The 288,358-nt window shown below is 39.9% G+C and overlaps 1 protein-coding gene across 10 annotated transcripts; it reads left to right on the top strand.

Annotated features, from left to right (window-relative positions):
- The first annotated feature begins 102,208 nt into the window (after positions 1-102,208).
- ERCC6L2 (ERCC excision repair 6 like 2) lies at positions 102,209-269,553 on the top strand. 10 transcript variants are annotated; one of them, XR_010322946.1, is made up of 21 exons: positions 102,210-102,632; positions 106,058-106,482; positions 120,643-120,765; positions 128,520-128,713; positions 139,747-139,908; positions 140,460-140,667; positions 146,325-146,465; positions 148,740-148,853; positions 150,060-150,179; positions 153,725-153,796; positions 154,559-154,704; positions 167,820-167,915; positions 171,337-171,436; positions 177,637-177,789; positions 181,071-181,151; positions 182,444-183,608; positions 188,801-188,955; positions 219,440-219,615; positions 246,409-249,698; positions 266,626-267,803; positions 269,411-269,553. XR_010322946.1 is itself a non-coding variant. In XM_003407639.4 (19 exons), the coding sequence occupies exons 1-19, from the start codon at positions 102,551-102,553 to the stop codon at positions 230,325-230,327; spliced, it is 4,629 nt and encodes a 1,542-aa protein (XP_003407687.3). In that variant the 5' UTR covers positions 102,209-102,550; the 3' UTR covers positions 230,328-231,783. The 10 variants fall into 10 exon arrangements, 6 of the variants coding, with proteins under 6 accessions (XP_003407687.3, XP_010585781.2, XP_023400451.2 ...); XR_010322945.1 differs by having other exon boundaries at positions 266,582-267,803; XR_010322947.1 differs by lacking the exons at positions 266,626-267,803; positions 269,411-269,553 and adding an exon at positions 251,055-251,231.
- The last annotated feature ends 18,805 nt before the right edge of the window (positions 269,554-288,358 follow it).

The following is a 288,358-nucleotide window of genomic DNA, read 5'->3' as shown; positions in this document are numbered from 1 at the left end:
CCAGGGGCATTGTGATTCTGCTGGTTCAGAGGGAAAAGGCATCTCTGAATCTGCTTTCCTTTGAGTACAGAGCAAGTTGAAGCAGCCAGATGGCAGGAGCAGCCAGAGCTGGAGGGCTCAGGGGGCGGGAATGTGACCCAGGGCTCTCATACTACTGCAGGTCACTGCTTCAGCTCCAGCCCAGGTTGGTAGTAGGACACTTGTGAAAATCCCCCGACAGAACTCAATAGCACACTTGGTTTTGGGTTTTCTCGGTTGCCACGCAGCCAGGCTCCACTCCATAGCAGTGGTGGGATGAGAGGCTTTCTTGCCCTTCCTCCACAGCAGAAGCTCCAAGACCTAAGAGACTCAAGAGGTGAAGGTCCTATTCCCCATTTCCCTGCAAACCTATCTTCTCCCCGCCCCCCACACACACACAAAAAAAACCCACAGGAACCCCTTTATTCCCATCCGGAAAGTAATGGCAAGGACATGATGTGAGGTTTTCATCTTGGAAGATTTCCTGACCTGTATGTGTCCTGAGGAAACGGTGGTGGCGTAGTGGTTAAGAGCTATGGCTGTTAACCAAAAAGTCGGCAGTTCGAATCTGCCAGGCACTCCTTGGAAACTCTATGGGGCAGTTCTACTCCGTCGTATAGGGTCGCTATGAGTTGGAATTGACTTGAAGGCAATGGGTTTGGTGTTTTTTTTTTGGGGGGGGGGGTTATTTATCCTGAGGATCGGGGAAGAGGGACACAGAGAACCACGAAAAGAGATTTCTTCCCCAATTTTTCCTCACTTTTTTTTTCTGTTAGTTGCCATCAAGTGGGCTCCAACTCATGGTCACCCCATGTAGAAAAGAATGAAACGTTTACTGGTCCTGTACCATCCTTGACTGTTGGTACGCTTGATTCCATTTTTTTCAGCCACCTGTATTCTGACTGCCTTCCAACCCAGGGAACTCATCTTCCAGCATTTATTTCAGACAATCTTCTGTTTTGATCCATAGGGTTTTCATTGGCTAATTTTTTGAAAGTAGATTGCCAGGCCTTTCTTCCTATTCTGTCTTAGTTTTGAAGCTCTGCTGAAACCTGTCCACCAAGGCTGACCCTGCTGGAGTTTGAAATACCAGGGGCATAACTTCCAGCATCATAGTAACCTACAAGCAACCACAGAAGATGGGTAGTAGTTTTCTTACGTAAACCACCCCCTGCCAAAAAAAGAAAAAAAAAAACAAGCAGCAAGTTTTACTACTATGCTTATTAGAATTGTGGAAACTCAGGCTCCAAAAGATTAAGAAATCTGTCCAAGGACACATAGCTAGTAAGTGACAGAGCTCAGATTCAAAATCATGTCTGATTTCAAAGCCACGCTCTTGGCAGATCTCATGTTGCTCCCTTGAGGATACACAAGTTTAGTTGGCAAGTTTTCCCAGAGCTTGTATTAGACTCATGTGTCGCTTTCAGAGTTCTAGAAAGTCCAAGCAGTTTATAAAGATGTCCAAATTTAATGTGCTCAGAAACCTGAGGGATTTGGAAGGCTGAAGCTCTGTGGATTTCACTGGAGGGCATAAGGTGAGGAAGTGGAATCAGAGAGCCGGCTGCTGTGGAATGCCCGCAGTAGAATCAGTCAGCCTGTTCACGAACCTGAGCCTGGTTGAAGCAGCCTGTCTTGGAACTGCAGGTGGTGTGACTGTGACTGCTTCCCAGGACAGAGGTGGCCTTCCCAAGCTGTGACACACCAGCCTGGCAAGGCTTCCCTCCTGGCAGTTGTATGTATAACAACTAGTGAACAAATGGCGTCATCAGCTGACACGGTCATTCTAGCACTTTCTCAGGAATGCTGAAATCATCTTAAAAGGTGGCAGGGCAAAGACGAGGGCGAGACAGAGTTCTCCTCTTTAGGAATTCTGCGTTGACAGCCATCCATGGCTTCCAAGATTGGAGACGGCGCCTGCAGAAATTGCATTTTTGATATTCAAGTAAGAATCAGCAAGCTTTTGCAGACCTAAATGAATTTCCAACGGATCAGTCAGAAAGTCAGAAAAGGGCTGTGTTTCTTGTTCTAATACTTCATTTATTTCACCAAATGGTTGTCAGATGTTTAACCACACTGAGAAGTCAAAGAAAGCCCACACCAGAAAGCTAAACTTTTGGCTGCAGGCAGGTGTCTTTAAAACATGGTGTGGTGCATGGTTCTGGAAGCAGTTAAGAGGCCTTGAAGAAGAGCCTGCCCTGTGAGCTTTATAATGCTTAGGGATGAGGGGGGAGAAAGAAGGAATAAAAGGCCTGCTTATTGCTGGGACAAAAGAAGTTGACATGGAAATGTAGGCTCTTTAAGCAAAGCTCTGAGCCGTACAGACTCTTCTGCATTGGAGCAGCATTCTTGCGCTTCAGGAGTTTTAGAGCTTCTCCTACCAGAAGAATACACTCAGGAAGGTCATTTACTATCCTCTACTAATTTTTTTTTTTTACTAAAAATGGGGATCCCTGGTTACATAGCAGTTAAGAGCTACAGCTGCTAACCAAAAGGTTGGCAGCTCGAATCCACCACCCACTCACTCCTTGGAAACCCTACGGGGCAATTCTACTTTGTCCGATGGGGTCGCCATGGGTTTTTATGGTTTACTAAGAAACGGAAGTAAGACTTTTGGTTCCTGATGTTCATAAAATTGCTCTTTGGATCCACGTAGAGAATTGCAAATAGTTTTCAATTTATTTGCCAACTTGGGTCAATTGGTAGTGGTTTCGTGGAGAATTGTGTTGAGAAGTTTTCTGAGGCCTTGACTGGGCTCAGAAGGTTAAAGTGGCAATGCCTGCTATGGGTCCCAGTAGGGGAAAGAGGCAGCCCAGAGACCAGATGATTGACATCCTTCACTAACTAGAATCCAGTCCCCGGGTGGTGCAAACAGTTAACATGCTCACCTGCTAACCAAAAGTTTGGAGGTTTGAGACTACCGAAAGTTGTCTTAGAAGAAAGACCTGGGGATCCACTTCTGAAAAATCAGCCATGGAAAATCGTACGGTGTGCAGTTCTAGTCTGACACACATGGGATTTCCATGATTCAGTGCCAACTCAACGGCAACTGGTTGGTTACTAACTAGAACAGGTAACCAACCAGGGTTTCAGAGCCAGATCACTTGTTTTCAAATCCTGCTGCATTCTTCTACCTTCTGTCTGCCTTATATTGTGGGGGCTCAAATTTGCACACATTCTTTCAGATGATAAAAAAAAAATGCATTGCCTCTTTATTTTCTAAAGGGGGTTTAATCTTTCTTGCAAGTCCCCAACTTGCAGGTTAATGAAGACTGTGTGGATAGGGGAAAATGAGGAGGGTGGGTGGAAACTTCCATAACTTGCCAATTTTTGTTATTTCTGTTTCTTCTGGTTTAAACAACCTTTTGCCGGGTTGGGGTAACTTACTCTTTCCTATTTCCTCTCTCTTGCCTTGCTATTCCCAAGTGGGTACCTGGGTGTGCGGGAATGGGGATAGGGATATGTCTTAGTCATCTAGTGCTGCTGTAACAGAAATACCACAAGTGGATGGCCTTAACAAAGAGAAATTTATTTTCTCACAGTCTAGTAAGCTAGAAGTCCAAATTCAGGACATTGGCTCCAGGGGAATGCTTTCTCTGTGTTGGCTCTGGAGGAAGGTCCTTGTCATCAATCTTCCCCTGGGCTAGGAGCTTCCCCGTGCAGGAACCCCAGGTCCAAAGGATGCACTCTGCTCCCGGCACTGCTTTTTTGGTGACATGAGGTCCCCACTCTCTGCTTGTTTCCTTTATCTCTTGTAAGATAAAATGTGGTACAGACCACACTCCAGGGAAACTCCCTTTACATTGGATCAGGGATATGACCCGACCAAGGGTGTTAAATTCCACCCTAATATTTTTTAACACAAAATTATAATCACAGAATGGATGACAACCACACAATACTGGGAATCATGGCCTAACCAAGTTGACACATATTTTTGGGGACAAAATTCAATCCATGACAGGGTGCTTATAACTTTGTGATGAGAGGAGGTGCCTCAAGTTGGGAGTGCCCTGGGATTTGGGTTGCTGTCATCTGCATTGGGCTGTGTGGTCTGACCCCCTAGCTCCTTGGGCTGCTGTCCCTAGGGTTCCATGGGGTGGCCCATGGTGTGTTCTCCTGGCTTGATTGGAACCCCTTGGTCCTCCTTGATAGCCTCACCTCAACTCTCACTAAGGAAGCCCTTCTGGGCTTCAACCTTGTCTCCCATCTTGCTCTGGCTAGGATACGTGGCTTGCAGTCTCTAGATAATTGTTATTTAAAACATGGTCTAGGGACCAACAGCATCAGCATCATCAGAGAGCTTGTTTGAGAGGATCCAGCCCAGACCTAAAAATTAGAGTCTGTGTTTCACTGGGACCCTCCCTGTGTCATGTGGGTTTTTGGAGTTTCAAGTAACACAAAGCTTCAACTCATACTGTCCGAAGCAATTATAGAAAATACATCATCTATTTATTAATGAGAAGTCTAAAGGTAGGCTGGATTCCAGGTACACTGTGGCCACCAAGTAACAGGTTCTTTCCTACTACTCTCTGTCCTGAAGAGGCTCCACCTCCCACACCCCATCCATGTCCATGGACATCCACCCTACTTACTTTCTTGTGAATGTCCATCCAATTCTCTCCACAAGCAATAAGTCCCACTCCTTCATTCTGATTGAGTTTCTTTTCTTGTCTGAACAGAACTCTTCTTACATCCTGTCCTTCTATTTCCCTAGAGTAGTACACCCCAGCTGCTCAAGAAGTATCTTCTCTCCACCACTGAAGAAACTTATGAACTCAGTCCATCAGGCTGTGATGGCCATTGGAGCCATAAATTCATTTGTTTATTATCCGCCAGATATTTTCACTTCTCATCTCTAAACTGAGGGTAATATAGTACCTAATTCATGAGGTTGTTATGAGGATAAAATGAGATAATTTATGTAAAGTTACTTAGTACAGTTCTTGGCACATAGGAAATGCTCAATAAATGTTAGCTCTTTTTTTCAGTCCTCATAGGAAATGGTCATTTTTTTCCCTTTGGTAAAAATAAAAATGAACATTCTGAAATCATTTTCAACACGATAATACTGTTCCAAATTGGGGTCAAATTCTGCCATTTTGAAATGATAATTTGTTAATGAATGTGTGTGAGATAAACCATTTATCATGATTCTCCTAATTTTTGAACGGTATGTAATTAGATGTCTGTGAGAACAGGAATTTCTGTCTGTTTAGTTTATTGTTATATCCCTAAACCATTGCTGTTGGGTCAGCTCCAACTCATGGTGACCACATGTGTGTCAGAGTAGAACTGTGGTTCATAGGGTTTTCAATGGCTGGTTTTTTGAAAGTAGATCACCAGGCCTTACTTCAAAGATGCCTCTGGGTGGACTCAAAGCATCAACCTTGTACTTAGCAGCCAAGTGCATTAACTGTTTATATCACTCAGGGACTCTGCTATATCCCTAGGACTTAGAATAATCATTGGCACATAATTAGTACTTAGCTTACTGTAACCTACCTTCTGGAGTATAACCAGTCTTAAAACTGTCAGTAATGCTTAAAGTAAAAATATAAGTCCTGGGCCCTCCTTTCAGGGAACATCATTACCTATGGAATGTCTTGGGTGTTCATACTTACCCGCTCTACCACACTCTTCAACCCTCCACCAAACACTCCATAGCTTTATATCCTGACACCTCCCCTTGCTCTTGTCAAAGAATGGCTGAAACCCTGGGAAGCGTAGCTTGCTATGACATACTTTTAAAAGACATACTGAAGACAAGTTTAAGACCCTGTGAAGAGCCTAGCTTGCTATGATATACTTTTAAGAGATATATTAAAGACAGGTTTAAGACCCTCATGGTATTAGTGATGCCAGGGTCTAGATTTTCAGGTCACAAAGTGGTCAACAACGAAATATTGCATATATAATTCTTGTAGAAGTGATTCAAGTAGAGAAAAAAAAGGGCAGGGGAATAGCACAGGAAAGACCCAAGTTAGCTTTCTGGGCTGGGTGTTCAGCGTGCGTGGCCTCAGAAATAAATGTAACATGGCAGGTCTGAGAATGGGTTCTGGAGCCAGAGCCTCACCCAATGGCTAGAGTTCTGCAAAGCTTCATCTGCTGCCATGATTTAGCTGGAACCAAAAGGGGACTCAAAAGACTTTCATGGAGAGATTGGTGGAAAGTTCATTTTGGCTGACATGCACATTTTTCTTCTGTTGCAGGACAAAAGGTCTTTATGCGAGGCCACTATGTAATGAGCCTCGGCTCAGCTGGAAATACATTCTCAATATTTCCTTCTCACTGCAGAACAAAGGGGGAAACCCAATTCAGGTCAGCACTTTGGAACATCCTTTTTTGATGAGAAAAATAATTTTTATCATCGGCTGTCTGTACAGTCATCCTGCTCATGGGAAGAAGCATCTTTAATCTACTTGACACTGGTGGTGGTGTCAAAGCCCTGTCACAGCCCATCCAGGTCTTAACTGGCATCTTTGCTTTGAGATTTGTTGCATATTTTTACATGCACTGTGTGCAAATAGACCTTCACATCTCTTTCTCTGTCCTCTCTCCTTTTTTTTTTTCCCCCTAGTACTTTGGAAGTGTTTAAAATCCCAGATCTTTGAGAGTAAGTTTTGTTTTTGTTTTTTACTATAGTGAAACATATCTGTGCTGTCCAATATGGTTGTCACTAGTCACATGTGGCTATTTAAATTTAAATTAATTTAAATGAAATAAAATTAAGTGTCCAGTTCCTCAGTTTCCCTAGCCACATTTCCAATGCTCAGTGGCCACATGAGGCTAGTGGCTATCATATTAGACAGTGCAGATTATAGAATATTTCCATCATCACAGAAAGTTGCATTGGACAGCATTCCTCCGATTCCACTTTGTTGCTTAAAGTGTGGGCTAGAGACCAATGGCATCAGCATACCCTGAGAGCTTGTTTAAGAGGCTCCAACCCAGACTGACTAAATCAGAAAATGGATTTCACTGGGATTCTCAGGTGATTCCCACACACACTGAAGTTTGAGCCATTGCTCTAGTTCATCTGGCTCCAACCTGCTAAAGACTTAACATTTGGGCTTTGTTGTTGTTAGGTGGCATTGAATCAGCTCCAACTCATAATGACCTTATGCACAACAGAACAAAACAATGTGCCATCCTCACAACTGGTGTTATGCTTGAACCCATTGTTGCAGGCATTGTGTCAATTCATCTCATTGAGGGTCTTTCTCTTTTTTGCTGACCCTTTACTTTACCAAGCATCACGTCCTTCTCCATGGACTGATCCCTCGAGATAACATCTCCAAAGTACATGAGAAGTACTCTCAACATCCCTGCTCCTAAGGAGAATTCTGGTTGTACTTCTTCCAAGACAAATTTGTTCATTCTTTTGGGAGTTCATGGTATATTCAAAATTCTTTGCCAACATCATAATTCAAAGGCGTCAATTCTTCTTCGGTCTTCTTTATTCATTATCCAGCTTTCCCATGCATATGAGGTGACTGAAAATATCATGGCTTGGGTAAGGTGCACCTTAGTCTTCAAAGTGACATCTTTGCTTTTTAACACTTTAAAGAGGTCTTTTACCCCAGATTTGTCCAGTGCAATGAGTCTTTTGATTTCTTGACTGCTGCTTCCATGGGTGTTGATTGTGGATCCAAGTAAAATGAAATCCTTGACAACTTCAATCTTTTCTCTGTTTATCATGCTGTGGCTTATTGGTCCAGTTGTTAGGATTTTTGTTTTCTTTATGTTGAGGTGCAATCCATACTGAAGGCTGTGGTCTTTGATTTTCATCAGTAAGTGCTTTAAGTTCTCTTCACTTTCAGTAAGCAAAATTGTGTCATCTGCATAACACAGGCTGTTAATGAGTCTTCCTCCAATCCTGGTCCCCCATTCTTCTTCATATAGTCCAGCTTCTTGGATTATTTGCTCAACAGAAAGATTTAAAAAGTATGGTGAAATCATACAACCCTGACACACACCTTTCCTGACATTAAACCACGCAGTATCCCCTTGTTCTGTTCAAAAGACTGCCTCTTGATCTAAGTGCAGGTTCCTCATAAGCACAATCGAGCTTTATGGAATTCCCGTTCTTTGCAGTGTTATCCATAATTTGTTATCATCCACACAGTCAAATGCCTTTGTATAGTCAATAAAACAGATAAACATCTTTCTGGTATTCTCTGCTTTCAGCCAAGGTCCTTGTGACATCAACAATGATATCCCTCATTCCACATCCACTTCTGAATTTGACTTGAATTTCTGGCAGCTTCCTGTCAATGTACTTACTGCTGCAACTGCTTTTGAATGATCTTCAGCAAAATTTTACTTGAGTGTGATATTAATGATATTGTTCGATAATTGCTGCATTCGGTAGGATCACCTTTCTTGGGAATAGGCATAAATATGGATCTCTTTCAATAGGTTGGCCAGGTAGCTGTCTTCCAAATTTCTTGGCATAGACAAGTGAAAACTTCCAGCGCTGCATCCGTTTGTTGAAACATCTCAACTGGTATTCCATCAGTTCTGAAGACTTGTTTTTCACCAATGCCTTCAGTGCAGCTTGGGCCTCTTCTTTCAGTACCATCAGTTCTTGATTATAGGCTACCTCCTGAAATGGTTGAACGTCAACTAATTCTTTTTGGTATAGCGACTCTGTGTATTCCGTCCATCTTCTTTTGATGTTTCCTGCGTCGTTTAATATTTTTCCCATAGAATCCTTTGATACTGCAATTCCAGGCTTGAATTTTTTTCTTCAGTTTTTTCAGCTTGAGAAATGCTGAGTGTGTTCTTCCCTTTTGGTTTTCTAACTCCAGGTCTTCGCACATGTGCTATCTTTGCACACGTCATTATAGTACTTTAGTTTCTCTTCTCAAGCTGCCTTTGGAAACCTTTTGTTCAGCTCTTTTACTTCATCATTTCTTCCACTTGCTTTAGCTACCAGCAGTTCAAGAGCAAGTTTCAGAGTCTCTTCTGACATCCATTTTGGTTTTTTCTTTCTTTCCTGTCTTTTTAATGACCTCTTGCTTTCTTCATGTATGATATCGTTGATGTCATTCCATAACTCCTTTGGTCTTCAATCATTAGTGCTCAATGCATCAAGTCTATTCTTGAGATGGTCTCTAAGTTAAGGTGGAATATACTCAAGGTCGTACTTTAGCTGTCATGGACTTGTTCTGACCGATGATTTTGAGCTTTTCCATTGTCTCTTTCCATGGATGAAGTTGATTTGATTCTTGTGTATTCATCTGGTGAGGTCCATGTGTATAGTTGCTGTTTATGTTGCTGAAAAAAGGTAATTGCAATGAAGAAGTCGTTGCTCTAGCAAAATTATATCATGTGATCACCGGCATTGTTTCTGTCACCGAGGCCATAGTTTCCAACTATCAATCCTTCTTTGTTTCCAACTTTGGCATTCCAATCACCAGTAATTATCAATGCATCCTGATGGCATAGTCAATCAATTTCAGATTAGAGAAGCTGGTAAAAATCTTCAGTTTCTTCATCTTTGGCTTTAGTGGTTGGTGAGTAAATTTGAATAATAGTCGTATTAACTGGTCTTCCTTGTAGGTGTATAGATATTATCCTATCACTGACAGCACTGTACTTCAGGATAGACCTTGTAATGTTCTTTTTGACAATGAATGTAATGCCATTCCTCTTCAAGTTGTCATTCCTGGCATAGTAGACCATATGACTGTCCAAATCAAAATGGCCAATACCAGTCCATTTTAGCTCTCTAATGCCTAGCAACCTGTACATAGATCAAGAGATAGCCTTTTTAACAGAACAAGGGGATATAGCTTGGTTTAAAGTCAGGAAAAGTGTATGTCTGGGTTGTATCCTTTCACCATACCTATTCAGTCTGTACACTGAGCAAATAATCTGAGAAACTGGACTATATGAAGAAGAGCAGGGTATCAGGATTGGAGGAAGACTCATTAACAACTTGTGTTAGGCAGATGACACAAGCTTGCTTGCTGAAAGTGAAGAGGACTCGAAGCATTTGCTGATGAAGATCAAAGACTACAGGCTTCAGTACAAATTACACCTCAATGTAAAGAAAACAAAAATCCTCACAAGTGGACCAATAAGCAGCATCACGATAAATGGAGAAAAGGTTGAGGTTGTCAAGGATTTCATTCTATTTGGATCCACAGTTAACACCCATGGAAGAATCAGTCAAGAAATCAGAAGAAGCATTGCATTGGGAAAATCTGCTGCAAAAGACCTCTTTAAAGTGTTAAAAAGCAAAGATGTCACTTCGAAAGACTAAGGTACGCCTGACTCAAGCCATGATATTTTCAATTGCCTGTGTGCATGCAAAAGCTGGCCAAGGAATAAGGAAGACCGAAGAAGAATTGTGGTGTTGCCAAAGAATATTGAATATAACATGGACTGCCAAAAGAATGAACAAACCTGTCTTGGAAGAAGTACAACCAGAATGCTCCTTAGACGCAAGGATGGCGAGAATATGTCTCATGTACTTTGGACATGTTTATCAGGAGGGATCTGTCTCTGGAGAAGGACATCATGCTTGGTAAAGTAGAGGGTCAGCGAAAATGAGGAAGACCCTCAATGAGTTGGATTGACACAGTGGCTGTGACAATGTGCTCAAGCATAACAAGGATTGTGAGGATGGTGCAGGACTGGGCAGTGTTTCATTCTGTTATACATAGGGTGGCTATGAGTTCGAAAGACTTGATGGCACCTAACAACAACACAGCACTGCCTAAGATATCAATGTTTATGTGTTCCATTTTGATAATTCCCAATTTTCCTAGATTCATACTTTGTACATTCCAGGTTCTGATTATTAATGGGTATCTTCAGCTGTTTCTTCTCATTTCGAGTCTTGCCACATCAGCAGATGAAGGTCCCGATGTATTCACATCAGTCAGGTCGACTCTGCTTTGAGGAGGCAGCTCTTCCCCAATTGTCTTTTGAGTGCCTTCCAACCTGAGGGGCTCATCTTCCAGCATTGTATCAGACAATGTTTTGCTCCTTTTCATATGCTTTTTCACTGGTTAATTCTTTTCAGAAGTAGTCTATCTTAGTCTGGAAGCTTAGCTGAAGCCTGTCCAGCAGGGTCACCCATGGGTTGAGCTTTGAAGGGTGCTAACTTTTCACATTTTCCTGGGCTCATCTCATAGGAAAATTGTGCTTATTTTCTCCCTGTGACAAATTTCTCTTTGTGCCCTTTAGAAAGTTCTATTTTCATCCTAAATTCAAGTAACATGTGTAGCTTAGTTAATTAACTGATGTTAATTTCTTAGCATAGACAAATTTACCATGTTAAGGGCTATTCAGGATCTCTCTGTACTATCTTTGCAACTTTTCTGTACATCTAAAGTTATTCCAAAATAAAAAGTTCATTAAAATTAAAAAATTAACCTAAAGTATTTTTTGCAGCAATTTTCATGTCTTCAAATTTAATCACATTCAAACTATACTTTTGGGGACTGTTTTATAATGTTTGTTTGACCCGGAGAAGAATTTAGCAGAGGAGTCTCCAGGGGTCAGGCTCTCTGGGAGTACAGTTTTGGCAAGGAAAAGAGCATAGAGCCAAGAAGGGGAAATTCTTGGGAATTCCAACCTTTAAGAATTGAGCAGAACAAGAGAAGCCTGAAGCCTTAGAAGCAGACAGAGAGGAAGGGGGAAAACCGTAGTTTCAGAAGTCAAGGATAGAAAGGGCCTCAAAATACAGTAAGGGAACAAGGATGTCACAGATCTGACAAGTAAGATAATAATTGAAAAGCAGCCATTGAATTTAGTAATAAAAAGATCATTTGTGGTCTTGGAAAGAGAAGAATGGTGGTGCCAGGCTCCAGTGAGTTCAAAAGTGAATGGATATAAACAAGCTGTGGTGGATTCACACAACAAAGTTTTATTCAGAGATAAAAAGGAATGAACTCTCAAGCCACAAAAAAACATGGAGGAAACTTATATGCATATTGCTAAGAAAGAAGCCAGCCTAAAAAAAGCTACATACCATATGATTCCAACCATACAACATTCTGGAAAAGACAAAATTATAAGAGATAGTAGAAAGACCAGTGGTTGTCAGGGGGAGGATGAGTAGGTAGAGCTCAGGGCATTTTTAGGGCAGTGAAACTAGTCTGGATGATACTGTAATGGTGGATACATGACATTACGCATTTGTCAAAACCTACAGGACTGGACAACACGGAGTGAACCCTGTGATGAAAACTTTTGGAAATGAATAGTGGTGATGGCTCCACAACATGGTAAACATAATTAATGTCCCTGAAATACACATGTAAAAAAATGTTCAAGTGGCAAATGTTTTATTATATATATTATAATAAATAATTTTATTATTATGTTTTATTTATATAAACAAACACACATATATATTACACGCCACAATAAAAAAAGTAAATCCTAAAGTATGGACTTTAGTTAATAATAATGTATCAGTATTGGTTCATCGCGTATAACAAATACACCACAGGGACAGAAGATGGTAATAATTTATCAGTACTGTTTCATCACATATAACAAATACACCACAGGGACAGAAGTTGTTAATAATGTATCAGTATTGGTTCATCATGTGTAACAAATACACCACAGGGACAGAAGATGGTAATAATGTATCAGTTTTGGTTCATCACATATAACAAATACACCACAGGGACAGAAGACGGCAATAACAGAGTGAGCTATGCGCAGTCAGGAGGGGAAATCTGTGCTTTCTGCACAATTATTCTGTAAACTGAAAACTACTCTGAAAAAATAAAGTATATGGGAGGTCAGAAACCAGAGCTGATAAGAACAATCTTTTCAGAACCTTAACTGAAGGAATAAATGTGAGAGGAACACTGTGCCTGACAGTAAGTCCGAAGAGCCTCCAGCATGGTGGCCTCTGCCTTTCTGTGCTTCGGGTACACCTGGTGACCTTACTGGGTCCCACCAGAGAGCACTCATTTGGTGAGATTGTCAGACAAGCCCTGCACCTCTAGCGGCCCTCACTGGTTCCTCTATAACAGCTTAGGCACTGGGAGGCTGTAACTCATTCAACATGTTTGTGTGGATCTGGGAGACCGAAAGATCATGTTTTGTGGGAATAAAATGAAGACTTTAGCGGATTTTTTTCAACTTGTAATGGGAAGGAGCTCTTCACTGGTGGGAAGATTAAAAGTTTTTTTTTTTTCTTTTTTCTCCTTGTATTGAAGCAATACTTTCAGTGTTTTGTTTAGTAGTACAAAAGAAATACATTCTGATGCGAAGGAATTTAGAAAACTCATGTAAGCAAAAGTAGAAATTTAAGTTATTCTTTTTATCTGTTCTCATGTTTCCTCTCCATAAGAAGAAACCCTGGCTTAAACAACACAGACCGACATTTCCTGATGTAACAGGAAGTCCAGCGTAGGATGGGCTTCAGGGCTGGTGTACTCAGTGGCTTAGTGATGTTGTAAAACGTTCCGATTCTTTTCATCTCTCTAATCCACTATCTTGAGGCAAAATGGTGGCAGTAGTAGCACAAGCATGACATCTAGACATAAATACAGTGAGAAGAAGAAGAGAGATTTTTCTCAGCGTGGGCCTCTTTAAAAAGTGAGTAAACATTTTGTAAAAGCTTCTGGTTAGACTCCTCCTCAATCCCATTGGCCTGACTGGATCACATGCCCACGCCTTATCGCATGAGTACAAGGGGGATGGGATTTTTTTTTTAGAGCAATCAAGAAGCCTTTGGAGACTAAAATGCCATCAACTTCCCCTGAGACACACACAGGGGGAAGAGGAAGACCAATGCATCTACAAGCCAAGAAAGGCCAAAGATTGCTGGCAGCTACTACTAGAAGCTGGAAGGGACGAGAAGGCTCTCCTCCTAGTGCCATGCCCTAAATTAGGCTTTCAAGCCTCCTCAACTGTAAGAAAATAAATTTCTGTTCTTTAAAGCCACCCACTTGTGGTATTATTTGATATAGCAACACTATGAAAATCTAAGACAGGTGCATGGGCCTGGAGAGATATTTAAATTCAAAAGCAGCAAGTTATTTTGAAGTGAAATAGGGGGAATGGGTACTTGGGAGGTAATCAGCAGTATCCATACTTAATAATAATTTGCAGTTAATAACATTTGTTAACATTTTGTAAATATAATATTTTGTAAATATAACTTACTGTGCGTGTGTGTGTGCATGTGTGTACGTGTGTATATAGAGAGAGGATACTGTATACTCTCAAAGTTTTTTTTTTTTCTCCTCAACATTATATCAGGAACATCTTTATATGTCATAAATAATCTTCTACAACTCTATTTTAACAACTACACAATATTCCATTTTATATAGATATGGCCTCTATTGAAGTAGTGTCAGAACTAGTCCAAACTCTAGAGAACCCAAAACCAAATCCAGTGCCGTCGAGTCGATTCCGACTCATAGCAGCCCTATAGAGGGACGATAAAAATCAGGATCAGCACAAAGCTGATTCCTATGAAGTGGAGGTCAGACATAACTCCACTCTCCAACTTCTTCACCATCTATGACACCAGCTGCTCCCCTCCCCCTCAGAATTTTCTACTTCTCCGCTGGGTCCGATAATTCATTGCAGTGGCTACACAGAACTCGCAGATCATACTTACAGTTAAGTGATTTATTAAGGAAGTGACAGGGTACAACTCAGGATCAGGATGAGCAGGCTGCAACTCAGGATCAAGACCAGGAAGCATGTAGGCAAAATATGGAAGGTTCCCCCGAAGTAGAGAGCACATCCCGCCCTTCTTCAGTGCAGGAAAGCTCTCTTAGCTCTTCTTGGCTGTGCATGCAAGCAGGCCCTTCTCTCTGCCACGCACACCCCCTCTCAGAGGTGCAGGCCTTCTCTCAGCCCGCTCAGGACAGGCCTCTTCTTGGCCTTGCATGCCCCGTTCCCCTTTCAGCCACACAGGACTCTCTGCCTTCAGCCTCCCTTCCACCACTCTCTACTGCTGACCCAGCTCATAGCCAGTGTAGCAGCTTTATTCAGCTCTCTTAGCTGCATTTCTAGCCTTATGTCTCTGCTATCACCACCAACTCTGACACAGGGCCTCCTCTGGGCCTGTCACTGCCAGCTTTGCCTCACAGCCTCTTCCTGGCCTGTCACCACCAACTCTGACACAGGGCCTCTTCAGGGCCTGTCACTGCCAGCTGCCTCACGGCCTCTTCCAGACCCCTTATTGTCCTCGGTGTTACAGCTCTTTTAGGAGTTTCCTCACCTCTTCTCTCTCTGGTTCTTCTCTCTTCTTGCCATTCTTTGCCTCTCTTGCCTTTCTGCTTTTCTGAAACCTATGTGATGTTGGTTGCTGGTATTAGTGTACTCCTCGTCAATTTCAAGGCATGGCCCTCCCAGCAGGGCCATGAACTGGCCAATCCCCTTGATAGGCCAGTCATTTCATTTTCATAGTATATTGAACAATCCTTGCAAGGTGTGTAAAATAGACAAATCACAGGGAAGGCTTCAGCCCTGGGCCAGATGAAAAGTATCAAACCATCAAGTTGTTTATGGCTTACCCAAGAAATGTCAATCAACCTGGATAAAAGTAACAAATTCTGGAGTAGAAAATTAAGACAAAGGTAACTACTCAGAGCTTAGGGGAAAATCTCTCAAACTATTTTTTCAAAGAACCAAGACAAAGGCCACATAAAGGAACTCATTTCACCACATGGCGTAATTTATTTACCAAAAAGGAATTAAAGATGAACATTACTAAGTCTGATGTGGAAATTTTAATATTGATTCTATATACTAAAATGGTATTACAAAGTAGAGGTTTTGCTTTTTCTAAAGGTAAGTAATAAAGGAGAAAAGGACCTTGTATTGACATTTATTCATTACTTAATGTTTTATGTTGAAACATGACTGTTTCTTAGCTCCTTAGCAATAACTCCTAGCAGTAACATTCATCACACAGCAGATGAGTGCTTGATACGTGAATTACTGGATTTCTACTTATTTAATGTGGTAATAACAACAATAATAATAAGATATTAATCATTTCTTATAGACTAGAAGCCAAAAAAAAAACTAATCCATTGTCTTCGAGTCGATTCTGACTCATGATGACCTCACGTGTTACAGAGCAAAACTGAATTCCATAGGGTTTTCTTCACTGTAATCTTTACAGAAAGCTTTCTTCCATGGTGCCATTGGGTGGATTCAAATCACCAACTTTTCAGTTATCAGCCAAACATAAACCTTTTGTGCCACCAGGAACCTGGAAACAACTTGGTTTGTATTAAGAAATTATCAGAATTATGGATGTAAATAGTATTTGATTTGAAAAATAAAGTATCACATATTAGAGGAGTTAATTTATTAGAGAAATGAGGACTTCCATGTGGACTACCTGAAAAATAGTGGGGAAAGTTGAGTTTTCACAGATGAAATGAAATGAAGAGTGAAGCATTGATCATTCAGGCTAAGCACATCTTTTCCTCTATTTTTGTAATATTTTTGGAAAAAAATAATATTAGAACCTCAAGTTTATGGAAACAACTGCCTTAATTCTCTACTTGATGAGTCTGCAAAAATGTAAGGTAAATCAAACAGTCTACTTCTTCTTGTGCAGTCCACGTTCTGATAAACGTCCACTGTTTTCTCTTAGGCTTACACTTGGTGAGATGTCCTGTTGACTGCAAGTCCTGGCAACTAGCTAGTACACTTGAACTTGGGGAGAGGAGAGTGGCGAAGTACCCCCTCCCACAACCTTAGTGCTCTCCAAGCCTTGATTTGAGCTAAATTTCCTATCCCAAGGTTCTTTTATGTCCAGAATTTCAGTGCTATCTTGCCTTTTTGCCTCCTTACTATGCAGCCAACCCTTGATTATTCAAAACCTAAAATTCAGCCATTGCTCCTTCTTCTACACTTTACTCATTCATTTTTGGTTAACACTTCTGGCTTAGGAAGAACAAGGAGTACTTAATGCTGTGGAGATGGAAAGGACCTCCCATCAAAAATTTTAGTTGTCATCTCTGGACTATATACAGTGTGAAAAACACCAGAAAAAAAAATAGTAATTCAGCCAGCATTATTAAAGGTCAGATATTATAATTTCTGAAGCTCACTAGAAAAAAAAAGAAACGTTATGCAAATTTACATTCTCTCCCTTCTTTATCCCCCTTCCCCGCGCAAAAACGTTGTAAATTGCCGAAAGTCTTCTGGTGACTTGTCATACTTGGCGCTAGTTTAATTGGTTTTGGCAAGTGTGTTTTATTGACTCATAAGAGAATGTTTTAGTCTCTTTACTAACAGATGTATCAGCGTCTGTGCTAAAAGCAACGGCAACAATGTCACATGGTTATAAAATTATAGGAATTTGCTGTTGGTGGTCCAATAAAAACAAACTCATATGAAAAAAGAGTCATGAGAAGATAATATAAAAAAATATACATTGTGATAAATGTTTTGTCATAAAAGATGTGACCTTTTATCATTTACTTAAACAGCCTATGTTGAAATGGGAAACCTGTGCCAGGCATCATAGGAACAGCCAACTTTTATACCCAGTGTGTTTGGAATCATCGTATTTCATTTGCACCTAGTGTTCTCATTTCTTGTTCAGAGGAACTATCTCTAATACCACTAGAACACGTAGGCAATATCCTGCTCATGTTCTGTTTCTCTAAAACATTTCTTTTCGAAAACCAATGTGAAATATCTGCGGTTCCTTAAAATTAGTGTTATTTCCCCATGGGTCCTCTGATTTGGTGACCATCGTAACTGCACGAAGGCAGTGGCGGTTCAGGGGTAGAATTCTCACTTTCCATGCGGGAGACCCAGGTTTGATTCCCAACCAGTGCACCTCAGGCACAGCTCGTCTGTCAGTGGATGCTCGCATGTTGCTATGATGCTAATGACGTTTCAGCAGAACTTTCAGACTAAGACACTAGGAAGAAAGGCCTGGTGATCTACTTCTGAAAATTAGCCAACGAGAATGCTATGGGCTGCATCGGGTGACACTGTCAGAGGGGGTGACCCCAAAATGATTGCCTATAAAAATTTTTTGCAGTGTTTCAGCAGAAATTTATTATTTTTTATAAAAATATATCTGCAGTTAGTTATAACAACAACAAAAAAATGTTACGTAAGCCCAGCTTACATGTATCAATATACCTACAAGGCTAAAACTCCATATTAATTTACCTTTTAACCCTGTAACGCACTCCAGTCAGAACTGTCTTTATTACCCAATTACAATGACACTTTGAATCACGTGGTTTTGTCTGCACGTACTACAAGCACATGCTGTTGTTTTCCTTGATGCCAGTGGTTTTTATAGTTGCAGATTTTGTCAAATTTTCTGGTATTTTAGCTACTACCCTATTGATGCCACCGCAGCTAACAACAAGTATATGAGGCTGAAACATGAGAACATTTATGCAACCTATGTTTGAGTGCCTACTTACCTATCATGAACTCTGCTAAGTGCTGGAGAAACAGCCACAGGGAGCTTAAACTACAGAGAGGGAAGAGACAAGTAAACCCTTGTGTTTATTAAGGGTTATGACAGGAGAAGTACCGTATACTATGTTAACGTCGTAGAGACAAGATTCATCGATGTGGGGCTATTCCCAGTCTCTTCCCTACCTTATATTCAAGGAGAGTTTTGGTCTTTTCCTGTTCTGCTTTGCCTTCTTCCCAGTCCTCTAGGGAGAGTCGTCTTTGCCAGTCTTGGTTATGGAATCTGATGATTCACAATCAAGAGAATGAGTAGAAAGAGTTGGAAAAGGTGTGATGAAAGAGGGAGCAATTATTTTTTTCCTAGATTAGTTCACAACGAGATGGATTGACACAGAGGCTGCAACAATTGGCTAAAGTGTAACAACGATTGTGAGGATGGTGCAAGGCCAGGCAGTGTTTTGTTCTGTTGCACATAGAGTCGTTATGAGTCTGAACCAACTTGATGGCACCGAAAAACAACAACAGATTTGTTCCTGGACTTCACTATTATAAAGAATCCTGAGAGAGGACAAAATAGAAAAGACATTGAAAAGAGAAGTTGAGACACTAAGCTATTACAGGTAACAAGAGATAATCGAATGCAGGGGCCAACTTACCTCCAATCAAGAGGCATGCCTGTGACTAGCTCCCCTGATGTGGGGTCCAGACCCATGATCCCAGACCCAGAGAGGTGGTCTCTTTCTTCCCATCCAAGCCCTTGCTAGGCTGTGGCAGTCACAATAAACAATGGTACATTCCCCAGAGTTTGGAACATTCAGTCTGAGCCAAAACCACATGTAAGAATCAGCTTAATGTTCCAACATGTGCTGGGACAAGCCCAGCCTGGTTCCTTTTCAACATCTTCTCCAACATGAGGCAAGAGCTGAGGATATGCATGTAGGGGATCATGTATCTATATTTAGACCAACACACACACACACACACACACACACACACACACACAAAACCTCCCAGAAAGCAAGAAAATAATTTTCCACTCTAAATTCAAATTTAGGAGAAAAAAAAGCCTTCTAAATCTACAAAGGTATAGTCCTACTAAAAATATAATGCGGTTACTAAACTGAATGCAAACATCTTACTCTGAAATCTCTAAACCTAGATTGTCACTTCATACATTTCTCTAAGATTAATGGGTGGTCACTCCTTTTATCCCTGGGTGACACAAATGGGTAAGCAGTCAACTACTAGCTGAAAGGTTGGCAGTTCGAACCCGTCCAGAGGGGCCTCAGAAGACAGGCCTGGAGATCTTCTGAAAGATCACAGCCTTAAAAACCCTATGGGGCACAGCACTACTCGGAATACATGGGATCGCCGTGAGTCTGCATTGACTCAACAGCAGCTAATGACGAGTTGTTTTATATGTGTATTCAGGGGGTCCATTCTGGACATTTTACCTAAGCAAAATTTGCTGGAAAGATAAAAAGATATCTCTACTTCCAGAAATAGAAAGCTGTTATTAAATTATGCTTTTTAACTTACGTATTTAAAATGCATAAAATTATAAAATTGGCTTAAAATTTCACCACCCAGATAACTTACTGACATTAAAAAAAAAAAAAAATAGTGCATACATGTGGGATAAACACTCAAATAACACGGGAGAAATTTTTAATTGAAAATATAAAGCCTCTCTCCCTCATTGCTTTCTCTCCACCAAGGTAAGCACTGTTAATCTTTCTCATTTCTTAGCCCTTATAAATGCCTGTATACATGCACCTTGGTAAACTCGCATTAACTTATTTAGCAGAACGGTGAACTTGCTGAGTCAAAGCATTTATCTAAAATGTTAAATTTTAAAAGATAATGATTAATGCGTCTGTCCTCACCACTTCTATTCAGCATTGTACTGGAGGTTCTAGCCTAGCTCACTAGGCAGGAAAATTAAAGGCATACAGTTTGGAAAGGTAGATGTAAAATTATCTCTATTCACCGGTGATATTATCTGGGGTATAGAAGATCCTAAGGAATCCAAAACACTACCAGAACTTATAAACGAGTTCAGCAAGACTGCATGATACAAAAATCAATTGTATCTCTATACACTTGCCATAAACAATCCAAAAAGATAAAAATACTTAGGAATACATTTAACAAAAGAAGTGCAAACCTTATACCCTAAGAACTACAAAACAGTGTTGAAAGAAATAAAAAATCAAAATAAATGGAATGATACCCCATGTTCATGGATTGGAAGATTTAATACTAAAATAGCAATACTTCCCAAATTAATCTACAGATTCAATACAATCCAGATTAGAATCCCAGCTTGCTTCTTTGTATAAATTGACAAGCTGATCCTAAAATTCATAGTGAAAACAATCTTGAAAAAGAAAAACAAAGTTAGAGGACTCGCACTTCCTGATTTCAAAACTTGCTACAAAGGGACAGTAATCAAGACAGTGTGGTACTGACATAAAGATAGACATATAGATCAATAGGATAGCATTGATAGTCCAGAGATAAACCCACACATCTACGATCAATTGATTTCAACAAGGGTGCCAAGACTATTCAGTGGAGAAAGAATAGCCTTTCCAACAAATAGTCCTGGGGCAACTAGATATCCCATGCCAAACAATGTCAGATCCTTACCTCACAGCATATACAAAGATTAACTCAAAAGTAAAGACCTAAATGTAAGAACCAAAACTATAAAACTTTTAGAAGGAAGCATAGGAGTAAATCTCAGTGGCTTGGGATTTGACAATGGATTCTTAGATATGTCAACAAAAAGCACAAGCAACAAAAGAAAAATTGGACTTTACAAACTTTGTGCTTCCAAGGACACTATCAAGAAAGTGAAAAGACAACCCACATAATGGTAGAAAAAAAATCTGCAAATCCTATAACTGGTAAGGGACTTGTATCTAGAAAACATAGAACACTTCCAACACAAAAATAGACAAATAACCCCATGTCAAAATGGGCAAAGGGTCTGCATAAATAGTTCTTCAAAGATATGTAAATGGCCAATAAGCACATGAAAAGATGTTGAACATCATTAGCTTTTAGGAAAATGCAAATTTAAACCACAATGAGATACTACTTTGCAACCAATAACCAAAAACTAAACCCATTGCTGTAGAGTCGATTCCGACTCATAGCGATCCTATAGGAAGGGGAATATAACTGCTCCAGAGGGTTTCCAAAGAGTGGCTGGTGAATTTGAACAGTCCACCTTTTGGTTAGCAGCCGAGCTTTTAACCACTGTACCACCAGGGCTCCTCACACCCACTAGGATAATAGCTATGATCAAAAAGTCAGATAATAACAAGTATTGGTGAGAATATGGAGAATCGGGACTCTCATCTGTTGCTGATGGCAATGTAAAATAGTGCAGCTGCTGTGGAAAACGGTTTAGTGGTTCCCCAAAAAGTTTAGCATAGAGTTGTCATTTTTTCCAGAAATTTCATTCCTAGGAATACACTCAAGAGAAATAAAAACTCATGTCCACACAAAAACGCGTACATGAACGTTCACGGCATTCACGCAAGCTAAAATGTGGGAGCAACCCAAATGTCCACCAACTGACGGATGAATAAATAAAACTTTGTGTATCTATATAATGGAATGTTATTCAGCCTTAAAAGAAATGAAGTAGTGATCCTTATTATGATGTGGATGAACCTTGAAAATGCTAAATGAAAGGAGCCTGTGACAGAAGACCACAAATCCTGTAATTCCATTTATATGAAATGTCAGTTCAGGAGTGATAGAGTAAAAGGTATGAGTTGTTTTGTTTTTGAGGTGATGAAAATGTTCTAAATTTGATTGTGGTGATGGTTCCACAACTCTGGGAATATACTAAAAACCACTCAATTGTACAATTTAAGTGGGTGAATTGTATGTGAATTTTAACACAATAAAGCTGTTACCAAAAAATTTATGTTCTTATTCATGTTTACTTAGATGAATATTCAATTCAGTAAATATTTTTGAATGCTTCAATTAAAAAAAGTTAAAAACGAATGACTTGGAAAAAAAAAAAAGATAATGGCTAACGCCCTCCAGCAAGTTCGCTGTCATTTTCACCCCACCGACAGTGTACAAGGCTGCTTGTCCCGGGACTGGCATGTGCTGGGAAGGACATGCAGGTGTTTCATGACTGACACCAGTGCTGAGTTGTTGGTATCTGTCCTGTATTGGCTGTTAAAATATTTTGAGTATCTCGCCTCTCTGTTCCCTGCCCTTCAGCCTATCTTGAGTATCATCACACTTTCCATGGTTTTACAAAATTAATAGACAGTGACTCAGGTGAATTTCTTTTATTATGAATGAGATTGAGTATGACTTCTTTTCAGCTTTGAAAATTTCTTTTTGTCAAAATAATATATTTTTGTTATTGCGGTTGAGTCAATTCCAACTCAAAGCGACCCGATAGGACAGAGTAGGACTGCTCCATAGAGTTTCCAAGGAGTACCTGGTGGATTCAAACTGCTGACTTTTGGTTAACAGCCATAGCTCTTAACCACTACACCACCAGGGTTTCCAAATAATATACATGGTTTAAATATTTAACAATTCAGAAGAACTGAAAATGAAATGCCCTGGACCCTAGCCCCTCTCAGCCCTGCTTTCCAGAAGCAGCGATGTTTCTCTGGTAACATGTTCTCATTTTAGATCTTCAGACATTCACTCGATTTAAAATGGATGAAATCTCCTTTTCTAAGATGCCTTTCTCGTAGACATCTAGCTCCCAAGACTGGTTGTTCTCCAGGTTTGCTGCACAGCTGCCCTCTGGGTTCAATTCCCTAAGGTCTCGGGTCCTGGTATTGCTTTCTGGTTACGTCCTCTCACTTTACTGGCACTCATCCGCAAGTATAACTGCCTGAGAAAGACTGTATGAAAGCTAAACTTGTTGGTCTGAAAATACCTTTAGTCTGTCTGCACACTTGATTTGTCATTAGGGTGGGTATAGAATTTCCAGCTGGTAATATTAGAATGCCTTTGCTTGCAAGTGTCAGAAAATTTAGTTTAAAGAAGGAGGGGCAGGGGGTTTCTGGCTGAAATAATCAAAAAGTTTAGAGTTGATGTTGGCTTCAGATGCAGTTTGATCCAGGAATTCACATTGTTATCTGGGTTTTGACTCCATTTTTTAAATGATTTTCCCTGTCTCTGCAATGTAATCAAAGAATGTGATCTGCAATTTTAATACTTTTTGACATTTACTGAGGTATATGTGGCCCAATATATGATTAATTTTATAAATGTTTCTTGGAATCTTGGAAAAAAAATATATATATTGCCATAACAAAGAAGTCATTAATTTTTTCAGATTCTATAAATACTCATTTTTATATTATATTTCTAAAGTCCAGCTTTCTTTCTTTCTCTTAGTATTGTTGGTTTTTGCCCACTTATTTACTGTGTTCTTATGGATTACTGTTGTAGTTTGGTTGTTGCTATGAAAACCATTTCAAACTCAAAGCATTACCTGGACTATTTATGTTGTATATCTGTGTTGTTGTTGTTAGCTACAGTTAAGTTGGCCCCTGACATATGAAGACACCAAGCACAATGGACCATTGTGATCTGTAGGATTTTCATTGGCTGATTTTTAGAAGTAGATCACCAGGCTTTTCTTCCTAGTCTGTCTTAGTCTGAAAGTTTCTCTGAAACCTGTTCAGCATCATACAACACACAAGCCTCTACTCACAGTCAGATGGTGACTGTGCATGAGGTGTATTGGCAGGGAATCGAACCCAGGTCTCCCGCATGGAAGGCCAGAATTCTACCAGTGAACTACCACTGTCCCTTGTGTACGTGACTATCTAGAAGACTGGGGTACATAGGCGCTCAAAACTATTTGTTAAAGGGATTAATGAATAGAAATGCTAAGCAGTGCAGTTCAATTCTGTTTGCCTTCACATGCACCTCCATTTATTCCTGCAATTTTCCATTTGGTTTATTTTTTATTCCCAATATCTATTTAATTAGAAACAGTTAATTTTTAGGGGGAATTTCTTAGAGGCAGAAATATATCATTGATGGTATCTTTTTGTCTTCTTTTTTATCCACCCCACTGCTGATTGCTTAGTACATAAAACCCGTAAAACATGTTTTCTATTCACAGATGAATCATAGGAACTCAATGGAGTGTCAGTTTTCTCAAACTCCCAGAGATGTCCTAAAGACAACTACACCCACGGGCTGGGCTTGCCTCGGCTGACATGGCACCTCTCCTCCATTGGCATCTCCAGGGCACCCCAAGATGGGGAGTAGGTGGATGGTCAGTGGTCAGAGAATCAGTAGTCCACTGCTCTTGGCAACATCACCGAATGGTTTGGCATTGTGGAAATTTGCCTGGCTTGATTTATAGAGTGAATCTAGCCTTGTCGAGAGTTTGTCTTTTCCTTAAAATTAAGCTATTCAGACTTACATCAGCTCTTGTGTGCTTTTTCAGGACATAGTCACCTCCAGCCTCCCCCCAACCCCAGTGACTATAATTTGAATCTGTCATATGGTGCTGATATACAGGAGGTTTGGTCTGGCTGCTAATACTGGCAAATAGAGTTGAGTTTTTCCCAATAGGATGAACGTTCTGCATTTAATGAAAGCAAGATTCTAGAAACTGGCTGCTATTCTATAATGTCTAAGTCTTGTAAAATTACAGATGACTTGGGGCCACTTAGATGATATACAGGGTGAGTTATTCTATTCAAAGAAATCTTCCTTAGTTTTTCCATTTGTGGCCCAGGTCCAACAGCGTCGCATGCATTGCGTCTGAGAGAGATTCTTCCTCCAATTGGCATTTCCGTGTCTGGAGTGGCTAACAACTCTTTTGGCAAAGTGATTTAACGGCAGGGATATGATCAGGTGTTTCTTAATGAACTCTCTCTGTGGCCCACTAAACAGGAGGTGCTACCCCCTTGATAGCTTGTTTTGTATCATTAATAAGTGAGAAGTCCATGTTTTGGGACCTGATTCTAAGTGTCTCTTCAAGATAAAACCAGTAGTCGTGGAGTCAGTTCCAACTCATGGTGACCCCATGTGTGTCAGTGTAGAGCTCTGCTCCACAGGGTTTTCCATGGCTAATTTTTTTCAAAAGTAGATTGCCAGGCCTTTCTTCCAAGGTACCTCTGGGTATACTCAAACCTCCAATCTCTTGGTTAGCAGCTGAGCATGTTAACTGTTTGCATCACCTGGGAGCTCCCTGTTCAAAATAAACATCTCCATACCTGGACTGGAAATTAATAACTGCTGCAGGGCCAATATACTGTTGTTTCACAATTTTTTTTTTTCCTTTTAGCCTAAGCAATATTAGAAAGCTGTTTCTCTAAGTTTTAGGCAACATAAATGGTGAGAATAGACTGAAAAACAAAACTTAGTTTTAAAAAAATTCCACTTCTAGGAATTTAATCAAATAATATACTTTAAAAAAAAAAAAAAGCCAAACTACAAGTAAAAGAATATTTACTTAAACATTTTTTTTTTCTCGTTGAAAAAACCTGGTAGGTACTTAAATGGCAATCAATAAAGGGCTACTGAAATATATCATAGAATGCATTGAAGATATGCTATGGAGCTATTGAAAAGAATGAAGGCAGGCAGTTTGTGCTGACATGGCAAGTTTTTCAAAACACCTCATTATGTGAAAATAAACCAAATTAGGCACTATGGGTATGGATTTGAAGATCCACTCTATGAAAAAAAATTGAAACATAGATAGATAGGTAGGTAGATTAGATAGATAGATAGATAGATAGATAGATAGATAGATAGATAGATAGATAGATAGATGATAGATAGATAGATAGATGATCGATAGATAAATAAATAATTTTTTTTTAATCTAGAAGGCAAGTATTTTGGCATATAAGAAGAAATGTTTTTTCAAAGTGCTATAAGAAACTGCTAGTAATAAGGGTGAGACGACCAGAAGAGGCTGAGAAGGTAGAATATTACTTGTCATTTTACAACTTTCTGTACTGCTTGAATTTTTTCTTTATGTCCCTGAATTAATTTTTAGAAACGTGTTATCAGAGCTTATCTCGGTGGTAGGATTATAGGACATTATTATATTCTTCCTTATAGTTGTATACATTAAAGAAACACTAGTAAATGTTATTTTTAAAAGCCCAAAGTATGAAAATACAACCCTGACAGCAACAACTAAGGTGGTCAAATTTCAAAGTTTGTTTCTTTAAAGTAACGTATAAATTATAAACTCAAGTTCTTCTAGTCTAGCATATGTTTGTGTAAGAAAACTTTGATCTGGTATGTAAAATAGGCTCATTCTGAATCCAGCTGAGCTTGGGCAGAGAGAGTTGTTTCAGAGTGTGATAAACTAGGAGTAGGATTTAAAAAAAAAAAAGATTAGAGGGAAATTTTTGTTGAAAAGTATTAATGTAGAATGATTTTGGTAGAAAGTACATAAAACAGATGTACACAAACTATAGACAAAATGCATTTCCCAGTGTTTTTCTTTGGTTGCATACATATTTTTTTTGAAACTCTGTTCGTTTTGAATAAAGATATACTTAGAGATATCATAATTTGCCACATTAAAAAAAAAATAATTGCCTCCAAATGAGTATATTTAAAGATTCTAAGTTATTAACAAAGCCCTGGTAGCGTAGTGGTTAAAAGCTCAGCTGCGAACCAAAAAGTTGGCTGTTCGAATCCACCAGCTGCTCATTGGAAACCCTATGAAGCAGTTCTACTCTGTCCTATAGGGAAGCTACGAGGCAGAATTGACTCAAGGGCAAGAGTTTTTTGGAAGTTGTTAACGCGCACTGGATGGCTTCCTTTCATGAGGTAGTTGTTCTAAGTCATTCTACGTTTCCTCCCCTCTTATCTGACAGTTTCAATTCTGTGGTTAAAATTCCTTAAATCCAGCCCTGAGCATTCAATGACCATGGAGTGACATTCTGTTCTTCTGTAACCTCACAAAGCACTGCAGATAACACAAAACACACACCGTCCACTCTACTTGTTGATTAACTGATTGGTTATCAGGTTGGGTGGGCGTTGACTCTGGTGTACATCCCTTCCATAAAATTAACGATCACCTCAAAAGTGGTTCTCTTCTACATTCAACAGGGCCTGGGAAATAATTTATACTCAGCCTGAGGTTTTTCTCTGATTAAAAATAGACTTTTCTGTTTTTCTTGAAGTTGAATTTCAAAGCCAAGTTGCTGTGACTTCTCAGTGAGAAAGAAGTGAGTCATATTTGCATTTGTGATTTATGAAGAACTTTAGCGCCTGGTGGGAAGAGGAAGGGAGGAAGTGGGAGGTGCTTTGGACGGGGATATGGCTTCGACGTGCCAGGGGTACTGTACCTTTTTTTGGAGTTCTAGAAGATCTGAAAGCAACCCCTTCTTAGCAAATGATGCCTCAGAGACAGGCCGAGTCCCACCATATTTATTTGGAATGCTTAATGTGAGTAGTCAAATTTGGGGCAAAACTATACGTTATTTCTAGGAAGAATGTTTTAGTAATTTTTATAAGAATTGACTTTTGCCACAAATTCATCTCCATTAAATATACCAAAATATTTGCTGAGGCCATAACTGTTCGGGTCATAGTTGAGAATATGTCAAAGTCTACACATTTGATCTCATCCATTATTTTTTTTTCTTTTTTTATTATTAGTCAAAGGAGCCCTGGTGGCACAAAGGTTAAGCGCTTGGCTGCTAACCAAAATGTGGATGGTTCAAATCCACCCAGCAGCTCTGCAGGAGAAAGCCGTAGTGATTTGCACCTGTAAAGAAAGATTACAGCCTTGAAAATTCTCTGGAGCCGTTCTACTTTGTTGCATGAGGTCGCTATGAGTTAAATTGCCTTAATAGCACCTAACAACAGCTATTAGTCACACCACAGAATGTTCTCTTCATGACGCCACAGAGGCAGCTCATGTGCATTTCACGAATTTTATAAAAAATATTTCCCTGTCTGTGTTTTTATGGGTTAGACCCTTGCTCCTGGGTTCTGTCCCTCTCTTCACTGCTAGGTCAGTTCCAATTCGAGCTCAGGTTCGTTTGAAGTGCTGCTTCCAGCTTTGCCTGTTTGGGTTGTGATAGGCTTTCTGTTATTTCAGTTTGAACCAGCTCTTGCCCCTAGTCCTGTTTCCATCTGCCACAAGATGTTGTAGAATCTACATCCAAAGTGAGAGTTTGTTTGGCCCAATCGTGCTTCTTTAAAACCCCTGAAAGTTAGCGTGTTTATTATCCTTTGATTTTGGAGACTCAGGCTTGAGTACCTCCCTTGAGTACCTTTGGTCCCTCTGTATTTTTGTATGTAAACAGTTTTGCAGCAGCCAAACTCCACCTCTCAATAACCTTGGCAGGAGGGCAGCGATTCATGGTTTTCAAAGAGAAATCTCTTTCTGAATATGTTTTGCTCCATGTCTCTGGACCCGAAACAGGCTGTTGTTAGACCAGCCAGATGCACCATTTCTCAGCCACAGCAATATCTTATTTTTAGGCAAGCCTACTGAAAGGTACAAATTCAAAGATGATTTTCAGTTGTCTTTCATTCCTTGTTCTCACCAAGTGTCAAGGCTCTTATTTTCTCATGTCTTTCAGGGCTTGTCTCCATATTTAGACACCTTTCAGAAGAAAGATATTTCTACCTTTTTATTCAACTGGTTTTTCACCTCTCCTTTTTCCCAAGGGAGCCCTGGTAGCGACGTGGTTAAGAGCTTGGCTGGTAACCAAAATGTCGGCAGTTCTAACCCACCAGCCACTCCTTGGAAACCCTACGAGGCAGTTCTACTCTGTCCTATAGGGTTGCTATAAGTTGGAATTGACTTGATGGCAATGGATTTGGTTTGGTTATTCTCCCAAGGGGCTTTGGTAGACATAAGTGGAGCTTCCAAACTAAGATACCTAGGAAGAAAGGCCTGGTAATCTACTTTCAAAAATCAACCAAAGAAAACCCTATAGATCACAACAGTTCGGTCTGCAACTGATTCTGGGGGTGGTGCAGGACTGGGCGGTATTTTGTTCCATTGTGTGTGAGGTTGCCACCAGTGAGGGGCCAACTCAGTAGCAGCTAACAACAACAGCTAGCAGCTAGAGGTAGGTGGAAGTCTACGTCCCCTCTTCCACGTGGCCTTGCCACTAGGATGTATGGTTAAGTAAAAGCAAGTCTCCGAGCAAATTCTTCCACATACACACAAACGTTTATCAGCAGGTAAGCACAAAAATAGTCATACCACCTCTTCATGTGAGTTGAGTAAAACTCCCATCCCTCTGTCTTTTTAGGCCATCTGACAAACACCTTGAAGGAAATAATCACTTTGATGTGATAAAGATAAAATTTTGATATCAGACTCCACTGGTCTCACCCCTTCAGGAGCAAGGAAGAATGAAGAAAACTAAACATACAAGGGAAAGATTAGACCAAAGGATCGATGCCCACATCTACTGCAGCCTCCACAAGACTGAGCCCAGTACAACTAGATGGTGCCCGGATACCACCACTGACTGCTCTGACAGGGTTCAAAATAGAGGGTCCCAGACAGAGCTGGAGAAAAACATAGAACAAAATTCTACCTCAAAAGAAAGACTAGACTTGCTGGCCTGACAGACACTGGAGAAACCCTGAGAGTATGGCCCCCCGGACGCCCTTTCAGCTCAGTAATGAGGTCACTCCTGAGGTTCACCCTCCATCCAAAGATTGAATAGGTCTACGGAACAAAACAAGACTAAAGGGGAACACTAGCCCTGGGGCAGGGACTAGACGGCAGGAGGGGACAGGAAAGCTGATAACAGGGAACCCAAGTTTGAGAGCGGAGAGTGTTGACCTGTTGTGGGGTTGTTAACCAATGTTATAAAACAATATGTGTACTAATTGTTTAATGAGAAACTAGTTGTGTAAACCTTCACCTAAAGTACAATAAAAAAAAGAAAAAAAAATTGACATCAGGATCAGGTGACAAAGGCTGTCCTCTATTAGGTGGGGACCACAGAACAGAAATCTATCCATAGATCATCATTCCAAAGTCATCCGGCTGCTGGGCTTGCCAGATCAAGGGAGGAGGTGCCATGAAAATCTTCTTAGCCAGTCACATGCCTTGAAGAGCACTCATTTCCTCAATGAAAATTTACTTCAGTGTCCCTTATGATAACTAACAAACCCTCTAGGGCAGGTTGGGATAGGACTATTTGAAACATTTGCCTTGGTCACTTCTGGAGACTAAACTCCTGATTAGAGTCCTTAATGTGTTAACCAACAAATGCTGACTAATCACTCTAAGGCATAGGTGAAAGTGAAGTACAAACATTGTTATCATCTGGTTTGCCTGTATTTTAGGTTCCCCTCCTTCTAATCTCCAACAGTTGTTCCAAAGCCACCTCCTGTACTAATACAAGCTACATGCTTACAATACACATGCAGCTTCCAGACAAATCCCCTAGCACCTCCCAACCCCCTCTATCTTCTTAATGAGATTGCTGCCATTGAATTTCCCCTCTACAGAATTACAAGAGTCATCACTGCTGGAATCCATATTCAAGTGATTGATTTCACAAAGACCCAAAGAGTTGCTTTTTGGATGCATATTAATAGATGCTTGTGAAGCATTCCTCAGATCCCCGTTTAGGGATGAAGGGTTTATTCGCAGAGTTTCTGAAAGTTCTGCTACAGGCAGACCTCGATTGTCAACCCCCTCTAGGAAGGGCCCAGGCTGAAGACTTCATCCAAGTTTGCGCCAAAGGTTTCAAGTTTGTAGGGGCTGTTTGCATCCGATGTTTCATCCATCTGGGCAGAAGGTCCAGCCCCTTCACCACGATACCTCCGAAGGTCCATCCCAGTCCCAGAACTCCCACCTTCTCCCCCTGCCCAATCCTGCTTCCTTCCCTCTGCCCACAGGAGTTGATCCCAAGAGCGCTCCCCAATCAACCCTCTCTACTCTGATTTTCACGTCAGAGTCTGCTTCATGCACTCGTTTGGAACGACTTACTCTAAAATCATAGGCTTGTGAGGATGCCCGTGCCTCCTTGTAACATGAGTAGCACACCCAGACTAGAAAAGGAGCTTGTTAGATTCCTGAAATAAAGGAACCCAAGGAATGGTACCGGTGGAAGGCCTGGGACTCCCGGTTTCGAAACCACCTCTTCTAGTGATGCCTGTATTCCACTTCAGGACCCTTATTACTAGGTTCTGATCTTTAAGTACTGTTCTGGATTGAATTGTGTCCCCCAAAAACGCGTGTCAACTTGGCTAAACCCATGATTCCCAGGATTGTGTGGTTGTCCACCGTTTTGTCATCTAATGTGATTTCCCCATGTACTGTAAATCTTACCTCTATGATATTAATAAGGCAGTATTAGAAACACCTATGTTAATTTTTTTTATGTTAATGAGGCAGGACTCCATCTACAAGATTATGTTGTATCTTGAGTCAGTCTCTTCTGAAATGTAAAAGAGAGAAACGAGCAGAGAGACAGAGGGACCTCATACCGAGAAGAAATAGCACCAGGAGCACAGTGTGTCCTTTGAACCTGGGGTTCCTGCACTGAGAAGTTCCTAGGCCAGGGGATGATTGATGCCAAGACCTTCCTCCAGAGCCAACAGAGAAAGAAAGCCTTCCCCTGGAGCTGGCATCCTGAATTCGGACTTCTAGCCTCCTAGACTCTGAGAGAATAAATTTCTTTTTATTAAAGCAATCCACTTGTGGTATTTCTGTTATAGCAGCACTAGATAAATAAGACAAGCACCAAGTCTTAAATTTAGTTTTAATTTGCCTTGAAGTTACACATGCACCTAGTTTAAAGAATGAGATAACTCTATAAAGCTTATTTGACGAAGGCTGCTAGTTGAGTGTGACATCAATTATCACCTTTTTTAAATAGTAACATTTCCAAGTTCTAGCTGAACACATGACCAAGCACTAGAAACTACGCTTCCCAGCCTCTCTTGTAGCTTGATAAGGCTGTGTGCCCCCATCCGGCCAAAGGATGTGTGTCACTCCTGGAGCTTGTTCCCCTTAACCCACTGCCCCTGGCTGGGACGACAAGAATTGAAATGGCTGCCTTGGTCTCAGAGATGGAAGCCACATGTTGAAGGTTATGAAGCTGACTTTCTGAGCCTGGATTGCTTCCCTCTGGGCCATATCAAATGAGAAAAATAATATATATCTATCTTGTTTACCAGAACAAAACCAAACCTAGTGCCGTCGAGTCGATTCCGACTCATAGTGACCCTATAGGACAGAATAGAACTGCCGCATAGAGTTTCCAAGGAGCGCCTGGAGGATTCGAACTGCCGACCCTTTGGTTAGCAGCCGTAGCATTTAACCACTAAGCTACCAGGGTTTCCCTATCTTGTTTAAGCCCCTGTATTTGGGGGTCTTTTGTTAAAGAAGTTTAGCTTGTTGAAAAAAAAAAAAAAAAAAAGCCCAGTTCCCCTCTCCCTACCACGCTCTCTTCTTTCCCCCAGAACAACTACCATATGTCTAAATAACATGCTTCTTCTGATATTTCGGGGGAAGTGGTGGTTCAGTGGTAGTTCAGTGGTGGAATTTTCCCTTTCCACGTGGGAGATCCAGGTTCAATTCCTGGCCAATGTACTCCATGTACAGCCACCTGTACGTGTCTGTCAGTGGAGGCTTGCGTGTTGCTATGACGCTGACCAGGTTTCAGCAGAGCTTCCAGACTAAGACAGACTAGAAAGAAAGGCCTGGTGATCTACTTCTGAAAATCAGCCAATGAAAACCCTATGGGTCATAATGGTCCCATTTGTAACCTATCACGGGAATGGTACAAGACCAAGGCAGCGTTTCATCCGTTTGTGCGTGGGGTTGCCCTGAGTCAGGGCTCCATGGGAGCTAACAGCAACAACCAAGTCAAACCAAGCCGGTTGCCGTCGAGTGGCCTCTAACTCGTGGAGACCTCACATCTAATTTTTCAGATTTAGGAATTATCTATTGACTTTCCATTTGGAAGATGAGTATTTCAATTGTTTTCTCATTCTCTCCCAACCTCACCACACCCACGCACATTCCTACCCATCCCTCCATTCTCCAAAAATAGTTATGTTGTAACTTCGTATAAATACACAGTTAGTGTTTATATAGTTATGAAACTACATGTGGTATATAAGAATGAGCTACGCAGTGAACAATGAATGCTTTTCCGATCTTGAATAACATTTTGTTTTTCTTTGGAAATGATATTCAGCCCCCCCTCCTTTTGCTTTGATTTCCATTGACTTATCATTAAGGTACAAATGGTTTGAGATCATCTGCTAACTGAAGGGTAGGCGGTTTAAACCTCCACAGCAGCTCTGCGGAAGAAAGGGCCTGGCGATCTGCCTCTGTAAAGATTACAGCCAAGAAAACCCTACAAAGCAGTTCTGTTCTGTAACACATGGGGTCGCCATGAGTCAGGGGCCAACTCGACAGCAGCTAACAATGAAAACAACAGCATTAATTCAACCCTAGATGTTCCCCTAGTTGTATGATCTCCTCTCAATATGTTCAAACACATTTGGGATGCGGTTTCATCCGTCTGAAGAACTCTTTCCCAGGACTTGCTGATGTGCTCCATCTGGACACTTGTGCTCTGAGCCTGGTGTGTGCGTTTGACCTGCCATCTCTAACGGGACATCAATGCTAGTTGTTCTATATCTTTTGATTGCTATGCAAGCCTTGCTTCCCTTCAACAGGTTCCTGAGGCTATGGGAAATAGCGTGTTCCTTCCGTCTAATCTGAGAGGATTCCCTTTGCAAGCGTTCTCCTTGGTGGAGGTTTTCTGCGTTGGGGATTAGCAACCTTCTGCACTATGAAAAGATTGGGAATCTCCAAGCTGAATGACCTTCTTCCTTTTTGAAGCTCAGACTTTAAGTTCTTCCCACAGGTCAGCAGAAAAATGACCATCTAACGGCCTCCTCAGAAACACTACCTCAAGGTATTACTGTTTAATTGGTTCAGATTCAGTATCAGGCAGGCTTACCCCATGGATCCTGGCCATCCTTCAGTTTTATAGAATCCCCGAATATTTTGGCTATGGTACTAATGCATAATATTTTGGTCTTTGTCCAAGTACAGGTTTAGGTATTACCCTCACCAAGAATGCCTGGAATCTAAATAGCCAAGTTTGGAGCATAAACTGAGTCCCTTCCTCAGGGTCCATGACTGCCAACATAGCCAGAGGACTCCCTTTACCCCCCAAAACTGCCAAGGAGTTCTAGGAAGACAACTCTTCTCGGCATGTTTTATTGCAAGATTAAACGGTGGTTTCACAGGGAGACTAGCAGGCGACTTAAAGGGAAAAACAGATCAATAATTGTCAGGCTTCTTCTCTCTATTTAGTTATCTTTCTTAAATTTCAGTCTGAGTTTGCATCTTGACCCATCCATGTGGGTTGATGAGAGCTTATTAGCTGGGAGTAGCCAAGGCAATGGAAATGGAGATGACAGTTTCCCACCAGGGACTGAAGTGAAGCTAAACCACTAAGCCCATTTCCTTAAAAGACAAACACACATACCACCACGACAATGACAATGTCAACAACAGCTTTACCCAAACCCAGTGCTTGATAATTTCAATCTGGCTCTCGATGTTTCAAAATTTAATGGCAGGAAATAGTTATGAGTTAGATTCCAGGGGCTTAGGAAGGCATTTCTAAAAGAAAATGTCTTTTGAAAGTTGTGCTTTTGTATTTTTAATTATCACCACACATTTCTGAACGTCTTCAATGTAACCTGTACCAGGTGCTGGCTGCCATGGACACAAATGACTAATGACAAAGCAAGGTGGAACAGCCAAGGACTGGAACAGACGCAAATCCTGCAAGAGTTCAGAGAAAGGAGGGCAAGGAAGGGGAGAAGGATAGAGAGGCAGGACTTCACCTGCCCTCAGGGAAAGGGTGGAGTTTGTACCAACAAAAAGGGGGGCCCAGCAGTCTATGCAAGGCGAATAGGATGAGCATGCGTGCAGAGGTAGAAATGAGCCTGGCATGAACCTGGAACTTTCTGGCAGCAATGAATTAGCCTAGCGTAGAGGATTCAAGTGTAGGGGTAATAAAAGGCCACTGTGAAGGGTAAAATTGATTCTAAAATGTGGTTGATTTTAAGTGCCAACTTCAGGGATTTGGACATCTTGAAGGCATTGAAAAACCACAGAAAGTTTCTGTAGTTGTTTAGGGGTGTGGGTTTGGTTAGAGAGGGAAAGAAATGTGATATACACAAAACACTGCCCTGAGCTGATTGGTCTGAGCTTGATGTGTGTCTTGGGCTGGAGCTGAGAGAGATGGAGGCCTGGGTATGCAGGGACTGCCATAGACTCAGGGTGTGGAAAGGAGAGCCTGGCCCAAGGCTGCTGATCACTAAGCCCTTAGGCGGCAACAGGCACTGAGCCTGTTCCACACATTATCTCAATTAATCTTCAAAGTGCCCTATCAGGTAGCTACTGTCCCATTTTACAGATCAGGAAACTAAGGCCCTGAGATGCCCAAGGTCACCTGAGTAAGTGACACACACAGGTGGGATTTGAATTCATGTTTTTCTGACTCCAGAGAACAAATTCTTTCTATTATGATGCATAAACCTCCTGTTTTTAACAATAGTTAATGACAGCAGTAACAGAGGATATGGAAGGGGACCCCACGTACGCCTGGGTTATCCTCGCAACAACAGCGTCCTTATGTTGTACTCCAATTGTGCAGGTAATTCAATATCCTATTATTTCCCACTTGGGATTTCAGGGAGAAAAACCACTCCGTGCTGTAAGAGTCTCACAGAGTGCTAAGTCCTATGACTGTGGTCAGATGGAAAGTGAGTAGCGAAACATGTTTCAGGTTTGTGGGAAATTGTGAAGGACAAGACAGAAATCATAAAGACTCAATTGAATTATGTTGTGCCGTGGCCCCTGGGATAACAGCTGTTTTCCAGGTCTACAATAGTTCTTATTAGGAAATGAAAAACGTGAAGCTCCCCATCCCCAGCCTTGTGCGGCTCCAGCCACGTGGTGACAGGAAGCCCTGTGTTTGTACAGGTGGGGGAGAGAGCAGCCTTGCATAGTGGGTGGCTGGAGGCCCGGCCCAGAGCACAGGTGGGATATCTGAGGAAAAGGAAAGCCAGGAAGAGGCCTGTGTGTTCTGGGGCTGTCAGCTCCCCTCCCCAGAGGTTGGAGCAGCAAGACAGGCCCCTCCACGTTGGTGGGGCACTGCTGAGCCAGATGTACCGAATGGTTCGGGGGCTCTCTCCACAGCACCTGAAAGAAAAGCTTGATATTGACACAAGTCATCACCCCTTTCTGAGTAAGTCCCAAAAGATTACCTGATGGGACATGTATGGGACATACAACAGTGTATCTTTGTATATAGCTAAAAACAACCCAAACTAAACAACACACTTTCTGAGAACACACACATAGGAACACCGTATGTTTTTTAAAAGGTATCTTTTTCAGAGCAATGGAATAAGCAACACAAGATTCAGGATAGGGGTTGCCTTGGGCTTGGGGCTCGGGGAGCCAAGGGGCTAGAATGGGCAGGGCCGCATAGCAGTGTTGACAATGCTCTATTTAGCTTCTGAGTTGGGTAATGAGTTCATGGAATTTTATACAATTATTAATAACAAACAAATCTGCACATAAACCATAGACGGGCATGTGTGGAACAACGGTGAGAATATACCAAGAACTAATTTTTTTAAAGCTTGTAATTAGTCCATTTCTGTTCACCTGAGGGACAAAAGTAAGAGGAAACAAAAGAAAGTAATGCTGCCGGGAATCTGCCAAGGCAACCCTCTGCCTGGACACCTGGGTTTGCCATCTACCTTTCCTAAGGGCCTGGAAGGCATCTTGACGGTCTGGCACCTGCCGTTTGCTGCCCTCCTGATGTGTGGCGCCACTGACAAGCTTGTGTAGGGTCCTTTATTAAAAGACTGTGATGTAAGGGATGATGGAAACACTCATTTAAAATGCACATCAAGTAATAGTACCAGGCTACATTGGAAATTTAAACGTGTCAATGACCTTTTCTTCAGCATAAAGGGTAATTAATATCAAAAAGAAAGTCAGAAAACTTGAATTTTTGCACCTGGCCTACAACTAAACAGTTTTGTAATCTTGAGAAATCAGTTAGTTTCCTTCCCAAGAGCCAGAGTAATTTAAGTATACCTTTTATGATCTCTTCTCTTGTCTTCTCTTCTCATCTTCTTTCCCCTCCCCTCCCCTCCCCCTCCCCTCCCCTTCCCTTGCCTTTCTTTTCTTTCCCTTTAGGGCTGTATGATCACAAAGGCCCCTTCCATCCTCCTGTGTCAGCTGGGACAAGGCACTTAGCTTTGTAGTCAGGGTACTAGGCAGCTATTCTCCAGTTGAGGTTGTCCATGTTAGGATGGTTTGGGGGGATTATTATGACACGTCTTCTTCCTTTCTTTTTTTTTTTTTTTTTTGGTTTTTTTAAAAATAATTTTTATTGTGCTTTAAGTGAAATTTTACAAATCAAGTCAGTCTCTCACACAAAAACTTATATATACCTTACTACATACTCCCATTTACTCTCTCCTGAATGAGTCAGCCTGCTCCCTCCTTCCAGTCTCTCCTTTCGTGACAATTTTGCCAGTTTCTAATCCCCTCTACCCTCCCATCTCCCCGCCAGACAGGAGATGCCAACATAGTCTAAAGTGTCTACCTGATGCAAGTAGCTCACTCCTCATCAGCATCTCTCTCCAACCCATTGTCCAGTCCAAACCCTGTCTGATGAGTTGGCTTCAAGAGTGGTTCCTGTTCTGAGCCAGCAGAAGGTTTGGGAACCATGATCACCGGGGTTCTTCTAGTCTTAGTCAGACCATTAAGTCTGGTCTTTTTATGAGAATTTGGGATCTGCATCCCACTGTTCTCCTGCTCCCTCAGGGGTTCTCTGTTGTGTTCCCTGTCAGGGCAGTCATCAGTTGTGGCCAGGCACCATCTAGTTCTTCTGGTCTCAGGATGATGTAGTCTCTAGTTCATGTAGCCCTTTCTGTCTCTTGGGCTCATAATTACCTTGTGACCTTGGTGTTCTTCATTCTCCTTTGATCCAGGTGAGTTGAGACTCATTGATGCATCTTAGATGGCCGCTTGCTAGCGTTTAAGACCCCAGACGCCACACTTCAAAGTGGGATGCAGAATGTTTTCTTAATAGAATTTATTTTGCCAATTGACTTAGATGTCCCCTGAAGCCATAGTCCCCAAACCCCTGCCCCTGCTTTGTTGACTTTTTTTTTTTTTAATTTTTATTAAGCTTCAAGTGAACATTTACCATTCCAATCAGTCTGTCACATGTAGGTTTACATACATCTTACTCCCTTCTCCCACTTGCTCTCCCCCTATTGAGTCAGCCCTTACAGTCTCTCGTTTCGTGCCAATTTTACCATCTTCCCTCTCTCTCTATCTTCCCATCCCCCCTCCAGTCAAGAGTTGCCAACACACTCTCCCGTGTCCACCTGATTTAATTAGCTCACTCTTCATCAGTATCTCTCTCCCCCCCACTGACCAGTCCTTTTCATGCCTGATGATTTGTCTTCGGGGATGGTTCCTGTCCTGTGCCATCAGAAGTTCTGGGGAGCATTGTCTCTGGGATTCCTCTAGTCGCATTCATACCATTAGGTGTGGTCTTTTAATGAGAATTTGGGATCTGCATCCCATTGGTCTCCTGCTCCCTCAGGAGTTGTCTGTTGTGTTCCCTGACAGGGCAGACATCGATTGTGGCCGGGCACCAACTAGTTCTTCTGGTCTCAGGATAATGTAGGTCTCTGGTTCAAGTGGCCCTTTCTGTCTCTTGGGTTCTTAGTTGTCGTGTGACCTTGGTGTTCTTCCTTTGCCTTTGCTCCCGGTGGGTTGAGACCAATTAATGTATTTTAGATGGCTGCTTGTTGGCATTTAGGACCCCAGGTGCCACAATTCAAAGTGGGATGCAGAGTGTTTTCATAATAGAATTGTTTTGCCCATTGACTTAGAAGTCCCCTCAAACCAAGTTCCCCAGACCCCAGCCCCTGCTTCGCTGACCTTTGAAGCTTTCATTTTATCTCGGAAACCTCTTTACTTTTACTCCAGTCCAATTAGGCTGACCTTCCTTGTTTTGAGTGTTGTCTTTCCCTTCACCCAAAGCAGTTCCCATCTACAGATTGATCAATAAAAAGCCCTCTCCCTCCCTCCCTCCCTCCTTCCCCCCTTTGTAACCACAAAAGTATGTGTTCTTTTCCGTTTTTTCTATTTCTCAAGATCTTATAATAGTGGTCTTATACAATATTTGTCCTTTTGCAACTGACTCATTTCGCTCAGCATAATGCCTTCCAGATTCCTCCATGTTGTGAAATGTTTCAGAGATTCGTCACTGTTCTTTATCGATGCATAGTATTCCATTGTGTGAATATACCACAATTTATTTACCCATTCGTCTGTTGATGGACATCTTGGTTGCTTCCGGCTTTTTGCTATTGTAAACAGAGCTGCAATAAACATGGGTGTGCATATATCTGTTTGTGTGAAGGGTCTTGTATCTTTAGGGTATATTCCGAGGAGTGGGATTTCTGGGTTGTGTGGTAGTTCTATTTCTAACTGTTTAAGATAACGCCAGATGGATTTCCAAAGTGGTTGTACCATTTTACATTCCCACCAACAGTGTATGAGAGTTCCAGTCTCTCCGCAGCCTCTCCGACATTTATTATTTTGTGTTTTTTGAATTAATGCCAGTCTAGTTGGTGTCAGATGGAATCTCATCGTAGTTTTAATTTGCATTTCTCTAATGGCTAATGATCGAGAGCATTTTCTCATGTATCTGTTGGCTGCCTGAATATCTTCCTTAGTGAAATGTGTGTTCATATCCTTTGCCCACTTCTTGATTGGGTTGTTTGTCTTTTTGTGGTTGAGTTTTGACAGAGTCATGTAGATTTTAGAGATCAGGCGCTGGTCTGAGATGTCATAGCTGAATATTCTTTCCCAGTCTGTAGGTGGTCTTTTTACTCTTTTGGTGAAGTCTTTAGATGAGCATAGGTGTTTGATTTTTAGGAGCTCCCAGTTATCTGGTTTCTCTTCATCATTTTTGGTAATGTTTTGTATTCTGTTTATGCCCTGTATTAGGGCTCCTAGGGTAGATCCTATTTTTTCTTCCATGATTTTTATCGTTTTAGTCTTTATGTTTAGGTCTTTGATCCACTTGGAGTTAGTTTTTGTGCATGGTGTGAGGTATGGGTCCTGTTTCATTCTTTTGCAAATGGATATCCAGGTATGCCAGCACCATTTGTTAAAAAGACTATTATTTCCCCAATTGACTGACACTGATCCTTTGTCAAATATCAGCTGCTCATAAATGGATGGATTTATATCTGGATTCTCAATTCTGTTCCATTGGTCTATGTGCCTGTTGTTGTACCAGTACCAGGCTGTTTTGACTACTGTAGCTATATAATAGGTTCTGAAATCAGGTAGGGTGAGGCCTCCCACTTTCTTCTTCTTTTTCAGTAATGTTTTGCTTATCCGGGGGTTCTTTCCTTTCCATATGAAATTAGTGATTTGTTTCTCTATTCCCTTAAAGTATGACATTGGTATTTGGATTGGAAGTGCATTGTATGTATAAATGGCTTTTGGTAGAATAGACATTTTTACTATGTTAAGTCTTCCTATCCATGAGCAGGGTATGTTTTTCCATTTAAGGGTGTCCTTTTGAATTTCTTGTAGCAGAGTTTTATAGTTTTCTTTGTATAGGTCTTTTACATCCTTGGTAAGATTTATTCCTAAGTATTTTATCTTCTTGGGGGCTACTGTGAATGGTATTGATTTGGTTATTTCCTCTTTGGTGTTCTTTTTGTTGTTGTAGAGGAATCCAAGTGATTTTTGTATGTTTATTTTATATCCTGAGACTCTTCCAAACTCTTCTATTAGTTTCAGTAGTTTTCTGGAGGATTTCTTAGGGTTTTCCATGTATACGATCATGGCATCTGCAAATAGTGATAGCTTTACTTCCTCCTTACCAATCTGGATACCCTTTATTTCTTTGTCTAGCCTAATTGCCCTGGCTAGGACTTCAAGTACGATGTTGAATAAGAGCGGTGATAAAGGGCATCCTTGTCTGGTTCCCGTTCTCAAGGGAAATGCTTTCAGGTTCTCTCCATTTAGAGTGATATTGGCTGTTGGCTTTGCATATATGCCCTTTATTATGTTGAGGAATTTTTCTTCAATTCCTATTTTGGTTAGAGTTTTTATCATAAATGGGTGTTGAACTTTGTCAAATGCCTTTTCTGCATCTGTTGATAAGATCATGTGGTTTTTATCTTTTGTTTTATTTATGTGATGGATTACATTAATGGTTTTTCTGATATTAAACCAGTCTTGCATACCTGGTATAAATCCCACTTGATCAGGGTGTATTATTTTTTTGATGTGTTGTTGGATTCTATTGGCTAGAATTTTGTTGAGGATTTTTGCATCAATGTTCATGAGGGATATAGGTCTATAATTTTCTTTTTTTGTAATGTCTTTACCTGGTTTTGGTATCAGGGAGATGGTAGCTTCATAGAATGAGTTGGGTAGTATTCCGTCTTTTTCTATACTTTGAAATACCTTCAATAGTAATGGTGTTAACTCTTCTCTGAAGGTTTGGTAGAACTCTGCAGTGAAGCCATCTGGGCCAGGACTTTGTTTTGTTGGGAGTTTTTTGATTACCGTTTCAATCTCTTTTTTTGTTATGGGTCTATTTAGTTGTTCTACTTCTGAATGTGTTAGTTTAGGTAAGTAGTATTGTTCTAAGAATTTATCCATTTCTTCTAGGTTTTCAAATTTGTTAGAGTACAATTTTATGTAGTAATCTGATATGATTCTTTTGATTTCATTTGGTTCTGTTGTGATGTGGTCCTTCTCGTTTCTTATTCGGGTTATTAGTTTCCTTTCCTGTTTTTCTTTAGTCAGTCTGGCCAATGGTTTATCAATTTTGTTAATTTTTTCAAAGAACCAGCTTTTGGCTTTGTTAATTCTTTCAATTGTTTTTCTGTTCTCTAATTCATTTAGTTCAGCTCTAATTTTTATTATTTGTTTTCTTCGGGTGCCTGATGGATTCTTTTGTTGCTCACTTTCTATTTGTTCAAGTTGTAGGGACAGTTCTCTGATTTTGGCTCTTTCTTCTTTTTGTATGTGTGCATTTATCGATATAAATTGGCCTCTGAGCACTGCTTTTGCTGTGTCCCAGAGGTTTTGATAGGAAGTATTTTCATTCTCGTTGCTTTCTATGAATTTCCTTATTCCCTCCTTGATGTCTTCTATAACCCAGTCTTTTTTCAGGAGGGTATTGTTCATTTTCCAAGTATTTGATTTCTTTTCCCTAGTTTTTCTGTTATTGATTTCTAGCTTCATTGCCTTGTGGTCTGAGAAGATGCTTTGTAATATTTCGATGTTTTGGATTCTGGAAAGATTTGTTTTATGCCCTAATATGTGGTCTATTCTAGAGAATGTTCCATGTGCGCTAGAAAAAAAAGTATATTTTGCAGCATTTGGGTGGAGAGTTCTGTATAAGTCAATGAGGTCAAGTTGGTTGATCGTTGTAAGTAGGTCTTCCGTGTCTCTATTGAGCTTCTTACTGGATGTCCTGTCCTTCTCCGAAAGTGGTGTGTTGAAGTCTCCTACTATATATGTGGAGGTGTCTATCTCACTTTTCAATTCTGTTAAAATTTGATTTATGTATCTTGCAGCCCTGTCATTAGGTGCGTAAATATTTAATATGGTTATGTCTTCCTGATCAATTGTCCCTTTTATCATTATATAGTGTCCTTCTTTATTCTTTGTGGTGGATTTAAGTCTAAAGTCTATTTTGTCGGAAATTAATATTGCTACTCCTCTTCTTTTTTGCTTATTGTTTGCTTGATATATTTTTTTCCATCCTTTGAGTTTTAGTTTGTTTGTGTCTCTAAGTCTAAGGTGTGTCTCTTGTAGGCAGCATATAGACGGATCGTGTTTTTTTATCCAGTCCGTGACTCTCTGTCTCTTTATTGGTGCATTTAGTCCATTTACATTCAGCGTAATTATAGATAAGTAAGTTTTTAGTGCTGTCATTTTGATGCCTTTTCATGTGTGTTGTTGGCCATTTCATTTTTCCACATGCTTTTTTGTGCTGAGACGTTTTTCTTAGTAGCTTGTGAGATCCTCATTTTCATAATGTTTAACTTTGTGTTTATTGAGTAGTTACATTTTTCTTGGCTTTTTTCTTTAGTTATGGAATTGATATTCCTTTTTGTGGTTACCTTTTTATTTACCCCTATTTTTCTAAGTAAAAACCTAACTTGTATCCTTCTATTTCGCCTTGTATCACTCTCCATCTGACAGTTCAATGCCTCCTATATTTTAGTCCCTCTTTTTGATTATTTTGATCGTTTATCTATTGATTTCCATGATTTCCTGTTGTGTGTATTATTTTGTTTATTTATTTATTTTTTAGAATTAGTCTTAATTTGTTTGTTTTTGTGCTTTCCCTGTTTGAGTTGCGTTGATATCAGGACGTTCTGTTTTGTGACCTTTTATTGTGCTGGTACCTGATATTATTGGTCATCCGGCCAAACAATCTCCTTTAGCATTTCTTGCAGTCTTGGTTTAGTTTTTGCAAATTCTCTAAACTTGTGTTTATCTGTAAATATCTTAATTTCTCCTTCATATTTCAGAGAGAGTTTTGCTGGATATATGATCCTTGGTTGGCAGTTTTTCTCGTTCAGTGCTCTGTATATGTCGTCCCATTCCCTTCTTGCCTGCATGGTTTCTGCTGAGTAGTCTGAACTTATTCTTATTGATTCTCCCTTGAAGGAAACCTTTCTTTTCTCCCTGGCTGCTTTTAACATTTTCTGTTTGTCTTTGGTTTTGGCAAGTTTGATGATGATATGTCTTGGTGTTTTTCTTTTTGGATCAATCTTAAATGGGGTTCGAGGAGCATCTTGGATAGATATCCTTTCGTCTTTCATGATGTCAGGGAAGTTTTGTGTCAGGAGTTCTTCAACTATTTTCTCTGTGTTTTCTGTCCCCCCTCCCTGTTCTGGGACTCCAATCACTCGCAAGTTATCCTTCTTGATAGAGTCCCACATGATTCTTAGGGTTTCTTCATTTTTTTTAATTCTTTTATCTAATTTTTTTTCAGCTATGTTGGTGTTGTTTCCCTGGTCCTCCAGAAGTCCCAGTCTACATTCTAATTGCTCGAGTCTGCTCCTCTGACTTTCTATTGCGTTGTCAAATTCTGTAATTTTATTGTTAATCTTTTGGATTTCTACATGCTGTCTCTCTATGGATTCTTGCAACTTGTTAATTTTTCCACTATGTTCTTGATAATCTTTTTGAGTTCTTCAACAGTTTTATCAGTGTGTTCCTTGGATTTTTCTGCATTTATCCTAATTTCGTTTGTGATATCTTTAAGCATTCTGTAAATTAGTTTTTTATATTCTGTATCTGATAATTCCAGGATTGTATCTTCATTTGGGAAAGATTTTGATTCTTTTGTTTGGGGGGTTGGAGAAGCTGTCATGGTCTGTTTCTTTATGTGGTTTGATATGGACTGCTGTCTCCGAGCCATCACTGGGAAACTAGATTTTCCAAGTAGTCAGCTGGTGCGCTGGCTCCTAGTTCTGAAAACAGTCGCTGTCTGCCCGTATTTGTTCGTTTTCCGTCTCTAAGTCTGTGCTTGTTGTTCAGAGTTCGTAGATTGTTATGTATGTGATCGATTCCCTTGTTTTTCCGAGTCTTTGTTGCAAGAGGGATCCGCGGTAGCGTCCACCTAGTCCGCCATCTTGGCCCCGGATCGCCTTCTTCCTTTCTTTGAAGTTAGAAAATTAATCTCAACTTTTATACCTTGAATGTTCAGAACCCAGAGCTAGAGCCACAGAAAATCAGAGAAAGAGGGAAAAAAAGGAAGAGATTAAGATGAATGTAAATTTATAGCAATCCAAGAAAAGCCAGGTGATCACAATTAAAAAAAAAATGTGTTTTCAAATATGTCCTCTGGACTTTTCTCACAGCCAAGTTCACAGAATTAAAATGTGCTGCCTTGAGGTGGCCAACATTCACAGTCTTACTGACAGGAACAAATTAACTCAACAAAAATGTATTGAGAAGTGTCTGTGTGCCAGGTACTGTGTTGGGCACCAGGGACAAAGAAAATAAAACAGACAATGTCCCTGCCCTTGAGGGGCTTGCATGGGGAAAATAAAAAACAAGGCATATGCCTTAGTTAGGGTTCTCCAGAGAAACAACCAGTAAGCTATATATATCTTGAGTATATTTGCATGTGTGTATGTATATAAGTGTGTGTGTGCCGTGGAGTCGATTCTGACTCATAGTGACCCCATAGCGTTTCCGAGGCTGTAAATCTCTATGGAAGCAGACTGCCACATCTTTCTCCCAAGGAGCTGCTGATGGTTTCAAACCGCTGCTCTTTGGTTAGCAGTCGATCACTTTAACCACTGTGCCATATATACACGTATATAAATACATTTGTATTATGTATAAATATATTTGTACATGTATGTATTTTGTCATCGGGTTAATTCCGACTCATAGCGACCCTACAGGACAGAGCAGAACTGCCCCATAGGGTTTCCAAGGAGCAGCTGATGGATTCAAACTGCCAAGGTTTTGGTTAGCAGCCAAGATCTCTTAACTAATGTGCCATCAGGGCTCCATATATAAATCTGTATATATATATATATATATATAAACAAACAAACAAAAAACCACTGCACACATATACATTTATATATACATATATATGTGTGTGTGTGTGTATATATATATATATATAGAAACCTTATTGGCCTAGTTGTTAAGAGCTATGGCTGTTAACAAAATGGTTGGCAGTTTGAATCCACCAGGTGCTCCTTGGAAATCCTATGGGGCAGCTCTACTCTGTCCTATAGGGTTGCTATGAGTTGGAATCGACTCAATGGCAGCAGGTTATATATACATATAACCCAGGGCTGTCGAGTCGATTCCAACTCACAGATATATACATATAAGTACATAAGTAAAGTGAGAGAGCTTTACTTCAAGAAATTGACTCCCACTATTGTGGGGGCTGGAAACTTCAAAGTCCCTAGGTCAGGTGACAGGCTGGAGACTTCTGCTGGCTCACAGGATCGTGGAGGACTGGCAAGTCCAAAATCCATCGGCTGAAGATTTCTGCAACTTGTGTCCCAAGATCCATAGGTCAGGTGAGGGGAAAAGTACAGAGTCAAGAAAGAGAATGAGTTCTCTCAAAATATCTATTTCTAGTTTGGAGGCAGATAACACCCTAAGGAAATTTCCCTTCCAACTGATTCATTGATTAGAATACATTTGATTGCATTACAAAAACTGATAACATTACATCACATTATAGAACAGCAACTGGTCTAGCATTTGGCTAAACCACTGGAAACCGTAGCCTAGCCAAGTTGACACACAAAATTAACCATGAGAGCATCTAAATAAACATATAATATAATGTTATTCAGAGACAGATGCTCTGCAGAAGGGATGTAACAGTGTGTGGAGAAAGGGAGTGACCTGGGAGGCGCTGATGCCATGGATTTGGTGGTCAGAGAAGATGCTGTGATGGGGAGATGTTTGACTCCCAGACCTGAGTGAAGGAGACAACCAGCAGGTGAACGTCTCATGCCTGAGCTTTCTTGGAAGAGGGAAGGAACAGCAACTGCCCAGTTTCTGAGGCAGGAGTGGGAGTGTGCCTGGCTTGTTTGAGGACCAACAGAAGGTTCATGTGGGTGGAGCCAGAATCCACCACATGATAAGCAAGGCCAAGTATAAAAAAAAATTGCAGAGCCCCTTGTTCAAAAAGGAAACCCTGGTGGCGTAGTTAAGTGCTACAGCTGCTAACCAAAGGGTCGGAAGTTCAAATCCGCCAGGCACTCCTTGGAAACTCTATGCAGCAGTTCTACTTTGTCCTATAGGGTCGCTATGAGTCAGAATCGACTCAACAGCACTGGGTTTGGTTTTTGGTTTGTTCAAAAAAAATTTTTTTTTTTTTTTTTAAGTTTCAAGGCAGCAACAGCAGAGCACTAGAGTGAGAACCGGCCCTGCATGGCTATACAGGTTGTACTCAGGTCCCCCTGGCTCTGTCTAGGGCTGATGGTGGATGGCTGTTAGGTCATTGTGGGGGTCTTGGGATTTGCTCAAGTGCAATAGAAAATCATCAGCAAGTTCTGAGCAGGGGAGTGACATGGTCTGACTACTTCTAGAAGGATCTCTGGATTTTGAATGGAGATAAGCCTGGGGAGAGCTGGAGTGCCCGCAGGGGGGCCGGTAAAGTTAGTGCAAGGATAGTTACAATTACAATAAATAAAGAAATATCTGACAATTACAACAAATGAAGAAAGAACTCAGCATGGTGCTCTTTTGTCAGAGCCAATATAACACTGTCTTCACCACCCCCACATCTGGTCTACTCTGTGTGTTCTTTGGTGTCCTTGGGTGATGCAAACAGTTAAATGCTCAGCTGCTAACCAAAAAGTTGGTGGTTTGAGTTCACCCAGAGGCTTCTTGGAAGAATGGCCTAGCGATCCAATGCTGAAAAATCAGACATTGAAAACCTTCTGGAGCACAGTTCTACTCTGACACACTTTGGGATCCATGAGTCGAAATTGACTTGAGGGCAACTGTTTTTTTGTTTTGGTTTTTGGCTCTGGTGATGCATGAAGCTGCTCTGGTGATGTGCTTAAAGAACTTTGGCAGAAAGAGAAACCAGAGCTGAGCATGCCCTTTACCGTCCGAGGATGCCCTTACCTCGGCTAGTTTGACACCAGGTGTGAAGGGGAAGTAGAGAGAACAGAAACACATACTTCAGAAGAATTCTATTCTGTGGGTCCTTGATGTGAAATTTCATTTCACTTTCTTTAAAGGACATGGAAATTCCTGAGGGCTTAAAGAATGTCTGTAAATGTCTTCTACAGGTGTCACATGAGAGGAAATTCGGAATCCTAACAGAGCCAGGAAAGAGGTGGGGGACTGGCTTTTAGGTACGGTACCCTAGGTGGGCTCTATAAGGTATGACCTCAGGGAACAGTCCACCATTTCCTTCCTCAGCCATTGAGGGGGACCTGGGAGATTCCACCTTCTGAACAAGGGCTTTGAGAAGAGGTTTCAATGGGATTATAGGAGAGAGAAGGAGAACGCTCCTCCCTGAAAAAGGAAGTAAGAGTTGTCAAGAAAAACAAGGAAAAGGATTAGAATTAGCCAACTATTTATGAACCACAGAGGCACTTTAACATGGATTTATGCCTATTCATAACAATCTTGTGATCATGATTTGCATTTGCACAACAAAGGAAGCTGAGCCCTGGAAAGGTCAAGTAACTTGCCTAAGGTTATCCATTTACACATTGAAGAATCAGGATTCAAAGCCAAGACCTTTTCTTTTTCTTTTTTTCCTTTCTATCTTGCCAAAATCATAATGTGGTGGTTTAAAAAATTAGCCACATATCCTTTGACAATCTTCTCACTGACCTCTTCTCTTGACGCTATATGAGTTTATGCTTCAGCCAATAAGTATGGCAGAAGTGCTACTATATAACTTCCATGGCTAGGTTAGAAAAAGTCACACAGCTTCCATTGGTTCTCTTAGAGTCCTTGATCTTGGGATGCCTGTTCTTGGAACGTTTCCTCGAGATGTTCCCTATTGGAATCAACTACCATGCTATGCGAAGCCCAAACCACATGCAGAAGCCACATGTAGGTGCTCTGGTTAACAGTTCCAGTGAGTCCAGCCTTTTGAGCATCCCAGCCCAGGAAGCAGACAGGTAGGTGAAGAAGCTGTCTTGGAAGTGAGTCCTCTAGCCCCAGCTATCCCAGCCCCTAGCCAATTGAATCTTCCTAGCTGTGATCCCAGACATCATGGAGCAGACAAGCCATCTGTACAGTGCCCTTTCTAAATTCTTGACTCACAGAATCTGTAAAAATAATAAAATGGTTATCATTTTATGCCTTTAAGTTTAGGATATTGTGTTATGCAGCAATAGACAATCAGAGTAGTAATTTTGTCCTGGGCTGACTTGATGGTGTAAATAAATCTAAGTTCACATGTTTAATAGGAATGAGGGATATATGCCCAAAAATTGGAATATATTGACCACAGAAACAACAAATTCATCCTCCATTTGTTTACACCACTATTCACTTTTATAGAAATGTCATGTTCTCTCTTAAACTCTGTCACTGAAATAAGAGGTTCTTGGACCGAACAACCAATACATCTTCCTATATAAAATTTAAATAAGTTTTTGTGGCTTGTGTAAGATTATTGGAGGCTCCTTTTGACACCATAATTCCATGCTCTGTAGTCAGTAAAGTCATTCGGAATTACATGGCGGATGACATTTCTAAATCAACGTCTGGTGGAAACAATTTTAAATCAGAGCATTTGAATAACTTCATTTTTTTTTTTTTTTTTGAGGGTAATATGTTTTAGGCTGGATTTCTTATACAAGAAGCCTTGGTCAAATTTACATTTATTCAGATACCCAAACCATGTCCAGATTACATTCAGGCATTTCTTTGAGGGCTCTGTGTCTTACTCAATTGCTTTTGACAAGCATGATACCCTGTCAAAGCTTCTTTTTTTAAGATACAGCTTTCCTATGAAGCCCCCCTCCCAAACTAAAAATACATTGTACTGAAAATAAAATGGTTCCATAATGATCTAAATTCAATTCTCTGTAGTGTTTCATAAAATTTTCATGAACGTGCAGATTGATTGAACTCTTATACTTGAGGTATCTGAAGCAAGACTTGAGTTTAAAGAAATGAAGGCTCTGTCCTGGTGCAGGGGAGTCCGGCTTTTCTTCACAGGCCTTCAAGGATCTAATGTGGGACCCAGTTCAGGATTTCTGGGGAAAAATAGCTCTTAAGGAATTATTTTTGAAGGGGAAACTGAGACTTTTTTGATAGAACTTGGGAAAATATCTGGGGCAGAACTAGAAGAAAGGACAATGTATAATAGCTAAAAAGAAGTAGTTGGCAGGATAAAGGATGAGCCCTTGAGGGCATTGGTGGTTCAGGGGTGGAATTCTTCTCTTTATATGGGAGACTCGGGTTCAATTCCTGGTCAATGCACCTCACCTCATGCGCAGCTACCACCCATCCCTCTGTGGAGGCTCGCGTGTTATTATGATGCTACACAGGTTTCAGCAGAGCTTCCAGACTAAGATGGACTAGGAAGAAAGGAATAGCAATCTGCTTCTGAAAATCAGCCACCCAAAACCCTATGGATCATAATTGTCCAATCCACAATGACTCATGGGGATGGCGCAAGGCTGGACAGCATTTCCTTATGTTGTACATGGGGTCACCATACGTCAGGGGCCAACTAGGTGACAACTAACAACAATAACAAGAAGGATGAGCTCAAGACAACAGAGAAAGAGTGGGAGGAAAGCAATGGATGGTTGTGAAGTAACACCAAGAGCTCAGAACATTCTTGTCATTGACTGCAAATACAAATCCCTATGGCAAAGTGTGCAAGATTCTACTGGGAACCATGCAGTGGTCTTTTTTATTACCCAAATCCATGTTCATGGCACTATGTCATACCCATGAACTTCAAATTCTTTGTATGTGTGTGCATGAAGGGTTGTGGCAGAAACCACATAAAAGCCTTGGGTTACTGCAGTGATAGGTCTTCTGGAAGATGAAATGGCTCTGATGGCTTCCATGCTGCCATCTGGACTGTGGTCATTTTGAAAGTTAATTCTTTACTGGTTTTAATTGGTGTGGGCAGCATTGTTTGCATTACGAGATGAAAAATAAAACAAGGAAACCTCACCCTGTCACCACAAACTCACAGCCTGAACACAGATAGAGGTTTGGTTTATGAGCTTGTCAGGAATGACTCATCAAGCTATTTAAAGCCAGAGGCTACAGTAAGTCTAAATGTTCGATAATGCTTGTTTTTGTTTAATTCTGTGAAAGAAGGCCAAATAGTCAGGGCTACTGCCATTCTCGGGGTATGCTGGAGTAGCTTTTTATAAGAACAGAAGTACTGTCTTCAAGGCTCTAAGAACTCCTGTATAGTTATGCTGTTCTAGACCATTTGAAGGTCTACTTTCCAATGAGAAATATGCATACAGTTGTCTTAGTTATCTAGTGCTCCTATAACAGAAATACCACAAGTGGAGGGCTTCAACAAACAGAAGTTTATTCTCTCACAGCCTAGTAGGCTAGAAGTTCAAACTCAGGGCGTCTTCTCCAGGTGAAGGTTTTCTCTCTGTCAGCTCTGGAGGAAGGTCCTTGTTATCAACCATCGCCTGGACTAGGAGCTTCTTAGTGCAGGGACCTCAGGTCCAAAGGACACGCTCTGCTCCTGGCGCTACTTCCTTAGTGGTATGAGGTCCCCCGTCTCTCTACTTGCGTCTCTGTTTCATATCTCAAAAGAGATTGATTTAAAATATAACCTAAATCTTGTAACCTGAGTCCTGCCTCATTAACATAACTTCCTCTAATCCTGCCTTATTAACATCATAGAGGTAGGATTTACAACATATAGGAAAATCACGTCAGATGACAAAATGGCAGATAATCACGCAACAGTGAGAATCATGGACTACCCAAATTGCACAAATTTTGGGGGGACACAATTCAATCCATAACAATGGTCAACTTTACATTCAACTTGGTTGAAAACTCCTTGAGAACCCCTACTACATCTTGTACATATTTGGATCCTCCACATAATAAACATTTGTGTATGGTCAGGTTCCCCAGAAACAACTCTCTGAGATGAGGAATTTGTGTGTGAGGGATTTATCAAGGAATGCACCCAGGGGAGATAGGTCAGGAGTGAGGGAAGCACAAGATTGAAGGGGAGAAAGCCAAGCAAGGGTGCTATCTTGATCCTTCAGTGTGCACTGGAGAGTAAGAGAGACCTCAGAGTTGAGCCCAACTGGCAGTGAAGGAACTGCTCTTTCGTATTCTCTAAGTATAGAGTCCCTGGCAAATATGACCAATAAAAATTCTCTAGTTTGCTGCAAACAGTTGAACACTTGGCTATTAACAGAAAGGTTGGTGGTTTGAATCCACCCAGAAGCACCTCAGAAGAAAGGCCTGGCAGTCTACTTCCAAAAGATCACAGCCATTGAAAACCTGAAAGAGCATAGTTCTACTCTAAAACACATGCGGTCTCTGTGAGTTGGAATCCACTCAACAGCAACTGGTTTTTTTTTGTTGTTTTTTTTTATGTGAGTATAATGTGGGGCTAAAGATGTGGAAAATGATTTATGAGTTTATAGATTGAAATCTACCTTATTTGTTGTTGTTAGGTGCTGCCAAGTAGGTTCCAACTCACAGCAACCCTATGTACAACAGAACAAAACACTGCCTGGTCCTGCACTATCCTCACAATCACTGCTATGTTTGAGCCCATTGTTGCAGCCACTGTGTCAATCCATCTCCTTGAGGGTCTTCCTCTTTTTCACTGACTCTCTACTTTACCAAGCATGATGTCCTTCTCCAGGGACTAGTCCCTCCTGATAACATGTCCAAAGCATGTGTGACAAAGTCTCATCATCCTTGCTTCTAAGGAGCATTCTGGCTGTACTTCTCCCAAGAAGTATTTTCAATATTCTTTGCCAACACTATAGTTTAAATACATCAATTCTTCTTCAGTCTTCCTTATTCATTGCCCAGCTTTCACATGCATATGAAAAAAAAAAGGCAACTGAAAATACCATAGCTTGGGTCAGGCACACCTTAGTCTTCAAGGTGACATCTTTGCTTTTTGACACGTGAACGAGGTCTTTTGCAGCAGATTTGCCCAATGCAATATGTCGTTTGATTTCTTGACTACTGCTTCCATGACATTGATTGTAGATCCAAGTAAAATGAAATCTTTGACAGCTTCAGTCTTTTCTCCATTTATCATGGTGTTGTGTATTGGTCCAGTTGTGAGAATTTTTGTTTCCTTTATGCTGAGGTGTTATCCATACTGTAGTCTTTGATTTTCATCAGTAAGGGCTTCAAGTCTGCCATATAGGTGTTCAAATATGGTAAAAGTGTGAGTTTCTTAGCTTCTGTTATGAATTAATTGTTCCAAATGTCTAGGCCCTTCCATATTGCTCCTCTTTCTTTAACTTAGAAGTTGAGGAGCTCTCTATGAGCATAGTTGGAGAAAATTGACATGTCCTAATTATCGGAAAAAAAAAAAAAAAGATGATCCTTACATTTTTAGTTATTATTATTGCTTTCCACCACAATAATACTCCTCTCTGTGATACAAGGAAATCAGAAAAAATAAATTGGATCCAATCTATATTGAATGGCTATATTTTCATTAAACCACCTACCTGCTCACACTATTGTGTGTCTTCTGTGTTCTAGGCGTTGTGCCAGGTTTTAGAGATACAAAGCAATAAAAGATATAGTCAGTTAGTGGGTTGACATCCCTGGAGCTGAAGTTGGGAAGGATAGAGGAAGACTTGAGTCTGGAGAGGAAAGCAGGAGCCATATTGGGAGCTCCTTGAAATGTGTGCAAAGTAAAATGAATTTCCACTGGTCATATTCCAGGAGCTCTATGTATTTTTAAATATTATCAGCTTCCTCCTTTGCCCCCTACTCAGTCCTCAGAGAGCCAAAGACCACAGTATGTGAACATAGTCAGCCACCTCCTACTCCAGCTATGAATCAAAATTTCCATGTAAACCACCCTTCAAAGGCATGATTTTTATTCAGCATGAATGATTATGTTCTTTCTGGTTTGTTGTATGCTTTTCTTGGCCTTTTCCTGAATTTTTTTTTTTTTTAGCTTCTGGGCACATGACACACATAAAATAGTCAGAAAAAATTTAGGTTATTTTTTATAATCAGTAATATTTTAAGAATCTTCCCTCTGTTCTTACTTCAGTTATTTCAGGTAAGCTTTTATTATTGGCATGGGTGTGCTTAAATTCCTTAGCAATCCACATATTATATATTTTTGATATGCAGTGGAAGAATCTTCTAGACATACAAATACAATCCTTAAAAGAAGAAATCAAAGCTCTTATAAGAGCGACGTGCCATTTGGAATCCCTATTCATGTTCAGCATTTTGGAAATGTAGGTTCTTTCATACTACCTTTCTCCCTAGGATTCTAATTGCCTGGTTGCTGTAAATCTTAATTCCTTTTTTGACAGTTTTTAATTTTCTGGCTCAGACTAACATCCATCTGACCTCCCAGGGAGCCCTGAACCATAGAAAAACTGGTAACTCCACCCAGCCATGTTTTATCACCAATCCCAGGATGCGTTCCCACTTGCCTGTGTACCACAAATTGGAACATGTGCTTCCTAGCAAGCATTGGAATGTTGGTGCGCTCAGGTGTGTTTGCCGTGAGTTGCCTATTGAGGGCCCCTGCGTAAAGGAGTGAACTCTGCCGCCTGGCTGATGTCGTGGAGACCTAGCTAGGGCACAAGACAAGGATCACAAATGGACCTCCAGCAATTCAAAGCAAGAAAAGGTGTGATCAGAAGAATGAGTAATAGTCCAAATTTACTGCATCCAGCCATGAAATGTAGTACCATTCCACAGTCTAAGAGAAAGAATCAGTTACTTAATAAAATTATCAATAAATCACACACTTAAAAAATTTCATGCTGAAATATTTCATGCCAATGCTTAAGAATATGTAATTTATAATCAGATTACCTAGGGTTGAGTCTCTGCCCCACAATTTACTGACCCTAAGACTCTGAGCGAGTCATTTACTGTGTGTCATTGAACATGTAAATAATATGTAAAATGAGAATAATATTATCTGCTCTACCTTTCTCAAAGGAAATTATGTACTGGTGCCCTTTGTGAGCTATAAGATTATATTAGTGAGGAATTTTTCTTTTTCTTATAAGAAAACAGAAAACCCAATTCAAGTTGACTTAAGTTTAAAAAAAAATTACTGGCTCAAAATGTAGGTGAATTCAGGCTTGAGCAGATTCAGGAGTTCAAATGATGCTAAGATTTTATCTCTCAACTCTGCTTTTTAGAATATTTAAATTTAATCTATGGATTCCTGTGGTGGCCACTTGCAGCTCCAGACACACATACAGCGGATTGAAATTCAGCTGAAAAGAGGGGGTGCCTTCCCTGTAGCTTCCAAAGAAGCTCTGGATTGTACCAACTCATGTGCCTATCTCTTGGCCAATCACTGTGGCCATGGAATATGATGTTCTAATTGGCCAACCTTGGTCACAAGCTTCATTCCTAGAGGTAGGCATAGAGCCCCTCTTGAAGCACATGCATCAAGCATGGGAGAAGAAAGGTACCTCAATAAAAATTATGGTATTGTTAGCAGAAAGGAAAATAAGTATCTTGCATTTTCCCCCTGCCTTCTGTCCTATTTCTTTGCTCCCCTTCACAGCAAAATGTCTCAAAAGAATTGCCTATTGTCACAACTCTATTTCTTACCATTCACCAGGTAGACTTCTGTTCCATCGCTCCACAGAGAATGCAACCCCAAGATCACTGATGAGCTCCAGAATTCAAAACCAGGTCTCGAGTCTGTCCTCATTGTTCTCAACTTCTCTCCAGAATGACCTAGTGACCCCTCTCTGCTTCTTAAACATGAACCCATTCACCTTCCTGTCAGGCACTGCTCATTCTCCGCCTCTTTGGCTGACCCCTCATTTTCTGTGTGACCTCTAAATATTGGAGAGCTGCCACCATTCCTTCTCTAGCTACGCTCTTTCCCTACATGCTTGAGTCATTAACTATAATTTACATATTTTTTTGTTAGTTGCCACCAAGTAGGCTCTGAATCATGGAAACACCATGTATAACAGAACAAAATGTTGCCTGATCCGGTGCCATCTTCATGAACATTGATATGTTTGAGTTCATTGTTACAGCCATGGTGTCAATCCACAACATTGAGGGTTTTCCTCACCTTCACTGTTCCTCCACTTTACCAAAAATGATGTCCTCCTCCAGCAATTTGTCTCTCCTGATGATGTGTCCAAAGTAAACGAGTGGAAGTCTCAGAAAATATTCTGTTTTGATACTCGGGCTTTCATTGGCTAACATTCAGAAGTAGATGGCCAGGCCTTCTTCCTGGTCTGCCTTAATCTGGAAGCTCTACTGAAACCTGTCTATCATGGGTAACCCTGCTGGTATTTGAAATACTGGTGGCATAGCTGCCAGCATCATAGTACGACAAATCAACAGACAGGTGGTAGACTTGACAAAAAAAAAAAAAACCCAAAACGGGTTGCCATCAAGTTGATTCCGACTCATAGTGACCCATAGGACAGGGTAGAACTGCTCCATACAGTTTCCAAGAGCATTTGGTAGATTCAAACAGCTGACCTCTTGGTTAGCAGCTATAGCTCCTAACCAGTATGCCACCAGGGTTTCCAGTGGTAAACTTACATGCTGAAAACCGACTGGCAAGTTGACTCCGACTCTTGGTGACCCCATGTGCTCCAGAGTAGAACCACAGGGTTTTCAGAGGCTAATTTTTCGGTAGATAGCCAGGAATTTGTTCCTAAGCACTTCTGGGTGGACTCAAACCTGCAACTTTTTGGTTAGCAGCTGAGTTCATTAACTATCTGTACCACCCAGGGACTCTGTGACTTACATGTTAATGGCTCCCAAATGAAGACCTCCAGCCCTGGCTTCTCCCCTGAGCTCCAGACTTATATGTCTGTCCTGTCAATTTTACTTTCAAAACATACCCTGACTTGGCTAACATTATCATTTCTGGCTGCTTCCACCTTAGTCCCAGCCTCTAGCATGGCTCACCTGGACTCCCACTCTTGTCTCCCATCTCTCTCCCTGCTCCCACTCTTTTTTTGTGCATACAGTAAAATATATGTAATATAAAATTTTACACTTTTTAGTGGACAATTCAGTGGCATTAATTACAACGACAATGTTGTGCAACCATCACCATTATTATTACCCAAACTTTTTCGTCATCCCAAACAGTGGTAACCACTAATACACATTGGCCTGTGTCCATTTGCCTATTCTAGATATTCCACGTAAGTGGAATCATCATACAATGTATGTCCTTTTGTGTCTGACATTTCACTTAACGTGATGTTTTCAAAGTTTATCCAGGTCATAGTATGTATTAGAATGTCATGTCTCGTTATGGCTGAGTAATATTTCATCGTATGAATGTACAAGTCCCTGTTTCCACTCTTGCTAGAATGATTTCATTAGAAAACACAATTCAGACTATCTTACTCCCTTGCTTCATACCCTCCACTGCCTTTCCATTGCACTTAGAATGAAATCCAAAGCCTTCACCATAGCCTCTGAGATCTGCCCCTGCCTACCTCTCTGGTCTGGTCTGCCAGGACTGACATATCAAATGTAGAGTGGTCAGCCCTGAATGCAGGCAATAAGGGGATGCACAGTCCCCCAAAAATCAAAATATGCAAATAAAACTGACTTAGACAGTCTGCTTTTTATTATCACCATGAGCCAGCAATCCTAAATAATCTCAACAATAAAATACGCTTTCCCTGAAAAAAGAGCATTTGTTGGTCTGAGCTCTGAATTGATGCTACTATATAGAGTTTTAGTAATATGGAGGTAAGCTTTAAATTGTCACATATTTTATTACTTATCCTTTAATAAACATTTTGTTCCAGTGGATGTTAATTTCCAGTCCTCCTAGGTACACATCCTGCCTGGACACAGGTGGATTCAGCTACACGCACTGGCTTTAAGAGTAAATTTGTAAGACAGCTTAGCAACGGATTACTAGTGATGGTTGTACAATATCACAAATGTAATCAATGTCCTGAATTGTACATGTAAAAAGTGCTGAACTGGCGAATCTTGTGATATCTATACGTAACACCACAATTTTTAAAAAGGCTGCAGGGGAAGAGATCTAAATGTCGGACAGGAAGAAAAAAAAAAGAAGTGAATTTGTAGGAAAATTGGGCTATGGACTCTGGTGATGTTTGAAGTTTGTACAACCTGGTGAATATAATCAGTATCACTTAATTGTGCATGTAAAAATGTTAAACTGGCAAATATATATACATGTTGTTAGGCGCTGTTGAGTTGGTTCCAACTCACAACGACCCTGTGTACAACAGAACAAAACACTGCCCAGTCCTGCACCATTCTCATGATCATTGTTATGCTTGAGCCCACTGTTGCAGCCACTGTGCCAATCCGTCTCATTGAGGGTCTTCCTCTTTTCCGTCGACTCTCTACTTTACTAAGCATAATGTCCTTCTCCAGGGACTGGTCCCTCCTGATAACATGTCCAAAGTATGTGAGATGAAGTCTTGCTATCCTCAGTTCTAAGGAGCATTCTGGCTCGACTTCTTCCAAGACAGATTTGTTCGTTCTTTGGCAGTCCATGTTATATTAATCATTCTTTGCTAACTCCATAACTCGAAGGAGTCAATTCTTCTTTGATTTTCCTTATTCATTGTCCAGTTGGGAGTTGTCACATACATATGAGGCGATTGAAAATACCGTGCCCTGGGTCAGGCGCACCTTAGTCCTTAAAGCGACATATTTTCAACACTTTAAAGAGGTCTTTTGCAGCAGATTTGCCCAATGCAATATGTCATTTGATATCTTGACTGCTGTTCCCATGAGTGTTGATTGTGGATCCAAGTAAAATGAAATTCTTGACAACTGCAACCCTTTCTCCATTTATCATGATGTTGCTCATTGGTTCAGTTGTGAGGATTTTTGTTTTCTTTATGTTGAGGTGTAATCCATAGTGAAGGTTGTAGTCTTTAGTCCTCATCAGTAAGTGCTTCAAGTCCTCTTCACTTTCAGCAAGCAAAGTTGCGTCATCTGCATATAGCAGGTTGTTTATGAGTCTTCTTCCAATCCTGATGCTCCATCCTTCTTCATATAATCCAGTTTTTCAGGTTATTTGCTCAGCATATATGTATATTGGAGCCCTGGTGGCACAGTGGTTAAGAGCTCAGCTGCTAACCAAAAGGTTGGCAGTTCTATTCCACTAGCCACTCTTTGGAAACCCTATGAGCATTTCTCCTCTGTCCTATAGGGTTGCCATGAGTCGGGATCGACTCAACAGCAATGGGTTTGGTCTTAGGTATATATATATATATATATATATATATATATATATATATATATATATATATATAACCACAATTCTTTTTAAAAAAGGAAAAGTGATATAAATCTTGGAAAGGAAAAATAAAAAGAGTGAATTTGTAACCGTTCAGGGTCATTCAAGCTCTCTTTGGGTACAGTTTGTGCCTCCAGCACCCCTAGTAGAAAAAAAAAGTAGAAAAGCTCCCTGTATTTAGGCAGTATATGTGAAATACGCAATAATACCGCAATGCTTGTAAAGATGAAAAACAACTAACTGATTTCAATTCTGTCATTCTGTGTGATACCTGACATTTTTATTCGTGTTCAAAATGTAAAATTGAAATTTCTTTTTTCTTTGTTAATTTTTTATTTTATAGCTGAAGAATGAATCAAAAAAAAAAAAAACAATGGTTATGATGGATTGTTATGGTAATTGTAGAAAGTGATTTTGTCATACAGAGGAGGCAGGTGTTGAAATTCCTCCTGGCCTTGCTTCTATTCCTTGGCCACATTAAGCTTGATCCGGACCCCAGCTTCCCTATCTTGCCTCGACACCACCTGCTTCCTTAGCCTCTGCTACTTGCTGGATGGTGAGCACTATCCATCCCTACTGTCACCTCATCTTCTTACCCTTCTCCAGTCCCCTTTCTCTGTCCCCGACTGATAAACTCTCCAAAGGCACAGTGGTTCTGGTCTGGAAGACATCTTGTGTATCTTCTTGTGAAGGTGTGACCAACTCAGTAAAGCTGCCCCTTTTATGTGATTCTATCTCTCTTTGTCTCTCTTCCCTTTTCCCTTTTTCCTTCACTCTTGCTGCCTGGGATTGTACCTTCTAATAAACCTGTTTTTAGACTACCCAGGCCAAATCCTTCTCTGACCCTGACCCAATGTCCTGTCTTTCTTTCCTGAGCCTAAGTTCTTTGTCAGAAGGCTCCTTTGTTCTTCATAGAAATACTCCGCCCTGCACGCCCTATCAAGCTGCCACATTTGGCTGAGTTCAAGAGAGAGAATAAAATGCTAGTTACCAAGGAGTTGGGAGACTCGAAAGGCAAAGAAGACAGTGTGAGGAAAACTCAGGTAGCAACAGGTGGAAGTAGCAACACCCCAAAGGCTGGAAGGACATTGGAAGGAGGTGGTGTTACCAGACTGCTAGTGAAGTGGGAACCACCACCAGGAAGGAGCAGAGCCCAGGAGCTGAGGCTGCCAATGAGAGCATAGAGGAAAGAAAGCCAAGGCCCAGATGGAGGAGAGGAATACCCTGGCTACTAACCCTGCACCCCGCCCTCCAATCTCCAGCCAATGTCTCTCATGGCCAAACCCAATAGGAAACTATTTGGTAAGGGAACTTTTGGGAAATGAAGCTTGGGAAGATCAGCCTCCTGTGAAACAGAGTAAAGGAAGGAGTGGGGAACTGAACTGAAAGCAATTAGGCAAACGACCAGTACAGGCATTATATTATGTAACCCTCAGAGACGCTGTATTAACCTGAAATACCTTGTTTTTCATGGGGTTTCAATGATCTTTGCCTAATATTCTAAGTGTTTAAGGATTTTTTTCAACTCAATTTTTTGATTGGGGTGGGGGGAGGCATCCATATTTTTCTAGACACATTCATACCCATTCTGTGGATGGGCTTAACACATGATAATATAACGCAGAAGAGGGGAAGAAAATGTTGACATGAACATGGCGATGTAAAATATAGTAATTTTCTATTTACCAGGACAAGTGACAATTTTTGTCACCTGAAGAAAGACTGCTGGTTATATTTATTTACCATGCAATATTAAAAATGATTTTAAAAGGGACTAATGCATGTAAACAATTAATGTAGTTAATTAATTAATGTAATTCACGTGCAATGTGATTAATGTAATCAATATCATTAAATTGTGTATCTGAAAAATGATGACTTGGAAATGTTGTGTTATATATAGTTTTACAACAAAAGAAGGGAAAAAGGAGACTAACCCATGTAAAGAATGCACTAGTAATAATATTACAAAAGATTAATCTATGTAAAAATAATTAATGTAAAATAAAAATGAAATATAAGCTTGACTTTCATTCAGCCATAAATTAACGTTTCACTCTTCAATCTAAAGGTTGATCTTATTTATTTCTGATTCAAGACCAGATATTACTCCAACATAAAAGTTGCTATCTCTCTTCATTGTGTGGAAAAATGGTGTGAGGATGTCTGACGTCCTTTAACTTCCTGAAGGAAGGAGAATAGAATCTCCATCAGCATCAGCCCAAGGCTGATTGCTATGAGGTGGTGGTCAGACATACCTCCTCTCTCCAACCTTTTTGCCAATTCTGACACCAGCCTTCCCTCCCATAGCACTCTCTACTTCCCTGCCGGGTTTGATAATTTGTGGGCAATAGCCACACAGAACTCACAGATAATACTCACATTTACGGTGTTTATTAGGGAAGGAACAAATACAATTCAGGTTCAGGAATGACTCAGGATACTGTTCTTCAATCAGGACAGCTTCTTCTCGGCCATGCCCAAAGGCAGGCCTCTCTGATAACATGTCCAAAGTATGTGAGACGTAGTCTTGCCATCTTTGCTTCTAAGGAGCATTCCGGCTGTACTTCTTCCAAGATAAATTTGTTTGCTCTTTTGGCAGTCCATGGTATATTCAATATTCTTCACCAACACCATAATTCAAAGGCATCAATTCTTCTCTTGTCTTCCTTATTTGTTGTCCAGCTTTAGCATGCATATGACGCAACTGAAAACACCATATGGCTTGGATCAGGTGCAAGAAGGGCTATATTAAATAATTCACAGCACTGCACATGCCAATTAATGTTTTATTAGGTTGCGCACACACCCAGCCACTTTAAATATTTTGACTTGGTTAAAACTTGTCATTTTAAATTGAAGTATCCAGATTTTTAAATGGATGGGCTTAACTGAACAAGAGATATGTGCTGTTATGGGTCAGTGGTTGTGCCTCGGCCAATGCAGAAAAATGATTTCTGGCAACCACGATAAAAAGGGAAACATACATTATATGGTCCTTGTCATCTAATATAAGGAATAGTTCTAATTTATCAGAAGAGACAATTTTCTGTAATTATACCTCAACATTAAGTTTGTCACAAAGATCCAAACTGTATTTGCACATCACAGATAGTATCTTTAATAGCAATTAAAAAAAAAAAGAATCAGAAATATATTTATATGGACTATGTATTTTATTATTATAAAGCACACATGCTACCACACTGACATGAACAATGTTGAACATGACTAAGGAACAACACAAAACATTTCTATGAGATAATGTTTTCTTAATATAGAGTTTTTTAAGTTTTAACTTGCTATAGAGGAGGGTTTTGAAGACCCAGAAAAATATAAAGTTACCATGTCTCATAGAATATGTTGTCACACTCAGAAATGGTCTTGAGCAGGCTTACAAAGGGGCTGCTGAGCTGTCAGTTCTTGTTCTAGCTCAATGCCAAGTTGCCGGAGAGTGAGTAGCCTAAGTGGTTGCTTGGATGGAAAGATTCCTAGGTCTTAGATATTGTATGTGTTGGTTATCATGTTGGCATTTTGTTACAAAATCTAAACAGCTTGACACTCATTTTGCATTCCTGAATGGAGGGCTATCCAGCTTCCTCACAGGAGTAGGCTTGTAAACATTCATTCCTTCACTCACTCAAACAATCGATATTACTGACCAAATACTTTATGGCAGGCGCTCGGGAAACAGTGAGCTAGAACAGACCACACAAAGGGCAGACTGGTAGAAATGGAGCCAAAGGGGCAGTCAGGGGCCAGATTGTGTTCAGCCCTGTTGACTATAACAAGAACTTCACTTGGATTTTGTTTTCTAAGAGTGACATGAAGGTTTTGGAGTGTTTTAAGCAGAACAGTTACATGACCTGACTTACACTTTAACAGGATCACTTTGGCTACCACAAGGAAAACAGATAGAAGGCAGTTAAGGGAGGAAGCCGGGTGGCCAGTTGGGAGTATCATGGGAGTCTAAGCAAGGATTCTTTTTTTTTTTTTAAATAATTTTTATTGTGCTTCAAGTGAAAGTTTGCGAATCAAGTCAGTCTGTCACATGTAACCTTATATACGCCTTACTTCATACTCCCATTTACTCTCCCCCTAATGAGTCAGCCCGCTCCCTTCTTCCAGTCTCTCCTTTCGTGAGCATTTTGCCAGTTTGTAACCCTCTCTACCCTCCCATCTTGCCTCCAGACAGGAGATGCCAAAACAGTCTCAAGTGTCCACCTGATACAAGTAGCTCACTCTTCATCAGCATCTCTCTCCAGCCCGTTGTCCAGTCCCTTCCATGTCTGATGAGTAGTGTTCGGGAATGGTTCCTGTCCTGGGCCAACAGAAGGTTTGGGGACCATGACCGCCGGGATTCTTCTAGTCTTAGTCAGACCATTAAGTCTGGTCTATTTATGAGAATTTGGGGTCTGCATCCCACTGATCTCCTGCTCTCTCAGGGGTTCTCTGTTGTGCTCCCTGTCAAGGCAGTCATCGATTGTGGCCGGGCACCAACTAGTTCTTCTGGTCTCAGGATGATGTAAGTCTCTGGTTCATGTGGCCCTTTCTGTCTCTTGGGCTCTTAGTTATCGTGTGACCTTGGTGTTCTTCATTCTCATTTGATCCAGGTGGGTTGAGAACAATTGATGCATCTTAGATGGCCGCTTGTTAGCATTTAAGACCCCAGATGCCACACTTCAAAGTGGGATGCAGAATGTTTTCATAATAGAGTTTATTATGCGCAAGGATTCTTGATGGAAATCATAAGACATGGAGGGATTCAGACCATAATGTGAAGGTAGACGGATAGGATTTTTTGAAAGGAAGAGAGAAATCAAGAAGGACGCCTAGATTTTTGACAGAAGCCACTGGGTCAAGTGTTCACATTTGCTGAAATGGGGAGACTGGGTATGAAGGATATGTTCAGGGTGGCAGAAAAAGAGTCCTGCGTTAAACATGTTAAGACTGCTAAAAAAAAATTGCCGTCAAGTTGATTCCGACTCATACCGACCCCACAAGGCAGAGTAGAACTGCCCCATAGGGTTTCCAAGGAGTGGCTGGTGGATTCAAACTGCTGACCTTATGGTCAGCAAGGATAGCTCTTAACCACTGCGCCACCAGGGCTTCAGTGCCTAACCAAAAAAAACAAACCTATTGCGGTCAAGTCGATTCCAACTCATAGTGACTCTATAGAACTGCCAACCTTTTGGTTAGCTGAGTTCTTAAAAAACTGCGCACCAGGGCTCCATGCTGTTCCTACTGGGTATGTCCATGGAAATGTCCAATGGGCAGTTAGGAGTGAGTCCTCATTTTGTTGAACGAGCAGCTTTGCTTCTGTTTAAGTGTCTTGGATTTCAGTGCTATAGAATACCAAAGAGATGATTCGCCTAGAATTTGCAGGACACATATTTTTAATTGCACACCTTATCCATTAAAAAAATAACTATATTTTTTACTATACAATATCTGTTTTTAAGTAAAATAATAGTCTGTTGGAATTGAACTCCCCTCTCCCAAAACAAACAAACACCAACATTGACCTGTACACTGGCATTATTTACATTTCCCATCTGAATTCTAAAGCCGCTACGCTAACATTAATGGTCCCTGCTTTTACACCGAACCTTTTCCGCAGTAACACTTATCCAGCAGATTCATCGTTTCTCAGGATAACTGCTGGATTGCGTTGTTAAAAGCCATGTCATCGGCATGTTGCATCATTATACAAATGTAAGTTTCACAGGAAAGAGAGTTAGAACCCTGTCCTATTTCATATCATTTAAAATTGGGATCTGCAAAGCCAACTCTTCAGACAGGGATTAGGCTGGACAATGGGACGGAGAGGGATGCTGGTGAGGACTGAGCTTCTTGGATCAGGTGGACACTTGAGACTATGTTGGCATCTCCTGCCTGGAGGGGAGATGACAGGGTGGAGGGGGTTAGAAAAGAAAAGAGAGAGTGGAGGGAGGGAGCGGGCTGTTTCATTAGGGGGAGGGCAATTGGGAGTATGTAGCAAGGTATACATAAGTTTTTACGTGAGAGACTGACTTGATCTGTAAACTTTCACTTAAAGCACAATAAAAATTAAACAAGAAAAAAATAAATAAAATTGGGATCTGATTTTTATGATTCTTGTCCACGCTGCTTCTACTAGTGGAATAACCATGCAGGCTTTGACAGAACAGTCCTGTCCTAGAACCTATTCTGAGATCATTAGCGTATGGCATAGAGCCAAGTATAGAAAAGGACCTTAAGAAACTAGTTGTTACTGAATGAAGCCCGCTCGAGCCTCATTACAAAATATTAGATGGAGAAGCCTGTGGCTTGTTAAGAAGAAATCTGGAGTTGGATATTGATTGGTCTGTGATTGAGGGAGATGAGAGTAGCCCTTCTGAGAATACGATGGGCTACATGTGAGTCCACTCTGAAGGACTGATGTTGTTGTTAGTTGCTGTCAAGTCAGCCCGATTCATGGTGACCTCATGTACAGCAGAAGGAAATGTTGCCTGGTCTTGTACCATCTTCACAATCGTTGGTATGGTCAAGTCCATTGTTGTGACTGCTGTGTATTTTGAGTGCCTTCTAACCTAGAGGGAGCCCTGGGTACAGTGGTTATGAGCTCAGCTGCTAACCAAAAAGTATGCAGTTTGAATCTACCAGCTGCTTCTTGGAAACCCTATGGGGCAGTTGTACTCTGTCCTATAGGGTTGCTTTGAGTTGGAATTGACTCAGCGGCATTGGGCTTGGTTTGGGTGGGCTCCAACCTAGAGAGCTCATCTTCCAGCGCTATATCAGATAATATTTTGTTGTGATCCATAAGATTTCCATTGGCTAATTTTTGCAAGTAGATCACCAGGCCTTTCTTCTCAGTCGGGCTTAGTTTGGAAGCTCTGCTAAAACCTGTCCACCATGGGTGGCCCTGCTGGTATTTCAGACACTGGTGGCATAATTTCCAGCGCCATAGCAACATACAAGCCACCACGGTGCAACAAATTAGCTGACTAGGGTGGGAAGGAATGATGCCTGCTCTTCAATCATGGTGACTAGTTATTGAAGATCCAGATTCATAGCAGGATTTAAACGACTCTGGAGACATAAAGATCTTCAGAGTGTCATTATCCAAATTACTACTAATTATCATTTTTTTAATCCTGCTGAGGATGAGTAGAGGAGAGAACGACCAGATTTCAACTATGAACCACTGGTTCTCACATTGAATCCCTATTGAGCACCACTGGGTCCTCAAATTTTCATTTACCAACCAGTTTATGTGGCTTCATCTTGCCCTGAGACTCAATGTCATTCTACTATTTATTTATTTAATAGCATTGTGTGTGTGTGTGTACTTTAGGTGAAGGTTAACAGAGCAAATTAGTTTCTTATTAAACAATTTATACTCATGTTGTTTTGTGACATGTAGCTCTGTTTTTTAAATACCAATTTGTTTTCAAAATTAAGTAGAGTTTTGTTTGCTTTTGAGAGTTTTAACTAAGACGCTGACTCTCTCACTTTGCCAGACTGTCTGTTCCAGATTGTCTACTAAATCAAGAGACGGGGTTGCCAGGCGTGGGGTAGTCACAGCTTGTTTCAAACTGCCAATTAATGTGACTTGCAAAGAAGCTGCTCTGCACAACACAGCTATATCAAGGGTCATGAATTCTTTGCTCCACCAAAGAAGTTTTATGAACCTGATGGCGCCCTCACTTTATTTCAGCCAAATTAACCCTTGTGTTTCTTTTACAAACATGGTAAGTTTGAGTTAAGAACCTCAATGCTCAAGGATATGTTAGGTAGAAATTGATCATTTTTCAGCCCAGTTTGCTGGCTAATTATAAGTAATCCCCAAATCTGATCTCTTTATGAGAAATGACAGTAGAAGCCTCCCCGCACTTCTCTGCCAACGAACGCTCATACTTTGTGATTGTTGTTGTTGTTATCTGCTATTGAGCCAGTTCCTAACGGTAATCCCTTGCACAATGGAACAAACGCAGCTGGTCCTGCACTAACCCCATGGTCAGTGTTGGATCTGACCAGTGTGCTGCACAGGGTTTCTACTGGCTGATTTTCAGAAGTAGATTGCCAGGCCTTTCTTCCTACTCCATCTTAGTCTGGAAACTCCACTCAAACCTGTTCAGCATCGTAGCAACATTCAAGCCTTCACTGACAGAAGGGGGATGGGTGTGCATGAGGTGCACTGTCCAGGAATTGAAGTGGGGTCTTCTGCACGGAAGGGGAGAATTCTACCACTTAACCACCAATGTTCTCGTATTTTGTGATTGTTGATAAATTTGGACAAGTGTTCTCTTCTCTATATCCTCTTTAGATACCCAAAGAAACCTAGTTTTTCAATTTAGATTATTGGTAGAACATTAGCAGAATCGCTGTCCAAATTAGTAAGGTCTACAACATTGTTCGCCCAAAATGCCTCCAGCCTGATGTGTTTCAGAATCATACTTCTGCAGTTTTGGTGACTTAACTCCAAGATGGCACAGCAATGGGAAAAATTACTAATTTCAAATTGTAATTTAAGGGTATGTTACAAACAATTTTATAAAAATCAGCTACCATTACCAAACATTTTGATCAAAGAAATCTGATCAAAAGGGAGAAAATGCAGAACTGAATTTCAAATAATCATGGACTCTAGACTTTCTGGAGCCATGGAGGGTCGATGAACCCCTGAAAATATTGCCCTGAGATTATCTTTAAACCTTAAGCCAAAAAGATCCCATGAGTCATCTTAAAACAGAGTAACAGTGTAGTTTAGCTGGTAAAAAAGGCCTGCCTTGAGCACTATGCTCTTTTAAGAACTATCTATATGGGACTGAATTGACAACAGCAACTGGAAAGGTTAGGCAGGAACCTTAAGGGGAGGTACGTTTATGTTAATGAGGGAGGAAGAACTCTGAAAAGGAGGGTGAGAATGGCTGTACAACTGGAAGAATGTGATCAATTTCACATTTAGAAATGGTTGAACTGGTGTATGTTTTGCTGTGTATATTCTCCAGAACAACAAAATAAATAAAATTTAGAAAAAAAGATCAGCTAGGTAGCCTGCAGTTGCTATCCAAGCAGAAGGTCAGATCACACTTTTTTTCTTTGATGTCAGTTATCGGTTTAACTTTTTATCTTTTAGGTTTACCGGAGGAGTGAGGTAAGAAAAGTACAATGTCTGCAGTGAAGATAAGGAAAGATTAAACGTTTTCCTTCACTGGAGAAAAGCCAACAGTTTTATTTTCCCAGAAAATTCAAGTCCTGAGGAATCAAAATTATAATATGTGTTAAATAAAATTATAGAAAAAAATACTTGGCCAGGTAACTCCAGTTGGCATGGTAGTTTTACCCAAAATTATAAAGTAAGTGGATTTAGTCTTTGGCATGCCCTCTCACTCCCCCTCCCATCTCCAAATTCATCAGTTATGATGTCTGCAACTGACCAGAAAATCCCTCTGCAGAGATGGTGCTCTAACCAAGAAATCTACAGCCCAAGGTGATGAGCTAGCATTCAGCAAGAAAGGCTACACTCAGAGATCATTCCTTGACCCATATCTTCATCAACACCTGGGGCTTTTCTAGCTACAACAGTGAATGCCACGAATGGGTTTTCGTTGGTGAAAATGGTGGCCTGTTGAATGTCATCATAAATGCAAGAAATGAGCTCTAAATATTGAACTTAAAGGTATTCAAGATACACAAAAAAGCTATAAGTTGCTTGTTGTTTTTTTAATGCCCCCTCTCCCCTTTGCATGAAAAGGATATAAGAATCCAATCAAGACTATAGGCTGTACCCTTTGAGACAGCACCCACAGTTTGATCCCTAAACAGTCCTGTGTTTAGCCGTTGGTTAAGAGGATTTCTGCTTGTCCGAAGAGTGTCCTAATAAGGCTAACAGATTCCTCCTTCTGGAATGTCTTTCTCAGGTGAAACGTTCATGCAACCTAGTGTTCAGAGAACCTAAAAGGGGCAGGAAGCTGGGATTTTGTGGAGTTTATAAAACAAATAGTAAGAATGGTTTGGGCTTCCTTGCTGGCGAATATGCGTTTGATAAATGCCTTTAGGGTGGCAGAACTCGGTGAGACTCCCTTTCATTACAACCTGAGAGTGAGGCTGTGGGGTAGCCTCCGGAAGGCTTCTGCTGCCGTTATCTGAGACCGAAGCAAGCCGAAGACTGGTGTGTGGACAAGTTGGCTTAGTCCATTCTGTAATACACAGCCAAGCCTCCCTCATTTAGGTCTATTCCTTCGCTTCCTAGTGACTTGCCTTTTATCCTCTCTCTGTGCATTTTCCTCTAATGATCTAGACCTTCCAGGGTCTATCTCCTACCTCTCAGTCCTCTCTTCTGCCAACCCCCTCACCCACACACACCAAAGAGCAAATCAGAGTTAAGGCTCAGTTGCTTACAATCTCCAGGAGACTCCTTTTAAACCCAACAAATGAAGCTCTAACTGTAGAATTTCAGGCATTGGAAAGAAAGTAGGGAGGTGTTTGGGGGTCCATTGTCACCTGATTACTTATTAAGACCAGCCCTTGACAGTGGTATGCAATTAATGGGAGGGGCAAATGGAGTCAGGGACCATTCTGGGCAAATCTGGGAATTGAGTGTTATTTGTTTTTTAGTTACTCCTTTCCGCACCTGCCTTGTCCTCACCCAGGACCCAAGACCCCAGGCTCTGGTCGTTTCCCTTCCGGCTTCCACTGTAAGAACATCTCTTCCTTGTCCATTTCCTTTGCATCCAGCATTCTGACAAATCAGTCCTTGGGAGGATATCAGTGAAGCTTGTGGGTTCATCATGTATTACTCTCAAAGACGACAGTTTTAATCGCATGAGAAGCCTTTATGCTCCAAAACCAGTGAGGGGACCAATTGAGGGAATGTTAGGGATTAGAACAGTCCAGTGGAGAGGGTGACCTTAAGTAGGGGCCTTTGCCTATGCCTCAAGTATGTATGTGTGTGTACGTGTGTATGTGTGTGTGTGTGTGTGTGTGTGTGTGTGTGTGTGTATAATCATAATCTGTAAAGAAAGTGAGACACCTGCCATTGAGAAAGATTGAGTAGAGTCTAACTCATGGCAACCTTATATTCAACAGAATGGAATGTCGCCTGGTCCTGCAGCATTCGCACAATCACCAGCTTGTGTATATTCTGCTATTATACCAGTCCATCTCACTGAGGGTCTCCCTTGCCTTTGCTGGCCCTCTACTTGACTAAACGTTATGTCCTCTTCTGGCAATTGATCCCTCCTGATGATGTGTCCAAAGTGAGCAAGATGAAGCCTCACCACCCAAGCAAAAGAGTCAGACAAGGTTCTGTTGTGAGCCATTAAATTTTCCCTGGCTAATTTTCCTAAATAGATTGCCAGGCCTTTCTTCCTAGTCTGTCATAGCCTGGAAGCATTACTGAAACCTGTCCACCATGGGTGGCCATGATGGCATTTGACATACTAGTAACATAGCATCCAGTATCACAGCAACATAAAACCTACCACAGTAAGATCATCTGACCAGTGGACGGTGGTCAAATTGAATACTACAAGGCTAAAAAAAAAAAAAAAAAAATTTTTTTTTTTCTATCAACTTCACCTTCTCAGATTGCTGGTCCCTAGCAGTGACAGTCTGTTTATGAAAGAAAGTAGGCAAAATGGTAAGGATTTTGTGTGTGTGTGTGTGTGTGTGTGTGTGTGTGTGTGTGTGTGTTTCTTTTGTTTTCTGAATTGATGGGGTTACTATTATTTTATTATCATTTTTATGATGATAATAATACAAATAATGAACATCTTTTCTCCAATGCATGTCAAGTACTTTGCTGTAAAAGAACATAATTATACATTCTTTACTCATTAGAATGTTTCTATTAACAAGCTAACATGAAATGAGACTGCAGATGTTTTTATTTTATTTTATAGGCAAAGAAACTGTAACAGATGCTGTTGGTGCCCCACCCATATCCTCAGAGCATTACCACTTAGGGCTGTCCTGCTGTTTTCCAGCTGCCAGGAGCTGCATCTCTGCTGGGGGCTGGGAAGGCCACTCTTCACCACTCACTCCAGGCACAAGTGCCCGGGAATCAACCATCCCCACCCCATCAGCCTTCACAATGGCTCACGGCAGTTGATGTGTAAATACCCCAGCTCCCTCCACCCTCAGGGACGCTAACTCTGCAGTGTGTGGCATTTTCCAGAGTTCTTCCACAGAATTAAGGTGCAGGGGCAGCAGGCTTAATGTGCCTTTAACTGGGTGTCTTCACTTCCCCATCTCACTCCTTCCCTCCTCTACTGGTGTTTCCTCTGCCAATGGTTTGCTAGTGAACTGGCTCAAGACACAGAGCAAAACCAAAAACAGCCAGAACTGTAGCATTTGCTGATTTCCATGGTGTAAATACTCCCCCTATGCTGATTTCAAGCTACCAATGTGACATCCATGAACATGAACTTGATGAGATGTGCGCAATTGACTTTCTTGAGACTTGAACCAGTACAAGCCACTGCCAGCACGCTACTCCCCGTACCCCCAAGTAAACTTCTTGCACTCAAGTACTTGCCTCAGGGTCTGCTTCTGGGGGAACACAAAGTAAGACAGAAATTCAAGTTCAGAGAAATTAGTTAACTTCCTTAATTGTGGACTCCCTGGTGGCGTAGCGGTTAAGAGCTGCTAACCACTTCAAATCTACCAGCTGCTCCTTGGAAAGGCTATGGGGCAGCTCTACTCTGTCGTATAGGGTTGCTATGAGTCAGAATTGACTCAGTGGCAACAGGTTTGGTTTTTGTTTTTTTTTTGTCAGTGACTGAAGGAATGGTTCATTATTTCCCAATAAATTATATGGTAAGCTGTGATATTGTGTTTCTTAAGCCAGTTGCTGTCAAGTCATCGCTGACTCATGGCGACCCCATGTGTTTCAGAGTAGAACTGTGCTCCACCGAGTTTTCAGTGGCTGATTTTTCAGAAGTAGCTAGTCAGGTCAGGTCTTTCTTCCGAGGCCCCTCTGGGTGGGCTCAAACCTCCAACCTTCCAGCTAGCAACCAAGTGCTTTAACTGTACTAACTTGAGACTCCATGTTATTTAGATCTTCACTTACCTGTTAAATAGTCAAGCATTAAATACAGATATTTTATACAGAAAAGTGAAGGAGATTGTGATTTTATTGTATAAAAATTGAGACGCAGATAATAAAATCCTGTATTGCAACATTATATCATAATCTTCTGCCAAAAGGCCTGGATTTCCCTCCATTCATTGTTCTTTGCTGTATCACTTTCACTAGACCTTTACTGGTGCTTGATTGCATTATCAACGATTAACTTTGCATGGTAAGGTTAAGACTCATCACATACTTATTTTATTCTTCAGTAGAATAGAAATAATCGGTTCTTGGGTTTTTCCTTTAGAGAAGTAGTAATAATAATAAGCTGCTAAAAGACATTTAGAACCTCATAACTTTCAAGAACACTGCCCTGAAGTTGCTTCTTTAAAAAAAAAAAAAAAGATTTTTTTTTTTTCCCCCCACTTCTAAGAAGTTCTAAGCAGCTTTCCTTTTGCTGCTTGGGCTCCACATTGCCAGGGACATGCAGACTAATTTGTAGAATTACTCTACAATGTGCAAAATTAAAGAAATTCAATTATCAGAAACATTTTGTCTTGGCCTCCGGCAAAAATGAGTTAGTGGGCCATATATGATACACGATACAAATGGGAGGCTGAGAAACTTGGCTGGCTAGCTCACCTGCAGTCAGTCGTTAGCCCTTCTAACAGTCTTCTCTTAAGAACTTTCCCTGCTCCTTTGGTAGAAGCAGAGGTGAGTTTCAGAGGTAAACAGTAAGTAATCATTTCCTTCAACTCTCTTCACCTTTTTCTATAGTGATTTTAGGGACTTCTTTCCCATATTTTATGGTTCTCCCAAGAGCCTCTTGTATTTAACCCCTCTTTGAGCTTATTTTTTTCTTTAGAAGATTTACCACAGGAGCTCACCCTCTATCTGAAGAGTCCAAGCACCATGAAGCATTTTATTACCAAACCCGGAAAGGTGGGTCCTTGCCCAGTGCACTCAGACTTGCCAACTCTCTGGACACCAGTCTTTATTGCAATGCACAGAGCAAGGAGCCCAGAGGAAGTTCCTCAGATCCGGCTCTCCAAGCTATAGGGAAGAAGGGCTTATGTATGATTTGGGCAGCAAGATGGCGGCCGCGCGGCCATACTGCGGAGGGAAAATTCTAGAAGGTGGCCAGGAAACCGGAGGTGCCATGGTTCTTGTTGGACCTCTTGCTTTGGAATAGGGCTTGAGGGATGATTTTCCTTCTGATTTGTTCCACCTGTTGCTGCAACCGCTGTTGAAGGCTATTAGTGGTCACAGCTGGCCCTTCTGCATAGGCAGTGTGGACCAAATCTGGCTTGGTCTAGTTTAAGAACTAATGCAAATTTACTGGCATTAGTAGGGTCAGGTTACAATTTCATGATTATTAATGGAGTGATCTACGTATGATTTTGTGGCATAGAAGTAGGTACTGGTTATAATTATGCAAGTTAAAAAAACCAAAGCGGTTGCCATGGAGTCAATTCTGGCTCATGGCAACCCTATATGTGTTAGAGTTGACCTGTGCTCCATACGGTTTTCATGGCTGTGACCTAATGGAAGCAGATCGCTGGGCCTTTCTTTAAAGGCACCTCTTTTTCTGAGTGGGTTCAAACTGCTAACTTTTCAGTTAGTAATTAGTAGCCAAACACTTAAACTTTGCACCCAGGGTTCCACTTATGCAAGTTAAGAGCAAATACATTGTAGATAGGCCATTTGCAGACTGTTTAGGTCTGGGAAGAGATAATGGTCACTTAGTTCACTCAGGAAACCATTTATCAAATGCTTGCTATTATTATTAAATGGAATAAAGAGGGAAGTTAACATCTAATTACTGTTTTTTTTTAACCTTGGTCAATATTTTGCTTGTTTCTCTTGTAGAAAACTTTCAATGTCCTGTCTTCCATTTATTGATTTGCGTATTTATTTGACCCCCTTCATTAGATTAGATTTTAAGCACTTTCAAGACAGGGGTTTGGTCTTATTTACATACCATTTGTCCAAGTGCCTCCTAGATACTTCAGAAATATTGTTGTACTAAACCGAAGGGGAGAAGTGAATATCTTTATCTGAGGCCTTTGGTTGAGCTAGCAACAAAACTTAGGGCTCAGAACTTCACCTTCCCAGCTGCTTTACCCTCTATTTATAATTCATGGCATAATTTGTAACATACATGCCTTTTTGTGTCTAAGGAGGTTATCGTCAACGAGGGCACTTGCATGCTTAATATGGCAACATGTATGAATGCCTACATGGATGAGATTTTGTAAAGTGTTGAATTTTTTTCTGACTCAGCAGACTGATTCTTTCACTGGCTCCTATAAATCTGGCCCAGAGTTGTGGGTGGCAAAAATGCAGCCTGTGGGCCACATGTGCTCTCTGGGCTATATTCAAAACACAGAGGGTTCTTGAATTCCAGATGCATCCCAGGCTTCCAGTAAAACTTGCTTAAGAAAAGCCATGCCTAAGAGATTCTGAGCCAGGGATGGGGCTGGGTCCCTGAAAATGCACTGTGCACCCTTTCCCCCTTCCAGCCTTTAGCCTTCAACCCAGTTCTCAAGCTTCAGGCTGCTTTTAATTGAGCACTTTGGAGTTCACAAGAAATCGTTTTGCACACACTTCTCAATTTCCCACTCTCTTCTCCAACATCTGTCAGCTTTCTTCTTGTACCTTCCTTTCTTTATTCCAGTCCTCTCCTCTCTTCTTTTACCCTCTCAAAAAAAAAAAAAAAAGAAAGAAAGGAAAGAAAAGACCAGCGTCCTGTCTGGGCCATATTGACTTAACTTTTGCCAAAGCTTTGAACCAAAGAGATATAATTCTGTGGTATGGATTAAACTCAAGTATAAAAATGAGATGGTACTGTAAAATAGATATGACAAAAGCAAAAATAAGACCAATCAACATTGTGGATAAGAAATATGCAGCATTTGTGCTGTCAGTTACTTCTCCTGTACCCATGTTGAGAGTCCCTGCATGGTATAAATGCTTAGCTTGCTTGGCTTGTAACTAAAAGGTTGGCAGTTCGAGCCTACCCAGAGGTGCCTCGGAAGAAAGGCCTAGCCATCTACTTCTGAAAAATCAGCCATTGAAAACCTATGGAACACAGTTCTACTCTAACATATGTGGGGCCACCATGAGTTGGAACAGACTTAATGGGAACTGGTTGGTTGGTTGATCGGTTGGCTACCTATATTAGGCATTGCTACTGTATCCTGGGGCTCATTTCCCTTGAGCCTGGAAGACTCAAGAATCCTTTTTTTTTTTTTTTATTGTGCTTTAGGTGAAGGCTTACAGAGCAAACTGGTTTCTCATTAAACAATTAATACACACATTGTTTTGTGACATTGGTTGCCAACCCCACAACATGTCAATGCTGTCCCCTTCTTGACCTTGGGTTCTCCATTTCCATTCATCCAGCTTTCCTGTTCCATCCTGCCTTCTCATCCTTGCCTCTGGGCTGGTGTGCCCATTTATCTCATAAGAGTCCTTCTTTTCACCACCTCAGGTATCTACCACCTTTCATCAGAGTTGACCTCCAACTTACAATCTTTTTTAAAAATCATCTTTTGAATTCTTTCTCTTGTTGGGAGGGAAGAACTAGTCTCTAAAGAAAAATTTTTTAAATGTAGTTTCTCAACCAGCAGTATGAGTACCACTTCATGGGATGATCACGTAAACTAGTTAGAAGTGTAAACTCTCTGACTCTAACCCAGCCCCACAAGTCAGAAACTCTGGAGATGAGGTCCAGCAATCTGTATTTTAACTAGTCCTCAAGGTAATTCTGATGCATCTCAAGTCTGAGAACTACTACTCTAAGTGTATTTTATATCTTTATCTTAACTAACCTGAGATTGGGACAGTCATAATCAAATGGCCTTCCAAATGCATGTTGTTAGTTGCTGCCATTGCCTTCTGGCTCATGGTCACCCCATGAAGAACAGAACAAAACGTTGCCAGCCCTGAGCCATGTTCATGGTCATTGGTATGCTCAAGTCCATTGTTGTGACCACTTTGTATTTTGAGTGCCTTCCAACCCAACAATATACTAGACAATCTTCTGTTATGGTTCATAGAATTTTCACTGGCTGATTTTCAGAAACAGATTGCCAGGCCTTTCTTCCTAGTGTGTCTTGGACTGGAAGCTCTGCTGAGACCTGTCCACCATGGATGACCCTGCTGATACTTGAAATATTGGTGGCATAGCTTCCAGCATCATAAGCAACACGTAAGCCACCACTGGATGACAAATTGACAGATGGGTGGTGGTCCCAAAAAATAAAGGAGTATAATATCTTGATATTCTGACCAGTCTCAACTGCAATGATCTAATTGGGATCCTAGACTATGCTAGTGCTCATATCCTGAAGGAAAATGTTGCCAACTTAACCTAATAAGCGATCCCCTGGATTTCTCTCAGTACCCTCTTAGGCTTGACCACAACAAAAAGACTCATGAAATTTGGTTAATTTGGGCTCTCGAAATACAATTTTCTAACAGAAACTCTTAAAAAGCTTTGTATACACTCTTTGAAAGTTTTTTTTTTTTTTTTTTACCAAACTTGAACTTAAACTTGTTTGTGGTAAGCAATGATTTAATCTAAACTTAAGTGTAGAGAGTTAACAAGGCTAAAATTAAAAAGCTCAGCTGAGTTTTGTATTAAAGCCTGATTTGAACCATGCTAAGTTGGTACTTAGCCTTCGTGTATTAATGAAAAAAGAGCCTAACACACCATAAATAAATCTACTTGTATAATTAAAAGCTGGGTTTATACAGCCAGGCTAAATCAGCCACATCTAAACGTAGTAAATATCGACATGTCCAAGCTGTATAGCCATAGCCAGCAATTTATCTTCGGTATACCCCTGGGAAGAGAAAGAGTTACAGAAAAGCTACCAAACATTTCAAAATGTAGTGACACAGATTGATTTCTACTTATTATTTAGATATCCAGGTTTATTTAGCTGACAAATTGGACTTTATTTCTTAGTTAACTGTATCTTTCAATGGTTGGTCATCATCCAACCCTGAAATAAATGTTAGTTGATTAAAGTAGTAAAGGTTAAAACATTTAAACCGCATGCTGTAGATCTCAAAAATCAAGTCAATATGTGTAAAGGGAAGAATTATTAGAGGATTTATGAAATCTGCCCTGAACAAATTAATTCATCAGTTTAGCCAAAGGCCTGTCAATGAATTCAAGGACCTTTTCAAAAAGAGAAACATCTGTTGTGATTTAAGTGTCTGTTTATAAGTGACTGTTGTGGATTATTCTTTCTGAGAAAGGATACACAGTTTACACAACTGCATTTGGAAGTTAATTTGAAATTGCTCTTATGTCTTTGAGGGCTGGGGGGCATTCTTTAGGAGATTTGGACAATTAGGGTAGCCTCTACTTTTTTTACTCTTCTACTATAGGGTTGCTATGAGTCGGAACCGGCTTGAGGGCAATGGATTTTTTTTTTTTTTTTGTCTACCCCTTCTTGGTGATGGAAGGGAATTTGAACCACATGGAGACTGAAAGATGTTCCAATGAACCGTGGTGCCAGCTGCCCAGGCAGAGATCACTGTCTAGATGAGTAAGAAAAACCTCTACCTACCCGTGGATTTTTTTTTTCCCCCAGGATGGAAGAAACCTCCCTAGCAGCTCAGAAGAGAATTTGAGATGTACTACCAAAAGCTACAATTGTCTTTCACTCTCTTGGAATAGGCAGTGATTAATATACATTAAAAATCTTAAATCTGCTTAATGGCCTCATTCATCAGAGAATTGTGCAGACTTTTATAAATACCCAGCAGCAATAATGAGTGCTTTATAGGGCACATTCTCACTTAGGATTTCAAATTAAGACTCATGTTGTTTTTGGTTTTTCGGAATTATACAAAAGTTACTCATTCAGGGATCACACAAAGTAAAATTGGGATATAATTATCTGCATCCATTTGATAAAGAGTTGGAGTCCCAGAGTGATGCAAAAGGTTAACATGCTGGGCTGCTAACCCAAAGGTTAACAGCTTAAGTCCACCCAGAGGCACCTTGGAAGAAAGGTCTGGTGATCTACTTCTGAAAAATCAGCCACTTAAAAGCTTGTGAAGCAGGGTTCTACTCTGACACACATGGAATCATCATGAGTTGGAATCGACTCTGTGGCAACTGGTATTTGATAAAGAGTTACTAAACGTTGTCTGTTAATCATTCTGTTGGGCAATAGAACAAATTCCTGTGACATATCCATATCAAGAGCAGTGGCAGAACCTTTAGGTAGATCAGTTGTGGCATTAGGGCCATTACGGCTAGTGTTGATATTTGCTGCGACTGGAGACCTCACCAGAGAAGTGGAAGGAGGAAGATGAAGGCCACCTATGGGGGCTAACAGAACCAGTTCATGGAGCCACTCCTCCTTGTTTTCCATTAGAGTTCCAAACCCCTTGAGATAGAAAGAGGAACCAGACAGATGGAGAGCAAAACATCAGCCTGATTGATAGAGCAATGGGAGAAGCAGCGTGGGAGCATAGGAGCAATGAGATCCCTCATACTTAACCTGAGGAAAGTTAGACTTAGTCATCAATTATAGGCAATGCTCAGAAACCACACTGTCCCTCTCTGCTCCCCAAATCATGTGCTTTCTGCAAGCTAACAGACCCCAATAATAAAGAGGGAGGGAGAAGCCGAAGAACAAGTGCCCAGTTCATTATCCCAAGTTCCATACTCAGATAAATCATCACCTGAGGAGTAGTGAGGAGAGGGTGAGGGAGCAATGTGCTACACTAAGGGGAGCCTGAGCCTAGAAACTTCAGAAGTGAGCCATAACTGTTCTCTCCTCACGGTTGCCCCAACCACCTAGCAGGAATAGGAGAGCATTGAGTTCCCACAGAGTAGGCAGGGAGTTGTCATTATTACCATGGTCTATTTTTATCCCTATGATTTGTGACCTTGAAAGTGTATTACAAAAGAAAAGACACACCCCAAATTTAGGAAAATTTGTGATGACTTCTGGTATTTGTCATCTTAAGTCAGGGTCCTGAGGGGGTACCAGGAAACAACCAGAAATGATGCTATGTGAAAGCCTCTTTGATACTCCTTTGTATAGTTAAGGAAGGGGAAAAAAAAGTATCCTCAGATTTGGATCAGAATGTCATTGCCACAACTCCAGACACCTCCTACCCCAGGGTGCCTGGAAAAGTAATACTTTTTGTTCCTTTGAGGGGGCCCTGTTGGGTTAAGGCTGATCAAGGGGACTGAGATACATTCTCATGGAGGAGAGCCTTTCACCTAGACAGACAGGTCCTCAATGGAGAGGCCAAACCCACCCTCTCTCGCCTAAAATGGAAGCAGATGCTGGTCAGACCTTCTGGGTGGGGCTCCTGCTACATGGCAGAGAAAATCTCAATGTACCCAGAGAGGAAAATATTACACAGAAAGTTATTTTAAAAGCTTAAGGTCATTGATAATGATGTGTTCACAATGTTACTTTACTTATGTAGTCTTCTTCCCATGGACTCATAACTCAGTCTAATCTCAGACAAACCCCAATTGAGAGACATTCTACAAAATGCATGACTGTTGTGTACTTTTGCCATGGATTGAATTGTGTCTCCGAAAAATATGTGTCAGCTTGGTTAGGCCATGATTCCCCGTATCGTGTGGTTGCCCTCCATTTTGTGATTGTAATTTTATGTTAAGGAGGATTAGGGTAGGATTGTAACACTCTGACCCAAGTCACGTCCCTGATCCAATGTAAAGGGAGTTTCTGTGGGACATGGCCTGAACCACCTTTTATCTCTCAAGAGATAAAAAGGGAAGGGAAGCAAGCAGAGAGGGAGGAGCTCATACCATCAAGAAAGTAGTGCTGGAAGCAGACTGCATCCTTTGGATGGAAAAGTTTCTAGTCTAGGGAAAGATTGATGAGAAGACTGACAGAGAAAGCCAACCCCCGGAGCTGATGCCCTGAATTTGGACTTCTAGCCTACTATACTGTGAGAAAATTAATTTCTCTTTGTTAAAGCCATCCACTTATGGTATTTCTGTTATAGGAGCACTAGATGACTAAGACAAAGTAGGACTGCTCCATAGAGTTTCCCAGACTAAAATCTTTCTGGGAGCACGTAGCCAGACCTTTTCTTCCACAGAGCCACTGGGTGAGTTTGAACCATCAACCTTTTTTTTTTTTTTGATAAGCAGTCAAGCACTTAACTATTGCACCACCAGGGCTCCTAACCCGTTGCCATTGAGTCAATTCCAACTCATAGCAACCCTATAGGACAGAGGAGAACTGCCCCATACAGTTTCCAAGAAGTGCCTGGTGGATTTGAATTGCCGACCTTTTGGTTTGCAGCCATAGCTCTTAACCACTGAGCCACCAAGGTTTCCCCAGGGCTTCTTAAAACTGTCAAGGTCATCAAAAACAAAGAATGTCTGAGAATCTGTCACAGCCAAGAGGAGCCTAAAGAGACACAGCAATTAAACATAAGGTGGTGTCCTGGATGGGATCCTGGAATAGAAAAAGGACATTAGGTAAAAACTAACGAAATCTGAATAAAGTATGGTCTTTAGTTAATAACAATGTGTCAACATTGGCTCGTTAATTTTAACAAAGGTATCATACTGATGTAAGATATTGATAACAGGAGAAAATGGGAATTCTCTGTACTGTCTTCACCACTTTTCTATAAATCTAAAATTATTCTAAAATTAAAAAAGTTTCTTTCACAAAAGTCAAAAACAAAAGTTTAAGGTTGTTTGAAGCTGGTAACAAGTGAACCAAATTGCTATAAAATTTTCAGGATAAAAATACACTCACCACAACTATGGCAACAGTATGTGAAAGAGTGCCAAACTTCAGGTACTTTCCTAGAACCGTGCCTTGCGCATCTTAATTTTGGATATTACTGTTTTGGGTTTTCTAAATGTTTTGGGAGTTGCTAATATTTTTGATAATCAGTCACATTTTTAGCTATAATCATTTATTTAAATATGTGATTTATAACAGTTGCTGCATTGAGTCATTTGCCTTATCCAGACTCTAAAATTACTTCCAGCATAATGTATGCCTAATTTTATAATGAAAGTCAACAACCACATCAAAAAATAGAATTCATTTGAAAGATATCCTTTAATATGTGTGTATATGTTTTAACTGAAATTACACTATTCCACAAGCCACTATGCCATGAAATACAAATGGAGTTTTCAAATCCACTGCTGGACAGACTGTCCAGCCAGTCAAGCATTGCATCCTTGAGAGAGCAGGGGTGTTCTGATGGAGGAGTCAGAAAAGCAAGAGCCTGGAGGTACACAGAGATGAGCTGGCCAGATGACACACCAGAGGGAGGGACAAGGACCGGGGAGAGTGCTCGGTGCAAGGGAAACAAGGAAGGAAGGACGTTACAAACAAATTGCACCTACTTCACAATTTTGCAAAGAACTTGGGTCTAAACTTTCCTTAGCAAATTGAGATGGAGAATTTATGAAACTGTAATTAGATATTGAAGGCAAATCTTCAAGTTTTGCTTCAATCCTTGGCATAGCTTTCTGTTTTCTCTAGATTATCACATTAGTGAGGAGCTGCAAACAAAAAGACATTCTTTGTGGAAAGGAGAAGAAAATAAGCAATTCTCTTTTATACAGAGAGTATTGTTTTTGCTCCCTGACTTACTCAGTCACGGGCTTCTTCAACTGTCCTGAGTCTAGGGAAAAGAGTGTTTACCCACCAGTCATTGAATGCCTATTTCTCCCCTTCTTGCACCACTGATCAAGAGAAGAAAACTTTCCAGCTTGTTAAAAGTCCACTTCAGATGCTCCCCGTATGACTCAGTTGGCATGTTCAGTGGTGATATGCAATCTCACTCTGACTAACCCTCTTCTACTTTTGAAATCTTCCAGTGAAAGAAATGAGTTGCTTATCGCAGCTTCCCTTCAGGTGGCCTTCACCTCAACTATTACAATTAATCAGATCTATAATGGGAAACTTTCTTTTCAAGAGATCAGAAAATATTAATGTATTAATGCAAAATACTTCCTGCTGTCAAGTTACATCTCTCAAAAAGGCAGAGGAGAATGACTTTGTTGTTGCATGGGTTTTCTTAAAGAGCTCTTCACTTGGTGCCCAAGACTAATACTTTTTTCTTGTGTTTCAGATTTTTAAAAACTGAAGAATTTCTAAGAACCTGTTATCAACATATGACCTCTGAATGCAGCTGACCGAAAGACAGGCTTTGCGTGCAAGGTGGAAATCTACATTTAGTTGAAGGTAACTACAGAACTAGTGCTTACCAGTAGTTTGCCATAAGAGCCAACTCTCCTCTGTCTAACTGCCTGGAAGAACTTTGTATATTACTGATAAAATTAAAAAAATAATAAAATCAGTTGCGATAGAGCCAATTCAGACTCATGGCGAACCCATGAATGTTAGAGGACAGCTGTACTCTGTAGGGTTTGCAATAGCTGATTTTTCAGAAGTAGATCACTGGGCCTTTCTTCAAAAGTGCCACCGAGTGGACTTGAACCTCCAGTCTTTTGATTAGTAATCTAGACCGTTAATGGCACCACTTAGGGGATTCTGTAGTATTGAGAGTGGGTTTCAAGGCAGGCCTGGATCATTCGGGCACTTGAGAAGGGGCTTACAGTCAAGGAAGCTCTAGTTTAAGGTGAAGCTGCAGTGGTGGACTCTGTTTAAGAATATGACGGAGGGACCATGACTTCATACTTGCCGACGTCCCTAGGGCTTGTTGGAAACCACAGGGTATCATGACAACTTTTCAAAACATATACTTAAAGTGAAGGAAAGAAGAGAAGGGAGAATAGGGTGGTAGAATAGAAGAAATAAAAGCAAGATAAATGGAAAAAACAAAGTAAAAAGTAATTGAATATTAATTGTAGAGCAAATAGCAGGGATAATTAAAATTGCTTAATGCCAATAATTTAATTTTAACCTTCAAATATTGAGCTAGGCCACAGCACATGAAACAGCTTCTGCATAAACCTTGTTTTTTAATTCTGTGATTATTTTAAAAAATATTTTATTGTGCTTTAGGTGAAAGTTTACACAGCAAATTAGGTTCCCATTTAACAAATTTTATACAAATTGTTCTGTGACATTGGTTACAATCTTTACAATGTGTCAGCATTCTCATTATTTCCATTCTGTTTGCTCTCTTATATCCATTGATCCAGCTTCCCCTCCCTTCCTTGCCTTCTCATCTTTGCTTTTGATCTCATATGGTTGATTGTATAAGAGATCACATTACTCATGGGTGTTACAAGCCATACTGTTATTTGGCTGAAAAGTGGCCTGTAGAAATATCTTCGGTTCCAAGTTCAAAGGGTATCTCAGGGTGATAGTCTTAGGGGTTCCTCCAGTCTCTATCAGAACAGTAGGTCTGGCCTTTTTCAGGAATTTGAATTTTGTTCTACATTTTTCTAGGCCTTTCTATTTTCTCCCTGGTCAGAATAGTTGGTAGTGGTAGCTGGATACCATTTAGTTCTTTTGGTCTCAGGCTAGAATAGGCTGTGGTTCATGTGAGCTATTAGTCCTGTGGATTAGTTTCCTCTTTGAGTCTTTGGATTCATTCATTCTCTTTTGATCCAGATGAGTAGAGACCAACAGTTGTATCTTAGATGGCCACTCACAAGCTTTTAGGACCCCAGATGCTACTCACCAAACTAGGATGTAGGACATTATCTTTATGAACTATGTTATGCCAATTGACTAAGTTGTCCCATGAGACTATGGTCCTAAGCCTTTTAACCCAGTCAAACAATTCCATGAGTTATCTGGATATGTATAGAAGTCTCTGTAACTATGTCCCTATGTGCTTTATTACATGTGGATATATATGTGGCACATGTATATACATGTGCCTACAGATACACCTATACATGTATGTGCGTTTACTCACATATGCCTTCCTATACACACATATACATACATAAGTAACTACGCAAATATTTTTTGGAGGTTTTTACTGTTGTTGCAAAATTGTATGTTATAGCATTTACCAGAATTTTCCCTTTTCCTTGTGTACTTCTTAGTGTCTTCATTTACCTTGGTCGAGTTGTGCAGACTTCATTCATATTTGGTATTGCCTTTCCCATCACCAAAAATAACAAGTGTCTACTATCTAGAAGGAGACCTGGTGGCCCAATGGTTAAGAGATCGGCTGCTAACCAAAAGGTCAGCAGTTCAAATCCACCAGCCACTCCTTGGAAACAGTATGGGGGCAGATCTACCCTGTCCTACAGAGTTTCTATGAGTAGAAAGTGACTCCTCCTTACTCCCCCTCCCATCCCTGGTAACCATCAAACTACATTGCTGTCTGTGTGTATATCTATTTTTGACTGTTATTGACCATACAATATTTGTCCTTTTGTGATTGACTTATTTCCGTCAGTATAATGTCCTCCAGATTCACGGACTCCTCATTATTCTTTACAGTTGCGGAATATTCCATTGTATGTATGCATTACAATTTGCTTATACATCCATCCCTTGATGGGCACTTACGATGTTTCCATCTTTTTCTATTGCGAATAATGCTGCAATGAGCATAGGTGTGCATTGATTCTGTAATTATTATTAAATCTTATCAAAAGCCCCTGACTTAATAAGTAAGTATCCTTGATCACATTGCTAAATATTGGATCATTTAAATATCAATGCTAGATGTAAGGGAATATCTTTTGTCATCATCTCACAACACTAACAGACATTTCTTTAGCTCAGTGTTTTACTTTTATATTTAACAGGTAGACCAATTTGCTACTAAATTTGTTTCCCCAGCCTGGGCTGTTAAAACCAGCACTTATTTGGAAAGCACTTTGCACTTACTGCAATATTACAGAGATGCCAAGGCACAACCTCCGTGAGAGCCGCACTTACTCAGGTGAGTTCAGTGATAATTTATTAAGTAATTCACGTACTGTGTTAGCAAAATGGTAAAATATTTATTTAGCCATTCTGCTTGTGAAGATTTTTAGATTTTATACTAACTCAGATTTTGTCTGGCATGCTTCTGTAATTTAAGGTTGGATGTCTGTGATGTTGAAAATAAATTAAAAATATACTGACCCCAATGAGCTTAAAGTTGTATAGTACTCTAAGCCATCAGCATCCTTCTTCATCCTGAGAGCATACACAATGTTTAGAAATATAGGCAGTTGCTATCGTAAGGCCAGTCATCTACATCTTAAGGGTTATACCATTATTTTCTTGGCATTTTATTTAGTAATAAGCTAATGGCATCTTTTGTAAAGACAGCCTATTGATTCTTGAGCTTAGCCCTGTATCTTTAATGAAAAGAATTCCTTTAGGTGCATTAAAAAAAAAAAATTCTAAAATGACCCATATTTTATTATAAATGTTTTAATATGCTTGTCTTTCCCAACTTTAGAAGAAAAATTTAGAAGAAAAATACAGTGAACACTCATATACCTACCATCTAAATTCAACAATTTTTAACATCTTGCAGTATAATCTTCCATGCATATCTGCAGAACCCACTTCACAATAACGTGCAGCCTTCATGACACGCTCCCCTAAATATTTCAGCTGCATCTCTTGAACACAGAGCATTCCACTACATAATCACAATATCATTAGCACACCTAAGAAAATTAACACTAATTCTATAGTATCATCTACTAGCAAGACCATATTCAAATGTCTTCATTTGTCCCCAAAATATATTTTATAGCTGTTTTTTTTTCATTTGTTTGTTTTCAAATCATGGTTTGTAGATTGCATTTTGTCACTGTTTTCGTTACTTTTAATTTAGAACAGTGCTCTCTCAACTCATCCCACCCACACCACACGCACACACATTTTCTTTTCTTTGGCAATGAACTTTTAAGAAGTCCCAGCCAGCTGATTTGTATTATGTCCCATATTCTGAATTTGTTTGTTTCTTCATAGTGTAATTTAACTTGTTTTCTGTCCTGTGTATTTCCTATGAACTGTTAAGTTTAGTCCCTTAGGTCCATTTTAAATATCTGATCTGAGTTATATCCACTATGTTGGCTTTTCTTATCATTGGATTGTCTTATGCAGTAAACTGAATTCCTTTCTGATTCGATCAAATACAATTATAAAGCCACTAAGTGAGACCTCTCTTTTGTACCTGATAATTTCTGAATAAAATCTGTAGCACACATTTACCAGTTCAATCACACCATTCATAGTAAGCCCCTGGCATTCTTTTATTATTATTATTTATTTTATTTTTTGTTGTTGAGAATACACACAGCAGAACATACACTGATTCAACAATTTCTGCATGTACAATTCAGTGACATTGATTATATTCTTCAAGTTGTGCAATCATTATCACCCTCTTTTCCTGGTTGTTCCTCCCCCATCAACACAAACCACCACCCCTTAAGTTTCGTATCTAATCTTTCAAGTTGCTGTTGACAATTTCATCCCATATAGATAGAGTTTAAAAGAGTACGATGCTCAAAACAGACATTCTTTACAGTTAAGCTAAACTACCATTTGGTTTTAAGACTTCAGGGGATATATTTGGTTTAAGGTCTAAAGATCATCTCAGGGTAATAGTTTCTGGGGTTCATCCAGCCTCCATGGCTCCAGATAGTTTGGATTTCATGAGGATTTAAAATTCTGTTCTGCATTTTCCCCCTTTAAATCAGGATACTTCTATAGAAACTTTGATCAAAATGTTCAGGAATGGCAGCTGCGTAACATCCAGTTCTTCTGGTCTCATGGCAAAGGAGGCAGTTGTTCACGGAGGCAATTATCTATACATTCCATATTCTTCTCCTATTCCTGACTCTCCTTCTTCCTCTGCTGCTCCAGGTGACCCATGGCTTTCTTGTAAGTCATCCAAGAATTTTCATTTAGAATTGGGTATAGTACACTACAAGTTGTCCTTTTCCTGTCCTTGTGCCATCTTTCCTTCCCCCCTTAGGATTATCTGTTTGGAATTTTTAATTAAGTATACTTTTCCATACTGATCAGCAGTTAAAGGATGTCTGGTAAATATCTAGACAGGTTATTTGCTTCAGATGTAACAATGTATTTTGAGGATACATTAAAATGAATGCAGTTTATAAAATTAAATTCTTTAGTGCACCAACAAGTGTGAGAGAAATTTGTATGTTATTTCTATAATTTTTAATGAGTAACATGATGCAAAATAACCTTAAAAGAATTGTGAAATTTTTAATTAACCTAAGGTATTTGTATATATATGAAAAACTGATGTTTGAAGGTTTCAGAATGATTGCAAATTAAATCAATTACAATTGGTGAGTTAGTTTTCGAACACTTCTCAAGATAAGATGAAAGCTGAATGTTGCTGACATGATCTATTTATATATATTTATTTTAGGGCAAAGTTAAAACTTAACCTTTTAACACATAGTGGAGAAGGGGGAGGGGGAGTTACCCTCACATGGATGGTATACATGTTTCTGATCCAGAAAGGCGTAAGTCACAAAGAGAAACAATAAAATATGCAATCTGAGTCACTCTGCAGCATCTTGCATCTGAAAACCATCATCTATAGTATAGAAAGGGGCCCTGGCGGCATAGTGGTTAAGAGCTCAGCTGCTAACCAAAAGGTGGGCAGTTCAAATCCATCAGCTGCTCCTTGGAAATCCTATGGAGCAGTTCTAGTCTGCCCTATAGTGTCGCTATGAGTTGGAATCAACTTGAAGGCAATGGATTTGATAAGGTATAGTATAGAAAAAGGTTAAAGCAAGCAAAGGAGATAGCTTCATCCATTTAAAAAGTCATTTAAATGGAAAATTAGGTGGTTAGAAAATGTCTATGCCCTTGAGGTACATTATCTGGCAGAAACAGGTCACTTTTCTGAAAATCAATTTATTAAAGTTAGTTTGCCAATGATCAATTTGCCAAAAACTAATTTTAATGAATATTCTTCTTGAATATATTCACCCACTAGGAACAAATTATTCTTGTAGATATTCACTTAATTCGGTCTGTCAACAACTGTTTACTGAGTGCCTACTCTATCTAGGCATGTTCTGGGGATTGACTATAGCAGGAAGAACAACAAAAAGTCCCTGCCCTCATGGCGCTTAAGGGAGACATATCATGAAGAATAAAATATAGAAAATGTAATGTCAGGCAGTGGTAAGTGTTATAAAACTCCACCTTGTGCCCCCTCTTCCTACCTCTCCTGAATAGTCTTCCGTGGTCTAGATCTGGGATCTATCCACTGAAGGGCAGCTAAGAAAGGGAGTTCAGAGGCAGGAGTGCCCCACTAAGGTCATATATGGATCTATGGTTTCTACCCTGGTGACTCCAACAGTTTGGTTGGTCTTGCAGAATAAAAAAGATTGTCTATCAAAATAACTCCGTATGGTCTATTCGTTGCTCACTGTGGACATGTGGTATAGTCAGTCTTCCAATTGTTAGTAAGAAAGGAGAGGTGGTAAAGTCATGAAACTTCAAGGGAAGTCTATGGATGAATGCCACCACTGGCAATTTTGGCTGGCAATATATTTGGGCATGAGAGGTGAGAGGGTTTAGGAAGAAATAACATACCCCTGCTGAGACATTCTCCTGATGGCAATTTGGACTGAGAACAAGGGCCTTCTCCCTGACACAAATGCAAGGTGCAAGTACCTTGCTAGCATTTAGAATGACAGATGTTTGACGTCATGCAGACCACTGTACTTCACTTAGGCTTTCCTCTGCATTTACTCCTGGTTCACTAAACCACTCTTTCCTTCTAGCACCATTTTTAAATGCAGTCAGTGTTTCCTTGACTCAAGTTGCCTATCTGCAGCTTCTAGAACATTAACAACAAACGGCATCCTTTTAATGGACCCCTGATCTTTCTCCCACCCCCTAGGAATGCTGAACATGGTTCATTTTCTTACTACTAATTCTCTGTGGCTCAATTACTGTACTGAGGGTGATGTATAAGTATCATGAAACCAATGTTCAAGGTCAAGGCTTCAGCAGCTGAGAGGCCAGCAGAGGAGATGGGAGGAATGGAAGACAAGGCTGAGCCGTCGGGTAGAGGGACCCATTACCAGGCATGTTGCCAAGGCAAGGACTTTTGTAGCTGTGCCCGAGGTGAAGAGCAGATATCAGAAGTCAAATAGAAACATGTTATAAAAACTGGACCCCAAGGTCATTGCTGGAAAACATTGGGCATCCTTGCAGCTAAAGCCCTAAGTGTCGAGTCACAGCAAATTAAATCTCTCCTATTTTAATACTTGGCTTGGTTCTAGGAACTAGGGTGAGGCTGATCCTGCTGTTGACAGCCAGAGTTTCAGCTGCAAGGATAGGCAAGCCACAGGAAATCTACAGAAGTAAGGACATAGGCAAAAACATCTAAATACCAGAGGTCAATGTCCAGGGACTTAGACAACTGGGATCAGGGGCTTACTGGCTGTCCCTGGTAAAGGAATCCTTGCATGCAGCAATGGGGCAAGGAAAGAAGAATAATTTGGTCACGTTCACATTTACACCTGAGTGACAGAAGGCAGGAAAACGGAGCCGAACTTTTTTCATTCTGTTGCTTGTTAAGTTTTAGACCTAAGTTTAAAGAATGATGAAACCAATCTGGCTACTTCAAGTTGGACCCCCACAACCCTGAGTGTTTGCCCTCACCTATTGCCATTCTGCAGCCCTGGTGGTGCAGTGGTTAAGAGCTCAGCTGCTAACCAAAAAGTCAGCAGTTCAAATCCACTAGCCTGTCCTTGGAAACCCTATGGGGCAGTTCTACTCTGCCCTATAGGGTTGCTATGAGTCAGAATCAACTCAGTGACAACAGGTTTGTTTTTTTTAATTGCCATTTCGAGGTTGGCAGAGTAGGCTTCTTCCCAGCCCTGGCACCCAGGGTTCTGAGTCAGCCTTATTTTACTGACCTGACAAAGTAAGTACTAGTCTCCTGGCTTGTCTGACGTCAGCCTGCCCCGGAGCTGGGTCTCTATACCTAAAGCCCCCAAAAAAGCGTTGCACTACAAATCTAAAGCCATAAAATGAGGACTGTAGTGTTTTAGAGTGGAAATAGGAACACAAACTCAATGAAGCTACAAGAGTAACAAGAAATCAAAAACACACGGAGCTTAATTTTGGGCTTCAGGGATTTCCCCAGACTTACTTTCATTCTTTCTTGGAGGTAGCTTCAATTTGCTTTAATGTTCTTTATTATTCAGTCAAATGAAGTACAGGAGATGTAAGAACCCTGGCTGAGCTCCTCAAGTCTCTGCTACTAATCAAATGGCCTTGGCAGGTCAGAGCAGCAGGAAGTCTGGCAGCATCAGCGATGACCCGACTGTCCTTAGGATGTTACTGTCCTGCTATAAAACCTTCAGTGGATCCCTATTGCCCTGGGAACAACTGGGCTTTTTAGCCTTGCCTTTAAGATTGCCTGAGAACTTTTGCTAATCACCTCCATGTACCAGCAAGGCTTAATCGCCATGTTTTCCACATGTGATCTGAACCTTTCCCATTTTTGGACTTTTCTCAAACTTCACTTTCTATTGAATGACATTTTACCTTACTGACACATTCAAACCTAACTATTCGTCAATGCCAGCTAAAACCTCCACCTCTTCCAGTGTGCCTTCTTCCTGTTTATCTTGATCCTCCATTTTATCTGTGTTTGGCTTATTTCAATTAGTATTTTTTTTTTTTTACTGTAAAATTAAGAAGGTCTTGTCTCATCTTCTTCTACTACACTGTACATTCATCAGGTATAGAGATCATATCTTATTAATATTTTTGGTTAACCACAGGGACAGAGAATTGAACTAATCATATTCCTCAACTCATGCCACCAAATCTGTATCCTTCAAGCAAAACACTTGATTTAGATATTCACTCCTTTTTAATCTCATCCTGATTCCCATTGTCTTTTCCCATTTCCCTTTCTCTCCATAAGCAACTGGTCTAATGAGTTTTTGATGTGTAACAGACATTTATAGCTATTATTATAAGTTGTGTTCGACTACATTTTAGAAGACCTTGTTCTACTTCTTACTTTTTTACTCATCAGTATAGTTTTAAGATCCAGTCACCTTGCTCACGGCCATCTGGTTTGTCACTTCAAGCTAATACAGAGTATTCTCTAGGGTATATATACCAGGCAAAGGCTGGCTGGTTCAGAGGGCATATGCACATTTAATGTGTCCAAGTACTGAATTTGACTAGACGTTCCGGTCTACTCCCACTAGCAGTGCGTATGGATTCCTGTCTTCCTGTATCACTGCTAATACTTGGTCTTACTTGATTGCTTAATCTCACTCAATGGATGCCCACTTGCAATCCATGAGTTTAATTTCCTCTTATCTGGTTATTAATGATTTTGAACATTTCTTCATACACACTCTAGCCGTTTAGATTTCCACTTAAGTAAACAGCCCTCTTTCTATTCTTTGTCCATTTTTCAATTAGTTTTACTGATTTTTTATTATTTACATTTTTGTACGAGTTTCCTTGTACATTCTAAACATTAGTCAGTTTGTTGGTCTTAATTTGGCAATGATGTCCTTCACTGAACAATTTTGATGGAATCAAATCAATTTTTCACCTTCTCATTTGTGCGTTTTATATCTTGTTTGAGAAGTCCTTCTCTATGCCAAGGTCATAAAGTTATCCTGTATTTTCTTCTATCAGCTTTATAGTTTGAACTTTCACATTTAGGTCTTTACTCCATTTGGAATATATTTAGTGTGAGATATGGATCTGTTCTGTTTTTCTCAAAATGGTGCATCAGTTTTCCCAAGACCAAGGAGTAAACAATGTGTCCTTTCCCTGTGGATTTGCGTTGTCGGTTTTATCATGTATCAGTCTCTCATCTGAGGTCTCTATTCTGTTCCACTTCTTCGATTGACTGTTTTTTGTACCAGCACCATAGTTTTTTATTACTATAGCTTTGTTTTGTCTCTTAAGATTTGGTAGAGCAATTCCCCCAGTTACTTGTCTTTTTCAGTGTTGTTTTAGCTATTTGTGAACCTTTATTCTTCTATATACATTTTAAAATAAATACTTCAAAACCTCAAAACCACCTGGTTACCATTTCTATTGCTGTTGAAATTATACACTATTTGTGGGGGGGGCGAATTGACATTTTTGGAATGCTAAATAATCTCATCTATGAGAATAAATGATTTCTCATTTATTTAGACCTTCTTTATATCCTGAAACAGGATTTTTTAAAAAAAATTTCCCCATAGAAGTCTTGTGTATTCTTTAAATGTTTATTCCTAGACACTATAGCTTTTCTACTTTTATGTATAGTAGCTTATTTTCTAATATGTTTTCTAGATGGTCATCGCTGGTATAGAGGAATGTTACTGACTTTTAAAAATTGATCTTGTACCCCGCATGTTTGTGCCTCATTTGTCTTAGCTACTTGGCCAGTTATAATATCTAAATATAATATTGTTCTTTGACTTTATAATAATTCATTTTTGATAGATATTAAGATTTGTACCCTGGCCTTTTTGTTGTTGTTTATATTTCCTTTGCATACCTTTTCCAATGCTTTTTATGTCCATCCTTCTGTATCCTTCTGTTTTAAATGTCTTATTTCTGCATTTAGTGTTTTGTTTTATAATCCAGTGTAAATGCCATTTACATTTATTTTAACTATTATTTTATCAGGACTATTTCTGCATTTCCTATTCCCCTTTACTTCTTCTTCCCTTCCTTTCCTTTCTGCCTTCTTTCAAATCGGTGAATATTTCTTCTGGTGGTTCGAGATTTACATTGTAAATTTATTCTTCTTGTGGGTTAACCTTAATTTATTAAGACCTACTGTTATACTTCTTATTTTTCAATTTCTCAATTGTACCAATATCTATGTCTTTTCCTGAATAATAGAAATAATTTCGCATGCTTTCACCTCTCTTCATTTCCTCGCTGAAATACGTTGGTTCATATAATCTGGGAAAGACCGTGGCTTGGTTCAGACACCCCTTAGTCATCAAAGTGACATTTTTACTTTTTAAAAACCTTAACGCGGTCTTTTGCAGCAGATTTGCCCAATTCAATACGTTGTTTGATTTCTTGGCTGCTGCTTCTGTGGACTTTGATGGTTGATGCAAGTCAAATGAAACCCTGGACAACTGCGACTTCTCTATTTATCATGATTTTTTTATCCTTAGGTTTTTGGACAATAACAAATTTGAATAAGTTATTCTCTCATCCTTTCTTCTCACATTTCGATGACGTTCTCCTGAATTTGTTTCTCTTATTGGAGTTCTTTTTCAAAAAGTGTTTCTGAAGAGGGTCTTGATGTGGCAAACCTTCTGAGGCCCTCATATTCAAATGACAATCTGGATCAATGCAACTTTCTAACTATGGAGTTTTTTCTTTCCCCTTGGATACTTAAAAAAATATAACCCAGTTGTTTTTTTGAGTAGAAGTTGTCGAAGTGTCTAAAATGAACATGTGACTTGTGCATTTGCGAGTGATCTGATTTCTCTCTGTCAGCACTCAGAAATTGTCTTTACTTTTGATCTTCTTCAATTTTACCATAATGGGTCTAAATGTGAAAAGTATTTCAATAATGGCAACCTGTTTTGCTTAACTGTGTAAGAATCTATGTAATCTCCATGTTGTAGCCAAAATGTTTGGACACATTATTGACTGTGAGTTTTATGAAAGGAGGGACCAAGGCTATATCTTCAGGGCTTAATAGTATTCCTGGCATGTCGGAGGTGTACTAAGTAAATATTTGTTGAATGAATGAATGGACACTCAAGGGACTACCAACTTTTCTAAGATTGTCTAAAATTTATTAATATTTCTTTTAGAATTTGTCTCAATAGCTAGGAAATTTTCATATTAAAACAGAAAGAAATGGACACAATAGAATATAACATTAAATTTAGCATAAATTTAATGTAAACATCAATTCCGACTCATGGCGGCCCCAAGAGTGTCAGAGCAGAACTGTGTTCCACAGGGCTTTCAATCGTTGGGTTTTTAAAAGTAGATCACCAGGTCTTTCTTCTGAGGTGCCCCTGGGCAGACTCCAGCCTTCAACCTTCTGGTTAACAGCCAAGCACATTAAGCATTTGCACCACCCAGGAATTCCTAAACATAGTTAGTTCCATTAAGTAGTCTGCAGAGCATTTGAAATCAAATACACAGTTGGGAAAAGAACCATGTAAATTAGCATTGGCTTATAGACCCATATCTGGAGCCTGACAGATATTATACCACATCTAAAATGCTGCAGCCCTTTGCAGTGCCGCTGATCACACTGTACAAGGTCTACGGACCTTTCTTCCCTGATACACTGTGAACAACTTGGAGGGAGTAACTGAAAGAATAATATAGATGACAAAATCTATACTGTACTCCTTTAGACTTGCGTAAGGCAAAGACTAGCCTAAATTCACAAGGGATAAGAATCGGGTTCAGCACTAAGCTCGTTCTTGTGAGGTGGGGGTCAGCCATACCCCCACTCTCCATCTTCTTCACCATTTCTGACACCATCTGCACCCCCATCCCCCATTTCTCTTCTGGGTTTGATCATTTATTATCAAACTCAGAACTCACAGACCGCACTCACAGTTATGTGGTTTATTAGGATGTAACAAGCTGCAACTGGGAATCAGGATCAACTTGAAAGTAGTAGGAACAACTTGGGATTAGCATCAGGAAGCACACAGGCAAGGTCTGGAAGGCTCTCCTGAAGTGGAGAGCACATCTCTCCCTTCTTCAGTACAGGGCAGCTTCCAGCCAGGATGGCTCTCTCAGCTGCTCTCTGCTGTCAAGAGTCTCTATTGTCAGGCACTCTACTGTCAGGCCTCTGTCATCAGGCCTTTCCGAGACTAACTGGCCTAGCTTAGGGCCAGTATAGCAGCCTCATCAGCTCTGTTAGCTTTCTGCCATCAGGCCTCTCTGCTGCTGAACCTGTCACCAGGCCCCTTCCAGGTCTCTTGGCCACCGGCTCTGTCACCACGCCCCGTCTGTGCCTCTGTCAGTCTTCAGTGTTACAGCCATTGATCTGTATTACAGCTTTTTTGGAAGGCTCCTCTAGCAGGAACCTCAGGTCCAAGCCGCTCAGCTCCAGGCTCTTCTTGGTTTTAAGGTTCCCTCCTCCCTTCTGAAAACTCTGTGGGATTGGTTGCTTACATAAGCAAAATCCTTGTCAATTTCAGGAGCCCTGGTGGTGCAGTGGTTAAGTAATAGGCTGCTAGCCAAAAGGCTGGCAGTTCAAATCTACCAGCCACTCCTTAGAAACCCTATGGGGCAGTTCTACTCTGTTCTTTAGGCTGACTATAAGTTAGAATTGACTCCATGGCGATAAGTCTGATTTTGTTTTTGGTTTGTCAATTTCAAGGCATGGCCCTCCCAACAGGACCACAAACTGACCAGTCCCCTTGGTGGACCACAAGTCACTCAATTCTGTTGGGTGGTTTCACACACCACCTTTCCCATTAGTAAGCCAACCCATCCCTGCAAGGTGAGTAAAATAGACAAATCGCAATGCCGACTCCAGCCCAACCAATTATTTCTGGCAGAATTACAAACCTGAGGCCAGAGGCTATATATAAGAGAAACCCATGACATTGCAGCACCACTACATAATAATTAAAATACTGAAAAGTGGAAAGAGGAAGTAGGTTTTTTTCCCCCTCAAGAATATCCACTTACATGAACGAATGTTAAGTTAAAAAACAACCACAAGTGGAAGAGAGAATAGGAAATATTTGTCCTTAACTCATTTCTGTTATGGTTCTAGGCTTTGCTTAATGATTTTTTTCTAAAGATATTCAACTATGTATGAATCCCTCTAGTCCACACAATTGTATCCTCTGCTTCTCTTTACAACTGTCCACCTTTAACAGTCATGAAAATCAGCAGGGTGCCACAGACATAGAATGGACATATTTTTCTTGAATAAAAATGATAAAAAGGTTGATTGAAAGAAAAGATACATCCTCTCATGGTTATGAATATAAAAAGCTTGAGGACAACTCACAGCCACAAAAAGCACTATGGTGACAACACTGATAAATGCAAAAAGACCTTAAGAAAATGCTGGATGGTGGAATTCTTGCAGCCTCTTGGATATGGAGAAGCTATTTGTAAGACTGAGCTATATAAATAATTAACCCTAAGAAAAATAAAGCCCATGTTTTTCTACAGAAATTGAATGAATTATCGAAATTTGAGAAGGTGTTAACAGTCCTGGAAATATGAATTCTTTAAGTTTTGCATTTCCACTGTGCAAAAGTGGTGTGGGATATTTTAACCAGTCTGTCAAAGAATCTATGCATAAATTGGAAAGAGCAATTTCCCTGAAAGAGTTGCTTTATATTTTAAGAAAAAAAAAAAAATCCAGTTAAAAATAAACTTACCTTTTACATGCTTTTCATGTTTCCTCATCTTAATTAATTCCTCAAGTCAATTTCATTTCAAACATTGTCAATTCCTGGCTCATGCCATCTCATTCAAATACAGTGGTGAATTTAGGGCACCATGATCAAAATGGTTCTTCTGAGGGAAGCATAATATTATACTTACGTTTGCTTTCAGAATAAACTATTCAAGTCTGCATACCCTGTAATGACCATATATTCCCTTTTACCCTCATTTCATGGTACCTAAGGTGTCACTCACTTTGGGAACATGTTTGAAAAGTAAAACTCTGGCAACCACCTTTACAAAGCATACAGGCACCCTTGAAAAATTTGAACTGCAAAATATTAAGCCATATCTGTATGACTTTTCTCTTGAAACAGTTTGCCTTGCTTGCAGAATTTAAGCACTGAAAATTCAGGGAAAGCTGCCAAAGATGAGGTGATTTGGCCTAAAATAATTTAGGAGATAGTTATCTTCAACAGGAACCACATAGAATTTGACTTGAAATGGACCCTATAGATAAAAAAAAAAAATTAAAAAAAAAAATTTTTTTTTTATAGATAGGTCAGGTAATTTAACCAGTAGGGCAGCCCAAGGAAAGGATCAAAAAAAATTTTTTTACCCTATAATTTTTTAAATGTGATTCAGATAGTTAATGTTCCTATCCTGCTGGATAAAAAAAAAAGAAAAAAAAAATTTTTTTTTTTAGGCTTGTAAAATATTGTATATTTTATATATCTACTTTTTTTTTTTTTTTTTGCCTTATCTTGATGTTATTCAAATGTAATGAGGGTTAACTAGAAGCTTTTGGGGGAAAAGAAGATTTTATTACAAATATGTAATGGATTTTTGGAGCTTATTTAATTCCTTCATCTTCATTAGTATTTTCCTAGTTGGGCCATAGTCTTTCTATAGAACTCATATTAGCTAATTTTCTTTGCTACGACACTTTTGGATATGTATGAGAAAAGGGAGAGATAGATTAAATCCAAGAACTGTTTGTCAATATTTTATCTGAAATCTTATTTCATTCAATTCAGTTTTCAAAAGTTATTTTTGGCATTTAAAAATGTCATTGCAATTACACCTGTATTTGGTGGATTTATTTAAAGCCATCTATTGATTTACATTTAAGTTTTAAACAACCTAGCTTTGTTTCTAAAATTCAACTTAAAGTTGAATAACATGTTCTTACATGAATGCTGTTGTTGTGTGCTGTGAAGTCAATTCTGACTCATAGCGACCCTACCTGACGGAGTAGAACTGCCCCATAGGGTTTCCTAGACTATAATCTCTATGTGAGCAGATCCCCAATCTTTTCTACTTCCGAGCTGCTGATGGGTTCTAATCTCCAACCTTTTGGTTTAGCGGCTGTGTGCTTAGCCATTGCACCACCAGGGCTCCTTTACATGACTGCTGCCAGTGTTTTATACTGACTCTTGGTGGCATAGTGGTTACATGCTACGGCTGCTAACCAAAGGGTCGGCAGTTCGAATCCACCAGTCCCTCCTTGGAAACTCTATGGGGCAGTTCTACTCTGTTCTCTAGGGTCGACTCGACAGCACTGGGTTTGGGTTTTGGTTTCTACAATAAGTTAATCATATATGATATCATTTATAAATGTTTCACATTCATAAATTTTTTATTCGATTGCCATTAAATTAAAATTCTATGTTAAATAAAACGAAAGCATACCAAAAGAAATCCTTCAAACGTAAACATACAGGCATCATTAGCACGCAAATTTTTCCGTTTAAATAATAAAATACAATCGTATTCATTTGAGGAGTTAGAATAAAGGGATGTGTAGTAAGGCAACTCCCTTGTATGTAGTACTACAAATGGTATACTACTTCCTTCATGATTCTAGTACTCTACTACTCATTTGGTATTTGATAGCTCATGTTGGGGTTACTGGAAATTTTGAATATGTGAAAAGAACCTGTTGTGTTGGAGGTTTTTTCCTTTCTTTCCAGCAACCTCATATACAACAAAAATGTTGCCCAGTCCGGCGCCATCTTCATGATCATTGATATGGTAGAGTCTATTGTGGCCACTGTGTATTTTAGGTGCCTTTCCACCTAAGGGCTCATGTTTTTCTTCATCTATTGAGATGATCTTAGAAATTTTCTCCTTTAATCTCTTATAATGTAGTAAATTGCACTGCTAGATATCATGATTTTAAACTACACTTCCATTCCTGAGGCACACTCAGCTTGGACACGATAGATAATTACTATTTTGTTACTATTTCTCAAAGTCAGATTCAGTTCACAAGTATTTTTTTAGAATTTTTGCATCTATGATCATAAGTGTAATTGGCTTGTAATTTTCGTTTCTCATGCTGTCCTTAATAGAGTTGGCTATCAGGATTTTACCAGATTTACAAAACAAGTTGGGGAGTGTTTCTTTTTGCTAGTTTTAGTGTTCTCTGGAAGGATTTACATACATCTAGATTTATCTATTCCCTTGAATATTTGGTAGAACTGTACAGCTACCTTGATCTGGTCTTTTTCTTGCAGGGGCATTCTCAACTATCGAGTTTCTATAACAGATTTATTCAAATCTTTTCTTTTTTGATCTATTTTTGAGGAAGTACACATTAAAAATTTTGGCATGAATTTTTTTTGCAGTACACTCATATTTTTCTAATCTCTGAATTCTCTTTAGTTTTGCCTTATTTTTCATTCCTAATGTTTGTTTCTTTTCTCATTTTTCTTGATACACTTTCCCAGAGATTTGCCTACTTTTATTAATCTTTCAAGGAATTAACTTTCGGCTTTGCTGATAATCTCTATTGTATTTTTTATGGCACTTTCATTCACTTTTTTCTTTAGTATTTTCTTCAGGGTTAGTCTGTTCTTTTTGTAACTCAAGTTGGATGTTTATAACATTAATTTTCAGCTTTTCTTCTTTTTCAATATAAGCATTTCTTACCCTCTAAGTAACAATTTCCCACAAATTTGAACACGTATTATTTCTATTATTATTCAGCTCTAAGTGTACTAGGATGTTGGATAAGGAGGACTCACAAGATGAAATCAGAATATAAATTCATTTATTTGCCACACTGCTTATTCAAAACCACTTTGAGGGTTAATTTTTTTCCAATGCCTTTGAATGGAAACTAGGAAAAGTCTCATGATTCTTTTGGTTTCTCTTAATAAAAGAAATCTTGTGGTCACTTTTAGCCACTAAAACCAAACAAAACAATCTCAGCTTAGTAATTAGTAAGTCCACTGTGGTACAATATTTAAAACTTTAATACTTATGCAAAAGCTAAGTTTCTCCCCCTGAAAGCTCAGGCCTGCTAAAGGTGAGTTGTCTGCAGTGGAAACTGTGGGGGTGATTGCTTCTTTTATATACTTTATGTCTCTGTGTTCCTCCCTTCTTACTAGGCTATTTCTGACTTCTTCAGGGTTGATTTGGGGAAAAGGGAGATAAAGTAAGGAACAGGAAAGGTTTTAGTATTGCCAAGAGATTGCATTAGGCTCTCAATGGACATCTTTCTCTCAAAGGTTGCTTTCCTATGTTCTTCAGAGTTACTCCTTCACCCTAAGCATCGACTAGTGTTTTTTTCTTTTTAGCTGTACACAAAATACTGTGTCTTACAAGCCATTGTGTTTTAAGTTAGAATCTAGTCTAAAATTCTAATCTTAAGTAATAATGTACTAGGAGCTATTAGCCAAAATATTAAACTGAAGCAATAGCTATGCGGAGCGCAATTTCAAGTGGATGCTTTCCATTGATAGCAACGGTAACTGTACCACATATATTGCTTACTATGAGCCAGGCACTGTTTCAAGTGTTTTACTTAATTATCTTATTTAATTCTTACAACAACCCCTTATAGGTAGGTTACCTCATTTTATGGGTGAGGACACTGGCTCACAAAGAGGTTATGTGACTTAGCCAATGCCTCACACATATTCGATGAGTGAGATGTTTCTTAGACCACTATGTTTATCTGCTGGTAAACAGAAATGTTATTCTAGAGAAGCAGTTGATGAAAATATACTAATTTTTAAATTTGTTTAAGAGTGGATATCTATTTGCAGGACAAATAGCAATACAGCTTTTCTCGTTAAGGCCCTGTGATAGGCAGAATAATATTCCCCTCCCCTGGCCAAAGATGTCTACGTTCTCATCCCAGGAGCCTGTGAGTGTGTTACTTTGTAATGTTACTTAAGGTACAGACGTTGAAAATGGGGAGATTTATTCTGCATGATCCAGATGGGCCCAATCTAATCATATAAATTCTTAAAATAGGAGAACCTTTCCCAGCTGCAGTCAGAGGGAGATGTGAGTATGCAAGCAAGAAGGGTCAGACAGATGCAATGTTGCTAGCTTTGAAGATGGAGGAAGCTGGTATTCTCCCTGAGAGCCTGCACAGAGGAACTCAGCCCTACTGACACTTTGATTTTACCCCAATGAGACTCCAGTGGGTCTTCTGGTCTACAGAACTGTAAAAACACATTTGTGTTTTAAGTTACCAAATCTGTGGTAATTTGTTACATCAGCAATAGGTAACTAATACAGGCCCATGCAAGCTAACCTAATTAAATATTGTACAGTATGTGAAAACTGTACTGTAACAATTACAGGAACCATTTTTGGATTAATCAAGCTATAATGTCTAGAACAGTTTTAGATAGGCAGTATCTATTTAATTAACTTGAGCAGTATGCTGCCCTGAAGATTCTTACAAAAACAGTCTGGATGGTTTTCTTAAAGTAGCATTCTCCCATAATTTGTAATACACACCACTGGTAATTTTAGATGGTGCACGGAAAAAAAAACACTTTAAATTGTAGTAACGTTTCCTTTTATTTAAGACAGGAGTTGCTGGTTTTGTACTCACAGAAGTGCTTTATGGTTTACTGTATTTTTAATGTGTCTACCCAAGAAAACGCGCTGATTTCACGCAGTCTCCCTCCCCTGGCATGTCCTAAAGCGTTCGCGTCACATACAACTGAGCAGGACTCAAGAAGGGTCACTCGCTCGCCTCCTGAAGTTCCTAGGGGTGCAGCAACACCACAAAGTTACCACGCACCAAATATAAGCCAAAGAGCCAGGCTCGTGGGGACGACGGTCTCTTTTCAGGTTGCCACTCTCCTTAAACTAAAAAAACCCAAACCCATTGCCGTCGAGTAGATGCCAACTCACAACGAAGACTCAAGCCCCCAGTATATGCCAGACACTCTCAACAACAAAACGCACTCAAGGCCAGCGAGCAATCTCAAGCATCGCGATGCTTGCAACTATCCGGGACTTCATGTTACAGCCCTCTGGGGAAGAAACCAAGATTGCTCCGCCCATAGTAAAAAAAACAAAAACGAGCTTTTGTTCTCGCGAGATCCCGATGACAGTTCAGCCGCCCGTTATCGCGGGATTTTCCCAGTCCCGGCTGCCGCGAGCTGTAGGATGTAGAGCGAGGCCTAGCAATAAGAGGGAGGGGAAGGGGTCGCCATGTCCTTGCCTTGTCTTCCACCAGAGGCGGAGGCGGCGGAGCCCGAGACGACTTGGTGAGCGTTGCCTCGGCAGCCTCCCACAGCGCCCTCCGATTCTGCCGCTGCCTCGGACGCTGCCGTCTTCTACTTCGTGGATCCCCTGAGCCTCCACCTTTGCTCGCCGCCGTCCGGTGGCTTCGGGTTCCAGGGGGGCGATGGTCGGAGGGCCGCGGGAGGTGTTGCTGGTGTCCTCCGCCGGCCATCTGGTGTTAAATGCCGCCGGGCTGCCAGGCTCCTCCCCCTGGCCAGATGGATGTCTCTGCCCCGGAGTCCCGCGCGGAAACCGCCGGCAAAGGTATAGGCTCTCGGATCGCTGCTCTGCCCGGACACCTGTCTTTACTGCGCCGGGTGGACCCGTACCTGCCAGTACCCTTCGGGTTTGGATTTTACCCTGCGGCTCCTCTGAATGACTGCAGGAGATTGCGAACCCCTCTAGGAGATTACCTCATCTGGAAAATTGGGATCGTAACTGGGTTGTTGACATTACTAAATGAGATGGTGAATGCAGAATACTTACGTGGCCCAGAGGCTGGCCCATAGTAGGCGCTCAGTTAATGTTAGATATTTTTATTCTTAATCTTTGTATGCCTTAGTTGTTAGTGAATGGTAAGATTTTGTTGTTTAGTAGATGAATAAGGATTGAGGTATTTAGTTCAGTTTACTTTTATTTCACCAAGAGCTTAATATATGATGTACTGGGTTACCAAAAAACCCAGTGCCGTCGAGTCGATTCTGACTCATAGCGACCCTATAGGACAGAGTAGAACTGCCCCATAGAGTTTCCAAGGAGCGCCCGGTGGATTCGAACTGCCGACTCTTTGGTTTGCAGCCGTAGCGCTTAACCACTACGGCATCAGGGTATCCATGTACTGAGTTAGAGCCTTGTATTCCGCCTTTATTTTTTATTGTGTTTTAGGTGAAAGTTTACAGTGCAAATTAGTTTCTCATTCAAAAGTTTGTACACAGATTGTTTTGTGACATTGGTTGCAATCCCCTCAATGTGTCAGCACTCTCCCCTTTTCGCTTTACACCCCCCGGTCCCCCATGTCCATTGTCCAGATTTCCTGTCCCTTCCTGCCTTCTGTCTTTGATTTTGGGCAGGGGTTGCCCATTAGGTCTGCTATACTTGATTGAACTAAGAAGCACGTGAGTGTGTTATTTGTTTATATAGGCCTGTCTAATCTTTGACTAAAAGGTGGACTTTGGGAGTGGCTTCATTTCTGGGGGTGTCTGGGGACCATAGTTTCAGGGGTCCCTCCAGTCTCTGTCAGACTAGTAAGCCTGGTTTTGTTTTTTTTTTTATGAATTTGAATTTTGTTCTACATTTTTCTGCCGCTCTGTCTGGAACCCCATATTGTGATCCCTGGCAGAGCAGTCTGTTAGTAGCTGGGCACCATCTATTTCTTCTGGGTTCAGGCTGGTAGAGGCTATGGTTCATTTGGTCCATTAGTCCTTTGGTATATTGCACCATTAACAGATCATCAAAAAAGAGTTTAAAATAAGAAAGGTGCAGTAATCTGCCACAAGTCATTTGGAATGCCTTCTTGCCCCAAATTCATAGCTTTCATTACTGATAGTGATATAACAAAACCTACGAGGTATTGAGTTCTTGTTCTGTTCTAGCAATATGCTGAATAAACTTATCTACATGCTTTCATTTGAGGCAGATCAGTCTGATTTAAATTGATTAGGAATTCAGAGCTGAAGTTCAGAGAGTTTAAGTAACCTGCCTAAACTCAGAGGGCTAGGAATTGGTGAAGCTCTAACTCAGGTATTTACGACAATACAAATACCTGCTATAGCCCAGCAGATAAAATAAATAGATGAAACTCCTGAGTGGAGGCTATGGTGACTGAGATGTTCATACCTCAGTTCAGGGGGTGTTTTAGTTACTTTGTGCTGCTTAACACAAATACCGCAAGTGGGTGGCTTTAAAGAACAGAGCTTTTCTCATAGTCGAGGAGGCTAGAAGCCTGAGTGCAGGGCTTTGGCTATAGGGGAAGGCTCTAGAGAAGATCCTTGTCTCTTTCAGCTTCTGTAGCCGTGGTGTCCCTTGGCATCTGCTTCCCCCCTTCCCTCCCTTGTATCTCTGTGTCTATCCTGGTGTTTTTATAACTCAGCAATGGTTAGGTTTAGGATCCACTCTATGCTGGGATGATCTCAACTGATTGATTACAGTACATTAGATTATGTTGTAGAAGGTGATTACATTAGATGTAAGGTCATTGCATTACATAACATATTACATTATGTTGCATTACTTATGTAAGGTAATCTGCTCTACCCGAGGCCAACTGATACAGTCACCTGGAACTGCTCCATGACAGGAGTTAGGCTTGTGTTTGTTTGGTCAAACAACTGGGAACCATAGCCTACCTAAGTTGACATGTAAAATTAGCTGTCACAAGAGGGCAGGGACTACTCAGCTCCATGGAATTGTTTATTTATATGTGAGCTAGCATAGCATGGAAACTCTGGTGGCTTAGTGGTTAAGAGCTATGGCTGCTGACTGAAAGGTCGGCAGTTCGAATCTACCAGGTGCTCCTTGGAAACCCTATGGGGCAGTTCTACTCTGTCCTGTAGGGATGCTATAAGTCGGAATTGACTCCACAGCAATGGGTTTTTAGTAGCATGGCTACAAGTTCTGGTGTTGTTAGTTGCTGTCAGTCGGCTCCGACTCATGATATATAACAATGAAGCATTGCCCAGTCCTGCACCATCCTCACAATCATTGGTTAAAATCTGGGCTCTGTCACTTAATAGCTGTGTCACTTTGGGCGGGTTGATTAGCCTTTGTCTCTTCCTCATTTATAAAATGGAACTAATAATATTGCTTATGCGGTGTAATGAAAAGTTGTCACGAAGCTTAAATGAGCTCCTACATCAAAAGCACATCCTAGTACACCGAAGCCCTCAAATGTTAGCTGTATATAAATATTCATGGGTTCGCTAAGCATTTATGGAGTTTTAGACATTGTAGGTGCTCGGGATATAGCAGTGAACAAAAATCCCTGCTCTAAGGGACATGTGCTTAAGTTGGGCAGCAGGCTTGCCAGTGCAATACGTCATGTGATTTCTTGACTGTTGCTTCCATGGGCATTGATTGTGGATCCAAGTAAAATGAAATAATTGACAAATTTTAGTATTTCTTCTGTTTATCATGATGTTGCATATTGGTCCAGTTGTGACTTATTGGTCACAGTTGCTTATAGGTCCATGCTTTTTCTTTTCTTTATGCTGAGGTGTAATCCATAGTGAAGGCTCTGGTCTTTGATCTTCATCTGTAAGTGCTGTAAGTCCTCTTGACTTTCAGCAAGCAAGGTTGTGTCATCTGTGTAACACAGGCTGGTAACGAGTCTTCCTCCAGTCCTGATGCCACATTCTTCGTAGAGTCCATCTTCTTGGATTATTTGCTCAGCATACAGATTGAAAAAGTATGGTGAAAGGATACAATCCTGATGCAGACCTTTCCTGACTTTAAACCAAGCAGTGTCATCTTGTTCTGTTTGAATGACTGCCTCTTGTTCTAGGTACAGATTTTACATGAGCATAATTAAGTGTTCTGGAATTCCATTCTTTGTAATAAGTATAATTTATCTTGTTTCTGTTATTTGGAAAAGTATTTATGTGAAGTACTTTATTTTCTCATAACAGTAGATAAATGAGGTATTACTTTATGAGCTAGATTTGAAAACTTTATTTTCTTCTTTATTTTTGTAGACAGATGGTGTCCAGGAGAAAGATGTCTTGCCCCTTCTCCAGATAATGGAAAGCTTTGTGAAGCAAGCATAAAATCTATCACAGTGGATGAAAATGGAAAGTCATTTGCAGTCATTTTATATTCAGATTCTCTAGAAAAGAAAGTACCGCTTCAAAGACTTCAAGAAGTAAAATCCGTTAAAGATTGCTCCAGGAATTTTATATTTGATGATGAAGATTTGGAAAAACCTTATTTCCCAGATCGAAAATTTCCATCATCTGCTATTGCTTTTAAATTATCCGAAGATGGAGACTGTATTCCTTACACTATTAACAGGTATTTGAGAGACTACCAAAGGGAAGGAGCCCAGTTTCTCTATGGACACTACATCCAAGGAAGAGGGTGTATTCTTGGTGATGACATGGGACTTGGAAAAACAGTACAGGTATTTACTTTAATGGCTTTATAATTAAAATTCAGTAAAGTCATTTTATTATGTATATGAGTGGCTACCATATGCAAATCTCTATTCTTACTTCCGGATGTTATGATGGTTATTCTGTCTCTCTCTCTCTCTCCCCCTCTCTGTGTTACCCACTAGACAGTAAAGTCCTCAAAATTAAGAACAGTGTTTCAGTCATTATTTTATCTTCGGTACTTATTTAGTACCTGCAGCATATATCGTTCAGAAATGATTGTTTGGTATAAGTTGGCTTGATTTTACCTTTGGTGGTACTAGTACTAAGGCATTAATTATATTTGAAATAGTTCCTTGGTAATACTTTATGGAAGGAAAGTATTCTGACATTTGGTAAGAGACTGCGTTGCATGGTTACGTTGATTTCCCGTGGGTGTTTAGTGCATATTGGTTGGAGTTTATCATTTCAGAAATGTCCTACTCTGGGGCCCCTGGGCTACTAGGAGTTCTGTTAATGGACTTCAGAGAGGCCCCCTAGTTCCCTGAAATGTACACCAGAATTTGTACATGTGTGTACCTTTCTACAGAGTGGATCTGTGTTATCTGTTGCTCTATAACAAACTACCCCCAAAATTTAGCAGCTTAAAACAACACTTGTTTATAATCTCACAGGTTCTATGAGCCAGGAATCCAGGTGCTGCTTAGCTGGGTCCTCTGGCATGTCTTTCACAAGGCTGCAGGCATCTCCAGGCTGGACTGGGAAGGATTCATTTCCTAACTCACTAACATGGTTGTTGGAAGATTCAGTTCTTTGTGGGTTGTTGGACTGAGGCCTCAGATTCTCAGGAGCTATTGGCTGGAGGCCTCCTTTGGTTCCATGGGCCACTTCACAGAGCATCCTACAGCATGGTAGCCTGCTTTATCAGGGCGAACAGTGAGAGGGCAAGAGAATGCTAGTAAGACAGAAGTCATGGTCCTCTGTCACCGAATCACAGAAGAGCCATGCTCTTAGTTTTGCTGTATTCTGTTCATTTGAAGCAAATTGCTGTGTCCAACCCACACTCAGGGACAGAGATTACTGCGTGCCATGAGGTCCTTAGCTTTCATTAGATTTTCGAAGAGGCTTGTGACCCAAAAAGATTAGAGTTGTGAATCTAGACTTTGTACTAAACAATTGCTGTGGATTTTTAGGAGTATTTGTCTAGTTTGTAATTAAGTCATTTCATGTTTTCTTCATTATAATTTTAATCTTCCTGATACCTCCTTTGGTTAGTGGAATTCAGAGGTATGTGAAAATCTAAGGTTAACATTTAAAAATAGCCAAATGAAGTCTTTCAGTAATCATATGACCATGGGCTATACTCACTGTTCCTTTAAACTGAGGCAATACAGACAGTTCTAGGTTTGCACGTTGGAAGTACTAAAGAATTGCTTGTGGAATGAATTTTTTTCAGGAGAGTAGTTCGCAAATTAAAGACGGGTCTTTACGAATCTACCATTTGACCAAGATATCCAGATAAGTACTAGAGCAAGTAAATAAGTAAATAAAGCCCTACTGTGACTATCTTTGGAGCCCTGGTGGTGCAGTGCTTAAGAGCTCAGTTGCTAATCAAAAGGTCAGCAATTCAAATCCACCAGCCACTCCTTGGAAACTCACGAGGGCAGTTTTACTCTGCCCTATAGGGTGGCATTATATAGGGTGACGTAGTGGTTAAGTGCTACAGCTGCTAACCCAAGGGTCGGCAGTTCAAATCCGCCAGGTGCTCCTTGGAAACTCTATGGGGCAGTTCTACTCTGTCCTATAGGGTCGCTGTGAGTCGGAATCGACTCAGTGGCACTGGGTTTTTTTTTTTTTTTTTTTTGGCATAGGGTCGCTATGAGTTAGAACCGACTCAATGGCAACAGGTTTGGTTTTGGTGACTATCTTTATGTATACTTTTGCTGTTTTATGCACCTGCTAGAATGTTCTTTTAGAGCCCTGGTGGCGCGATGGTTAAGTGCTCAGCTGCTAACCCAAAGGCCGATGGTTCAAACCTAACAGCGGCTCTGCTGGGGAAAAGACCAGGTGATCTGTGCTCCCCGTAAAGATTACAGCCTAGGAAACCCTATGGGGCAGTTCAGCTCTGTTCTGTAGGGTTGTTATAAGTTGAAATTGACCCAACAGCACACTACAACAACAGAATATTCTTTCCCACTCTCCTTTGACTAGCCAGTGCATGTTCATCTTCAAAAATTATTCAACAAACAGGTTGCCTGAGGATGCAACAAGAAGTGACCTGCAGTTTGGGGACCACCACCCTAAAACCTAAATACAATTCAAATTCCTGTGCATGTTTTAATCTCAAAGTTGAAGCTTAGCTTTCATCTCTGAAGCCAGTGTTACACAGAAATTTTATTTTATTTTATATTTGATAGGATTATTTTTAAAGTTGCTGATACTACTGCATGATTTTATTTTACCTGACTCACTGAAATCACAATTTTGTTGCAAGACCTTGAGCTGTTGTGTTACATGCTGTGAATGTACTATGAAAGGCTTTTTTTGTCCTAAATAATGTATTGTGTTTTCAGTGAAAGCTTACACAGCAAATTGGGTTCCCACTGGATAATTTCTATTCACATTGTCCAGTGACATTAGTTACATTTTTTGCAATGTGTCAGTATTCTCTTTAATTGTGTTCTGGTTGTTCCATGTTCATGCTCTGGTTTCCCTGCCTCCTTATCCTCTCATCTTTTCTGTAGAGTAATTGTTGATCCTTTGGTCTCACATAGTTGGTTTTTTAATGGGGGATCGTACTCACGGGCCTAGTAAGTCAGGACATTTTGAGAATTTGAGTTCTGTTCTTCATTTTTCCTCTGTTCTATCAGGGTCCATTTCTTGTGGCCTTGATCAGTATGGTCGATAGTGGTAGCTGGGTACATCTAGTTCTTCTGGTCTCGGAGTGGATGAGGCCGCTGCTCGTGTAGGCTGTCAGCCCTGTAGACGAGTTTCTTCTGAGATTTTTGGTTTCCTTCTTTTTCTTTTGCTCCTGTGAGTAGAGACCAAAAGTTGTATCTTAGATGGCTGCTTGCAAGCTTTTAAGGCCCCAGATGCTACTTACCTCACTAGGATGCAAAACATGAACTTTGCGAGCTGTCTTATGCCGGTTGACCCAGTTGTCCCATGAGACTAAGGTCCTAAGTCTTCAAACGTAGAAAACCAGTCTCTCAGTGTTTGGTTATGGCTGAGACATATATGTAACTGTGTCCTCTCTGAATATATATGTGTAGAGACACACATATCTGTATGTGTACGTACATATAGATACTTCCATCTGTGCACAGGTGTGTACACAACTGTACCTACGTGTACACCTATATGCCTATACACATACATATGTGACCATACACTTACTTTTTGGTTATTATTAGTGTTGTTGCCAAATTATATATGTTATATTCTTTAGCACAAATAGACCTTTGTGCACTTCTCAGTGACATCATTTACTTTGGTCAAGCTGTGCTCATTAAATCTACATTCAGTGCTACTTTTCCCATCAACAAAAATAACCAGTATCTACCATCTTGAGAGTGATTTACCCTCCCCTCCCACCCGTCCCTCGTAACCATCAATGAAACTTGGTCTCTGTACCTGCATCTATTATTGTCTTCTTATAAAGCTGGATGTTACAATATTTGCCCTTACGTAATTGACTTATTTCACTTAGCATTATGTCCTCCAGATTCATCCATGTTATAGTATGTTTCACGGACTCATCATTGTTCTTTATGGTTGTGTAGTAATCCATTGTATGTACCACATTTTGCTTATCCATTCCTCTGTTGAAGGACACCAAGGCTGGTCCCATTTTTTTGCTGTTGTGAATAGTGCTGCAATGAACATAGGTGTACGGATGTCTGTCTGTGTCTCTTTTATTAGACTTTTAGGGTGTATAACTAGTAGTGGGATTGCTGGATCATAAGGTATTTCTATTTCTAGTTTTTTGAGGAAATACTATAAAAGGCTTTAAGGGCTCATTTTCAGAAAACTGAAAAATTGTTTCTGTACTGCTTTTGATACTTAGTTTGATTGTCTGATCTTTGGGAACTTAGTTCTCTGGCTATTGTTCTTGTAACTTGGAGAATTAATTTCTACGTAAATAAGCTGCTTGGGAGACTCATTTAAGGTAGAGGCATTTATAGAGATGATGACTAAGCCAGTTGAAGAAATATGAACAATGGTTAATGAGTTCATTAGAATTTCAAAATGTAGTAGAATCAAGTGATGATGAAAATAGGCCACTGGCATTCACTGTTTCAACTACAGTATTTATCTTTTTTTCTGCTTCATTTTCTGTTTTCCTGATTTCAACCCTTAAGTATTCCCCTTCTTACATTTTAACATGACTATAGGAAGGAAACCCTGGTGGCGTAGTAGGTAAGTGCAAGGGCTGCTGACCAAGAGGTTGGCAGTTTGAATCCGCCAGGTGCTTCTTGGAAACTGTAGCGGGCAGTTCTACTCTGTCCTGTAGGGTCACTATGAGTCGGAATCAACTCGATGGCAGTGGGTTTGGTTTTTTGGTTTCTAAAATATGAACTAGAGCTCTTTTCTTTATTGTTTTATGTACCAAATAAAGTTTCCTTTCCTCGTTTCAAATTTAAAAGCAGGTAAACTTAATACTTTGCATTCTTCAGAGGATGAGGATTGAAAAATGTCCATTTGATTTAGTGACATGGAAGTCATTGGTATCTTGAGCACCAAGCATTTTACTGAAGTGTTGGGTGCACAAGCCAGGATGGAGTACGTGAAGACATAGACATGGGAGTATGCTTACCTTTTTAAGAAATGTGGCTTTCAAGGGGACATAGTAGCCTAGTAGTAGCAGAAGGAGGAATGGGATTTTGAGGGAGGTTTTTTTTGTTTTTTTTTTTTTAGATTTATTATGCTTTAAGTGAAAGTTTACAAATCAAGTTAATCTACCAAACAAAAATTTTATACACACCTTGCTATGTTCTAGCTGCTTTCCCCTTAATAAGACAGCACACTCCTTCTCTCCACTCTGTATTCCCTGTGTCCATTCAGCCATCTCCTGTCCCCCTCGGCTTCTCATCTCATCTCCAGACAGGAGCTGCCCACATAATCTCATGTGTCTACTTGAGCCAAGAGCCTTGCTCCTCACCAGTTTGCTCCAGGTGGGTTGAGACCAATTGATGCATGTTAGATGGCCACTTGCTAGGGTTGAAGACCCCAGACACTACTCACCGAAGTGGAATGCAGAATATTTTCTTAATACATTTTCTTATGCCAATTGACCTAGATGTCCCCTGAAACCATGGTCCCAAGACCCCTGTAACGGGAGTTCTTTTACCGATTGTTTTGTATTGTTTTGAGATGGAAGGGACTTGAGTATTTCTTTTTTAAGTGAATGAGAAGGATCTGGGTGAGAGGGAGTAGTAATTGAGTATGCAGCGTACATACATATATGCACACATACATACATATACATCATACATGCATGGCTGTGTACATACCATAGAAGCAACACACACACACAAGCATGCGGAAATTGGGGTCACATAGTGACTATTATTTTATAAACTGATTTTTTCAACATTTTATTAATGAAACTTTTCAAACATAGAAGAGTTGAAAGAATTTCATGGTCAACACCCATATAGCCACCACCTAGATTCTGTTGAAGAGCCTGGTGGCGCAGTGATTAAAGAACTCAGCCGCCAACCTAAAAGTTGGCAGTTTGAACCTACCAGTTGCTCTGTGGGAGACAGATTTGCTTCCATAAATATTACAGCCTTGGAAACCCCATGGGTAGTTCTTCTATGTCCTGTAGGGTTGCTATGAGTTGGAATTGACTTGATGGCAGTGAGTTTTTTCCATTTTACTATATGTACCTTATCATGTACATCCATCCGTTAGTCTATCTTTTGTTTCATTTTAAAGTGACATTAATACATTTCATCCCTAAAAACTTGAGCATTCATGCCATTAAATAGAATTCAAAATTTATTTATAATTCTTTTTATTTTTTGAGGTAAAATTTACAAACAATGAAATGCACAAATCTTAAGTGTACCCACCATTCCATGAGTTTTGATGAATGTGTATCTCTGTGTAAGTCAAACTGTCTTAATTATCTAGTGCTACTATAACAGAAATACCACAACATAACTGCCTCTAATCCTGCCTCATTAACATCGTAGAGGTAGGATTCACAACACATAGGAAAATCACGTCAGATGACAAAATGGTGGACAATCACACAATACTGGGAATCATGAACTAGAGAAGCTGATACATATTTTGGGGAGACACAATTCAATCCATGAAATAAACAAACCCTTTCAGGATGTGAAACATTATTATTACCCCCCAAAAGTTTCCCCATATCCCTTCCTATCCCTCACGCCCAAGAAGCAACCTTGGTTCTGCTTTTTTATCTCATAGATTAGTTTTGCCTGTTCATGTAAATGGAATCATACAGATGTACTATTTTATGTAAAGCTTCTGTTGCTTAACATATTTCTGAGACTGATCCATGTTGTTGAGTGCCTAAGTAGTTTGTTCCTTTTTATTGCTGAATAATATTCCATTGTGTAGGTCCTGCATTTTGTTTATGCTTTCTTATACTGATGGATACTTGGGCTGTTTCCAGTTATTATGAATAAAGCTGTTATGAACTTTCTTGAACAAGTCTTTTTGTATGTTTATTTCTTTTGGATAAATAATTAGAAATGAAATTGCTTGGTCATATTTATGGTTGATGTATGCTTAGTTTTGTAAGAAATTGCCAATCCGTTTTCCAAAGTGTGCCATTCTACACTCCCACAATGTATGAGAGTTCTGATTGCCCCATATCCTTGCCAACATTTGATTTTGTCAGTGTTATTAATTTTAATGTTCTGTTATATGTGTTTATGTGTATGTTTGTGTATTTTTAACAGCTTTATTAGGTATAACTGACCTATAATAAATTGCACATATTTACAGTGTACAATTTGAAAATTTTTTTCATATGGTTTTCATCATGATACCGCAGTCAAGATACTGAATATGTCCATCGCTCCCCAAGTTTATTTGTGTCTCTTTGTGCCCAGGATATATTCAACACCAGTAGTTCATCACCTCCTATTTTTATCTTTAGTTTTTAATTAGACTGAGAAATTAAAGATACTTGGGAGAAATCTGAGTGCAAAATCCTAGATTTTTATTAAATTTTCCCAATAGTTTATAGAATTCTCACACCTAATTCAACAGGTAATTTGAAAATGACTCTCCTTTATAAGTTTACTTAATATTTAGCTAACTTATGTAATTACAATAAACAGTTTCAACTGGCTTACACAAGTTTGGGAATCTGACCTTTGGTAGCAAGGTAACTCAATTGACAGGAAGAGAGGTAAGCAGGCACTTACTATAGAGCCAAAACCCCACTGCTGTTGAGCCGATTCCGACTCATAGTCCCCCATAGGACAAAGTAGAACTGCCCCACAGAGTTTCCAGGCAGTGCCTGGTAGATTGGAATTGCCAACCTTTTGGTTAGCAGCCGTAGCACTTAACCACTGTGCCACCAGGATTTCCCTACTATAGAGCAGTGGTTCTCAAAGTGTGATCTCTGGACCAGCAGCATCTGCATCACTTGACAACTTGTTAGAATCACAGATTCTTGGACCTCACCCCCAAAACCACCCAACCAAACCCGCCACTGTTGAGTTAATTCCAACTCATAGTGACCCTGTAGGACAGAGTAGAACTGTCCTACAGGGTTTCCAAGGAGCAGCTGGTGTATTCTACCTGGCCACCTTTTTGGTTAGCAGGCAAGCCCTTAACCACTGCGCCATCAAGGCCCCAGGCCTACTGAATTAGAAACCCTGGGGGTGGGGCCCAGCAATCTGTATTTTAACAAATCCCTGGGTGATTCTGATGCACACTAAGGGTTGAGAACCTTTGCCCAGACTACATTTTTCAGAGGGAATGGAAAGCTTTGGTTAATTTGGTGTGTTTGTTCAGTGAAGGCTAGTTAGAGGATGCTTAGTCTATGTGAATATTTATAAATAGGATAATGATCATTTCATTAAAAAATAGAATTTTAGAATGGAAATGATGTTAGAGATAATCTTATTCAGCTTCTTTATAAATGAAGAAACTGAGGCACAGGAGTATTAAACGACTTCCCTATCAGGAGACATACGGGAAGTAACCATTTTCATTCCCATTCTAGTGCTTGTTCCCGCCCCCCTCCCTTGCTACTGCCTCCTTTTTGCAGTCTTTTATTCAGCTTTTAATTAATAGTATTAATTCATTCAGTCAGTTGACATTTATTAGGCACCTAATGTTGGCCAGGCCATGTGGTAGACTCTAAGAACCTAGTATAAATACACATGATTGCTATCCGTAAGTTCACAAAACAATGATAAAGAGAGGTGTGACCAAGGGGGCCTCATCCTGTCTCATAAGTAGAACTAGGGGGAGGAGCAAGTCTGCCTGGGAATGTCAAGGAAGGCTTTACAGGCAAGTTGGTATTTTCATCCTTTTCTCTTTGTTGGGTTTGGTTTTGAAAACTCGCCAAAATTTAGAACTAAATTGAGTGATGTCAATTAGGACATTAAGGGTTTTTTTGGGGGGGGGGTTCTCCAAAGGCATAGTTGTAGTATAGTGTTTGAAAAGTTTATGATGAAAGAGAACTCAAAATCATTGCATCCGAATAATGTATTACATTTTATTTTAATCTGGTAATTAGCTTTCCCAGACACAAAATCTCAAGAACTGTGAAGCCTTAGTGGCGCAGTGGTTAAGAGCTCAGCTGCTAACCAAAAAGTTGACAGTTCAAATCCACCAGCCGCTTCTTGGAAACCCTTTGGGGCAGTTCTACCCTGTTCTATAGGGTCCCTACGAGAACGAGTATGAAACAAGTATAATAACGTATTTTACCTATTTGTTTCCTCATCTGCCATGTGAAGTTTTAGTATTTTTTGAGCAGCAATGGAGAGAGAGAGTTTTGCAAACTCTAAAGATTTTCTTTGCGTCTTTGTTTATGTATTTTTAGATACTACATTATCAGATATATCGTCTGTGAAGGTAGTGGTATCTATGGTAAACTTCGATCTTGAGATAAGTGGGAGGATTGCCAATAATTTATGCTTTCCTAAGTTATTTTCAATACAGTTTTTTGATACTATGATCTTTAGTAGCTTCAAAACTGTAGTAAAATTTGTAAGTTCATTGGATTACAAGTCACACTGTTCACTCAGGGATGTAGTAATAAAAATAACACTGTCTTTGTCCATGGAGAAAATACATTAATATCTGATGTGAAAGATTAATTGACCTCTAGAGCCACAAGCCTTTTAAAGCGGAAACAAAACTTTCCTAGTGTTTTAAAGATAAAATTGCTTTTCGTGTTTTGTCCTATAGTTCAGATTTTAGGAATTTTATTTATCTTTGTAAAGATGAATGGGCTGGGCCCCTTTCAAAGTAACAGGGTATTGTTGTTGTTTCAAAAGCAAGGAAAATCGTCAGACTTTCTGAAGTGTGGTTCCAAAGCACTCTTGCCACACTTTGTTATCCTCCAGGGAGATGAAAAGTAAGGGGCATAAGTTTTTTCTTGTCCTATGTGAAATAGACAGTTTTTGCTGTGCCTCTGTATGTTGCTCGAGGGGGATGGTTTGTTGTACTGTTTCCCACCTCTGATTTACTCTGTAGGTCATGAGCTGACTGTTTGTGAGGAGAGATGGCCTATAAAAATGCTTGCCTGACTGAGTTTAGAAAGGAATGCCTGTAAAAAACAAAAAGCTTTCCCATGGTGGGGTTTCATTTCTGAAATGCGGTTTTTTACGTTTTACTATTCTGTTGTGTTATTGCGTGCCATCGAGTCAATTCCAACTCATAGCGACCCTATCTGACAGAGAAGAACTGCCCCATAGGACTTCCAAGGAGCAGCTGGTGGATTTGAACTGCCGACTTTTTGGTTAGCAGCCTGAGCTCTTTACCACTACACCATGAGGGCTCCATTTACTCTTCTAGAAGTGGCTGATTTAAATACACATCTTTGTTCCTTTCATCTGTAAATGTAACTTTAACATTATGCCACGATAAAGCACGTTCCGTTTTTTCCTTTGCAGATGAGTTGTATAAAAGTCACTGTAAGTTCGTCATTCATCTTCTGTGAATTAGATTTTGATAGACTTCTACAGTGCTAGTATAACGTGGTAGAGATGGCTAGATCGCCACTACAAATTCCTATTCCCTTTGCTTTCTCTGGAGTCCCCGGGTAGTGCAAATGGGTAATGTGCTTGGCTGCTACCTGACAGGTTGGTGATTCTGTCACCGGGGGCCCCTTCCTCCGTTGAGCTACCTGACAGGTTGGTGATTCTGTCACCGGGGACCCCTTCCTCCGTTGAACCCAACCAGATTCGTGCTGCCCAGTAAGACTTTTGAGGCAGCCTGGAATCACACAAGCAAATTTACTTTGCCAGCAGCTAGCAAAAGGAGATGGTAAGGGCTGGAACCTTCAGAGAGACTGTCTTCCCGATTTGCCTAAGAACCAAGTATTTACGGGTTTCAACAAAGGGGGGACGAAGGGTTTTTGATGTTTATTCATGAGGTTCAGGGTGGGGGAAAGACCGAGATTTCTGAGAAGGGGTTGGATCATGCAAATGCAGGTGCGCATGCAGGATTTCTTCAAGATGGAAGTCCTTTGGTTCCCCTTGACATAACTCATTATGGGATGTGACGCAGGTGAATTTGTCACATTGCCTTCTTCTGCTGGCACGGAAAGGACAAACAGTGGTTGCTTTTACTTCTTTTGCACATACTCTGCTCCTGTGGAGTTCTGCAAGGACTACCTTAACAGTTTAGTTGCACCATTTCAGTTTGTACCACCCCTCAGCTGGTACATTTTGCTCACAGGGCCTGTGCGTTCAGTTCTGATCTCCAGGGGGTGCGTCAGGTTGTTTATTCCACTCTCTGTCTTGCTTTTCTTTTTCCCGTCCTGTGTACAAAAAGGGGGAAGCCCAACTGGCCCTGCTCTAACCTAGTCCTGTCTCAGTTCTATTCTACCCAAAGGTGCCTTGGAAGAAAGGTCTGGCAACCTACTTCTGAAAAATCTGCCATTGAAAAACCCGTGTAACAGTTCTACTCTGCAACACACGTGGCTGCCATGAGTCAGAATCCACTCAATGGCAACTGTTTTGTTGTTGTTATTGTAAAAATATGGATAACAGCACAGCATTTGCCAGTTCAATATTTTTGGTATGTATTATAATTCAGCAACCATCACTAATATCCATTGCCAAATTTTCCATCACCTAAACAGAAACCCACTCCTTCCTAAACAGTGATTTCCCCCTGGTAGCCATTAGTAAACTCTGATCTCTATACATTTGCCTGTTCTAGGCATTTCATATTACTGAGAACATGCAGCCTTTGTTCTTTGACTTATTTAACTCAGCATAATGTTTTCAGAGTTCATCTGCTTTGTGGCATGTATCAGAACTTCATTTCTCTTTATGGCAGAGTAGTATTTCATTGTACGTATTCGTTCATCTGTTAACGGGAATTTGAATTTGGGTGGTTTCCACCTTTTGGCCATTGTGAATAGTGCTGAAATGAATGTTGGTGTACATGTGTCTGTTTGCGTTGCTGCTTTCAAATCTCTTGGGTATATACCTAAGAGTGGAATTGCTGGATCATATGGTAGCTCTATGTTCAGCCTTTTGAGGAACCATCAAGCTGCTTTCTACAGTGGCTGTATCATTTTGCATTTCCACCAGCAACAGATGAGGATTCCGGTTTCTCCGCATCCTCTCTAACACCAGTTGTTTTCCAATTTTTTGATTATTCTAATGGTCAGGTGGTGTCTCATTGCAGTTTTGATTTGCATCTTCCTAATGGCTAATGAAAAGCATCCCTGGTGGCGTAGTGGTTAAGGTGCTCAACTGCTAACCGAAAAGTCGGCGGTTCGAACCCACCAGCCACTCTGCAGAAGAAAGATGTGGCAGTCTGCTTCCATTAAGATCAAACCAAAAAACAAAACAAAAAAACCCCAAAGCTGTTGCCTTACGACTCACAGTGACCCTATAGGACAGAGTAGACAGGGTTTCCAAGGAGCGGCTGGTGGATTCAAACTGCCCTAACTCTTCAGGAACTCGGGCCTGGGTGTGCTCACCATGTTGTTCTTTACCGGCACTCACAGGGGGACCCCGGTTTGTGCTGTGCTGTCCATGCCGACTCACAGGGGGACCCCGGTTTGTGCTGTGCTGTCCACACCGCCCTTTCCCAGGTCTGCCTGTTCAAGCATCCCAGCCTGTGCTGTGTTCACCGTGTCTCTCCGTCCCAGGTGGGACTGCTCATAAAGTCTGGCCCAAGCTGTGTTTGCTGCGTTGCCCCTTCCTGGGACTCATGGGGTCTCCAGTCTGCACTGCAATTGCTGTGCCATTCTGTCCCTGGTCTGTCTGCTTGGAGGTTCCAGCCTGACCTCTGGTCCTAGACCCTCTCCATCCCAGGTTTCACTGCTCATATGCCCCAGTTCATGCCTTGCCCATCTTACCTCTCTGTCCCAGGGCTTATTATATAGTACTCCCAACCCGTCTGTGTCCTCCATGGTGCTCTAACCCCATGCTCCCTGCCCAAGGGCGCTGCCTGCAACCAACCCAAGATGGCTGCACTGAGCTGGGGTGGGCAGTAGGTGGAGGATGCTCAGCGAACCTCCACTCTTCCGCTGTCTGTATGCTACCTTTTTTCTTGATTCGGTCTTCACTTAATCCTCCAACCCCTTAACCCGTGTTCAGCATGCTGAGATTATAAATGTTATCAATTTTTGCTTGTTTTCTTCTAGAATTGTTGTTGGGGTGGGAGTGTGCAACTGCTTATACCGCCATCTTTCTCCCTGCACCTCTGGCTACTTTTAAGTTTTTTTTCCTCAAGTTTTCCCAGATTTTCTATGAGACATCATATGTGAATTTTTTCTCCCTTCTTGGTGTTTTTAGTGGATCTTGTATCTGTAGCAGGATTTTTTTTTAAATCAGTTTTTCAAAGTTTTCAGTCTTTATCTCTTCAAATACTTATTTTTCTTCTCTCCTTTTTGGGTTTCAAATTACAGATATTCTCCCACCCGTGTTCTTAGCACTGTTTTTCTATAGTTTTTCAAATTCTCTCATTGTTTTTCTTTAGGTTTTAGTATTTCTATAGTTTATTTTTGTAAAGTAATGATCTATTTTTTCCCACATGAATACCTCATATACTTTTTAAAAAAAAATGAATTTTTAAAACAATGCTTTAAGTATTAACTTTTACCATTTTTATAGGTGTTATTCAGAGAGACTAATTAATTTGCCCAAGTTTACATCACTACCGAGCAAGCAGTGGTTAAATTTGAATCAAGGTCCAATTGATTCAACATCTCCTGCCCTTCATTTTACGAGGTTATATTTCCTGCTTTCTGTCTGTCCAATTGTCTTTCTCCCTTGGTTTTTGGAGGGTAGCAGTTATTCAAAATGGTGTATCTATTAATGAATTATATCAGTATATCTTAAAATTAACATTCTTCCTATCTGCCTATACTTATTGGATATACAGAAGTGTACAAACTTATGGGCCAAATATTACCTCTGTAAGGAGCTTATGAATACCCTGGTAGCATAGTGGTTAAGTGCTACGGCTGCTAACCAAAGGGCTGGCAGTTCGAATCCGCCAGGTGCTGCTTGGAAACTCTATGGGGCAGTTCTACTCAGTCCTATAGGGTTGCTATGAGTCGGAATCGACTCGACGCCACTGGGTTTGTTTTTTTTTTGGTGTTTAGGAGCTTATGTCTACAGGGAAGAAAGAATGTACACAGTTTATTCTAATAGAGGATGTGAAGAGATAGTTTCTATGGATAGGAACAGATAAGAAGGTAATGTCCCAACTGATGAGATTAAGAGAGAGAATTAATTGAGCAGGTAGACTTCATCATGGAAGAGATGGAAATGTGGGAGTTCTTTACTAACAGTAACGTGTACTATACATTTGTTGTTAATATAAATGAGGAAACTCAGTACTAGTGCTTCATTTTATGTTTTTTTTTTTCCCCTAACAAGTCTGTTTGTAGAATCTGTAATTATTGCTAGTTGAGTAGTGAGTCCTGTAAGTAGTGAAATTTTGTCCGTCATGATATATTACACACAGTGATTGAAAATAGTCTTTTTCCTCCCCAGGTTATTTCATTCCTGGCTGCAGTTTTGCATAAAAAGGGAACTCGTGAAGATATTGAAAATAACATGCCAGAGTTTTTACTAAGAAGTATGAAAAAGGAAACCCCTTCTTGTACAGCAAAAAAGGTAAAGTAGAAATATTCAGGAAGCTGGTATTGTAAAAGTAGATAAACCAAAACCTATTGCTATCGAGTCGGTTCTGACTTATAGCGACGCTATATATAATATATATATAACTTTTAAACATCATATATATTTATAATATTGTATAGATTTTGGAACCTGAAAATTGAAAGAAATTATTAAAATAGAGTGATGGGAGGACTTAGCCTTTGTTGTTGATTTCTAGTTTTGTTGCATTCAGTAATATAGCTTTGATAATTGACTTTGTGACAAAATCCGTGGTCAAGAGTTTTTAAAATTGAGTGTTGTGTGGTCTCTGTTATTTTAAAATGTTCTCTGATATTGTGCATTTTTTCTTAGGCAACAGAGTTCTATATATTTCTATTTAATCAGGCTTATTAATTACATTGTTAAAGTTTTTAATACTATTGTGATTTCTTTGGTCTACTTGAAATACTTTGAGCAATTGAATTTAAGAGAAATGTAATAAATTCTTCTGCTATGACTTTACCTTTGTTCATTCTTGTGTTTATACCAGTGTTTGCTTTGTTGAACATCTTCAGTTAATTCTTGCTTAGTAAATGTTGTGTGCTTTTATATTGCTTTCATACTTGATGGATTATTATATCTGAGTATAGGATTCTAAGTTCAGAATTTTCGCTTACAACTTTATGGAAATAATTTTATTAACTTTTTTCACTCTGTATCGCAGATGGGGATCTTATGCCAATTCTGACTTTTTTCATTGGAAAAGGGGTTTTTTTTGTCGTTGTTGTTTGGAAGTGCTTAAGACTTTTTCTTTATCCTGAAATTCACAAGTTTCCTCAGGTCCAACATTCAGTCTAGAGTTCTTCCAAATAAGTTATCTTGCTTTAGAAAAACACACTCAGCACTTTTAAGAGGAAGGAGGTACTAATGCTAGAATGAGCTTCTCTGAAGCAGATGACTGGTATAGCTGTTCTCCCTTTAGTTCATTATTTTGTCATTACTTTCCTTATAATTCCCACTCACCCTGCACAATTGGGTTTTATGTTGTTGTTTTCTTTTGTTTGTTGTTTTTAGGCTCATTCCAGGAAGACTCACTTTTTTTTTTCTTAAAGTTTTTAACCAAAGTTAAGGAGTCCCTGGGTGGCACAAACGGTTAAGCGCTCAATTATGAACCAAAAGGTTGACAGTTTGAACCCATCCAGAGGCATCTCGGAAGAAAGGCCTGGCGATCTGCTTCCAAAAGGTCACAGCCTTGAAAACCCTGTGGATTGCAGTTTTACTGTGTGTATATGGGGTCACTATGAGTGGGAATCAACTCCACAGCAACTGGTTTTGGTTTTGGCTCCAAAGGTAAAGAGTAGATTCCTCATTTCTTCAAGAATGTCACTTCTCATCTACTTCCCTACTGTTCTGATCTGGCAGCACCCTCCCAGGCCTTGTAGCACTTGCATTGGTTTATTTTTACATTTGTCCTTCTGTCTCATTGGAATCAATAAACACATGTGTTCAGTAGTTATTTGAACTGGGATTCTAGAAATAAATATTTTACTGAGATTATACTATTTCCCAGAAGTAAATTAAGACAAAAACTATAATTTTGTTCAATGAAATTCTCAAAAGGTAAATTTGCATTGGCCCACTTAAAGCAATGCTCATTTTAAAAAGAAAGCGTATGAAATAGCTAGAGAAGAAATAAATTCCTTTCTCTTTATATGCTAATGTCAGAATTGCACAGGAATCCTGAAAAATTAATGTTGGAACTCCTTGGGGAAAGAAAACTGTAACAGATAGAATGTTACAAATTAAGGAGTGACAGGTTTGGGGGGTGTGTGTGTGTGTGTGAGATACATCTCATATACATTTTAAAGCTCTCCAAGTGTGAATAAATCATCCGAGAATGCATGAAATAGATGGTGTGTGCCAAGAATAAATTCCTAAAGGAAAAAACACAAGCTATACATTTTGAATACTGATTCTTGGAATGATTCTTTAAATTTAGGGTGTTCAGTTTAGATTGAAATTCAGTCGTTTTGAAAATGAATCATAGTTCTTTATAAAACCTTGCTCTTTTGCATGACGAAACTTTAGAAAGTCTAAGTAAAATTCACAATTTGTATTAAAGCAAAGGAGGAAGATTTTTCTAGCACCAGAAGCAATTTCAGTGGTAATTGAACAAAAATATTTTTCGAGTATTTTAGATCTATTTCTTTGGTTCCTGAAATGAACAGAGAAGATTATGTGGCAAGTGATGCTACCTTAAACATTCTCATCCATACGTCTTGACAGTTTTTGCATTGATAACTGTAGGATAAACTCTTGGTATTGGAATTGTACAGTATGTGGTCCTGGAATTGTGGGTATGTTCCTATTACATGGTGATGGCTGAAGTAAAATTGCCCTTCCAAGAGGCTGTAGGAGTCCCTGCGTGGTGCAGATTGTTCAGTACCCAACTACTGGTTGAAAGGTTGGTGGTTGGAGCCCATCCAGAGGTGCCTTGGTAGACAGGCCTGGCGAACTGCTTCCAAAAGGTACCACCCTTGAAAACCCTACGGAGCAGTTCCACTCTGAGCACGTGGGATCACTGTGAGTTGGAATTGACTTGACAGCAACTAACAAGAGGCTGTGACAATTTTATATTCCCACCAATACTGTACAAAAGTGTCTGTTTCCTCACTTTTTCACCTGTCGAATTTAGTAACGAATTTATGTCAGTCTGAGAGACAAAAAACATAGACCTATAAATCTTATTTCGATTTGCATTTCTTTAATTGAGTGAGGCTGAATATCTTTTCGGATGTTTAAAATCTACTTTTGATTTAAAATGCCTTTCGTATCTTTGTCCATTTTAAAATTAAAACCAAAAAAGCCAAACCCAATGCTGTCAAGTTGATTCCGACTCGTAGTGACCCCACGTATTCAGAGTAGAACTGCTCCATGGGGTTTTCAGGCTGTGACCTTTTGGAAGGAGATCTCTAGGCCTGTCTACCAAGGCCACCAACCTTTTGACTGAGTTTTTATTTTTAAATTGTAGCCCTTGATTCTTTATTCATATATTCTGGATACTGATCTTTTGTCTATTATATGTGTTGCAAATATTTCTTCCCCAATTTGTCAGAGTCAGCTTTTGACTTGTTTACTGTATATAAAATTTTTTATACAGTAAAGTTTATCTATATAGTTCTAGGTTTTATGTCTGCCTATAAAAGCCTTCTGTACTCTTAAGATTTTAGTGAATTCACCCATAATTTATTCATAATTTTATGTGATTTTATTTAATACTTTTACGTCTTTGTTTCAGCTAGCATTTGGTTTACTTTAAGGAGAGATCTAGTAATCCAGCTGTATTTTGCCCCCAGACAGTTCTCCACTTACCATACGTCATTCATTGAGTAAGCCCTCTTTTTCACAATGGTTTGAAGGGCCACTTTTGTGTAAAATTAAACCAATTTATATATTTGGGTCTATTTCTGGACATTGTTCTCTTACATTTATTTTTTCATTTCTCTTGCAGTTCTAAACAGTTTTAATTATTTTAGCTTTATAATGTATTTTAATATTTGGAAACCTTGGTGGCGTAGTGGTTAAGTACCATGGCTTCTAACCAAAAGGTCAGCAGTTCAAATCCACCAGGCGCTCCTTGGAAACTCTGTGGGGCAGTTGTACTCTGACCTGTAGGGTTGCTATGAGTTGGAATCGACTCGATGGCAATGGTTTTTTGTTTTTTTTTTTAATGTGTTAGTTTTCTTCTTCAGAATTCCTCTATCCTTTTTCACAAGTTTTCTCAACTTGTGAGAAGTAAATTTTCTCAAACTTCTCCTAAAAACCTATTGATATTTTAGTTAGCATTGCATTGAATTTATCAGTGTATTTGGGAAGAGTGAATGTATTTACAGTATTAAAACTACATATCCAAGAGCAGTCTCATTGTTTAAATTTATTTTATGCCCCACAGAGATTTTAGTTTTCTTCATAATAGCCTTTGTATCATTACATTTATGCCAGGTATTCCTTTTTTTTTCCTATTCTAAATGGATTTTTTTTTTCCATTTTATTTGCTAACTTTTGGTTGTTCGTGTGTATTAATGCCACTTAAATTTTATGAACTTTTAAAATTCTTTTACTGTTCATAAGAATTGATTTACTGTTCACCTAGTTTATTTACTTATGTTTTCTACAAATAATAATTTTACTTCTTTATTTCCGTTCTGGTATCTTTTATTTACTTCTCTTGTTTTATTGCAAAATTTGGTATTTATTCATTTGCTACCCATTGATATTTTAAGTGATCTCCGCCTGTAATTTTCTGTTTTTATAGAATATTTTTCAAGTTTTGGTATTATTATAATGCTACTTTCATAGAAAGGATTTGAAAGGGTTCCTGACTAGAGTGGATTTTAAACTGAAGTTCCTCTGTATTATATAGCCCCAGTGTGCCAAGGAGAATTATCTACTATGCATGAGAGTATAAATTAATTAGGTTGGACTTTTTTCAAAGAATTAAGATTATAGAGGTAAAACAGGAAATATTATTTAGAACTTGGGGTTACATAGCAAATATTCAAATTTATGGTCTTCAGTTTTTCTCTATTACCTTGATGTGTCACTTCTCCCTGTGTGACGCCTTGGTTTCAGCGCTGTTGGTCTGTCACTGTCCTTTGAGCATGCAGTTCCCGCACTGGCACCTGGAGATGTGTGCTCTCATTTATTAATTCATTTATCAGTTGAACACCTTCTGTTTTCTAAGGACTGTACAAAGTATCGGAGTTACAATGATCAATAAGAAAGTTATGTGTCTTGAGGACATGGACTTTATGGTTTAAGCTAACATGATATGTTGGTTAAGAACTTTGGAATTAGACGGACTGGTGTTTAAATACCTACTTTGCCATAGCAGTATGACCTCAGGCATATTGTTTAATATCTCCATGTCTCAGTTTCCGTAGCTGTAGAACAGACATACTAAGCACCTACTTTGCAGAGAGTTTCAGTATTAATGTCTGTAAATTACATCACACAGTAAAAAAGTCAATAATGGTCATGGTGATTATTATTAATACTATAAAACTACTTCTATCACAAACATCATTGTACATTAAATAACTTAGGGGATCTCTTCATAATCCATAGCACATCATTTTTCTAATGTCATCCTGCATGAAGAATCAAACTTTAAAAGCATGTTCCGAAATCACTGGGCTAGTTTTGCTGAAGGAGATAAAAATAATTTAGTGTTCTCTATTTGCAGTGTTTAACCTAGCCTCTGTTGATTTTAATAATATTTAAGTGAAAGAATTTTACCTTTCTGTATGCTACATTTGAGATCCGGTTTTATAAAATTGTATTGTAGCTTCAGAATAAGAAATCACCCTGAGATGCTTTGTGTGTAGTGGCATAGCAGTTAAATGCTGGTTTTCACTTTCCTGTTTGGCATCATTTGCCTGAGAAAGGCTTATTAGCTGAAATGTTATTCACAGCGTGGTAGTAAACACTTCAGGTTCTTCTTATGTACTATCTGGACTTTGGATAATAGCATAACTCAGTTCTCTGACCTCTTTTACAGTTAAAATGAGTTATTGAGTCATACGATTTACTACTCTTCGCGATTTTGAAGACCAGTGTCTGCCAGAATGCTCCTTAAAAGTGAGAATGGCAAGACTTCATCTCACATACTTTGGGTGTTATCAGGAAGCACCAGTCCCTAGAGAAGGACATTTTGCCTGCTAAAGTAGAGGGTCAGCGAAAAAGAGGAAGACCCTCAATGCGATGGATAGACACAGTGGCTGCAACAATGGGCCCAAGCATAATACCAATTATGAGGGTGGCGCAGGACTGGGCAGTGTTTTGTTCTGTTGTCCATAGGGTTGCTGCGAGTTGAAACTAACTCGAGGGCACCTAACAACATCTGTAAAAACCATTAAGGAATTATGTTGCTGCCTTCGTATTTAAACCCCTTCTGGAATCTTAGGGCTGATACTAGGAGTCTTTAGATTTGTTGGCTCTTTTTCATGTACGGCCTTTGAAGTAGAAAACTGCCAAAAGTGCTCAGATGGAATTAGCACCTAGCATTTTCATTTTGTAATACACAGAAACTTAACAGGGAGCACTGTAATTGGACTCAATACTTGAAGCCCTCGTTTTATATTTGAAGACAGGAGAAAAGTGGAGGTCATGTTATAAACTACAGGCCCGAGGATAAAAGCATTTGAGAGGAATCAGATATGACAAGAAAGTAGTCACATATGCTCAGTGATGGGTAGGAGACAAGGACTCTCACCTTCAGCAGATTAATCTTCTGTTCTTCTTCTTTCCAAAACACAGTCACTGATTAGACTTCTTAAGCTGACAGATGGCCTAGGTGAAATGTTTCACAGAAGAGAGGGCAGGATTTAGGGCAGTGTTGTATTATTATTATTATTATTTTACTGAACTATTTTTTTTTTTTTTTTTATTAAACTGAAACCTTTCAGTATGTTTAATTGGTTCATCTTTATCAACTTGGACAAGTATAAAACTTTAAGAAATGAAGCTTACTGGTCATCCTATTAAAGAAAACAACTTAGGAGTAATGGTAACATAGAAATAAAATAATTAAAGTGGACAGTGGCAGCAAGGTTTGGGGTTAGTACAGGGAGGGTCACTGGAACCCTGTAGCATTTGTGTGAAAGCTAAACAGAGACATGATGGTGATCTTGACAAGGACAATTTTGGTTAGAGGGGTTAGGGTAGAACCCCCACTTACGTGAGTTCAAGAGAAAACAGGAGAAGAGTAAACAGAGACAGTAAGTATTGATAATTCTTGAGAATCATTGCTTTAAAGGGGAGTAGAGTAATGAGGAGAAGTAGGGTCAAAGAAGAGTTTTTTTTTATATTTTTGATCCCTGGGAAATGTTCTAACACATTTGCCTGTGGATGGATATGGTGCACGCAAAAGGGAAAGTTCATGACACTGAGGAGGTTGAGGGCATTTTCTCGCAGCTTTGCCTTTAGGTTGGCAAGCAGACGTAGGAGCCACTGTATGAACTCAGGGTTGGCTTTAGATGAGGAGACAGGCAGTTCATCCAAGGTGAATAGATATAGGTAGTTTATTGGTAAAGTACCAACAGCTGTAGAGGTTTACTTCTAATTGCTTCAGTTTTCCTGTGAATGTTCCAGGTCTTCAACTAAGAGTATCTGAGAAAGGAGGGAGAGTGAATGGGTGAGGAAATGAGGAGGAAGTGGGCTTGAAGACCATATATTTCAGGAAAAACACCTGGCCTGCTTTGCGTATTTACATTACCTACTTGGCCCATGAAGTTGTTAAGATTTGGGATCCTGATTCTTTTCTGTTTTGTCGAGTTACTTCTCTCTTAGCTTTCAACCTCCCCTGTGAGGCAAGATAAAAAATAATTGTTCCTTTGAGCAAGATTTAAAACAAACTCATTGCTGTCCAGTTGATTCCAACTCCTAGCAACCCCATGGGACAGAGTAGAACTGCCCCAGAGGGTGTCCAAGGAGCAGCTGGTGGACTCGAACTGCCAAGTTTTTGGTTAGCAGCCATGCTTTTAGCCACCGCTCCACTAGGGCTTGGTGTCCATTTTCTCATAAAAAGCTAAGTAAGCAACCAAGTGTTTTTTGAAACTCTTATGTTCATGTATGTCCAATTGCTCGGTTGTATTTAATCTTATTAATTGTAGTATCAAAATTAAAGAAAAGGACAGGTGATGTCCTGGATTTTGGTTTGGGATTCTTTTTTTTTTTTTTTTAACATACCAATTTTTTTCTTCTTTCAGATGTTCTTAATAGTTGCCCCTCTTTCTGTCCTCTACAACTGGAGGGATGAATTGGACACCTGGGGATATTTCAGAGTCATCGTTTTACACGGTAACAAAAAAGACAGTGAACTGATTCGTGTAAAGCAGGGGAAATGTGAAATTGCTCTCACAACTTATGAAACACTGCGTTTATGTCTGGATGAATTTAACAGGTAATGAGAATAGTGGGGATGGCTCTATTAATACTCAGCTGATATCAGTTATATTCCCTTTATAATGATTTTTAATGATTTTTTAAAAAGTTCTTAGTAGTCTTAAATGATTTAATTTCATTTCAAAATTGTTGAGATAAACAGTTTGTAATAACCAACTTATTCTAGGAGAGAGAAGAAGCTCCATCAGGTTTTCCAGAGTTCCTTACTCTGTTCCTGAAACTCAGTACAGATAACCTCTCCAAAAGGCCTGTTAAAGAGTGATAAGGCTTGTCCCATGTCACCTTTTATGCATTTGGTACCTCTAGTCTAAGGTAGTGATTTTCATTAATGATTTTGATGATGGAGTCTGTTGTGACTATAGACTGGCAAAAAATAAACAAATTGATGGGGCCGCTGTTCTAGGATACAAGTACCCAAGAGAAATGAGTTGGCTTATGCCCACCTGCATCTTAATATTTTAGTGGAGAATCTAAAGGAGTAAACAGGCAGTTATAAAGTCCCATAAACCCCACCCGTTACTGTCAAATCAATTCTGACTCATAGCAGTCCTATAGAACAGAGTAAAACTGTCCCAGAGGGTTTCCAAGGCTGAACTCCTTATGGAAGCAGACTGCCACATCCTTCTCACATGCAGTGGCTGGTGGGTTTGAACTGCTGACCTTTTGGTTAGCAGTCAAGTGCTTTAACCACTGTATCACCAGGGCTCCTTTGTTGTAAAATTAGATGAGTTCATTTGGAATACACGGTGCTTTGGGAGCGTATGAGGAACCTAACCCTGCTGTGGGGTAGGGAGAATTTTCAGAGAAACTTCTCAGAGATGATCTGTGAGCTGAGTGAAACTTGAAGGATGAGTAAGAGTTGAATAGTAGGAAAATGTCTTATTCTGAGTTCTCTAGAGGAGTAGAAGCAGAGAAGTGTATGTAAATATATATAGAGAGAAATTTACTTGAAGGAAATGGCTCACACAGTTGTGATGAAATGGCTCATGCAACTGTGAGGAAATGGCTCATACAATTGTGGGGGCTAGCAAGCCCCAAATCTGTGGGTCAGGCGAGAGACTGAAGACCTCTGCTGGCTCATGTGGCTTCAGGGGCTGGTGGAACCAAAATCTGCAGGTCAGGCGGCAGGCTGGAGGTCTCTGCTGGCTCACAGGGTTGCAGGGTTGGCCAATCCCAAACCTTCAGGTCTGGTGGCAGGCCAGAGACTTCTGCAGACATACATCCCAAGGACCCGAGGTCAAACAACAAGAAGAGTACAGGGCCGAGAAAAAAGAGTGAGCTTTGCCACAACATCCATTTACATACTGGAGGCAGGCCACACCCCCAAGGAAACTCCCCCTTCACTCAATTTGCTGCTCACATCAGATCACAAAATGAAAGGTGATTACATAGTGTCTGCCAAACCACTGAGAATCATAGCTTAACCGAGTTGACATACAACATTAACCATCGCAGAGAGTAATTGGGGTAGCAGAGAACCTCTGCAGAGAGAACAAACTATTTGCATAGGTGCTCAGATAAGAATGATCATAGCATCCTTGAATAAATGAAAACAGCTTGGTATGGGTGCAACCTGGAATGAAAGATGTAGTGGCCAGGAGACAAGGCAAGGGACAGATCATGAGAGTACTGAAAGCCACTTTGAGGATTTTGGTCTTTATCCTTAGAGCAGTGGAGTGTCACTGAAGTGTTTTCAGCAGCTTACTGAAATGATAAAAATGATCAGATTTACATCAAATGGGATAATTTCTGTTGATATATCTTCAAGTTCACTGACTCTTTCCTTTGTCATCTCCATTCTGCTTTTAAGCTCATCCAGGAAGTTTTTAAAATTTATATATTGTGGTTTTCAGGTCTGGAATTTCCATTTGGTTGTTTGCTGAGATTTTTTTTTTTTCATTTATTATGAGACTTTCATTCATTCGTTCATTATGAGCATCCGTTACTTTATCTTATTCACCGTAGTTATAATAACCCAAACTCATTGCCATCAAGGCAATTCCAACTCATAGCAGCTTTATAGGACAGAGTAGAACTGCCCCATAGGTTTCCAAGGAGCAGCTGGTGGATTCAAACTGCTGACGTTTTAGTTAGCAGCCATAGCTCTTAACCACTGTGCCACCAGGGCTCCATAGTTAAAATAGCTGCTTTAAAATCTTTGTCCGATAATCCCACATCTGGGTCAGTTTAAGATTGGTTTTTCTATTAAGAATGGCTCACATTTTCCTGTTCTTTATATGTATTGAGTAATTGGGATTGTATTCTGTACATTGTGAAAGTTACGTTGTGGAGACTGAATTTTGTTGTATTCCTTTAAAGCATGATGAAGTTTTCATTTTAGCACGTATGGTTGGGCTCAAACAGCAAACTCTGCCTTATCTCAGTTCAGGACTTTTAGCCTTAGCTGCAAATATCAGCTCAGGACTTTTAGCCTTAGCTGCAAGTTGGTTTGATTCTTGGACGTTTGTGTTTCAGAGGTCAGGCAGAATCTTGGGTAGATTTTATGCTCAGAATTTGAGACTTCTTTGGCTCTTCTTTCTGGGATTCCTTCCTCAGTCTCCAGTGGTCCTGGCTGCCCTGAGCTTTGTCTCCTGGTTCTTCAGACTAGGGAGACAGTAGATTTCTATCAGACTTTTGGCCACCCATCACACTTCAGCAACTATGGCCTGCCTTCAGGCTAAAGCTGGAAAAATAGGGAAATCACCTTGTACTGGTCCTCTCTTCTAGGTTGATTTCTCGACAACATCTGCTTGGTTTTGTTCAGTCTGCAGAGTCTTCAGGCAGTTGTGTTTTATGTATTATCCAGAGTTTATAGTTGTTATATGAAGGCAAGTCGAAGTACTGGAGGTGGAATTCATATATTGCCTTCATTTTTAAAGGACATTTTCACTGGCGGTAGATTTCTGTTTTTTTTTCTTTCTCCTCCTCCTCTTTCCCCTGTCCCTTTTCCTCCTCCTCTTGCTTTCCTTCCCCTCTCCCTTCAGCTTTTCCTCCTCCTTCTCTTTTATCTCCTCCTCCTATCCAGCCCTTTACAATATCATTCTGTTGTCATCTGGCATGTATTATGGCTGATGAAGTTTGCAGTCATTCTTGTGTTCCTTTTTTTTTTTTCTCTTTATCATTGGTTTTCATGAATTTAATTGATATATCTTTATGTAGTTTTCTTTGTACTTACCGTGTTTGTGGTTCATTAAGCTTTTTTGAGACATAGATTAATATTTTTCATCAAATATATAAAAGTCTCAGGCATTATTTTTTTTTTTCAACTTTTATTGAGCTTCAAGTGACCATTTACAAATCAAGTCAGTCTGTCACATATAAGTTTACATACATCTTACTCTGTACTCCCACTTGCTCTCCCCCTAATGAGTCAGCCCTTCCAGTCTCTCCTTTCGTGGCAATTTTGCCAGCTTCCCACTCTCTCTATCCTCCCATCCCCCCTCCAGACATGAGATGCCAACACAATCTCAAGTGTCCACCTGATATAATTAGCTCACTCTTCATCAGCATCTCTCTCCCACCCACTGTCCAGTTCCTTTCATGTCTGATGAGTTGTCTTCGGGGATGGTTCCTGTTCTGTGCCAACAGAAGGTCTGGGGACCATGGCCGCCAGGATTTCTCTAGTCTCAGTCAGACCATTAAGTATGGTCTTTTTATGAGAATTTGGGGTCTGCATCCCACTGATCTCCTGCTCCCTCAGGGGTTCTCTGTTGTGCTCCCTGTCAGGGCAGTCATCGGTGGTGGCCGGGTACCAACTAGTTCTTCTGGTCTCAGGATGATGTAGGTCTCTAGTTCATGTGGTCCTTTCTGTCTCTTGGGCTCTTAGTTATCGTGTGACCTTGGTGTTCTTCATTCTCCTTTGATCCAGGTGGGTTGAGACCAATTGATGCATCTTAGATGGCCGCTCGTTAGCATTTAAGACCCCAGACGCCACATTTCAAAGTGGGATGCAGAATGTTTTCATAATAGAATTATTTTGCCAATTGACTTAGAAGTCCCCTTAAACCATGGTCCCCAAACCCCCGCCCTTGCTCCGCTGACCTTTGAAGCATTCATTTTATCCCGGAAACTTCTTTTCTTTTGGTCCAGTCCATTGAGCTGACCTTCCATGTATTGAGTATTGTCTTTCCCTTCACCTAAAGCAGTTCTTATCTACTAATTAATCAATAAAAAACCCTCTCCCTCCCTCCCTCTATCCCCCCTTCGTAACCACAAAAGTATGTGTTCTTCTCAGTTTTTACTATTTCTCAAGATCTTATAATAGTGGTCTTATACAATATTTGTCCTTTTGCCTCTGACTAATTTCGCTCAGCATAATGCCTTCCAGGTTCCTCCATGTTATGAAATGTTTCAGAGATTCGTCACTGTTCTTTATCGATGCGTAGTATTCCATTGTGTGAATATACCACAATTTATTTAGCCATTCATCCATTGATGGACACCTTGGTTACTTCCAGCTTTTTGCTATTGTAAACAGTGCTGCAATAAACATGGGTGTGCATATATCTGTTTGTGTGAAGGCTCTTGTTTCTCTAGGGTATATTCCGAGGAGTGGGATTTCTGGGTTGTATGGTAGTTCTATTTCTAACTGTTTAAGATAACGTCAGGCATTATTTTTTCAAAAAAATTTTGACCTCTCCCCATTTTTTTCTAGGAGTGCAATTGAACATATATGAGATTGTTTGCTACAGTCCCATAGGTCACTGAAACTATCCTTTTTTCTTTTTTCTCTCTGTGTTTCAGTTTGGATAGTTCCCTTTGTACTTTCTTCAAGTTCATTTACTTTTTTTCTGTAGTGACTAATCTGCTGTTAAGTACATGTAAGTTAATTTTTCATTTCAGATATTGTATATGTTAGCTCTGAAAGTTCCATTTGGTTCTATTTTTATAGCTTTCATTTCTGTCATTATTTTCATGCTTTTCTTTAACTCCCTGAGCATATTTGGAATGAATGCTTCACAGTCCTTTGTTGCCAGTTTTATCATCTTTGGCATTTCTAGGCCTCTTTCTATTGATGGATACTTATCACATATTCCTTTGTATGTCTACTAATTTTTTTAAAAATTGTATATATATGAACATTATATTGTTAAGTCTCTGGATATAGTGTCTTCCTTTGCGGAATGTTGAGTTTTGTTTTGGCAGGCAGTTAATTTCTTGTAAATCATTTTTGAAGCTTGTTTTTAAGCTCTGCCAGGAAAGTTCTAGAATTATCCTTTTTTTTTTTTTTAGGGCTAAGTTAGCACTATTTGTAAGGTGTGGCTTTTCTGGTATTGCTTTTGAATGCCTCAAGTACGTAATTTGGTTTCCTAACTCCGATTTGTTGGGACTTGAATGTCTCCCAACTGTATTGAAAGTTTTAGTAAATGGTTCAGCTTATAGTTCCTTGATAATGGTTTTTTCCGTAGTATTCTTTTCCTGGCTTGTGGAGTCTTATCCTATGTTTGTGGAGCTTAATATTCAGCCAAATGTTTAAGGAGACCCATTTGTAGATTTCTAATATGCAGCCAAATATTTAAAGAAATCCATTTGCATTTTCTGGACCTTTTTTCCCCATATATTTTATTCTTACTCTGCTCCACAAAGTCTTGTTGCCTTAGCCTCTAAACTCTGATCTCTGTCTCCTCAGCTCACGAGGACACTGTTTTGTCACAGGGCCTGGTATTACTTCCAGATAGAAAACTGGGATGATTATAGGATTCACCTTATTTGTTTTCCTTCTCTTACTTATCACAGCCCTGTGCTAGTGTCTGAAAACAATTACTGTGTGTATTTTGTCCACTTTCCTAGTTGTTTACAGTAAGAAGAATTGTCCATTACTGTTGATCATGGCTTCCATCTAGGTAGCTTTTTAAAACCACTTACTTCTGGGCTTGCTATTCCAGACTTACTGGATTAAAATTTCCTTTGGAAAATGGGCCTAGAAATCTGTATAAAAATGTCCCCAACCAATTTTGAAACAAAGCCAGATTTTTGAATGACCAAATTAGGTAATCTGAGAGTCTCTTTTCATTCTAAAATTCTGTGACATTTATGAACAGTTACGTAAGATACATAAAGCCCTTGGAAGCTACTGAACTTACAATCAGAAATAAGAAACAGTCTGTGTTATAAGCATATGCAGTTTCTAAACCAAAAAACCAAACCCAGTGCCGTCGAGTTGATTCTGACTCGTAGTGACCCTATAGGACAGAGTATAACTGCCCCATGGAGTTTCCAAGGAGCGCCTGGCAGATTCAAACTGCCGACCCTTTGGTTAGCAGCTGTAGCACTTAACCACTACGTCACCAGGGTTTCCAGATATGGATCTAGGAAGTATAAATTCAATCCCTTAAGGACAGTAGCCATTTCCTATCATCTTTCATTGTTATTTCTATGTTAGGAGGAAGTGGTAGGCACTCTTCTAAGCACTTTACATGTATTGTCTCTTCCTTATGTAGAAGACACTATTACTACCCCACTCTCTAAGTTAAGTAATGTAGGCATGGAAAGGGTTAAATAAATAACTTGCCCAAGCCTACACTAGTAAGTCAGTGGTGGAGATAAGATTTGAACCCTGACCATCTAACTCCAGACTTGGGGCTTGTAACTACTTTACTGTACCACACCAAAAGCTGCTCTGTAGTTAGGTAAATGTAATAAGAAATTCATCTATCATCACACTGATCATACTTCAATTATTGTTATTTTTTACCTGTCTGTCTATACCTTTAGGCTGTGAACCCTTTGATATAGAAGATTTTATTTTTAATTTCTGTATCTCAGTGCTTATTACACATTTAGCATATAATAGATGCTAAATAAATGTTTGCTGAATGGTTCTTTTCTGTGATTGTTGAAAATGTTAAATAAGAACTCTAAAGTAGAATTGTGTAAATATAAATCAGGTTTCTCTGTAAGATTAGAAGATCAAGATATTATGATCTTTGTTATTTTTACCTTTATTTGTTGATGGCTTTATTTTGATAAGCATTCAAAATAATTTGTATTTTATCTGAGTAAACATTAAGTAATCTTTGTGAAATAAGTGTGCTGTAGAGGAGGAAACCCTGGTGGTGTAGTGAGTGGCTAAGTGCTACGGCTGCTAACCAAAGGGTCGGCAGCTCGAATCCACCAGGCGCTCCTTGGAAACTCTGTGGGGCAGTTCTACTCTGTCCTGCAGGGTCGCTATGAGTCAGAATCGCCTTGGCAGCACTGGGTTTTTGGTTTTTTATGATAAGAGGATACTTAGATCAGGGTTTATCATAGATAACATTTATTATGGTAATGTTAGCATTTACCATAGAGATAATAGATGACATTAACATTTTTCATAAATAATCCAGAGTAGAGTCATCACACTGCGTGATATGAATGAGCTGTATCTTTTTTGTTGTTGTTGTTCAGATAACCATCTCCAAATCCAGTCTTGACCTCGACATCACTGAAGAACATGTTTATGTTGCAACTTAAAAATTTTTCTTTAGTTTTTAGTATCATCTGCTTATTTCTTCTTAAGGAGAATGAAGATTTTGCCGTATTGCCCCTTGATCACTTAGGGTGACCTGGCTGGGTGGTTTTATGGAGTGAGAATTGGTATTTAGGAAGTCCGACAACTTCTTAAACAAGCTGTTGAACATTGACATAACTCCAGTTTCCAGACTTCTCTGATGCTACCAATTCCTAGCCTTTTAAGAGCTAAAAACATAAAAATCATATTGCTTTTTGGCTTTTCCCACTAATGGCACCAGGTGCTGCTTTCTTTGCTTTTGTAAGTCATCTTGTTCATCTTCTTTCTAGCTTCTTAAATTTTGTGGCTTTTTCCTTTCTTTTTGTTCTTAAGGGCTTCTGACATATTTCAATGTTAATAAAATTATCAAACCAAGTCAAAAGGGTGGTACATGAACATATGTGTATGTATTTACCACCAACATTCAACAATTGTGTGTAAATATTTTCAAATTTTGGCAAAATATAAGTTAATAGATATGTGTATACATGTGTTTGTCTATGCCTGTATGTGCATACACACAGTGGTGGTGTTGAGTAATGTCAGGAGGTTGCATGTAATATGACAGCTTTACTCCCGGATAATTTAGCGAACATCTCCTAAAGCGAATGGTATTTTTTCTTATACCACATTGTCCTTGCCACACCTAAGAAATTTAACAATAATTAGAATTTCCTTAATTATCCCAAACCTATCTTTAATATCTGATGTTTGCAAACCAGGATTCAATAAAGGTTCAGATGATAAATTTAGTTAATAAGTCTCTCTAGTCTCTTCTAATCTAGAACGTTCCCTCCCCCCTTTTTTTTTCATTATATGACTTTTTGAGGAGACTGGGCCAGTTGTCTTTTGTTGTTGTTAGCTGCCATGGAGTGAACTCCGACCTCATGGCAACCCCATGCACAAAAGAATATGGACTATTGTGATTCACAGGATTTTCATTGGCTGATTTTTGGAAGTAGATTGCCAGGCCTTTCTTCCTAATCTCTCTTCATAGCAACACACAAGCCTCCGCTAACAGTGGGTGATGGTTATGTTTGAGGTGTGTTGTCTGGGAATTGTGTAAAAATTCTACTACTGAACCACTACTGCCCTCGATGTCTCAAATACTAAATTTGTCTGATCGCTTTCTCAGAGGATTGTATGTTCCTCTTAATGTCTGTATTTCTATGAGGCAGATTTGGGTCTAAAGGGTTAATTAGATTCAGGTTAAACATTTTTGAAAAGAATATAAGTGATGCTGTAAGCTTCAAATTGTATCATCTTTAGGAGATACTAATGCTAGGTTGTTCCACTATTAAATGATGCCAAGTTTGTCCCACAGGTTAAGAAGGGGCCCATCAGATTGGTCCATTATAAAAATGTGTTTTTCCTTTACAATTAGCTGGTAATCTGTGGGGTGCTTACTTTGCCTGCATTTGAGTATCCTGGTCCTTCAATACTTTTACTTAGTCATACTAACATACACAAGTTATTCTTGCTAGAATCAATTATTTTATTGGGTATTGCAAAATAATGGTTTTCTGATATTCTCTTTCCTTCTACATTTATTAACTGATGTTCTCCTGCAAAGAAAAAATTTCTCTCATTACCTAGGAATGAACTACATTTTCAACTAAAAAAGAAAGGTAAATGCTTGATTCGTGCGCTTCAGTTACCAGTTTTCAGAGTAAGAGATTGATATAATGGTCATCTCTAATGATGGTAAAATTTCTCTCCCCCTTTCTCTTTCTTTTTTGAGTATCATAGAATCATGGATTATTGAGGTACAATGTACCCATTATAAGTGTGGAATGGTTTTCAGTGAGTTTATAAAGTTGTGTGCTCGTCGCCACGATCAGTTTTAGAACATTTCCTTCATCTCAGAAACTTCCACTTACTGTCAGTTCCTGCTGCCACCCCAGCCCCAGGCAGACACACTTATTTACTTTCTGTCTCTCTAGATTTGCCTGTTTTTGAAATTTCATATACATGGAATCAGGCAATATGTAGTCTTTTGTCTCTGGCTTCTTTCACTTAACATGTTTTTGAGGTTCATCCTGTGTTGTAGCATGTTTCACTGGTTCGTCCCTTTTTATTACTGGACAGTATTCTGTTATGTGGATATACTAGGTTTTGTTTTTCCATTCACCAATTGATGGACACTTGGATTCTTTTCAGATTTTGGCTACTATGAATAATGTTGCTATGAACATTAATGTACCTAGCTTTGTGTAGACTTATGTTTTCATTTCTCTTGGGTAGACACTTAGAATGGAATTGCTGAGTTGTACGTTAAGTATATGATTAACTTTTTAAGAAAATGCGAAACTGTCTTAGAAAGTATCTGTACCTTTCCAAGAGCGGTTTATGAGGGTTCCAGTTTCTCCATATCCTTGTCAACACTTGATATTGTCAATCTTTTTTATTATAGCCATTCTGTTGGTTATGTAGTGGTAACTTGCATTCCCCTAATGACTAATGAAGCTGAGCATTTTTCCATGTGATTATTTGCCATTCATATATTTTATTTGGTGAAATGTTTATTAAAATTTTTTGTTCATTTAAAATATTGTGTTGTTATAAACTGTATTAAGTTGTAAGAATTCTTTATATAGCCTGTATACAAGCCCTTTATCAGATATATTATTTGCAAACGTTTTCACCAGTATGTAGCATGTCTTTTCATTTATTAGTGGTATCTTTTAAAGAGCAAATGTTTTTAACTTTGATGAAGTCCAGTTTATCACTTTTTTTTCTTTTGTTGACCTTGCTTTTGGTATCATATCTAAGAAATTTATGCCTACCCTCAGTCACAAAGGTTTTTTTCTATGTTTTCTTTTATAAATGTCATAGTTTTAGTTCTTATATTTAGGTTTATAACCTGTTTTGAGTTAATTTTTGTGTATGGTGTGAGGGAAGGATCTAAATAAACTTTTTTTTGCACAGAACTCTTGGGCTTTTATATTTCTAAGTAGTCTGGTTTCTTTGTCTTTTGGACATGCCTCTGTTTGTCTTTGGGTACATCTGTGTGTTTTGGTTCGTCTTGTATTTCCCCTGCTCTGTGCCTGAAATCAACCATTTTTCCTTTGGCCCTTGGTTCCTTTTGGTGCATGGAGCACTGTGGGTGCTCCTTAATATTAGAGTAACAATTGAGTCTAACCTTTTTGGGGAACAGAGCTATGTAATATACTTTTTTAAAATCGTGAGTTTATATTAATGTTTTTTCATTCTAATTTAGAGTTGCAGATTTTACTTCTTTGATTTTATATTTTCTGATTTGTTACTTGGTTTTTTTTTTTTTTCTTTTATTATCATTTTAGTGGTGTTTAAATGAGTTTTCTCATTCCACCACTGGCCTTTTTGTCTTCATACCTTTTAATTTCATGGAGGTCCAAACCTGTGGCCATTTAACTAATGAAGTGAGGATCCAATGAAATCACCAGAGTAAAGAGGGAAAAATATCTAGAACCTTGGTAGAGACAGCTATTCTCTACAAATTATGTAGACTAAGAGAGAGAAGTTTTCTCAACCCTTTCCCCCCTTTTTTTCTCATTTCGTAGTTTGGAATGGTCAGCTGTGATTGTGGATGAAGCTCATAGAATCAAGAATCCAACGGCTAGAGTAACAGAAGTTATGAAGGCTTTAAAATGTAATGTCCGCATTGGCCTCACTGGGACCATTCTTCAAAACAACATGAAGGAATTGTGGTGTGTGATGGATTGGTAAGCGAAAACAGTTTTGGCGGAAAATTACCTAATACTTCTATAGTTTAATGTTACCTTGTTTGCTAATTATTAGTATCTGATTAAACCAATTATTTGTCTATTTACAGAAGTATTTGATCCCAAACATGCTATCCCAGGTAGAGTCCCATGAAAACCTCAGCTCATGGCCATCTCCTTTATTTTTGTGTGTTATATTGCTCATTGTGCACCTTACCACCTTTTTGTGAATCTCGATTTGATTTCCAACTTTAATGTTTCTCTGTGTTGATATGATAATTTAAAGCCTATCTTTATGTATTAGTTTTAGTTCCCCAAGTAAATACTCAAGCTAATTTACCAAATCCATCATTTTCTTATTGTTATAAACTAAAACTGTCATAAAAAACATTCTGTTTTCTTGGCTTTTGTTATTGCTGTCATCAGTAAACAAGTGACTTAGTATATTCCTTAAAAGCAAAAAGAAGTTGATGTTTTTCTATTCAGATAATTTAGTAAATTTAGATAATGGGTTAGTAAAGTCCTAACATTTTCTCCTTGCATTTATAAAGGGCTGTGCCAGGACTTTTAGGTAGCAGGAGCCACTTCAAGAAGCAGTTTTCTGACCCAGTAGAACACGGTCAAAGACACACAGCAACGAAAAGGGAACTAGCTACTGGCCGAAAGGCCATGCGCAGATTGGCAAAAAAGATGTCTGGTTGGTTTCTCAGGCGTACCAAGACTCTTATCAAGGATCAGTTGCCTAAGAAGGAAGACCGGGTAAGAACTACGTTTGTGTATACTATTAATTTCTTGTCATGTTCTTTTTTTTTATTTTAAGAGGAAAATATTTCCTGTAGTATTTTATAAATACTTTTTTTTTTTTTTTTTTGCTTTTTATTCCAAGTGGGGAGGAAAAAAAAACTGTTACATGTAGACTGTAGAAAATATGAATTGAGCCAGTTGCTTTCCTTGCTAACCTTCCTTGCTAATGATAAACAACAGGTTTCTTGTTAGTACACATTCAGCTCATCTCATTTCTCTTGTTTTAGCACAGGAAAGTTTTTGATAAAATTCTTCCTCAGTGAAGAAGGAAGAGCTTTTCTCCCTACTGTGTTTTCCGTTCATACTTTGTTCTTCCCACACTGTCCACTGACCACCACCCAGTACATCCATTGGTACCTACAGGACCTAGGTGGCTAAGAGTTTTTTTCCCCAAAGGTTTGTTTCTTGTAGAATGCTATTTGCTGTTACATGCTATTACATGCTGTTACATGAATGACCTAATTTTAAGAATTTGTAGGACAATTAGATTGTGGTAATTATTCAAGAGTATTTGAGTTGTTGACCTTCAGAGGATTTTTTTTTTTTAATATTGTGGTCCTCTTTGATAGTTTCTAATCTTGTCATTCTTCTAGTTCAGGCAATAGAATAAAGTTTCTATAAATCACTGTGAACTGAACCTAATTAATGTGGTCCTAAATAAGGGCAATTCTATCACATGCCCTCTAGTCTTAGGATATTCAGTTGATTATTACTTTAAAAAGTATATTTGAATGGAAAAAATGATACTGATATGCAAGTGGGAGAAATTGATACAGCATTTGATTTTTGATATTTATCTAAAGCAAATATTATTACTGAATTGGAATAGTTTATGAACCTCACTTTTAAAAATATTTTACGTAATTTTGTGTATATTTTTTAGTTGTCTCTCTACCTAGTAGGAGAGTACCTGAGTGGCACAAATTGTTAAGTGCTCGACTACTAGCTGAAAAGTTGGCAGTTTGAACCCACCCAGAGGCCCTTGGAAGACAGGCCTGGCGATCTGCTTCCCAAAGGTCGCAACCTTGAAAACCCTGTGGAACAGTTCTACTCTGCACACATGGGGTTGTCATCGGTTGGAATCGACTCAATAGCAACTAACAACAACAATCTAGTAGGAACAACAAAACAGTAAATATATGACAAAAAAGTTGTGCATGTTATAAATTGTAAATATTATAGCCTGGAATCCTGGCTCCACTGCTTAAGAGTTTTGTAAACTTAAGCAATTTGCTGAGTCTCTCAAACGCTGGTTTCCTCATCTGTTAAGTGGGAATGATGGTAATGATGCCCGCCTCACGTGGTTGTTGTGAAATGCAAGACACAGAAGTGTTTAGTAAATGTTAATGTTTTTTTAAAAACAGCGACTCAAAATACCCTCCACACTTTAATCATGGACTATAATCTTCTAAGTTCTCTTTTAATTCTTCTTAGATGTGCTTTTATATTTAAGGTGAGGGTCAAGATGTTCCTAATATTTTATATATACTTTATCTAACACTGTTTTATATAAGCCAAAACCAAACCAAACCAGTTTCCTTCAAGACGATTCCAACTCATGGCAACCCCATGTGTTAGAGTAGAACTTCACTCCATAGGGTTTTCAAGGCTGTGACCTTATGGAGGTAGATCTCTAGCTCTTTCTTCCAAGGTACCTCTGAATGGGTTCAAACCACCAACCTTTTGGTTAGTAATTAAGCACTTAACCATTTGCACCACCCAGGACTCTTGTTCAGACACATGTATTTGTCATCTTTTATTGCAATACTGTTCTATTATAGTGATTTAAAGATATAACACATATAAATAGAGGGTTCCCTCCCTTGTTCACATTCCTCAAAGTCCAATTATAGGTATATTTAGTTTTAGGACCCTAGTTACATACAGCTGTATCTAGAAGGATTTATGAATTTCTGGTGCTACTAGAAATACAGAGTAAATTGAACCTCCCATAACCTTAACCTATCCTAACCTATTGCCACTGAGTTGATTCTGACTCATAGCAACCGTATAGGGTAGAGTAGAACTGTTCCATAGGGTTTCCAAGGCTGTAAATCTTTATGGACGCTGACTGCCACATCTTTCTCCTGGGGGCCAGTGGATGGGTTTGAACCACCATTTTTGTTAGCACCGAGTGCTAATGGGGCTCCTTCCTCCGTAACCTTGTTGTTGTTAGGTGCCATCAAGTTGATTCTGACTCATAGCAACACTGTGTACAACAGATGAAAACACTGCCTGGTACTGAGCCATCCTCACAGTCATTGTTAGGCTTGAGCCCATTGTTCTAGCCACAGTGCCAGTCCATCTTGTTCAGGGTCTCCCTCTTTGCGCTGACCCTCTGCCTTGCAAAGCATGATGTCCTTATCCAGATATCCTGATAACATGTCCAAAGTATGTGAGAGGAAGTCTCGCCATCCTTACTTCTAAGGGGCATTCTGGCTGTACTTCTTCCAAGACAGCTTTGTTCATTCTTCTAGCACTCTATGGTATATTCAATGATCTTTGCCAATACCGAAATTCAAAGGCATCATTACTTCTTTCATCTTCCTTATTCATTGTCCAGCTTTCATATGCATATGAGGTGATTGAAAGCACCATATCTTGGGTCAGGCACACCTTAGTCCTAAAGTGACATCTTTGCTTTTTAACACTTTAAAGGTATTTTGCAGCAGATTTGCCCAGTGCAGTGTGTCATTTGATTTCCTGACTACTGCTTCCATGGGTGTTGATTGTGGATCAAGTAATATGAAATCCTTGACAACTTCAATCTTTTTTCCACTTATCGTGATGTTGCTTATTGGTCCAGTTGTGAGGATTTTTGTTTTCTTTATGTTGAGGTGTAATCTGTATTGAAGGCTTCATCACTAAGTGCTTGGAGTCCTCTTCACTTTCAGCAAGCAAGGTTGTGTCATCTGCATATTGCAGATTGTTAACGAGTCTTCCTCCAGTCCTGATACCATGTTCTTCATATAGCTGAGCTTCTTGGATTATTTGCTCAACATACAGATTGAATAGCTATGGTGAAAGATACAGCCCTGATGCACACCTTTCTTGACTTTAAAACATGCAGTATCCCCTTGTTCTGTTCGAATGACTGCCTCTTGGTCTGAGCACAGGTTCCTCATGAACACAGTTAAGTGTTTCGGAATTCCCATTCTTCGACTTGGAAGAAGGACCTGGAAGTCTGCTTCTGAAGAAAATTGGCCAGTGAAAGCCTTATGAGTAGCAGCAGAGCATTTTCTGATATGGTGCTGGAAGGTGAGCCCCTTAGGTTGGAAGACACTCGAGAGATGACTGGGGAAAAGCTGTCTCCTCAACGTAGAGTCCACCTTAAAGACATGGATGGAGTCAAGCTTTTGGGACCTTCATTTGCTGATGTGGTGTGACTCAAAATGAGAAGAAACAGCTGCAAACATCCATTAATAATTGGAACGTGGAGTGTACGAATCTAGGAGAATTGGAAGTCATCAAAAATGAAATGGAATGCATAAAGATCAGTATTCTAGGCATTACTGAGCTGAAATGGACTGGTATTTGCCATTTTGAATCAGGCAATCGTATGGTCTACTATGCTACTGAAATGCTGGGAACAAAGAAAAAGGATTGGTCCTTGGAAAATATGTCCGTGGTGATAGAAAAGAAGCCAGAGATAGTATGATAGAATTTTGCAAGATCAAGGACTTCTTCATTGAAAATACCTTTTTTCAACAGCTTAAATGGCGGCTATACACGTGTACTTTGCCAGGTGGAATACAAAGGAATCAAATTGACTACATCTGTGGAAAGAGACATGGAAAATCTCAATATCATCTGACGTAACAAGGCCAGGGCCCAACTGTGGAACAGACCATCAGTTGTTCATATGCAAGTTCAAGTTGAAGTTGAAGAAAATTAGAACAAGTCCACGAGAGCCAAAGTATGACCTTGAGTATATCCCACCTAAATTTAGACACCATCTCAAGAATAGATTTGATTGATTGAACACTAATGACCGAAGACCAGATGAGTTGTAAAATGGCAGCAAGAACATCATACATGAAGAAAGCAAGAGGTCTTTAAAGAGACAGGAAAGAAAAACAAGCCCAAAATGGATGTCAGAAGAATCTCTGAAACTTGCTCTTGAACGTAGAGTAACTAAAGTGAAACGAAGAAATGATGAAGTGAGAAAGGTGAACAGAAAATTTTAAAGCGTGGCTCAAGAAGACACAGTAAAGTAATAGAATGAAATGTGCAAAGGCCTGGAGATAGAAAACTGAAAGGGAAGAACACCTTTGGCATTTCTCAAGTTGAAAGAACTGAAGAAAAAAATTCAAGCCTCAAGTTGCAATATTAAAGAATTCTACGGGAAAAATGTTAAACAATGCAGGAAGCATCAAAAGAAGATGGAGGGAATACACAGAGTCACTATACCAAAAAGAATTGGCCGACATTCAACCATTTCAGGAGGTAGCATATGATCAGGAACTGATGGTACTGCAGAAGGAGGTCCAAGCTGTACTAAATGCATTGATGAAAAACAAGGCTCCAGGAAGTGACAGAATACCAATTGAGATGTTTCAGCTAACGGATGTGGGGCTGGAGGTGCTCACTCATCTATGCCAATAACTTTGGAAGACAGTTACCTGGCCAGCTGACTAGAAGAGATCCATATTTGTACCCATTCCAAAGACAGGTGATCTAAAAGAATGCAGAAATCATCGAACAATATCATTAATATCAAACACTAGTAAAATTTTGCTGAAGATCATTCAAAAGTAGTTGTAGCAGTACATCAACAGGAAACTTCCGGAAATTGAAGCCAGATTCAGAAGAGGGTGTGGAACAAGGGATATCATTGCTGATGTCAGATGGATCTTGACTGAAATCAGAGAATACCAGAAAGATGTTTATCCGTGTTTTATTGACTATGCAAAGGCATTCGACTGTGGGGATTATAACAAATTATGGATTACATTGCAATGAATGGGAATTCTCAAAGCCCTAGTGGCATTGTTTTATCCTATTTTCTTAAACCTGGGTACAAAATAGTAATTTGTAATTGCTTTAGTCTGAATTTAGTTAATTCTTATCTTTACTAATCTTAGGAGTTTCTGCTAAGGTATTAAACATAAATGCTCTCTTCAGTTTTCAATATTATCAAAAGTTTTTTTTGTTTGTTTCCTTTTTTTCTATTTCCAAGTATTTCAGTAAGTATTGTCCATTCCATTGTTCTGAAATCTTTCAGAATTTTTCCTTATCATGTTTTTTGTTTGACGTAAATATTAATCGCTTATTTGCCTGATGGGCTAATATGGAGCCTTGAAAAGACCAACAATATATCAAGAAATATATAAGGAAATCACATTTGCTTTTCATATTTTGATTCCTTTTAAATAAAAAATGAGTGAACTCAATGAGGTTTATTTGAAAGTGAAGTTATAATTTGTATAGAGGGGGTTGGGAGGCCAGTAATATAAGAGAATAAGGAGAAATTGTCATAACAGTGTAACTAGAGGGAAGAAAATTAGTTAATGAGCAGTTTTCACTGTTATAATCTATAAAATCTAATGTGCATGGTGATTATTATTGCTAAAAAAAGATACTAATAATTTCCTTGTGTTTTATCTTGACAGATGGTGTATTGTTCTCTGACAGATTTCCAGAAAGCTGTCTATCAAACAGTGTTAGAAACAGAAGATATAACTTTGATACTCCGGTCTTCTGAGCCTTGTACCTGCAACAGTGGCCGAAAAAGGAGAAATTGTTGTTATAAGGCAAGCATCACAGTACGATGTCTTCACTCTCTTGCTTTTAGTTACATAGTACTCTATGCTGTTGTAAGAGTAAGTCGCAAATGAAATAACTTTTCCTCTGATAGGTCTTTAACTTTGGAAGCTATAAAAAAAAAAAAAAAAGTAATAGTTTTCAAAAATATTTTAAGACATTAGATAGCAATTGCATATGAAATACAGTATTCAAATATCCTTTCAAATACTTATTTTTGAAAGTAGATTTCAATTTTATGTCCTCCCTTTCAACTTGTCTTTGGAAGTATACTACTTTCGTCTTGAAATTTTACTTCATTTTCAGGAAGTTTCTCATTATCTGTTGATAGCAAACCAATGTACTTTTTTTTTTTTTTTTTGGCTTTAAAGAATAGAAATTTCTTTTCTCACAGTCCTGGGGGCTGAAAGTCCAAATGAGGGTCTTGGTGATGTCAATTCCTTCCTTGTTGGTAGCCCCGGGCCTTCCTTGGCTTGTAGAGGACAATCCTCACATGGCATCTGTCTTCCCCATTTTGTTCGCACCTCTGTGTCCATTCTGCTCTTTTTATAAATTAAAAGTGATTAGCTTTAGGCTCCACTCTATACTGGTAGGACCTCAACTGATTGACCGATTGCATTATATTAGATCGCATTGTGGAGTGTGATTACTTTATATTACATTAAATTTCAACTACAGAAGTAAGGGTTAGGAGCCTAACATGTATTTTGGTGGGGTGCACAATTCAATCCATAACAAGCCTTCCTACAACTGGAGGAGTTAAAATGAGTAGGATGAGGGAGGTGAGGATTGAGAGAAAAGGTGGACATATATGTGGGGCTTACCAAGGGGCAGAGGTATGATTTTGAAAGTGATGGGCAGAAGTTGTTGAAGTTTTTTGAGTAGGGAAGGGAGGAGATTAAATATGTACTTTAAAAGATCTCAATCCCATGCCTGCTGGTGTTATTAGTTGCCATTGAGTCAGCTCTGGTTCATGGCAACCTTATGTATAATAGGATGAAATGTTGCCAGTCCTGCGCCATCTTCATCATCATTGGTACGTTTGAGTCCAATCCTGTGTGTAGGAGAATGCATTTGAGAAGATTGACAGTATCTGAAATGTGAGAGTTTTGAAAGGAGACAACAGATTGGAGAGGCATTCAGGAGGTTAATGAAATAGAATTATCTAATTGAATGTGGGGAATGAGTGAAAGAGTGTAACAATATATTAAAACTAACTTACTCTTTGGTAGGCTTAAGATATTCTGATATTTGGTAACTGTGAATTTAATATAAATTGTGGATCGGTAGAATAGAGAAAGTATATTTTACTTTTATTTAGAAGCATATTCAGTTGTGCTTTTTTACTTTTTATCTCTTTTTCCTGCTCTTTTTTTACCTTGGTTTTAGTATCATATTATCTGTCACATATCTATGTGTAGAGAGGGGCCCTGAGTAAATATCTAGACTGACATCTGTTCCATCGCTGATTTATTTTGCTGCCTTTAACCACTTCACTTTCTTGTAATAGCCCCATTTCCTAGGCAGCCTTGCAGCGTAGATGGGAGGAGAGAGTAAAGGAATCGCTGTGATACTGTCCATGCACCAGAGAGCTGTATTATTAGGGACCTCTTAACTGTAGCATTTCTATCACTTTGTACCATGAGCATAAGGGCTTTCTGGAATGGGGACTTTCTCTTTTCTTTTTAATTAAAAAATCACTGTAGTATAATTGACCAAAAGTATGATTCCACGTTAGCAATTCTTGAAAATTTTGTATAAGCAGTTAACTGTCTTTTTCTCAGAATAAATATTATTGCGATATATTTTGTGATGTAAACAGTTACATATCTATGTTAATCCTTTACACCTTCTCATTTACTGAGTGTCTCATTATCTGACATTTCGCATTTACAACAAAAGTAAAAAATCTACTATCTGACTATTTTATACATTAACAATGTATACCTGGCAGTAACAAATGCTAAGGTACGAGACGAGAGCAATGCCAGCCTCGATGGCTAAGGTTATGTGTCAGCTTGGCTGGGCCCTGATTCTCAGTGGTTTGGCAGCTACGTAATGAGGTAATTTGGCAGTTATGTAATGATGTAACTTGGCAGTTATGTAATGATGTAGTTATCCTCCATTTTGTGATCAGATGTGATCATCCTCCATTTTCCCATAACACCAATTTCCCATAACAACCTGGTCTTTGAAACCTAACCATGTTGATAAGTAAGGAGAGGGTGTACTTGTTTTTATTTCTTGTATTTTTCTGATTGCAGACCAATTCACAAGGTGAAACAGTGAAAACCTTATATTTCAGTTACCTTGCCGTCCTTCAGAAAGTAGCTAACCATGTCGCTCTACTTCAAGCTGCGAGCACCTCTGAACAGCAGGTTTGAGTTGGTTTTTTTTATTTCTTTGTGATGCTATTTGATGTAAATGTTTCATATTTGGTATAAAATTTCTCCTAAAGGAGCCCTGGTGGTGAAAATGGTTAAACACTCAGCTGCTAACCACTATAAGTTAAAATCGACTCAGTGGCACCTAACAACAAAATAAAATTTCTTAGCCAAATATCCTTAAGTTATTTTTGTATGAAGTTTAAAAGGCAACTGACTTGCTTGTTTTTTAATTTGTGTGTCAAGGAGTATGCACACATAACTCTTTAATCAAAGTGAGAAATTTTAAGTTTTAATTAAAATAAGAACTTTCTGTTATGCTTCTGATAATGTTTGTGTATTTATTTTCTCTTACACCCTTTGGTGTAACTGATGAATCAGTCATATTCCACTAATAATCTATCTAATTGCATGTATCTAAACTACTGGATTAAAATAAGGATTTATAATAATCGGTATATTAAATACTAGAGGTATTCTCCAAACTAGCAAAAATCAGTTTATTTCAAAGTTGAGTCGTAAATGCAGTGATTCACTTTGGTTGTTTCCAGTTGTTTCTTATTCTAGAGTACAATATAAATAAAAGATTTTTTCTAAACACCTTTTTGTTTAATTATTTTGTTATCTTTTTATTGTTACAGCTTTGATGCTGTTTGAATGTACTTTTAATCTACCATATTTTTACACAAATAACACACACCTTCTATGTTTGTTTGCCAACGGTGCCCTCCCCCGACAAAGTATTTTTGTAAAAATGAGCTAATTTCTTTTACAACAACATGTAAAAAACAATTGGCATAGCAGTGCTGATGAAAATACCTTGCAGGGGGAGACTGTGGTTGACAAACAAATGTAGAAGGTGTGTATTACTTGCCTAAAAATGTGGAAATAAGAATTTAACATTGTTTTTTGATAGTTACTGTTTGCTCTTTGGAGAGTATTTGGCTCCTTGGTTTGGAAACCTTAAAAAAGTAATGATAAAGTTAGTAGTCATGTCAATATCTACGATTTCAGCAAAGCCATGTGGTAACATATCACTTTAAAGTTTTCTGAATTATTACTCTGACTCAGAAAAAGGCAAAATCTTCAAAATAATATGTTCCTTCTGAATAGGAATGACTTTTTTTTCACAGTTTCAATTTATATAAGTTTACATGGTTTAAGTTGAAATTTCTTTTCTTCTACCTTTTTTCCCTCAAGAAAACGCTTATCAGTAGGATATGCGATCAGGTATTTTCTAGATTCCCAGATTTTGTTCGGAAAAGCAAAGATGCAGCCTTTGAAACAATTTCTGACCCCAAATACAGTGGAAAAATGAAGGTAAGTGCTTTTCTTTCAAGTTGCATACAGGTAGGGATAATATACAGAATATTTATCAAGTAGTATAGCAGAGACACCAACTAATCAGAACAGCTGTCCAGTCAGGGAGGAGAGAGGTGGCCAAAGGCACCTACCTGGTGGCGTTATGTCAGCCCTTACTAGCTTACTGTCCACCCCGCGTACAGATGTGTGCACACGTCGGTTCGCAGTTAGCAGTAGCTGCATCAGATGTACTTCAGGCTTTCCTTATGTGTGTGTTGGGTTCATGCCCTCTAAAAATGTGTGCTGCTACCATATATGTAATAGCTCGACCTCAAGGATCCAGGGAGCTACCTCCCGGAAATATAAAGGCTAATGCTAATAGGACGATGGGATAGGAGTTAGTGTGGAATTAGAGAAAACAACTGCTTGAAGAGTTAAAGGTAGACAAGTCCTCTGTGTCTAGACTGAATTTTCTGCCTCTTGTTTTTACTTGCCAACTAAGATTGTAAGGTTATTCAGTCTTCACATTGATGGCAAGGGAACATTTGTTTTACACAGGGAAGCTGACCTGTAGGGGTGCCATTCTTGGTGATGCATTACTGAGGGAGGGGTGTGAAAAGTACAGCTAGGTTTTCCAGTCACCACCCAGGCCTCTGGGCATTGCCCTGGACAGGAGGCATGAAATGCTAACAACTTCTGGTCTCCTCAAAACAGAATTAGTTTGTTTAACCCCTTATGAACTATCAAAGGTCTTTATTTATGAATTTAAATATTTTTACAAAGCAATCCCAACTCTAAGTTATAATTAAGAAAAAGGTAAATTATTTCTTTTGCCAGATGGAATAAGAGGAAGTAATTCAAAGTAATCAATTTTTTTTCTCTTAATATTCTGGAAATATTTTTAATAGTTATACTACATAAGCTCCCCATAGTTTAAATTACTTGAGACCTCTAAATTGTTTTAAAAATCTGTGCGTGTATTTTTTAAATAAACAAATTTGTATTTATGAGATTATCATATGATTTGCTATCACAACAAATAAGGGAAATCCAATAAATTTTCTAACAATAGTAAATCTATTTTTAATCATCCATTTTATTGACTTTTATTTAATTATTTTTATATTAAAAAATATAAAAAACCCAATTAGCTTAGAACTGAGGCCCTACTATTCCATAATTTAAGCCAATAAAATATTTCCAGAAATCATGGCTTACTTTAAAAACTGCAGTATTCATTGCTAAAGTTAAACTCTTGAAATTAATTGGAATTTCATAACTGCATTTAATTTTCTTATTCCTTTTGCTGTCAAGTCGATTCTGACTCATAGTGACCCACTAGGACAGAGTAAAACTGCCCCTTAGGGTTTCTAAGGAGCAGCTAGTGGATTCAAACTGCTGACCTTTTGGTTAGTGGCCAAGTTCTCAACCACTGTGCAAATATATGATTTAAAACACACTTTTAATTTGAGTTTTGTATCTAGGAATAATGATATCTGGTTAAAATAATTATTAGATTTACTTTTCTTTATGATTTTTAGAAGGGAAAAGCAAGCATAAATTGTTGCTGGAGACAGGGCAGATGCGTTTATATGTGAAGGAAGCAAGTAATGTATTAGTTTTGTGAGAAGCCCTGACAAAAGAGCAAGAGTAATAAGCAAGGGATGTGTTTCTAGGACTGTGTTTCATCCCTTGATTTACACCGTGATCTGGTGTTGATGCACTGATCTGGTGGTGCAGAACCGGTAAGCTTACCATGAAATTATTGCCTGTGGGGTTAAGAATGCCAAATAACTGAGTTGCATGTACTTCTTGAACTCAGGTGATGAAAGATCTCGGCCATTCTTAAAGGTCAATGCAGAGCTGCTGGGCATCTCTGGACATCATGTCTGCTATGGCCTTCACAGCTGAAAAGCTACATTAATGAACCCTAGCTCTTTCTCTTGAGTGGTAAGGTCTTTGTTGACCTCAACTATTACGCAGGGGATGGTCACAAATTTCTCTGTTTCCCCTATTAAGAATCCTTACTTTCTTTCCCCTGATAAATACCAGAGTCACTGGCCGTAGAAAAAGGAAAAAAAACAGAGACTGGGAAATCCAGCTCCGCAGTGCTGGAATCATGTAAGGGCTGTGTTTGTCTTTCTAGACCTACCTGACTAATTTGAGGAAAGCTTAGTGCTGAGATTCCTTAGCTATGAGCACCCCCAAAATTAGGACCCCTTTACAGGCGGATTTTCCTATTCTGTGGAGGACAAACTGTGTTATTAAGATGCAGACTCATATTGTCATTTTTGAAATTTTCTGGTAAGGATATTAGTGTTCATATTCACTTAGTCTTTTTTTAAACTAGCCTAATAAAGACTTCCAGTCTCAGAGCACTCACTTTTCTTATTACTTGTACTTGTTTTTATTGTATAATATTCAAGAATACTTAAAATCACAAACAGGTATGATACCACTCCAAACAATCCGAGTAAATTTCATGATCTAAAACGTTAATGGTTTATGTGAAATTCAAATGTACATACTTCATATAGAATCAATTATTTAAAAAAAGGCTAATGTAAATGTAACTTACTTTATATGTTCTCCAAATATTGAAATACTGTTTACCTAATCTGTGACGTTTTTATTCACCTTTTGATTGGCTAGCCAAATAGAATTTATTTTTTAGATTTCATTGCCTGTTTTAGGACTAGGGGTCAAAGTTAGCGTAACGCAAAGATAGTGTTATATTGAGTATAAATTTTCTTACTTAAAAGTTTGCATTCGAATTAATAAAGTTGCTTAAGTGTTTATCACATAGTTCAGAAAAATCTTAGTATAGAAGTTTTGTTTTTTTTTTTTTACTTCTGTGGATTGCTCTTCCATGGTGTTCTGGAGCTGTGATTGCCAGATGTGGAAATGCCTATTTAAATAATAACAGGGTCGCTTCATCATACACAAGTCTTTGGATTACTTGCTTCCTCCCAGCAAACACCGTGTATGTGGACAGATTGGTGGCATTTTGAGGTCAGAATAGAATCTGGAAGTCAGGGCTTACTGTAAATAGAGAAACAGAGGGGAGAAAGTGAGAAGCGGTGTATATCTGGCTGCTTATTAAAAAAAAATAAATATCAAGACTGTTAGAACCTAGATGTAATTGAACACATTTCATTACATTTATCTAGAGAAAACTGAAATACTTCCGAAAAGGAATGCTGCTCTGTACTGTAGTATCTTAACATATTGTAAGTATAAAGAAAATGTATTTTAGAAATTGAATAATCCATTTAAATGCATCCCGTAATCTACATGCTTCCCTTTTATTAAAGCCAGATGAGATGAAATAAAGGCCTTTGGGAACTTCACTTCCTCACTGACAATATGATTATGAATAACATTTGATATAATTTTTAATACTTTCTTGCTCTAACTTGGCAAAAATGAAGAGACTCAGAAAAGGTGACTGAAGTTAGTGTTGTAGAAAAATAATTTGTATGAAATTGTCAAATGCTGTTTCTATGTATAAAGTGTACTTTTAACTGGAACTGGTTCTCAAATGTTCCGTGGTTCATTTCCAGGTCCTTCAGCAGCTTTTAAATCACTGCAGAAAAAACAAAGATAAAGTTCTCCTTTTCTCCTTTTCCACCAAGGTGAGTTTTGTCCGAAGTACATTCTTGACTGACTCCAGCCCTGAGCCCTGAGGCATAACACATAAGTGACAGCAGCAGCTTCCGACCACCTTTCTGTCTTATACACGCTGTAGGAAAGGTAGTGAGGGGAGCAACCTGAAGTTTGAAAACAGACACTTGAGGCTTACTTATACAATGGTTACTGTCAAATAGCAAATTCAAAGGTACGTTTTTATCTTCTCTTGATGTTTTTATTAATAATAACTGTTTTTCAAGACATTTTAGAACTTAGAAAACTACACAAATAATAAAATATATTTATACATGATTTATCCAATAATTTTCTTTTTATTTGGTTTTATTACTTTCTTTTAGCTTAAAAAAATGAAAGATTGGTTTTCTTTGGAAAGATTGGCTTGCCTTTTTTTTTTTTTTTTAAAGCAAAAGTTGCTGAAATTTAAAATCAATTCAGGATAATGGGAGAAATAGCTGGGTCAGAAGTGAGAAAAGTATGTTTCTTTTGTAATTATCAGAAAGAAGTGAGTGACGGTAACCTGATCTCTGTAATGGTGCCAGACACATTCAGCCCAGAATTAGTACCTACCTTTCCTCTAGTTGCGGAGCCCTGGTGGCACAGTGGTTAAGAGCTTGGCTGCTAACTAAAAGATCGGCAGTTCAACTCCACCAGCCGCTCCTTGGAAACCATATGGGGTAGTTCTCTGCTCTGTAGGGTCGCTAGGAGTTGGAATTGACTCAACGGCAACGAGCTTTTTCCCCCCCTAGTTGCTTGATGTGCTGCAACAGTACTGCATGGCGGCTGGGCTTGATTTCCGGCGACTTGATGGGAGCACAAAGTCAGAGGAAAGAATCAAGATCGTGAAGGAGTTCAACAGTGCGCAAGATGTTAACATCTGCCTCGTCTCCACAATGTGAGGAAATCAAATTTGATCACTTGATTTTTATCTAATTGTTTTTAAGATTTAGAATAATTTTTTAAAATGATCCATATTTTCAGTGGTTATTGTTTGTATGGCTTTGTTTCATTTGGCCTTAAGGCGAAGCAGGGAAAATGCTGTTAATTATGACCAAAATAATAATATCTTGAGTTTTACCTACCTTTTCTTTCATTCCCTTTATCATCGCTGAATTCTCCTTATAAGTCTGGATTTATAAAGGTAACAATAAGAAATGGCTGTTTCCTCCTAGGAATTTTCTCTGGTGATACTTTGGTTCATGCCTTGTGGTCAGAACAATCAGACTTCTTATTAACTGGATAACTGAGAATCAGTTGTAGCAGTGGCTTTCCAACTGTGCTTGAGAAGCCATAGAGAGCCTGTGGAGCTGCGTGGGCCAGGTATTTTCCCTCCACTGCGTCTACCTTCTCTCAACCAGAGCAGCTCCACTGTTATAGGTCTTGTTGTTGTTAGGTGCCGTAGAGTCAGTTCCAACTCATAGTGACCCTATGCACAACAGAACAAAATGCTGCCTGGTCCTGTGCCATCCTTACAATCATTGTTATACTTGAGCTCATTGTTGCAGCCACTGTGTCAATCCACCTCATTGAGGGTCTTCCTCTTTTCTGCTGACCCTGTGCTTTGCCAAGCGTGATGTCCTTCTCCAGGGACTGATCACTCCTGACAACATGTCCAAAATATGTAAGACGCAGTCTCGCCATCCTTGCTTCTAAGGAGCATTCTGGTTGTACTTCTTCTAAGACAGATTTGTTCATTCTTTTGGCAGTCCATGGTATATTCGATATTCTTCGTCAGCACCACAGTTCAAAGGCGTCAATTCTTCTTCAGTCTGCCTTATTCACTGTCCAGCTTTCACATGCGTATTACGTGATTGAAAATACCATGTCTTGAGTCAGGCGCACCTTAGTCTTCAGGGTGACATCTTTGCTCTTTAACACTTTGAAGAGGTCCTTTGCAGCAGATTTGCCCAATGCAATGCGTCTTTTGATTTCTTGACTGCTGCTTCCATGGGTGTTGATTGTGGATCCAAGTAAAATGAAATCCTTGACAATTTCGGTCTTTTCTCTGTTTGTCGTGATGTTGCTCATTGGTCCAGTTGTGAGGATTTTTGTTTTCTTTATGTTGAGGTGTAATCCATACTGAAGGCTGTGGTCTTTGATCTTCATTAGTAAGTGCTCCAAGTCCTTTTCAGTTTCAGCAAGCAAGGTTGTGTTGTCTGCATAACACAGGTTGTTAACGAGTCTTCCTCCAGTCCTGATGCCCCGTTCTTCTTCATACAGTCCAGCTTCTCAGATTATTTGCTTGGCATACAAATTGAATAGGTGTGGTGAAAGGATACAACCCTGCCACACACCTTTCCTGACTTTAAACCAATCAGTATCCCCTTGTTTTGTCCGAACAACTGCCTCTTGATCTATGTACAGGTATCTCAAGAGCACAATTAAGTGTTCAGGAATTCCCATTCTTCCCAATGTTATCCATAATTTGTTATGATCCACACAGTCAAATGCCTTTGCATAGTCAATAAAACACAGGTAAGCATCCTTCTGGTATTCTCTGCTTTCAGCCAGGATCCATCTGACATCAACAGTGATATCCCTGGTTCCACGTCCTCTTTTGAATCCAGCCTGAATTTCTGGCAGTTCCCTGTTGATGTACTGCTACAGCCGCTTTTGAAGGATCTTTAGCAAAATTTTGCTTGCCTGTGATATTAATGATATTGTTCTATAATTTCCACATTTGGTTGGATCACCTTTCTTGGGAATAAGCATAAATATGGCCAGGTAGCTGTCTTCCAAATTTCTTGGCATAGACGAGTGAGCACTTCCAGTGCTGCATCTGTTTGTTGAAACATCTCAGTTGATATTCCGTCAATTCCTGGAGCCTTGTTTTTCACCAGTGCCCTCAGTGCAGTTTGGACTTCTTCCTACAGTACCATCGTGTCTGTCAGTTTGTCATACTGTGGGGGCATGCGTGTTGCTGTGATGCTGGAAGCTATGTCACTAGTATACAGATACCAGCAGGGTCACCCATGGAGGACAGGTTTCAGCTGAGCTTCCACACTAAGACAGCCTAGGAAGAAGGACCCAGCAGTCTACTTCTGAAAAGAACTAGCCAGTGAAAACCTTATAATAGCAGCAGAACATTGTTATAGGTCTTATAAAGGTAATATCAGTTGTAACACCTATTTATGAATCTCTAATGAAGACTTTTTAAAAAAAAAAAAATTTATTGTGCTTTAAGAGGAAGTTTACAAATCAACTCAGTCTCTCATGCAAAAATTTATGTATCTACTCGACAGCCGTGGGGTAGTGGAAACCCTGGAAACCCTGGTGACGTAGTGATTAAGTGCTACGGCTGCTAACCATAAGGATCGGCAGTTCAAATCCGCCAGGTGCTCCTTGGAAACTGTATGGGGCAGTTCTACTCTGTCCTGTAGGGTTGCTATGAGTCGGAATCGACTTGACGGCACTAGGCTTGGTTTTGGTATATACTCCTAGTTTTTTTTGCTGTTCTCCCCCTAATGAGACAGCACACTCCTTCCCTCCACTTTCATGTCCATTTGGTCAGCTTCGGACGCCCTCTGCCCTCTCATCTCCCCTTCAGACAGGAGCTGCCCACGTGGTCTCATGTGTCTACTTCATCCAAGCAGCTCACTCCTCAACAGTATCATTTCCTATCCCATGGTCCAGTCCAATCCCTGTCTGAAGAGTTGGCTTTGGGAATGGTTCCTGTCTTGGGGACTGTGACCTCCGGGGTCCTTCTAGCCTCAGTTAGACCATTAGGTCTGGTCTTTTTATGAGAATTTGAGGTCTGCATCCCACTGCCCTCCTGCTGCCTTAGGGGTTCTCTGTTTTTCCCTGTCAGGGCAGTCATCTGTTGTAGCCAGGCACCATCTAGTTCTTTTGGTCTCAGGCTGATGTAGTCTCTGGTCTTTGTGGTCCTTTCTGTCTCCTGGGCTCATGATTACCTTGTGTCTTTGCTGGTCTTCATTCCTTCTTGCTCCAGGTGGGTGGAGACCCATTGAGGCATCTTAGATAGCCGCTTGCTAGGATTTAAGACACCAGACACCACTCTTCAACGTGAAATGCAGAATGTTTTCTTAATAGATTTTATTACACCAGTTGACTTAGATGTCCCCTGAAACCGTGGTCCCCAAACCTCCGCCCCTGCTACACTGGCCTTTATTCAGGAAACTTCTTTCCTTTTGGTTTAGTCCAGTTGTGCTGACCTCGCCTGTATTGTCTTCTCCTTTACGTAAGATAGTTTTTGTCTACTATCTAATTTGTGAAAACCCCTCTCCCTCCCTCCCTCTCTCCCGACTCTGGTAACCATCAAAGAATATTTTCTTCTCTGTTTAAACTATTTCTCAAGGTCTTCTAATAGTGGTCTCATACAATATTTGTCCTTTTGCAACTCAATAATTTCACTCAGCGTAATGCCTTCCAGATTCCTCCATGTTATGAAGTGTTTCACAGATTCATCATTGTTCCTTATCGATATGTAGTATTCCATTGTGTGAATATACCATAATTTATTTATCCATTCATCCGTCGATGGGCACCTTGGTTGCTTCCATCTTTTTGCTGTTGTAAATAGTGTTGCAGTGAACATGGGTGTGCATATACCTGTTTGTGTAAAGGCTCTTATTTCTCCAGGATATATTCCAAGGAGTGGGATTGCTGGATCGTATGGTAGTTCTATTTCTAGTTTTTTAAGGCAGCGCCAAATTGATTTCCAAAGTGGTTGTACCATTTTACATTCCCAACAGCAGTGTCTGTCCATGACCTCTCCAACATTATTTTGTGTTTTTTGGATTAATGCCAGCCTCGTTGGAGTGAGATGGAATCTCGTTGTAGTTTTGATTTGCATTTCTCTAATGGCAAATGATCATGAGCTTTTCCTCATGTATCTGTTAGCTACCTGAATGTCTTCTTTAGTGAAGTGCCCATTCATATCCTTTGCCCATTTTTTAATTGGGTTATTTGTCTTTTTGTAGTTGAGTTTTTGCACTATCATGTAGCTATTAGAGATCAGCCGCTGATCAGAAATGTCACAGCTAAAAACTTTTTCCCAGTCTGTAGGTAATCTTTTTACTTTTTTGGTGAAGTCTTTGATGAACCATAGGTGTTTGATTTTTAGGAGCTCCCAGTTATCTAGTTTTTATTCTGCATTGTTAGTAATGTTTTGTATACTGTTTATGCCATGTATTAGGGCTCCTAACGTTGTCCCTATTTTTTCTTCCATTATCTTTATCATTTTAGATTTTATATTTAGGTCTTTGATCCATTTCAAGTTTGTTTTTACACATGGTGTGAGGTATGGGTCTTGTTTCATTTTTTTGCAGATGGATATCCAGTTATGCCAGCACCATTTGTTAAAAAGACTGTCTTTTCCCCATTTAACTGACTTTGGGCCTTTGTCACATATCAACTGCTCATATGTGAATGGATTTATGTTTGGATTCTCTATTCTGTTCCATTGGTCTATGTATTTGTTGTTGTACCAGTACCAGGCTGTTTTGACTACTATGGCGGTATAATAGGTTCTAAAATTTGGTAGAGGCCTCCCAGTTCGTTCTTCTTTTTCAGTAACGTTTTACTTATCTTGGGCCTCTTTCCCTTCCATGTGAAGTTGGTGATTTTTTCCTCCATCTCATTAAAAAATGTCGTTGGAATTTGATTCGGAATTACATTGTATCTATAGATACCTTTTGGTAGAATAGACATTTTTACAATGTTAAGTCTTCTAATGAAGGCTTTTTTAAAGAATATACATACTTTAGAGAAAGATTTAAGTCAGTATAAATACCTAAATAAAATTAATTCCTTTTTGGGGGGGTCACAAATCCATAACTTTTGACATCTAATATATAATAAAAATTCTCTAGATTCAGTCTCACTCTCTTCCAAAAAGAATTTCAGGGAACTTTAAAAATAAATGTATGTTAAAAGAAAAAAAAGTAAAAATGAAATCAGAGTGAAAGTCATTTAAAGTGAGGAATAAAATGATACATGGAGTGAGTAAGCTGTTGCTGTTAAACACTGAAATTCTTCTTGAATTCTTGCAACTAAGGAAAAGAAGGAGCCGTCAGTGAATTCAGGAATAACTTCTCATATGAGTCCTTACACAAAGACTTTAGATGACATGACGAATACTGTCTTCAGTTATGTTTTATAAAACACAGGTTGTTGTTTTTAGCTGCTGTTGAGTCAGCTCTGACTCATGGCGACCTTATGTGTACCAGAACAAAACTTTACTGGTCCTTTCCCATCTTCCTGATTGTTGGTATGTTTGAGTCCTTTGGACTCAGAACACACATAACATTCTTGATTTTTAAGTAATGTTTTTCCATGTAATAAATGCATTAAGTAACAGACCAAAGAGTACAGAAAAACTTATGACAGGCATCAGTCTCTCACTTTTCTTTGGCTCACCCTAGTCTAATTTTCTGAGATATTCCAGAAATTTCCTAGTTATCTCTTTAATTCTATCAGAAATTGCTGTTAAATCCATCCATTGAGTTCTTTTTTTTTTTTTATTAACTTTTATTGAACTTCAAGTGAACGTTTACAAATCAAGTCAGACTGTCACATATAAGTTTATATACATCTTACTCCATACTCCCACTTGCTCTCCCCCTAATGAGTCAGCCCTTCCAGTCTCTCCTTTCATGACAATTTTGCCAGCTTCCAACTCTCTCTATCCTCCCATCCCCCCTCCAGACAGGAGATGCCAACACAGTCTCAAGTGTCTACCTGATATAATGAGCTCACTCTTCATCAGCATCTCTCTCCTACCCACTGTTCAGTCCCTTTCATGTCTGATGAGTCATCTTCGGGAATGGTTCCTGTCCTGTGCCAACAGAAGGTTTGGGGACCATGACCGCCGGGATTCCTCTAGTCTCAGTCAGACCATTAAGTATGGTCTTTTTATGAGAATTTGGGGTCTGCATCCCACTGATCTCCTGCTCCCTCAGGGGTTCTCTCTTGTGCTCCCTGTCAGGGCAGTCATCGATTGTGGCCGGGTACCAACTAGTTCTTCTGGTCTCAGGATGATGTAGGTCTCTGGTTCATGTGAGTTCTTATTTTTTAAAGACTGTATTTTTCATCTTTAGAAGTCCTATTTTATTCTTTTTCACATCTGCCAGATCATTTTTACTTGTGTTTTGTGCTTTATGGGTTCCAGTCTTTCTTTTTTTGTTTTAGTCATTTAAATCATACTTTTAAAAAAACCTCCTTTTGGAGGGGTAATTTTGCTCTATTAACTTCTGTACTTGGGGGTGCTAATCTCTTTGTTATTTCCTCTTGCTTATGGTAGATTATTTCTTCACATATTTTGTGATATTTTTTATTTTTAGCTTATCTTCAGTGAGATTTTTTTCTTCAGTGGAAACTGTTTGAAGACTGGTGGTTGAGTTTTCCACTTGTGTGGTTTTGTCTCTGCTTCTGCTAGGCATCCTAACTAAGGCAGGAGAGGTTTTGGATCCTTGTTTTCCTGTGACTGAATTCAAGGAGTAATTTATTACATATGTCTGTACATAAAGAGCATAGCATAATAAATATGTTCTTCAACTGTGTTTTTACAAAAGGTACATAAGCAATAACCAGAACCAGTCGTTAATTTTTCTTAGACACTACCTTTGATTGGAAATGTGTGGGCCTAAATCTGCATGAGGCTCAGACCTGTAGTTCCCATTTTTTGTAGCAATGTCTCTTTTTCCCCTTCGTTTACGTCTTGGTAGGTACGAACTTCTTTTTCCCACTATGTTAGTGTGCAGATTTTTTCTTTTTCTAGTTTACCCTTATAAAAGCGGAGAGCTCAGTAAAACAGTAAAGGGGGTGTTTAGTCCCGGTGAACGGTGACTTGGCCTATGATGGTGGTGTTGGAATGAAGAGACGTGAGTAGATTCAAGATATATTTTGGAGATGCTGGTGGCGTCAGTGGTGAGGCCGATCTTCATTTGTGTAGCTTGAACAGCTGGCTGGTTAATGGACTATTTACTGTGTTGGGCAAGGAGTGGATTTTCAGGAGAGGATCCAAACTTCAATTTTGGACATACTAACTTTGAGATGTCAAATAAATAAGCAGTTGGCACATGAATCTAGAGCTCGGTAAAGAGGCCTGGACTAGTGAAATAATTAAATAGTCAAGAGTCACCTGATAAGATCACCTGGGGAGAGCTTGGAGAGAAGGTGAAAAGATGAGCCCTAAAGTGATACAGCATGTAAGGGGCACTGGAAGAAGAACCTGCAACAAAGTGGCAGAAAAGAATTGCCAGTGAAGTAGCTAGGGGATCAGTATTATAGTGCAGTGTTAAAAAACTGAGAGAAGAGGGTATTTAAAGAAGGAAAGAATATTCAACTATGTAGAATTCTGCTGAAGAAGATAACTGAAACAATTTTTTGGCTTTGGCATTCATTGGTGACTTTGATAAGAGTAGCATTTGAGGAGTGATGGTGGCGCCGTGGTTAAGAGCTCAGCTGCTAAGCAAAAGGTTGGCAGTTTGAATCCACCAGCTGCTCTTTGGAAACCTTATGGGGCAGTTCTACTCTGTCCTATAAGTTCACTATGAGTCGGCAATGGGTTTGGTTTTTCGTTTGGAGGTAGAAGGCAATTTATAGTGTGATAAAGAAGTGGAGGCAAGGAAATGGAGACCTTATGTGTAGCAAAATTTTTTTTCAAGAAATGTGGCTATGAAGGGAATCAGAGAAATAGGGGGAGTGATTAAAGAGGAGTATGGGTTTTTATTGTTTTTAAGATGGAACTTTGTTGACGAGAATGATTCAAATAACTTAAATGCTCTAAATTCTTATTTTAAAAGTTTTTTTTTCTTTTTTTCGCAAAAAACTGTATTTTGCAGGACAGGTTCAGAGGCCTGATGTAGAATGCCATTAGAGCATGATAAACAAAGAAGAGTTGAGCCAGGAGACCTTACTATTGATCAAAGCGCTAGTAATGATTCCCAGTGCCTGGTGTAAAATACCAACACAGTAATAGGGCTGCCATAAAAATAATAATAATAATATTAACTATCATTATTAACTTGTTGCTTCATTTCAGTGATGGGGTGGACTGTTGGATCTTTAACATACATTCTGTATATACAGTTCTGTTCTATTTGGTGAACTTAGAATCCGTCAGAATATTCTTATTAGACTTAGTTGGTGTAGGGAGATGTGGAGTGATACGTAAAGCATGAATACACTGTGATGTCAGGTTGAATATATTCCACAGGATGGAGTAGTATGTATTCAGGATACTACCTAAATATATACAGGGTGAGTTGATAAAAGAAAAAAGGATTCATTAAACGTTTATTAAATTGTTCCTAGGGAATTAATTTCTAGCTGGCTCCCCTTCCCCCAAACATTACTATATTTGTTGGTTTAAAGCTATTTACATTCATGTTTTTTAATAAAGGAGTTTTATTTTAAAGTTTTTAAATTTGTGTCTAAAATCTACATTTCAAACAAAAGTCAGCTATGTAATTTGTACCATGTGTTTGAGACAATAGCACAACTTTGGAGCAGGATACTTAAATTTCAGGATCAAATTTTAAATTTCCATTTACCACTGTTTATACACAGGATAATATTTAAGGATATTTTATTGTTTTAGTTGACAGTTTGCAGCGCACATTAGATTGTGTTTTAGGTGAAAGTTTACAGAGCAAATTAGTTTCTCATTCAATAAATTGTACACAAAGTGTTCCATGACATGGGTTGCGGTCCCCATGTTGTGTCAGCGCTCTCCCCGTTTCTGCTCTGGGCTCCCTGTTTCATCTGGTTTTCTTATCCCTCCCTGCCCCCTCATCCTTACTTTTAGGCAAATGTTGCCATTTTGGTCCTGTATAATTGTCTGTTCTATGGAGCACGTTCTTTTTGGGTGTTACTGTTTATTTTGTAGGCCTCTCTATTGCTTGGCTGGAAGGTGGTTTCCAGCAATGGCTGCAGTTCCAAGTCAGTGGGATGTTTTAGGGGTATAGTCTCAGAGGTTCCTCCAGCATCTTATCAGGCCAGTAAGTCTGGCCTTTTTTTATGAATTTGATTTTTTGTTCTACATTTTTCTCCTGCTGTGTCCTGGGGACCCTGTATTGTGATTCTGGTCAGAACAGTAGGTAGTGGTAGCCGGGCACCATCTAGGTCTTCAGATCTCGGGGTCATGTAAGCTGTGGTGCATGTAATCAGAGTCCTTTTTAAAACAAGTGTCTTGATAAAATCTTTAAATTTTTGAGAACTATATTTGTGAGAAATATTTGTTAGCATTGACGGTCCTTTACGGCCTTCACCTTTTCAGATTTAATGAACTAGAACCTCCGTAGATAACTAACTGTATGTCTATCAGCAAGTCTTAGGATTTCCATTCCTGGAAATACTACCTCTCTCTTAGCTTTTTCATTTCCCCTACTACATTGCCAATAAAAATAAAAAGTTGCTATTTTGAAATGCCATGCCTCCTTTCCCTTGAATCAAATCTTATTAACACTTGGTCATCTTACCTCTTTCCCCACATGCCTAAAATTTCAGAAGAAAACTGTTGTTCACTGTAAAATGTTACGGTTTGCATGACATTTGCATTAGCCTTTCATTACTGAGTCTGTTAGGAACTCATCCATTTTGGTATGACATCTGCTTACCTGTTATTATCCTTTTACTTTGATCAACTCTTTAGGACCAATTTTAGTATCAAAAATTTGAGATTCTTAGTTACTGTTTTTTTATTAGCCAGTGAAAATCATGACAAATACCTTACATGTTTTTTTACACTTTAAACTGCCAAGATTTATTTTCTTCTGAAAATATCAATAGTTAAAAAATAACCTGTCAGTGAAGAGGCTTATTTTAAATGAAATAAATCATCTGCTGTGATATATTTAGATTGTTATTTTGGTGGTATGGATTAAAGCATACATATATTTGAGCAGTTAGGTAACTAGACAGTATTGCTGGTCCTTATGATGAGTGAGTAAGAAAGACTATTTTATCAATTAACGTATTTACTCTGAAGTTTACAAGGTGTTAGGTTAAAAATATTAGAATTTCATGTAATGATCCCTATAAACATTAGCCGAGGTTATGCTTGGCAAATAAAACCAGGATTTTGATGGTCCTTGTTGTAATACAAGAGCTCTGGTGGCCCCGTGTTTAAAGAGCTCAGCTGATAGCCAAAAGGCTCACAGTTCAAATCCACCAGCTGCTCCCTAGAAACCCTATGAGGCAGTTGTACTCTGACTTGTAGGGCACTATGAGTTGGAATTGACTTGAAGGCAGTGGGTTTGGGTTTTTTTTTTTTTTAATTCTAATACAAAAGAGCCCTGGTGATGCAACAGTGCATTCACCTGCTAACTGAAAGGTTGGCGGTTCTAACCTACCCAGCAGCCCTCTAATCTTCTGTAAAGATTACAGCCTAGAAAACCCTATGATGCAGATCTACTCTGTCACATGGCATTACTATGAGTTGAAATCTAGTTGACAGTACCTACTAACCAATCATTCTAATACAAGGAGTCTCTGGCTGGGCATAAATGGTTAAGCATTTGACTACTAACGGAAAAGTTGCAGTTTGAACTCACTAAGAGGCACCTTGAAAGAAAGGCCTGGCAATCTGCTTCCAAAAGGCCACAGCCTTGAAGACCCTATGGAGTGCAATCTACTCTGTACACATGGGGTCACTGAACTGACTGGATAGCAATTGGTTTGGGTTTTGGGGGATTTTTTTTTTTTTGTAGTCTTAATACAGTTCAGGATTCCTAGTATTACACATGATTTAATGCTGAATGTGTTTATTTTTAAGTTCCAAGAATTTCAAAAGAGTAGCATTTTATTTCTACCTTTAAAAGCATTTTATCAATGAATTGAATTTTTTTCATTTCATCCATGAATATTTTACTATGTATCTCTATAAGGATCTCTTTTTTCATAATAAAACCATAATACTATTATCACATTTAAAAAATTGAGGATAATTTATTAATATTATCAAACACCCAGTCAGTGTTCAAATTTCCTCTGTTGTCTCATAATTTTTTCTTTGTGGTTTGCCTGAATGAGGCTCATTCATTGTGATGGTTCATATTATCTCTTAAGTCTCTTTTATTCTACATCCTTCAATTTTTGCTTTCTGTTTGTTCTTCTGTACTTTGTTTTTCTTTTTTCTGTCTAACTGTGGGTTACTTGAACCATTTTTAGAGTTTTATTTTGATTAATCTGTAGTATTTTTTAGTGTATCTCTTTGTATAGATTTTTTTTTTTAGTGGTTGTTCTAGGTTTTACTTTATGTATACATAAATTTACCACAGTCTACTGGTGTTGATGTTTTACCAGCTGGAGTGAAGTGCAGACACCTTACCACCCTTTAACTCTCTTTACCTTCCTGCATTTATAATATAATTGTCTTAAATAATTCCTCTACATACTTTGAAAATCACATCAGACAAAATTCTGCCTTGACCGTTCTTTTCTTTTAGCAATTCTAAGTGTTGTTTCACTTCCTTCTGGCTTCTGTGGTTTCAGATGAGAGATCAAGTTGGTGTTTCCCTATAAGTAATGTGTCATTTCTCTCTGGCTGCTCTCAAGATGTTTCTTTGTCTTTGGTTTTCAGAAGCTTACTTATGATGTGTCTTGGTATGGATTTCTTTGGGTTTATCCTGCTTGGGGTACTCACCTTCTTAAATCTGTATGTTTATGTCTTTATCTAAATTTGGGAATTTTCAGACATGTTTCTTTGAATACTTCTTCTGTCCCCTCCTCTCTGTCTTTTCCTCTGAAAGGCTGATGATATGAATGTTAGCTGTTTTGTTATTATCCCTCTGTTCACTTTTTTTTTTAGTCTATTTTCCCTCTGTTGTTCAGATTGGGTAAAAGATACTAATCCATGCTCAAATAAACTGGTTCTATCCTCCGTCATCTCTCTACTACTGAGCACATCCAACAAGCTTCCCCCCCCCATTGTATTTTTAAGTTGTAGAATTTTCATTTGGGTCTTTCTATTTCTTGCTGAGACTTTCTTTTTTTTAAACAAAAATTTGTTTCAAGTATGTTGTAATTTCTTGTTGAAGCATTTTTAAGATGGTTGCATTAAAATCCTTGTCAGATAATTGCAATATCTGATTCATCTCAGTGTTACCATCTGTTGATCGTCTTTTCTTCTTTAATTTGAGATTTTCTTGATTTTTGGCATGTCAGCTGATTTTTTTATTGTATCCTAGACATTCTAAGTGTTATGAGATTGTATATCTTATTTAAAATCTTATGTTTTAGTGGGTGTCCTCTAATACCCTGACAGCACGTAAGGGTGGAAATCCAGGTGGGGCCATCAGTTTTTTCTGTGATATTTGGAAAGAGTAGGGATGTTATCGTCCAACATTCTTCTCTCTTGCTAGGGTGCATCTCTTCTGATTCTTTGGCTAAAGGGAGATGGCTTTTCTTGGGGTTTTTTTGTCTGTGCCTGTTGCTATTTCCAGTTCTCTGGCTTCTCCAGAACCCACTCTGGGATCTATTAGGTAAAAAGAAAGCCTGAGGACTCACTACCATATTATTTCTTTGGTCCTGTGATCCCTAACTTGTCTGTCTTCTCTCCATTTTTCAGAGTATTCTTATGTTTGTTTTATATATAATATCAAGGCTGTTTAGCTGCATTTGGCGAGAGGAATAGAGAGAAGCATGTCTACTCGTGGATTGAATTATTAAATGTGTATATTACTTTATTTAGTTTCAGTATGGAAGCCCTGGTGGTGCAGTGGTTAAGCCTTTGGCTGCTAACCAAAAGGTCAGCAGTTCGAATTTACCAGTCACTCCTTGGAAACCTTGTGTGGCAGTTCTACGCTGTCCTGTAGGGTTGCTTTTGAGTCAGAAATCAACTTAATGGCAACGGTTTGGGGTTTTCAGAGTGATAGAGAAAACATTCTATAGATATTTCATTTGTGACAGATTTTTGTTTTATTCACCTTACTTTAATGATGTTAATGCTGTACCGTATTGTTTTGGCTGTAGAAACCTGGTACAGTTGAATTAAAGCACAGCAGTTGTTTTTTGCAGTTTTAATATACTCTTTCCTGTTTCCTCTAGGGCTGGTGGACTAGGCCTCAATTTTGTTGGTGCTAATGTTGTTGTATTATTTGACCCTACCTGGAATCCAGCCAATGATCTTCAAGCCATTGACAGGTATAAAATTGACAAAATTTAAAGTGCACTGCAAATGCTTTTAGTCTCAAAGTACTCCTGAGATTTTTAGATTGCGTATAGTATGAATATGGTTAGAAGATAGGGGAAACCTTGTGAAAAACTTCTATTTAAGATAACCCTAAACATCTGAATCCAAATGGCAAAATATTAATGGAACTCATGGCAAAAGGCGGAAATTAAACAAAGCCAAGAGGAAAACAATCCATCAGGAAGGTATAAGAGTTGCTACACAGCAAAACAAGAACTCTTATGGGGAGAAATGGACAAATACACAATCGTAATCAGAAACTTAATATACTTCTGTCAGAAATCAGTTATGAACTAGGTAAAATAAGTATATAGATTATCTGAATAACAATTATCCAGCTTAATTTAATAAATGCATATGACTTTATGACAACAGAGAATAGCCAGTCTTTTCAAACGTTTGTAAATATTTTTTTTTAATGAACATATATTCTAATTGGAAACCCTGGTGGCATAGTGATTAAGAGCTGCGTCTGCTAACTGAAGGGTTAGCAGTTCAAATCCACCAGGCACTCCTTTGAAACCCTATGGCCAGTTCTGCTCTGTTCTATAGGGTTGCTATGAGTCGGAATCGACTCGATGGCAATGGGTTTTTTTTTTGTTCATATATATATATATATTAATAGAAATCACTGATTCCATGACTTTAATACAAAAAAAGTATTTTTGGAAAATAATAATGAACATTTAGCTGATAAAAATCTAGTCACATGGAAATTTTAAAAATAGTTTGCAACAACTTTTGAATTGAAGAAGAAATCAGAAGAGAACTTACTATTTAGAAATAAATAACAATGAAATCACTATGGATCAATATTTACATTCTGATGATAATTTAGTCTTAAATTCATTTCTTAGAAAATCTGAAAGACTGAAAGAAGGATATACTTTAGAAAACTAGGAAGATAAGATGAAATAAACCTAAAGAAAATAAAAAGAACTGTATAAAGATAAAAATATAAATTATTGAAATAAAAACTAAAGTGTAAACATAAAAAATTTTTTTTAGTTATTAGTTGAAAAAGACAGTAAAACGGACAAACTTTTGATAAGTCTAGTCTAAGGTAAAAAGTCAAATATACACAAAAGCTTAGACAGTAGAAAGTCCAGCTGACTACCACTATTATTTATTTACAATGTCTAACTTTTTCTATAGTTTTATACACATACATTTGAAAATTCAGGACCTTTTTCTAGAAGAATATAAATTATTTAGATTAACTGAAGATGAGGCAAAAAACAAAATAGACGAATAATTGTAGAAGAAGCTGAAAGGACGGTCAGTGAACTACCACTTAATAAAGAGGCCTCGATGTTTTGTTTTGTTTTTAGTGAGAAACTTAATTTTCAGTGTCATAAAAGTTTATATTTCAGTGTTGTAGAAATAAGTGTCAAAAACATTTACTGAACACTTAATATTCACGAGGTGTCACGCCAGGTACTATGGACATTCAAAGGAAATCACGTGTGGATTTTGCCTGTATAGAAAATTAAATTACTCATACCGATTGCTTGATAGATACAATTTGGCTTATAATACACTGTGTTTACAAGAGCTCCTCAGTTACAGTATACACAATATTCTATTGGGTGCAGCCTTATATGAAGCAAATTAGCCCCTGTTCTTTAAGTGGCAGCAAAAATAAGGACAAAGGTAGAATAACAGCTATCATTTATTGGTTACTGTAAGTTAGTGCTTTCTTTCCGTGATTATCTCCTTTAATACTCAGCAATATCCTTATGCAGTAGATGCTATTATCGTACCTATTTTAGGTGTGTGGAAGCTGAGGCACAAAGCTTTACTAACTTGCTCAAGTTCACAAGGGCCAGGATCTAAATCCACACAGTCTGACCACAGGGCCTGTGCTTTTAACCAACCTTTCTCCACTGACAGCGTTCAAGGAAAATGGTCAAATTAAAACCAAAGACGAATCTCCTCCAATTTTTTTTCTTACGGCATCTGGTGTAATTTTGTGCTTTTTCATCTAGACTATTGAGAACTAACATATTCATTAACTTACACACTGTTTAAGTTCTTTAATGCACGGTAGAAGATCCATCTCATAAATTTCTGCTTTATGGACCAAGAAATTAATAAAGCATAGGTCTAAAGAGACAACATATATAAAAATTTTGTCCATAAAGATTAAAAGATATGCATTCTAATGGAATCTCTGCCATTCACCAAACTGGGCAGAGCATACACCCAAAGGTCATTGACTTAGATCCATTTCTGGTTTTCTTTAGAGCCCAAGTGCATTGTGGGAGAGAAAGGGATCATGAGAACCGTGGAATCCAGGCTGCGGGATGGAAATGAGAATGTAGGTCATGTACGCCTGGCTGTGTCGTGTCACAGGTCCCCCATTCCCCTCTGCGGGTATGAGTAAAGATTTGTAGGACCCCAAGATGCCCTCTACTAAAAGCCCAAATATAACAACATAGAGCGACCTCATAAGATGAAAAAAAAATTTTCCCCAAACTGTAGCATTTTCAGACATGTAGGCAGTATGGCATTGCCCATCTTCTCAGCAGCTGTGAGAGGCATTTAGGAACAGGTGACCTCACTCAGAGCACCCAGTAAAGCATCCACCTGGGAGAAGCTGCAGGGAATGAATGGACCCAGAGTTAACCAGCCTTGTGAGTCAGAGTAGAGTGTTAATTAGCTCTGTGGTCTGGGTCAAAACGCCTGGAGTACCAGTCCCGATGCCTGGGCCATCTCCCCGCAGACCTATGATTAACTGCTTCCCACCTTGCTTTTTGTTTTTTAACTTTGTAACAGTTTTATTTAGGTATAATTGGTGTATAATAAATGCACATATTTAAAATATAAAATTTGATACATTTTGACATATGTATTCACCTGTGAAACCATAACCACAATCAAAATAGTGACTATATCCATTATCCCCCAAATTTTCCTTGTGCCCCTTTGTAATCCATCCCCCCCCAAACTGCCCCTCATTCCCAAGCAACCACTGATCTGCTTTCTGTCACTGTACATTAATTTGAATTTCTGAGAATTTTATATAAATGGAATAATTTGGGTACACAACCCAATCGTAAGCTTAAGACAGCCATGAAAAAGGAAAACATGAATTTAGGAAAAGCTTTGGGACACTCGAAGGTGGTATTTATAACAAATGAAGTTGATATGTTTGTTTTTTCTGTTACTTTTCTTCACACTAATTAGTCTTTTTACATGAATTTCTATTTTTGTGTTATCATTAAATAATTATAGCATACCTAAGCATAAAATGTTTTCTTTTAAAATTAATTAAAAATGTAATAATGTTTCATTTTTAAGCCCAAAAGCTACTCCTTGAACCCGAAGTTGTTTCACCTGATTTTTGTTTTGTTTTTCATCTTTTTGCAGAGCGTATAGAATTGGGCAGTACAGGGATGTCAAAGTGCTTAGGCTGATATCCTTGGGCACTGTGGAAGAGATCATGTATTTACGACAGGTGTACAAGCAGGTAAATACATTTCCCTTACTGTAATTAAAAAGTAAATGTTTGTTTTTAAAAATTAGGGGAAAATTCATGTAAAAATAAAATTTTAAATTTTACTCTAACTATAATGTTGAACTTAATAAGATTATGAAATATATGCTAGAGTACATGATCATGTGAAAATACAGGTCTTGATTTAGTAGGTCTGGGGTGGGGCCCAAGAGTCTACATCCTTAACTGTCTCCCTGGTGTGCCCAGACTACTAGTCCACAGGCTCCAATTTGAGTAGCCAGGTCACAGCTCCCCAAACTGTGGGCCAAGACATAGTGGTATGCCTCAGATGGGTTACTAATGCACTGAGACATTGGTACCTACAGCCCCCTGGACCATAAGATCACCTAGACCAGCTTCCAGCCTTGAACAGCCTCCTCTGTTCACTCCAGGAGGCTGTTCATATGTTTCCATTTTCTACATGAGCCATGACATGAAAAAGATTGGGTCACACTGCCTTGTGATATCTAATGCAACCTTTTCGTGTTGAACATAATGGAACTGGGACCCAGAGATACCCCAATAAATGAAATTGTAGGAATAGAACTCAAGTGCACTTTGTGCTTTTAGTAATTATCTAAAATTGCATTAACTTTTTTTATCCTTATTGAGTGTCAATTACTGCTCCATTTATACCTCTAAATAAGCAAAGTTTATTTATAACTGCTCACTTGAGAAAATCTGGTATGAGGTTCAAGTTTAATTATAAGTGTTAAATTTGAATTGTTCCCTATATATTCTATTTAAGAGCAAACATCTGCCACATGTGGTGGTAGTTAACCTAAGAATGATCCAATCTTAAATATATGCTGTTTGCTTAATTCTAAAAATAGAATTGTACACAGCAGTCTTTGTTGTTTTCTTAAAGCTTTTAGCTGTGTAAGAAATCTTTCATCCTTTTGTTCTCTGGTATAGGACAACCACAACAGTAGCGTCCCTGGATCGGGGGATGGTAACTGGAGAGGGGACCAGAGAAACTCTGTAGGGTGATGGAAGTCTTTTACAGATTGATCAGTGTGGCTCTTTAATGGCTGTTTGCATTTATCAAACCTCATCAAATTGTGCACTTAAGATCTGTGCATTTCACTGTATGTAAAGGTTATTTTAATGAAGAGAGAGAGCAGTGACAACCAAACGTGATTCATGGTCCCTAATTGGGTTCTGGATTGGAAAAAAAACAAACAAGTTTAAAGAATATTTTTTGGGTAATTGAGAAACTTTGAATAATGATAGTACGCAAGATAATAATAAAGTATCCATGTTAAAGGTTTGGAATATGGTAGTGGTATTGTGGTAAATGTAAGTGAATGTCCTTTTTTTCAGAAGATTCCTGCTGAGGTGTTCAGGATGAAGGGTCATAATATCTTATTTATTTTCAAAGACTTCAGGAAAACAGCGTGTGTGTGTGTGTGTGTGTGTGTGTGTGTAAAGAGAAACAGATAAGATAAAGGAAATGTGGCAAAATGTTGACAGTTTCTGAATTTTAAGGAAGAATATATAGTAATACTTTCAAATTTTTTATAGGTTTGAGGTTTTCCAAATAAAAAGTTGGAAAAATTTTCAAACAATTGAGCCATGAACTTAAAATCTGTATATTTTGTGGTACATAAATTGTAACTAAAAAAAGAGTACTGGAAACAGAGTGGGGACAATTGGTGACTATTTGGAAAAAAGTAAAATGAGATCCCTACCTTACACCGCTCACAGAAATAACTTTCAGATGTATTAAAAAGCAAAACTTACTTGTAAAAATCATATAAGTGTCAGAAAAAAATATACTTCAAATCTTAGGTAGGAAAGGGTGCCCCAGAACGAAATAGAATGACAAAGCCTCCTAAGCAGATATTGTAAATTTGACTGCATTTTTTATGTGAAACTTCCACGTGTCTATATTAGTTTCCTAGGGCCGTCATAACAAAGTACCAAAGATAGGTGACTTAAAATGGCAGAAGTTTATTGTCTCACAGTTCTGGAGGCTACATACAAGTCCGAATACAGGATGTCAGCGGGGCCATGCTTTCCTGAAGGCTCTAGGGGAAGATCCTTTCTTATCTCTCTCAGCTGCTGGTAGGTAGCCCCAGGCATTCCTTGGCTTGCTGCCTCACCATAACTCTAATTTCTGCTTCCACTGTCACATGGCATTTTTTCCTGTGTATGTGTGTGTGTGTGTGTATGTGTATGTGTGAGTACGTGCGTGCATGCACACGTGCATATATGTCTCTTTTCCTCTCTCAGAAGTATACCACTTACACTGGATTAGGACCACCCTACTCCAGTATGACCTCATGTTAACTGATAACATCTTCAAAGACCCTATTTCCGAACAAGGTTACCCTCACAGGTACAGGGGTTAGGACTTAAACATATCTTTTTGGAGGACACAATTCAACCCATAACAATGACAAAGAAACTATAAACTGGCTTAAAAGAGAAACTAGGAGAAACTATGTTCCGTATATATAATAAAGGATTAGCATCAGAATAAAGAACTCCCAGAAACAAACAAAAAGACTATGATTAGGCATTTCACTGAAGAAAAAATACAAATGGTCAACAACATACATATGAAAAGATGTTTAAACACACTTGTAATCTAGAAATACTAAATAAAACCAAGTCATTAGCTTTGCACATCAGTTTCATTACAGATTTTTTGTTTCTTGGTTTTGACCTCTCATGAGCATGAGAGATACTCATATACTATTGTTGAGAATACAACTTGGTACACTCATTTTAAAGGCTGATCTAACAGCATGTTAAAATGTAAAACACGCAGTACCTTCTCCATACCCACCTGAGAGAAATACTCTCACATATGCATAGTGAAGGATGACAAGGATTATATTCAGCATTTTTGTTTTCATTAAGAAGAAAATAGTGTAAATGTCTGTGTATTCATGCCCATTCCAAAGAAAGGTGATCCAGCGGAATGCAGAAATTATCGAACAATGTCATTAATGTCACAGGCAAATAAAATGTTGCTGAAGATCATTCAAGCACAGTTGCAGCAGCCCATCCACAGGGAACTGCCAGAAATTCAAGCCGGGTTCAGAAGAGGACGTGAAAGGAAGGACACCATTGCATCAGCAGATGGATCCTGATTGAAAGCAGAGAATACAAGAAAGATGTTTGCCTGTGTTTTATTGACTGTGCAAAGGCATTCAGCTGTGTGAATCATACGAATTATGGATGACATCGCGAAGAATGGGAATTCCAGAACACTCAATTGTGTTCGTGCAGAACCTGTACCTAGACCAAGAGACAGTTGTTCGAACAGAACAAGGGGATACTGTGTGGTTTAAAATCAGGAAAGATGTGTGTTGGGGTTGTATCCTTTTGCCATACTGATTCAGTCTGTATGCTGAACAAATAATCTGAGAAACTGGACTACATGAAGAAAAACTCAATGATCAGAACTGGAGAAACCATGATATGCAGATGACAGCATTGCTCACTGAAAGCAAAGAAGACTTGAAGCTCTTATTGATGAAGATCAAAGACTGTATGGATTACACCTGAACATAAAAAAAACAAAAATCCTCACAACTGGACCAATAAGCAACATCATGATAAACGGAGAAAAGATTGAAGTTGTCAAGGATTTTGTTTTACTTGGATCCACAATCAACAGCCATGGAGGCAACAGTCAGGAAATCAAATGACGTATTGCTTTGGGCAAATCTGCTGCAAAAGACTTCTTTAAAGTGTTAAAAGGCAAAAATGTCACCTTGAGGACTAAGGTGCACCTGACCTAATCAGTGGTATTTTCAGTTGCCTCCTATGCCTGTGAAAGCTAGTCAGTGAAGAAGGAAGAAGGAAGAATGGATACGTTTGAATATGGTGTTGATGGAGAGTCTTGAATATACCACGGACTGCCAGGAGAACAAACAAGTCTGTCTCGGAAGAAGTACAGCCAGAATGCTTCTTAGAAGTGAGGATTTCATCTCATGTACTTTGGACGTGTTATCAGGAGTTATGTGTCCCTGGAGAAGGGACACATATGTTTGGTAAAGTAGAGGGTCAGCAGAAGAGAGGAAGACCCTCAAGGAGATGAATTGATACAGCGGCTGCAACAGTGGGCTCAAACATTCAAACATAGCAACAATTGTGAGGATGGCACAGGACCAGGCAGTGTTTACTCTGTGTACATAGGGTCATAATGAGTCGTGACTGATCGGATGGCATCTAACAATAACATAATGATAACATAAATTTTCGTATGTCCGTATTATGTAGTACTCTGCAGCAACAACAACAAAAAAGATTATATTAATTGAAATACACTGATGTGGCAAGATTTTTAAGACAGTTTCAACTGGGGAAAAAAGCAACTTGCAGAACAATATATAAAATATATCAACTGTGCTTATAATAAGTAAAACCATATCTACATGTATATATAAATACCTTTAACTGCATTGAAAAAGATCTAGAAGGATACGCCACAATATTTCAGCGCAGGTTTTCTCCGGAGAGCAGGCTGCTAAGAGAGGATCAGCACTGTGCAAGGGGGACTTAAAACTCGATGTGTGTTGTTTGCATCTGAGGCGATAGTGCATTCAGATGTTTCATATTTTTCAAAAATAAAAATACTGTTATGCAGCAAATGGATTCCTTCAGATTGGGAGCGTTACAGGAAGTCTGAATTTGGTATTTATATATATATGTGCCAAAACCAAACCTGTTGCCTTCAAGTTGATTCTGACTCATAGCAGCCCTATAGGACAGAGTAGAACTGCCCCATAGGGTTTCCGAGGAGCAGCTGATGGATTCAGACTGCTGGCCTTTTGGTTAACAGCCAAGCTCTTCACCACTGTGCTGCCGGGGCTGTGTGTATATGTATAACATAAATATCTCTCTATGTAGCTACATCTCAGTGTTCAAGGGAAGGTCAGGAGGAAGAGTCATCAGGCAGCTGGACTGTTAGTTGCATCAGTTGCTATTGTGATTCTGTATGGTTTCTGGGTCAGTTGATATTGAATTGATCAAGTCAGTGTACTGATCCATAACTTCTTAAAACTGAGCTCCCAGGGGTCTTAAGAGGGACAGCTTGGAGATGAGAAATGGTTAAAAGTATAAGTTTTTGATCTATTAAAGGCCAGGTACAAGTTCTAGAAGTGATACTTCCTAGTTGAGCAATGCTGGACAAGCCACTTAACTCCCCTAAACTTCAGCTTCTTTGTTTCTGAACTTCAGAAAATAATATCTCCTAGGGTTATATGAATGAAATAAAAGAATATAAATAAAATGCCTCACATATAGTAAGTGTTCAACAGTTGGCAGCTATTACTAATAAGAAGAATTATAGTTGCCTAGAGTAGCTTATTACCAGAAACCAAACCCATTGCCGTCAAGTCAGGACTGACTGCGGTGCAGATCAGTTCAGACGATGGCCACGGTTCGTAAGTGTCCCTTCTGACTAATCCCACCGTCAGCAGTAGAGTGGAGTTACTTTCCATTCTGTGCGTTCTTTGTTTCTTCCAAGAAATTTAGAATGTACTTGTTTCTTTTAAGAAGTGCACTTGGAGTTAATCAGATTGTATTTAATTTTACATATTTACATTAATATTTAGTAAAATACCCAGTAAATAGTGCACATTAATGTTGATATCAAAATGGTGTATATTCCTAAGGGTTTCATGTCCATGTTCGGTATTCATAATTGTTTCAAAGGTGCAGTGTTTTTAAAACAATGGTTGGATTTTTGCCGTTAGTTGACAGCATAACCATTGCCACAATTATTTTGCTACCAGTGTGTTATTATATAATTATTTTAGATTATAATTTAACTTTAGTGATGTAGTGATTTCTTCTGTCACTTTTGGTAGTTTAGTAGTAAGAGTCTAGAAAGGAGAAAAATGTATTAAAATGTATACTTCTATTATTAAACACTTTGTGTTAGGTGGCTATTCCATAGAAATGCAACCTTGACACAATTGTTAGAAAACAGATAAAATAGGAAATGTAAGATCTCTGCTTCAGTGAGACTGGCCAGATTATTATTATTTCACCATAATGGCAACATCTGCCAGGGAAATTAAAACAAAATTTCCTCCCTAAGGAGATCCTGCCTGCTCTAGCTAAAGCTGTGTATATACAGGGAATGCCAGGAAATTCTGACATATTCTTGGAGCAAACACTTCAAAAAATATCTTGTGTTTTTTCTGTTTTAGCAACTGCACTGTGTAGTAGTTGGAAGCGAAAATGCCAAGCGATATTTTGAAGCAGTTCAAGGATCAAAAGAGCACCGAGGAGAGCTTTTTGGGATCCATAACCTCTTCAAACTGAGGTCCCAAGGGTCCTGCCTTACGAGGGACATCCTGGAGGTGTGAAATGATTCTTTGGCCTTTTTTGATAATATTTTGAACGTGGTTTTCTCCCTGAGGAACTTTAAAATCCAATTGCCGGTACCTTGTCAGTGAAACTTTTGATTTTTTATGTGAAATAAATGCTTCATGTTTAGAATTCCTACTTTTAGAGCAATAGGAAATGTATTATTATACTATAAACTAAGATTTTCCCGTGCGCAGTTATAAATTCAGGCTGTCCCTGATAACAGACGAATCCCGTTCCTAAATCTGTCTTGAAGTCAAATTTGTACGTCAGCTGGAATAGTTAGGTAATAGGTAGGTACGGTTCGTATCTAACACCAGTCAAATGTTTGTCTTAATACGTGGTATATAGTGTGCCTTACTCTGCGTAAAAAACATCCAAGAAATACTTCCAGATGCGCTGAAACATCTTTAACGTAATAATAAACCAAAAAACCAAACCCAGTGCTGTCGCGTCGATTCTGACTCATAGCGACCCTATTGGCCAGAGTAGAACTGCCCCATAGAGTTTCCAGGGAGTGCCTGGCGGATTTGAACTGCCAACCCTTTGGTTAGCAGCTGTAGCGCTTAACCACTAGGCCACCGGGGTTTCCAATATAATAATTAAAAAAAAAAAAGTAGAGTAATAATAATAATGTTTTGATGCACCATTGCAGAGTAGCTCTCGTTTGTTATTACAAACCATTGTCATAGGTTTGCAGGGGCTGGTTTGGAACTACAGCTTGTCCGTAAGTCAGACATCTGAGACCCAGGGACTGCCCGTGATGCGCATGCACAGTACAAACACCTACACCAGACAGTGTGCGCTCCAAGGCCATGTTCAGGCTGGCAAAGAGAAGTTTGTTATTTTGAAAACAGCTGTTGAAGTCAAGAACTAAAAAAAAGAGACTTTCCTAAATAAACAAAAATATAAAATATGTTTTGATTAAAAGTTACCAAATACTCCCTGATATGCACTCTCATGTGTCATGGAGATTTTTGTTTTCTGTTCCCAATAAAAATTCCACACCAGCATTTCAAACTCTCCCAGTTGTGTTCATCTTCAGCATACAGATGTTTCTTATTCTTCGAACAAGATATTTATATCCTTTAAAAAAATCTTTAAATTCTTTAATAGATCAGAGTACTAAGGATATTAACCTTATTTTCTAGTTGATATTGATACGGCTGTCATAAAATCCTGGAGTATCTTGTCCAATGCCTACATCTTATAGGTGAGGAAACTGAGGCACAGAGAACTTAAGGATGTCCCCCTTGACTTCCAGGACTTTGTAGTAAAACTTTAAGGTACTTCGTTTATTCAGTAAGTACCATAAAGGCAGTTCTAGGAATAGCTGGTCCCTTGAGTAACTTAGACGGTCTTGGTGGGAGGTGGAAAAGGATGTTTATATTATAAACAAATACCTGTAGTAAGCATATGCTGAGCAAGATCAGCAGTAGTTCAAAGCCATTACTGATTGTTGGGAAGAGGAAGATACATATTATATATTATACAATGGCTGATACATACTGCTGAAGTTTTCTCTTGCAGTAACAGTTTTTGATTCTGATTGAGTGATCCAGGGAAAGTCCTCCTTTTTCTGTCTTTCTCATTTTTTAATATGCTGTTTCTTTCATGGGCATGAGCTTTTCCGTTTCTCTTCTCGTAACAATAGCCTCATTTGTTGTCCAGGCCCAGCTCAAACCCAGCCTCCACCTCAGAGTGGTGCGTGACATGCCAGCCTGTTTTCATGTTTCTAATTTGAAGTCATTTTCTACAAAAAAGAAAAAAATGGAATTTTTTTTATGTATCCTGTTTCCTGCCTATATCAAACAGTTGAATAGTTCTCTATTTCATCAGAATAGCCACTTAATCCTTTGTAAAACGCGTGTTATATAAGACGTGTCAGGATTACAGATTATTAAATGGAAAGTTCTCTTGTTCACTAGTTGTCCTAAGTATATCTTGTTTCTCCTCCATGAATGTTTATTAGGGCCGGGAGCATCCATGTCGTGCGTTTTATTTGCATTTTACTAGGCACATCATGTCGTCACTGTTGTGAGTTGCCGTCCAATCGATTCCAACTCATGACGACCCCATGTGTGCAGAGTAGAATTGCTTCATAGGGTTTTCAAGGCTGTGACCTGAAGGGAAGCAAACAAATCACCAGGCCTGTCTTCTGAGGGGCCCCTGGGTGGGTTCAAGCCACCAACCTCTCAGGTAGTAGTCAAGCGCTTAACTATTTACACCACCCAGGACTCCTCTACTATGCCTAAGGGCTCAATAGACATTTTTGAATAAATGGCTATATGAACAATAACAACAAACTAAATAAAATTGTGGAAATACATATGTACTTTTTTTATGTGTACATACATTTTATTTATATATATATACGCTAGAAGATCAGGCTCCCCATACTTAGCTTTATCTGGGAAGTTTCAAGTGTTGTTTTTTATATATACATACATTTTATTTATATATATATACGCTAGAAGATCAGGCTCCCAATACTTAGCTTTATCTGGGAAGTTTCAAGTGTTGTTAGTATGTCCTTACTGTAGTTAAAAAAAACAAATTACTAAAAACAAAACCAAACCCCTTACCATCAAGTCGATTCCAACTCATAGCAACCCAGCATAACAGAGTAGAACTGCCCTATAAGGTTTCCAAGGAGCAGCTAGTAGATTCAAACTGCCCATCTTTAGGTTAGCAGCTGAGCTCTTAACCACTGCCCCACCAGGGCTCCGTAATTATTCTGTAGGCATGGTTATTATAGATATCCATCCAAACCAAACTCACCGCCATCGAGTCGATTCTGACTCATAGTGACCCCATAGGGCTTCCAAGGCTGTAAATCTCTGCGGAAGCAGACTGCCACATCTTTCTCCCACGGAGCCACTGGTGGTTTTGATCCACCAACCTTGCAGTTTTCAGACAGTAGCTTTAACCACTGCGCCACCAGGGCTTCTTTGGGTATCAATACTGGGTAGATATATAACATACTTTTTTGCATTCCTCCTCCCCTAGTAGTACTTTTACTAAATACTTTTCAGTATTTAGTTTTCAACATCTGAAAGAGTAAGCTTTAAAACAAGAATTAAGAGTGTTTTAAAATGTTACATAAACTGTGTATAAATTCCTTAATTGGAAAATAACATTAAGAGAGCTAAAGCAAGCTACACCCGGGTTTTCTTTCTAAACTCTTAGCCCCCCATTGCTGCTGTTGTTTATCTGATTGTTTTTGCTGCATATTTTACACAGTCATTTGCATTCTTTGTTGCTGACATTGTAGAGAGAAGGCCAAGTGGAAGCAGGGATCATGACAGCCACAACGTGGTGGAAGGAGGGTCCTCCAGCTCAGAAGCTACAAATGGCAAGTCATTTTTTACCTGTTGCCCAGAACTCTAGAAAACATGTACTGAGACAATTTTCTTTTCCTTTTCCATTGTTTTTGATATGTAAAGTCATAACTTTTTTTTTTAAGTCAAGAAAACAAAGACAGAGGACTGTCAGTAAAATTAATAACCTAGGCTCATTTAACATTCATCAGGCATTTGTATCTAAAGTGGAATTTTAACTATACCAAACTGTAAATTCAAAATTAGATTCACTATATATTGGTGATGGGCCCAGCCCTATTAAATAAGTAATTTTTAATCAGCCTGCAAATTAAATGGAAAAATAGGGTGTTGAAGATGACGAAATCCAAACATCAAAATCATTCTTTGACTCAAGCAGATTTTTATTTGGTGTGAGCCCTTTCTCTTGTGATCTTTTTGGTAGGTAGTTTTGTGTCACATACCATGAAATCTATAATGCCATCTTGAGACCTTTTTAAAGGTAAAGAATATGTGTAGAAGATTTTATTGTTTTTGTTGCTGGTCTTTTTTCATTTGTTTTTGTTTGTTTTGGGGGGGATTTAACTATAAATTTATACTTGTCCGATGATTTGGAATTTGGGGTGAACATTTCTCTAAATTTACAGAAATATATGAATATCAAAGTATTACTGATATTACTTTCCCAAAATCTTTTACTAATAATGTAATGTGTTTAGATTTAGTTTTGGGAAACCAAAGGATGTATTTAACTCCAGTCATAGTGAAAAAAATTAAATATTGGATTTATTGTAGCAAATTTTACTTTAAAATTTCTTCAATGTTTTCCTGTTTCTTTGTGATCAAGATCCTATTGAATCTTATTTTTTTTATGTTTAATCAATTAGAACCATTTTCCGTTGTGGATTTTTACTTAATTCCTGAAAATTTGTTTTTATAGCACGATTGGAAGTATCTGCTAGACTACAGTAAACCCCACTCATTCTTAAGCAATAACTTGTTTGCTTCTCATTTTTGAGGCCAGGATCCTTGGCCCCTGCATCATAGAGGTTGACCACTCTGTTCTGTGTATTCCTTGTGAATAATTTGATCACATAGTGCTCTGGTTTAAACTTTCATTTATTTTTGGAAGGTTAGTCAACTTGAAAAGGGAAAAGACTACCAGACTATAATATTAAATCCTTTACATTTGTTTATTGAATGTTGTACTGTTAGAAAACACCAAGTTATATACTTGTACATAAATTATCTGCCTGAAGTTAATTCCCTTCCAATGTGATAGATTTGATGTCATCATCTAGTGTTTCTGCCATTGTTTCTTATGCAGCCTAGAGAGCCTGACTGTGAAGAACACAAAGGTCTAGAACTACCTGCAGAACCACTGACAGAAGCAGCTTGTGACCTCTGCAGTGATTTTAGTGATGAGGAACCTTTGGGAAACTCAAGAATAAGGACTGTTAAGAGCAATGCATCTCATTCAAGTAAAGCTTCAGGTGCTCCAGGACAGCTCACCTTACTCCAGTGTGGCTTCTCTAAATTGTTTGAGACGAAATATGAAGCAGTTGAGGATAGTGATGGAAATGACGCCTCTGAGGATGAAAGTTCTGATGAGCAGCCCACGTGCCGTTCAGCAGAAGCCAAAGATGATATGCTTGTTGGCTGTCAGAAAAGTCAGGACTCTCTTGGTACTCCAGGACATCAGAAAAAAGCTGGCATCACAAATCCAAATGAAAAATTTATTTTTGATATAAGTGAGAAGACTTTAAAACAAAATGTTTCTTCTGAGTCTGATAATGAAAAAAATCTTAAAAATCCAGTTGAACACGAGAATGGCACAGAATCAGAAGACAGCGATGTCGTCTTTCCCACGCAATATACAGTTCAGAGGTTCCCTAAGTGTCGTGTAAGGTTTAAGCCATCCTTGGAGGGATCTGAAGATTCTGAAACAGAAAATCCTGTGAAAATAACAAAGAATGGTGATGATAGGAAAACCGATGTCAGAGGAAATGGGCCAATTTCAAAAAACTTAAATCCTGAGAGCATTACTCTGAAATCTGTCATGAAAAGAAAAGGCACTAGTGATATTAGCGATGAGTCTGATGACATCGAAATGACTTCCAAGTCAAGAGTAAGAAAGCAAAGAGTTACTAGTTCTTTGAGGCTTAAGAAAGCAAAGGAAAGCAAAAGCAGACTTTACAGTTTTCCTAAAACAATGAAGAAGACAAGCCAAGTGTACACAGCAGGCGAGGACTGTAACTCCCAGGCTGTTGATGAGCTTTCATCCTCAGATGATGACTTATCCGTCGGCCATGTCAGTTCCTCTAAACAGAGCCATAGACCAAAAGTTACAAAAGATAGATTCAGTTTCTCTTCAAAACTGCCCAGCCACAACAAGAAAAATATCACTTTCGTACCAAGAAAACAAATGAAAATTTCAAACGAGAGGGCTCTCAGTCAAGAGCAGATATGTGAATCAGTGGATAAATTTTTAGGTAACTAAAAAGTGTTTTATTTAAGTGTTTGTTTTGTGCAATCAAATAGCTCTGTAAAAGATTCTTGAATTGTCTTGTAAAATAGCTCTAAAATCAAGACGCTACACTGAGACACAACTGAGAGGAAAAGGGGGCAGGATAAAGGGAAGATCACCTAGATCGAGATAGAGGACTTTGCCAGCTACCCAGGACCCCATTGTGTGCCCTGTCCGAATCACAGTCCCTCTTCCCCTGTAAATACTAATTATTCTGATCCTTAAAGCCTTTTTTATGGCTTTATGACACTAATATGCATCCCTAGACATGATAGTTTAGTCTCACCCATTTTATATATATAGCCTCTTTTAATCTATAGGATTCCTCTGCCATCTCTGTCATTTCTTAACCATGTATCTGTTGAAGAACTGGCTGTCTGTGGTGTTTTCCTCACTCTGAGTTTGCTGATTGTATACTCCTGGTGCAGTTAAACATGCTTCCCGGTCCTCTGTATTTCCTGCCTCTAGAGACTAGATGAGACACAGATTTGATCCCTTTGGCAAGACAACTGTTAGTGTTTGGCAAAACTGTAGGAGGCGTGACATGTTTACTGGTCTCTCATTGTGGTCTTAGCAGCCATCAGTGCTTAATGCCTGTGTCTGTCTATTCATTCACAGTAGCCAAGTGGTGAGATTTTCTACTTCTCCCATTTCTTTTTCATTTATTAGACTGTTTGTAAAACGATACCTCCCCTCATTTACTACCCATACCTGGTGATACAATTCATAGAGAAAAGGCAGAAAAAATGTTTAATTCCTTTCTTTAATTACCAATTTTTAGTATAATAAATTGGTTTCCTATTATCCTTCAAAGATGGCCCATTTGGTTTTTAATATTATTATGAATTAATTCATTTAAACATATTTAGTTGGTTTTAGTAAATAACAGTATCACTATTGAAGTTCAATTGTTCCATCTTTGACCAAGTTGAAAGCTTTTGACATGAGCCTTTTGGCTCCTGAGACCTTTTGACTTGATGCCAGTCATCTTTCAAAGCTTCTTTGCTGTCTGGAATAGCATGTTGCTCCAGGATCATCTCAGATGTTTTCTGCCCCAGACCTAGAATTAGTCATTTCCCAAGAAGTCCTGGTTTCTTTTAGTGAGAAAGTGTATTTCAAGACCATAGTCTCGTGCTAGGAATGATCATTGCTACTGGCTTGGTCCATTATTTTGGGGTCCTTTTCAGTGGACGGATTATATATGTACATATACACATATATTTATGTATATATAGTATTGACTGTATCTTTCTGCAAATAACACACACCCTCTACGTTTCTTTGCCAGTCATGCCCTCCCTCTGCGAGGTATTTTAGTAAGTGCCGCTATGTGATTTTTTTTTACATGTTGCTGTAAAAGAAAAAATTTAGCATAGCACACTTACGAAAATACCTCATGGCGGGAGGGAGCGGCTGGCAAATAAAGATGGAAGGTGTATGTTTTTGCTTGAAAATGTGTACTTATATGTGTATATATGTATTTTTATATATGGTGATAAAATACATCATGAATTTATACCTAAAATTTGAGACTACAGAGCTTGCCCTTTACTGAACCTTTTATTACATTCGTATCCCATTTCTTCCATACTGACGGTCCTGGTTCTCAAGCGTGTGGGTAACGATTGACTTAGGCTGTTGTCAGGTGCTGTAGAGTCTGTTTCTGTTCACTGGGACCCCATGTGACAAAGTAGAACTGCCTCATAGGGTTTTCTAGGCTGTAATCTTCAGGGAAGCGGATTGCCAAGCTGTTCTCCCATGGGGCCACTGGTTGGATTCAAATGGCCAACCTTTTGGTTAGTAGCCAAGCGCTAAACTTTGTGCCACCAGGGCTCCTGGATTGAATTATGATGTCCCATAATTACTCATTTGTTTTATCCTGTATTACACAACAGTCAAAGAATAAAAATACTAATACTACAGCAATATGGTTATTGGAAACATTAAAACTTTTTTTTTTCTTTGGCATATGTCCCTCCATTTTTAACGTAGATATTCTGTGCGTACATGGTCAGAGCCCAGAGACATCGCGTGATGTATTCTTCCCTCTTAGCCTTCCTTTATTCCTGATTATGGAGGTGACTCTGTATTTAATGCTACCCAGTGCCTCTCCAGAAACCCTGGTGGTGTAGTGCTTCAGAGCTACAGGTGCTAACCAAAAAGGGGGGTAGTTCAAATCCACCAGGCGCTCCTTAGAAACTCTATGAGGCAGTTCTACTCTGTCCTATAGGGTCGCTATGAGTCGGAATTGACTCAATGGCAATGGGTTTGGTGTTTTGTTTTGTTTTATTGTCTCACCGGTCATTTTGAGTGTAGCTTATTTTCTATTAGATTTCTCAGGAAGGGTACACGGGAATAATATTCTCTCAGTTTCTTGTTGATAACAGTTTGTGCTCTTATTTTTGCTGGATATGAAATCTTTGGCTCATACTTTCTTTTCTCAAGTATTTTAAATACTGTATGTAGCTTCACTTTTTTCTGCCATAAAGTGTTGTATCATATGTTCTTATTTTTTTCCCCCAGATTCTCAAAGGATCATTTTCTTCATTGTAGTCCAGTAATTTCACCAGAGTTTTTAGGTGTTGGTTATTCTGGGTAAATTTTCTCATATACACAATGTAGTTTCAAATTCAATTTTTATTTCAGGAAAGCTTTCTTATATTAATGTTTTTAGCTATTTGTTCTATTCCTGGGCTTTCTTCATCAGGGACTTCTAGTATTCAAATGTTCAGTCTTTGTCTGTCTTCAGTGTTTGTCAGATTCTGTCAAGCTTTTTTTTTTTTCCTTAATGTCTTCATTTCTTTTTGCTATTTAAAATTTTCCTTCTGTTTCTTCTAAGCCGCTATGTGTTGTGTTTTTTCCCTCTGTGTTCCTTCTAGCTCAGTCTTCTTTTCTGAAATTATTTATTTATGTCTTTCTTGAGTTCCGTCACTCATTCCTGAGCTTTCTAACTCTGATTTATGTTGTTCTTTCATGTCTTTTATTATTTTCTTAGTGTTTTACCTCATTTGGAATAGGTCACAGTTTTAATCTGTTTTGTGAGCACATCTTTCTGGCATGTTTTTATTTAGAGATATTATTCTGTTCCTTATTCTCTCTCTCTTTTTTTATAATGATTTTTAGGAGATTTGACCCTGATGCTTTTATGTTTCTCATCTTTATCTAATGTTATTTCTCCTGAATTTTGAAAATGAGGCAGGGTTTAGGAAATCTTTTCTAACCTCGTGGGGATCCATACCTGTTGTTTTTGTAGGGTTCGCAAATGTGGTGGCTTCCTTTCTGGGGTTTCTCTCCACTGCTTTGCTCTAGACCTTCTCTTTCCTTCGCCCCTGCTCCTACCCTGCTCTCATTTTGATTCCCTTCCAGCAGTTTCTCCTCAGTATGGGACCCTGACCTGGGAAGGAGTACTGACGGGTCAGTTTGGGGACTCCTAGGGGTTAGCCTGCCACAGACCCTTCAGGCCCTTTGCCATGAGCCCCAGTGCCTATTCAGCATTGGAGTTTCAGCTGCTGGCCTCAGATTGGCCCATCGTGCTGCTGGTGAAGACCTGTTGACTATTTTGGGGTCTCGTCAGAATTCTACCCTGTCGCTTCTCTCCTCCTCTACAGACCCTGATGTCATGTAGACTTTGTGGCTATTGTGGATTGTCCCTACCTGCTTATATTTTGGGGCTCGTGGAGGTATCTTGTCTGTCATCGAGTTTTGTTGTGAATATCTATCAGCTTTTGGCTCTGCTGTCTAGTTGGTGTCTATTTTTACATGGAGATTCAGAGAGATTGCAAAAACTTCTTCCCCTATCACCAACATCTGCCCAGAGTTTAGCCTGGTGATTTTAAGAGTTAGCATTGCTTTAAAAAATATCTGACTTATTTCCAAAACTACATCATACATCACTGAAGCTGATACGTGAGCAAGGATAATTTTCTATATAAACCTTAATGTTTGCGTTTGATTTATTTACTCATTCTTTGTTTTGGGATTATCAGTAGACTCATTTAAAAGTTCATTATGATACATACATATTTTTAATGCTGTTTAAATATTAGACTGTCCTTTGGTTTGTGTGCTACAATTAAATTTTAGGTTTGAGGAATTATTGCATAAACTACTTTTAAAATGATCAGCTGGGTATTTTTTACTGTGCGTAGAAGGTGTCAGTAGTTAGTGTGGAACTAATGCTATTTTGAACAATACGTAAAATGGTCATCAAAATTAAGAAAAATCTGAGTGAACTCTCTACCAGAAGAATCCTTTTTAAGATTTTGAGTATGTGTGCCACACGTATCATTTGGTATTTTGAAATGTTAGAATAATATTATCCTAGTTACTTTTTCACCATGTTATTTAACAACGGCTTGTTTTTGCATGACTGACAGTTTCTGGTTGAGAGGTTCAGGACTAAAACAGCACAAGTATTGAAGGTCATACTTGAGGTTCATTGCCAGAGCTGTTTGAGGGAGCTTTTACAGACCTCAGTCCTAGCCTTCTCTTTTATGACCACAATTTAAAAATAAGTTATAGGTGCCTGGAAGCAAAGCAATAAAAAGAAGAGACATTTTTTAAACCTCTTTTCAGATAAAGGCTATAAGTTAATTTTTTTTTCATTTCCTAAAAAGCTCTCAACTTGACATTCTCTGGGCATATGTACAAAAAAGACAAAACACAAACAATAAAGCTGAACAAAGCCAACCAAACGAAACTCCCTGGTCATAAACCCAATGCTCCCATTCCATCACTGTAGTCAAGTACATATTTAAAATAATGGATGAGGCTAGCACTGGCCCTTCATTAGGAGACATTTTTTTTCTAAATCAACTGAGAAAACCAATTCCTGAAGTGGACCTTCCGTCATAATTTTTCTCCTGGCCAAAACCCCCATTTTAGGTTTAAATCTAAAAACGGTTACCTACCCTCAGCAGTTGTCACTTTGAGGAGAGGGAAAGGACGTTTCCAAGGTAGCCTAAACCAACATTTTTGAAGTCTTCAACTTTTTTAAAAAGAATATTGTGGTGTTATCCTACAAACTGAATACTTTTTTGAGGATTAAAAATAAACAGTTTGTTTTTAGTATATTGCTGGTAATGTTTAAGTGTACGTGGAGCCATATTGCTTTGTAATGATACATCACTCAATCATAAACATCTGATTACTTCCTAGATGGTGTTCAGGAAGTGGCTTACGTCCACTCAAACCAGAATGTGATTGGATCAAGCAAAGCTGAAAATCACATGAGCCGATGGGCTGCACATGATGTATTTGAGTTGAAGCAGTTTTCCCAGCTTCCTGCTAACGTAGCCATTTGTAGTTCTAAGGTAAGAAGAATAGAGGGTAACATCTTTCGTTTTTATCTCATTTTTCACAGAAGTTACTCAACAAGACCCTCTCTAAGTACTCTGACAAGAGTAGCTGTAAACCGTAAGTGACATACAAATTAGTATAAAAAACAAAGTACCCTTTGGAGAACTGCAGTCACCAAAGATAATGTTTTAGATTAAAAGATTAATCTATATCTAAATGCCTAATAGTGTTGAGTTGCTTACTAGTTTCCCAGAGTAAAACTTTGCCTATCTCCCAAAAATGAAGAAGAACCTGAGGGAATCATGCGGTTAAATCAGAACCAAAACCACTTCTGCTCATATGAAAAAGGAAAGGATGATTACATTTCAACCAAAATTTTCATCTAAAATGGATGCACACGCAAAACTAGCTTCATATAGAGTTTACATTTTTATCAAAAGGATTTTTATTATGTTAAAAGTAATAACTACTTCCTGTGGTCTCTTCCGATTTAAAATTTCCATTGTGTAGAAATAGATCTTTATAGAAATGTAGTATTGTTTTATTTACACATAGTTACTTTCATCAAAGGTTTTAAAAAATATTTTATTACCCTTCGGCTTATTACTCTTTATTAATTCCTAAGAGCTAAGTGTCTGAGGAGTACTTTTATTTTTTTTAATTGTACTTTAGGTGAAAGTTTACAAAACAAACTAGTTCTCATTAAACAGTTAGTACACATATTGTTTTACGACAGTGGTTAACAGCCACATGACATGTCAACACTCTCCCTTCTTGACCTTGGGTCCCCTATTACCAGCTTTCCTATCCCCTCCTGTCTGTTTCTGGTCGTTGCCCCCTTAGTCTCGTTTTGTTTTATGAGCCTATCTAATCTTTGGCTGAAAGGTGAACCTCAGGAGTGACTTCATTACTGAGCTAACAGGGTGTCTGGGGGCCATACTCTCAGAATTTCTGCAGTCTCTGTCAGGCCAGTAAGTCTGGTCTTTTTTAGTGAGTTAAAATTTTGTTCTGCATTTTTCTCCAGCTCTGTCTGGGACCCTCTGTTGAGATCCCTGTCAGAGCAGTCAGCAGTGGTAGCCAGACACCATCTAGTTGTACTGGACTCAGTCTGGTGGAGGCCATGGTAGTTGTGGCCCATTAATCCTTTGGACTAATCTTCCCGTTGTGTGTTTACTTTTCTTCATTCTCCCCTGCTCCCAAAGAGGCGGGACCAGTGGAGTATCTTAGATGGCCACTCAAAGGCTTTTAACACCCCAGATGCCACTCACCAAAGTAGAAGGTAGAACATTTTCTTTATAAACAGTGTTATGCCAATTGAGCTAGATGTTCCCTGAGACCATGGTCCCCACAGCCCTCACACCAGCAATTTGGTCCCTTGGGGAGTTTGAATGTGTCTATGGGGCTTCCATGACCTTGCCTTGTAGAAATTGTGCTGGCTTTCTGAGGAGTATTTTTATACCAATTTATGGGTTGTTGTTGTGTGTTGTCGAGTCAATTACGACTCATAGCAACCTTATAGAACAGAGGAGAACTGCCCCATAGGGTTTCCAAGGTAGATTTGAGCTGCCAACGTTTTGGTTAGCAGCCTGAGCTCTTAATCGCTATGCCACCAGGGCTCCAATTTATGGGTAGGGGTTAAAAATGCATACAGTACATAAGAATGATACTTTGTTTCAAGTTATTAGTACCTTTAAGAATGAAGGGAGGTAAAAACCTCTAAACTGTCAAGCTGTCTTCGTTTATTTGTACCTCACATGGTCCCACGATGGATTTGGAGTGTCCTAATAATAAAACTGCTACTATTCATAAGGTTTTCACTGGCTAATGCTTTTCAGAAGTAGACTGCCGGGTCCTTCTTCCTGGTCTGTCTTAGTCTGGAAGCTCAGCTGAAACCTGTCCTCCATGGGTGACCCTGCTGGTATCTGAACACTGGTGGCATAGTTTCCAGCATCACAGCAACACACAAGCCCCCACAGTATGACAAACTAACAGACACGTGGATAAACGGAGAAAAGATTGAAGTTGTCAAGGATTTCATTTTACTTGGATCCACAATCAACAGCCATGGAAGCAGCAGTCAAGAAATCAAAAGACGCATTGCATTGGGGAAATCTGCTGCAAAGGACCTCTTCAAAGTGTTGAAGAGCAAAGATGTCACCCTGAAGACTAAGGTGCACCTGACCCAAGCCGTGGTATTTTCAATCACATCATATGTATGTGAAAGCTGGACAATGAATAAGGAAGACAGAAGAAGAGTTGACGCCTTTGAATTGTGGTGTTGGCGAAGAATATTGAATATACCATGGACTGCCAAAAGAACGAACAAATCTGTCTTGGAAGAAGTGCGGCCAGAATGCTCTTTAGAGGCAAGGATGGTGAGACTGTGTCTTACATACTTTGGACATGTTGTCGGGAGGGATGAGTCCCTGGAGAAGGACATCATGCTTGGCAGAGTACAGGGTCAACGGAAAAGAGGAAGACTCTCAACAAGGTGGATTGACACAGTGGCTGCAACAATGAGCTCAAGCATAACAATGATTGTAAGGATGGTGCAGGACCGGCCGGTGTTTCGTTCTGTTGTGCATAGGGTCGCTATGAGTCAGAAGCGACTCGACGGCACCTAACAACAACAGTAAGGAAACCAGAATACAAAATGAAATTTAGGACCAGGGAAAATACAGATTAAACTATAAGTTCAAGGCTAGAAGACAATTAGAATACTGAGATATAGACCATAGCGTCCTACCCAGTTATTTTAAAAGAATGACAAATTTGATTGAGTTTTCTGGTGGACAAAACAAAGAACATAAACAATCTATTTAGTCATTTCTCAACTAGTGCATTTGGAAATGTGTGTGGGCAGTGTTGGTGGTCGCAATGGCTGGATGCCCATTAATATCTGCAGGCCAAGGATAGTAACTGGCTGTGGTGTGGGGGACAGCCCACATTCAAAGAATTGTTCTGTCCAAAATGCCCAACACCCTGTTCAGAAACACTGAGTTAAATGGTTGTGGATGTCCTTAAGAGGAAAAAAAAAAGTTCTAGGAAGAGCAAAGCTTTTCTACGTACTTAATTTGAAGGAAATTTGCGACATGGAGTTGTAAATGTGGGACATATAGTGATATTATAAGGCAGTTCCCCACACGTCTGTCAGTTTGTCTGTGGTGGCATACATGTTACTGTGATGCCAGAAGCTATGCCACCAGTATTTCAAATATCAGCACGATCACCCAAGGAGGACAGGTTTCAGTGGAGCTTCCAGAAAAGACTAGAAAGAAGGACCTGGTGGTCTACTTCTGAAAAGATTGGCCAGTGAAAACCTTACGAATAGCAGCAAAACCTTGTCTGATATAGTGCCGAAGATGAGCCCCTCAGGTTGGAAGTCACTCAAAATACAACTGGGGAACAGCAGCCTCTTCAAAGCAGAGTCCACCTTAATGATGGAGTCAAGCTTTTGGGAACTTCATTTGGTGATGTGGCATGACTCAAAATGAGGAGAAACAGCTGCAAGCATCTGTTAGTAATCAGAATGTGGAATGTACAATGTATGAATCTAGGAAAATTGGAAATCATCAAATATGAAATGGAACACATAAAGATCGATATGCTAGGCATTAGTGAGCCTAATGACCAGTATTGGCCATGTTGAATCAGACAATCATATGGTCTACCATGCCAGAAATGACGGATTGAAGAGGAGTGGTGTCACATTCATCATCAAAAAGAACATTTCAATATTTATCCTGAAGTACAGTGCTGTCAGTGATAGGATAATATCCATATGCCTACAACGAAAACCAATTAATGTGACTGCTCAAATTTACATACCAACTGCTAATGCCAAAGTTGAGGAAACTGAAGATTTTTACCAACTTCTGCAGTCTGAAATTGATCAGACATGCAGTCAAGATGCATTGATAATTACTGGTGATTAGAATGCAAAAATTGGACACAAAGAAGGATCAGTACTTGGAAAACATAGCCTTGGTGGTAGAAACAACACTGGAGATTTTGCAAGACCAATGACGTATTCCTTTTTTCAACAACATAAATGGCAGCTATACATGTGGACCTCGCCAAATGGAATATACAGGAATCAAATCTCCTATATCTGTGGAAAGAGACGATGCAGAAGCTCGATATCATCAGTCAGAACAAGGCCCGGAGCCCACTGCAGAACAAACCATCAATTGCTCATACGCAGATTCAAGCTGAAGCTGAATAAAATTAAAACAAGTCCACGAGAGCCAAAGTATGACCTTGAGTATATCTCACCTGAATTTAGAGACCATCTAAAGAATAGATTTGATGCATTGAAACAGTAGTGACCAAAGACCAGACAAGTTGTGGGGTGACATCAAGGACACTGTACATGAAGAAAGCAAAAGGTCATTAAAAAGACAGGAAAGAAAGAAAAGACCAAAATGGATGTCAGAAGAGACTAAGAAACTTGCTCTTGAATGTAGAGTAGCTAAAGTGAATGGAAGAAATGATGAAGTAAAAGATCTGGACAGAAGATTTCAAAGGGTGGCTCCAAAAGACTAAGTATTAATAATGAAATGTTCAAAGACCTGGAGTTAGAAAACCAAAAAGGAAGAACATGCTATGCATTTCTCAAGCTGAAAGAACTGAAGAAAAAATTCAAGCCTCAAGTTGCAATATTGAAGGATTGCATGGACAAAATATTGAGCGATGCAGGAATCATCAAAAGAAGATGGAAGGAATACACCGAGTCACTGTACCAGAAAGAACTGGTCAAGTTTCAACCATTTCAGGAGGTCACATATGATCAGGAATTGATGGTACTGAAGGAAAAAAATCTAAGCTGCACTAAACGCATTGGGGAAAAACAAGACTCCAGGAATTGACAGAATACCAGTTGAGATGTTTCAACAAAAGGATGCAACACTGAAGTGCTCACTCATCTATGACAAGAAGCTTGGATCATAGTTACCTAGCCAACCGACTGGAAGAGAACCATATTTGTACCCATTCCAAACAATGGTGATCCAACAGAACGCATAAATTATCAAATAATATTATTAATATCACACACCAGTAAAATTTTGTTGAAGATAATTCAAAAAATGGTTGCAGCAGTACATTGACAGGGAACTGCCAGAAATTCAGGCCAAATTCAGAAGAGGACTTGGAATGAGGAATATCATTGCTGATGTTAGGTGGATCTTGGCTGGAAACAGAATACCAGAAAGATGGTTATCTGTGTTTTATTGGCTATACAAAAGCATTGGACTGTGTGGATCGTAACAAATTATGGATAACATTGTGAAGAATGGACATTCCAGAACGCTTAGTCATGCTCCTGAGGAACCTGTGCATAGAACAAGAGGCAATTGTCAGACCGAACAAGGAGGCACTGTGTGGCTTAAAGTCAGGAAAGGTGTGCATCAGGGGTGTATCCTTTCACCATACTTATTCAGCTTGCATGCTGAGTGAATAATCTGAGAAGATGGACTATATGAAGAAGAACGCAGCATCGGGATTGGAGGAAGACTCATTAACAACCTGCGAGATGCCGATGACACAACCTTGATTGCTGAAAATGAAGAGGACTTGAAGCTTACTGATGAAGTCCACAGCCTTCAGTATAGATTATACCTCAACATAAGGAAAACAAAAATCCTCACAATGAGCTAATAAGCAAGATCATAATAAATGCAGAAAGATTGAAGTTGTCAAGGATTTCATTTTACATGGAAGCAGTAATCAAGAAATCAAATGACGTATTTCATTGGGCAGATTTGCTGCAAAAGACCTCTTTAAAATGTTAAAAAGCAAAGATGTGATCTTGAAGACTAAGGTGTGCCTGACTCAAGCCATGGTATCTTCGATCACCTCATATACCTGTAAAAGCTGGACAGTGAATAAGGAAGACCAAAGAAGAATTGATGCCTTTGAATTACGGTGTTGGTGAAGAATATTGAATATACCATGGACTGCCAGAAGGACAAATCTGCCTTGGATGAAGTACAGCCAAAATGCTCCTTTGAAGTAAGGATGGCAAGACTTCGGCTCATGTACTTTGGACATGTTGTCAGGAGGGACCTATCCCTGGAGAAGGACATCATGCTTGGTGAAGTGGAGAGTCAGGGAAAAAGAGGAAGATCCCCAACAAGTGACTGCAACAATGGGCTCAAACGTAGCAACTATTGTGAGGATGGTGCAGAACAGGGCAATATTTCATTCTTTTGTACGTAGGGTCGCTATAAGTTGGAATCGACTCAGTGGCACCTAACAACAAAAACAATACAAAACAGTTGTCTTACAGTATCCTTAAAGAATAAATTTATTCAGAATAAATATAATGAACTTTGAAAGGTTGTGCTTTTAGCCTCATGAAAGCATTCTTTCATGACCCAAGTATACTGCTTTTTGATACTCTTTTTTGATATAGGAAAATACCATCTCTCAACCAACAGCATTCCTACACTTTGACTGCTTTGTAGGAGCCATCTGAAAAAGTATGGGAGATGAAAGAAAGGCAGAAATATTCTAGGTTTGCCAGAAATTTGCTGTATTAGGATGAAGAACATATCAGAATCTTTTAAATAGACAGCTGATTTTTATTGTTTTTTTTTTTTTAAGCTGTGCTCATTTTCCTCTTCAAACCAACAAATGTTAATGTGAAATGATCAGATCTTTTGGAAAACTCCTGTAGTAGATGTTAATGAAATAATTTGACTGGATATTGGTTGCTAACTTATGTAAATATTTCTAAGAGAAGAAATCTACAGGCATGTAATTCCTCCTAAAAATGGACCCGAGAAGCAAACTCTAGATATAGAAGTGATAAACAGTCCCTTTGGAACCTTCTTAAAGGAAGTTATTGTAAAAAATAGAAAGGCTGGAAATATACTTTAATATGGGGGGAAAGGTCCTTTATCCTTCCATTAGCAATGTCAGTAGTTTTCAACCTTCTTCTGCCCCAACATTCTTGAGGTTGACAACACATCTCATCAGATACTTTGTCTCTTAACAGTGATTTAGAGGGTGGAGGAGGGGGGTGGGTGCCGCCTCTCACCAGGAAACATTTAAATATTCATCCCCCGGGGTTTCTAATATACCCTCCAAGGCTACATCTCCCCTAACACGCTTATACCAACTTAGAATCAATGCAGTGGACCCTTTTCAGGGAATATAAAGAAATTTGTTGTTTAATGATTAAGTCATGTGGATATAAAACGTTCAGGGAAGTTTTAAAACCACCAAGCAGGAGGTCTAACCCCATGCCACCAACACTAGCAGGCCGAGAACAGCCTGTATAAACATACTCATCTCGGTGGCTGAATTCTTTAAATCAATGCTAGGTAGAGTAAATTTCCACTCCAGCAGAAAAATATTCAGTCCTTCAGATTTGACCTATATCATTTATCAGTTTGATAATACAGCTGTACTTCAGCGTCTTGATAGTTGTAATATGTTATCTCTGAAAATCAGTCAGGGGCTGTATTATAAACTTGCTGTTAAAAAAGAAAGGTCTTGTTATGTGAAAATCAAAATTTTCAAAATAGGGAGTGATCATACATATTTATGATGTTCTTAGCTTTTCACCAACATCATAAAATTCCTATAAATGTTGAGTTTCTGAAACTAATTCAGACTGTGGTTTGATTTATAGATTATGTTTCAGGAATATGCCTACTTCTCAAACACAAAATATTTGGAGTGTATTTTTGACATAAAAATCCAACTCCTAAGACAGACCTCGTGCTTTCCTCCTCTTAGTGTAACTATAAATAAATAAATGAACTCATATGATGAGTGTCTCCTTCAAGTTGTTGAGCTGTGTAATCGTCCAGAAGCTGTAATCATACAGTCAGAGTTTCAATTCTAGCTCTACCTCACATTTCCTATGTAACCTGAGGAAAGTTAGCCTCTCTGTGCCTCAGTTTCCTTACATATAAAATACAAGTAATTATACTTTTTACCTCAGAAGGTTGTTGTTAAGATTAAATGGGTTAATACCAAGACAATGAGCTAAATAATACCTGACACAAAGTAAACATTCAATAAATAATAGTGTCATAACTATCACTGAACAAGACCAATGTCAGGTCTATAACTGCTTGGAGGAAGAAGTCAGCAAGGACAGGTTCCCCACAAACAGTTGTGTGCAGCCACATTTAATTACAAATAAAAGAATGGGTGGCACTAGAGGATCTGGGGCTTTGGACACTCTTCAAAAATAAAAAATGTTCATAGTGGAATATTTTTTAAAATTTTTGTGTCACTATTATGTTTTTGCCTACTAAAATGGAAAGCTTATTCATACTTTTTTATTTATATTAAGTTCTTTTAGGATATTCTATACTAGAATTGAAGTTATTGGTAACTTTTCTATTTAAAGCCGATAGATTTCTTTTCATCCTTTATATGATGAAAATTCATTTATAATCTATCGTAAATTGATGAGTTGAAGTTACCTACTTCAAATTCAAGATACTCCCCATGATTGCTGACAAGCATTGAAATGAGAGAGACATCACTCTGCCATCAGACTGTTCCTTTTGCATGATCTCTATACATAATATTCTTGGCTGTCCTCATTGAAACAAAGTACTACCTCAGTAACGCCATGGAGCTGGAATAACGTAATGCGTTTTTGTCTTTAATAAAACTATCTATACCCCAAAAACCCAGTGCCATCGAGTCGATTGCAAGTCATAGCAACCCTATAAAAAGGGTTAAAAATTAAGGCTTTCTGAAGAGACTTTTTAAAATAACATTATTTTATGTAGATGATAATGACATGTCAAAGCCATCTCACATTGTTTCTGAGGGGAAAAAAAATGTTCACAATCATTGGTATTATCATATCTGGTTAATATTTACTTTTACACCTTAAATGTGTAAATCATTGAAACTCCCTGCCATTCTTGGTTAGAGATATGTATGTCACTCACTGAGAGTTTTTGCAGCTTGTAGTATAGTGGTGGGTGGCTATAGAATCTGCAGTTTTGAAAAAATAAAAAAGACTGTGAAAGAGAATAAACTAAGGGGAAGAGAAATGGAGCAAGATGAAGACAAAAGAGACTCAGCCAGAGTGTTAGAAAAGACCTGCCTATGTCTTGTTTCTCAAGTCTTCAAAAATCCCCGGACCTCCCACCTGCAGTACAGCATCTTTCATCTGGGCTCACCTCCAGAATCTTTTTGATTGCTAGGGATCCTGAGTGCTTCATGTCTGTCACCAAAGTCTTACTAGAGAACTTTGCCTGTGTTTGAAAAGTGTGTGTGTGTGTGTGTGTGTGTGTGTGTGTCTGCAGCCAGATGCAGATGTGTTGCCTCACTTGCTAAGACAATAAAACAAATCCTATTTGTATAAAACCAATACACCATTAACAGTGGCTACCATATGTCAGTATCCGGCTTTCAGAGGAATACTATAGTTAAGTCTAATAGAACCATTATCTCAACTGCAAAGGAATGTACTAAATGGAAAACTTGTAAAAGAGAAGTCATATCCACCACAATCCTAGATAACATCCTAAGGTCTTTCAGAGTTTTGAAGGGTGTCGAACGCCCCAGAGTTTCTCAGTGTTTTTAATGTAGGTAATCTTTAATACCCAAAACAACAGAAGCTATAAACCTACTTTTCTAATATAACCATATATTAAGAGAAGGCCTAAAATATGCCATGTTTTCCATGTTTCCTTTGATTTCTTATAGCTTGTACTTTTACAAATTAATTTCTATTTATAGAATATATTTTGTTTAAAAAAAAAAACATTGCCATTGAATTGATTCTGACTCATAGTGACCCTATAGGACAGAGTAGAACTGCCCCATAGGGTTTCCAAGGAGCAGCTGGTAGATTTGAACTGCTGACCTTTTGGTTAGCAGCCGAACTCTTAACCACTGCTGCAATTAAAACTTATCTCTCCTAAAATAAATTTCTAATTATACCATTGTTATTTGGTAACAGAGACTATGTGAAATAATATGCAAAGAATTCTTTTTGCCTTAAATTGTGCTTAGATATTTTAGATCCATTTCTGAAGACAGCTCATTTAAAAGACGGAGTGTCTGATAGCTAGAGGGAAAACCTCTGTGACTTAGGTTTAATCTCAGACAAAAAATAAATGTTTTCAGCATTTGAAGGAACTGATAATACCTTTATTAGAGTTAATTTGTTCTTTTAATATATGGAAGTATGTCACAAAACTTAACTATACCTGTTTGTGATGTGGTGCCTCATTTTTTCAATCAACTGCATGTTTTCAACTTAAGTTTACTTAAAGTTTCTGAAAAGAAATGTACAAAGACAGCATTCAATGAAGGATTAATCACTATGGCAACTGAGACGAGGAGACCGAAGGGGGAGGATGTATTCTCCCGTTTCCTGCCAGCTGTCATAGTCAGCCTCTGCTGCCTGAACCCAAGCCAAAATATAGACTGTGGCCAACTCTAAGAAACTATATCTGTATTTTTATAAATTGGTACAAGTATCACACTATAAAAGAAGACTTAATCCCCTGAATTGGATGACAGACACTTGGCACTCTTGCCAGTGTTTGACAGAGAAATAACGGGCCGCTTTGTAGTAAAACCTGGATTAATAGTAAACCCTCCTTTATGTTATTGCACTGTGGTGTAAATGAGAGAGCTAAGCATGCTGTCAGCTGGGGCTGGGCTGGGGTGGCATGGGGGGACTGCCCTTTCTATAACCAGTGCAGGTTTAAGCACTGTTCCCAATATTGTAAATACAAAATGTTGTGTTAGTAAGAACTTCTCTTTCTTGTATTTGTGTTAGATTGGCATTCTGTAGATTCCTTAAAGAAAGGCTTTCTGTGAGCTATAGTGGATTTGATTGCCGGGTGTTGATACAGCTTTTGGAATCAGCCAGGAGGGATGGACTGTTTACAGTGAGCCGACTTCGGGGAGATATAGCATTCCATTATCCTGTTTTTCGGGATAGCGAATGGCATGATGATTTAAAATAATTGTTCACAAATGACTGGTTTATGAAGTAGCCTGGCAAGTTTTATGGTTTCAGCATGTAGCAGAATTAACTCTGACTGGGTGGGATTTTTTGTGGTCTTGCCATTTTCCTTTCTATGGTTAGATGTTAATTTTATGGTGTTTGTATTAGAAAGGTATTTTTTCAAGTAATATTAGTAGAGATCAAGATTTCTGAAATTGTGTGCATGTGTGACATTTTGTGACTAGAATAGGCATAAAAAAAGCTTTCATGTTTCTACTCTTAGGATAGATTTCTGTTTCAGAAAAGTGATATTGTCATTTTAGTGAAGAATCCCGATTACCTAGTCAGAGGGAAGAGAATGCAGTGCGAACTGCAGAGGCACGTACTGGTTCCTCTCCCAGCTGGAGGCCAGGAGAAGCTGTGGCATCGTTCCTCACAGAGCTATTTCTGGGCTGAATGGCCTAATGTGACTGATGAGCTGATGTCTGCAAAGCACATCTAACTCCTTGCAAGAAACGCATTGAATGAGGCATCCAAATATGTTTCATTATTGTAATTATGATTTTTGCTTATCAGCAGGGGTGATGAGCAAAACTCCCTTTGTGGGTTTGTCAGTGACCTGGTATTCTTTTTGTTGTTGGTAGTACCAATAATAGAATGTTTGCGAATACCTTAAAAGCTATCTAGCCCTGTCCTCTGGTTTTATAGATTAGAGACCAGCCTTGAACTATGCTGATTTGTCATGAAGAGTGCTATAGAAAAAAATGTATTTGAAAGGATTGTGAACTAAATTGACAGCAGACTGGACTGATGGAAAATCATCTTTGCTTGTTGGGAAGCAGCTTGAGTCTAACTTTGTCCTAGCTGGGCAGTGTTCCAATTGCATAGAACATCAATATGGCTTCTTTGAACAAGCTGTTTAGAATAGTTGGAAGATTCCTAATAGTTAAAAAATATTATTTCCTCATTGTCTTAGTTATCTAGTGCTGCCATAACAGAAATACCACAAGTGGATGGCTTTAACAAAGAGAAATTTATTTCCTCACAGTAAAGTAGGCTAAAAGTCCAAATTCAAGGCGTCAGCTCCAGGGGAAGGCTTTCTCTCTCTGTTGGCTCTGGAAGAAGGTCCTGGTCCTCAATCTTCCCCTAGTTGAGGAGCTTCTCGGGTGCAGAGACTGCGGGCCCAAAGGACATGCTCTGGTCCTGGTGCTGCTCTCTTGGTGGTATGAGGTCCTCAACTCTCTGTTTGCTTCCCTTTCCTTTTATGGCGCACACCCCAGGGAAACTCTCTTTATCTTGGATCAGGGAGGTGACCTGAGTAAGGGTAGTATTACAATCCCACCCTAATCCTCTCAACATAAAATTATAACCACAAAATGGAGGACAACCACACAATCCTGGGAATCATGGCCTAACCAAGTTGATACACACATTTTTGGGGGGGGACATAATTCAGTCCCTGACACTCATATAAGGCCCTCTATATAACATTATATAAGTTGATAGAGATGTAAGGCCTCATTAAATTCTGATTGACTCCACCTGGTATCTTAAAGTACATTAAACACTTAACAGCCCTTTTCAAATTATATTTTAACCCTCTATGAAAACCATGGTGTCAATTGGACATGGCCACTTAATGGAAACACCTATTGCCTTGTCATCTGAGAATCCTGCCTCTGCACATATGAATTCTGAATTTTTATAGGATGAATAAGGCAAGATTGTAATGTCAGAATTGGAAGGATTCTTAGTGAATACTTAACCCAAACATCTCATTTTACCGATTTTAAAAATGGGAGGTTAGGTGGCTTCTCTCAGGCCCACGGCTGAACAATGCAATCAGCTTAAATTCCTCTTGTCTTTCTACCCATCTGTCTGCTTTTGTGCTTTTCCTTCGTTTCCTTTGATTTCTTTTTGTTTTGGAGGTTTCAGTTTTACTTTCCCAATATGACAAATTGGTCTGTTAATTTTCCAAAGTAACTCGTTTGTAAAGAATTGCCTTCCCTTTAGCAGTTAAAAAAAAAAAAAAAAACCAGGTAGATTGAATGCATCCTGCCCTTTAAATTTTCTTTTTTTTCAGATTAAAACTCTTCTCTGCCAAAGATGTCTTGGCAAAGGCGTAATTTTTTCCTTTTTTTTTCCCTTTATTTTTGTGTTTTTTCTACCTGGAATAATCTTCGGCCTTACTTTTCTGGTCCCCTAAATGTCCAAATCTCCCTACCTTTCAGGGTCTATTTCCGATGTATCATCTCTTCCACAAAGCCTGCCCAGTTCCTGCCCACTCTGGAAGTAAGCTATTCTTTTTTACACTCATCCTGCCTGGCCCAGTAGCACTTTATATGACCTGTTCTTTCAAATTTTTATTATACTTACATAAGTAAATATATATCTTTCTGTTCCTTTCTAATGAACTCTGAACTTTGAGATAGCAGGATATATCTCTTATTCACCTTTGCTAACCCCAGAGACCCAAAATAGTGTCTTGAGTATAATCAAGACTTTTTAAAATAAATTTAGGTGTCCAGTTGCCATTACAGTACCATGAACCTACCAGTGTGTTCTGAAATGTTTACATGGTTTAAATTATATTTTCCATGAACAACTTTCATAGTTTTCCTGGAAATGCTCTGGAGATAACATTGTTCAGAGCTAGGTGGAATGATCCCTCTTTATCTGAATAATAATTTTTGAAAAGAATTGTCAAGTCTGCCTGGCATTCATGGTCTTTGATACATTTACTCAGCCTGCATCGTAACCGTATCATCTACTGTCTGATCGTCCAGTCAGACCCAGTTCAAGTTCCGTTTCCTCCATGATCCTTCAATCTGCAGGGATCCTTAGTCCAGGCTCCCTGAGCACTCATTCTTTGTGTCACTTGTCACTGTAGACTTGTTGACCTGCAGCAATAATGGGCACATTATTGTCACTTACTTCCTGTGTACTTGCTCTCTCCTCTCTTATGTTACGTACTATTTGAGGATCAGGACCACCATGTACACTTTTGTAGACCTCACATTAGCAATGGGTGGCACAGCGTGGCGGCTCAGAAGATGTTTGTTACTGATGATTCCTGTGTGAAAGTACTGCACAAGGCACATCCTCACAACCACTTTTATTACAAGTAAGGGCACCTCAACTGTTAGCTCCAAGAGTTAGTGATAAAGTGGGTATACTGGCAGAAAATGTAAATTAGTCATGTCTGAACAGCATAAATGCTAATATTCTTCGTGTTCATTCATTATTTGTCATCTCTGAAGCACAGTGCTGGTATAAGAAACCCACTGAAGAAGGGAGAACGTGGAGAATGGTGTCCGAAAGATATCCCTACCTGTGCATGATTTGGTGAGCTTTCCTCATCTAAGCAATAATAAATCTAAAGAATCACGGTGTAGCTTAATTCTGTGCCTTCCAAAGTTCTATAAGATGTCTTATTGTTTCTTTAGCATGGCACTCAAAGCCTGTCTCAGTTTGGCACTGGCCTCCTTTTCCAGTCTCAGGATTCTACTCCATGCACTAGGCTAGACACTAGGGGTTCAAAGACGAGCAAGCTCTTCCTAGTCAACCTTCAGCTTATATGCTGTTCTCCAAACACATCATGGACTTTTACCCTTCTGTTCCTTTGCTCCGGTGGTTCTTTTGCTTGTAATTCTGTTTTTCCTGTGTGTGCCTATTGAACTCCTAGCACTTGCATCTGACAGCTGTCCTTCAAGTCTTCTCCAAATCAATGTAAATTTCTTCTTCATCTTTACTTTGATTTGTTGTTGTTGTTGCGTGTGTATGTGTGCATCTGCTGTAGCACTTATCACACTATATTATGCAATACTGTAGGTATGTCTGTAGAATGTTTTCTGCTGGAAGAAATGAAAAAATAGAACATCTAAAAATAGGCTATTCCAGGTTATTGAATCAATTTGCATATTAGCACACCTGGAGGGAGACATTCCCAGGGTTGGTGTGTCAGCCCAGTGACGTCATAAGAACCCAGGCTCTTTCACTTTCTGCTCCACTGTCCTTGGTTAACTTTTAGTCCTTAGGCCTTTGGCCTCGTGTTGCAGGATGACAACAGCAACTTAGTGACTCATTTCCTCCGACAAATATTTCCAAAGACAAGAAGGTATGGAAGTTCTCTTCATATATATCGCTCCTTTTATTGTGGAGGAAAATCTTCCCGGTAGAACATGTTTTGTTTGACTAATCCCAGTTCATCCCGAAGAATTGAGAGCAATCCACCTTCCATACCACATTCCTAAGAGAGCCCCGATTTTTGTTCAGATGACAAAGAGGGAGGCAGTGGCTGTTAGGTAGGCCACCAACAATGTCTGCCACAGCTTCCCTGGCTAGAGTGTGAATCTCTCTTGTGTTAGGAGCAGAGTCTTGGTTTGTCTTTTTATCCCTCGGGCTTAGTACAGCACCTGACACGAAGATGTTCAGTTGGAGCTTACTGATTTTTAATTGACTTCCAAATGGATACTAAATAAAGCCCCCTCAAAGGAAATCTTTAAATAAAGATGTAAAGAACTATGCTAATTTGTGGAAACCCTGGTGGTGTAGTGGTTAAGAGCTATGGCTGCTAACCAAAAGTTCAGCAGTTCAAATCCACCAGGAGCTCCTTGGAAACCCCGTGGGGGCAGTTCAACTCTGTCCTATAGGGTTACTATGAGTCGGAATCAACGCAATGGCAGCGGGTTATGCTAATTTATGATTACAAGTGTGAATTTTTGTGTGGTGGATTAAGGCAAGATAAAGACAGGCTAAATATGTCTGAACTGTGGTCCTTGATCTAATACGGAATTCATGGTATGTTTGCAATTTTTTGATGAATATCCATTTTAACATAACCAGGATCAGCTCTCATAGCTTTTATAGCAAGATTGTAAGTCAGTGTTTTATTTTAGAGGTTTTGAGCATCCTGTAGCCAAGTTACTATAAGAATCAAATTTCAATTAACCTGTAAATAAGTTTCATGACTATTTAGCTTAACTGTTTTAAGATGAAATTGGAAAGCCATATCCTGCTGTTTCATTCAATATTTAAGGCTATTCTGATAAAATAATAGATGCCTTAACATCAAGAACTTTTCCCCTTGCTCATAATTATTTGATAAAGGTATTCAAAAAATGATTTTTTCTTAATTGTATTATGTTTGTGTAAGTTTGTGTTCATCCAACAAAGATTTATTGAGAGCCTGTACGATGCATGACTCAGGACTTAGTATAAATATATATATACTGTTTCCCTTTGAATTAGAGGAGTATATGATCCAATTAAAGAGATCATATCTTTAGAGATCTAAACACTCTAAATAGCTTCAAGCAGGACAGCGGGCCCTGCCTATTCAAAGAGATCACTTGATTTGGTTATATTCCTTTGAAACTAGAATCTTAGGCCTAGATGCTTCATTGTTGGCCGTATGGTTTGGTACGCTGTATGTGATTAGATCCAATCTTGAATCAGGGTAGAGTCCACTTAAATAATAAAGCTATCAAATAAGAAACTGAAATAATAATGCAAGGAAAAGGTATGCACAGGAAGTCTCATGAAGCTGGATCTTCAAGCATGGGTAGGACTGTGTTGGACAGAAGGAAAAGTTGAGGAAATGTGGTGTGGGAATGAATGTGGTGATGTGTTCAGCAGCTTGTGAGAAGACAAGCCTGACCAGGCAAACTTCTGTTGGTCAATAGGGAACAGTAAAGCTGCATAGGGAAATGGGAACCGATCATGAAAGGCCTTGCATTTAGTGAAGTAATCAATGCATGTTAAACCGACTTGAACTAAGAAGTTAGATTTTATAGTCTGACTGGTAGCTCTCAGCTTGTGGAGAGTATCTCACCATTCCATGGTGAAGAAGGTCAAGAGCCAGGCCTGGAGCAGGTAGTTGAAGCCATTGCTCTAGACAGGAAAACCATTCTGCATTCACTCAACATGGAGAGAACTTTTTCATGTACACAGACATCAAGCTGGATGAAGCCAAAATCCACTCTTGATCATCTTGGTCAGATTTCTGAAGCATAGAAGTATCAAGCATATGCTAACAAAGGCATACCTATTTATTGTAGATCATCAGTTCTCAAAATGTGGTCCACAGACCCTTGGACATCTGAGGCTCTTTCAGCAGATCTGCAAGGTCTGAACCACTTTCATAATAATACTAAGTGCCTTTTTCATTTGTTGACATTTGCACTCATGGTGCCAAAGCAATGGTGGGGAAAGCTGCCAACACTTGGCATGACTCAAGCAGTGGTCCTAAATTACACTAGAAGTCACTGGATTCTTCACCACTACATGCTGGCAGGAGGGAAAAAAAGCCTTACTTTTCTTAAGATTGTCCTTGATAAAGCAGTAAAAATGATTAATTTCATTAAATCTCAGCCCTTCATTACATATCTTTTTTATATTCTGCTTGACAAAATGGGAAGTGAGTGTAAAGCACTTGTTGAGCTACAAACTGAACTAGGCACTTTTTTATGGAATACCATTTGTACTTGAAAGAACGACTGCCAGACAAACTGATTATTCAGACTTGAGTATTTGGTAGTTTCTCGAAATGAACCTAGTGAGCATGTCACTTCAAGGAAAACAAAGGACAGTATTCATTGCCAGTGGTAAAATTCAAGTTTTCAAGTGAAACTTAAAATGTTGAAAAACTTTTATCTACCACCATGACCATGACACCTTCGCAATACTTAAAGGTTTTTCTGATGCAGTAGGTGGTGCCATTAACAGGCGTGTTTTCTGATATTGTGTAATAAGTCAACATTTTGAAGATCTGCATAACTCAGTTAATGAATGTTTTATGAATGACCAGTGCATGATATTATAAAATCATCCGTGGGGAAAATATTCACCCAAAGTGCAAGCAAGATAGACCAATGAATTTTTATTTTAATAGTATAAAAAATATATTGATGTGGTTTCAGATTTTACGTGCAACTAACCCTAAAGGAACGTATCACTTGCCAAATTTTGGTATAATATCAAAAAAGAATATTCCCAGTTTTCTGAAAAGGCTGCTGAAACATTCTTCCGTTTCCTAACTACATATCTGAAAGAGGCCAGTTTTCTTCATATATTTCAACCAAAGCAAAGTGTAAAAATAACTCAAATACAGAAGCAGATATAAGAATCCAAAACAAACAAAAAACAGTTACATCAAGTCATTGACGACCCATGATGACAGGTGTCTTTTATTAAGCCAGATATTAAAGAGATTTGCAAAAACGTAAAACATAGCCACTCTTCTCACTATTTTTTTAAATACAATTTTTCTTTTTAAATATAGTTATCTTTCTTACAAAAAGGTTATGTTAACATGTTTGAGCTTACTGTTATTTTTAGTGACTTAATGAATAAATTTTCAACAGATATAACCCACAATAAGCAAAAGTCTTTGGGGTCTTAATTATTTTTAAAGTATAAAAGGATCCTAAGAAAAAAAGCTTCAGAACTGCCATCTTAGACCATACGGAAAGGGTCACTGGATTCAGTTCTAGGGTGACATGCTCTCAAGTGGCCTTTCTGTGTTCACAGCTTTACTTCCACTCTTTGCTGCATAACTCAAGGAAGCGTTTCAAAATAGTGAGTGCAAATTATATGGTTATAGGAAATCCAGTCTGATTTACTGAAAAGGTAGATCATTCCCTGATTTTAGTACCTTGTTATTAGTAAATAATCTACATCAAACCCCACAATTAGTTGCGATGTTCTAGTGTCATTTGAGGCATGGAGCTGAAATGTTCTCCCTAGACTCTGGAGAGCCCTTCACAGTCTTGTAACGAATCAGCCTAGGTAGCCCAAGGACCATTGGTTAGGGAGGTGCCTGGAGGCCATAGAGGGAGGGGAAAGAAGAGCCTCACCTCTTGTGGGAAGTGCCAGGAAGGAGTGGGGCTAGCCAAGAAAAGCTCCCTTTATCTTATTTTTTAACCATCTTTTGTGTACTTTGTGTATAACAGGTGTTATTTAGTATAGGCTCTTCAAGTACCCTTGAGAAACAATTTTACAGTAATTAAATAAAACTCAATATATATAAAGATTTGAAATTTGGATCTGGGCTTCAAAATCCAGACCTGTTCATTGTTGGAGATCCTATAAAGACTGGTAGAACTGTGAACTTTCAGTACGGAAGACACTGGTGGGAGCCCCAGATCCAAATCTCTGTTCCCAGATCCCAAACTCCAAATCCTCCTAATTATTTTTTTTTTAATTGTGCTTTAAGTGAAAGTTTATAGTTCAAGTCAGTATCTCATACAAAAATGTATACACACATTGTTATGTGACCTAGTTAAACCAAAAAAACCAAACCCGTTGCCATCGAGTCGATTTCAACTCATAGCGACCGTATAGGACAGATTAGAACTGCCTCATAGAGTTTCCAAGGAGCGCCTAGTGGATTCGAACTGCTGACCTTTTGGTTGCAGGCGTAGCTCTTAACCACTATGCCACCAGGGTTTCCATATGACCCTAGTTGCTCTGCCTATAATGTGACAGCACACACCTTTCCACGCAGTATTCCCAGTGTCCGTTTAACCAGTTCCTGTCCGTCTCTGCCTTCTCATCTCACCTCCGGACAGGAGCTGCCAATTTAGTCTCACGTATCTACTTGAGCTAAGAAGCACACTCTTCACAAGTATCATTTTATGTCTTATAGTCCAGTCTAATCTTTGTCTGAAGAGTTGGTTTCGGGAATGGTTTTAGTTTTGGGCTGACAGAGAGTATAGGGACTGTGTTTTCTGGGATCCCTCCAGTCACAGACCATTAAGTCTGGCCTTTTTACTAGAGTTTAAGTTCTGAACCCTATTTTCTCCTGCTTCATCAGGGACTCTCTATTGTGTTCCTTGTCAGGGCAGTCATTGGTGGTAGCCAGGCACCGTCTGGTTCTTCTGGTCTCAGGCTGATGGAGTCTCTGGTTTATGTGGCCCTTTTTGTCCGTTGGGCTCATATTTTCCTTGTGTCTTTGGTGTTCTTCATTCTCCTTTGCTCCAGATGGGTTGGGACCAATTGATGCATCTTAGATGGCTACTTGCTAGCTTTTAAGACTCTAGGCGCCACTCACCAAAGTGGGATGCAGAACATTTTCTTAAAAAACTTTAAGCCAGTTGACCTAGATGTCCCCTGAAGCCATGGTCCCCAGACCCCTGCCCCTGCTACTCTGTTCCTCAAAGTGTTTGGTTGTATTCAGGAAACTTCTTAGCTTTTGGTTTAGTCCAGTTGTGCTGACTTCCCCTGTATTGTGTGTTGTCCTTCCCTTCACCGAAGGTAATTCTTATCTATTAACTCGTGAATACCCCTCTCCCTCCCTCCCCACCCTCGTAACCATCAAAGAATGTTTTCTTCTGTGTTTAAACCTTTTCTTGAGTTCTTACAATGGTGGTCCCATACAATATTTGTCCTTTTGCAACTGACTAATTTCACTCAGCCTGATGCCTTCCAGATTCATCCGTGTTGTGAGATGTTTCATGGATTTGTCGTTCTTTATCATTGAATAGTATTCCATTGTGCAAATATACCATAATTTGTCTATCCATTCATCCGTTGATGGGCACCTAGATTGTTTCCATCTGTTTGCTACTGTGAACAGTGCTGCAGTGAACATGGGTGTGCATATATCTATTTGTGTGAGAGCTCTTAATTCTCTAGGATATATTCCAAGGAGTGGGATTGCTGGGTTGGTTCTAAAATCAGGTAGTGTGAAGTTAGTGATTGTTTCTCCATCTCATTAAAAAAAAGCCATTGGAATTTGGATCAGAATTGCTTTTATCTATATATAGATCGCTTTGGGTACAATAGGCGTTTTCACAATGTTGAGTCTTCCTATCCATGAGCAAGGTATGTTTTTCCACTTATGTAGATCTCTTTTGGTTGCTTGCAGTAGTGACTTGTTTTCTTTGAATAGGTCTTTTATGTCTCTGGTTAGATTTATTCCTAAGTATTTTATCTTTCTTGGGGGCTATTATAAATGGTATTGATTTGGTGATTTCCTCTTCGAAGTTCTCTTTGTTGGTGTAGAGGAATCCAGCTGATTTTTGTACGTTTATTTTTTTTTTATCTTGTATCCTGATACTTTGCTGAAATCTTCTGTTAGTTCCAGTAGTTTCCTTATGGATTCTTTGAGGTTTTCTGTGTAGAAAATCATATCATCTGCAAATAGAGATACTTTTACTTCTTCCTTACCAATCTGGGTGCACTTTATTTCTTTATCTAACCTAATTGCTCTGGGTAGGACCTCCACCACAGTGTTGAATAAGAGTGGTGATAAAGGGCATCCTTGTCTAGTTCTGATTCTCAAGGGGAATGCTTCCAGACTCTTTCCATTTAGGATGATGTTGGCTGTTAGCTTTGTATAAATCCCCTTTATTATGTTGAGGATTTTCTCTTCTGTTTCTATTTTGCTAAGAGTTTTTATCATGAGCGCATTTTGGACTTTGTCAAATGCCTTTTCTGCATCAATTGATAAGATCATGTGGTTCCTGTCTTTTGCTTTATGTGATGGATTATATTGATTGTTTTTCTAATGTTGAACCACCCCTGCATACCTGGTATGAATCCCACATGGTCATGGTGAATTATTATTTTTTTGATATGTTGTTGGATTGTATTGGCTAGAATTTTGTTGAAGATTTTTGCATCTAAGTTCATGGGGAATATCGGTCTGTAATTTTTTTTGTGATGTCTTTACCTGGTTTTGGTATCAGGGTTATGCTGACTTCATAGAATGAGTTTGGGAGTATTCCATCCTTTTATATGCTCTGAAATACCTTAGTAGTAGTGGTATTAACTCTTCTCTGAAAGTTTGGAAGAATTCCCCAGTGAAGCCGTCAGGGCCAGGGCTTTTTTGTTTTTGTTGGGAGTTTTTACATTACCTTTTCGGTCTCTCCTTTTTTTTTTTTTTTCTTTTTTAATTCAGTGGTTTTTAGTGTATTTAAAGATATATGCAACCATTGCCACAGTCCATATTAGAACATTTTTATCATCTCAAAAAGAAACCCCCTACCCTTTAGCTATCACCCACCCTCTTATCTTTTCCTCAGCCCTAAGCAGCCACTAATCTACTTTCTGTCTCTATAGATTTGCTTATGCTGGACATTTCATAGAAGTGGAATCACACAATCTGTGGTCTTTTGGGTCTGGCTTCTTCACTTAGTATAATGTTTTCAGGGTTCATCCATGTTGTAACATATTTAATACTTCATTCCTTTTTTAAACAAATTTTTTTAACAGAACATTTGCCATTTCTACAGTTTTCACATGTACAGTTCAGTGACATTAAGTATGTTCGCCCTGTTATTCAACCATCACCGTTACTGTTTCCAAGTTTTTCCATCACCCTTAATAGAAGCTCAGTGTCCCCTAAGCAATGAGTCCTCCTTTCCCTCTCCCTCGCACTCATCCGTGGTAACACTAATAAACTTTGGTCTCTATACACGTGCCCATTTTAGGTATTTCATATCATCGGGATCATACACTATTTGTTCTTTTGTGACTGACTGACTTCACTTAGCATGTTTCAAGGTTCATCCACATCGTAGCCTGTATCAGGACTTCATTTCTCTTTATGGCTGCATAGTATTCCATTGTATGTACGCTGTATATTTGTTTGTCCATTCGTCTGTTGATGGGCATTTAAGCTGTTTCCCCCTTTTGGCTATTGCGGATAATGCTACAGTGAACATTGGTGTACAAGTTATGTGCTTGCATTCCTGCTTTTAATTCTTTTGGGTATATACTGAAGAGTGGAATTGCTAGATCATATGGTAACTCTTGCTTAGTTTTTTTTTTTTTTAATAGTTTTTATTGTGCTTTAAGTGAAAGTTTACAAATCAAGTCAGTCTGTCACATATAAGTTTATATACACCTTACTCCATACTCCCACTTACTCTCCCCCAAATGAGTCAGCCCGCTCCCTTCTTCCAGTCTCTCCTTTCGTGACAATTTTGCCAGTTTCTAACCCTCTCTACCCTCCTGTCTCCTCTCCAGACAGGAGATGCCAACACAGTCTCAAGTGTCCACCTGATACAAGTAGCTCACTCTTCATCAGCATCTCTCTCCAACCCATTGTCCAGTCCCTTCCATGTCTGATGAATTGTCTTCGGGAATGGTTCTTGTCCTGGGCCAACAGAAGGTTTGGGGACCATGACCGCCGGGATTCCTCTAGTCTCAGTCAGACCATTAAGTCTGGTCTATTTATGAGAATTTGGGGTCTGCATCCCACTGATCTCCTGCTCCCTCAGGGGTTCTTTGTTGTGCTCCCTGTCAGGGCAGTCATCGGTTGTGGCCGGGCACCATCTAGTTTTTCTGGTCTCAGGATGACATAAGTCTCTGGTTCATGTGGCCCTTTCTGTCTCTTGGGCGTATAGTTATCATGTGACCTTGGTGTTCTTCATTCTCTTTTGATCCAGATGGGTTGAGACCAATTGATGCTTCTTAGACGGCCGCTTGTTAGCATTTAAGACCCCAGACGCCACATTTCAAAGTGGGATGCAGAATGTTTTCATAATAGAATTATTTTGCCAATTGTCAGTCTCTTCTTTTGTTATACATTTATTTAGTTGTTCTACCTCTGTATGTGTTAGTTTAGGTAGGTGGTATGTTTCTAGAAATTTGTCCATTTCCTCTAGGTTTTCAAATTTGTTAGAGTACACTTTTTCATAGTATTCTATTACGATTCTTTTAATTTCACAAATCCCCCAAATTCTTTCTTATTCCTCAGGATAATGAGGCTCAAAAAGGTGTAAATGCTCCCCAATTTTACATAGTAAGTGGCCGAGAGGTGCCTGGAACCCAGGCCTGTGGTGCTGAGTCCAGTGCTCAGACTGCTACCCCAGAAGGCCCTGTATCCTGCTCTAGCCTTTGTCTGTAGAAAGGTATTAAAGGAAAGTTACTCCCTGAGTGGCCTCCTGCGGACCCCTAAGGATACTAGTGAAAACTCCCCGTGGCACGTCTGCAAGCTTGCATGAGGGGAATTGGCTCAGTCTTACCTGGCACTTTCCCACAGGTTGATTCCTGGGCCGTGGTTGGCAGTGGCTTCAGGTTAGCAGGTCCCGAGGACACAGTGTTTATATGTTGAAATTTGCAGTTTGCAGCCCCATGGTGTTCACCTGCTCTGCCAGAGTGGTCACTTTGTTTTGCATTTTAGATAGGTGGGTTTCTTGGACAATGAGTTGCCCATTTAAGTGATTCTAAATTTCCACAAGCTTCTTCTCTCAGATTTAATTTGCTATGTATTTATTTGTAGATCTACTTCCATTTTTGTGTGGATAAAACAGGAACCTAGACTCGGGACAGCCAATATAAAGTTGCCCTTTGGCGGCTCATTCAGAATGGAAAGTTCTGTAAAAAAATATGTATAGCTGGATTGTAACTATTACGTCCTCCAGGAGAAGAGCAGAAGCATAGTTATAAACTTTAATCTCCCTCTCCCTCCAAAAAACGGTTTTGGATTTGAATATAAGTTTTTTTTTCATATTCGAGTGTCATTTTTTAACATAGGCAAAAAAAAAAAATGTTTAGTATGTATTTGTGGTGGGTCCTCTGACCAGCTGGGTTTTCTCTAGAGGGCAAGTTAAGACAATTCTAGGGTAGATCATAGTTGCCTTAGGTTTTTGTTGAGTATTGGAAAATTGCCTTTACAGTAACATTTTCTCTCTTCAGGCAGAAACCTTGGATGATTACTTTGAGCAAAGGGCCTTTTTCACCTTTTGCAAAGATCCTTAAAAGTTTTTCTCATTTTAGACTCTTCAGATGCAACGTGAATGAATTTCTTTACAGCATGCTATGTTTTTATAGTACTTTTGATTCCCTGCTTTGCAAAGACAAGCAAGTTTATGACTTTTTCTGTGTTTACAGGGTTTGGCCCTTACCCAAAAGGAGATTTCTTTTTTAATCTTTTGTTTAAACAGATGTGTAAACAAAAGATTGCTGCCTCTCAGACTGCACCGTTTACTGTTTAACGAAGAAAGAACACTCTAGTTTTTAGGCTTTATGGCAAAGTAGCACGATCAGGCCAGTGCGAGTGCTTGTGGCCACACAGTGGGCCCACATGTGACAGTGACCTTGGAGAGGCTTCTGAGGCCCTGCCCTGTTCTCAGGACCAAGGTGTAGACCAGATAGCTCTGTGGGAGGCCAGATCCACCAGTGATCTCAGAACTAGAACTTTCCATCCTTCCCCTCATGCTCCTCAGTGTGTCAGAGCCATCAGGCCTTTCTAGCGCCTTTGAAAATCTCCTTCCTGTTCCTGGATTTCTCACTGACTAGTCAAGTCTGAGCATCTGGGTGTGGAAAGAGCAGCTCATGTAGCTGTTTAATACATACTGCTCTTTGTTCCATGTGTGCTTTGTAAGTTGTTTCCTGGAGAAACTTCCTTAGTGAAAGAGTTCACTTATCTGGAGCCTGCAGTGGACAGCTCCCCATCTCACGGGGCTGCTGTGCTTCCGTACGTGCTGCCCCCTGCTCTACCTTTACAGCACTGGGCTCCCGGGGAGCAAGACGAGAGGGACCTGCAGGATTTGCACCAGTATCACTTCGTCTCCCAGAATTTGCCCAAGAAAGCTGAGGAAAATGGCAGAGATTGCAGTAGTATTTCTCCTGCCAAAATGAGAACTAGAGACTGATGAAAAATTGCTTCTGAAAGTCACTGTCCCAGATTGTCATGTTTCTTGTTACAAGCGGGTAGGTGTGGGAGAGATTCATCTCTATCAACTTCTCTCATTTCCCTGCTATTCTTGCCTAGCTGCCCTCTCCATTTTTTCAGTAATTTGCTTCTAGTTTTTTGAAACTTAATAGAATATTAATAGAAAAGTTTTTCTTCATTTCCTAGTATGTAAAGATAGATTTTATATGTAGCAGAGGAAATAGAAAAATGCTAATGTAATTATATGGCTGTGAGGTAGGAAGAATTTTCCTTTTTTAAATACATTGCCAACTGTGAATTTTTAAGAGTCTGGGTTTTTGTTGTTGTTGTTTCCCCTCACCTTTTCGTATTGAAAATCTGTATCTTCTTAGTTGAACCTTTCAGTAGATAACTTTATTGGTTCAGTGAAAATAACTCAACTTGACTTAGATCTTATGCCTTGAAATACAGAGTGCTCTTTTTAGTTCAAAGGAAAAAAAGTCTTATCAACAGGTATTCGAATGCTTCATACTGTTGGTCTAAATGAAGATGAGGAATGTACCTGATAGAATCAATGTAAATCTAAAACTCACACTAAAGCTGAGAATTATGTACAGTTGATTAGGTCTAATATAATCAGGTTAAATGCAGATTTTTGCATCACAGCTTTGTTTCAGTATAGTGTTAAAGGAAACCTGAAACTTAATAGATTTTTTTTTTAAATAAAAGTTATGATATTAAGCCCATGTGAGGGAAGAATCTGATTCACCCCCTTTTATCACTGCCTAAAATTATCAGGTTTTAAAATGTGGAATATTTGGCAAAAATGAAAGATCTGCATGTCTGATAGCTGCAGTCGGAAAAGCTGAATTTTCTTGAATGATTTATAAAACCGATTTTGTACAGGTATAAAAATTTACCTGTACAAAATATGAACTGTGTAATGCTGCCAGGGTCAGAAAGACCCAAAGCAATTATGTAAATAATTGAAAATTGTCATTGCCTGGCGCAAGTATTTCTCATGACTTCTGAAGTTGCAGAGTATGAGGAGAGAGTGTTTTTGGTTAACTGAATTCCTTCTCTTTTTTCTGCTTACACCCCTTATCCCCATGTAAACATTTTATCTCTCCTTACAGTAATGGGTAATTATGTTTTGAAGATCATCTAAGATAATAAAGTCTCATGAGCCTTTTTATTAGGAACTTTTAATGTTCATTTTGTTTTCTTATAATGGAAAAATAAATGCATCTAATCTCTTTCAAACTTATCTTTAAAAATCAAATATTTTCCTTTCTTTATTAATGTTTTAAGACATGTCTCAGGAAGAGACATCTTTAAAGACAGTACTTTGCTGACTAGTTCACCCTGGCCACATGATATTTTGCATTTGCTCACCTGAGCCACAGTAGCTTTTGAATAAATCAATTTGTCCAGGCGTGGACCAGTAACTTAAAATTAGCTTCTAAAATTGGAAGGTGCCAAGAGACGGAAGAAAGAGGCAGGCAACTCCATTGTGGTGGCAAAGGAGTTTTACCAGGCAGACTTACATCTGAGGGGTCCCTGACGGCCACAGGACCAAAGCAGATCTCTGCACCCTCCAGCGGAAAGGCAGAGGTTTTATAGTGGTGGTGGACAATAATGGCTCTATGCCAGGGGCTTACATAAGAATGCAAACTGTAGTGAACTGGCAGACTGCATGAGGGCACCTGTGTACCCCCTGAGGCCAGTCTTTTACATAGTACAAGAGACCCTCTTCCCTCCATGTTCAGCTTCACAAAGCTCGTTTCCTCTTCAGTCCACCCCTGAGGTCGGTCTTTTACGTAGCACAAGAGACCCCCTTCCCTCCATGCAAGGAACAGATATAGAAGTGGAGTTAGCCAGGTACCGTATGGTGCCTGAGCATGTGCAAAAGACAGAGAATGTTATCGTGTGCCCAGAACAGGGGGAAGGGCGTCTGTGGTGAAGAGAAGAAACTGGAAAGAGCAGGCGACCCAATTCCTGGCCTTTTTATCAGAGAATGATCTTGAGCCCAAGGCCTTTATTGAGATAACCTGGATGGGAAGCATAAAGGCAGACCATTCTCCCAAGACAATTCACTTTAGTTAGAATTGATTTCCTACTAAAGAACGTGTAGGTTTTTTTTGTTGTTTTTTTGTTTTTTGCCTATTTCAATAATAATGAACCTGAATATAAGTTAAAAAGGTAAATGTCTTATAAGAAAAAGAAAAAAGCTAAATATACCATCTTTTTAAAAAATAGGACTTGTCACTTTTAATCCCTTAAGGGTACGGACCTCTTTGTATATCTAAATATCTTTGTATCTTACTCAGCTGCATAGCACAGTGCCAGGGACATATAGGTGCTTAGTAAATATTTGTGAAATGAAAAGCCGTTCCTTACTCATATTCATTGATGTGTGCCACTTGAATCACATTAACCGAAGAAAAATAATTATATCATCACAAATAAAATATATTATCTTCCTACTTTGGTGGTGGGTCACTTAGGGAAATGTTCGTTTTGCTACATCTTAACTTACTACTCTGTCTTACAATATCCAAACTTTTATACAATTAATTTGTTTTTCTCAACTGACTTCTAATTTCTCTTAAAACTGGGAACCTTTGTTGTTGTTTGCTCACCATGTCTTCTTATATTTTACTACTTCTAAGTAACTTTTCATTTAAGTACATTCTTCAGTAGCATTGGTTTGGCAAGAGTCTTTGTCTTCCAGTAGTCTTCATATGTCTGATAATTTCTTATATTTTAACTGGGCACAGAATTCCGGGTTGACAGTTATTTTCTCTCTGCACTTTGACGGTGTTATCCCACTATCTTCTGGTGGTGCCGGTGTTGACAAAAAGTCTGCTGTTGGTCTGCTGTCGTTTCTTTGTAGGATACTTGTCTTTTCTGTCTGGTATTTTAAAGATAGTCTCTTTACCTGTGATTTAACGAGGTACAGATTTATTTTCACTTTTCCTACTAGGGTTTCTCTCCTCTCTTTCAGTTGAAATATTCACACATTCAGTTCTCTACTGTTATCTCTTTGGCATCATCTCTTCACTCTTTTCAGTTCTGGATTTCTAGCATTCTAGAAATTTTGGTATGAAATCTGCCATGTCCCCTATCTTAATTTCTCTTTCTTATTTCCTTTTTCCCTCTCTTCACTGCATTCTGAGTAATTCTTCCAGTTTATCAACTATCACCGTGAAGCTGCTGCTGGCTCTGCTGCTCAGCCTAGATTTTTGAGGTTTTTTTTTTTTTTCTTGTTTTTTTATTTCAAAACTGCATTTCCTTTTTAGACTTTGTATCTGGTTCTTTTTCATATCTGCCCCTATAATACCCAGTCCTTGCTGGTGGATTCTGTTCCTTCCTTTATCTTTTTGAGTGTGCTAATGATTGAAGGTCTCTTTCATATCACCTTATCACCTGTACCTCCTCAGGTATGGGTTCTCACATGGTGGTGGTTTTCATATGTTCCTTATAATTTGGGTCTGAACTCCTCTTCCATGAGAGTTTTTCCCCCCATTGAAATCACAAGCATTCTCTGGATTATGAAGTCTTCCTGTGGTATATTTTTCTTCACCCCTGATTGAGACCTGTGGTTTTCACTGGTTCTGGCCTGGTTTTTTATGTTAGTTTTTCTGCTTAGTTTTTCCATACCATACAGATGGTGCAAAATCACATTCCACAGATGGCACAAGCTGGCAGTTCTGGAAGTGAATCCTTCTGTCTAGAGGAAGAAGGTAGCCTGCTTCTCTCCTGTGTCCCCAGCCTGGGTTTTCCAAGGTCTAATTTACCTTTTTAGCTCCTGTTGGGTTTTTTGTTTGTTTGTGTTTTTCCTACTGCAAGGAGATAACTCACTTCCATCTCCCCGTCTCATACACAGGGCCTTGCAGACTGTAACGTTAGACCCTTGGGGCTGCTGAGCTTCAGTTCCCGCTCACTTTGAGTTACTTCTTTGTTTTTGGCACCTAGACATTTTCCTTTCTTGCTTTTGATTTCAAATATAATTTTTTCGTTGCTGTCAGATTATATCCCATATTTCTCTTTTTAGAATGGGACGAGGACTTTGCACATTGTTCACTATACCATCTTCTCAGGGAAATTGGTGTCCCTGGGTGGTGCACATGGTTAATGCACTTGGCTGCTGACTGAAAGGTTGGAAGTTCGAGTCCACCCAGAGGTGCCTCCGAAGAAAGGCCTGATGATCTACTTCCTAAAAATCAACCACTGAAAACCCCGTGGAGCACTGTTCTCTGACACACATGGGGTCATCATGAGTCTGAGTCGACTTGACAGCAACTGGTTTAGTTTAAAATGATTTTGTTCCTTGACCCACTGTAGTTAGTAATTTACATTAAGCAAACAACTTGTAGTCTGTAAAGTAAATATGATTCTATAATTTCAACCAGCTGCAGTTAACATCTTAAAATCACTAAATATTCGTGCAACCCAGTGGAGGCTGAAAAGGAGGATTATAAAACTAGTTTCTGATTTATTTAATTTTCTCATAAAGATTGTTATTTTAAAAGTTTGTCTACTTACATAAAATTAAATAACCAGAAGAATGCTTAATAACTTTGAGAGAAATTACTGAGTTTTAAGAAATTCAGATATTACATTTTTATGACATCATTATATAATCATGAATTTATATCCTTATTTGGGATAGTGGATGTCAGCATGGGTACACCCACTGTCTTGACAATAGAAACATCATATTGTTGCCATTTGCCTTTATATGAAAGAAGATGTGAAAGTAATTTGCTCCTGTATCTCCTTTTTAAAGCTGTAGTAACATCTTTTGACATAATGATTTCAATTGACATAATAATTTCAGTAATCATATATATGATTATAAAGAATATTGGGCAAAAGTAAGACAGTCTCATTATTTTACCAAAAATGGTTTTTCAGGCTTAATTTTTGCTTCCTTTTCTTTTTTCAGACATATCAAGAAAAAATCAAGAAAGATACACACACAAAGAAAGGCCAACAACCAGGTGAAGGAGGCATCTCTTTTCCCTTTTATATTTCATACCCCGTAACCCAGAAGAAGAAAAAAGTCTACCATACAGACCAGACCACCTTCATAATTGGAGAAACACCAAAAGGGATTCGTAGGTATGTCTTCTGAGACGACACTGGGCTTTAAGAATAATTCTCAAAATAAATATAACTCCTTAGTAAAATATACAAATTGTTTGAATTATGACCATACCTGGCATCTGAATATTTCAGAAAAATATGAATTTTTGTACTTTAAAAGCTAAATTCCGAATGTTTTAGGTGTTTTTAGAAGGCTAATCAGAGCTCTGGTGGCACAGTGGTTAAGTGTTCGTCTGCTAACCGAACCCACCAGCTGCTCCTTGGAAACCCTATGGGGCAATTCTCCTCTGTCCTGTAGGGTGGCTATGAGTCAGAATCAACTCAGCAGCAATGGGTGTGTTTGTATTTTTAATCCATAATTTGATAAAAAGTGAAATTGTTTTATAATAGAGAAATGAAATACTTCAGTACATTTTATTCATTCACTCATTGAATATTTATTGAGCCCCTAATATGTGCCAGGTGAATATACAGTGTGAAAACTGAATATACAGTGTGAAAACAGACATAGAGCTCACAAAAAAAAAAAACTTATAATTAAATTGTTTTAAAGTAGTATGTTATAGGAAAAAAATAGGCTACCTTGATAGATAATAATGGGAGGGGGAGGAGTGCAACCACCTTTCTATTGGATATAAGAGACAGTGTCTCTGCATAGATGATATTTAAGTTGAGATCTGATGATAGCGTTGGAAAGACCACAGTAAGAGCATCTCTGTGGAGGGGAGAGGTCCAGTGTGTTGGAGGAACTGAAAGAGGACCAGCATACTTGGTGCATAATAAACCAAGTAGAGAATAGCATGAGATAAAGGTAGAGACATAAGTGAGACTGGAGCTTGCAAAGCATTAGACACCATGGAAAAGAGTTTGGACTTTGTCCCAAGTGCAGTAGAAAGCTTTCGAAGCCTGACATTATATGACTTCTGTTTCTAAAAGATTATTGCAGCTTCAGTGTGGAAGAGGGCAGAGTGGATGAGGGGAGACCATAAGAAACAAGGTAATGGTGGTTTGGACCAGAGTGGTTGGAGATAGAACGAAATGGATGAATTCAATAAAATATTTTGAAGGTAGAGTATAAAAATTCGGTGATGGACTAGTTGGGAGTGAGGAAGAAAGAAAAAATCAGTATTACTACCAACTTTTTGTCTTGAGCAGCTGAGTGGATTTACTAATTGGGGAAAACTAGGAGAGAAACAAGCCTGAAGTAGAAGAAAAAATCAAGAGTTCTCTTTTGCTCATATGAAGTTTGGGATTTCATGGAAATGTCAGATAGGCAGTGGGATTTGAAGACTGGAGGTCTAAATCTGGGAGGAATCAGAGAGGAGGGGAGAAGCCCCAGGACTAAGCCTAGAGGTGTGGCCACTCCTCCAAGCCAGACAGCCTGCAGAGGGGCCTGCAGGACAGGAGACACCATGTAGGTTCTGAAGCCCAAGAGAAGTGAGAGTTTCAAAAAGGAAGGAGGACTTAATTTTATCAAATGCTTCTGAGACCCAGAATAAGATGCAGTTGGAAAGGGCCCCCCAGAGTTGGCAACAGAGAGGTCCTTGCTTGCCTTGACAGGAGTAGTTCCCGAGAAATGGAAGGCAGAAGCCAGGTAAGATGGGTGAACAGTGAACAGCGAGACCCTGTGACAGCTCTCTTGAGTTTGGATGGGAAAAATAGCAGTAGCTGGGGGCATTCGTGGGGACAGGGGTCAGTTTTTTAAAGTTCGGAATATAATGGACCCTGTTTGTATGCTGAGAGAAATGACTAATGGGGGGGAAAGAGGTCAGGCCAGAGAAGTGATAATAGAAAGAGTGAAGTCTTAGAGGCAGGAAAGGTTGGGATGCAGGCATGGCAACATCTGGCCTTTGGGAGGCATTGCAAGAGAAGGGACGAAGACGGGCACAGAGGTGATGAGATGATGGCTTTTGTTTCCTGAGTGAATGGAGAGCGGAGGTCGTCTGTTCAGAGGGTGAGAGAAGTTATGAAATAACTCATTTATAAAGTATAAAAGTAAGCTTAGTAGGACTAGAATTCCTGGGGAATGTTAAGTCCTTGTTTGAGATGAATTTCAGTAAAACCATCTGTCCAGTTGTACAGATATTATTTAGCAAACTTCAATTGCCCTGTTGCAGACACAGAAAGGGAGATGGCTGGTTTCTACCAGGGGTTACAGTGCAGGGGGAGAGAAGCAAGGAAGCTGAGGGGCATTTGCAAAGGAGTGATTATAAAGCTGCTCCTAAGCTAGACAGGGGGAGGCTGAGGGATAGTGAGAAAGCAGAAGAGTCAGTGAGTTGGAGGGCTTGGTGAGGACAAAATTATATTGCATTGTTGTTGTTTGGGGGGGTGGGGCGGGTGGGGGGCAGTAATTGAGCAGTTGACCTGGAACATTCAGTAATTGAATTCAGGGTTTTGGAAGTTGTGCAGTTGACAGTAATGACAAGGGTAGTGGTATGTGACCTTCAGAGAAGGAGGCTGACATGCAGTTGAGACAGGTCTTTGGAGGCGAGGTTAGAGAAGCTGAGGGGCCAGGTGTTGGGCGTAACATCCACATGGATATTGGCGTTATCCAGGAGATGGAGTGGAAAGCAAGATTAATCCAGGATATGGAGCGTTCAGTGAATAGCAGGAAGCAACTAAAGGGTCAGTTAACAAGATGGGGCAGAGAATGGTTTAGCTGGTTGGCATAAACCTTAAAGAGGGGAAGATGTTTTCTGAGAAAACAATGGTCTGGAAGCAGCACAGCGAAGCCTGAAGCATAGGTTTAGGAGGCAAGAGCCTTGTCGTAAGAGGGCTGCATGGGAGGAGGCAGTGTCTTCAGGAGACAGCCAAGGGTGAGTTATGACCAGGAGGCAGAGGAGCTGCTCAGCATAGAAACCAAAGACACAGGCGGTGGTAGATCAGAGCCTGGATCCAGGGGCACTGAGGAATGGTTTGGATCAGATGAGAGCAGGTAGAGATCAGGAGGGGATGAGAAGCCCACGGTGATAGATGACTGAGAGGTAGTGCCTGAGGTAAGAAGGGATGGGAGGTGTGTTTCGGTTAGTCCTGATGGTCTCTGAGGACTCTGGGAAAAGGGTGCTGGCTTTGTGGGTTCAAAATGCTTCCCTCAGTGGTATGGCAGCTCTCAGGCAACTGGCCCCTTTGGAAAGCAGCAGTCCAGGAGAAGGGCTGATCCCTTGGCCACACTTGGTGGTGGTGTGGCAGCTGGAGCATGACCCCACGCCTGCATTGGCACAGAAAACGTGAACACCTCCCAACCCTGCTGCAGCAACACATCTCCTCCCAAGCAGATCTGCAGCCATAATTTTGGTGGCAATTATTTTGCTAGGAGGCCCACCATACGTTTTACCGATCTGAGGAGCACGTGTCTCTTCGTCCCCTTTGACACTATATATCAAATACAAGTATTAACAATGATTCTTTTTGGCCTCCCTTCCTTTTTCTCTACCCAGCTTAGGGAATAAATGGCTCATACTGAGTAGAAAGGTGAAGGGTGTCTAATATTAGAATGCCAACACCTGACCTAGGGAACACTATCCCACTGCTGACATCTCTTCTTTCCCGCTAACCATGCTGGTTTATAGAATCAAGAATTTGTACTGTGCTGCAGCCACGTGAATCATTGGAATGAAGTTTTTTCAGTGTTCCCTTCACTTCAGAAGACTTAGACAGAGAGACGGTTTTAGTTGCATTCCACCTCCTTTCCCCCAGTTCTTCAAGAAAAGGGGAGACAAATGTGAATTTTATCCATAATAATAACTACTATGATGCAATTGCAGAAAAATGCCCACCTTTGGGGTCCATTCTTTTTCCTTTCTTTATGTAGCTTATGGGTGTCTACCGTGGTTTACTAAATTTTCCTCACAGAGTGGGTAGCTTATACCCTGATGGTAGCATGCAGTTCCTTAAATTCTCAGAGACATTCTTTTGAAGACCAAGAATTAGGAAAGCGAGTTAGAAGGCAAAAATAAAATGAATTATAATCGTAACTCACCCTGTAAAGGGCAGCATCATGGCATAACTCACTTAGATAACGTGGCATAAGAAGCAGCTTTTCTCTTAGAGGTGACAAACTGCTGGATCATGGGTTGGGTCATGGTTGCAGCACAGCAAAGGTGAAGTTAGTTTGGCAGCTGCTGAGACACTACGAAGTCTTAGATAAATAAAGGACATCAGCATGTAACTTTGCCAATTATTTCATCTTTACAAACACAAATATTTATTAGAAAGGCCATGAAAATGGATTTGAAGATAATTGATAGACAAAATAATAACATCCCTTTACTCATGTGAATTCACTCATGTGAAGTGAAAACAGGAACCTTTTAAGAACATGCTTGTTGCTTTCCAGCAAGAACATTGTCAGTTTCCAGGACAGAACTTTGGAAGCTGGTACTTATGTTATTAAGTATTCTGTTGCAGACGAGCATGGTTGTTGATCAGGAGTATATAGTATCTGGATTTGGGAACACGCACCAGGACTAGGAGCCATGGGGACTGTGTGCCATGAGTGCTCACCTGAAGCTACCAAAGAGCATCGTGAGCGTGCAGTATGGATGGCCACTAAAATCAACAGAGGCACAAACTTCATGTAATCTGGTCTGAGAGGCAAAAATAGCAGTGGCATTAATGCTCCTACTTGTTGTCATTAGGTGTTGTCAAGTCATTTCCGACCCATAGCGACCCTATGTGCAACAGAATGAAACAGTGCCTGGTCCTGGCACCGTCCTCACAGCCATTGCTATGCTTGAGCCCATTGTTGCAGCCACTGTCTCAATCCATCTCATCAATGGTCTTCCACTTTTTTGCTGACCCTCTACCTTTCCAAGCATGATGTCCTTCTCCAGGGACCAGCCCCTCCTAATAACATGTCCAAAGTAAAAGAGACAAAGTCTTGCCATCCTTGCTTCTAAGGAGCATTCTGGCTAGTTCCAAGATGGGTTTGTTTGTTCTTCTGGCAGTCCATGGGATAGTCAATATTCTTCATCAACACCATAACTCAAAGGCATCAGTTCTTCTTTGGTCTTCCTTATTTATTGTCCAGCTTCTGCATGCATATGAGGTGACTGAAAATACCATGACTTGGGTCAGGCTCGCCTTAGTCCTCAAAGTGACATCTTTGCATTTTAATATTTTAAAGCTTTTGCAGCAAATTTGCCCAATGCAATGCATTCTTTGATTTCTTGACTGCTGCTTCCATGGGAATTGATTGTGGATCAAGTAAAATGAAATCCTTGACAACTTCAATCTTTTTCCATTCATCGTGATGTTGCTTACTGGTCTAGTTGTGAGACTTTTTGTTTTCTTTATGTTGAGGTGTAATCCATACTGAAGGCTGTAGTCTTTGATTTTTACCAGTAAGTGCTTCAGGTCCTCTTGACTTGCAGCAAGTAAGATTGTGTCATCAGCATATCACAGGTTGTTAATTAGCAGTGTTCCTCCAATCCTGATGTTGCATTTTTCTTCATAGGGTCCAGCTTCTCGGATTATTTGCTGAGCATACAAATTGAATAAGTATGGTGAAAGAATACAACCCTGACACACACATTTCCTGACTTCAAACCACACAATATTCCCTTATTTTGTTCAAACAACTGCCTCTTGGTTTATGTACAGGTTCCTCATGAGCACAATTAAGTGTTCTGGAATTCCCATTCTTCACAATGTTATCCATAATTTGTTATGATCCACACAGTCAAATGCCTTTGCGTAGTCAGTACAACACAGGTAAACATCTTTGTGGTATTCTCTGCTTTCAGCCAAGATCTGTCTGACATTAGCAATGTTATCCCTTGTTCCATGTCCTCTTCTGAATCTGGCTTGAATTTCTGGCAGTTCCCCGTCAGTGTACTTCTGTAACTCTTTTTGAATGACCTTTAGCAAAATTTTACTTGTGTGTGATATTAATGATATTGTTTGATAAATTTCCCATTCTGTTGGATCACCTTTGTTTGGAATGGGCACAGATACGGCTCTTTTCCAGTTGGTTGTCCAGGAAGCTGTCTTCCAAATTTCTTAACACAGACAAGCGAGCACCTCCAGTGCTACATCTGTTTGTTGAAACATCTCAGTTGATATTTCTTCAATTTCTGGAGCCTTGTTTCTGGCCATTCCCTTCAGTGCAGCTTGGCTTTCTTCCTTCGGTGCCATTGGTTCTTGATCATATACTACCTCCTGAAATGGCTGAACATCAACCAATACACAGTAACTCTATGTATTCCTTCCATTTTCTTTTGATGTTTCCTATGTCATTCAATATTTTCCCCATAGAATCCTTCAGTATTGGAACTTGAGGCTTGAGTTTTTCCTTCAGTTCTTTCAGCTTGAGAAATGCCGAGCACATTCTTCCCTTTTGGTTTTCTAACTCCAGATCTTTGCACATGTCATTGTAGTACTTTTTGTCTTCTCAAGCAGCTCTTTGAGATCGTCTGTTCAGCTGTTTTACTTCGTAATTTCTTCCTTTTGCTTTAGCTACTCTACGTTCCAGAGCAAGTTTCAGAGTCTCTTCTGACATCCATTTTGGTCTTCTCTTTTTTCCCTGTCTTTTTAATGATCTCTTGCTTTCTTCATGTATGGTGTTCTTGATGTCATTCCACAACTCATCTGGTCTTTGGTTTTGTGTTCAATGTGTCAGATCTTTTCTTGAAATGGTCTCTAAATTCAGGTGTGATGTACTCAAGGTCACATTTTGGCTCTTGTGGACTTACTCTAATTTTCTTCAGCTTCAACTTGAATTTGCATGTGAGCAGCTGATGGACTGTTCTACAGTCGGCCCCTGGCCTTGTTCTGACTGATGATACTGAGCTTCTTCATTGTCTCTTTCCACAGGTGTAATTGATTTAATTACTGTGTATTCCATCTGGTGAGGTCCAGGTGTATAGTCACTGTTTATGTTGTTGAAAAAAGGGATTTGCAGTGAAGTCATTGGTCTTGCAAAGTTCTATCATGTGATCTCGGACATCATTTCTGTCACCAGGGCCATATTTTGCAATTAGTGACCCTTCTTCTTTCTGTCCAACTTTCGCGTTCCAATCGCTAGTAATTATCAATGCTTCTTAATTGCATGTTTGATCAATTTCAAACTGCAGAAGTTCATAAAAATCTTCATTTTCCTTATCTTTAACCTTAGTGGTTGGTATGTAAATTTGAATAATAGTCATATCAACTGGTCTTCTTTATAAGCATATGAATATTATCCCATCACTGATAGCATTGTACTTCAGGATTCGTGTTGAAATGTTGTTCCTCAGGATGTATGTGACACCATTCCTCTTCAATTTGTTATCCCCATCATAGTAGACCATATGATAGCCCAATTCAGAATGTCCAGTAGTAGTCCATTTCAGCGCACTAATGCCTAGGATATTGATCTTTATGAGGTCCATTTCATTTTTGACTACTTCCAGTTTTCCTAGATTCATACTTGGTACCGTCCGTGTTCCTATTGTTAATGGATATTTGAAGCTGTTTCTTCTCATTTTGAGTCATGCCACATGAACAAATGAAGGTCCCAAAAGCTTGCCTCCATCCACGTGATTCAGGTCGACTCTACTTTGAGGAAGCAGCTTTTCCCCAGTCGTGTTTTCGCATGCCTTCCAACCTGAGGGGCTCATTCTCCTGCACTATACTAGACAATGTTATGCAGCTATTCGTAAGGTTTTCACTGGCCAGTATTTTCAGAAGTAGACAGCCAGGTCCTTCTTCCTAGTCTGTCTTAGCCTGGAAGCTCCGCTGAAACCTGTCCATCATGGGTGACCTTGCTGGTATTTAAAATGCCAGTGGCATAGCTTCCAGCATCACAGCAACACACAAGTCACCACAGTATAACAAACTATAGACTCGTGGAGAAAGCTTCTACTTACATATGTTAAAAATAAATCATTATTTACCCTAAGGATTCTCTGTGTACAGGATAAAGTTCAAACTTCTGAACTTGGCACACAGGACACCCCTCATGATTTCCAGCATCTTCCTTTGGCAGCCTCCTGACACCTCTGTGTACTGGCTCGCCTGTGCATATGCCCTCTTTCTGGAAGCCTTCCTCTCTTACCTTTACCTGGCTGACTTGTCCTTAAGGCGACAGCAGAGAGGGCACTTCCTTCAAGAAGCCTGCCGGACCTTCCTTGCCCACTACCATCCGCTGGTCTAGGTGCCCCTTCTGTGGGCTCCCATGGGGCCCTGTATTTACTTCTATCCTGGAATTTGTCACTCTGTCCTCGTTTGATTTTCAAGTATTTGTCTCCCCGGCTAGACTGTAAACTCCTCAAAGATAGGGAACTGGATCTTATTCACTGGTGTACAGTTCCTACTACAAAAACCAAACTAGACCCATTGCTGTCAAGTTGATTCCGACTCATGGCAACCCTATAGGACAGAGTAGAACTGCGTCATAGGGTTTCCGAGGAGCGACTAGTGGAACAAACCGCAGCCCTTTTGGTTAGCAGCTGAACTCTTAACCACTGTGCCACCAAGTTTCCTACTACCCCCCCCCGCAAAAAAAAAAACACCCATTGCCGTCAAGTAGATTCCAACTCATAGCGACCCTATAGGACATTGTAGAACTGCCCCATATGGTTTTCAGGGTGCACCTGGTGGATTTGAACTGCTGACCTTTTTGTTAGCAGCCGTAGCTCTTAACCATTACACCACCAGGGTACTATAGTGCCTAGTAAATAATGTGTTGTTGTATGTTGTAGAGTCAATTCCAACTCATAGTGACCTATAGGACAGAATAGAATTGCCCTATAGAATTTCCTAGGCTATAATCTTTACAGGAGGAGATCACCAGGTCTTTTCTCCTATCAAGTCGCTGGTGGATTCAAACTGCCTACCTTTCGATTAGGAGCCGAGCACTTAACTGTTGTGCTACCAGGGCTCCTTAGCACATGATAGAGCTCTATAAATATTTGTTGAATGAATAAATGAATATTTTAAGGAAATGTTGTATAAAATACAGATGTAGTTATACAACTATTTGTGTGCTGCAACACCATGTTTGGATTTTGTGTAAAGGAATATTTGCAAACATTAGGCCCTCCCGGCTCCTGACCCAAACCTGGCATCAGCAAAGCAACACGCTCACCTAGAGGATGGGGCAGAGTCCAGTGTCTTTCTGCCTCCATCTTACCAGGCGTTCCAGAAGACTCATTTCCTCACACATGCATATAATGGCTTGTATCAGTATCATATACTGAGAATGCAACTCACTTCTTCAGGTAGCATCTCACTTACTAGTTTAGCTGTCTACTCTGAAGATGGACCAATTGGGGAAAAAAGAATCTAGGTTTTTCATTTTAGAACTTTCTTTTAGGCTCATCAAAAAGTTATGGGAAATTTTTGTTTTGTATTTGTAGAAGAAAAGGAAAAGGGAGAGAGAAGAAAAACAAATTCCTTTCTTAACTTTCAGAATTTTCTCTTTTCTATTCATTAAGACCCTTTGTTTATGATTTTGTTTCATGGGACTTGAATGCAATGTAGATTTTCAAAATACATATTATATAAATTACGGTTCTCATGCCAGTAATAAATTGGCTGACTGAAGGAACAGCTTGCTGGGACCCCTTCACTCCCAGGAAATACCTTGTAGTATAAATCAGAATAACTTGGAAAGTTGGTGATTTCATGAGCTAGAATATTGTTTTCAGGAGCCTAAAGGAGGAGGTCACATGCTGCTAGTATAAAACACGTTTTCACTGCGGAATTAAGCTAATGTATGCTAAATGAATACACTTACATTGCTTTGTCTCTACATTTGATGTCATTGATGGTTTCTTTAAAAATAAATTGTAATAAAAATAACCACTGGTTTTATTTTTTAAATCTTTAGAAAACAATTTGAAGAAATGGCTTCTTACTTTAATGTATCTTCTATAAAGGAATTTGCCGAGCATATAATTAATGCCACATCAGAAGAACGACAGAAAATGCTAAGAGACTTTTATGGTTCTCAGTATCCAGAAGTGGAGGATTTTTATGTGGATTCTGCCTCAGAATTAACCAAATCTGCCCATAAGAAAAGAGAGAAAGTCAGGAATAAATCTGAAGAAAGGGAATCTCTTATAAAGGAAGCAATGTCAGATTCTGAAATTCTGTCTTTTAAAGATTCTACCAACAAAATTTCTCAAATTTGCAGCCCAAAAATACACACAAAAAAATCAGTCAGGTTTCAAAATTATGATTTCTGTGGAGAAGAGGCGTTTTCTAACGATACAAAAACTAAGAAATTAACTGTCAGCTCTACCCAAGAGATAAAAAGCGAATTATCCAAAGATACTGTAGCATCCTGTTCCCCAAACTGTAAGTCTGAAGTATGTGAGAGAAAGTTAGAAAATACCATGAAAGACCAACAGGACTCAACAAGAACGGGTGTTTCAAGAAATGGACGCCTTTTCAAGTCAGAAACCAAAAAGATAGACAATCCAGTGTTAGAAAACACTTCTGTGGGAGAGTTACTTGGTGACACCTCTATTCTTGATGACCTCTTTAAAAGTCATGGGAACAGCCTGACACGACTGCCAAAGAAAGTTCTTTCAGGGCCCATGGAAAAAGCTAAACAGAGGCCAAAAGATTTCTGGGACATACTGAATGAGCAGAATGACGACAGTCTTAGTAAGCTCACCGACTTGGCAGTAATAGAGACTTTATGTGAAAAAGCACCCCTTGCCACATCCTCCAAAAGGAAAAAAGAGCTAGAATCTTCTCTTTGGAAATCAAATGAGAAGTTTTTGTGGAAAAAAATATAATTCAAGTGATACAGATGAAAACACAACCAGTGCATAGAATAATTCATAAACATACAAATGAATTACTGCACCAGTGACTTTCTGCCACAGACGTTTACAGCACTGTATCCTACACAAATTATATTACCTTAACATAGTTGTCAACATGTATTTTTATTAAACCCTGACTGTAGGGTATTTTTAAGTCTGCAACATTGTCATGTGTCATTTGTTTTCTTTGATCATATTGTAATATAAACCTCTGTTATGAAATGAAAGATTCTAGATTTGTAATCCGGAGACCTGGGGCATCACTCTTATTGTATAATTATGTGACCTTAGATAAGCCACTTACCCTTTGTGTGTCTTCATTTTGTAATGTGAAAGATGAAGGCTTTGAATTAGATCACCATGGGTGTCCTTCTAGTATAAAAAAGTTTTGATTCACTCTCCCAGATTCCGTTAAATCATAGGCCAGATCATGCCCACTGCAAAACCAGGTGTACATTGATGTTTCTTATGTCTCTTTCTTACTAGCGATTGGAAAATCACAACATTGTTTCCTTATCCCTCAGTATCTTGTGCGATTATTATGTTATTTTAGATAAAAGCCGTAACTGGTACTGAATATATATGGTTGTGTAAAAATAATAATTTTATAATAGTTGTATAACCTTACTAATGCTAAAGTAACGTGCTTACTACCACTAGCCACAGAACACCAGTGCCCCAATGTTTATACAAGTATGATTTGATTAATATAAATAAAGATTTGTATAGTGCTTTTGTATTTCTTAAGTATGAAGAATGAGTAATCAATTTATTTTATTTGGAACTGTTATATTTTGTTGAACTTAATTTATATGGTTTATAAAAACTAGAATGAGTCATGGTTGAATTTATTTATTTAGAAACACACCCCCACATGTGTGCTGTGCGCATGTGTGTGTTGTGCCTACACTACGTACCACGTGTACCATGCTGGGAGCTCAGGACGTATAGTGAGGCACTGCTACATGTAAAAGGAAGGAAATCATGTCTGCAGAGAAGCATGTCCATAAAGCCCCTGGCATTGTGCCTGGCGAGTTGTAGGCAGGGACCTGAGGCTTCTGCTGCACCTTTCCCCCAGTTGAGCTCTCAGGGCTGTGATAGGAGGATTTGCCCATCCAGAAAAGGAACCAAGTGACCCAAGAAGTGATCCTGCTCAGGGATCATTGTTACCATGCTGCGGGGAGTGGGCCTTTGGCATACCCAGGATGTGGAGAAATTGCTCAGAAATGAAAAAAAAAATTTTTTTTCCCTCAAAGGACTGATGGCCAAGTCACTTCTCCTCTGGGGCAGTGTTTTGCCCTAGAGAACTGTGATCCTAAGTAAGGAATATATTTTATATCAGGGCCCAGTACATTTGTGCACATACATATATATCCTGAAAATAAACTGTTTATGAAACAATATTTCTGTGCAACACACTTCATTATTCTCTTCTGTTTCGGCCTGTTTTTGTTGTCGTTTGTTTTCTGTTTTCGTTTTTTTTTTTTTAATGCTCTCGTAACCCATTAAATTGAGTTCAAGACCCACTAATGGTTGGGAACCCCAGTTTGGAAAGCAGTGCTTTAGGTAGTACAGCCTTAGTCATTTTGTTTGCTTTCTGCAGCTGCATTGTGTCCGGAGTTATCAGATGCTACATTCTGCTATCACAGGCCTTTCTAGAAAAATACTGGGCTGTGTGGTCTCTGGAAGACTTGGCACGTAGAGGCCATTAGCCCACTCACTATGTGATGCACTCTGTGAGGACCTCTGATGAGCAGAGGGGCCTCTGCTATCCTGTTGTATACAGAGACAGTATATTTCACACATTTGAATAAAAGAACATCCTTTATAAAAATACTTCTTAAAAGTTTTACATAGACATGACCTGAGAATCATAAAGTGATAGTCACACAAATATTCTCTCTAAATTCTTCGAATATTAAAGAAATGCTGTTACAGAGTTTTACCAGCGATAGTCAAACTGGGAGCAAAAATGCAGGCCTGGAGTTTAAAAACTAGTGTTCAGCAGTTGTCGGGGACACACTTGTCCTTATTATCACACAGGAATAGTGTGCCAAGCAGAGTCCATGAGCCCCGTATCGAAAGAAGACAGTCTGTCAGAAGGTTTTGAAGGGCAGCCACCACGGTTAACTTGCCCTACAGTGGGGCAGTGGAAAGAGGTTGGCTGAACCACCGCTTAGCCTGGGGGCAGACCCCATGAGGGTTCCACAGTAAGAATCCTTCCCACCCCTACCCCACTGGTGCCATGCTACCAAACTGCCGACTAACTGTGTGGCCCAGGGCAAATCCCTTAGCTTCTTCCAGCCTCAGCTTCCCCTTGTTTGAATGAGAAGTGGACTGGATTGTTAGTGTTCAAGCGTTTTTTTGTTTTTTGTTTTTTGTTTTCTTTAAACTGAATCCATCTTAATCAGAACCTCGATTACTTACAGCAATTAAAATGGAGGTCTGCTGGCTCACTAAGCACCCCTGTGGCTCCATGGACCACTAGTTTGAAAACCACAGGGATGAGGTCATTGCTAAGAAACCTTCCAACTTCAAGTTTCCATGATTCTACTTGCTACAATCTGCCTTTTTTACTTCTTTTTAGAGTAGTGACACAGTTTCTGGCTGCTGGCACTCACCACACAGCTATTCATATTGGAAACTGAGGCAAGATAGCAGGGAGACTTTGGCACTTCCTCAAGGCTCCTCTGAAGCCCTGAAACCGATTCTTCAAGTAAATTAACGGCATCTGCAAGGGGCGCAGCTGCCCCTCAGCGTTCAAGGCAAAGGGGCCTTGGTTCACAGGGATGAGTTGGTGATAAGCTTGTCATCAGTTCATGGCAAGATGAGAAGGCGAAGGGCATTTGTAAATTAAAGTTCAATGTGTGCAGTTTTTAAATTCTGAAATTTCCTTTCTGAGTTCAGATAGATAGCTCTCTTTTTATGAAATGATGACAGTCAAGCATAGTTTTTATTCTTTTATAAAAAGTTGGTAACCACATTCAGTTTATGTCTATAAAATCCAAAAGAGTGGGCATCAACTGCCTTCAAGGGCAGTTTTACATACAAGGAAATAGAGTTCCATAGGTCACTCTGTCACAAATGCAGTCAACAGTGGATCTAGGACCCACCAAGGAGGCCATTGAACCTATAAGCCCCTTTAAGAGGCATATGTCTTCAAAGAGCCAAGAGTGCAGATCTCTTTTTAGGCTCCTTACCTGATTGCACGCAACTGCTGACCTCAAGGTTGGCGGTTCAAACACACCCATCTATACCTCGGAATAGAAGTCCTGGCTATCTGCTTCTTCTGTTAAGGTTACTCTCAAGAGAAAACCCTCCGGAGCAATCTGCTCTGTAACGCACATGGGGTCACCATGAGTTGGAATTGATAGCCCATCAACTAACAACAGCAAACCTAATTCTCATTGAGTCCTCATTGATGAGACCTTGTTTCCAGTGTTTCTGAGAGGCCATAAAGGGCTGGCTCATAAGCTCAAGAACAAGCCTTGGGCCTGGTTTCCTCACCCTCGTGCACTGGAGCCACCATGGAATTGATGGCAACATGGGGAAGAGCTCTCTTTTTCCTTGTTAACCACAGGAGGGCTAACTTGCCTCACCAGGGTCTCCAGGAGCCCCTTTGGAGTTAACTCTCTGCCCTAGGGGGAAAAACTCAGATTCACCCTCCCTTCCAAGTCCAAGGCTATGTAGTTCGCAGCCCCCAAAACACGTCGGAACCACTGGGGGAGGCTTTTTTTTTTTTATATATAACTTTTATTAAGCTTCAAGTGAACGTTTACAAACCCAATCAGTCTGTCACATATAAGTTTACATACATCTCACTCCCTACTCCCACTTGCTCTCCCCGTCTTGAGTCAGCCCTTTCAGTCTCTCCTTTCTTGACACTTTTGCCGGCTTCCCTCTCTCTCTATCCTCCCATCCCCCCTCCAGACAAGAGTTGCCAACACACTCTCAAGTGTCCACCTAATATAATTAGCTCACTCTTCATCAGCATCTCTCTCCCCCCCGCTGACCAGTCCCTTTCATGTCTGATGAGTTGTCTTCGGGGATGGTTCCTGTCCTGTGCCAACAGAAGGTCTGGGGACCATGGCCGCCGGAATTCCTCTAGTCTCAGACCATTAAGTTTGGTCTTTTTATGAGAATTTGGGGTCTGTATCCCACTGATCTCCTGCTCCCTCAGGAGTTCTCTGTTGTGCTCCCTGTCAGGGCAGTCAACGATTGTGGCCGGGCACCAACTAGTTCTTCTGGTCTCAGGATGATGTAGGTCTCCGGTTCATGTGGCCCTTTCTGTCTCTTGGGCTCTTAGTTGTCGTGTGACCTTGGTGTTCTTCATTCTCCTTTGATCCAGGTGGGCTGAGACCAACTGAGGCATCTTAGATGGCTGCTTGTTAGCATTTAAAACCCCAGACGCCACATTTCAAAGTGGGATACAGAATGATTTCATAATAGAATTATTTTGCCAATTGACTTAGAAGTCCCCGCAAACCATGTTCCCCAGACCCCAGCGCTTGCTCCGCTGACCTTTGAAACATTCATTTTATCCCGGAAACTTCTTTGCTTTTGGTCCAGTCCAATTGAGCTGACCTTCCATGTATTGAGTGTTGTCTTTCCCTTCACCTAAAGCAGTTCTTATTTACTGATTAATCAATAAAAAACCCTCTCCCACCCTCCCTCCCTCCCCCCCTCGTAACCACAAAAGTATGTGTTCTTCTCAGGTTTACTATTTCTCAAGATCTTATAATAGTGGTCTTATACAATATTTGTCCCTTTGCCTCTGACTAATTTCGCTCAGCATAATGCCTTCCAGGTTCCTCCATGTTATGAAATGTTTCACAGATTCGTCACTGTTCTTTATTGATGCGTAGTATTCCATTGTGTGAATATACCACAATTTATTTACCCATTCATCCGTTGATGGACACCTTGGTTGCTTCCAACTTTTTACTATTGTATACAGAGCTGCAATAAACATGGGTGTGCATATATCTGTTTGTATGAAGGCTCTTGTATCTCTAGGGTATATTCCCAGGAGTGGGATTTCTGGGTTGTATGGTAGTTCTATTTCTAACTGTTTAAGATAATGCCAGATAGATTTCCAAAGTGGTTGTACCATTTTACATTCCCACCAGCAGTGTATGAGAGTTCCAATCTCTCCGCAGCCTCTCCAACATTTATTATTTTGTGTTTTTTGGATTAGTGCCAGCCTTGCTGGTGTGAGATGGAATCTCATCGTAGTTTTAATTTGCATTTCTCTAATGGCTAATGATCGAGAGCATTTTCTCATGTATCTGTTGGCTGCCTGAATATCTTCCTTAGTGAAATGTGTGTTCATATCCTTTGCCCACTTCTTGATTGGATTGTTTGTCTTTTTGTGGTTGAGTTTTGACAGAATCATGTAGATTTTAGAGATCAGGCGCTGGTCGGAGATGTCATAGCTGAAAATTCTTTCCCAATCTGTAGGTGGTCTTTTTACTCTTTTGGAGAAGTCTTTAGATGAGCATAGGTGTTTGATTTTTAGGAGCTCCCAGTTATCGGGTTTCTCTTCATCATTTTTGGTAATGTTTTGTATTCTGTTTATGCCTTGTATTAGGGCTCCTAGGGTTCTCCCAATTTTTTCTTCCATGATCTTTATCGTTTTAGTCTTTATGTTTAGGTCTTTGATCCACTTGGAGTTAGTTTTTGTGCATGGTGTGAGGTATGGGTCCTGTTTCATTTTTTTGCAAATGGATATCCAGTTATGCCAGCACCATTTGTTAAAAAGACTATCTTTTCCCCAATTAATTGACACTGGTCCTTTGTCAAATATCAGCTGCTCATACATGGATGGATCTATGTCTGGGTTCTCAATTCTGTTCCATTGGTCTATGTGCCTGTTGTTGTACCAGTACCAGGCTGTTTTGACTACTGTGGCTGTATAATAGGTTCTGAAGTCAGGTAAAGTGAGGCCTCCCACTTTCTTCTTCTTTTTCAGTAGTGCTTTGCTTATCCGGGGCTTCTTTCCCTTCCATATGAAATTGGTAATTTGTTTCTCTATCCCCTTAAAATATGACATTGGAATTTGGATCGGAAGTGCGTTAAATGTATAGATGGCTTTTGGTAGAATAGACATTTTTACTATGTTAAGTCTTCCTATCCATGAGCAAGGTATGTTTTTCCACTTAAGTATGTCCTTTTGAATTTCTTGTAGTAGAGCTTTGTAGTTTTCTTTGTATAGGTCTTTTACATCTTTGGTAAGATTTATTCCTAAGTATCTTATCTTCTTGGGGGCTACTGTGAACGGTATTGATTTGGTTATTTCCTCTTCGGTGTTCTTTTTGTTGATGTAGAGGAATCCAAGTGATTTTTGTATGTTTATTTTATAACCTGAGACTCTGCCAAACTCTTCTATTAGTTTCAGTAGTTTTCTGGAGGATTCCTTAGGGTTTTCTGTGTATATAATCATGTCATCTGCAAATAGTGATAACTTTACTTCTTCCTTGCCAATCCGGATACCTTTTATTTCTTTGTCTAGCCTATTTGCCCTGGCTAAGACTTCCAGCACGATGTTGAATAAGAGAGGTGATAAAGGGCATCCTTGTCTGGTTCCCGTTCTCAAGGGAAATGCTTTCAGATTCTCTCCATTTAGAGTGATATTGGCTGTTGGCTTTGCATAGATGCCCTCTATTATGTTGAGGAATTTTCCTTCAATTCCTATTTTGGTAAGAGTTTTTATCATGAATGGGTGTTGGACTTTGTCAAATGCCTTTTCTGCATCAATTGATAAGATCATGTGGTTTTTGTCTTTTGTTTTATTTATGTGATGGATTACATTAATGGTTTTTCTGATATTAAACCAGCCTTGCATACCTGGTATAAATCCCACTTGATCAGGGTGAATTATTTTTTTGATGTGTTGTTGGATTCTATTGGCTAGAATTTTGTTGAGGATTTTTGCATCAATGTTCATGAGGGATATAGGTCTATAATTTTCTTTTTTTGTAATGTCTTTACCTGGTTTTGGTATCAGGAAAATGGTGGCTTCATAGAATGAGTTGGGTAGTATTCCGTCATTTTCTATGCTTTGGAATACCTTCAGAAGTAGTGGTGTTAACTCTTCTCTGAAAGTTTGGTAGAACTCTGCAGTGAAGCCGTCCGGGCCAGGGCTTTTTTTTGTTGGGAGTTTTTTGATTACCGTTTCAATCTCTTTTTTTGTTATGGGTCTATTTAGTTGTTCTACTTCTGAATGTGTTAGTTTAGGTAGGTAGTGTTTTTCCAGGAATTCATCCATTTCTTCTAGGTTTTCAAATTTGTTAGAGTACAATTTTTCATAATAATCTGAAATGATTCTTTTAATTTCATTTGGTTGTGTTGTGATATGGTCCTTCTCGTTTCTTATTCGGGTTGTTTCCTTTCCTGTATTTCTTTAGTCAGTCTAGCCAATGGTTTATCAATTTTGTTAATTTTTTCAAAGAACCAGCTTTTGGCTTTGTTAATTCTTTCAATTGTTTTTCTGTTCTCTAATTCATTTAGTTCAGCTCTAATTTTTAGTATTTGTTTTCTTCTGGTGCCTGATGGGTTCTTTTGTTGCTCACTTTCTATTTGTTCAAGTTGTCGGGACAGTTCTCTGATTTTGGCTCTTTCTTCTTTTTGTATGTGTGCATTTATTGATATAAATTGGCCTCTGAGCACTGCTTTTGCTGTGTCCCAGAGGTTTTGATAGGAAGTATTTTCATTCTCGTTGCTTTCTATGAATTTCCTTATTCCCTCCTTGATGTCTTCTATAACCCAGTCTTTTTTCAGGAGGGTATTGTTCATTTTCCAAGTATTTGATTTCTTTTCCCTAGTTTTTCTGTTATTGATGTCTAGTTTTATTGCCTTGTGGTCTGAGAAGATGCTTTGTAATATTTCGATGTTTTGGACTCTGCAAAGGTTTGTTTTATGACCTAATATGTGGTCTATTCTAGAGAATGTTCCATGTGCGCTAGAAAAAAAAGTATATTTTGCAGCAGTTGGGTGGAGAGTTCTGTATAAGTCAATGAGGTCAAGTTGGTTGATTGTTGTAATTAGATCTTCCGTGTCTCTATTGAGCTTCTTACTGGATGTCCTGTCCTTCTCTGAAAGTGGTGTGTTGAAGTCTCCTACTATAATTGTGGAGGTATCTATCTCACTTTTCAATTCTGTTAAAATTTGATTTATGTATCTTGCAGCCCTGTCATTGGGTGCATAAATATTTAATATGGTTATGTCTTGCTGATCAATTGTCCCTTTTATCATTATATAGTGTCCTTCTTTATCCTTTGTGATGGATTCAAGTCTAAAGTCTATTTTGTCAGAAATTAATATTGCTACTCCTCTTCTTTTTTGCTTATTGTTTGCTTGATATACTTTTTTCCATCCTTTGAGTTTTAGTTTGTTTGTGTCTCTAAGTCTAAGGTGTGTCTCTTGTAGGCAGCATATAGATGGATCGTGTTTCTTTATCCAGTCTGTGACTCTCTGTCTCTTTATTGGTGCATTTAGTCCATTTACATTCAGGGTAATTATAGATAAATAAGTTTTTAGTGCTGTCATTTTGATGCCTTTTTATGTGTGTTGTTGACAATTTCATTTTTCCACATACTGTTTTGTGCTGAGGCGTTTTTCTTAGTAAATTGTGAGATCCTCATTTTCATAGTGTTTGACTTTATGCTAGTTGAGTCGTTACGTTTTTCTTGGCTTTTATCTTGAGTTATAGAGTTGTTATACCTTTTTGTGGTTACCTTATTATTTACCCCTATTTTTCTAAGTAAAAACCTAACTTGTATTGTTCTATATCACCTTGTATCACTCTCCATATGGCAGTTCAATGCCTCCTGTATTTAGTCCCTCTTTTTGATTATTGTGATCTTTTACCTATTGACTTCCATGATTCCCTGTTATGTGTATTTTTTTTTTTTAATTAAGCTTAATTTGTTTGTTTTTGTGATTTCCCTATTTGAGTTGATATCAGGACGTTCTGTTTTGTGACCTTGTGTTGTGCTGATATCTGATATTATTGGTTCTCTGACCAAACAATATCCTTTAGTATTTCTTGTAGCTTTGGTTTGGTTTTTGCAAATTCTCTAAACTTGTGTTTGTCTGTAAATATCTTAATTTCGCCTTCATATTTCAGAGAGAGTTTTGCTGGATATATGATCCTTGGCTGGCAGTTTTTCTCCTTCAGTGTTCTGTATATGTGGTCCCATTCCCTTCTTACCTGCATGGTTTCTGCTGAGTAGTCAGAACATATTCTTATTGATTCTCCCTTGAAGGAGACCTTTGTTTTCTCCCTGGCTGCTTTTAAAATTTTCTGTTTATCTTTGGTTTTGGTGAGTTTGATGATAATGTGTCTTGGTGTTTTTCTTTTTGGATCAATCTTAAATGGGGTTCGATGAGCATCTTGGATAGATATCCTTTCGTCTTTCATGATGTCAGGGAAGTTTTCTGTCAGGAGTTCTTCAACTATTCTCTCTGTGTTTTCTGTTATCCCTCCCTGTTCTGGGACTCCAATCACCCGCAGGTTATCCTTCTTGATAGAGTCCCACATAATTCTTAGGGTTTCTTCATTTTTTTAAATTCTTTTATCTGATTTTTTTTCAGCTATGTTGGTATTGATTCCCTGGTCCTCCAGATGTCCCAGTCTGCATTCTAATTGCTCGAGTCTGCTCCTCTGACTTCCTATTGCATTGTCTATTTCTGTAATTTTATTGTTAATCTTTTGGATTTCTACATGTTGTCTCTCTGTGGATTCTTGCAACTTATTAATTTTTCCACTATGTTCTTGAATAATCTTTTTGAGTTCTTCAACAGTTTTATCGGTGTGTTCCTTGGCTTTTTCTGCAGTTATCCTAATTTCATTTGTGATATCTTTAAGCATTCTGTAAATTAGTTTTTTATATTCTGTATCTGATAATTCCAGGATTGTATCTTCATTTGGGAAAGATTTTGATTCTTTTGTTTGGGGGGTTGGAGAAGCTGTCATGGTCTGTTTCTTTATGTGGTTTGATATGGACTGCTGTCTCCGAGCCATCACTGGGAAACTAGTTTTTCTAGGTAATCAGCTAAAAAAAAAAAATGCAGTCAGATCCCTATCAGAGTTCTCCCTCTGGCTCAGGCTATTCGGATGTTAATGAAGCCGCATGGGGAGGGTGGGGGAGGGAACAGAGAGATAGGAGAGTAGCACCTCAGAATATAGCCAGAGTTGCTTGTCTTGCTTGGAATGACTATTATATCTGAGATTCCCGCAGGGCGCGTCGCCTATGTGTGCTGGCTGTGTGGAGATTGCCCCTGGGGGGTCTGGCCCACTGGAGTCACGGTCAGATCCTCTGCTTCCAGCCGCACGCCCAGCGTCAAGGCTCCCCTACTGGGACGGTGCACTCTTGACTCCAAAATCAGTCGCTGCCTCCCGGGGACTTCTCGTCCCTCCAGCCACGTGGCCGTGCCGCCCCCGCGAACCAGTTGGGCCGCCTCCCAGGGTTAGTTCAGATGGGTGGAGCAGCTCCCCGTGCTTGTGCCGTGACCGAGTGTCCCGGCTGGGACGCTGATCTCCCCGCTCCAATACCAGTCGCTGCCTCCCGGGGACTTCTCCTATCGGCTCCGTCCCACTCCGCCCACGCGACCCGGCTGGGCCCCTTCCCGGGGTTAGTTCAGGGGGGTGGAGCAGTTCTCCGTGTTTATGCCATACCTGCGTCCAGTCCAAATCCCGGCGGGACGGTTGCCTGGCTGGGACACTGCTCTTCCTGCTCCGAGACCAGTCACTGCCTCCCGGGGACTTCTCCTACCGGCTGCGTCCCACGCCGCCCGCGGAACTGGCTGGTCCCCCTCCCGGGGTTAGTTCATGGGGGTGGAGCAGCTCTCTGTGCTCGTGCCGTACCTGACTGGTGCGCTGGCTCCAGGCTCTGGAAACAATCGCTGCTTCCCCGTATTAGTTCGTTCTCCGTCTCTAAATCTGTGTTTGTTGTTCAGGGTTCGTAGATTGTTATGTATGTGATCGATTCACTTGTTTTTCCATGTCTTTGTTGTAAGAGGGATCCGAGGTAGCGTCTGCCTAGTCCGCCATCTTGGCTCCGCTTCCTGGGGGAGGCTTTTAAACACACTGATATCCAGGTCCCTCCCCAGGGGGTCTAGGGTTGAGCACAGGCATCCATTTTCATCTTCAGAGTTTCACAGGACTTCTGAGGCATTGCTGCTTTGCTGGAATTTCTTTGCTGGGCAGGCCTCACCTGCCTGACCTCTCCCCCCAGATACACTGTTTCCACAGGGGCCCCTCTGTGATCCAACCTCCCTCCCCCATGACACAGTGGATGTGCCACTGAGCTCTGGCTGGAGCCGACGCCCTGCTTTAAGACCTAACGTTTTCGTTCAGTTCCTATAAAAATACCCACACGTAGCATCACTTTTCTGGTTAGACTTTGTCAATATGTGCCTTATTTACTTTGCTGCAGGTTAACAAATTGTGGTGGTTATATTTATCCCGTAAATTTCCAAACTGGGGACCAGTCTCAATCGTATCTTTGATTTTTAAAAAGCAAAGATGTCACCTTGAAGACTAAGATGCGCCTGACCCAAGCCATGGTGTTTTCAATCACCTCACATGCTACGGCTGCTAACCAAAGGGTCAGCAGTTCGAATCCACCAGGTGCTCCTTGGAAACTCTATGGGGCAGTTCTACTCTGTCCAATAGGGTCGCTATGAGTCGGAATCGACTCGACGGCACTGGGTTTGGTGTTTTTTTTTTTTTTTTTTTTTTGGTCACATGTATGCGAAAGCTGGGTGATGAATAAGGAAGGCCGAAGAAGAATGGACGCCTTTGAATTACTGTGTTGGTGAAGAATATTGAATACACCATGGACTGCCAGAAGAATGAACAAATCTGTCTTGGAAGAAGTACAGCCAGAATGCTCCTTAGAAGCAAGGATGACGAGAATTCGTCTCAGGTACTCTGGATATGTTGTCAGGGGGGACCAGTCCCTGAAGAAGGACATCATGCTTGGTAAAGTAGAGGAAGGTCAGCAAAAGAGAGGAAGACCCTGAATGAGATGGATTGATACAATGGCTGCAACAGTGGGCTCAAGCATAATGATTGTGAGGATGGTGCAGGCCCCGGGCAGTGTTTCGTTCTGTTGTACATAGGGTCGCTATGAGTCAGAACCGACTCTACAGCACCTAACGACAACAACTCAATTATATAAAAGTATGAGGCCTTTCTGTCACTGATAATGTCCGACTGACAATGCTTGGTTTCTTATTGCTCCGCCTTGTAGTTTAAAATCAGGAATGCCTCTTTGGACAGATGTCTTTTGGGGTAGCTGGACATTGAAAGAAATGACTGAAACTCTTTTTATATTGGTTGAGATAATGTGGAAGGGGATAAAAAGTGTGCATCTGTGACTTTCTTATATGTCTCTAAGGCAACTGTTGGAAACCCTGGTGGCGTAGTGGGTCGGCAGTTCAAATCCGCCAGGCGCTCCTTGGAAACTCTATGGGGAAGTTCTACCCTGTTCTATAGAGTCGCCATGAGTCGGATTCGACTCGACAGCACTGGGTTCTGGGGTCAAGGCAACTGTAATGAGTCATCCTGTAAAACGAAAATATGAGTTATTTCCTCCCAATGGACCTTTTAACTTTGGGTTTCCTTTATTTTTGCAAAGTGAGACATGCCTCTGGACAAAGATAAACTTCAAAGAAGGCTCATAATAAAAAAAATAGCTACTTCATATATATTTTCTTCTTTGCTAAAACTATTATAAAAGCATTGATAGGAACACAAAAACATACTACTTTTTCAAAACATAAATGCTAACATGCACTGCATGAGACCCCTGCTCTCATACGATCAGTCAGCTCACTCTGCCCCCTCTGCCAGCGCCATCGTGGTGCTACCAACATTCCACCTGGCCCATCTCCCCATCCATCTGCCCCTGCAGCACTCATGTCCCTCTCTTCCCACTGACAGTACGCTAAGCGTCCTTCCTTCTCTGCTGTCTGGCAAAGGCCCAGGTTGCTTCCAGGTCATCCCTGACCACTGAGTCCTCCTCCCCACCCCCAGCCTCATGCCACCAATCTCAATGCCCCGCATGCCCCATGCCCTGCCCAGCAAACCACATAGGTTTCCCTCCTCAGTCATCTCTCTTCCATTCCGCCCAACCACTGCAGCAAACCTTCATCCTATGTAGACCTCTTAAAAAAAAAAAAACAGTTGCCATGAAGTTAAGTCTGACTCATGGCGACCCTACGTGTGTCAGAATAGAACTGTGCTCCATACGGTTTTCAATGGCTGATTTTTCAGAAGTAGATCTCCAGGAATTTCTTCCCGGGTACCTCTAGGTGGTCTCAAACTTCCAACCTTTTGGTCAGCATCCGAGCACCATAACCATTTGCACCAATCAGGGACTCCCTGGGACCTCTTAAACATCCCCAATTATCCTGTTTTAGTACATGACCTGGCTTCCCACCCCACAGGGGGGAGAATGCTATCTAGAGACTTAAGCAGCCCAGCAAAGTGGGAGGGGTTTTGACTGAGGAACTTGGGACACTCCTGAGACAGATCACCAGGCAAATCATCTCCCGGGGCAGCAATGCACTGAGGCACCAGGAAAAGGCAAAACCAGCCAGTTTCAGAGAGCCCTTACAGCAATGCCAGATGCCTCCTGAGACCCCGGGCAAGCTGTGTTCCCGAAGGATGCGGTGGCTCCTAAAGACCTCAGAAGGCGCAGCAGTGTACTAGGCAATGATGGGGAAGACAAGCAAGTACCAGGAAGCTAGATAGTCCCCTAGGAGGATGTGCGTGTAAAGGGAGGAGACCCACCAGGAAAGCCAGCCACAAACCATGCCATGCTTTCCCAGGGAGGAAGCAAAGAAGGCTTCCAGAATTCAAGTGAGGGAGAAAACACGTGTTTTCGGTAGAGTGATCAGAAAAGGGCACCCCAAATTCTAGAGCTTGGGAGTTGGCCAGGCCCAAAAGTATGAGAAGACCACAACTTTTTCTCCCTCAGTCTCCCTTGGCCTTTAAAATCCCCAGTGAGCAGAAATGTGGGCACTTTTTAGTAGTCAGGTTCTTATTTTGGATTGGCCAAACATTAACCCAACCTCCAAAACGAGGGGCAAGGGGCCGAACAAAAGGGCAGAGAAAGAGTCAGTCCCCGAGTCCCGGTGGGGTGATGTGACCAGAAATCAGAAGTGTCCGCAGATGGGCAGTGCCACCCTCACGGCCACGGCAGGCTGCTTGAGCAGGCTGCTTGACTTTTCCTGGGGGCCTGTTCCTCGCTGGCATGGTGTCGACCACCCAGCGCGCAGCGCCTGCGCCTGGAGGGCCTGCGAGGGCCTCCGGAGCCTTCCAGACCCTGACCCAGAGCCGCAGGTGCGGGGAATCCGCCTCTCTCCCCGCATGCGCTGTCCTCCAACCCAGCAGGCAACCTTAGAGCCTGTACGTGTGGAAATTGTTTCCAACAAAGTAAAGCTCATTTTAACTTTCCTTTGGGGATCACCGCTGGAAACTCCCGCGGGCGGGGCCCCCAACCCCGAGCCGGGACACAGCGCCCAAGCTCAGGGAAGAAAACCTGTGCCTCCGAATCAGGTTTCTTTTTCTCCCTTTGGGGAAAAGAGAAAGAAAGCTCATTAAATTAAGCCCTGGCTTTATGGGTGGGAAACATGAAAGCAAACTCCAGGGGCTTGCTTGCGCCTTGAGGGCGCGTTCGCTGCCATTCGCCTCAAACCTCAGGAAAGTTCCCACGTCCCTTCGGGCACAGGCAGCGAGGGTGGTCGACTGAGTTCTCCACCGACGGGCGGGGCGCCGGGGCCTTTCCGCCACGAAACTGGGGGGTGGGCTTATGGCGCGGGGAGCACGTGAGAGAGCCGACCTTGTGGCCCCGGGGAGGGGCGCGAGTCGGGGACCGCGGGGCCCCACAGCTGGCGATGGGTGGGAATCCCCCTGCACCCTTCCGTTATGGGCGCGCAACACCACTGATGCCCGCGGCTCAGAGGGCAGCCACCCCGCTGCCCCAGAGGCCCCGAGGCGGGATGGTGAAAGGCGAGACCGCTCTGCGGCAGCGCCAGGGTCAAGGGGCTCGAGTGGAGGGGTCCCGGGCCAGGACGCGGCCGGCTTGCGGCCGCCGGAGGTGCACGGTGGCCTTGGCTGCGGTCTGGCCCACGGCCGGCTGGAAACCCGGCTTCACCCGACCGGAGCGGCGAGTCTAACCGAAATCACGGGCAGCGGACCGGCCACACTTGCTGGATACCGGAGCGCGGGAAGGGTTGGAGGAAAGGGGAACGCCGACAGAGGCCCGCGCGGTGCCGGGGGAGGAAGGAAATCGCGGAGGGGAAACTCCCGGCGGTTCTAAACGCCGAGTCAGCAGTGCCCGGGCGGCTGCACGGTCCACGCCAGGCAACCCAGGAGCTGACTGTCCACGGAGGAAGTCAGGCTTTACACCTCCGGCTCCACCCAGCCAAGGGCCAGCTGCGCCGGGAAAGAGGCCCCCTCACTAGGTAGACCTCCTGCGCCGCAGCCTGAACCCGCCCCTGGAATGACAGCCGCCTTCTGGGGCGCTGGTTCTGCAGAGTCCCTAAGCGCGCGTCTTCCGCCCACGCCCCCTAAGGTCTCCCCGCAGCTGCGGGCCCTACTTTCCACCTTCCTCCCGCCCTCAGAGCCAGCGCTCTCAGCCAAGTGCCCGCTCCCCACCTGTTATCAAGGCCTGGAGAGAATGTCTACAAAATAGTTCTCGAATCCCACTGCCAAGAGCCCTCGTTCCCACCCCCAGCCCTCATTTGGAAGCCTGCGGATACCTCCTCCCTCCCTAATCCATTCTCCACACAGCTTCCCCGAAAAGCTTGTTAAAACACACTCGGGACTTCAGCGGGGCTGTTTCAAATCTCCTGTTTCCTCTGTTAAGCAGGCGTAATATGGACAGGGCTAGGGCGTGAAGACTGGGAGGGCACTGGCCCACGTGTATTCAGAACTTGCTAGGATGTCATTTACTCCTTAGTCACTTCAAGTGGATTTTCTCATTTAATCTTCCCAACAACCCTTCCAGGTTAGTTATGACTATTGTTTCATTTACAGAGGGAGAAACTGAGGCTCCGGGCAGTGACACAGAGAGTGCGCAGTCGATTCTCCACCATTACAACACGATTAAGCCTGACATTCCTAACAGGGATGGACTGACCCACAGCACCAGCTATGTCCTGGGCACCAGACGGCAGGAGCAGCTGTGAACAGCAGTACTAAGTGGATCAAGCAGGTGGATAACAAGTGGATGTCAGGTTCAGTTTGATCAGGAAGGCCTCAGAGGCCCCTTTGTTCTTCCATCTGCCTTTAGTGGATTAGTGGTCTGCTCTGAGGCTGGACAAGCCAGACCCACCTCCACATGTGTCTCCTGAACTGTGGCACTCCCCCATCAGCTTCCTCCATCCTCCTAATACCCTACTTCTCTTGCTTGGCAGTATCCTGGACAACCACAGGCCCTCCCCCAAGGCAGACACGTGAACACGGGCTCCATGGAGCCCTCCACACCTCTCAGTACCCTCGCCCTTGCCCTGGCATCCCCAGTCTCTGCCCAGCATTCGCCTCTGGCCACTTGTTTTGCATGTGAATGAGTTAAGTCCATGTCTGGGCTGCCTTTATCCTGGGAGGGGTGGGATTTCTGTCACCAATGAGTGGCTGTGAAATGTGGGAGTCAGTAGTGGTCCCCTTTTGAAGACCCAGAAGTGACACCACTAAGGTCAGATCCTGGATCCTGCTTTCTGCACAGGAATTAATGGAGGTCCCACCTGGTCCTTCGTAGCCTGGATAGATGGGCAGAGACCCTGAGGGAAATAGTGAAACGGAGCATCTGATTAGCATTGCTCTAGTCAAATCCCTATTTGTAATTTCGTTGAACTTACCTATTACGTAATAATTATTGTGCTTTTTTATCCTTCCTGGAATATATATTCTACCAGTGAATTTATTATTTTTTATATAATTTCTAATTAATTTTTCTATACAGATCCTGCAGTATAATGAATTAATATGTTCCTTCTAGCCATGGTCTTTGTGACTCACACACAGTGATTGAGTGGGACTATGCAAATAAGGTGTATGGAACCTGTGATAGTTGGAGTTGTATGTCAACTTGGCTAAGCCATGATTCCCAATATTATATGGTTGTCCTCCATTTTATGTATTGTAGATCTGACCTCTACATGTTGATGAGGCAGGATTGGTGTTCAGTGTGTCTTGGACCACAGCCTTGCAAGAGGGTGTGACTCAAGTCCCACCCTTACTCAAGTTATGCCCGTCCCTGGGGTGTGGCCTGCGTGTAAGATATATGTGTGTGTCCTGGCGAGGCTGTCTTTCTTTACATCTGGATCGTGTCCAGTTTGTGATCAGCTGACCTCTGGTTCTTGGGACTTGAGCCAGAGGCCTGCTGTCTGACCTGCCAATTCTGGAATTCCCTGGCCTTCACAGCCAGCAGCCTATCATCTGACCAGATTGGCCAGCTTCCACAGCCTTGTGAGCCAGCAGCCTGTGGTCTGAACTGCCAGTTTGGGCTTTTCAGCCCCTGCAGCCATGTGGGGTGGAAGAAGCCTACACCCAACCCATGGATTTGGGACTTGCCAGCCTTCACAACTGCGTGAGCCATTTCCTTTTTATGGTTTGGTTAGTTGCATCAAATTATGGAGCCCAAAGACTGGAGGGAGTGTACTGAAGGGAGAGGGAGTAGTTGATGTTAAACATGATGGAGTGATACAGCAGTGTGGAAAAGGTGGAGATTTGAGACATCTTTAACCTCCACCTCATAGGAACTAGCTTTGTGCTGATCTTTATAAAAGAAATTATTCATTTAGATCCATAATCAAAAATTCAAAGGGTAGAGAAAAGCATATAGTTTCCCTCCTTCCTTCCCAGTTCCTCTCTCCAGGGGCAATCACAGTTATCGTTCACTGTTATTAGCTTTATTTTTCAGAGATAGTCTATGAATTTATACACATGCTTCACATCTTTTATCTGTCTTTAGTGTTTTCTATATTGACACCCAAAAAGTATACTCATTGTTGCTTTGATAAAAATCAGTGCTATTTCAGAATAGAGTTCAGGGATTCTCAACACTGAGCTTTGCATCATGCCCAGGGCATTTATATTACTCTTCCTCAGTTGCCCCATCAATAAAATGGAGCTGAAACAGGAATAAGGGTATATTATCCTCAGGTAGGGACTTAAAGATTTTACTAATCTTCTGGGTAGAGAACAAGAAATATAGGAGGCATTTCATAACCACTAGAATGGCTATGGAAACCCTGGTTGACATGTTGGTTAAGTGCTACAGCTGCTAACCAAAAGGTCAGCAGTTCAAATCCACCAGGCGCTCCTTGGAAACTCTATGGGGCAGTTCTACTCTGTCCTATAGGGTCGCTATGAGTAGGAATCAACTCAAAGGCAACAGGTCTGGTTTCTGGTTTAGGATGGCTGTTATCAGGAAAATGGAAAATAACAAGTGCTGGTGAGAATGTGGAGACACTGGAATCCTGGTGTATTGCTGATGGGAATATAAAATGATGTAGCCATAGTGGAATAACTTTTGGCAGTTCCTCAAAAAGTAAAACAAAATTACCATATAATCCAGCAATTCCACTCCTAGGTGTACCAAAAGAATTGAAAGCAGAGACTCACACAGATACTTGCATACCAATGTTCATTGCAGCATTATTCAAAAGGTGGAAACAACCCAAATGTCCATCAATGGATGAATGAATAAAGAAGATGTGGTATATCCATACAGTGGAGTATCATTCAGCCATAAAGAGAAATGAAATTCCGGTACATGCTATGATATAGATGAGCCTTGAGAATGTTATGCTAAGTGAAATAAGTCAGACACAAAAGGACAAATATTGTATGACCCCACTTATGTAAAATATCTAGATAGGCAAATGCAGGGAGACAGAGTTTATTAGTGGTTACTAGGGGCTGGGAGAAGGGGAAGTTGGGGAGTTATGGCTTAAGGGCTACTGAGTTTCTGTTTGCAGTGATGAAAAACTTTGGGAAATAGTGATGATGGCAGCACGATATGGTGAACGTAATTAATGTCACTGAATTGTAAGCTTAGAAATGGTTAAAATAGCAAATTTTTGTTATATATGTTTTATCACAATAAAATTTAGAAAAAGAAATACAGGGAGAAGCGAACTATCGGGGATTTAGATCAAGACTTAACACAATGATGACAGTAGGAGTTGTGGGGTGCTGGAATGTACAACTGCAAACCACCCGTTGTGACAACCTGGGGAGACCCACCAGCTGCAAGAGAAACCAGAGAGCGTAACCAAGAAGAGTGGCTTCCTCTTGCTCAAGATGGACGTTCTGGTTTTCTGGTAAGTGGTGTTTTAATATCCACATTTATCTGCTGGAGACTGTCTAGATCTCAGGAGTAATTAGTAACTTTATAATCATTTTCTTAAACACTAACTGTTTTCTGGAAATGAAACAACCACCTATAAAGTTGCTGCTAATCACTGCTCCAATAACGAGAATGATTAAACTCCTATGTCCAGGCAAACTGTAGTTACTTTGCAAACAGAGGCAGGGCAGCATATAGTATGTGACCCCAAAGCTTTTCTTTAACTGCTTAGAAGTTCCTGACTCAGTATTTCTCCCTCCCATCCTCTGGTGGAGGCACTGAGAAGCAGTGAATGAAGAGAATCCAGGGACATGGATTATTTAAAACCTGGTTCATCTGTCATACACTCGCCTAGGTGTTGCTGTAGAGGTATTTTGTAGATGTGGTTAACATCTATAGTCAGTTGACTTTAAAGATTACCCTTGATAGTGTGGGTGGGCCTTATCCAATCAATTGAAGACCTTAAGAGCACAACTGAGGTTTCCTGAAGAAGAATAAATTCTGCCTCACAACTACAGTGTTAACTCCTGATGAGTTTCTAGCCTGCTGGCCTGCCCCACAGATTTCAGACTTGCCAGCCCCTACAATCGTGTGAGCCAATTCTTTTAAGTAAATTTCTTAATAAATAGACATATGGATAGATATAGATATAAGTATAGATGGCACAAGATTGAGCAATCTTTGTTCTGTTACACATAAGGTCACCATTAGCTGGAGATGACTGGAGGGCAACTAACAACATTGTTGTTGTTAGGTGCCGTCAAGTCGGTTCCGACTCATAGAGGCCCTATAGGACAGAGTAGAGCTGCCCCATAGGGTTTCCAAGGAGCAGCTGGTGGATTCGAACTGCTGACCTTTTTTGTTAGCAGCCGTAGCTCTTAACCACTGTGCCACTAGGGCTCCAACAACAACATAAAAAAAAACAAAACCACTGCCATCAAGTCGATTCCGACTCATAACAACAACATAGGTATGGGTATATGGATATAGACATAATCTCTTATTGGTTCTGTTTCTCTGAAGAGCCCTCACTGATAAAGTATTCTTGGTGAGCTTCTATTTCTCAAGTTATCCCATTTGTTTCCTAGGACACTGTCATGGATTGAATTGTGTCCCCCCAAAATATGTGTCAACTTGGTTAGGCCATGTTTCCCAGTATTGTGTGGTTGCCCTCCATTTTGTGATTTTCCTGTGTGTTATAAATCATAATCTATGCTTGTGGTTAAAGAGGATTAGGGTACGACATAACACCCTTGCTTGGGTCACATCCCTGATCCAATGTAAAGGGAGTTTCCCTGGAGTGTGGCCTGCACCCCTTTTATCTTACAAGAGATGAAATGGAAACATGCAGAGAGTGGGGACCTTATACCACTGAGAAAGAAGAACCAGGAGCAGAACCTGTCCTTTGGAGCCCTTTGGACAGAGAGAGGAAGACTTCCCCTGGAGCTGATGCCTTGAATTTGGACTTGTAGCCTACTGGACTGTGAGAAAATACATTTTTTTTTGTTGTTGTTAAAGCGATCCACTTGTGGTATTTCTGTTATAGCAGCACTAGATAACTAAGACAGACACTATCCTCAGTCTAGGGTTAGTCTCACACAACACAATCTTCTAGGGTCTTCTCCATTTATTTTCATGGTTTTAACTAACCTGTATGTGGGCGATCCCAAATCTTCATCACCATTCCTAAACTTTCTTCTGAGTTTCAGACTCACATCGAGTTGCTTTGGTGTGACCATATCCTCTTGGGTGATCTACAGGCATCTCACACTGAGTGTGCCCAAAATGTAATTCTTCATCTTAAACTCTAAACTCACCCTCCCCCTGTATTTAACTTCTGACTCACTTAGTGAAATGACCATCAATCACTGACCTTGTTGCCCAAATCTGAACACCGTCTTTTTTTATTTGGATGCTTCCATTATCTCTCACCCACTATGTTTACTCAGTAACCAAGTCTATGGTTAATCAACATTTTTACCCTCCTCCCAAACAAACCAAGGACCTTAGAGTATTTTAACTCCAAGTTTCCCCTCCAAACTGGTGTGCCGTTTTTATTATGTTTTTATCTCTTTAAAAAAAAAAAAATAATAAGTAACTTAATTAATTAAACACCACTGTTGCTATTTTCTGCAGGTAATTTTGTTTACATTTAGAACAAATTTTTACTTTCTTTGTTTATCATTCCTTTCACTCCTCTGTCCATCAGGGACTATTTTCCTACTACCTGAAGTACATCCAGAATTTCATTTAGTGTCTGCTGGAAAAAATACTCAGTTTTTCTTTTTCTGAAAATGTCTTGATTTCAATCTATATATTGTCTCTGGGTGTTCAGTTCTAGGTTGGGAGTTGTTTTCTCTCAGGATATTGGAGATATTATTCCAACACTACATATAATCTTCCAGGAATGGCTTTCTTTTTATTTTTTCTGCCTGGGATTATTGGTCCTCCTGAAGCTGAGGCCTAGGTCTTTTATAAGACCAGGGAAATTTCTAACCATTATCTTTCCTAATATGCCCCCCTTCCATTCTTATTCTCTTCCGCTTCTAGAATTATGAATAGGTCATGTTAGCCCTTTTTGTTTAATTTTCCGTTTTTTATTACATATCTTTTGTATTTGCTACTTTGTTGTCTCTCTTTCTTACATTTTCTGTAATTTCTGCAGATCTGTCTTCTAGTTCAGTATTCTGTCTTCAGTTGTGCCTAATCTTCCGTTAAATGCATACGTTGAATTTTTAATTGAAATTATATTTTTTTTACTGCTGTTAAATTTGTTTCTTTTTAACATCTACTTTATCATCCCATCTTTGTGTGACAGGGGAACAGTGTCTCCCTCAGTCGGGGGTTGGGTTATGTCTTTTTTCTCTTAAGCCATTTGAGCCAGGAAAACACAAATTTAAGGCCATGTAGCTTGGCAGCTGTCTTCAAAGAGACAACGCTTTACTTACCCCTCTAATTTCCGTTACAATTCATTTTTTTTGGTTTCTGACTATTCCCTATGTTTTTGCCGTTCATCAATGCCTTTTAAAAATTTAGCATACTTTAGGTTTTTTAGCATGACATTCTCTCAGATTATCCAGTCTACCGTACTACAAGAAATAGAGGTCCCAAGAGACTTTTTAGTCAACTCAAATCTTTCACCCCAGCCCCACTCCCAACCTGGCAGTATAGGAGGAAGGAATGCCTGCCTCACACATACCCACATCTTTTCAAGTAAGAGAAAATGTTCCAGCAGAATTTGTTCCCAACCATCCAGGTGACTCATTCCAGAAAATTTTTTCCAAAATACTAGTCCTGGTCCTTTAATGCTTCCAAGTCATTAAAAAAAAAAAATATTCGGTTTTAGAAACTAATAATTCTTAAATAGACCTTTCTTGATGATTTTTCTCAAAACCCCGAGCTATTCACTGGCAACAAATCATCTTCAGAAATTTATAAACGCTTTCGTATCCTAAAGATCTTTCAAAAAGCTTTCATGTTATCTGGTAGGGGTGATTAAAAAGTAAGAAATTGAGGATTATTCAATAAATGGAAAGAAGGAGGCTACAGTAATCCATCAGGATTTCTTAGGTGTTCCTTTATGCAAAGACATCAAAAAGAAATACATCTTTAAGGAAGACGTTACTGTAACTAGCAAAAAAGAAAATGATTAGTCATTATTACATGGATTATTTTTTACTTGGTTTCTGGAGACCATAGAATATTTAAAAGATGTTTCTGTTCTCAAATGGGCAAAAGCATTTGGGCCACCCTGGCCTTCTCAAAGAAGTTCTTTATAGTCTCTTATGCCATTTCATCAATGCCTAACCTATTGTCATCGTGTTGATTCCAACTCGTAGCAATCAATGCTTAATTTACCCTAATCTGGCTTCTAGTTTAATAACTCTGCCTAAACGTCTCTCAGTGAAGTCATCAGTGGCCACTGTGTCAATTCGAGTTCTCCAGAAAGTAGACTTATATGTTTGATATGCAAGAGATTTATTAGGGGCAATACTTGTGAAGGATAAAGGATAAAAGAAGGAGCAGTAGGCAGGAAAATCCTTTAGACTGAAATGTAGTTCTGACACCTCTGAAAGGAGAGAAGGAAGGAAGAAGGAAAGGGTAGGAAGAGCATTAGACTGAGGGCTAGCCCTGAGAAATCTAAGGGAACGCAATATGGAGCTGTAGTGCAAAGATTACCCAACTGGCCAGAAATAGTGAGCCCTTGTACCACCACTGTTCTCAGTCATTGGCTGGGTCCTGGCCCAGAAGAACATGGCCTTGGCTTGAAAGATGAGGCAGATCCTGAAGGTGCCCACAGCTGGAGGCTGCCAGCTAACTGCTCTCCTTGTGGGAGCTTCTCTCTTGAAGGGCTATCTGAGTGGTGTATCTGTACCACTGCCACAGCCACCAGTCAATAAATCCAGCCCTCATCTTCCATGACTTCTTTGAAGCATTGAAGCTGTTGACCACTCCTATCTTTTCGAGTTACTGTCTTGCCTTGAGTTCTGTATCTCAGTATTCTTTTTTTTTTTTAATAATTGTGCTTTAAGTGAAAGTTTACAAATCAAGTCAGTCTGTCACATATAAGCTTATATACACCTTACTCCATACTCCCACTTACTCTCCCCCTAATGAGTCAGCCCGCTCCATCCTTCCAGTCTCTCCTTTCGTGATGATTTTGCCAGTTTCTAACCCTCCTATCTCCCCTCCAGACAGGAGATGCCAACACAGTCTCAAGTGTCCACCTGATACAAGTAGCTCACTCTTCATCAGCATCTCTCTCCAACCCATTGTCCAGTCCGTTCCATGTCTGATGAGTAGTCTTCGGGAATGATTCCTGTCCTGGGCCAACAGAAGGTTTGGGGGCCATGACCGCTGGGATTCTTCTAGTCTCAGTCAGACCATTAAGTCTGGTCTTTTTATGAGAATTTGGGGTCTGCATCCCACTGTTCTCCTGCTCCCTCAGGAGTTCTCTGTTGTGCTCCTTGTCAGGGCAGTCGTCAGTTGTGGCCAGGCACCATCTAGTTCTTCTGGTCTCAGGATAATGTAAGTCTCTAGTTCATGTGGCCCTTTCTGTCTCGGGCTCATAGTTATCCTGTGACCTTGGTGTTCTTCATTCTCCTTTGATCCAGATGGGTTGAGACCAATTGATGCATCTTAGGTGGCTGCTTGTTAACATTTAAGAGTATCTCAGTATTCTTGGTTTTCCTTCAGTGACTCTAGCTGCTCCTTTCTCAGAATTCTTTGCAGATTCTTTTTCGTTTACCTGGTCTTTATATGTTGGTATTCTCCCAGTCTTTGCCCAAGGCCTTCTACACATTCTACTCTATGTTCTATCCAAGGTGATCTCATCTACATCCATGATTCAAATTACCAATTTCAATCTAGGACCAAGTCTTAAAATGGGGGCTACAGGTTCCTGCCCTACAGTGATGTTGGGGCTATTGGTGATTCTGTGGGTTGCTTTATTTGGTTTTACACATGATCCTGTGTCTGAGTCTTCCCCTGTCCTAGATCCTCAGCTTTCTAAGAGCACAATTCATTAATGGTTAGATCTGGGCTAATGTGGACTAACAACTCCCACCCCTCTGGGTTAGAGGAGGTACTGTACTTAAAGGTACTCTGTAAACTGTGACGCTCCACACAAAATATGTTATTATTATCACATTTGCCAGATTACTCTTCCTGAAGTATAGCATGATCATCTGTTTTCAAGGTTTCCTATTTTGTAGAAAAAACATCCCAAATCCCTGTCTTCACATTAAAAACTCAGCCCCAAACATATTTTCCGTTACTTCAATTCATTCACTCTGTTTGGGATCAGCATTTCCCAAATCTGTGTTCCTTGGAACACTAGTACCCCTTGAGATATGAGAGGACGCTCCATGAAAAAAGTCAAGTTATGGAAATGTCCCCCTTCTGGAAGGTCAAAATATACTCTCTCATATCAAAGGTCTGAGAAGTAAAACCTTTTCAACCACAGTTGTCACAAATGACTTAACCACAGAGTCTCTTTTGTCCATATCACACTATAAAACTCCACACAACACAGGTAGGGAACCCTGTTTTAGGCAGGTCCAGCAACTTACACTATTCCTTCTTAAATAAGTTGTACACAAATTCTTGTTACCAGGATTCCCAGGAAAGCCTTACTTCGCTTCCTTTTCAAGCCTGGTTATTCACCTTTCCTTTCTATGGTTTAAGCTATTTTTCTGAATCAGGTTGGCCGGAGTAAGCGCTGTTGCTGGCAAGACTGACAGACACAGACCAGTGGGTGAAAAGACAGTGGGGGGGTCCTAGCCCCACACTGCAAATTTCCCAAATGCTCCTTAACATTTAAATAGATACATTGTGATGTATTCACACTATGGGAAAGGAGCCCTGGTGGCACAGCAGTTAACCAGCTCGGCTGCTAACTGAAAGGTTGGTGATTTGAACCCGCCAGCTGCTCTGTGGGAGACAGATGTGGCAGTCTGCTTCCATAAAGATTTACAGCCTTGGAAACCCTATGAGGCGGTTCTACTCTGGCCTACAGGGTTGCTGTGAGTCAGAATCAACTTGACGGCAATGGGTTTGGTTTTGGTTTTTCACACCATGGGATACTATACAGCAATGAGGGTAAACTATCTCCAGCCACGTGCAACAATGTGGATGAATTTCACAAAAATAATCTGGGCAAAAGAAGCCTGACACGATATGAATCCATTTATATGAAGGTAAAAAATAGACACAACTAATCAATGCCATTAGGATGACAGTTACCACTGGAAATGGAGGGGTTGAAAGAGGGCTACTGATAAGGTATTGTATCTCGATTAGGGTGCTGGTTTCCTGGGTATGTCCAGTTTGTGAAAATTTACGAGCTCGGTGGAGGCTTGTATGTTGCTATGATGCTGGACAAGTTTCTGTGGAGCTTCCAAACTAAAAGGGACTAGGAAGAAAGGCCTGGAGATCTACTTTTGAAAATCAGCCGATGAAAACCCTGTGGGTCACAAAGGTCATGGGGATGGTGCAGGACTGAGCAGCACGGATTCACCATGAGTCAGAGGCTGGCTCAATAGCAGCTACCAACAGCAACAACACAAAACCTTATAATAGATGCAATCTTCCGTGTGTATGTTAAAAAACCCATTGCCGCTGAGTCGATTCCAACTCATAGCGACCCTATACGACAAGGAGTGGCTGGTGGATTTGAACTGCTGGCCTTTTGGTTAGCCCCTGAACTCTTAACCACTGTACCGCCAGAGCACCGTGTATGTGTGACACTCCAATAAAAAGTTTGAGAGGAGGCGTATTGCCACCTAAGATTCCACTGGCAAAACCACTCAAAAGAAACATGCTCAACTCAGCACCAATAGAAATGGAATTCTTCCCCAAGCCATCTTAGCGCACTTCAGATATGTTTGGTCCACATTTGTTCAACTAGCTGCACCCACGGCTTTTACATTTCTGCACGTGTCAAACATTCATTCATTCCACGCATGTTGTTAAGCACCTACTCTTCCTATGAGTCGGAATCGACTTGAGGGCAATGAATTTGGTTTTTGGGCTTACCGTGTTTCAAGCCCTGTTTTAGATACTGGAGATAAAGCAGTAAACGCGCAGACAAGGATCCTGCTCTCACGGAGCTCACAAACTAGTGGGGAAAAGATAATAAACAAGCAAAGAAATAAACAAGGTAATTCCAGATAGAGTTAAGTGGAAGAGATGACATAGACCAGGATGGATTTTTCTTTTCTTTTCTTTTTTTAAGGAAGACTGGTCAGGGAAAGTCTCTCTAAGGAGGTGACACTTGAACCAAGGCCTGAATTGTTGCTTGTACACCAAGGGCACCCAGAGGTCTGTGCTGGGTGGTGGAGGCATCCAAAAGAACCAAAGTGATGTATGTCAGTGCTCGTCCAAAACAAACCGTCTCCCTTTCTCAGTAAGCAGAGGAAGGCTTGAATCCAAGAGAAAATGATTTCCCAGCATCGGCAGAGTCCAAAGCCTGTTCTGATCAAGTTGCTTTCCAAAAGCTATAAAGCCGAGGCACCCAAGCACCAGGACCCCAAAGATGTCCTGGCCAGAGGCCATAACCCAGAGGACAGCAACCAACTCACATGTGTGTTTGCATAACCATTTGCAAGCAAAAAGGAAGTGTTTGGATCCCTAAGCCCCGTTTCCCTCCTATCGCTGCTGGGGACCCACTGCCTAGGTCAACTTAATAGTAACACAAGCCTGACCCTGGTCACCACAGACCTGACCCTGCTGCCCCAAGCCTGGTCCTGGAGCCCTTCGATTGGCCCATCTCAGGAGAGGCAGGCTGGCCATCCTGAGTCCATGCTAACAGCACACAGACATTCCCCCACTCTTTTTGTTGTTGCTCTTGTTTGTTTTTATTAGATCCAACTTACTTTGGACAGCATTGAAGTCAATAAGGGTTGTTGTTGTTAGCTGTCATCAATTCGTCCCCACGCATGGTAACCCCATGGACTAATGAACGAAACGCTGCCCCATCATCCCCATGATCAAGTGCCAATCGGACCATTGTGATCCATAGGTTTTTCACAGGCTGATTTTTGGAAGTAGAGTTCCAGGCCTTTCCTCCTGGTCCGTCTTAGTCTGGAAGCTTTGTTGAAACCCCTTCAGCAACAGAGCAACACGTAAGCCCCCACTGACAGATGGGTTCTGGTTACACATGAAGCCCATTGGCCAGGAGTCGAACCTGGGTCTCCTGCATGGAAGGTGAGAATTCTACCACTGAACCACCACTGCCCCTCAACAAGGTAGAAACAGTTAGATCAGAGGCCTCCAACTCGTCAGTGGCTTGTAAGCAATGCCGCTGAGAGATGCATGTACCTGCAGGCGGGGATGGTGGCTTCTATATCCCCCTCTCTCCAAGCTCCCTCACACACCCTGACCCTCGAAGCCGGCACCCCATGGACCTCCCAAGTCAGAAGCAATGGCACCCTGACAAACCTTCATCAAGGGAAGGCCAGGGACCCTAAACCTGAAAAACCATTCCTCTGTCTCCCACAGAACCCTCCAGGAAATAGCAGATCCATTTCACGTGGGGTGACGGGAGCTGGCCTGTTTAACTAGAATGGAAGCTCCACTTAGCACCTTGCCCAGGTTCCTTTTCCGCGGCTGTCACTCTGCTTCTGGTCAGCTTCTGTGCCAATGACAGCCTGAGTCAGAGGACATTTCCTGTGAACTCTGGCTTGTTTATCTTTGCCTCAAAAAAAACAAAAAGCAAACCCAGTGCCGTCGAGTCCATTCTGACTTATAGCGACCCTACAGGACATAGTAGAACTGCCCCATAGAGTTTCCAAGGAGGACCTGACGGATTTGAACTGCCGACCTTTGGTTTAGCAGCTGTAGCACTTAACGTCTATGCCACCAGGGTTTCCAAAATCTTTGCCTCAGATTCTGAAATTTTGTCAGTGGGGCAGTTCTACTCTGTCCTATAGGGTTGCCATGAGTTGGAATTGATTCGACAGCAATGGGTTTGGTTTTAGGACCCCTGGTGCACAATGGTTAAGAATTGAGCTACTAAAAAAAGGTCAGTAGTTCGAATTCACCAGCTGCTCTTTGGAAGCCCTAAGAGGCAGTTCTACTCTGTCCTATAGGTTTGCTATGAGCTGTTCGTTTTTTAATACGTCTCCCTGGTGGACTCGTTTGGGTATTTATACAAACGCAGTCCTTCTGCTTTGATACTTGGCCTATAAAAAAATAGCAGTCTTTTTATCTGTCAGTAATGTCATGCCCCAGGGCTATGGAAATTCAAAAGGACTCACTCAAACCTTGCAGCAATTGAAACCCAGCTTTTAAGTTTCTGCTGGGACAAATGGATTGTGGTTGACTGCTGACGTAAAGGTTGGTGATTTGAACCCACCTGGTGATACCATAGAAGGAAGGCCGGGCGATGTGGTTCTGTGAAGATTACAGCCAAGAAAACCCTATGGAGCAGTTCTACTCTAACACATGGGGTCCATGAGTCAGAATTGACTCAGTGGCAACTGGTTTGCCTCGGTTTGGTTAGAGAACTCAAGGACAGCCCTGGGCTGGCAGAGCTGGAGAGCTGCTGTGTAGCCAAAATATAATGCAATGGTCTCCATCAGGTCCTTCGTGGCCTGTGAGAAGGTCTACTCCCTCCTATGTAGGTCCAATCTCAGATTCTCAAGGCTCCCACCTGGCTGAAAATGTCAACAATGAATCTTTCTACTTAGCAAATATTTTCTATTTTCCCATTTAAACATGAAGTCAGCAGAGGTACAGCCCAGCCTCCTGTTTAATCTAAGAATCAGGCCCCAAGGGCTGGAAGTTGCCCAGTTAGCAACCTGTACACATAAGATGCCCTCTCTTTGGATAAATGAAAGCTTTCGTGGAAAGTGGCTAAATCTTATAAAAGTAATTTATTTATTTATTTGCTTCTTCGCCAAATTATAATTAATATTCAGCTGTTTGTATAAACCCACCAGTCACCAGTCATACATAATGAACCACGGGAACCTCTTTAAAGTAGAATTTCATCCCAGACATAGTTTCCAGTTTGAATCTGACATATTATACAGGGGAGGATTGCAGGAAACCATAAATAATTCCTGATTCCTACACTGGGTTAATGTATAAGCTTTTTTTTTTTTTTTTTTTTTTGCTGGGAAGAGTCCAGGAAGGAAGAGCAAGCCTTATGCCGACTACGGTGCCCCTTCTTGTATCTAATCACGAAACAAACAGAGATGGCGTTTTCTGTCTGTAGTTATCATTTGGGGAGATTTAAAAAAAAAAATTCTTTGGGGATTTAGGCACGCGGCCGGAATCCAGGTGTCCAGAGCAAGCTCCCCAGGAAGTGAGCAGGTTAAACCAGCAGGATCAGAGCGAAGGGTAGCAAAGGGCCCGTGGGAGCGCCCCACAAGCGCCCGGCGCGCCCTGTCCAGAGGCCCGGCCCGCGGGCCCCCCCGGCCGCCACCTCCCGGCCCCTCCCGCCGCAATCAGACCACAGAAGAAGGGCCCCGTTGTCCGCGCCAAGATTTATGTGTGCGCGCAGCCAAGCTGCTCACTTTCATCGCTGCCAGCTCCCAGCCTTGCCCGCTCTCCGGGCGCTGGGAAACACATCAGAAACCTGGCCGAGGAAGCCTCTGTTCTCCCAGATTGAAAGAAAAGACATCAATCTTCGCGGCCCTGAAAGGCAAGGCCCTGCCTGACGGCGCGCGGCCGGGCCGGGGACTGTGCGAGCCTCCCGGCGCCCTCACCTGCCAGGAAGGGCCTGGGCCAAGGCCGCACACACGCGACGCAGCCCCGGGCCCTCAGCTCCGGAATGCCCGGAGGGCTCTCCAAGGGGAAGCGCCCTCTCACCCTTTGGCAGTATTGCCTGATACCACCCAGCTGCCTGGCGCTGGGTTTGAGGGACACCTGAATTGCTCCGGTTTGCAAAAGTACCTGGAGGAGAAAATAGTTAAAGGATTTAAGGAGTGCGGAGGAACTGCTTGCCTAAGGCTTCCCTCTCAATGGCCCATCAAGATGCCCGAACTCTTGTACAGCTTCTGACGTTTATGAAAATGCAGAGGAGGTTTATTTTTCCGTGACTAGTTATATAATGTAAAAACTGTGATAATGACGTTCAGACCTTCAGAGGAGGCTTCCTGAAAAAGGTGGCCTTTGACAGCCAAGCAACAATTAGGTGTGACATACCGGCAAAGGTATTGCAAGCTAAAGGCCTGTAAGTGCACACATAAGAGGGCACTTGGAGGGATGAATGGAATGTTGCTCCAGAGATCTAAGGAGAGGTGAGGCTGGAATCAGGCGGGGCCTGGGTCCCTAGATGGCGCACACAGTTTGTACTGGACTAAGCTAAAGGTTAGGAGTGGGCAACGTTTCCTCCTGCTGCACATAAAGTTTGCCTGAGTCAGAGCTAATTCAACAGCAAACTAACAACAACAACACCAAATCCTTCTTGGACTGATACTTTTGTAAAATGAATTATCAGGAAAATGAAATTTAAAAAGACGTACAAAATACAAGCCCGACCTTTTTATTATGTTCAACAGATAAAAATTTACCTTGTCAAATTGCTATACAAGTTTAAAATGCTTATGTTCAATTTCTTCACTTATCTCCCTGCAGACCAATAGCAAACAGATTCCAAACTTGTAACAGCCTGTGGCCCAGACCTTGAGTAGCACTGCCTGGGACAATGTGAGGCTCTCCATCCTGGGCTGCAGAGGAATGTATAAGAGCCCACTTTTACCGAGCTCTTACGTGTACACACCTACATATAGTCATCATTTAAGCAGCACAACTCTGTGAAGTAAAGATACTGCTATTATCCCCAGTTTATAGATGAGAAAACTGAGTCACAGAGAGGTTAGGTGTCTTGCCCAGTGTCATCAGGTAGGAGAAAGCAATTGTGACTGTAAATTCCAGTGGTATGGCCTCAGATCCATATTTGCTCTTGCTATTGTATGGTTTTGTTTTCCAAGATTAATTTATTGATTGATATCATATGGGAGAAAGATGGAAGGCTCCCAGACCTTGGCTAGAGTGGCCAGGGTGAAAAGATGCCGTCTACCGAAGCAGGAAATCCAATTGAAGAGCAAATCTGGGGGAAACGTGATTGGTTCAGTTGTGAACATATTGAGATTGACGTTCACGCATGACTTCCAGGTGGGAGCAGGACCAAAGGCAGCTGGGCAGTAAGTGTGACCTCCTGAAAAAGATCTCGGCTAGAAATACAGTTGAGAAATGCCAGGGCAAGGATGAATTTGATGATATGCCTCAGAAACTGAAGAACATTCTAGGAAGAAAAGGAGCCAAAGGGAAGGGAGGAGCAAGAGGAAAATGGAAGGAGACAGTGTCAAGGGAAGGAGGTACCAATGGGGTGACCAGGGCTGCACCAAGGCCACAGAAGTCAGGATAATCTAGTGCCTGTGGACTTGGCCATGGGGTAGCCCCTGACAGCCTTAATGAGGGCAGAGTAGAGAGTATCATGGAGGACATGAAGTTGGAGGCTAGGTTGCAGAGGGTTGAGAAATGGGTGGTGTTGGGAAGGGTAGAAGGAGAGAGCAAGCGTGCAGGCTGCTCTTTCTAGAAGCTTAACTGTGAGTTGGGGGAGAGATAGGACAGTACCTGAAGGATAAGTATGGGTGTGTTAGGGGCTGGAGGTAGATATTGGACCAAGGATAGGGTTATTTTGTTCTGTCTTCAAGGAAAAAAAGAAAAAATAAGAAATTCTAGAACAAACATGAGTTTGTTCATAGTTGGCGGGGTAGGGAGTGTCTTAGTCATCTAGTGCTGCTGTAACAGAAATACCACAAGTGGATGTGGTATTTATTCTCTTACAGCCTAGGAGGCTAAAAATCTGAATTCAGGGTGCCAGCTCCAGGGGAAGTCTTTCTGTTTCGGTCAGCTCTGGAGGAACTTCCTTGTCATCAATCTTCTATCAATCTAGGAGCTTCTCAGCACAGGGACACCAATTCCAAAGGACGTGTAGCTCTCCCAGCACTTCTTTCTTGGTGGTATGAGTGCCTTCTCCTCTCTGCTTGCTTCTCTCTTTTATAGCTCAGAAGAGATTGACTCAAAATACAAGCTAATCCTGTATATTGAGTCCTACCTCATTAACATAACTGGCTGTAATCCTGTCTCATTAACATCGTAGAGGTAGGATTTTCAACACAAAGGATAATCACATCAGATGACGAAATGGTGGACAACCACACAATACTGGGAATCATGGCCTAGCCAAGTTGATACACATTTTAGGGGGACAAATTCAATCCATAACAGGAAATAAGCCAGTAGAAGAGGTGAAAGATCGAGAGGAATTTGTGCTGATTGCTGAAAGGATGGATAATTGTATCCAGAGTGATCACGTTGAATAAAAGGAGAGAAACCCCTCTTTACCTCAGATGGGAGGAGTGAATGAGGAAAAGCTCCTAATCTGTTAGGAGTGAAAGAAGAGTTTTATTGAGGAATAATACAACTCAAGCTGAGGAGCACAAAGTGCTCTGACACAAAGGAATGCAGGGTTTTAATGCTATTGTGACTGCAACCACAAACAGACCTTTCTTCATATTAGTTAATCCCTTTTCAAACACATTCTTCCTGAGGGCAAATAATTTTTTTTCAAGAGCAATCTACACACACTTCCTAGAATCATAGTCTGGCAAGCATAACCACATTTGTTTGCAAAGTAAGACTTGTTTCCTAGAAAGTGGTGCTCATACTTTACAAGCAGCAGCAGGGGCTTAAAACAAAATGGAGTCCAATCCAGAACTGTGTCAGCCATTTTAGTTAAGCCAAACAGGTTTACATTGCTCCTTCACACTTCCCCCCTTTTGATCAAGAGTCTCCATGAATATTCTTTGATAACCGTTATGAGAGTGTTTTCTTCCACATGAATTTTTTTGTTGGATTGACCTTTTTCATAAGTTCAATTCTTCGTGTACTTTTTCTCCATACCATAGCTTGGACACTCTGCTTCTCTGATCCTCTAGTTGTGGTATGAGTGCAGTGAGGCCACATTTGGAGGAATAACTTGACACCCTAAAAGGCTAACTCAAAGCTGTGAAGTTGGTCTGATTTAAGGACTTAGTTTCTTCAAGATATATAACTCTCTGCATAGCAGGAGGGTCTATGATTTGATTACAAGCATTAGATAGACTTTTCATGCAACATTTAAAAAGACCTGTGATAATTATTACAGAATGAAGATAACTAATCTAATTAGTAGAATAGAGTGCAACCAGGAAACAATGTCATTGGGTAAACAACTAAAATGTCTAAAAAGGGAGAGTCAGGCATAGGAAGTATTGAATGTAGCCAAGTACCTTTCTGGTGAATTTTTCTAATATCTTGTTCTATTTCTCCTCTAGTATTTATCCAAGTACAGTAGAAGGTATTAGCAATGGAACAAATTTCTCCTTGTTAAGCTAGGAAGAAATGAAGAGTTACTCTATGACCTAACTGTATTTAAGATTATTTGCTCAGTGTACACATTAAATAGATATGGTGAAAGGATACAACCCTGATGTACACCTTTCCTGACTTTAAACCACATAGTATCCCCTTGTTCTGTTCAAATGACAGCCTCTTGATCTATGTACAGGTTCCTTATGAGGACAATTAAGTGTTCTGGAATTCCCATTCTTCACAATGTTATCCCTAATTTGTTATGACCCACACAGTCAAACACCTTAGCATAGTCAATAAAACACAGGTAAACATCTTTCTGGTATTCTCTGCTTTCAGCCACAATCCATCTGACATCAGCAATGATATCCCTCATTCCACATCCTCTTCTGAATCTGGCTTGAATTTCTGGCAGTTCCCCATCAAAAGCAGCCACTTTTGAACGATCTTCAGCAAAATTTATTTGCATGTGATATTAATGATATTGTTGATAATTTTCGAATTTGGTTGGATCACCTTTCTTGGGCATAAGCATACATATGGATCTCTTGCAGTTGGTTGGCCAGGTAGCTGTCTTCCAAATTTCTTGACATAGACAAGTAAGCATTTCCAGCACTACATCCATTTTGTTGAAATGTCTCAGTTGGTATTCCATCAATTCCTGTAGCCTTGTTTTTCGCCAATGTCCTCAGTGCAGCTTGGACCTCTTCCTTCAGTACCATCAATTCTTGATCATACACTACCTCCTGAAATGGTTGAATATCGACCAATTCTTTCTGGTAAGTGACTCTGTGTATTCCTTCCATCTTTTTTGGATGCTTCCTGCATCATTTAATATTTTCCCCATAGAATCCTTCAATATTGCAACTCAAGGCTTGAATTTTTTCTTCAGTTCTTTCAGCTTCAGGAATGCCACAAGTGTTCTTCCCTTTCGGTTTTCTATCTCCAGGTCTTTGCATATGTCATTATAATGCTTTACTTCGTCTTCTGAAGCTGCCCTTTGGAATCCTGTTCAGCTCTTTGACTTCATCTTTTTTCCTTCTGTTTTAGCTACTCTATGTTCAAGAGCACATTTCAGAGTTTCTTCTGACATCTACTTTGGTCTTTTCTTACTTTCCTGTCCTTTTAATGACCACTTGCTTTCTTCATGTATGATGTCCTTGAACAACTTGTCTGATCCTCGGTCATTAGTGTCCAATGCATCAAATCTATTCTCGAGATGGTCTCTAAATTCAGGTGGGATATACTCAAGGTCATACTTTGCCTTTCATGGGCTTGTTCTACTTTTCTTCAACTTCAATTTGAAATTGCATGTGAGCAATTGATGGTCTGTTCCGAAGTTGGCCCCTGGCCTTGTTCTGATTGATGATATTGAGCTTTTCCATCAGCTCTTTCCACAGATGTAGTAGATTTGATTCCTGTGTATTCCATCTGGTGAGGTCCATATATATAGTCACTGTTTAGGTTGGTGAAAAAAGGCATTTGCAATGAAGAAGTCATTGGTCTTACAAAATTCTATCATGCAATCTCTAGCATCATTTCTAGCACCAGCACCATATTTTCCAACTACTGGTCCTTCTTTGTTTCCAACACTCACATTCTACTCACCAGTAATTATCAATGCATCCTGATTGCATGTTCAATGAATTTCAGACTGCAGAAGTTGGTAAAAAATCTTCAGTTACTTCATCTTTGGCCTTAGTGGTTGTTACATAAATTTGAATAATAGTCATATTAACTGGACTCCTTTGTAGGTATATGGATTATTATCCTATCACTGACAGCATAGTATTTCAGGATAGATCTTGAAATGTTTTTTTGGACGATGAATACAATGCCATTCCTCTTTAAGTTCTCATTCCTGGCATAGCAGACCATATGATTCTCTGATTCAAAGTGGCCAATACCAGTCCATTTCAGCTCACTAATGACTAGGATATTGATTTTTATGCATTCCATTTCATTTTTGACGATTTCTAATTTTCCTAGGTTCATACTTTGTAATTCCATCTTTTATTAATGGACATTTGCAGCTGTCTCTTCTCATTTTGAGTTGTGCCACATCAGCAAATGAAGGTCTGCAAAGCTTGACTTCATCCACATCATTAAGGTCAACTCTACTTTGAGGAAGCAACTCTCCCCAGTCGTATTTTGAGTACCTTCCAACCTGAGGGGCTCATCTTCTGGCACTATATCAGACAATGTTCTGCTGCTATTCATAAGGTTTTCACTGGCTAATTCTTTTCAGAAGTAGACTGCCAGGTCCTTCTTCCTCGTCTGTCTTAACAATTCAAGAAGCTGGACTGTATGAAGACGAATTCAGCATCAGGATTGGAGGAAGATTCATTAACAACCTGTGATATGCAGACGACACAACTTTGCTGAAAGAGTGAAGAGGACTTGAAGCACTTAATGATGAAGGTCTAAGACTACAGCCTTCACTATGGATTATACCTCAACATAAAGAAAACAAAAATTCTCATAACTGGACCAATAAGCAACATCATGATAAAAAGAGAAGAGATTGAAGTTGTCAAGGATTTCATTTTACTTGGATTCACAATCAACACCCATGGAAGCAGCAGTCAAGAAATCAAAAGGTGTGTTGCATTGGGCAAATCTACTGTAAAGGACCTCTTTAAAGTGTTGAAAGGAAAGATGTCACCTTGAAGACTAAGCTGTGCCTGACCCAAGCTATTGTGTTTTCCGTTGCTTCACAGGCATGTGAAAGCTGGATGATGAATAAGGAAGACAGAAGAATTGATGCCTTTAAATTGTGTTGGTGAAGAATATTGACTATACCATGGATTGCCAAAAGAATGAACAAATCTGTCTTGGAAGAAGTACAACCAGAATTCTCCTTAGAAGGAAAGATGGCAAGACTATGTCTCACATACTTTAGACATATAATCAGGAGGGATCAGTCCCTGGAGAAGAACATCATGCTCGGTAAGCTGGAGTGTCAGCGAAAAAGAGGAAGACCCTCATCGAGATGGATTGACACAGTGACTACAACAGTGAGCTCAAGCATTACAATGATTGTGAGGACGAGGCAGGACCAGGCAGTGTTTCATTCTTTTGTCACCATGAGTCAGAACTGACTTGATGGCACCCAGCAACAACAATACTGTTTTAACAAAGGATTCTAAAGACTTCTGTTGGGCTGCCATTCCATCTGCAATATTACCATCAATTTGAGCCATTGTAGCAGGTAAGTACCAAATAGATCTTTCAAGTTGGGGAACACTGTAGTTGGGTAAGAATATCCACCTCATCCCAAGCTCATCAGCTATTGGATTATCTTGTAACATAGAGTCTCTCTTATTTCAAACAAGAATTTTTATCACTAGTTCAGTGATTACTTTTGTTATAGATGTAGGTATGTAAGGGAATTCCTAAAGTCCCTAAAGTGCATTGGCCCATCATTTTCCAGTAATCTAAGCAAGGTAATGTCCAGGCAGAAGGGTGATCACATGGAATAGGGTCCTGTATTGTGGGATAACCTGATCCTCTACATAAAAACACATAACCAGAGAGGCACAGATCGTTCCATTTTTGGTAGTATTGTGTGGGAAAGGGATGATTTGATTGGCCTTCTCAAGCCAATTTTCTATTAAAGAATTATTACAGATGGACAATCATCCCAACTTTAGCCAGTACCAAAGTTCAGTACAAACATGCATTAATTCTCTCAGGCCCCCTGTTAAATTCACTACATGGGCATTTTTCCAGAATCTAGGGGGTCTATCATGTGAGATAAGAAAATCATTTGGGCAATAAGAAGGGTTCCAAGTAGCTTTAGAGCAATTCTTGCTCATAATTTGGATTAAATTAAAGCATTGTTCTGAGATTGGGTCTGCAATCCAGGGGATGCCATAATCTAACAAGTATGGCTCATTTAAAGATGAGGCTGAAGTTAACAGTAGCATTTGCTATAAAACTGTAATTTAATATGGGAGATGCTAATGGATCTGAATTTTCATGCACAGATTGTAGAGAAGGATGACAGATCCAACATTCAGTCAAATTACTGGCACTAGCTATTGACTGGGCTAATTTAACAAATGCCTTCTCTCTCCAAGTGTTAGAAGCAACTGTTAGAAAGAAAAGAATAAGGTTTAAATAGGCTTTCATAGTGAATAAAACTACCAGAAAATAAGACCACAGGTATACAATAAGGATAGCTATAATCACCAAGCAAAGCCCATAGAATTCAGTTACATGCATGACGTCTTGTTCTGTGTTCTTGGGATGAGATGTCTACTCCCACAGTCATCTTCTTCAGGCCACAGCAGCATTTAAATGTAATTTTCAGACCTCAAGAGAGTCGACAAGTCCAAAGAGGTCTACTAGCCTTGTTAAGTTGTGACAAATGGATCCAGGGCTTAACTCCTTTCAGCTTCGCTGCACATGGGCTGGTGAGGAGAACTAAGTAAAGTTCCTTCCAACAAGGTCCCAGTAGTTCTTTAATTGATGTCTCTTCAAATACATATATTCCTCAAGGACAATGTTAGGTGACTCCTGAATGTTTGATTTCTGGTCATCAAACACTTCTCTAACCTATGAAAGATTATTTCTTATAACACTGCATTAATGATTGACAGTATTTCAACAGGTCAGGTTGTACAGTGTTAGTGTTAGTGCAGGCAACATAGGGAAGGACCATGGGCCTCCCAGTAATTATTTCATAGGGAGTAAGCTTGTGAGGTCCAAATGGTGTGGACCTCAAATTTAAAAGAACCAAGGGAAGGACCTTAATCCAAGATAAACTTAAGATTTCTCAAAGCTTTGATATTTGTGTTTTTATTATTCCATTAGTTCTTTCTACTAGACCAGAAGACTGAGGATGACAAAGGCAATGTAATCTTTGATAAAAGAGAAAAACTCAGTATAGTTCTTGGATAACTTGCTTGGTGAAATGAGTTCCCCAATCATCACAAAGAGTTTTTGGTGCTCCCCAGGTGGGTATGATGTTTCTTTGTTACAAAAGCTGCAGTAGCATGGTAACAAGGAAAGGCTTCTATCCAGTGTCAAAAATCTACAAATCATTACTAAAACATATTTATAACCATCTGAGGGTGGGAGCTAAATGAAATCTAGCTGCCATTCAAGCATAGGTCCAGAGGGTAAGGGATATTGTCTGGGTAGGGCTTTAAGGTGTTTTCTGGGATTATAGCAAGGGCAAATGGGACAGAAATGGCTCATGTGGCTGTGGAGGCTGGCAAGTCCCAACTTCATGGCTCAACCGTCAGGCTGAATGCTTCTCCCAACTCACATGGTTGCAGGGGCTGATGAACCCAAAATCTGCAGGCCACACGGATCACAAAATGGAGGAAGATTACATAATACATGCTAAACCACTGAGAATCATGGCCTAGCCAAGCTAACACATAACCTTAACCACCCCAGGTGCCTCTTTGTGCATAGTAACAGGGTCAAGGACCATTCAGTTTTGAAGAACTACTTCTCTCATCATAGTCATTTCAGTATTCATTTCTTGGAGTTCGTGGGTGAAATCATTTAAAACACTCTGAATATATTAAGTCAGAACTTTGACATGAGCCATAACATCTTCTAATCCTATTTGAGGTATAAAGTAAAAGACAAATGATTATACCATTGAAATACAGATCTAGACTAATAAGCTCTGAAAAAGGAGGATGTCAGCTGGAAGAGGTAAGTCAGTTAATATGCGACCTTGGATCCAGCACAGTCCCATAGTACACCTACTAATCCATCCAGGTTAGAGCCACATAACCAAGATGTACCAGTTGAACTAGTCAAATAGCAAGAATCAGGAGATGAGAAAAATTCTTACCATAGGATATCCTATAGTCAGCATAGTGTTATTGGTTAATGGAATAGCTAATTCTTACATTGAAAAGGGAAAGAAAAATAAAAAATGGTTTCCTATATTTAGAAAATAGAACATTGAGCATCAGTAATATTTTCATATAAACCTTATAATAATTCTTTTATTTTACTCAGTCCTATATAGCTAATTGGAAACCCTGGTGGCGTAGTGGTTAAGTGCTACGGCTGCTAACCAAACGGTCGGCAGTTCAAATCTGCCAGGTGCTCCTTGGAAACTCTATGGGGCAGTTCTACTCTGTCCTATAGGGTCGCTATGAGTCGAAATCAACTCGACAGCACTGGGTTTGGTTTTGGTTTTTTATATAGCTAATTTTGGTTCCATGTAATTGTGGATCACCAGCAGTCTGAAAACCCCGTCAGCTTCTACGTAAATGTTCTAGAAATTCTGGTTTAGTCCAATTGTACCCACATTTGGAATATTATAGTCCTCTTTATAAGTCTGATACAGTCCATTTTTGTTGAAATATTTTGGTCAAATGTTTTCAGTAAATCAGCAAAGTAAAACTTATCTGCACGTGACAACTTAAATGTCCAGGGCTAACTTATAATAATAATTCTTAAAAGTGAAAAACCTGATGGGAATTAGCTACAAAAATCATGCAAAGCCAAATAAAGTCAATTAAAAAGAAACTTTAGACAAAAACATCTCTAAACATGGTGATTAACCTTGTTCTCAAAGAGCTTCAAATGTACCACATAATAATCTTGAGTCATAATACTAAACTGTCAGGATATACCAAGAATATAACAAGATTATCAAGTCTCTAAACCTCTGAATCCTTGCTTTTAATCTTAGAAGCAAGGATGGCAAGACTATGTCTCACACAATTTGGACATGTTATCAGAAGGGATCAGTCCCTGGAGAAGGACATCATGCTTGGTAAAGTAGAGGGTCAATAAAAGTGAGGAAGACCAACCACGAGATGGATTGACACAGTGGCTGCAACTATTGGCTCAAGCATAACAACGATTGTGAGGATGGCGCAGAGCAGGCACTGGTTTTTTCTGTTGTACGTAGGGTCACTATGAGCCGGAACCAACTCAACGGCACCTAACAACAACAACAAACCTCTGAATAGTAATAAAAATTCCATGGGTAAATGATGAGAATTCCCCAGTTAAAACTATTGGCTTTGATGATGCTAGATTCAAAGGAAACAAAGGTGCAACCAAGTTAGCAACTGAAAGAATAAAGCTATGACATAACATTATGTGCTTATTTAATATCATGCAAATATTACTGACACATAAATTTTAATGCAAAGAAAATTTGGTGCTTCTGATTTGAAAACATGTTTCATGTGGCTCATAACATATTAAACTTTATTTATTTATTTATTTATTAGCACTTTTCTTTTTATAAAAGAGAAACAAATCTTTTGTGGCTTTCCATGAAGTTTCAATGTTGTCAGGAGTTTATCGTAGGTCACCAAGAAACAATAAAATTATTTACCAAAGATCTTAAAGGTAAAAACCTTAGCTTTTTTCAAAGCCACGTGACTTGGTTTTTGACTCAAGAATTCATTCTAATAAGACGTCAAACCTTTGCCTTCGGGGCAAACTGTGCAAAGAATAAATCAGTAATTAAAGAAAATTTTGTTATTTTAACAGTGAGAACCCAATTATTTGCTCTATTTGCTATTTTGGACTCCAGCTCTTAAAAATCTCATAAATTAACCCATTAAACTTTAGCCAAAATAGATTAAAAAAATTTTTGAACATATTAAATAAATTCCCTTTTAATAAACCTTTAAATATTGGCTTTGTTGCGCATCTCTTATAATACAACACTTTAGGTGGCAAAAATGAGCACACTCATTTATATATATATATATCCTTTCTCTATGGCATAAAAATCAAAAGTATATAAACTTAAATTATAAGGAATATCTGTTAATTCAATGTCAGTAAGCTACCTAAAGATCTTGGAAATTATTGTAAGCCTATATACCACATTTTTTTTATATACCACAAAACATAATTATTATTGAAATAAAGTTTGCTTAAATTGTCCATATTTTATTCAAACCTTTACCATTTCCTGTGTCTTTTTAAATCTAATGTTACATTTTAGCTACTGGTTTTTTTTTTTTTTTTGAATCAAAATATCTCCATCTACCCTACCATTTCATTTCAGGTGCGTCTCGTTGTGATTTCTTTCTTTTGGCTTCTTAGAATCCCTCTACAACAGAGAGAACTTATTTATAGTTCTTTTATGATGTGGGTCCATCATATAGTACCCACTGCCATGGAGTCAATTCCAACTCATAGCAACCCTACAGGACAGAGTAGAACTGCCCCATGTCTGTAAATCTTTACAGAAGCAGACTGCCACATCTTCCTCCCGTGGAGCTGCTGGTGGTTTTGAACCACTGACCTTTCAGTTAGCCGCTGAATGCTTTAACCAGTGTGCCACCAGGTCTTCTATGGTAATTATATTAAAACAGCATTTTTCTTATTTTCTTTTGTCTTAAAAGGGGTTCACCTAGTTGGGAGGAGTCCTTCAACAGCTTCCCTAGAGCTACATGGCCTCAGAGTTTGGGGGCTGAGGAGATCTGATCCTGTCCTGCCCTGCCCTCCCTATTTTTAGATGGTGGTCAAAGACAACAATTGGCCATTTACATATGTTTAAGTTGGCCTAGGTATTTCAAAAGACAAAAGATAACCAAATTCTTTCCCTTTTACTATTCTCTTGGTAAACACTTTTGCTTTCTTTTTATCCCAACCTATTACCTACCCAGTAAATACCAAAACTCTTCGGCAATTTTGTAAATGAACCCAGCAATTCTTGGTGAGCCATTTTTTCCCCTAGGTTTGTTCTATGCCTCCCTCTTCTCATTCTTGAACTACTAGTTTTACTTTAAAACAAAATTACCCCTTTTCCTTAAATAAAACACATTTCATATAATATCTAGCTTAAGTTATTCAGAAAGGTTTTGCTTTTAAGATTGACACACTACAGAACATAAAAATCTTTGTCAGAATGAATTCACTTTCATTAATTCCTGGAAGTATTCAAACTTATATTTTAAAGTGCTTATTTATCATTAAAATGATCAGGGTAAATTCTTTGGAGGGATATATAATCTAGATTAATAATACCATTTGGAGGTAGGAAATTATTACATTTTCATAACCCTATCTTTTGCATGACTTATAGGATCCTTTAGAGAAGAAATTTAGAATAATTTGTCCTTTTTAAAGCCTTGTTATACCAACCAAAATAAATAATCTATCCTTTTTTTAGTGCATTTTTCAAATAGACCAATTTATATTAAAGTTTCTCAGAATAGCTACTAAAAGCCTAGATCATAAGACATGTGCAAGAAGCAGTTTTTCTTGGAAGATAAAATCATTGAAATTTAAAACAGCCTCATGGAAAACAGCAACTGCCAGCCACGGCCTCCAGCCTGATACAAGACAGAAACTCAGACACAACACTCTAGTCCACAAGCAAGCTCTCAGAACGAAATGAAATAGAAAAACCACATAAACTCATCTGTGAAGCCAGGTCAAAAACCAGGCTTATACAATACCACACAACACAATCAACCCCGTTTTTTAAAATGTATACAGCAATTCTTTGATAAGGTAGACCCAATTCAGTAGAAAAACAGGTTCTAGACAAAAATGATTAATTTGCCAGTGTCTCAGATGGGGAATATCAGACCCTCTGACAAGACCTGAGCATTAAACAAAACTCCCCAGAGAAAAGAAAAGACAATGCAAATGGGAACTCGTTTTCCCAAAATGGAAGGAAAAAGAGCAGATGGAAACTCATTTTCCCAAAATGATCACTGAAATTCTAAATTAAAGTATATTCAGCTTATATTGTTTTTTTGAACATGAACCCCAAGCCAGCATCCTGGTATGGGGGAAATTCAGGCTCGTTATTCAAAGATTTTAAGAACTAGGTTGAAACTTTGGTCTCAGAGTGAAACGAAGTTCCTAGCAGGGAGTCTGCTCTGGGATTTGGTCAGTGTTTTGTTTCACAGGATGCCTCCATTGCATGAGAGCTGTCTAGCAACTGGTGGCAGCCTAAAGCTCTGGTCCACCTCATGTCCCAGTTTATCCTTTCACGGGTGTCTTTCTGTTGGTGGTGAGTGTCCTGGAGGCTTTTAAGTTGCTTGAACCAGTGCTCACATATTTTTGCAGCTTAAAAGACTCTGGGATTCCTTCATAACAACCATACAAAGTCTGTTTTCATTCTTTTTTAACCTAATACATTCTGCGGCTAGAAACCTAGGCTCTTATTTTAGATCTTAAACATACTAGTCTCTCCAATTGGAAAGTACCCAAAAGTGGCCATTGATTTTATAAACTGTTCCAAATTAGGTTATGGCAAACAAACAATGAACACGCACATTAAGGGTCCAAAATGCTTGTTCATGTAGTAAACAGGAGTCCCAGAAGATGGCTACAAATCTCTTTTAGACATGGCATTCCCCATTTTATAATGACAGTTATAGCAAAACAAAATTTTTATTTGCAAGAACCAAAACAAATCCCACAATAAAACTTGAAGAGCTGTCAATGCAAAGGAGTAGAGCTTGGAGGCAGAGAACCCAAACTAGCTCAGCAGGTACCGTGTCTCTGTTCCTGTTGCCTCAATGACTGTGAAAGATAATGCACCATTAAAATCCCACTTCTGACACCAGAAATGTCAACAAAGAAAATCTCATATTCCATTAGGAGTGAAAGAAAAGTGGCAGCACAAAGAAAAAAAAAAGCAAAGGGCTCCAACGTTCACAAAGGAGTGCGGGGTTTTTATACAAGAGGCTATCGTGACTTCAATCTTTTTGAGTATGGTTCAGGGTATGGCTAAGGTTCAGGAAAGGTGAAGGTCAGTGGTGTTAAGGCTCATGAACAGAAAAGCCAACCAGGACAATGGTGAGGCTTAGCTTGAAGAGAAAGACCTACCTTCCTATGCCAAATGTCTCAACATATATGGGAGCATGATTCAGGACCAACAGAAGACAAGGATTAGGTGGTAAAGGTAGCATCTTTGGATGGCTTGAGCCTTCAGGGAGGTTTTCCAAAGAGTGGAAACATAACAGCCTGGAAACAGCTAAGGGGAGGATTCAGAATGCTGCCTCCCCACCCCACCACTCACACTCCATCTGAGCCCAAAGAGGCAGGGTAGTGGAGAACAAGGGATCTCTGACCAAAAAAGCTGTAGGGATGATGGTGTCGACAGGGAGAATAGACTTCAGGAAGGCAACTAGATTGTGAAACAGGCATTAGTCATTCCCCGAAGCTGAATTCTACTATTTGCTAGACACTAGGAGCACCTACTTGAAGATGTGTTCATTATCTAGAGTAGAAACAGACAGAAAAGGTAGAAAATCCCTTGGAGGGAACCACATTTCAGAGAAACAAAGTCCTGCCTGCCCCTCTCCCCTTCTCCTTCTGGTTCTTGTATCACCCCTGTGCTCTGTTGGACCAAAGGGACTCCTTTCATCAGCATTTGCTCCCATCTTCTAATGCTCTTGTCTTGTCTCCATTGAGTGTCTCCTGGGTGCCCTTAACAATCCTGATCAGCTCTTCTGTAATCTTCATCACTCCTATTTTTCCTTCTCAAGTCCTCGCCCCCTATTCCTGGGTATCACTGGGTTCTCCAGGCATGGCTCCTCCTGCTGAGGGCCCCTGCCACCATGAGTCATCATGTCCAACCTAGAATCACTCCTCTCTCTGCGTCTGGCTTGTCTGCTAGGTTCTCTCTGCACTTTTGTTGTTAATTGCCATTCAGTTGCCTGCAACTCAGGGCGACCCTATGTACAACAGAGCATTGCCTGGTCCTGCACTGTCTTCGTGATCATTGGTATGCTCAAGTCCATTGTTGTGGCCACTGTATATTTCGAGTACCTACCAACCTAGGTTGCCTCACTTTACAGCACTGTATCAGACAATATTCTGTTGTGATCCATGGAGTTTTCTTTGGCTTATTTTCAGAAATAGATTGCTAGGTCTTTCTTCATAGTCTGTCTTCGCCTGGAAGCTCCACTGAAACCTGTCCACCATGGGTGGCCTTGCTGGTATTTGAAATACCAGTGGCATAGCTTCCAGCATCACAGTAACACGTAAGCCCCCATAGTAGGACAGACTGACAGATGGTGGTGGCCTGTGCACTTAGGTGAATTCTTCCCCAGGAGTTTCTGCAGTTCCTCAAGTGAATAAATTCTCGTCAAGGCTCTGCCACCAATTCCAGGCAAGTCTGAATCCCAGAGGGGGCTGAACTCATGGCCAATCTGTGGCCCCCACTGTATCTCTGTCCATTTATCCTGAGATCTTAATATCTATCTCTATTTCATTGAACTCACTAAGATTTCCAATTCCAGGTTTATCCGTCAGGCCAAATCAGGTGACCCTTCAACCCTTCTTGCCTCTGACACATGCGTGTGTAGCCCACATCCACTCCAACCTGGTGAAGTGGCGCTAGTGAGAGCAGCTGCAGAGAAACAAGCCCTACGAAATGACAAAACCAGAAACGCCTTTAAAAAAAAAAAAAACAAAGAGAAGGAAAAGGACAGGCTCATAATGCCCTTGGTCATCAGCTTTTATCCCTCTACTTTTGCAGTTGTTTGATGTTGAAACAAGTCAGCTCAGAGCTCTATAATAAATGAATTCCAGCTTGAGTCTGAGCAGGATTTGTTTTGCTTGAGGGAAGTTGTTTATGCTAAGGGGTCCCCCCTTCTGCATAGCTCGATTTAGATTATACAGAGTCTTGTCCATCATCTGGATGCTGCTGTAAACAAGATAATCTTTGTCTACCAGGAGTGAGCCCAATGCCAATAACTTTAAATAAACACCAGCACCAGTTTTGTTTTTACATTGTCTGAGGTAAGCACTGGCAAGAGTTTTTAATGGCGCCATCTGCCCCTCCCTGGCTAAGGTAGTGTTGGCTTTCGGGGCTGACCTTGTTTGCAGAGACAAACTCGGAGAAAAGATTTCATACTTTGCAGATGAGTGCTATACTCAGGGCTGCATTCTTTTGTGTGGTTTTGGCATTTTCTAATTCCATCAAGTTAGCATTGCTCCTTTTTGTGCTAGATAGAGCAGAGAGGGCTTGGGGGGGAAGACCTTAGAAATTGAAAATGAAATAGTGAACTCAAGCTATCAAAGCCTTCAGTGGCAAGGCTCTAGGTATAAGTGGGCTCCGAGGATGATATTATTAATAGGGGTGCAAATAAGCTCTATGGAAGACATTGGTTCACTGAATTGCATTCCACGTGGAAAACAGAATTTTGCAGAAGTTTGAGTGTCTATTGCAATTCCAAACCAAGCAACCACAGAAAAGTACAACTCTTCAAATAGTGATGAATTATCTCCATGGAGGAGTGAAGATAAAATAATTTGCCCCACTAATCTCCCCTACTAAGGAAGCAAGAACTACATAGTGTGTAATTCACACTACAATCTCTATTCGGGAACAGACTGAAAACATCTTTTTTGCAGTAACAACTATTTGGTTAATATTCCAGGTTTCAAGTGCAAGACAGAAGACACCAGTTTCTAAGAGCCTAACAGGCAGTTTATGGAATTTCGTTCTGATGAGGGAGGGTGCTGGGGGAGGGGAGGAAGAGAGCCTGCATACTCCATGTGGAAGGCATGATGGGAAGAAAGCACTTTGTGATCCCTTGTTAGAGACTATTAAAAAACAAACAACAAACCAGTTACCTTCCAGATGATTCTGACTCATGGTGACCCCATATGTATCGCAGTAGAACTGTGATCTATAAGGTTATCAATGGCTGATTTTTTGGAAGTAGATTTTCAGGGCTTTCATTCAAGGCACCTCTGGGTAGACTCGAACCACCAACCTTTTGGTTAGCAGTGGAGCATGTTTGCACCACACAGGGACTCCTTGAGACTATTAGGAGTTTAAAAATTTCTCATGTCTGATTTATAAATCCCCAAATTAGTATGAGCAAGAAGTACTTTTTAACAATCAAAGAATCAAAAAAAAAACACCAGGCAATTGTATAATTGTGTACTTTAGGTTGGTCTGGTTTATTTCTTGCAAAAGAAATGAGACATTAGACCAGTTTTCAGACTCTGACTAGACAATAGGAATGATAGGCAGGATGGTACCAGGTGATGGTGAAAGCCCTGGAGCCATACTGCGTGGGCACAAAGCTTGGCTTTGCCTCTTCCTGTCTGTGTGACCTCAGGCAAATTATTTAATGTCTGTGCCTCAGTTCCCTCTTCTGTATGATAGGATAAGTAATAGTACTTAGCTCAGGTGACTACTGACAGGATTAAATTAACTTTAGTTTGGCCCATTGCAAGCCATTATTGATGGATCCCTTCTTGCCTGGTATAATGTGGACTCCTAGTAAACCGAAACCCATTGCTGTTGTGTTGATTACGACTCATAGTGACCCTATAGGACAGAATAGAACTGCCCCATAGAGTTTCCAAGGAGTGCCTGGTGGCTTTGAACTGCTGACCTTTTGGTTAGCAGCCGTAGCTCTTAACCACTACACCACCAGTGTTTCCGGACTCATAGTAGATGCTCAAAATAGATATAATAGAACAGTTGTATTAGAGAGGGTTCAGTTACAGAGAGTAGAATCCACTCTAGTTAAAGTAAGCTGGGCTTAATTAAGCAAAATGACATATACAATCAACGGGAAGGCAGGAAAAAAAAAAAAAAAAAAACCTCCAGGTTGAGCTTTTAGGAATGCTTCTCAAAGCCACGCTGCAAAACCGGGCCCTAAAGGAGCTGTTGCCTCTTCTATAATCAAGACATGGCCACTATTCCTGCAGGGTCCAGAAATTAAACATGCCACCACTCAGATACTTCCCAGCTAAGAGGAAGGCCTTTACTGGTTCCTGGTACTCATGCACTTGCCTAGAAATCGCAGACCCTGACTGCTTTAGTCCCATCTCCAAGTGTCACAAGTGTGTCTGACTGGTCAACTCTAACACTCATGCAAAAAGTCAAGTAAAAGAGAATTTGGTAAAACTGTTTAGTGTTCCAGCCTCTAAACATGGGAAGGTGAGCCAAAAGGAAGGTGGACCAAGGGCTGAGCCAAACCAAACCAAAACCACCAAACCAATACCAAACCTGTTGCCGTTCAGTTGATTGTGGCTCCTAGTGACCTAGTAGGACAGAGTACAACTGCCCCATACGGTTTCCAAGGAACAGCGGGTGGATTCGAACTGCCAACCTTCTCTTACCCAGGGCTCCATACTGCTACAAAACCTGAGAAGGAGGGTCCTTATCCAGTGCACTCAGACCTGCCAATAATCTGGACACCAGTCTTTGAGAAAGAGAAAGTAACTTTACTGCAATGCGCAGAGAAAGGAGCTGCGAGGAAGTTCCTCAGATCCAACTTCCTGAGCTACGGGGAGGCAGGGCATATATGTCATGTGGGTAGCAAGATGGTGGCTGTGCAAGCATACTGGGGAGGGAAAATTCTTGAAGGCAGCCAGGAAATAGGAGGTGGCCAGGTTCTTGTTGGACCTCTCACTTTAGAATAGGGCTCAGGTGATGATTTTCTTTCTGATTCGTTCCTCCTGTTGTTGCATCCTCTGTCAAGGTCAATTAGTGGTAACAACTGGCCTTTCTGCACATATGCAGCAGGCCAAATCTGGTTTGGGCTAGTTTAAGGACTAGTGAAAATTTACTGGCATTTGTATGGTCAGGTTACAATATCTACCACAACAGCCATGACATAAACTCCTAAGGGTTCGAGTGAAGTGGTATGGGCCTCATACCTTAGCTTTTCTTTCTACCCTCATTGTCCTTGGATTCTTTAGGCATCTGTGGCCATGGATGAATCCCAATATGATTATAATAGAAAAGCTGTGTTTTTTTTAGACTAGTGCTGTAGAGAGCATTAGAAGAGTCCAAGAATTTCGATGAGAGAGTTAAAATGGAAAATGTGAGGGGAGACAAAGCAGATATTTCTGAACATTCAGAAATATTAGGGGTTAAATATATATTTTTTTGATGATCAAAAAACCCCAAAGGGGCTTCTGTTGTTCAAGTAAAGTCAGTTGTCTACACTGGTAGGATTCTGTCCAACATGAATAAGGTATGAAAATCACTTTATTCTTGCTGGTTAAAAACAGAAGGAAATAATAGAAAATATTACAACAAAATATGACTGCTGCTTATTTCTGGGTAGTGGGAATGACAGGATTATTATTTTCTCCCTTTTTTTATGTATCTATCAGTATTCAGGAAACCCTGGTGGCGTAGTGGTTAAGTGCTACAGCTGCTAACCAAGAGGTTGGCAGTTCAAATCTGCGAGTTGTTCCTTGGAAATTCTATGGGGCAGCTCTACTCTGTCCTGTCGGGTCACTATGCGTTGGAATTGACTCAACAGCAGTGGGTTTTTTTTTTTTAGTTTGGTATCAGTATTCATATATTAATATTATTTTCTGCAAAAAAGCAATGTGTGTGATTTTTTTTAAAGCCAATCCACCAAAGCTTCCTTCCTTCCTCTCTTCCTTTCTTTTTTCTTAATCTCTTTAATCACTCTGGAATTTTGTTGATATTTCAAAAATATTCAAAGACCTTATCAATAGTAAGTGCTTACCTGGTAACTAACAAATCTTTTTTGTCGTCTTTTGCCATTAAGTCGATCCTGACTCATAGAGACCCCATGTGTTATACAGTAGAACAGTTCCATAGGGCTTTCTTGGCTGTAATATTTATGGAAGCAGTTTGTCCAGCCTTTTCTTGCATGGTGCTGCTGGCTGGGTTCAGGTTACCAGCTGAATACAAACTGTTTGCACCACCCAGAGACCTAATAGACCCTTAGGCATTTTCAAAGCATAGTAAACACACAACTTTCAAATTAAATTTATCTGCCTCTCAGTGACTGGATTCTATCCCACTTCTTGAGTGAATTTGTCTATCATTCTCCTGAAAATCAATGCAGACTTGGAAGCTATCTTAAAGTTGCTTCTGGTTTAGCTTGTTTCTCTAAAAACAAAGACAACAGCAAAAACCAAGAAACAGATTGTATTAAAGATTACAGTCATTTTTAAGCCTCAAAAATGTGAAGCATATTCTCCATAAGGTAAGGTAAAAACTGGTATTTGTTTATCTAAAGATAGTATATGTGTGTGGACTATACAATGTTCTACTTCATATAAAAAAAATAGTATCTCATAAAACCCTTGAGGAAGGTGTGCTCTTCATCTTATTGGTGATGAGGAAACAGGCTTAGACAGGTTGGGTCACTTGTTCAAGATCACACAGAACTTTGACCCCACTCCCTGAACCCTCCAGCCTCAGACAAGTGCATGGTATGGTATACACTTCCCTCTTACCCCAGCTTTCAGCTAAGAATTTTGACAGGTGCTGCGTGCACTCACAGCCAAGGTCACCCGCTCCTCAGCACACATGTGGGCACCCATCAGGGATCAGATCGGATGGGGTGATAAGGACCCGTGAATGGTACCCTCACCTCTCAAAGATTCTCAGCAGAGCTGGCAGCGGTGCGGGACACCCTCAAGTCCCTTGCAGGTATTCTGTGATTCAGTTAGCCTTTGTGGCTGCTGTGTGTGATGTGCTGGGGGTATGTGCTGATGTGACTATCTGGCCCAAAGCACTGTTTCCTGTAAAACCAAGAAAATTTCAGTTTGTCAGGTTTTTTTTTTTTTTTCCAAAAAGACATTTAGCACCTCTTCCCTCCAAACCGAGAGGGCATACATTCAAAATGATAGCTTGGAAAACAAATTATTTTCGTGGGTTAATCACTTTACTATTGTTTTTCTTATTTTGCTCTGGACCAGAGTAGTAGGCGGAATCCTATCTCCCTCAAAACATCCTAATTCCCCATGTGGCTCATAAGGTTGCTCAACAGACCTTAAAATAGGGAGATTTTCCTGGATTATCTGGGTGAGCCCAATGTAATCAATCGCCCATACCCATTGTCATCAAGTTGATTCCGACTCATAGCGACCCTATAGGACAGAGTAGAATTTCCCCATAGGGTTTCCAAGGAGCAGCTGGTAGATTCGAACTGCCAACCTTTTGGTTAGCAGCCAAGCTCTTAATCACTGTGCCAATGTAATCACCAAACCAAAATCCCATTGCCGTCTAGTTGATTCTGACTCATGGAGATCCTGTAGGATAGAGTAGAACTGCCCATAGGGTTTCCAAGGAGTGCTTGGTGGGTTTGAACTGCCGACCATTTGGTTAGCAGCCACAGCTCTTAACGCCTACGCCACTAGGGTTTCCAGCGTAATCACAGGGGTCCTTAAAAGAAGAAGAGAGAGACAGAAGAGGAGGCCACAGTGGTGCAACGGGAAAAGGATTGGACCCACCTTTGCTGGCTTTGAAGATGGAGGAAGGGGCCACAGGCCAAGGAATGCAGGCAGCCTCTAGAAACTGGGAAAGGATTCTGGAGCCTCCAGAAATGAACACAGTCCTGCTGACACCTTAGTTTTAGTCCAGTGAGATTTCTGACCTACAGAACTGTAAGATAATATATTTGTGTTGCTTTAAGTCACTAAGTTTGTGGTAATTTGTTACAGCAGCAATAGAAAATTAATGTTATTGTTAGCTGCCATCAAGTCTGCCCCCGACTCATGGAGACCCCATTCACAACGAAATGAAATGCCGTCTCGCCCTGCACTATTCCCATGATTTGCTGTGGATTAGACCATTGTGATCCACAGGATTTTCATTGGCTGATTTTTTAAAAGTAGATCACCAGGCCTTTCTTCCTAGATAGATCCTCTTAGTCAGGAATCTCTGCAGAAACCTGTTCAGCATCATATTTTTGTTGGGTGCTGTCAAGTCAATTTTCGACTCCTAGCGACCCCACATGACAGAATGGAACTGCTCCATAGGGTTTTCTGGGCTGTAATCTTTATGGAAGCAGATCACCAGGTCTTTCTCCCCTGAAGCCACTAGGTGGGTTTGAACTGCCAACATTTCAGTTAACAGCCAAGCACTTAACCATTACACCATCAGGGCTCTTTTGCATCATCGTAGCAATGTGCAAACCACCACTGTCAGATGGGTGGGGGCTATGCATGAAATGTGTTGGCTGGGAACTGAACCCAATTCTCGCACAAGGGAGGCAAGAATTCTACCACTGAACCACCACCGTCTCCGTAGAAAACAGTTGCAACCAGTGAGATTTTGTTATGACCTAGCTTTAGGAGCACACCCTTAAAGGAGCCTGTCAGAATTTACTATTTTACAGAACTGCATTTTGTGTAATTAAATAAGCTGATGTATGCAACACACTCAGCCCAGTGCCTGGCTTGTAATAGACATTCAAGAGCTGGTAATCCCCAGGTCCCACCTTCCCCTTATCTCGGTGTCACAGACTCAAATGCCTACAAGGTGGGGCAGATAATGTCTGTGAGCAGAGAAGCAGATGGGCTGTGTATTTGGCAGCTCACCTACTCATCTTACCTAGGCAGGTAAGATCACCTGCCTATTTGGCAGCTGCTACTTTTTTTTTTTTTTTACTGAGCTGGGTGGTATAAATGGTTAATGTACTCACTGCTAACCAAAAGGTTGGTGGTTTGAGTCCATCCAGAGGTGACTTGAAAGAAAGGCCTGGTGACCTACTTCCAAAAAAAACTGTCACTGAAAACCCCGATGCACATGGGGTTGCCATAGCTGGAGTCAACTTGACAGCAACTGGTTTGGATTTTTGGTGTTTTTACTCAGCTTTTACGAATCATGGCCAAGAAGAGCTGATCCGCTGTTAACAGGTCTTCCAGGTTTAAACTATTGGCAACTAACTCAGTTTACACACACACACAGCCCTCTACGTGGGCCAAAGAAAACCCCTCTATGCTCCAGGTTTGGCCTACAGGCTGCCAGTCTGCAAATTCAGTTGTCTCCAAGGCTGGGAATGAGAGGTCACCACAGAGGCCCCTGAGAGGTAGAAAGACCGTGGGCCAGGAAATCATGGCACTGTGCCTGGCTCTCTATCAAGGCATCCTCCCCTGTGACACACCCGGAAAGCCTTTGCAGCAGGGTCCATATACCCCACATTCCTTGTGTCTTCCAAAGCTCATGCAGGATGCTGACTTAGTTATGTAGTGCTGCTTAACAAAGAAAAATTTATTCTCTCACAGTCTGTGGAATGGAGCGGAGTTGCCATGGAGTCGATTCCAACTCATAGCAGCCCTGTAAGACAGACGAGAACTGCCCCATAGGGTTTCCAAGGAGCGACTGGTGGATTCGAACTGCCAGCCTTTTTGGTTAGTAGCCATAGCTCTTACCCACTGTGCCATCAGGGCTTCTCTCACAGTCTAGGAGGCTAAAAGTCTGAATTCAGGGCACCTGCTCCAGGGGAAGGCTTTCTATTTCTGTTGGCTCTGGGAGAAGGTCCTTGTCATCAAGCTTCCCCTGGTCTAGGAGCTTCTCAGTGCAGGGACCCTGGGTCCAAAGGATGTGCTCCCCTCCTGGTTCTTCATTCTTGGTGGTAGGATGTCCTTCTCTCTCTGTTCTCTTCTTTCTTTTATATCTCAAAGAGATTGACTCAAGATACAACCTGATCCTTAGATTGAGTCCCGCCTCATTAACATAGCTGCCTCTAATCCTGCCTCATAAGCATCGTAGAAGTAGGATTTACAACACATAGAAAAATTATATCAAATGACAAAATGGTGGACAGCCGCACCATACTGGGAATCATAGCCTAGCCAAGTTGACACACATTTTGGGGGGACACGATTCAGTCCATAACAGATGCATATCCCTTTGTCACCAGAGCATATATCACAGGTCTAGATGTGAAAAAGAAAGGAGGATGAAGGTATCCATTCACGCAGCAAATGTTCAGTGCTCACCTGATGTGGGTCATGGACTGCTCTAACAAATTTGTGGGACGCTAAGTCAGGTACAGTGTGGGGAAGAGGGGTCAATGAAGCCATGAAAAGTAACCAGGTTTATTTTACTCATAAGCCCCAGAGACAGGGCCACACAGGGAGCCTTGCCCAGGGACAAGGTGACAGCAAATTGGAATAAAGCCATATCAAACGTGCTGAGGACTGAATGGTGGTAGTGCAGTGGGAGTGGGGTCGGGCGTCGGGCAGTAAGGAGTTACCTTTTGGATCACACCACTCCCAAACCTTTGCATGCATCCAAAAAAAAAAAAACATTCTATTGGCATTGAGTCCACTCTGACTCATAGTCATAGTGACCCTACAGGATAAAGTAGAACTGCCCCATAGGGTCTCCAAGGATTTGAAATGCCAACCTTATGGTTAGCAGCCGAGCTCTTAACCACTGTGCCACCATGGCTCCTGGCATGCAGGGTGTACTGTAATTTCATGTATGTACACCTCGCTTCCTAATCCCAAATCTTACATTCTCTAAGGAGAATAAGCCTTAGAGAAGTCAAGTGACTTATTCGAACTCACAAAGCTACTGAGCGCTGAAAATGGGAGTTGATCCCTGGTTTGTGCATAGACAGGAAGATGGGATAATTTCTTTGGACTAGAGACCAGATGGCTTCGTGGAAAAATCATCACATCTTGCTGGCTCCTTTTGGACCCTGAATTAGGGTTTTGTTCCCAGATTCTTCAATGTATCACTAGTCAGGACAAGTGTCAGTGACTGCAATAACAAACAATCCCTATGTATTAGTAGTTTCACACAAGAAACATTTTTTCTTAATTATGCTATATAATTTTCTGGATTATGTCATGCAGCCATTCAGGGACCCAGCCTCCTTCTACCTTGGGATTTTCCCTCTTCTAGGACCTTGGGGTCATCTCCATTCATCCAGTGGGTGGAAGAAAAGGGCCAGGATTATGTGTGGGAGGGTTTTTTTTTTTTTTTGTAAGGGGGAGAGTTAATTAAACCCTTTATTTTGAGACAATTGTAGATGTAGATGAAATTTTAAGAAATCATATAGAAAGATCCTGTGTCCTTTTTGCTCAGTCTCCCTCAACGGTAACATCTTACAAAACTATCCTGAAATATTACAGCCAATACAAACACTGATACAGTCAAGAGAAAGAGCATCTTCACCACCACGAGGATCCCTGCTGTGCCCTTTTCCAGCCACACCCACTTCCCTCCCACCACCACTGTGACCCCTGGTAACTGCTAATCTGGTCTCCATTTCTATAATTTTCATTGTAGTTTCCTAGATAGATTCATATAGATTCATCCAGGTTGTATATGGAGCACTTATTTGTTCTTTTTCGCTGCTGAGTGGTATTCCATGACATGGACGAACCACAGCTTGTCTAAACAGTCACCCACTGAAGGACATCTGTGTTGGGCTATTACAAGCAAAGCTGCTATAACAATTCATGGACAGTTTTGGTTTTGTTTTGTAAACATAAATCTTCATTTCTCTGGGATACATGCTTGGGAGTATGATCGCTGGATCATACAGTAGTTGCATGTCTAGTTTTTCTAAGAAACAGCCCAACAGTTTTCCAGAGCGGCTGTACCATTTTACATTCCCAGCAGCAATGTATGGGTGGTCAAATTCCCCGGCATGCTCACCAATATTTAGTGTTGTCACTATTTTTTAAAATTAATTTTATTTATTTTGTTGTTGTTGTAGAGAATATACACAGCAAAACATATACCAATTCAACTGTTTCTACGTGTACAATTCCGTGACATTGATTACATTTTTCCAGTTGTGCAGCCATTCTTACCGTCCTTTTCTGAGTTGTTCCTCCCTCATTAACATAAACTCACTGCCCCCCTAAGGTTCCTTTCTAATCTTTTGAGTTGCTGTTGTCAATTTGATCCCCTATAGATATTTCTTAAAAGAGCATAATGCTCAATTCAAACATGTTTTACTAGTTAAACTATGCTATAGTGTAGCTTTAAGAAGACTTCAGGGGATATTTTTGATTTAAGGTTTAAATGTTATCTCAGGGCAATAATTTCAGGTGTTCATCTAGACTCCATGGCTCCAGAAAGTCTGGAGTCCATGAGAATTTCAAATTCTGTTCTGCATTTTTTCACTTTTGATCAGTATCCTTCTATAGAATCTTTGATGGATATGTTCAGTGATGGTAGCTGGGCACCATCCAGTTCTTCTGGCCTCATGGCAAAGGAAACAGCTTCTCATGGAGGCAATTAGCCACACATTCCAGTTCCTCATCCTATTCCTGACTCTTCTTCCTCTGTTGCTCCAGGAGAATAGAGTCCAGTTGTGTCTTGGATGGCCATTTGCAAGCTTCTAAGAACCCAGAATCCATGCAATGAACTAGGAAGTTGAACAAAAACACTAAAAACTTTACTAGGCCAATTAACTGGAATGTCTCATGAAATCATGACCCTAAATCTCTAGACCAAGGAACCAAGTCCCACGAGGTGTTTGGTTGTACATAAGTAGCCTCAGCAGCTTCTCGGTGTTGTTGCTTTTTTTGTTTTGTTTTTAGCCGTTCTGATAGGTGCATAGTGATATCTCATTGCGGTTTTAATTAGTATTTCCCTAATGGCTAATGATGTTGAACATCTTTTCATGTGCATATTTGCTTCTGTATACCATCTCCTGTTAAATGTCTCTTCGTGTCTTTTGACCATTTTTAAATTGTATTATTTTTGACTGTTGAATTTTGAAAGTTCTTTATATGTTCTAGATACTGCTCCTTTGACAGATACGTGCTTTACAAATATTTTCTGGTCATTTCATCCTCTTAACAGGATCTCTCAGAAGATTGGTTTTTAATTTTGATGACGTCCAATTGATCAATATTTCCTTTTATGGATTGAGATTTTGGTGTTGTCTAAGAAATATTTGTCTAGCCCTAGATCCTGAAGATTTTCTCCTATTTTTTTTTTAAAAGTGTTATCGTTTTATGCTTTACATTTAAGCCTGTGATCCATTTTGAGTTAATTTTTGTATCACCTGGAAGGGCACAGAGAACTCTTGTCACATGGCTTTATTTAACTGCAAGTGAAGCTGGGAAATGTTTGTTGTGTGC

Source organism: Loxodonta africana, chromosome 9 (assembly GCF_030014295.1).
Source record: "Loxodonta africana isolate mLoxAfr1 chromosome 9, mLoxAfr1.hap2, whole genome shotgun sequence".
Lineage (NCBI taxonomy): Eukaryota > Metazoa > Chordata > Mammalia > Proboscidea > Elephantidae > Loxodonta > Loxodonta africana.
This window is presented reverse-complemented; position numbering and strand designations above follow the sequence as displayed.

Bases quoted from the DNA above. Each gene is read 5' to 3' on its own strand.
- ERCC6L2 (XM_003407639.4), top strand. From the start codon at position 102,551: ATGCCGCCGGGCTGCCAGGCTCCTCCCCCTGGCCAGATGGATGTCTCT. The intron at 106,483-120,642 runs GTATTTACTTTA...TTTCCTCCCCAG, and splicing joins GACTTGGAAAAACAGTACAG to GTTATTTCATTCCTGGCTGC. The intron at 153,797-154,558 runs GTGAGTTTTGTC...TTCCCCCCCTAG, and splicing joins TTTTCTCCTTTTCCACCAAG to TTGCTTGATGTGCTGCAACA.